The following is a 272,139-nucleotide window of genomic DNA, read 5'->3' as shown; positions in this document are numbered from 1 at the left end:
TTTTTTAATGGTTTCTTCAGCTAGCTGCATCAGAAGTAGCATTTTAATAGAGATGACTTTCACAGAATAAACTACTTTTGAAATTAATGTGGGGAAGGGAGGAGGATGGAGCTTTGCTGAAATGTTGACCAACCAAGTCAGAATTAGAGATGTGGTCCCAGCGCACAAAGACACAGCAGTAAGGCAGTATCAGAAGATACGGAGAAATAAGTAAAAGCAGAAGAGGAGAAAAATTAAACTGCTACAGTAGTCTGCAAAGTCAGACATGCAAAGAAATGTATTTTTAATGAATTTCAGAGCAATTTGATGCTTCTGATTACACTGAAGCTCAGTAAAGTGGAGCATAAAGTGGTTTAAAATTGGAAGCAAAAGACACTGAGTAGAAGGTAAGGCAGAGCAATGACATAGTGTTAGTTATTAAGTATTGATGATAAAGCATGTCATATATGTTAATGTAAAGTTAAATAGCCTGGAAAGAAGGAAAAATGTGGTGGAACTGTAATGGGAGATGTGAAATTCAGTGATTTATTCCTGACTTCTGAACAAATGTTGTCTTGCAGCACATATAATAATGCAGCTGACTTACAGGTCTAGCCTTCCATTCATGAGGAACTGCAGGCACTTGCCCTCCTTTTCAAATAGATGCTAGCATGCTGAGATGTAAATGAAGATCGGGGAGAGAAAATGGTGACTAATGATTAAAAATAATTCTGGCTGATTCAGTGGCTGGATTTCTTCTGGCCTTTTTAAAGATTTGGCTTTTTATTTGTTGAGTGTGTCATGTTTCCATGCTAAGCTTTTTGTTCTGTTGGTTGCCGTTGTCCTCGTGGTAGGGACTTCTAGCTACTGTAATGTCACCCAGGCTTGTGGTGGTATAATTGTGCTGTAACTCTGTCTAGCTCCTCCGTACTCGAAACCTGTGGGGTCTGAGCTGCCCCTGAGCGCTAGTGCTGTGGTACCGGGGCTGCTGGTGGCCCTGCTGCGGACAGGTCTCCTAGGCCCTGGTTTAGTGCTGCGCACTTTCTCTGGACCAGCTGGGTTCTTGATGGGGCTTCTGTGTGATCTCTTTGGGGACTTCGTGGCATTCGAAGCAAAAATCAATAGAAAAGTTTCTAACTGCACCTTTGGTATGTGTTCTGTTTCTGTGAAGCATGAGAGTCCCTGATCTGGAAAACTTGCCTGTACCCCAGGGTTTTCGGAGGTAGAACAGGGAGGGAGAGGGTGTAGAGCTTCCTGCCACAGTTTCTGGTTCTGGCTGAGGATCCTGACTAGACCAGTTGCTGTTCCTTGTGGGGACTAGTCTTTAAGCTCTAGCTAGGGTAGGGCAACTTTTTATTTATTTACTTAAGGGTTATATTGTTAGCCTTTATCTTCCTGTGAAGCAGAATCAATCAGTTGCTTGTTTCAGACTCCTAGGTTCTCTTCCACCACAAAACAGGCATTTTAAATTAAAAAATCAAAGTTAGGGTCTACAGCAGACTCAAAACCCCCCTATAAATTACACAAATTGTTAAATTGTTAAAGCAAATAACATTTGAAGATCAGGTTCTTCTTAAATGTTTTGCCATGTTTCAGAAGGGCTTGATGACAACTTCTTGCCGTGAGTAATCAGAATGTTTTTCCTCTTTGCTCTCACATACCACTATCACTATCTTGTTTGTGATTCTTGAGTTTCTTAATTGAATATTAATATGCACATTATATGTATTAATATGAATAATTGAGTTAGGAAATGAAACTACTGGCTAATTACATTCATCTTCACAACTGGTGATTTTAAGAATCAAAACAAAGTCACTGATACAGAAAAAATAAATAGTTTTTGATAGAATTTAAACTTTTTTCAGTTTCATGCAGTTGTATTGCTAACCTTTTCAGTTGACTCTTGCCAAAATGTCCTATCTTAATATAAGTATGCCGTACATTCCTGTTCATTCAGTCTGGCACTAACTCTTCTCATTCAGAAATTTACATTTCATCTGTGAACATAGAATCCTTTTGTACTTCCAAGCACTATTCTGCTATGGGCTGGCAGTACTATAGCATTTGAGAAAGTTCTGCAGGATGACAGACACCTGCAGGTGGTTCTCAAGAGTTCTTGGGGATCCTTTTATTTTCCCTTTGAAAGCCTGTAACTTCTTAATTCTTAAAGACAGCTTTTATGTCTTTAAAACAAAATCTTGGAAATTCTCGAGTGAAAATGATTCTAGGGGAGGCTTTGCAAAATATTTGATTTTTGTGATATAGATAATAGAATGGGAATTGCTGTTGGTGTATAAAATTGTTCTGCATTTGTGTTTTGGCTTATTTTAATTCTAAATATAGAACTGTGAATTTTATTAAGATGAATTTTAAATTTGAAATCAAGTTGCATCTATTTACTACTAAAAATAATTGTCCATTTTAGAAAATAGAGTGGTTGTTAATAGAGAATTTTAATTTGACTTTCAATCAAGTTCTGGTAATCTGAGCCAACTGCTGCTCTAATTACCTTCGCACTCTTTTGAGTTATGCATGATAGTGCAGTAAACGGCGTTCTTCATAATTTATTAATCTGTATCTGATCCAGTGGGCAAATATGCTTACCAGGCTTACAAATGAAGGGCATGCTAACACCTGAGCTGGCTGTTAACATGCTGTTTAGAGGCTGCCAAGCTAGGTCAGGTAGCAGGAGGTGATTGTTGTAGCACTCTGGTGGCTTTTGTGGTTAAGTTGAATGGAAGGGCGTAAGGAAGTCAAAACATGGCAACCTAAGTGGTTGGTTGTGCACATAATCTAAACTTCCTTTTATCCTTTCCTTGTCCTCCATCAAGCATAGAGGATATCTTCAGAATAACACTTCTGACATGCAGTCAAAGGGGGAGAAAAAAGTCCATCCCAACTGCTGTGTATAGCCAGAAAGAGACCTGGCTAGTATTGGCATTGGGCTACCCTTGGTGTTCAGCTTCAGTGTGGAGAATTGCCCCTTTAAGTGTTGATGTTATTTTCTGTATAAGGACTGCTTGTGCGCAGGATATAGTAAAAGCTTTTTGTTCATAGAAATGAGAACAGTATCAATATTATGTGTATAATAAGGAATTTAAAGGAGCTTCAAAACCCAAATGAGTTGCTTATTTCAAGGATTTTGATAGAGCTTAAACAGGTGTCTGTTCATTTTAACTGTGGAGTTTTACTTCCTGGTTTTAACAACTGTTGACGTTTAACAATATAATCTCTGCTTTTCTCATGTGACTGATGCCAACTGTGTAGTCAACTAGTTTTATATGGGGGTTTTTGGTTCTTGTCAGCAAATGCAGTTGAGCTGCAACAGAAAAGTAGGCTTACCATTTTAAACTCTGAGTAATATTGGGATGTTGGAATGGTACATTATGTGTATTTTACCACCATGAATACTGAGTCCTCTTTGTTATTTCCTAAATGCCACTCAGCAGTTGTGTGGGTCTGGATCTTGATTAAAACTAATCTTAATTAGGTTTTGTGTCTCATGTAACTTACAGAAAATGTTGAGATAGGAAGGTGATAGATTCTAAAGGGGGGGGGGGGAAGGTATTAAGTAGTTTCACTGTGTATGTCTTATGATTTGCTGATTTAAATACTTACATAATTCAGGAAACTGAGGAGTATTTTGAGGGGTGCCTTACGCATCTCAAATTGTCATATTACTTTTTTTCCCCACAGCATTAAACAGTGATGTTTAAAGACATTTGCCAAGCCTTATTGATTGCTTTTGTTCTGCTGGGGTCAAGTCATACATGTTCAGCATTCATCTGAAACAGCCTGTGGTATTTGACAACTGTAAGCAGGACCATGATCCTCTTACATGAGACATCAGAAAGCCTTCACAGTCTTCTAAAACTGCTTTGATAGAAATAATTCAGAATTTTATTGTCTAAAATTCATGACTTTCATTGTGGTTTTCTGAGAGAATATTAACGTAATCCTTTCAAAAGGGAAAGTGGTTTTAAAGCGGACACATTAAAAATGGTCAGTGTCTGGAAGACTGGGTTGGTAATGCTTCTTGGCGATCTGCATGGGGAATGTCTCTGGGGCACAGCAGTTTAGTATAACTCTTTCCCAGTTAATGTGTCTAGGTATGATGTAATGAATAATCAAATATGGTGAAGTCACAGAATCCAAGCCCTCACCTGCAGAGAAGTGACTATACAGCTATACTGTGAATTAAAAAACAAGTTATGTTGTTCAGACCCAGTAATGTCATAAGTGCCCCTTTGCAGTGCAAGGCTTTCTGATTATTACCTTTTGCCTGGAGGTGCTTGGGAGATATTCTACAGATCAGGAAAAAATTACAGATATTTTCTATTAGAGTGACATTTTGGGGACAGTTTGCTGCAGGAAAAAAAAGTCCAATTCCCTCTGCTGCCCTGTGGTGTAGAGTGCTATTGTTCATACCAGTGCTGGCTAAAAATAAAAGTAAATATTTTACTATTTCCTTCCTTTTGTCCCAGGGAAGGAGGTTGGAGACCTGAGAGATGTAAATGGCTTGTGCTCTTTGAAGACTATGTGGCAGTGCATATATTTAGTAGTCTTCTATTTTCCACAGTGCTTTGAGCTCTGTTCGCTAGTACAAAAGTATGTATCAGGAAAAAAGCCACTCCTGCCCCTCTCTGTTTCCCATATGTTTATTCTGAAGTAGTCCTTCATGTCACTAATATTTGAGCTGCTTTTGTGCCCGTGTACCCCACGGAATGTATTGTTTGGGATGGAAATGGAGGAATTTCTGTAAGTATTTTTCCTCCCTCAAAAAATCAAACTAAGTAGCTGTTTGCTGTCGGGTGTTAGCTTCAGTTTCAGTAAGGAAATATGAAAATTGAGAATATATCATCCTTGCCAAGACTGATAAGGACTGCATGCTTATTATAGTTGATGAGATGACAGGCAGTGCTAAATGTGGGTAAGGCTAGCAGAGCTGGAAACTGAAATACATAGAGTTGAGGTATCCAAAGTATCACAGCTGATTTTTTTTTTTTTTTTTTTGGGGGGGGGGGGTTACATGTGGAAGGGCAGGTTGGTTGAAGATAAAATACAATGTTTACAGTGGCTCAGGGTGTAGAACCAGGATTAGCTTTTTGATAAGGGTTTTTTTCCATGTGTGATACACAAGGGGTTAGAAAAGCAGAAGCTATTTAGTAACTGGAAGTAAGGAGAGGGCACTGCAAACTGACTGCATGGTGCTGAAAGGACTCTTTATCCTAAGGATTTTTTTATTTTTTATTGGTGTGTGGGCTTACACTGAGAGAAGGCAGGAGAATTCTGATAGCTGGTAAGCACGCTAAACTTTGAATGAAAATTTCTGAACTGCTTTACAGCAGCTGCTAACAAGCCACATAGAATAAAACAAGGTAATCTTGTGCTAATGAGGAACCACCTCCATTTTTACTGTAAGATCTTGAATGACATATATTGAAGTTAATAGAAACAAATGATCTCTGTGTTTGTGTGGAATGCATATTGTCTTCTTTCCCTATTTATTTTTCTATATGTGGATGTTATACCATTGAATGATTAATTATTTGGGAGTGTGGTCCTTAACTGTAGCATGGTGCTTGTTAGGATGGGTTGGTTAGGTGTTTTTTTTGTTGTGGGGTTTTTTTTTTAATCCTGTTGTGGAAAACATGATTTTTTTACCAATGAGTTAGTATCTTTTAGCAAATTGGAGGTCAATTTGAGAGACTTCAGTGTTATGTAAAAGAGGTCTGATATCCATAATTTGGTGGGTTTTGTTGTTTGAAAGCTTATAGGTGGCTTGCCATAGACAGAAACTATCGGGGTGTGTGTGTTAATTATTCCTTTTACAAACAGCATTGGGTCAGTGTTTAACCATTTGGGACATAATGGCAATCTACACAAATATTACCTAGAAGTTCCGGGGAAAAAAAGGAATACCTTCAAAGGCTAAAGTAGAAAATAAGGAACTAGAAGCTGTGACTAAGAAAATATAAAGGTCTCTGAGGAGAATGTGCCTAAAGCTAGGTGTCTGCCATCTCACAGTGCTCTTACTGCACAGGCTGCTTCAGCTAAGCCGCAGTGCTGCATTGTTGTAGCAAAGGGACTGATTCCTCAATGCATTGGCTTTTGTCATGGGCATTGCAGTATAGGTAGTTCTTCCAAGGTGCTTTTTTGGTAATCTAAAAATACTCCCTGTGTATAAAACAGCAGGGTGCCAATCTAATCCCTAATGTAATTTGATAGACTGTACTGGACCTAACTGTGAAATGGCTGGAAAACTCCACCTAACCATGAGGATATGATTGTATATGGTTAGGTTTGGATGTAAGCATTTGGGTATGGTTAATACCTTCAAGTATTAAACCTTCAGTTGTATAATTTTTTTTTTTTTTTTCTGACAATTAAGCCTGATTTACTGTTCTTCATGTTAGGAAGTAAATGTCAGGAGCAATGCCTCTTAGCCACATCTAACGTGATGGATTTTTTAATTCTAGCTCATTCAGAGGCTTTCTGTTGATGCTTTTTGTCTTGTGTTAGAAATTACCATGTTTGCTGTACTTTTATGGAGTAACAGGGAAAAGGGCTTACACAAATTGAGGTTGTTCTTCAGGATTATCTGCCCTCATGTATGTTTAAATAATGCTGCCCTGTCTACCGTGTTAGCACAGTCGCTCCTGCAAGCTCAGGGCCAAAGGTAGTTAAGTGACACAGTCAAGTCACCGGTTTTTTAGTATTGATTTTGAAGTATTTTCTGTTGATGACAAGGCTAATTATTCTTTTACACGCCGTATTGAATTTTTGTTGAAAATGTAAACTGAGTGAATTTTGTATGTTGAAGGTTATAGTTAATGCATGTCTGATATGGTAAGATAGCTTACTGGGTTGTAGACAGGTTTCTAGCACTCAGAATTTCATGTCTGTTTTCATTGCCTGACTTCATTAAAAATCCTTGTGATAACTCAGCAGAGTGACTTGCATTTGTTTATTACTACAGCAAGCAAATCTAGAAATACATCAAGAGCCTCAAATGTTGTCTAAAGTTGAAGTTTTCTCTTTTCGAATGTCCACTTCAACCATGCTCTTATCAGTGCCGTGCAGTCAGCAGTTGGGCTGATTTTTCTGTAGGTGATCTGAAGGACAGTGTCTGTCTCAACTGCTGCCTTTTGCAGAGTCCTGAAGTACCGGCATGTGAGGCAGCAGCTTTCATGGCACTGGAGCCTTGTCCACCGAGATTCTCCTCCTGTTGCTGTGCTCTTTGTGGCAGCCTCAGTGTGGTGTAGAAAGAAAGCAATCTCTCTGTTCTGAACAAGTAGAACAAATAATCAAAATACAATAATCTCTTCTGCAGAATGATCATCACTTATTTTACTTATATGTCACATAGCATGATGAGATACAGATCCATCTGGGTACAATAAGGAATTGTCAAGGAATTCACTACCAAGAATTTAATTTAGCAGCAAGCTACTTAGGCTGTCTTTTTTTTGATTGTGCTATTGTGGTTCTACAATGATTAGAATATAAAAGAAATAAATTGAAGATTCTTTTGCACAGCATATTGAGTCAATGAGAGGTTTTTTGATATGACCTTAGACTTGTCTGTTTCTTCCTTTAAATCATTGCTCCCTGTGGTTACCTTTTCTTAGCAGAAACACCATGAGAGTAAAGCCAGCTCTTACTATTTGCTCCTTATTAACTTGAAAGGTGTGAGATTTTGGATTTGTGGAGTGTTGTGGGGTTTTGTGTGTTTTTTTTGTTGTTTGTTTTTAAAATATTATCCGGTTCCCTAATTAGGATTTAGCAGACACATTTAGAAATGCACTGTAAAATAACTGTGAAAAGATGCCTGACTGTTTCATGATAAGCGGATTGTGGAGAATGCCTGCATGTCCTCTGTGATTCACTTACCTGATCCTAAATAGGAGGAAGGTTTGAACTTTTTCTATTAATTCTAATTTAGGTGTTTGAATTAAATAAAAATAAAAACCCCTGTGTTTTACAATGCTTCGGAGATTAAAATGAAAGTAATTTTTTACGCTAACATATACATGACAAGAATCAGAGTTTTTAAATCTAAAACTGGATTTTATTCAACTTAGTTAAGGTAATTTTAATTCAAAGGTAATTTATGTTTAAGTAGTTTTATTCAACTTCACTGTGTTTCAAAACTTCAACCATTTAGGTTTACACACGGAATTGTGACTTGCTATGTTGAAAATGTGAAAATTCAGTATTAGTACATGGTACCTATGGAAACTTTAAACTATGAGCAGCTGAATGTTGCTTTTTATTAACAAATGTCAATAAAACATTGTATGAGATCCAACAATATGTAGGTAAGTCTTGACAGATAAATATTTAACTCAGTGTTGGTATACAAATTTAGGTAGTGATCCTGCACTTCCTATGCTCAAAACAGGCAGGCAAAGTCAATGCAGTAATTTCTTTGACTTCATATTTGAATTTGAAACAACCTTATTTCCCTCCTGGCAGCTCACTGAATTCTCCACCAGTTTCTACTAAAAAAAGAATAATAAATTGCTTCCTTGCTGGAACCAGAATGTGAAGGCTGCAGCCTGGCTTCTCTCTTCAGTATGTTCAACACAGCAGTTATACATACACAGCCACTGGGAAGGTGAGGTTCAGGTGTCGGTTTGTTGCATTTTTCGAACTTTTGTTGCCGTTCTTTGGGCTGAACCTGGTGGGGTGACCACTGTCACTGCCATGGTAGTGCTGTGCCCTGATGGTGGGGGCTACTCCTGTATTTCCAGCTGGCTGTGATTCAACAAAGTCGGTCTGTTTTCTTTCTTCCTACTAGTGATTATGGGTCTGGCCTACAGATTGCATTTTGATTTATCAGTTGCTAGGGGCATAATTTTAAAAGCCAGAGGAACTCTTTAGAGGTTCTGAGATATTTTTGTACGCAGTGAAAAGGGGGAACTGGTAACAGCATTGGTCATATATGGAGTGCTTGTGACTGTATGGAAGAACATACTCTCTAATGTATTACAACAGATCTCTGTGTCTGAGTACTTCATTATCCCATCTGTCATCAAACTCTTTTGCATACTTCCCTCTATCTTCTTTTGTATGTATGTTCAGGTGAAGCTCCTCACTCAGCATAGTTTTTAACAAAACAGAAAACTGACACAGAAAAGAACATCAGGGTGAATGTCATACATTGAACTTTTTTGAACTCTTTGACACCCTTGAGTACTGAACTACAGCCAGTAAACCAGGTTTAATTTCTCTAAGGTTTAGTTTAACTGTGAATCATTTGCAAATATTCTGTGCCTGGTAATGCTGTGATTCAGTAGAAATAGTTGTGCTGAGTAAATTTGCCATGTGATATGAAAGGTAGGGTAGAAATCTCCTTATCAGCTGTATATTTATATCAATCAGACCTAGTCTTTCTTATGTTCAAGGTGAAAGAAATATAACCAGGTAGAACATAGACTTGTGTACTACAGACTTCATTCAAAAGATCTCCCTTTCACAGATTAACCTGTGATTAATCATAAAATGGTTGCAATTAGCAGTAGTTTAACATGTTACTTTTCTATCTTCAGTTCAAAGTGTAGAATGAAGACAGAGCAATCTACCTGCATAGTTCTTTCTTTGTGAGTGGCTAACTTTGAGCTGGAGATCAATGATAAAAATTTGGGATTGAGGTTAAACTGCCCATGGAAATGGATAACGATGATAATTGTTGGTAAAAGACCTTTTAATCTTTTAGTGGTCAGAATTCCTTTTGCTATAATTCCTGCACCATTCTTTTCATATCTGGAGTGTGGTTACTTATGCTGAATAGTGAAACCCTTCTAAACCTCACTTTTTCTTTCAGCTTCCATAGCAATAGCTGCCCGTACAGGAAAGCAAGGGCACATGCAACCTTCTTCTCATTTTCTCAGGCTTTAAGTAACAGCACTTCACAGTTCCCTTCAGAGACTTCTCTGAAAGCTCTGAATCCTGCTCCGAATCTGTCAGTGAATCTGCTGACAGTTGGCAAAATAAATTTGTCTCGGCAACTTTCTCTCCTGTCCCTCCTTCTTGCAACTGAGCAGTGTAACAAGGAATGAGGTACAAGTTAATGGCTGTATTTTTCTGGACATAGGAAGTAGGTACACTTGTCAAGTGTACTTTCACCTAAATAAGAACAAATGATCCCTACAACTGTTTTGTCAACTTGTAGGCCAAAACAATGGATCCTGTACTATATCATGTCCAAAATTAGTAAAAACATCTGACTCATGGTTTTGAATTAAATGTTCCACCATACTAAAGCACCTAAAAATCATACATCTATCCCATTGACCTGACCGGGAAAGTCAGTCCTGATTTTACTAAATTATCATGCTTAGCTACTGAGTAGTCCCCATTATGGTGACCGTAATTCTCAAGATGACATAGAGCAGTCTCACATCAGTGGCACCACAGGCTGACCATTTCACAAGACTGAAATCTTCTATTTGTTTGCAGTTGTAGATTGGCTGGCTGCTTGTAGATTTCTGGGATTTTAAGTGAGAACTGTGGGGTGTTTTTCAAGTTAAATGGAAATCCAGTATTTTTTGGTCTCGTTAAAATGTCTTGAGATTCCAAACAAAGTTTTTCATAGTTTAATTTTTTTAAAAAACAAGACCTACTATAGATATTCAAGATTTTGATTGGATACTGGGTCTGTGTTGCTAATATAATATCTATATTTTATTTTCAAGTAGCTTTGTATAGCAGGTAATACAGTTTTGAAAGGATTATGACTCTTTACAACTCCAAAACCAGCATGGTTTCCTTTGTAATGTTCTCATTTGTATATGTATTTTTCATCTCAGGAGCAAATCATTAGCCTTCAAAGGTTTTGAAAATATTTGCTTTGATTTTGGACCTATTTATCATGATCTATATAATGGATATAGTTGTACCTCCAGAGTTGCCTTCTAAGCAAAAGAAACATTAAAGGATCAGTAGCTCTCCCTCTACTTTAAAAAAAAAACAAACAACAAACAGGAGACAGCTACTATGTTTTATTCTATTGGTATTTTTGTCTTACTGGACAAATAAGTATTAAAGCTTCATGTTGCTGCCTAAACTATTTGAAAAGAGTCAAGTGCAAAATATTGAAGGTGATGTTTATATATTTAGTGTCTTCACACCACAGACCATTAAGTCAGAGAAACCAGAACTACTTGCTGGTTACCGCTTTTGAACTGCTCTGCTGATACTGAGATTGTTTTGACAGCATTGTGGTGAAGATCCTTCAGAAACACTGACCTTGTATACAACAAATACAAGCATTTCAGCTTTAGGGTTATTCCAAAACTGTTTTGTATGATGTCATTACTGTAATACTTGTGAAACAGAGAAGACGTTATTGGGAAGTAATGATGATGTCTTTTGTGTCCTGAATCTCCTGTGAAAATGACTTCTTATATGGCTCAAGGAAGAGTAAGATGATACATACTTACAACAATCTCATTTGTAATTTCGGTGTGGCTGCCTTGTTTTAAAGCTAAACTGGCAAGGATCATATATCTTTTTCAGATACCTGGTTGCCCTTGGGTATGGGTGACAAAAAAAACCACTTGATGTCAGTTCAGGCTTTCCTATAGAATTAACAGGCAGTGCTCATCAGGCAATCAAATTGTCCTGCAAGGAGTGGTGAAGTGCATATGTTCTTCAGGTAGCCACAGAAATGTGCTTTCTGTTCATCCAGACAGACTTCTAATGTTCACTTATGTATCTGCTTTCCAGAGCATGTGTTACACATGCAATTGAGACTTTCCTATAGAAAAACAGGCAATGCTCAGCAGGCAACCAAATTGCTCTGCAAGGAATGGTGAAGTGCATATATTCTTCGGGTAACCACAGAAGTGTGCTTTCTGTTCACCCGGACAGACTTTTAATGTTCACTTCTTACATGTCTGCTTTCTGGAGCATGTGTTACACATGCAGAGTGCAACAGTTAGAATGAAGGGGAGAAGTTCTGAGCTTGTGTTCGTTCTAGGCATCCTCCTATGCATCCCTAGATAGGAGCAAATTAATATGAGAGATATATCAGAAGAGTAAAGCTCTTACTTTGAAAAAACAGCTTATTCATAGAGTAACTGAAAAAGTGCAATATTTTGGTGAACAAAACTTCTCCCTCATTTCGGCCTTGAAAGCCACAAAAGGAAGTGAAAGGCAGTGAGTCCTTCAGCATGTAGATTGTGCAGCAACCTTAGGTCTCGGCGTTGAAGATGTGAGCCGGAAGTCAGCACAGTGTAGAAAGAAATAACTTTTGGCCTAAGGAGAAGAAATGAACCCATAAATTCTTAACAAATGCTCTTACATGTCTTCACTGGTAAGTAAATAAATTACTGTGATTACATAGAAGTGTTTCAGAATAGTAAGGGTATGGTATGGGTTCCATAATTTTCCATGGAACTTTTTTTCTTAAGGCAGATATTTAATGTAGTGAATATTTAAGGGAAAAAAAAGTAGTTAGGAATTTGTTTAAAGGGCATGAAAAATATTTAAACTGTGTTTTGCCAACAAGATTATTCAGAATTAAAATAGCCTTTTAAATTCCCACCTGTAGCTAATTAGGATTGATTGTTTCTAAATGATGAATAGGGAAAGCAAAACTGTTGCTCAGTGCAGTTTAATGAGAGTTGTGAGAGCAAGTTTGAAAGTGTTCTGTCGTACAGCCAGGATTTTCTGTACAATTGTACCCCCTAAATAGCATGTTTCTCTGAGGTGCTGAGTTTGAGCTCTTCTGCAAATGGGTTCACTAATTTACAAGTCTAAAATACTGGATTTGTATTTTCTAACTTTAGGCATGCAAACCGACAGATTAGTATCATTAAATACATTCTTAAGTATTGTGGCTATTTTTGGAAATGTGACAAGTACTTACAATCTGTTTAAAAAAAAAAAAAAAAAAAAAAAAGAAAAAAGGGTGGGGTACCTGACCCTTTTCAGAGTGTTAAATTGTCAGTAAAAGCAAAATCTAACCTGGGCAAATGGCATCTGCAGACAGATGAGGTTTGTACTGCAGTGAAAACATGAGGTCTACAATGCAGTAATTAGAAAGGGTAGTCAATACTTGTTAATGAAGGCAGTGCATGTGATCTGTCTTTGAAGGGTGAGCAAAGCAACACTGCCCTTCATGTGGTGCCTTATTGACCTGCTACAGCAGCCATTCTCTGCTTGCATGGCTCGTCCATGTAATAATTGGCATGCTTTCTTTAAGAATAAATTATTTTCTAAAAATGCTGGAAGTAGTTCAAGAAAAATGAAAGACACTTCTGACTGCAAGGGTTATGTCTGGATACATTATGTGTGTGCACAATTATAAGGCTTTTTGGTGGGATTGACAAGCTCCAATAGCTGCCTTTTAAGAACAATTTTCACCTTTTTTTAATGTAGATTTGATTTTTATTAAATAGATCAGCCTAATAAGGTTTTACACCTCACAACTTGAAGGAGAGGTATTTAGTCTGTGAAATGCTTGCTGCTGTGGAAAGATAAATGAAATATGAGGTGTTTGGCAGACAAGATTTAGACATTTGAGTGATTAAAAATCCTCTCTGAGAAAGACTGCTACTGTGTAATTCCATTAACTGTATGGGATGCCTTTGCAGCAGCTAGACATCTTACTGCCCTTGAATTTGCATTTTACCCACTCCTTTATTTGTGCCATTCCCATGAATTGTTTTTTGTTTTTTTTTCTTGAGATGCCAACTTCTAGGGGTGATCAGAGTAGTCGGTTTCTGGCAGCAACCTTTTCTTTATTGTAACTGTCAGAGTGAGTTTGCCAGGATCAAAGATGGAGAAAGGGTTTCTATTAGAAAATGAGTCTTTGCATTGTGTTTCTTTTAAATCTGGTTTAAGATGAAGAACATGTCACTGAAGTCTCTGTTATGCTGCTTAGTTTCACAATTACAGAAGTACGTACCAAAGATGGAGAGCTGTTAATTTTCCCATGAAAGAGGAAAGCTACTACTTTTCTTTCTTTTGGAGCAAGGTGAAATGAAGGAGAGAACTTCCACGAATTCCTCTATGCAACATTAGTAAATCATTTTGACCAGTTTTATTTAAGGTAATTGCACTGACATGAGCAAGAAAAACCAGCACAAAACCCAAATTCTGCTTCTTCAATTTATCCTGCTTGTTATGCTTATTAGCATGATTTAGTAGTGACTGAGGATGTTTTACACTAGCCTGTAAACATGCCGAGTAAGGTCACGCTATAGGGAAGTACTCCCAGAGCAGCTCTGAGTAAAGCAAAATGGCCCTTCTGCAAGCCTAGGAATTGGCAGAAAGTGTTTGCGATTCCTATCACTTGAATCCATATATGTCAGCATAGACTTGCACTTTATTCCTTAATAAAAAAGCTTCAGATATTTAAAATATTTTCTTTATCAATTAATACTGAGAACAATGGCCATTTAAAATCTTGCTAGTATTTTAATGGAAAAGACTTTTTGGAACTGACTTCTGTCAGGACTGCTCTAATAGTTGCACGATGATGCAGTGACAGACCACTGGTTCTAATGGTGGGTTTTAGATTGCCAGCATAATCTGACAGACATTTAAAACTTCCTTGCTGTGATGTTTACAAGATGCTCACAGAAACTTCAGTGGGGTTGAGCTGCTGGTATGTGGAAATTGGTTCTAGACCTGTATTTATCAATGGCTTTCTTTGTAGATGGTTTATGTTCTGATGTTTACAGTCCTTAATGTTTTCTACACTAAATTTAGTGTAGTGGGATCTTTATCTTAATGTGGGGGCTGCTCCAAATACCAATTCTGTGCTCACAGATAGAGGGTTATGAATTCAGCCAGGCAGGGGCCATAGGGGAGGTTGTGTCTTTTACACTGGTATGACTTGGGAGAGAAAAAAAGGTAGGAAGTCAAGCTTTTGAGTACACTGATCTTCACCAAAATTGACTGTTGAAGTTCAGGCTTATTTTTCCCTCTTTCTCTCTCTGGTAAATCTGCTCACAGTACTTAGCTTGAAATGCAGCTGGGGCCTTGTTTGGGAAAGCATAACCTCAAAGCACAAGTCTTGTATGATTAAAGAATGAGCTATATTGGGTCTATCGTTTGTACTGTTTGACAGATGAAAAACCTTACTTAGATTTAGATGCTTCCTCTCTGCTGCCTTGATGGAACCATGAAGTCCTTCTCCTTTGACCGGGCTGTGTGTGCTTTGAAGTAAGGAGGAAAGAAAATGATGCTTTAAACAAGGCATTTGTGTTCTTGTAGGAGTTCTGGGAGCACAGTAGAAAGAACTGATGTTCGGAGTATGAAATACTATTTTCAAGGGAAAATGCTTAGAAGAAAGTATGTTAAATTTATATTGCTAACTCCAGTTCTGTAAATTTTAGAGAAGCCAGGCATAGGGGGAAGGAGAGGGTGTTCAGTTTTGTTTTAGTAAATCCAAAGAACAAAGCCTGATTGACTGATACACTTAATCATTGTTTCTAGATGAAGTGTTGACTGACACCCATAAAAAAAGCCTTCCCATCTTCCAAAGCTGCTTCTTGTATATCAAAGTAATCAGATAAACCAAGCCACCTACATTCAGAAAACTGTAAAAAGGTCTACTTGTGCCAATCCTATACTCACTTCTTTGTAAACGTTATCAAATAGGGCCTTCAAAATTCTTAGTAGAGGTCACCTATTACCTCTGTATTAACTTTGAGACAGAATCCAGAAATACTGTTTCAGGTATGCTCTCAGGTAAAACTGAACACCACAGTTGTTAACTGAAGTTGCAGCCATAATGTGCTTTTAGAAAGAAAAAGGGACAGAAAGCAAAAACTCAAGTTCTTTCCAAATGCAGAGTGCAGGTTTTGAGCAGGCTGTAAATTAAGGATCCTTTGTTGCAGTGGATGATGCTATCTGCCATCTGCTCGGCAAGGCCTTTGCAAGAGGCTTAAGCTTTTGCCATACTTCTTCCACCCTTTCTTCCATGGGCTGCAGGCTGTGGAGGAAGAAGTGTGAGGGTTGTAGCGTCAGTAGGATGTAATGTGTGTGTTCCTGTGCTTGTATGTGTAGGCGACTGCTGATATACAGACATGCAGCAAGGGAAATGTGCATTGGAGTGGACTGGAAGAACAGATAAACTAGAACAGAAGAGGTTATGTGTGAGGTGATAGGGTAAGTGGAGTAGGTAAGAAGGCAGACAGTCTATCAGTTGTCCTTTCTGTATAGGATGAGTTTTCTCCTTTGAAGTTTGGCTTGGAAGCAAACGTATGTGTGTTCTGCTTTGATTGAATTCAGCAGCTAAACGTGCTTGCACATGATTTATTACCAGAGCCCAAATAAATCATATGGAACTCTGAAATTCTTGTCTTCCTAGCTAATTTACACATGATGGGAAATATGCAAAGTTTATTTGGGTTTTAGGCTTACAACTCAATACCTTTCAGCTCCCATACTCTGCCTCAGCTGCCACTGAGCCTTTCCCCAGACTGTTGTAGAAGTTGTGAAAGCAGCCAGCCCACCCCTTCTGTGCAGATGATGGCCCTCCGATCCTAGCAGTGGCATCCTTTACAGAAAGATCAGTCTAAGGTGGTTTCTGTCATAAGTTCTTTTAAATTTTTTTCTTTTTTTTTTCTTCTTTCCTTTTTATTTCTTTAATGATCTGGTTCAGGGCTTGCCAGACATTGCTTTGTACAAGGCACTGGCTGGCTTAAAAACGAATGTCTCCTGGCCTCCTGGGGCTATTGGAAGTCCTGTTATCTTGAGTTGTCTGCCATAGTTGAAGTCCTAGCCCTGTACTCTTTTGCCTACTGCAATGTTATGTGATCTTACTGTGAATTTTTGTCTTTGTGATCACCTGGGTATCTTGGAGAACTGCTTGTTTCTTTGTGAAACTCTACTTGTGTCCAGTTAAAAAAAAAAAGTTCTTCAATAATACTTTATCTCCCTCTGATAGTCAAGATGAAACTGGTAAGCTAATGTCAGTGTGTGCAGTTAGGTTTATTTTTAAAGCTTCGTTCTTTGTCTTGACTGTATTCCAGATACATTATTTGTACCTCCAAAAGGTACATGTTTGTATCTTTGAGTGTCTGACAGATAACTCCGAACTTGATAAACTTTCTTTGAACTTCTACTCATCTTCACACTTGAACTTTTAAATATCATTGTTGTATTCATGTGTGTAAGCAGAGGAAAGGATTGGCTAAGAAACACATCTTCTTGTTAAGAAGGCAATTTTTAATTGACTTGTACAATGTGAATGTTAATATTTTTTTAACTTTTTTTTTAAAAAAAAACCCTGGTTTTGAATGTAGTCAAGTCACTATACTTAAGACAAACATCTTTGGTGTGCGGTTCTGTATTTAATTTTTCTCACTCCTTTTGTGTCCCTAGATATGATTCTTGAGACTGAAATAGGATTGGAGGTTCCTGTTTTGTGGCCCGTTTGTTGAGGAAAGTAAATGGCTGGCTGGCTGCTTTTTCAGCAGGAAGTGTATACTGCCTTTGAGATTTGTCTGTCACTGAAAGTAACAGCCATGCTAATGGCTCTGAAGCAGCAGTGAAATACAATAACCATGACTGAATTGCTTTTGTTGTGATAATGGTGAAGGGGAATGCTATAAAATAATGAACTGTCAGGTAGCAGTAGAATTCTGCCCTTTTTTAGTATCATGTTTGTGGTTTCCAGTGGCTTCTACTTTTTGTCATGCTTGTTACATAGATATTTAAGATTTTATAACAATACCTGATGTAATACCTCATTTAGTCTTCTGGCAAATAAGCACCTTCAGTGCAGAGTAGGTCCCCACACACATTGGGTTCTGGTCACCCTTGTAACTAGAGAGGAACAAAACTACATCTGCCTATTCCCTCAAGACTGGTAAATTTTAGATCATTCAGTTGCTTCTGATTGAAGAGAAGGGGTAGCAGAACTTCTGGCTAGAAGTTTATAGACTGGGATAAATGTTTCCTGGATGTCCCAGGTGGTTAAAATGTCAGCTGGTTCTGAGGGTGTTAAAGGACATGACACTGCGGATCTGGGTTTCTTCCTGCACCTGTCTTTGTTATGCTTTTTCCAGCTGATGCTGTATGCGATATATTTGAAACCTAAGTGCAGATGTTATATAATGAATCACTTTTTTAGTTGTTTTGGGCATCTTTACATAATTTTTCCTTCATCATCTGTTTGAAAGGTTTCCCATTAAAACTCTCAGAAATATCACAAAGGTGGTTTGATCATCCTCACATCACTTTTGATACCAGTGCTTATGCCATGCAGACAAATTTTTCTGTTTAAAAAAAAATCTGAAAAAAGTAATGCTTTATAGTTTAGTTGCAAGAACACTATTAAGTGGGGAAAACCTTAATACTTTGTGGGGTTTTTTTTAACTAGATTTAGCCCTCTTAAGTCCTAAAATACTTGGAAGTATGCTTATCATGGATGCTTCTCTAAAATCTCAAGAGACAGCATTGCTGAGAGCCCTGTACATGAATAATCTTAAAATACTGAGAGAAATTTTATATCTGCTCTCTTCCCAGAAGAACTATGCATCACCCAGTAAAAATAGATTTGTGATGATATAGTAGTAGCAGTTCTCAGTCTAGAAGTTGTTCCCTTTGGAGTGGGATGTGTAGAACTGAATTCAGATGGGCACATGGGAGACTGGCAACTCTGTGGGTAGGGATGTGAGCAGAAAAAAAGCAACACAGTTGCATTTTTGGAATAGTGGTTTTGATGCTGAACCTGGGAAATGCCAAGATTACGTTTCATGAAATCCCTGGTATCCTGGAAATTTGCTCTCTTTTCCATGGAATTTTTCCTTACAAGGTCAGTATTTAAACTCCCTAGTGGCATTTTTTCAAATATACTTTTAGAACAGCTAACTCTTTAAACATGGCAGAGACAAGCAGCTGCATCCCTAAAATGATCTTTGGCAGTTGACTACTGCTTTCCCCAGCCGACAAGTTTTCCTGTTGTTTTCCACTTCCCTTTTGTGTCAGGCAGTTGATGATACTTGTTTGTCCTGTAATGGGAAAGCAGTTTCCTCCATCCCGTATTAGAACCAAGTCTGAATTTTATTTTTTTTTTTAAATTTTTATTCCTGTGTCACTTCTTTACCCTCTCTCATGTAGCACCTTAAAAACACTGTGGGTGCCATCCAGAACTGCATGTTTGTTTTTCTTGCTTTACGAGTATCTGCACAGTCTCAAGTAATTAACAGTTGTTTCCTCCCTGTACATTTTTAGTTGATGGATTATTAATGCTATGGTTACCCGCACAGAAGTCTGCATGGAGAATTAGGGAATATGTTGAGGACAAAAAATTCATTGTAGAGCCAAAGAATTTGAATTTAGATTTCTTAAAGTAATTTAGTTGCTCACCCTCAGTTTTGTTCTCTTTTGTCATGGATTTTTTGATGTTTTAAATTCTCCATGTAGGATATAATAGAGTAATTCCTTCATCTGTTCCTGTTTGGATTACAGTGTTTCCCAGGTTTTGTCATGGATAGCTTTCTGTTTTCTTGGTTCAAAGCATCTCTAAGACAAATGCAGATATCTGTAAACTGTTTGTGCACTTGAATGTGAGGAGGACACAGTGGTGTGGTGAGCTTTCATCTTTGAAAATGATTAACATGTCCTGTGCTCCATTCTAGTTTTTAATGGAGCTCATTTATCTCATAGAAGGTGAAGCCACCTTTCTAAATCAAAGGGTTTAATCAAAGGGTTTATTAAATTTACATGTTTTCTATAGTATGGTCTTGATAATCTATGATCTCTTGTCTAAACTTAATCTCTCTATTGCCCCAGAGTACTCCTGTAGGTTATTCCTGTCTACCCTAAATAAACTGTATAAGGATTAATAGTTAGACATAAGTGAAAATTTCAAATGAGTGAAAGAGTCCAAATTACTTTTTTCTGAGGTCCGAAATGCATTGTTTTATGGGTTATTTTATCAGCTGTGAGTATTGTTGGTTTCCAAATTGATGACTCATGGTGTTCCCAGTGAATTTGCCTATGACTTTAGCTAAGGTCCAAGGTGGTGGTGCACTTCATTCATGGAAATTGTCTGCAAAGTTATTTTCTGTCAGTAGGAAGACACAGGAAAGCATAAACAGCAATATGAATTTATCATTAATCTCACCCCCCTCCGAATAAAAGCCAAAGAACCTAAACTGAACATGTTAATCTGACGCTTAGTATGTGCATTTATTTTTATACAAATAGTTGTGCCATGCCTTCATACACCAAAAATGTAAAAATTCTTTCCTTTCTATTAAGTTACTGAACTTTAAAACTCTTTAGAGGACCTTTTGGAAAAGAAACCCACCAAAACAGTTTTGCATAGTTCTTCTTGACTCTCTTGTTTATGTTTTCTTTCTGTCATGTACACAGACAGTTCAGGGCAGGGAAAAATTTGAAACTTGAAACTCAGCAGATGAAGAAAGAGAATGACTAATATTTACTAATGATGTTCTTGTGGTACTTTAAATTATACTCAGAGTAATTTATACAGTGTTAAACTGTGATATTGAGTACAGAGGTGACCGAGACAGACTCTTAACTCAAGAGGCAATGGATGCAACTGCAACAAGTGAAACTCCCACGTACACATCAGGGGAAGAAAAGGGTTGGCATCAGGGTTGTCAAACACTGGAAGAGGTGCCCAGAGGGCCAGTGGTATCTCCATCCTTGAAGGCACTTGGAGCTCAACTGCCAAGCCCTTGAGCAACTTTATATAAGCTGGCCCTACTCTGAGCAGGGCATTGGACCAGGTGACCTTAGAGTTTCCTTCAAAACTAAATTATTGTATGAGCTGAGTGAGGGGTGAGAGTATCTTGAACCCGATGAGGGTCTGACAATGCTTGTTGTATTGCCTGTTGTGATCTGCAGATATTCCTGTAAGAGTGTAGATGTGTGACTGCTTAGCTGGAAATATAAATGGCCCAACACATACAGATGGTTTCCTTCTATTTTTTTTTCTTAGTTCATTCAATAATATGCACTAACACTTAGGCCAGTGACTGTCTGAAAGCTTTAAGATGGTAAGAATATGTATTATGGGAGGGGCCACACTGACAAAGCCCTTTCTGAAATAGTCTTTGTTGTTGACTGCTGTTCTATGTAAGGCAGATAAAGTAGTTGTTTTGCCTCCTACGGAAAAGAAAGAAACACGAACTCCTTTGTCGTGGAGAGCAAAAGAAACCATGCAGAGTGTTGTGGTCGTGATTCATGTTCCCTCTGGTTCAGCACCTTATCTGCAAGAACTTTTATCCTGTCAGTGATTTTTGTTTGCCTTCCACATCTTTATTTTGTAAGGAAGTTAGGGCAGGAGTTAGCTGGGCTCATTGGCAGAGTTCTAAACTAGATTTGAAGGGGGAACGGGGCAAAACATCAGCCCATCTGAAGTGCATGTATACCAGTGCATTAGAATCAGGGGAAAGGCCACAGGGCAGATGTTGTAGTAGGAGTCTACTATAGGCCACCCAACCAGGACAGAGAGGTGAATGAAATATTCTATAGGCATTTAGGAGAAATCTCACAGTTGCTTGCCCTTGTTCTTGTGGGACACTTTAATTTCCTAGACATTTGCTGGAAATACAACACAACAGAGCGGGACCGGTCCTGGAGATTCCTGGAATGTGTGGGAGACAACTTCCTGACGCAGCTGGTGAGAGAACCGACCAGAGAAGGTGCCCTGCTCTCCTCTTTGTGAACAGAGGACTAGTGGATGATGCGGTGGTTGGAGGCTGACTAGGGCACAGAGATCACGAAATAAGAGTTCTCTATTCTTAGAGAGTCCAGGAGAGGGGGCAGCAGGACTGACATCCTGGACTTCCAAAGGGCTGACTGTCTTGTTTGGGCACTTGCTTGACAGGATCCCTTGGGAAATGGTCCTGAAAGATATAAGGGTCCAGGAAGGCTGGGCACTCTTTAAATAGGAAGTCTTAATGGCTCAGGAGCAGGTGGTCCCCAGGTGCTGTAAGAGAAGCCGGCGACAGAGAAGACCACCCTGGCTGAACAGGGAGCTTTGGCTGCAACTCGGGGAGAAAAGGAGAGTTTACAGCCCTTGGAAGAAGAGGCTAGCCACCCACAGTGATTACAAAGATGCTGTGAGGCTATGCAGGGTGGAAATCAGGTCTAAAGCCCAGCTGGAAATTAATCTGTCTTCAGCAATCAAGGACAACAAGAAATGTTTCTATGTCAGCAGCAAAAGAAAGTCCAGGGAGAGTCTCCATCCCCTGATAGATGCAGAAGGAAATTTGGTAACAAGTGATGAGGAGAAGGCTGAGGTGCTTAATGCCTTCTTTGCCTCAGTCTTTAATAACAAGACTAGTTGTATTGAGGGAATCCAGCCTCCTCAGCCAGAATACACAGACTGGAAGAATGACCCCCCAACATTCCAGAAGGAGATAGTCAGTGACTGACTGCATCACATAGACACAAGTCTATGGGACCAGACAGGATACACCCGAGGGTGCTGAAGGAGCTGGCTGGGGTGCTCGCCAGGCCACTTTCCACCATTTACCAGCAGTCCTGGCTGACCGGGGAGGTCCTGACAGATTGGAAATTGGCCAATGTGACGCCTATATATAAGAAGGGTCGGAAGGATGATCTGGGAAATTACAGGCCTGTCAGCTTGACTTCGGTGCCTGAGAAGCTGATGGAGCAGCTCATCCTGGGTACCATCACACAACACATGCGGGACAACCAGATGCTCAGGCCCAGTCAGCATGGGTTTATGAAAGGCAGGTTCTGCTTGACAAACCTGATCTCCTTCTATGACAGGGCGATCTGTTTATTGGATGAGGGAAAGGCTGTGGATGTAGTTTACCTTGACTTCAGTAAGGCCTTTGACCCTGTTTCCCACAGCATTCTCCTGGCAAAACTGGCTGCTTGAGGCTTGGATGGGCACACACTTCGCTGAGTAAAAAACTGCCTGGATAGCCGGGCCCAGAGAGTTGTGGTGAATGGAGTTAAATCCAGTTGGTGGCCGGTCACAAGTGGTGTCCCCCAGGGCTCGGTTTTGGGGCCACTCCTGTTTAACATCTTTATTGATGATCTGGACGAGGGGGTCGAGTGCACCCTCAGTCAGTTTGCAGATGACCCCAAGTTGGGTGGGAGTGTTGATCTGCTCGAGGGTAGGGAGGCTCTGCAGAGAGACCTGGACAGGCTGGAGCCATGGGCTGAGGCCAACTGGAGGAGTTTCAATAAGGCCAAATGCCGGGGGCTGCCCTTGGGCCACAACAAACAACCCCCAGCAGCGCTACAGGCTTGGGGAGGAGTGGCTGGAGAGCTGCCAGTCAGAGAGGGACCTGGGGGGGGTGTGATTGACAGCCGGCTGAATATGAGCCAGCGGTGTGCCCAGGTGGCCAAGAAGGCCAATGGTATCCTGGCTTGTGTCAGCAATAGCGTGGCCAGCAGGGACAGGGAAGGGATCTTACCCCTGTACTTGGCACTGGTGAGGCCGCGCCTCGATTCCTGTGTTCAGTTTTGGGCCCCTCACTACAAAAAGGACATTGAATGACTCGAGCGTGTCCAGAGAAGGGCAACGGAGCTGGTGCAGGGTCTGGAGCACATGTCGGACGAGGAATGGCTGAGGGAGCTGGGGTTGTTTAGTCTGGAGAAGAGGAGGCTGAGGGGAGACCTCATTGCCCTCTACAGCTCCCTGAAACGAGGTCACAGAGCTGGGGATGAGTCTCTTTAACCAAGTAACAAGTGATAGGACAAGAGAGAATGGCCTCAAGTTGTGCCAGGGTAGGTTTAGACTGGGTATTAGAAAGCATTTCTTTACCGAAGGGGTTGTTGGGCGTTGGAATGTGCTGCCCAGGGAGGTGGTGGAGTCCCCATGCTGGGAGGTGTTTAAGAGTAGGGTCAACATAGTGCTGGGGGATATGGTGTAGTTGGGAACTGTCAGTGTTAGGTAAATGGTTGGACTGGATGATCTTCAAGGTCTTTTCCAGCCTAGATGATTCTTTGAATCTGTGAAGTTATTCAGTTATATACTTAGTAAATAAATTATATAATATGTAATATTGTATCTTGAGACATCTTTTTTTGGTCTTTTGGTTACTGTGATTATCTGTCCCAAAGGAACTATAGACAATATAAAATATTTTCTTGAGCAGTAATTTCTCATTTTTCCTTCTAGGCATCCAGGTACATAAAATGCCAGATAAGATGATAATGTGTTCTAAGTTCCAAATCTTCAAAAGTGGATTCCTCAAATGGGAGCAGCACATACAAGCCTGTAATATTTGAGTATTTAGTGGTTTGATTTTTAATTGATGGTCCAGCTTCAGGCATCTGCTTTGAAAGTCTTTTATGGGAATATCATTATACAAACAGTTTCATTTCTGGGAGAGGTAAAAAGTTATCATTTGCATCCACCTCTCCCCTCATCTCCACTCAGTCATGGTAGTTGATAGAAAGGCTCAACAATCTATTCTGAAAAATGCCTGGGAAATACTGCAATACCATAAATATGTTTGAGTCCTGTAAAGAAGAGACCGAAAAAGTCCTTGGAAAATGCAAAGCTGATGTGTTTTTTTCATTGTGGTTTGTAATGGCTTTTTTAATTATTATTTTTGAAGGTGTGAGTGTATACCACAGAGCTCTTCTGGATGCAGTATGTCTTTCCATGTGCAACTGATCTAAAATTCATGATGAGGATGTCCTAAACCATAAAAAGACTAGGAAGCAGCTAAAGAATAAGTAGCAATGTTTACACTCTAAAATAGTGAGTCAGAGTCATGGGTGCATGTGGCCGTGGACTTGGCAAAATGCAGGGCAGCTGTTCAGAATCTGCAGTAAAGGGAAAGGGACCCAAATGAAAGTGGGTATCTTTTTTTTTTTTTTTTTTTTAATGGCATTGATCACCTAAATGCTTCTGTATTTAAAAACAAATATTATAAATAATTTCCAGTGTGTGTTTGCTTGAATAGTAATGTAGATAGCACGAAGGTTTTGGCATGAAGTAAACTTAAATAGCTTTTGTGGTTGTTTAGCTCCTGAGTCACTTCCAGTTTACTTGTCTTGCTGCATGAAAGTCTTGTGTGCTGCCACTGCTGATTAATATAATGTACCATTTTAATTCAGAGGGACATGTACAGAACGTACAAGCGTAAGGATAATCAGATGTTGCCAACCTGATGTGATTTCAACATGATTAATAGTAACTGCAGGGCTTTACTTTTTTTATAGACTTAAAAACTAACCAATGAAACAGCCTCCCCATCCCTAAACCCTTACATACTTTGAAATGAAAAACTTTTGTGCTTATGTGCATGTCAGTGTTCTCTAGTAGCTCCTCTTTCCCTTTAGCCTTCTTGCTTGCAAACCTGTGAGCCAAATGATGGACTAGATGAGCTTCAGTTTTTTGTATCAATTTTTTCTGCTTCAGTCTGCTTTTTTTTTTCTTATTGTCTATTCTATTGAAAGCGGATCTTGAGTAGATGAATCTAAAATTCTGTGAAGCCACTGTTTCCAGAATACCTGAGGCTTTCTCCCTTAGCTGTGACATAGCATATGAGCCACACAATGAAAAAAGGGGATACTCATTCATCTTGGTTGGTTATATATATATATATATATATATATATATATATATATATATATATATATAAGTTTAATATATTCAAACATAGCTATTGTTTTGTTATTCCCCTGGAAACAGAACATTAGGTGAATGTGGAAAAAATTCCTCTGAACACATGTAACACTTTTGCTTATTTTGGATTAGAGGTTGGTAGTCTTCCTAAAATACAGGCCCTTGGCAGACTTTTGTTTCAATATTTAGTGAAGATACATGCTGTCAAAAGGGAAAGGGAAAATTACAAGAATGTTTACCATCATGTACTGTACTTATGTAGGCTTCCTGTGTATCCTGAGCAAACTTCTTGGATCTTTCTGCTTTGAAATCTAAACAACAAAATCCCTCAAATCTCCAGAGAGATTGCTGAGGAAAACAGTAAGGCTTCTTGTGGTTTAGTGTCCTCATAGTCTAAATAACTGTGACTAGAGTGTCTGTCAGCTATTTGTTTTGTTTTCAAAAAGAAAGCTCAGGAAACACTAAATGGTTAAATTTTTCATTTCTAAAATAAAATGTTGAGCAGTCTCTCCCTCTATTCAATAAGCAACATAGGTGTTTCTATCCGCAAGCTGCGGCTTTAGAGGGATATGGTATATGTACAGGATGTATATTGTGTTCAGGGGAACACACAGTCATTTTGGCAGCGTTTCCCAGCTTGTGTGTTGTGTTGAGTCAACTGAAGTATTTATATCTACTTTTAGTATCACTTTTGATAAATCACAAATGTAGATGACCTTGGTTTGTCAACCAAGTGTCTTAAATTTGGATGTGCTAAATCATCTCTAAGTTGAGGAGTGATGCATTTTGGAGATTTGTTTTGGATCATATAGGGCTACATTAAAAATATATTTTTGGGACACTTTGTCTCCATTTTGTAGCTTCCAGTTATGAATGTTACAACTTGTTAAAGTCTCTACCTGTTATGAAATACAGTGACTGATTAATAGCTGAATCCGAAACCTGTTAGACTACAGATTTTGCTATATCCTGTCTCATCATAGTATGGGGTTGCCTTAAAATTAGATGGCAGTATACTGAGGCAATGGAATAGACTATTTGGAGACAAAAAAACCCCACTGTCTTGCAGTGCAGCCTTAATTATTTGTCATAAAAGGCTTCATCTAAGTTTAAATAAAATAATAGGAGTTTAATTAAATGGCAGTGTAATATATAATGCTGCTGAATTCTAGGTAGTTGTGGTCCAGATGAGTAAGTGTTCTTTGTCGACTGTCGGATGCAGGTGTTTTCCTGTTGATAACAGCAATCACTCCTAATGGTTATAGTGCTGAAATCAGATATAACTTTGCAAAATGAAAAGAAGAATTTTTGTTTCATTCATTTCTGTTCAGCTGTCACTTCCTTCTATAACCTGAAACTTCAGGAAAAAAGAGTGTGAAAATTCAGTGTGTCTGCTGTTGAAGTTGCAGGAGGCTGATAGAAGTAACATGACCAAAAAGTAATTCATACTGAGCTTTCAAATACTAGCTTCAGGGCTCGAAGGAAACTGAGAACGGTTTCAGGGTGAGATTGTGGGCAGCATTAGAGACGATGTTGTTTAAACTCCATTTTCTCTGGGAATGCTGACGATCTTAGCCCAGCTAGCAGTTAGGAGAAAAAGAGTGGTTGACTTTTATGCTGGTAGGATCAGATGGCTTTCTAATGAAGAACCATTAAAAGAAAATAATAAATTAATTAGCTGAACTGTCTGGCTGCACTGTGTTTTTATTTCTCTTCTATTAGGCTGAGTTAGATGTAGTGTATGCATTTGATGATGTACTTTTCCCACAACCATCTTCCCAGGATGGACTAGGCATGCCACTTATGTTTCATGGCTGAGCATTGGACTATGTAATCTCCTACTATTTTTCCATTTGTGTATTTCTAGAACTGTCTTATTGATCATTAAATGACAGTTTTCTCAAATCTAAATTTTCACACATCATGGAGCAATAGTGCAGTAGATACATGCTCCACTTCTTGTTTTAGCTTATAGTGCCTCCTGCTCTAAAAAAATCAATTTGAGGAGGAGGTACTGCAGTGGGTGTCACTGGAGTCTTCCTGGTGCAGCTGTTTGTGAAAGGCATTATTTTGCAGGGACCTTTAGCTTGTATGGAGCAGTTCTTCTTGACTTTGCAAGCATTTATACATTTGTTTTTCAGCTTTGCACTATGATTGTAACTTTCTCATAGGAAAGTCAACAAAGTCTTCAGTAGTTTCTCAAAATAAAAGAACACCAAAAAAACCCCAACCCCCCAAAACCACTGTAAAAAATTTAGTCTTGCTCTTTGCTTAATTTTGTCACTTTTTAAAATTATTTCAGACTTTTTACGATATGAGCGCTGCAGAACTCTTTCATGTGGTGCCTCAGATTTGTAATAAATATTCTTCTGCTTCAAAGAGTTGGGACTTCTAATATATTGAGAGGTAATTATACTACCTGTTTTTTCAAGTAATCCTTTTCTACAGCTGACTCCTATAAGTTGTGCTTATAAAGAGATCACACAACTTCAAAGGAAAAAGACTGAAAGAGGCAGTCACACACAGTGGTTTGTATGACGTAGCTTACACCTCATGACTCTGGAAATTTGTTGAAATAAGCTTCTTTTTTTTTTTTTTTTTTTTTCCCCTGCACGTAATGTACCTAAAATGAGCAGTGGAGTATTTAACAGACTTCTAAAGAAGCAGCATGGAGTGGGTAGTGTGACAGGTTAGTATCTGGCTATCTAGGAAACTTTCTAAAGAAAGCTGCTGGCATTGTCTCTGCCAGATACCATGGGATTTTGTCATAAGGGTTCATTACTGTGGTATGCTGAAAAGTGTCAAGTTTTTCATTCTGCCTGAAGATTCTCTAGTACCACTTCAGTAATGTAACAGTCAATGCAGAAAAGAGTTGGAAGGTTTTGGTAGTTGCTGCTTACGTGTTTCTATTGCTGCATTTTGCATGGCTCAGACATGTAGCAGTAGAAGGCTCAGAGGCCTTCTGCTGAAGCTGGGTATAAAGACCACAAAGATGAGAAGCAAAAATGGAAGAGCAGCAAATGAAAATTGTAAGATTGTTGTTTTTATGAGTTTCCTAGTACTGGAAGATAATAAATAACTCACTACTAGACAGTTCAATACTGTGAAAAGAGTAGTGAGACTGCAGGTGGAAGCAACTTATACAGATCCTTTCTCCGATTTATTCATGTGTTTCTAGTTCTTCACAAACTAAAACACAGAGCCGTTTTTTTACACTGAGTGACAGACATTCTGTGTTGCCAGAGCTGCCCATTATTTTCTTAAGCAGTGAGGGTTTTTTAAAAGGTGTTAAAGATGTGACTGGAATATAACTTATATAATGTGGACTAGAACATAGCTATAGAGTTCTCCTTATTGATGAGCACTGAGTCAAGTAAATCTTGACCTGTAAGGATTTTGTTTCTTTTTAAAGAAACATTTTCTCTAAGTGCCCACTCACACAATCTGCTGTTAGTATGTGTTGAAATATTTCTTGTTGCTTATTTCCTGAGCTTTGTCAGTAAGTTATGAAATTCAGAACTTCCTTTTTTTATAGAATGAGTTGATAATGTTCATTCTATTCCCAGTTTAAGGACCGTCTCCTAGATGGGTAGAGTTACTTGCACGAAAACATTGGAATGTAAGGATTCCTGCTCGCAGTAATTTCTATATAAGGCATGGGTAGCTGTAAGTAGACCTTTTTCTGTCTGGTTTTTTTTTTTAATAGTATACTGGTTTTTTAAGTAAATTTATGACCTGTGGGAGAATCTCAGAAATATCTGAAAACAATTATATACATAGTTTTCTCCTCCTGTCATGTAGCTGATAAAGAATTAGAAGACATCAGGAGTCAAGTAAGTTCTCTGGCAACATGTGATCAAACTTGTCTATGCAGGAGTGCATTCTGTAGCTTAGATCTAGTTTTTCTGCTAATATCGAGAAAAGTGTACTTCTTGCTGTCGTTGAGGAGGAAGTTGTCTGTTAGCATCCGAGGGCAGTTGCACCCAATTGAATTCTCATCACTTAGATGAGCTGCAGTGGGAACAGAATAAGAGTGTGCTGATCCAAGGCAGCTATCCCTGCAATGAGAAGTTGAATCTTGTGACCTTTCTCACAGCACACAGTGGATTTGTGTTCAAATTTGAACTTATTTTCTGACACTTTCCTAACTTTTGCTTCCTTTTTTATGTCATGTGCAGTCTAAGAATAGTGATGATCTTTGAGACTGTGGATGGGAGGGAAGTGGTGCATGTTCCTACACCTTCCCCCCATCATTAGCTAGCAGTGCATCGCCGAATGTTCTGTTTTCTTGAAAGCTAAGTTTAGATAATAGCTATAGGTACTAGCATGCCTATATTCTAGCTGTTTAAAATGTAAGTACAGGCAGACTGGATGGAGAATATAGTGTATATATACACTGGGTGTACACATTTGCACTATATTGTATTACTTGAGACATAGAAATGCTGTTAAAATGTTCATCCCTGTTTATGCTACATGGTTTTGACTTGATGAGCTCACCAGTGCTATAGCAAAGGCAATCAAAACTTCAAAAGTGTTTCCAGAATTTATTTTTTTTTGGTGAGCAAGATAGGTTTATTAGTTCCACTTTGTACGTGGTATATGTCAGTTGTTACTTATTTCTCAGAATGAGAATAGATAGTTTGGGGAGTGTGGTCTTTCTTTGTAGGTATGTGTTGATTTGTTTCTTTTTTTCCTTATGGTTATGTGTATTAAGTACTTCTGTAATTAAAAAGAAACTAAAAAGTTTAGATACTGGAGGTATTGGAGTGGCCCATGTGCCAATATCCTTTTTTTTTTTTTTTTAAAAACATGCTCTTCTCCCTCTCCTTGTAGCAAAAGAATAAAAACCTTAAAAGATATGGCACTGTCTTTGGTGTATGTTAATAATAAATTCCTCTATGATATTCTTACTGCAAACAAAATGCTGTACAGTAATAGGCTATACTGGGCCTATTTGATTTGCATATTGGAATATATCCTATTATATTGGAAATAATCTGAAAGAGATGACCTTTATTTTGGGTCTGTATGTCTGTAATGCTGTATATCTGTCATGGGCACACCTCAAAGCTTCATCTGTGACCCCAAGACCCTTAGTACTTACCAGATTGTTGTAAATAATATCTGATTTTTTTTTTTAATTTATTTATTTTTTTTTTTTAAATCTGTGAAACTGGTGGGCAGTTTCTGTGTCTTGCATCTGTGAAACTGGCTCATCCTTGTGGGAGGAGGTAAACTGCAAAGAAAACTTTGAGCCACTGAAATATATGCACAATAAAACCTGGAATATTATGTGTGACTTCAGTGGAACACGTTGTTACTGTCAGCCTGAGGGGTACTGTAAATTTGGATTGTAAAAAAGCTAACTCACTTGTCTGAGCTGGCAGAGGAGGTAGTGGAATTTTGAGTTTTCACTGGTGTGTCCTTGGCAGCTACCAGTAAATCCTGTGACACTACTTTTCCTTCCGCTTGGCAGTGGAGCTGTGAGCATGGATAGGGCATGCTCCACAATTGCCTGATCAAATACCAAAGCCTGGTTTCTTTAGGTGGCTTACTGCTGGCTGATCTGTCAGCCTGCTGAAGGAGCTTCAGGCTGGGGAAAAGTAATGTGTTTTGTAAAATTAATCTGTTGCTCGGTCCAAAACCTGTTACAGACTGCTTAGAAAAGCATGTTGGATCTAACACAGGTACTTTTAGATCTTAGAAATCTGTGACAAAGCAGTGCCTGCCGAGTTTGGAATTTAAATTGGATCAGTGTGAATTATGTGAATGGGTCTGTTAAATGCGTTTTAAGAATTTTTCTGAGTTTCGTTGCTGCTAATAAATTAGCTACCTGCAATGGGCTAAAACACAAGGATGCTGATGTAATATTTAGTACAGCTCAAATACCACTGATCCTGCTGTACCTCAAATTACCTACCTCTGTGAAGCATAAATTAAAGTTCTGGAGTTATAACAACTTTTTTATTCTTCCCAAATTTAATTAAGTATGAGAACTTTCTGTATCTGCAACAGAGGAAATTAGCACACTGAATACCCATAACATCTTTAATTGTTTTACAGTAGCGTGGTTTCTCTGCATTTCCTTAGTCCTCTACTGTTTGTGGTTTTTAAGGATACGTCAGAGGAGGGAACGTACAGCCTATTCTTCTTCCAGAGCCACCATTTCTGTCTTGGTTTACAAGTTCTGGTGGGAGTTGTCCAAGTCAGAGTAGTAGAGCAGTCCTGTGGTTCCCATCCAGACTTCTCAAACTCTTTAGTAAAGTCTAAAGAAAAAGGAAAGCCCTGTGGTCATAGTTCCCACCCATGTGCTACTCTGATGTCTAATCTGCTTTCATTGGCATCTCAACTGGTAAATAAAGAGCAGAGGGCAGAGCTCCTGGGGCTAGGCACTCCCCTAGAGCTGGTTTTACTCTTGCATTGCTCAGAACCATGTCCAAAGAGCTGTCTGTGATTTCTCTTTGAGCCTTGTGCGTCTGAGCTTTAGCTGGCTCAGCTGTCAGACGCTGAATGTCAAACCTAGGAGACCGCTGCTTTTCCATGGAAACGCTCTGTGCGATTGCAGGAATAATCAGGCATGTCTGGTGGTTGCTGTGCCCTATTGTTGGATGCTTCCAGACACTAAACTGAATTGTCCTACCTTGACAAACTGAGTTTTTAGCCAAAATCCAGCTATGCTTTTGTCATCTCTTGCTTTTTTTTGAATGCAGATGGATTGAAAAGCATTAGTGTCACAGTTTATTCTGCTGTTGGAATGTAAGCCCCTTGATGTTGGCTTTTCCCTTCTTTCTGTTCACACACATATTGCAAAAGCAGCTCCAGACCTCTTGCTTCTGGGTAGGTACCACCAGTATGAGCTGTCTCATGCCTTGTATGTGACTCCTCAGGGAGGCTGTTGTACATTCTCTTCAACACCTCTTCCATGCACTATGTTGTACTATTGACATAAAAATTATTCAGTGTTTACAAAAAAAGTGTTGTTTCCTTGCTATTAGCAGTTTCCAAGATTTTCTTTACTAGAGAAAGAAGTTCTAATCTAGGGCCTTTGGATTGATGGATGTTTTTTAAATTACATTTTACATAATTTACTTTCCATAATACTTTAAAATTATATTAATCAGTGTGCCTGACTAACTCTAGATATGCTTTGGTGTTGTCTAAGTTTAAAGAAAAAAACATGTCCTTTTCTACAGGTGTTACTAGCTTGGAGGCACTACTGGTACAGCTCAGTGGGAGAGGTGTCGGAAAAATTTGGAAACTAGAGTAATTCCAGTTTATGGAGTAAGTGTTTCAGTGTATTGGGCTGAAGTAGTAGAAGTCTTGGGTTTTCTACTTCTGTAAGGAATTTAATTTCATAACTTCAGAGTTATTCCGGAGGACTGCCTATGAAGGAAGGATACCTTTCAGGACTGTACCCCAAATAGGTCACTAAGATGGCCTAATTTGAGCTCTGTCCATGTTTCTTTGTTGTCGTTTAATGATAGTTGCCAAAAATAAGCATCCATAGAAACAGCTGTTGTAACATTGGAAGAATGATTGTTGTAGTGGATGGAGACAGTCTACATCTTTGAACTGGTGAGAAAGAGGTAGCTCATGTTCCTGCTGCTAATCCTGCTTTTGTAAACAGCAACAGTTAGGAAGGGAAAGGTTTATCACTCAGAACATTGACATCACTTAATCAAACAGCAGCTGTAAGAACAAGAGCAAAACAGTAACTGTCCCTTCTCCCATGCCCAGCACACACGTGCTCCCAGCTTATAGGGGCATCATGTGAAAGAAGGAGAAGCTATAATCTAGTTTTCCTGTGATGCTGAGGAAGCATGTGCTGATGATGCAAGACCACATGGCCTGAAGACACTTGGGAAGTAAGAGGAGTGCAACTCACCCAGGTGTGAGGTCTCCATTTATTTTTTGTCTGCAGAGGTGCTGCTGAGGAAGCACTTGCTGCCTGCAGAGTTTTAATTCATTGTTTTGCTTCTACCAAGTACAGTGTTTTTTTTAATTTAGGAAAACAGCCAATTGAGATAAGACTGGAAGAACATCTCTGTCATACAGGTAGATCTTAAAGGACCAGTGTGGAAGCCTTACCCCTTCTATGCTTGTAACAGAAAATGTTAAATCTTGGAATTCTGGACAAGTAAGAGGAAATTTTGCAAGTTTCAGCCCTTATGATTGCTTCCAGAATATTTTTTTTTTTTATACTCTTAAAAATTTAGACATCCTGTTTCCCTTGAAGTGAACTTCCTCAATACCAGATTGGTACCAAGTTGAGAAGTACATATATATTATATTGAAGCTGCATTCTGTTTAGAAACAAAGCTGATACTATAATAGAGCAGATCAATGGTCTATTGTATTGCTTTATCTCTGGCAGTAATGTACAGTTGATACAGCTGTCAGTAATTAAAAGGTTTTTAGTAGAATTCTAAAAACAGGTACTAAAAATGGACAACAGCTCAAAACCATGCATGTGTGAAGCGTGGTGTCAGTTACCTGCTGTGGTTGGCTTTATAAATAAAGCTTTCAAATCTTATGCAGAGAATAGAGAATGGAGACTAACTTCTGTCAGTATGACTTATTCTGAAGTCATGTAACTTGTTTTGGGTGAATAGATTTTAAGCGATCATCTCGCACACACACAAAAGAACTAATCTGAAAAGATAAATTTCTAAAGTTCAGTTTGAGTCCCCACCAACTTGCATGAAATAACAAAGTCCTAGTCTATCAGATAGCAGCTGGGACTGGAAAAAGCTGAAGCACATGGTGTCATTGTTGTAAAAGACAATCTTTTCAATGCAATCCATTCAGGAGACAGGATGCCAATATGTTGTTTATTTTCATTAATACCTTCCAGCTAAAACCAATTTGTTCCTGAACTCCTATCTGGCTTGGACTGGGCCAGTGAATAAGGGGAGTTGGCTAAGTTTTCTTTCCCTTCTTCAGTCCTCTTCAAAAGCATTTTGAATGTGCTGCTTTCCTCTCTCTTTATCAAGTAGTTTGAATAAAACGTTTGTCACATATACAGAGGATGCTTGTTTAGTTTTGCTCCATGTAACGTACCTATTGCTTCTGCCAAAATTTGTAGTGCATCCCATTGCTCTTTCTTTGTGTGAGGGCTGCTCTATGTGGTTTATTCAAACATTTGCACTGTGTCTGTGTAAAATTAGACATAAGAATTAAATTTCAAGTAAGAAGCTGAAATGGATTCTGACTGCTGTTGCCCTTTATTCTGCTAGCAATCATTCTATGAGTACAGCTAGTACTTGTTCAAAAACAGTCTAAGGATTTTTGTCAGTGTCTGGAACCAGTTTTCCAATGCCAAAATGCATATAATATTTCAGTATACAAAAATATTTTTAAAATACAAAGTTAGAATTAACAAAAATCTAGGAGATTACTTTGAAGGTGTTTTTCATGAAGGGGGAAAAAAAAAAGACTGAAACTGAACTTGAATCCCTGTAATTTTGAAGTCAGTTTGTTTGCCAAGAGCTGTAATTGCTACAGTTTTTTCCAGAAATGCATAATACATAAAATCTATTAGTATATTAAAACTAATTTTTGAGCCATGGTCTTTATTTTTAAGAGGTAAACCAAGAAATTCTGTTGGCGTGTTTCATAATGCTTAAACACTGAAAAGTTTTTGTTATTAACAATTGGCAAATTAAATAGGAAGTTGGCTTCCTTCCTTACTTTATTTTACCTTTGTGCTGATGGATGATTACGTTTGGCATCCGTGGTTGCTTAAGAAATTTCTGATGATGTAAAGACTTCTTATTTAGAGGAAGAAAGTGGGTTGAAATTAGTGGTGTGAGTCAAAATGATCTACAAGTCCTGGAGGGGAAGTTAGCAGACTAAGGCTTGGTCCCATGCCTGTCACTGGCACCTGCAGTGCCCTTGTGAGCTCCAAATCCCCTCCAAAGTCTGGGCCCTCGTTAGCCACCATTCTTTTCCATGGCAGGGACTCTTCTACGGCTTATGGGTATGCAAGCCCTGTCAGCAGCCATCTGAAGGGCTTCCAGTGTTAATGCAGTAGTAGTTTAATAGTGGTGTCTCTTACCGGTGTAAGAAAGACTTAACTGTGTTTGCTGTGAAACAAAGCTAACTTCCTTATGCAGTGAAGATGAGGGAAACTGAAAATTTGGGTGGGGTGGGGTGGAGATAATTACTGAGCTCCATGCCTGGAGCCACCCAGAGGAAAAGATGGGTGTTTTCGTGGAGATGGGATTCACCACAGGGTTTTTCCTTCTGCGGGACCAGGTACAAGATCAAATGCCATTAGGGGAGAAAAGAAGGGAAAATGGTTTCCTCAAAATAATAATAATTTAGCAGGCCTAAGTCAGCATGTATCAACTTGAAGTCCAAATTTGGCTCAGCATTAAGTAAAATTTGCCCACTTTTTTTGACGTGCTGTTAGCCATAAGAGCTGCATGGTTTTGAGAGCGAGGGAGAGGAAGCTTGAATGTGTCAAGAGAGGCAGATCATGGACTACCATGCTGCAAACTTATTCACATCCAGTGGTTTGAACCCTAAATATTTTGAGACGTAATGCTGTGCAACTCATCAGTATTTAAAGCCTTAATATATTTTTTCAAAGGTCTTTTTACTGTGCAAACAAGATCATTATCGGTTGGTCTTGAAAAGCCACTTCCCTTTCCCCTCCAGATCATCTCAGTGGGAATTTTACAGAGCTGGTGTATGCCACCAGTGTAGGCGTGTAGCTGCCCAGGATCTGGCCTGGTGAGAGCAGTGGTTTCAGACACAGCTTTGATGCAAAAAAAGGCTTTTCCAGATACGGACACACATTCCTGTCAGCCTGGGGGTGCAGCAGAGGGACATGGTGGTTTTGCCTACTGCTGACTCAGCATTGGTCTGGGCAGATGCAGGAGCAGATAAGCCTGAGAGAAGCCATAAGACCAAAAGCCAGGGTCTGTGCAGTTCTTACTGAGGAAAACCCAGGCTGGGAGATGATAGTGTTATCGAGGGGAGCAGTTTCAAGATTCAGGAGATAGAGATCAGGCAGCAGACCTTCCCATCATGCTGAAATCAAACCCCTTCAGGAGAAGTAAGCCTGCCTTCAGAAAACCATTTTGTCAAGGGGAAAACCAGTCCTTAGCTAATTTCTCTGAAGCCTCTGTTTCATCAGTAAATGAAAACTCTCGGTAGCTCCCCCTCTATTTTAGGGTGTGTTTTACACACACACACACCCGCCCTTTCCCCCTTGCGGGATGCGGGAATAGGCAGTGTCAAGGTTAAACGTGGTTGCAAGCTCTGGTGAAGGTGTGTGCCGCCTGCTCGGAAGGCAAGGCACCTGCTAGGCATGCCCAGTGAGCGCTGGGAGCGGGCGCTCCCCTCCCTGGCGCTTTGCAGGGCTGAGGCACAAAGAGCGCTTGTTGCCCAGTCTCCGGGAGTCTCCCAGTGCTACCACTAGCTGGGGAGGACTGGTTACCATGGAGGCTGCCATCTGTTCGCTCCCCACTGGAATGTGATTATCCTCGCTGGGTTGGGAACCAGAAAAAGCAGGGGAGCGTGTGCTGTCGGCAATTATCCGCAATGGAGTGCGTTAATGGCAGGCTGGAATTAGCTAGCTGGAGGAGCACATAAAAGGATTTTACCAAAACTATTAATGATTTCTAGCCAAGAGGAGTGAGCTTTTTGCAAGGTCGGTGCTAAATTCATTATGTATGTAAGTAAGTAATTTTTAATTGGCGCAGCAGCTTTATGATTTAAGGATGGTAGCACCACGGAAATAATGCTTATTGTTAAGAGGGTGTGTGTGGGGAGAATTGTTTTTTAAAGATCTTTGTTTGTCGGTTTCAGTTCAAGCAGTTTAATTTGGGGTCGTTAAAGTAGTAAGTCAGAACAATAACTGGCCGAACTGACAGAAATGGAGCAATTCGTATCTCTTGTCTTTATGAAATGCTGTTCGCTGCCAAATCTGTCTGATTTACATGCCTGTTCACGCTGATTGCTTTTTGTCTGACTGATTTCTTTTTGGACGTGATACGTGTTTGGTTTTCGTACTGGCATGAAGGGTGAGATAAGGAGGAAATGCTCAAACAGAGCTGGTGATACAATGGGTGTTTAGGGTGTTTTATGCAGTTTGCTCGGAGGAAGCAGCGTAAGGGAGGCAGAATGCAGGAGCAGGTTTTGCACTCTTCGTTCCCACCCTCTGCCCCTCTTTCCAACTCGCCAGCTGACCAAACATTTTGGACTTGTTCTCTTATAGAGCTTAATTGTACGGAAAGTTGACATGAGTTTTTAGGTTACTCTGCAAATACTGTGACTGTTTTGGTAGCAGGATTTCATTTAAAGGGGAAAATGAGGTTAGGCATGTATCGCAGTGACATTTGTTGTTGTGCTGTGGAAGCTAGGAGTATTAAATTTTTTCATAATAAATGCATGATGAACGTTTGTGTGCAGCTCAAATTACTGACTTAAATGAGGGTCATTAAAATTATTTTGTACACCAAATAGACAGTAATTCAATGACAATTACTTCAGCAGATATTCTGAGTCACGTACGGGCTTTCCCTTTTCAAATAAAGCTCTTATGCAGCATCCCTCTTGCCAGGACTGCCATTTTTATTTGGTACAGGGGAGGACACTACTAGAGGCTTTTAATTAATACTGTGTCAGCCTTAATTCCACCAATGTGCCTTCTGCTTTTATGCACTTAAAATGTCGTTGCATCGGAGTATGGAAGAAAAGTTATCAGTAGAGTTAATAAATCACGATTACAACATATTTGACTAGGATAAATTTTTAACTTAGGAGATGCTTTCCAAGTCTTGGTGTGTAACAGAAGTGTGCATGTGGGAGATTGAGGGGGGGGTTTTATTTCTTTGAGTACTTTTAACTGTTTGTGGTGTATGAGCTTTTCTTGTGCTTGTGGGAGCCTGGTGTATGTGCCTGAATTCCTTTCAGACATGTCACACTCACACGTTGGTGGAACTGGGCGAGTGCTCTTAATGGAAGCTGTATCAACTTGTAATTATAAAGACTTTTTTTAACCCCTTTCTTCTCCAGAATTTAAGCATTTCGTTGCCATTGAAGTGGGTAATTTATGCAAAACTTGCTTTTAATGGGCTGCAGTGGACTTGTTCACACCTGCAAGTTGCAGGTCTGTAGTTGTTAAAAAGAGCGCAGGAGGCAGATTGGCTTTTGTGCTTGAAAAGAGATTAGACTTTCACCCTTCAGACCCTGCACTGAACCTAGCTGGAGGAGAGGACAATCGCCCCAAGGTTATTCTGTAGCTGGTGTGGGATGCATTTCTGTTCCCCAGTCTGCTTCTAGGAAGGTAGCTGTTGCCTACAGGATTTGCTGTCGTTGTGGATGTGAATTACTGTCTGTTTGGCAAATCTTCACAGGCAGCAACAATCATATTGACATAAAGGTAATCGCTTGTATACCCCTTCTGGAGGCGATTTCTCCTGATAGCTAGCTGGTAGTGTGCTGAGAAGCTTGCTTTTCCATTGCCTTTGCTAAACGTGTTTCAAGGATAAATAGGGGACTTTTATCTTTGGCATTCTCCAGCTCTTATATTATCTGACGAGCACTGTGTAATTGTCCAAACAGTCTTAAGTGAACAATTTTAAAAATTTCCTTCTTGAATCGTCTGTATGTGGCTGTGAATACTTTGTTTTTTCTTACTGAATTTTACTTTAGGTCACTAGGTCAGTGTTGTTTTGCAGATGCAGGATTTAAAAGCTAGACACTCTTTAATCCATTTGAGCATCTGGTCTTTCATAGTAGACATCCCACTTACATGTAACAGAGGAACTGTTAAATGTCTGAAATTAATAGTTTTAAAAAAATTTAATCTTTGGTAGATTATTACAAGTGGCTCTGATGTTTATGCTTAGTGCAGACAAATGAGAGTTGGTGTAATCTGCTACATGATCTCTTGAAGGAGATTTATTCTAAAATGCAGGCTTTGGAGGTAAGCAGAAGTGATGGGTCATACTGAGCAGTGATTTGTTTGGGGTTTTTTTAGGAGAGAATCTCAATTTAGGTACATCATCTCACAAAAGAAGTAATTGTGAATGAACTGCCAGTTAAAAAGTGGCTAGAAATATAACTTGGGATACAGCAGGATGCTCATAATCTTGTTAATAAAGTCTCTATGTGCTAAGCTTTCAGGAAACTTGTTAAATGGTAAAATCCTGAGTCAATATATAGGAAGTTGACTTGCATATCACAATTGTTTTCTTCAAACAGCCAAGTCTTTCTGCTTTTCAGTTGACACATGACTGTGGAATGCTGTTTGACATGGCTTGGATTTATTTATACATTGTGTTAGGGCTGCTGCTTGGCGGAGCTTTTAAACATGCTTAGTTTTCAATATGCTTTTTTCCTGCTGTTTACTTGTGTATTCTGAACATTAAAGCAAACAAACAAAATGCCCAGGCTCTACACTCTCCTTATAGTAGTATGGCTATTTCAAGGTTAAAGCCCTCTGAAGGGCCTACTGTTTTGGAAAGTCCTGGAGCCTGTTTACAAACTGTGCTCTCTGCAGCTTCCATGAAATAATGAAGTCCTCGGGATGCTGGATGTGGGAGGATAAACCTGCTGACACAGGCACTGCTACTGTAGTCTGTTTGCTGGGCCTTAGTCATGTAAAATTGCTTTCGTCTTTTATGCTTTGTATGGGTGGGGACAAAATGCACGCATTAACACTTTTCACTGTGCTAGAAATTGCTGTACCAGATTTTAGAAAACATCAGATTTGAATTTGTTGTAAAGCAGATCACTGTAATAAACTGGTGCAGTGAGACTGTGAGTAGCTAAATGTGAGAGACCAGCAATGTGCAGATTAATGATACATCTGTGAATTGTGGTAGGTTTTTTTAGTCTTTTTCTGAGTATAGAAGTACTCTTGTCTTTCCTTGTTGAGGTGTCTAGTTGAACCTGAAGACTCGGACCTGTTCTGCAAATGATTTCAGAAAACATTAATTCCAGGTAGTCCCTGTTCACAGGTGGTAGAACAGAGTGGGGATAAATGACTGCATTCCAGCAACAGACTATCTTTAAGTGGAATTATTTCTAAGGGGTTTTTCAGTACATCCAGTTGCTCTTACTCTATGCAATAAATAGCTATTCATTTTAAGTATAAAAATACTACTTGGGCTGATAGAGACATGGGAATTGTTTACTTTTTGATGAGTATCTGAGTAAAGTGAGTAGTTGAGTACATTTGGGAATGGGGAGCTCAGGACTGGAAGGAGCTATTTGGTCACTGAGGGGGTTTTCCCACACCCCCTTCAGTCACAGGCAGCTATATAACTGATGGCTCATTTAGCTGTTCAGTAGACAATTCTTCTGGCACGCTGAGAATCACAGCCTATGGGAAACAAACGTTAAACAAAACCTTAAACTGTAGTAAATGACCAAAAGCCAATGTTACACTGTGTTTCAGAAACTGAGCAAGGAAGATTGAAGTCATTGCAAATGTCATGAGATTCTTGTTAGCAGAAAACTTAAGCAGGCACTTGAGAAACTCTACTAGCAGCATGATGCTTAGCTGGACTCAATAGCTGCAACCAGTCTCCAGTGCTTCAGAACAAAGGGAACCCAAAGCAGCCAAATTTTGAATCAGAGGGAAGATGATAGTCTTATAGTCCTGACAGATGGCTAGCAGAAGTGCTTTTCCAACTGCTGATATTTGGAGGATCCTTCATTGCAGTTTTTTTTAATGCTTGTTCTTGACTAGTAGATGTATGCTAGCTTGTGTATTCTTTGGACTGCACTTTACTGTAGTTTTCCTAGCACCACAGAATCAGTTTATCTTCCTGAAGATAGTATAGATGCAGCTAACCCTTGTATTAAACAGTGTTGCAGCTTGTCTGTTCCACTTATACTTGTAGAAACACTTACTGGAAAAAAACAAACCAACAAACAAAACTAAACCCACATTCAGCTGCCCATTTGTGTGGTGGTTATGGTTCTGGGTATCTGGTTTAGATTTGGTAGCTAAGATTGAAATGAAGTACTATGCAAGCTGCCTTAATAAAGGCTCATGAATTGGGGATTGAGGCTTTGGAAGACCTGAATTCCAGTCTCTTCTGCAGTTAAAGATTTTGTTTTGCAGGCATTGCATAGCACCATGGGTGGTGTGGAGTATTCCCTGGAGTGGTGTCCAACATAGCTGCTGCTTGAGTAGCAGAGGGAAAATTAGCTCAAGAGCTTGTAATATTACTTGAAAGTACAAGTTGATTCTGTAATGAGTTATTTCTGCAGGGCACGACCTGAACTTCTTACTTGGAATTTTTCTTCCTAGTATTTCCTTCTCAGTCTCAGCATCTCTTGTGTGTTTTTAGAGCCCCATTCCATTTCCTACAAAAGTTAATTTTTACTTTTTTTTTTTTCCTCCTTTCGTATGGAGGTCACTGGTGCTTGGGAAGATGACTAAAAGCATGAAGTCTCTGCAGTTCAGAATAGTTTGATGGCTTCCCATATTATGCTTGCAGCAGTTACATTGAGACTGAGATCTATTACCTAGAATACATAACTGGAGGCTAGTTTTACTTGCATTCAACATGGTCAAGTATTGTATACCTGTTGTTAAGCTCCCTAAAATATCAAAAGGGTTCATAGGTTATATAAGATTACCTGTTGCTTTTCTTTAAAGATCCTGTGCCACCTTTCTCTGGCAGCTCTATATGGCAAGACAGTTTTCATGACTAGTTTTGATGTCTGTTCTCTTCAGTAGCTCTTGTTCATGCTGTTGCTTGGAGCCTTGTGTTGCTGTTACGACTTGGCCACCCACTGTAATGCAACTGGCAAATGTTTTTGTCCCTTGGCTTGTCAAGATTTCTGTGTGTAAGTCAGTTTTAACTGTGGAAGCTGCTACAAACAAACTCTTAAAGATAGCAGCTATAAGCCAAAATCAAATGTAAGACTTGTTGGTGGAATTAGAGCTTTACCTGAGAATCAAAACGCAACAGTTACTATCTATTATGATGAAATAGTTAGGAGTGTGAGTACTGTTTGACTTTAGTAAAGTCAGCAATGCTGCACCCATCTGTTGTCTGCTAGCATCCTGTTATTTTGGATAAAAGCTCTTTTTAAAAGCTTAGTCTAAAACACTGTGGTTAAAGCACGTTGTCCACCAATTTTTACCCATTTTACTACTTATTCTGCAAGCTGTGGCCTGGTCTGTGCCGTAACAGGATAATTACTGCTTGGGGTTTTTTGGTGATGTATGGGTTTATAAAGCTGATTTTATTGATTGTAAAATATAGTCTTTCTAAACAACTGACTTAAATTTTCCAGACTTGTCTTATTGCTGATGTTAGTTGTCCTGTTGCTGATGTTTCTCCAGTTTGACTGAGAATATTCCAAAATCTTCCTACCGTTGAAAAATTTGGAAACTGTAGAATGCTGGTTTGCTTACTGCTTAACACAGGAGTAAAACTTCAGCTGATAGCTGAGGGGTTTTTTTGTGTGTGTGTCTTCTATAGAACATCCTCAGCTTGTGTGCATGATCCATGAAGCTAACAAAAGTGTGATATTCCTGCAATCTGATATTAGACATTTTCAGTGCAAAACAATGCACAGCAGACACAGTCATGGTGACAGAAAAGCCATTCAATCCAACGTGATCTACTTACAGTTCTTTGATACTCTAGTCTATTCATCATGTTTTGATTGATTAAGATTTTCTTTGTAGATCACTGAAACTGCTTTAATCTAGTTTATCGCAAAATTGAATGGCATTTTAGAATATCCATAAGAAAGACAACAATGAAGCTTGACTGTGTCTGTTTTATAGCTGACATCTTCTCTGGTTCTAAGTTTTTAGAATTCATAGATAGCAGTAAAAGAACTTTAGACAAAAGCTTATTGATTGCTTTTGTGTTAAAATAAATGATGAAAAGCTATTACCATCTGGCTGATGACTTCTGGGGTGTGGATAGGAATAATTTAAAGGAAATTGTAGTTTCATTAGTGCTGATGCGGTCTCTGTGAAGGCTGTGTTTAACTTATCAGCACAACTTCACTACATAAAACAGTCATAACTGTCTCTGATCTTGCATCTTTATTGCACCAAAAGCTGAAATACACTTCTACATTCTCATTTTGTCAGTGCTGTCTAATGTTACCTTTCTTCTTTGAAATAAATTGATTTGAGGAATTCCTTTTGATCACTTTTCTCTGCAAGGCTGGATGGACTGGAAAAAAGCAGTGCTATGTATTAATGGCAGGGGACAAAAAACTCTATGAAGAAGGTCCTGACTTGCTGACTGTTCTGTAAGTACTAGATTAAATTGGCCCTAACAAGACAAAATCAGCAGAATAAAGCAGTTAATGTATTTGAGACAGAAGGAAAAAGTCATGAACAGATAGTGTAATTCTTTGTCTTGAGACCTGATCTAGTGAAAGATGTCCCTGCTTGTGCGGGGCGGGGGCTGAACTGCATGATCTTTAAAGGTCCCTTCCCACCCAAATGATTACATGGTTCTGTAATTTTTAGGAACTGATGTGTTCTGGAGAAAGTTAATCTGATGCTTTCTATGATGTGATAGGAAGGACTGAGAAAGCTGGAAGGGGAAGGGCAAATGTATTGTACCATCAAGTTTCTCTTACCCAGAAGGCATGGAGTCAGAGTTAAGGTAGAATAGATTGAAAATGCCTATACTGTCCCATAGTCTGTGCAAGAAATATAAATGAGATTTGGGAAAAGAATGAACAAATTCCTGGTGAATACATTTTCCAGCAGCTGGTAAAATACAGTTGCGCAAATGCATTCGCTGATGCAGGTGATCCCTAAATAACTGATACTGGAAGCCATGGAGACTGAGGGAAAGATCACTGTATGTTTGCAGCCTGCTACTATAGGTTACCCACACATCTGCTACTGCTTCTTTTCAGACACAGAATATTTGATTGAATGATTTTTTTAAATATTTTTTTCCTGATCACAGTTCATACACTCTTATCTGCTCCAGAAGCATACTGATGTATTCCCCTCTGGTACTCATTGTGAATCTTCCATGCTTTTTTTTTTTATTAACTCAAAGAATAATTTGCACTTTATTTTTAGTATCTGTCATTGCCTAAATTTGTTTTTTATATGGAAGCAAAATCACAGTTACTGAATTCTGACCTGTTTGACTTGTGAGTCTTTGTACTGCTTGGATTTCTAAAGTAGCAGGGATAACTTTTAAGTTATAGATTCAGCCTTTCACTGTACTGCTGAATCTAGGGAAAAAACAGTGTGGCTTGGGCTGTGGGGGATTTCTTGGGTGGTGCATATGTGTGTTTGTGTGCATGACCAGAAGCTAAATTAACTGAAAAATGGGAGTCTGTGCTCTTAAGCTGTTTTGCAAAGATGTTAAACAAGTGATATGTTTAATCTGTGAAGGTAAATAAAGATGGGTGGCACAACACTGTTAGGGTAGGTTGCAGGCTTTTTCCTCTTACCTTTTTTTCTACCCTTCCTTGAAGGGAGGGTATGGGTTTTTGTGGTAACAGCTACAAGATGGTCCCCAACTGTTGGGACACCAGAGCAGCTCTTCTGGCTTAGCACCACCCATCTCTCTTGGTGTAGCTGCATGTCCTGGCTGGCAGGAGAGTGCAGTGGCAGGTGCCGTTGGAAGTAATACTATCGCTGGCGACAAGGCAGCAGCTGCAGCAAAGGCAGGAGGCCTGAAGAAACGGCCGTCTCGAGGGGCAAGGCATGGGAAGGAGAAAGCAATGAAGGTGCTATGAGAAAAGGCAGAGCTCCCAAGGCCAGAGGGTCTTCTCTTTGTATTTATTTGCTAACTGTGTGTTGGTGTAATAGTATGGATAACACTACAAATAGTAACTTCCTCTCCCCTAAATCATAATGTGAATCTTTCTCTCGATTTTGTAATAAATATATATAAAAAGGAGGTATATAAAATAGTGAACTAAGTGCTTTTTTTTTATACAGGAGAACTGGTTAGTGTAAAAAATAGTTGCCATAGCAAAAGCACTCCTTCTGTAAACAGTAATAGAATAGATGTCAGTGTTGTGGTGCTCAGTGATCTGTGATATAGTTCCTTGATTTTGCAGAACTACAACCATTTAATTATTTGTAGAGTTTTGTGGTTGCTTTTTTTACTTTCCGTGCTTGGACTAAATTGCAGACAGCAAGATGCTACAATGAAAATGCTATAGAAACATAGGACAAAAAGGCAGGCTTTTCCCCCTAAGAACTTTTAGTGCATGTCCTTCGGGTTTTTGTGTAGCCACAGTCTCTCTCTTTGAAGCACATGATACAGCTGAGCTGGAAGAAAAGAACGATGGAAAAATAATGCTATTTACTTTCTAATTATGGCATGGTAGTTGTTCATCACACCTGCCTTGAGATTGCTTGTCTTAAATCCCCTTGCATGTGAACCAGGAGAGCTAGAGGGGGGAATGATGGAAGAGATTTTGATTTCAAAACTGGGAGGGAAAGTGTCCTTTCAACAAACCTGTTTCTGTTTGGGCTGCAGATCCAGAGTCTCCCACAGCATTTCTCACTTTGTTGGGAGCTAGTTACCCATCTTCTTAAGGTGCTATTGTTACTTTTCCTTGTTGCAGCAGTCCTGAATACCCATTCTTAAACTCCCTCCCTGCCCAGCCTTCTGTGCAGACTTTTCCTCCTCCCTCCTTTTCCTGGTGGTCACTTGTTTCTGTAGGTCATTTGCTTAACTTAGAAATTTTTTTGCCCATGTTTTTATTCATTATATACCTGCAAATCTTTAGTTATCATATGGCTGTTTCTTCCTTCCTCACATGCCTGTGTGGCAAAGCTTGAAGGATGCAGTTTAACAAGACAGCAAATAACTAGGTCTGCTTCCTGGAAGGATTTTGATCTTTTCCACATTCTCCTTCTGTTGACACTGATACTCATCTGACCCCATGGGCTACCTCAGCCTCCTAAGTTTACAGAACAACCCAAGAGAAAATGAATACATTTCTGGCAGATTAGTGCGTTGAACGGGTGTGCTGCGGTGCCAGACAAGACTCAATGCAAGGAGAGGAAGAGCAGGATGTTTCTTTATCAGCAGCCACCCGCTGTCTTGGCATAAGGGAGCTCGTGGGCTGCTCAAGGACACTCTCGCCTTGTCTCCCCTGAGGGTATTGAACAAACACACATGAAATGCATCCTTCCTTGAAAGGTCGTTGTCAACACTTCGCAGCTACTGCATTCAGTTGTCATTAACCTCTAGAGTCCTTGGACTGACCCCGGTAAGAATTGCACCACCACACCTCCCTTGCTGGCCCTGGGTGGGGTGTGGAGCTGAGTTAACGTGACAGCCTGGCCTGTGCTGAGCTATGTCATGCTACGATCACCATGCACCTCTCGGAGCTTGTCACAGTGCAAAATGCTGATTCAGCTCACATGGAACAAAATCGTTTGCTTTGTCTGCTAGTTTGCCTTGGCTTATTATGGGCTGGACATTTTTCGTAAGGGAGGAATGTGATATAGCTACAAGGGGGAATGACGGGAGTGGGATCTGTTCATCTTGGTTGCAGAACAACGTCCTTCTGGTCTTAATCTCCTTTTTCTTGGCAGAGAGGGTAAATTCCTAAACATCCATGTGGTGATTTCCCTTGTTTGTAGCTCTTGGTAGTTGGCTGTTTGACTTTTGGTAGGTGGCGGATCTGCAGGTTTACTGTCCACTCATGGTGATCAGAGGCAGGAAGCCCCCATCATGTTCTCAGTTACAGTCAAAAGAAACCACAAGGCATCCGTGGTAGGCCTTGCTTGAGCTCTTGCACAGCACGTAAAGGAGAGGATAGTCATTGCTTCAGTACAGCAAGAAGGTGCAGGTAGGAAAGGCAGATGGTTCTGTTTAGCATACCTGGGGAGTGCAGCTTCTCCCAAATTTTGACCTAGACTAGTGTATGTTTCTGCATATCGGCAGTTGCAAAGGTGTCCTTTGTTTTGTATGCCCACACCCCAAGTGGATTTTCAGACCACTTTTTGCCTTGTTACAGAAGTATCTGTTCAAAACTACAGTATTTAGCAAATTTTCTGCTTTGGATTTTTAAAATTTTCTTAAGGTATGCTTTATATCCATCCAGCCTTATACATGAAGTCACTTGTTACTGATTTTAGATTATTCCAAGAATCATGAAAAGGGCTGAATTGTGGAAGGTCTAACAGAAGTGGGGTCACTTTGGGACAAGGGTGTGAGGTGTCTGTAGTTAATCCCATTGCCCTAAGAATAGCTGGGAGACAAGTTGAACCCCTCTGCAGACTACTGCTGAGCTTTTGAGAGAGGCTTTTAATAGCACCTCAGAAGCTGTTTTGGGGTAAGGACAAAGCATGGTTTCATTTTTGCCCAGGACCGAACTGCTGTGCTTTTGAAGCGTACTGGGGTGTAAAGGAGGAGGGAGAGAGGTAGGTAACAGTATGAGTCAACCACACCTACTTTATAGGAGCCCTGTGAATGGTGCCTTTCTAGTTGTTGTGGTTTTACATCTCTCTTGTACTCATTGAGATATCTAAAGATCTCTCACAGGTTAAAAAAAGTTGGAGGGTGCTTTCAGTGCAGAGCACCGATATATTGGAATTCAGTTCATGCTCCTTTCTGTGCTGAGGCAACACATGGGTTACTGATCCTTCGGATGGGACAAAAATAACTTTCTATTACTAGCTTGCAGAAACTTCATATCATGTCCTGATGCAGCATCTTCAGCAAGCCTCTTCAAACACGTTGTGCCCCAAGTGAGTCTGCAGTAAGGAGGAGCCAGCTGAAGACAGACATACTAAATGCTGGGCTGTGATTCACCCTCACATGAGCTAATTTGGTTTTGGGGGAGTGTGTCAGTGTGACATGCTGCCCATGTAGCTCTGTAATACATAGTTCAGCTTTCCAGGTTTCCTAACAGTATTCGTGAGACTTCCTCCTCAACTCCAGGTTCATCACATTAAGAATATTAAAAAAAAATGATTCAGGTATGTAATTTGAGTCCCCTTACCTGCAAAATAGGGGAAGTACTGAGAGAAAGCTTGTGATGTTTAGTTTGGAAAATTCTTGGAGGTGGAAAACAAAATAAGTGCCCTATATTTATTACAAGACATTTGTAAAAACTTTTAATTATTGGAGTGATGAAGTCATATATGAGCCAATAATTATGATTTGAGGTAGCTTAGTTTCATAGAACTAGTCTGCTGTGGAAGTCTTTGGACTAAAAACATACTGAGTTTAGCTTGTGTAGTTATTTTGTTTATACTAAATGACAGCAACTACTCAGTAGTATGATTGCAGTTACCCACTAATGGGAATGTTTTATTTAACTAGTTATTCTCCATGCCTCTTCATCTGCTTTGTAGAGAAAATTAATAAAACTAGATTTATTTTTTAATTCAATTCAAAGAAGTTCATAGGCATGTTCTGGTGATAGATAAGACATAGCTGCACTTCTGGTTGAGTTTTCAACCAGTACTTGCAAATATAACTGTATTGTGCAGTTTGTACTCTGCACATTTCTGCTCTTAGAGTAAGCAAAGTCAGGTATAAAACTGGTGAAACCAGGGCAATACGTTAACGAGAGATCCCCATTGTCTGTTTTAACCTCTCCTAAGTCCTCTTATCTGCTAGCTAATCAAATAGAGGTAAAACAGTCTTTTACCTTTCTTTAAAAAAAAAGGAGTTAAGCATGTGTTTTAAAGATGTGCTTTGGTGACTTTTTTATACCTGTTATAATGTTATTCCTTCTGAAAATAAAATTCAGTTTTCTTCATGTGTGTGGAATTCCTTCTCTTCCTTGGGTAGTAGCAGAGCTGTGGTTACTCTCTGTGGTCTGTTGTGAGCTGGGGGGTTGCCTCTGCGGTCCAAGGTGGACCTTTTGGCACTGGTCAGAGCCCTGCTCTCTGTGTTCTGTGCCTTGTCCACTGTGTCAGTGACAGACGGGGAGCAGCATCTGGTAGCTCAAATGTCATCCCTCCCACATGCGTCACGTTACAAAGTTTGTAACAGTTATTATATACATTTCCTCAAAAGGGAGACGTAATTTCCTGTCCAGCCCCTACTTTTCCTTGTGTGACCCTTTGTCTTTGCTTACAGTGGTCAGTAACGAGCATTTATGTAGTGGCTTATCTGAACTAATTGTGTCTTGTATTACTTTGTAGTGATTTGTCTTACAGTTTCCCAATCTACTATTTTGTTTCTGTGGAAATTGAAAATTTATTGCTGATCCCAGATGAATTTAAAATCTGTCATGTGCTTGTATGAGAGGCATTATCAGTGGTTTTCCTGGGTTGGGAAGAGTACACCAGGTTGAAGAAAGGCTGACAAAGACTCACTGGCAGGCAGACAAACCAGGCTGGTGGGGAAGGTGGTTTGTTTCATCTGTGGGAAACTGAGCAGAAAATTCAGCTTCTCTGCAAAGGCTTTTCTGGAGAGAGAAGGTGTTCTGTTGTGAGATGTACTTCATGTGGAAGCCCAAGCAAGGGGGCAAGCTTTGAACTCTTGGAGGCGAACTTCAAAATAGAAGTGTAACCTGTGCATTGGAGTTCTCTTAGTCTGGTTATGAAACTTGGCTACTGTTTATTTTAGTGTTGATGACCTGGATGAATAAAATTTGTATGTGTCTTTAGGGAGCCTGGAATTACTTGCTAGGAGTATCAAGGATGGGGAAATGCAACTTCCTAGCCCAGCAGTTTAAAAATAAATGCACAAAACAAAAACAACACATGCAAGACTTGGTCAAAGTGTTAAAATGGGTGTCATTTAGATTTCAAATCCATACGAGTGGAACTTGGATTTGCTCATCTCAAGAAGAAAAACACCAAAGTGTTGAAATAACTGGAGGAAAACGAGTTGTTTTTACTGGTTTTGGCAATACCCCCTCTGTTCAACATCTGTAATCGAAAGGAAATAATTAGCTGCCCTATTCCAGAGGGCTGTCTCCTCAGTGAAAAACATATTCATAACAATGGATTGTTTTGCAAGTGTAGTCCCCATAATCCTTGCTGTTTGTCCTTCAAAGCAGCTCTGCAGGGTTGTGCTTCTACATAGTCCGTGACTGTGAGGACTACGAGTGGCAGGTGTGGTGGAAGGGGCTGTAGGGAGCTGTGTTCTGGACCAGTGCCGTGGCTGAAGATGACCTCAGCTGCAGTAAACGACAAGCCGGCTGCTATATTCTGATTCATATCCAAATCGACAAGGCTGGATTTAAATCCCTGTTTCTTTCTCCTGCTGGGATGAAAGTGTGTTGGCTGGGGATCACATGGTGTGAGAGCTCTGCACAATAAAAGAAAGTTACTTGCAGTAACTTCTCTTTTTAGTGAATCCTTCTGCTTTTCAAAAATGTACACTTTCACAGCTCAGAATTCACTCTAGTATCTTTGTATTCTACCCCGGAGCACAATATCTAGTTTATGCTGTTTAAAAATCGATTTAAAATTATTCTAGTGAATTTAATCTGTGCCAAATAAGCTAGTATTTTAATGACAGTTCTTTAATGTAGACCTTTTTGGTAACTGCTCTGGTAACCTGTGTGTTGTATTTACTTCATTCTAGATGTACATTTAAATATAGATTATGCAATAGAAAAAGATTATTAGAAATAAGCATTGTGCAGTAGAAAGGGAGAACAAATTACTAACCAGGGAAATGTACTAACTTGTTCTTTAACTTGATACTGCTTTAATTTCAAAGAGCAATGCAATTAGTTGTGACAAAACTTTGATAGTAGCTGAGGCGTTAGACAAAACAATTTACAGTAGTCCCTCCTCCTCCTTTCTTCAGCAGTTTGTAGGTTACATAAGCTGATTTCTTTGTTTTTCCTCTTTAATATAGTGAACAGACTTCACTCTCTCTTCTCTGAGCGGACTGGCTTGTGTGCTTACGTTTTTCCTCTCAAAACAGGCTTTCCTTCAAAGAGGAGGAGCATAGTGTAATTGAAAGACCCAGCATGTAAACTGTCCGTATATACCGAACATCTGGCAAGAAGTCCTTTCTGGCAATTTACAGGTCTTGCAAACAGGATATATGTGAGCCTGTTGTAGGGTTATTAACATTGTGAAATCAATTCCTCGTGCAGTGGTACTGGATTGTATTTATAAACAATGTCTTCTGAAACAGGTAAGACTGAACGGGGTGTTTCTGTTAAACCATAATCTCTTCAAGGCTTGGGGTGTATTTGTTGCCAGAGACACCAAGAGTTAAACTTTCTAGTTTGAAGCAAACAAACCGGTGAACATCCAGCTGCCTTGTGATGCAATGCAGCTGGAATGCTCTGGTGGCTTTTTCTCTCTGTTCTCAGTAAATGAACTTGCAGTTTCTTGAACCGCTTGCCTGATACATCTGCCACACCGAGAACTTTGCTACTTTTGGCTCATTTTGCTGCTGCTTTCACTAGCTTGAGACTTTCTTAAAAGCAAATCATTTCTCTGATGTTTATAAGTTGTTTCTGTTCCTGTCTTATTTGCTAGATTCATAGAGCTCTGTTTATAGCTGCAAGGTTTCTATAGGTCATTTTTATAGGTAGTCAGAATTTTAAGAATTATGTCTCTCATTGTTTTAGGAAGTAGTTATACACTTCTGACTTATACTCAGCTTGCATTAATCCCTTTAACTGATTCTTATGCTACATTTAATATACACAATTGGCTTCCAGAATGAAATGTTTTCTTTTATTGCACCATCCAGTGAAAGATTTGGATTTTTTCCATTGCAAATATGCTTGTAACTGAATTTTTAAGAATGCTACTGAAAATACTGCTTTACTTCTACACGAGTGCATTTTTCGGTTCTGCAAAAAGTTCATCTTAGGGTAAGTTAAATTAAAAGGCTCATCCAACCCTAACAGCTTAATAGTAAATATTCTGAATTAAGTTTTCCACAGAGAGATAGATGAAACGGATCTGTTGAAGGTTTGGGTTCATAATGCTAGTCTCCCTCTGGAAAGCTCTCTTGAGGCTAAATAGAGGGAAGGGAGTCACTGGCTTAGTGAGTCTGAGAGATTTTCTAGGGAATCTTGGAGTAGATGCATGCAAATAGCTCTATCCCAGCTCTCCTAATTTCAGTACTTATGGGCATCTGATTTTTCTTGGGTACAAAGAATACTTTTAAAGTCATTCTGTTGGCTCCTTATCTGTTTTGTGATCAAGTTTGCAATTGTCCTTCTCCCCCCAGCTTTTGATAATCAACTGAAACGATGTGAATCACACCTTTCCTCCCACTATCATTTTGTTGTATCCTGAGAAGACACTACATGTGGATGTAGGAAACTTTTTTCACTGATTTTTTTTTTTTTTTTTTCTCTTAAGAGCTGTTTTCTAGGATCTATAATGCATATTCTTTTCCTGTAAGTGTAACATTAAGTCCTTACAAATTTTCAATGTGTGCAATAAATACTATTTTCAGTATTACAGTTCATCTTGCCTCTTGTCCTTTGGCTTCATGCTACTTCAGTTTGCAGAGGCCTACAGTATACTTACACGTAACAGTGGCAGTCTGAATGTCAGATATATCGGTGAAGCTGTGATCTTTAAATTTTTTTTGAGATATCAAATATGTGAAGCACAAATATATTTGTATGTCCTTTAAGGTGACATAGGTTATACTATCATGGTATTTTCCAGGCAGTGTATTTCCCAGGTTCCAGTTAGTTGTGTGAAAGCAATTAATGCAGAACTGGACTATGGTGCAAATACCTGGCTTGAAGAATTAAAAGGGGTGAGCTTCTGCCGGCCTGTGGAATAGCATAGATATCTCCTAATGTCACCTTCTCAGAATGGTATAGGACACCTACAAATACAGACAGTACGCATAGAAAAGGTGACAGCAAGTAGTTCTTGTCTGTGTGGGTTTGAAATCAAGTGGACAGATATTCCTGGACACTCCTAAATAGTATGTAAGAGAAGCAGTGAGTCTCTTGTGGAAGCACTGGCTGCCTCCAGTGCGAAGTGGAAAGAAATCCTTCCAGTACTGGCTGCTGGGACTGGGTGAGTGGGGACTAGCAAACCTATATAGGTGTGCTGTATACATCTGTGTAGGACAGTACCTGTAGGCAGGTATAGGAAGGTATAAATGCACATGGTAGTTTATTCATTGCTATCAAAATGTGCAACTGAGAGTGTGTTCAGGTGCTGAGCAAAGCAGTTTTTCTAGGTACTAAAGGCCCATAACAAATATGGAAAATATGTACAATGTACCTTTTCTGTAGTTTTGATGTTTTTGAAGATGGGAACTTCACGGATTTTTATTTTTGTAGTAGTATTCATTATAGGGGGTAAGCATCACTGAAAAACTGATTTCAAGCGATGTCATGTTAAAAGGGCCAATGATACCGTGATCCAGAAGTCAACAGAAACTTAAGTGTTTTCATTAGTACCGTCACTATGCTTTGCTTTGTGACTGCAGCACCCTGAGTCTTATATTAGTCTTTTATGTGGTAGGTGCTATATAAACAGACAGTCTAATGGTTTACATCAGTGCTTGTAAACCTAGTTAATTTGTTGAGTCTTTACCAAAAATTCAAAATAACTATGGAATGCTCCTCTTCCCCATCTCTCTCCCCTTGCCTTGAGTTTATAATTATTGTAAAACAAAAGGATTAAATTCCTTTAAGAGTTTGGAAATTTAGTGCCTGTGTGTTCCTTCCAGTTTGGCAGGCAGCGCTTGACCTTGAGAAGGATACTTAGGAAACACAATCATTCCTTTAGATTGCCATAAAATATTTAACACACTGTGACTGCTCTTGCTTGCTTGTGAAAAAGCCTTTACAGTCGTGACCTGTTACTAAAAGAAAGAAGAAGGGAAGGCAACAGCTGGGTTAGGTCATGTAAGGTGGAGAGTGACTGGAGTATTGCCAAACCTTGTCTTATAAAAGAAATTAAATGTTTAGCCTGAAACAAATGTTATGTTTTAAGAGTAATTTCATAGATTTTATTTGCTCTTTGTTTTGGAAAACTTTCTTCTGCAACATGCAAGCCATCCACTTTTTTAATGAATATTTTGATACTCTTTCTTCTGGTGCCAAAAACTGAGGCTCTAAGGAAAACGGTAAATACTGCATAGGAGTCAGCAACATTTTGTTGGGCTGCAGTTCTGTGAACAGTTCAAGTGATCCAGTGGGCAGTTACTGCCAGAAGGCTGCTCAGTCCCTCCCTGGGACTCTCCCAGACTTTTGGTCTCATCTGTGGGCCAATTCAATGTACTCGCACAGCACGAAACTCCTGTGATAAAATGAGTGTCCGCTTGCCTTCTAGCTGCAAGGGGTTACACTGGCCTGGAGAGAAACCCAACCAGTGTTAGAGACGGTAATTAGAGAGCAGTAGGAGCTACTGGGATGTGGAGGGAATAAAACTTTCTCCTCTTGATGGGGAGCTGTCTCTCCCTGTCTGGAGTAGCTGCAGTTTGGGTTTGAGCAGCCTTTTTTTTTTGTCTGTTCTGGGGCCTTCAAACGTTTTCAGTTTCAAAATGTTTGCAAAGTGAAAGGTTGCACATCCTTCAGATGTGTTGGACAAAACTTGAGCTATTACAAAATTAGTTCTCTTCCTTATTTTTTCATTTTCCCTTTTTTTTTTTAAAGTGTGTTTCAAATGAGGGTTTGCAAAAGAGAGGAGAGAGGATGAATCAATAGAATAGTTCTGAATTTTGTATCTCTTGGCCAGTTCATAGCATAAAATGTAAAGCTGTTTCAATCTGTGTAATGTTCAAGAGGCAACTGTAGATGTGCAGATCTCTTAATCTGGAGTGAATTCTGTGGACAGTGGTCATCTCTGGCAATTTAGGGCTAAGGGATTTTTCCCCATTTGAATTCCAGGTAACTTGTATTTGACTTCCTTCCATAAGGATGATTATGAACTAATGAGTTAGTGTGAAATGGTGATCTCTCTCTTATTCTTTAAGAGACAGTGTAAAAGCTGGCATAATTATGGTAGGCTTCAAAGGGACTGGACAAGGAAGGTCCTTCTTGAATGATTTCAGAGGAAGGCCCTAAATGTACTTAAACCAGGCTTTTTGTGTCTATTCTTCCTTTTATTTTTCCCCAACCAGGTCAAAAGCAGGAAGCACTTGAATTCTTGTGTAGTGTCCAGCTTTGGGTTCTTTATATTTCTGTTTCGGTGCAGTGAGCATTCCCAGGGAGCGGCTTGTTTTTCTGTGTTTTGTAGACGATGGTTGTTAATTACTTGGCAGGGAGACTGAAGTGCTTGGGGAGCCTGACAGCAGGCTGCCTGCCCCTGGCTTGGGGAGGAAAGGCATTCGCCACCGAGCAGCCGGCGTGCTGCACAGCTGCATCGCTTCTGCTGCTGTAAGGGGCGAGCAACTGTGTATTTCTTTCCATGCTTTGTTTTTTATGAAGTTCATAATTTTATACTTAGTTGTAATTTTTCATATAACAGGGAGTAGTGCCTGGTAGTCTGTTGTGATGCTATTGTGCAATTAGTACCCTCTAGCCTCTTCTTTAATTAGGGCATATTACTTTAAATTTCAAGTCATGCATTTTTAGAGAAAAGGTTTGGTGGGTTTTTTTTCCCCCCCTTCCCTACTGTTTGCTCCAGCCCCATTGAGCTGTGATTCAACAGAATTAACATTATCTAGTGGCTACTTCCTTATGGGAAGGAAGTCTTGTCTTCCTTTCCCCATCAATAAATTTGCATCTTTGCCTGGGCTTCATTGCATCTAAGGTGAATGAATGTGTGAAACTGTTGCTTTATATTTTTGGCGGAGTTCCACTTCTGATGGCTTAGCTTTCCCAGACAGTATTCTGGGGCTCAATGCACGCCAGCACTGATACACAGAAAGCAGGCAGCCAGGAGGAGGGAGGTGAATAAGTAGAACACTCATGTCTGTGACAGCTGGCTGATGGATGGGCTGCAGGTTGTCAAATGCTGGACGGACACATGGACTGCCTCAGCAGTTGGATGTGGGAAGGAGTTTCCATCTACCAGTGATCATTTTATTGGCTTGTATTAAATAATTGACTTCTGTTTGGATTTTGGCTGTTCTGCATTCTGGATATATTAAATTACTTGAATGTTGTACATTTTTATACAACTTCTGCTCAGATCTTCTGAAATAATAGATCAGTTACATTTTCAACTTTATGTAATTAGATCCTTCCCCCCTCCCCCCATGCCTTGGGTCTATGGGGCTTTTTTTGTTTGGTTGTTGGGTTTTTTTTCTTAACATCCTGTTTCTAAAAATGCTTTCTCTTAGTCCTTTTATCAACAGCAGTAGCTGATTTCAAGTCTCAAAGCATATGCATATTTTCTAAAATAGCTCTAAGTTGATATGAAATAACTACACAGATAACTGCGAGTAGAAGAAAATGTCAGTGACTGACGTGTTAGAGAAGTCTTCTGAAGCAGTGAGTACTGAGCAAAATGGTGAAATTGGTAGTTATATCAAATTTATCTCTTTTTTGGTAAAACCTGTTATTATTTGTCTAAAAATCTAAACACACTGTTTCATAATGTCTTATCAATTACAGAAGGGGAGGTCTTTTTGTCGTTATCACTCTATTTGCCTAGTAAGTATATGTTAATACATCCTCTTGAATCATTGCAGTGGTTTGTATGAGATAGTCAGCTGCATTTTTCCTTCACATGACCCCAGTAGTGCAGATGCTCTCCTTAATATCAAGTTAGACCGTGCTGCCCAGAGTGGTGTCATGCTGTTTATATTATGATAACAGGAAGAAAAGAAATCATCTTAAGACTTGACAAATAAAGCAGAAAAACCACATAGGGCTTGGTGCCACAACCCTTGCTCAGATGAGTGATTCTTCTGTGATCACTGAGTCTGCTTATACAAATGGCATGTCTTATTTAGTAAATAAGAGCTAGGGATGTTTAGAAAATAGTGATTACCATCTGTGCAAAATATGCTGGTGTCAAAAACTTGGTGAAAAAATTTCAGTGTTAAGTAAAATAATAGTTGAGGGGACATTGCTCACCTCACACAGCTCTACACAGAAAACCAAGAGGAAAAAACAGTTTGGGAAAAATTTGGAGGTGCATCCTGTTTGTCTTTTCTTGTGCTAGGGTTCGTAATGAAAATGGCTACTAATGCAGTAGGAGCTCAAGAAAGCCACACAAACCTTACTCAACACTTTTCTCTGTCAAACATGTAGGAAACCGTGCAGAGCTCATGGGGAGGGGATGAAGTGACCCTTGGATATAGGGCTCACCAATGTTCCTATGATTGTGAGAGGGGAAGAGGTTGATGTGTCTAGTCAGGATGCTCCCATGACTTTGTGGAATCTGGCTGTGTGAGAAACAGTTCTTGAGCTGAAAGTTGTCACCATGTGTTATGGTGCTGACAAGGAGGGAGGAATTACCTGAAGTTACCTGGTGTAGAAATGAGACCGTAACATCAGGGTAGCTGACTTTGATTGCAAGGATCAACTTACCCTGCCTTATCCTGGAGTGATAAAGCTGCTGCTACTTACCCATTTTTTTTTCTTGGTGTTATTTTTCTGTGGTAACCTTGTGGTTAACTACACAAAGCTCATGGTGGATGGCTTGTAGGGTCAGGAACTGTGATCGCCCTTAAATCTTGTACATAAGCTTAATAAAAAGAAAGAAGAAATATTGCCCAAAAATGCTGAAAGAGGTTTTGACATTATTTTATGAAAAACAAGCTATGAAAAGTCTGTACAAGTAAAAGAACACTTCTGCATATTTTCTTTTTAGATTTTGAGCTTGATAATTCATGCTCAAAGACCGAAGTGAAAACAAGGGTTTGAGGGAATGTTTTGTAATAGAGGAACAAAGTATGTGAAAGAGCAGTGCTTATTCCTGTAAACAGAACTCTTCATACTTGGAGTTCTCCCTTCAATCTGGAGAGTTGGCTTGAAGGTTGCTTGTCTCTGTTCATATAAGAAACCTCCATTATTCATTAAGTAATTGATGTACAACCTCCATCAGCAAAGCCATTGTCCCAGTGTGTACGAGTGTAGGTGATTCATAAGAACCTTAGTGTAAGAGATGCTGTGTTTTTGGCAGAGGACCTCAGTCATAAGCTACTACTTTCAAACCACAAGCTGTGCTCTGGCAGCCTATTTGAAATCAGCATTTTCCAGTCAAGGGAGATGCTGCCGATCTTCAGCTATGGCCCTGTGTAGTTCTGCCTGCTCCCTCCAGCAGCACTGCTGTCCTGTGCCAGGGGGAGCAGCAGTGGCAGGTTTCTGGGGTCCTGCCAGCTGAAGCAGCTGCTTGGTCAGTAGCATGGCCCGAAGGCTTGCTGCCTCCCCTCCCTATGATGGGGAAGGAGGTAGGGGTGGAAAGCCACAGCAGCAAGGGCCAGGAGTAAGCTTGTCACATGTCATCTCCATGACCTGTCTCGTGAGCAGCGCTCTGTAATCCCACTCCTGTGTCCGTCAGCAATCCTCCTACTCCTCTATCCCTAAAGGGCCTCAGCATCATTTTTGCCTCCAAAAACTGCGGTGATTAGTGAGCAGTGGCACTGCTAGGCTGTAGATGACAGTATGAAAGCAGTGGTCGAGTATGGGAAAGGTGTACAAGATGTTGACTGCAGGGGGCGCTTGTTTTCAGAAGGATCAAAACTGTGCCTTTTAAATACAGTTTTAAAAAGCTGTCCACTGTTCCTCTTTCTGTTTTATTTTATGCAACTAGTTACCATTCATAGTATATACCACTTGGACTTCTATCAATTTATGGTTTTAAAGACTCCACATGTTGAAGGTGGATTTTTTACTTGCTTTGCATTTCCTTTCCTCACGTTGTGCCTCTGTTTTCCTGACTCCAGAATGTGCCCTCTCTGATAAGAAATGTACTGTAATCAATGCATGTTCATGGAGAAACCATAATTCTAAGGAAATATTTTTGGGGCTTAGTCTGGGGAAAAAGCCATTTGAAGTCCTGTACAGTGCTTTTTATTTTATTGGAACAGCACCAGTAGTGCATGTTATATTATTGTGCAAATCCAAAATTTAGACAAATGTTGAAAGATAATCCCATTAACTGCTGATTTACTCATTTTAAGAAGACCTACAGCAGATGAGCAGGTCTGCCTGCATGGAAATAACTATTATATCAGAGCCAAAAGAACAAAGATCACAGGCAGACAGACAACAGCACACTGAGTCTGCCGCAGCAGGACATTTGTAGTGAACATAAAATTCGCTATTCAGTCCTTTACTTTGCACAATATACAATATACAGAGACTGAGATGAGAAGATTATTGATAAATCTCATTTTTTTAATATTCCTGTTAAAGCTCAGACTTTATAGTCTTGAACCGAGTAACCTGTTTAAATGTAGTGTCATCCATAGCTGATAACTTTGCAAACTGTAGCTCTTTAGTAGCAGTTACTGTAAGTTCTGTTTCAGTCTAAAAATGAGTTACTGTGGGAAAGATGCATTGTTTCTTCCAGCCAGAACAACTGTGAGGCTAAACAAAACATAGGAAAGGCACCATTGGATGCTTGAGTCTCATGAATACCCACAAAGCAATGCACACAGTAATGTCTCATGTTAAACCAAGCAGATATGGGTACATGTCTGAATTGGGTTCTGTCACTTGACACTCTGTATAACCCACCTTAGTTCACTAGAAATGAAATTATTTCAGAAGTCAAAGTTGTTTCTCTTAGAATATCTTTTTTTGTGTTGTGTGATTAAACTTGCTGAAGTTTGTTTTGGTTCTCTTATATTATGGCTCTGTGTACTGTTGAAAGTGGTTCACCTACTACATGTTATGCATACTGCAGTTTGGAAACCTCTGCTTTATATTATTGTGTAAGGTAGCATATATACCAAGAAGATGAATATTTTCTAGTTCGTAGCAAGTATTGTGTAGCAAGTGTTTGGCCTGCCAGTTTTAAGTTCAGTGTTGTTTCATCTGTTTAACTTCACCATCGGATGTTGTGAGGGCATTCACAGGGATCATTGAACTAAAAGAGCAGTATCAATACACTTTCTGCTATCTACAATTTACACCTACCGTATTTCCTTGAAGATTTTTTTTCCTCCATGCAATAAATGCTATGAAAGGGAGGATAATATTTATTTAGTAGTTCTGGGAATGTTCCCATGCAGTGAGAGATAGTAGACTTACATGCTTTACATCATCATTCTCAGAGAGGGGCCTGCCTTGTTCTGCTAAACTTAGATTATTTTTGCCTGTGTCTGGAGAATAGCTGTGCGAGAGAAAAATCCTACATTTTTGCATTTTGCTTGCATCTGTATCTGAATGAATCCTTTAATTGAATGTGATCTGTGTCCTATGCTTTGCCAAGATTCCACTTTTCAAAGATAATTTTAAACCTTATGATATTTGCGTTTTATTTTTTTGGTCAGCACCTTCTTGAAGTAAGAAGACTTAATTTCTTCAGTGAGATAGCCCTCCTGACTTCAGCAAAAGTTTGGTGTTTTTTTCCTCTTTTTACAGAATTGGGTTATCAGCTCTTTGCAAGTATTCCAGCAGTGGCTTACCACACTAAAGGCTGACCTGATGTTTAGCCTTTAGAGCACATCTGCACAAAACAGAATATCAATATGAAATTTTTGTACTGTTCTGCAGCTGCAAAGCATTCACAACTCTTACCAGCACTGTGAAGATGTATCAAAACACAAATGTGTAATTAACTTGAGAGCATTTAGTAGAATTTGGAGGAAGGTAGGTTTTTTTTATGAGAGAAACTTGGACCCCTAGAATTCCTACTCTATTCCTCCATACTCCTAATTTCGTGATAGTTTGGATTTAGTCCAGTTACTCTTAAAACATGTTTGGGTATGCATCAGCAGCATAAGCCTCTTTGTAACATGTTAGTTTCTCTCACAAACAGGACAAACCTGTGAAGGGTAAGGATAGGTACCAAGTTGCTAGAAACTTAATTTTGAGGGCAGGTTTGGACGCAATTGTGGGCAAAACCTATGACCTGATTTACTAGATTTCCTGCTCAGGTCTCAACAAATCTGTTGTCACTGCCTGGGTGAGAGGCTGCTTTCTACTTTCTTGTTTATGTTCAGGAAGTTGCTCGCTCTTGTCCTGGCCTTGTTACGGTGCCAGTAGTGTTTGATGGGTAAGTGGATGGGTTGAATTAATCTTTTGTAGTGTCACTGCTACGTAATGCTCTTCTGAACTGATGCAGGAGATTGTATGGCTAGGTTACAGTGGCTAAACCAGTGCTTGGTAGATGGACTATTAGCTGAACCTCCATGTATGTCCAAGGATGTGTAGAAAGGGTGAAGATGTGCATTGATCTTACATGAAAAGATCTAGCAGTAGAACGTCAAGACCACAGCCATTATGGCAGGTGTTCTTGATACTTAACACATTAGGTATATATAGCTGTATAATTTTAAGAGAAGTAATTTTGAGACTTAAATTTTGCCTCCTGGCAGTCACGAGAGAATAACCCTTTTCCCATAGACTTTGGTTACATCCAGAAATGCTGCATTTCTTTCAGAATATATGATAAAGAGTGGGATCGTAATGGCAGTACAAATTAGACAGTGATGCAATAGAGATGCACTATGTACTATAAGCAGGACTGAAAATAAATATGATAGAAGACCTAACGGTGTTGATATTGTCTTCCTGAAGCTTATGGAACTGCTGATCGTGGACCTATCCAATAATAAAACATTAGTTTAACCTTCTGTGAATATAAATAAACCATTTTTTTTCATGTTACTGGCATTTCAAGCTGTCTGATTATGTTTGTGTAAATGTTCATGGCTCCAAGTTACTTCTAATTAGAATGCTCTGAAAAAAAGGATAATGCATCACTTAGCTTCAAACATTCTTGCAAATGCAAGCATGTTTGCAAGCATTCTAGCTTCTTATTTCCTTGCAGATGATAAGCAAAATAATTAAGTGCTTATCAAATTTACAGTGTTTATTTATATTTTCTTTTACTTATTACCTCCTCTTTCTCGCTTACATTCTTGCCTGCCCCTATTTTACTTTTTTAAAAATCTTTCCCCACATTTCTCAGTGTATTTAATCATCCCTGATTATAAGAGTTGGTATTAATCTTATACTAGTGAATGCAGTAACTGGCTAGTAGTATTTTGTCGCACACTGCATTTCTGACTTCAAGGAAAACTTCTGTTGTTATAAAGCATAGGAATAGCAGTAATACATGAGTGTTTCTTTAATCAGGTCAGAAATAATCACAATGGGGAATCTACTTCAGCCCAGTAAAAGCTGCAGGTTTTTGCAGCATGTCTGACTTTTTGCATGTCTAATGGGATATTCAGTTGTACTTACAGGGGCAACAACATTATTTCTACAAGGTAGACGGTGTTACCACTTTCTTAAATAGACAAAATGGAGCAGCCCTATTGAAATGCATGCGGCTGATTGTGGAGCAAGAATTTGGTATTTTTGTAATGTGCTGAAAATCACGTGTTTGGGGATTTTTTTATAATATACTTGCATACAGTACACTAGATACAAGTCTGTGGTGAAAATTCCTGTATTTCTGCCACAATTTTCTCATCAACGTCACCTGGAAGGTAATACATTTCACTGACTAGAAAGATTTCCAAGGATGTTAAAGGATGATTTTTATCCAGAGAATCTGACTACTCAATTTTATATATAAGTATGGTGTCACTAGATTTCCATTACCTTTTTCCATTCCAGCTATACATGAGAAAAAAGCTGTTCATCCTGATGTGGCTATATTACTCTTCAAAACACATTGCTTGGCCTGTCTGAGAGCTTTCAGAACTCCCTCTTCCATAGGAGAGACAGAAATGGCACTTAAGGTACCTTCTTCGGCATTGAGGAATGCTGTGGGACAGAGGTCCTACTGCTGTAGAACAATACAACTTTTTGTGTATAGAGTGATACCCAAGGAAAACAGAGCTGAGGAATTTCTGCTTAAGATCACAAATGTCTGAGAAGTTTCCATACATGGTGAGCCTCATTAGATTATCTGCATCATTCTAGGACCAGCAGCCTTTATGTTCTTGGGAGATTCCTTGCTAATTGAATGAAATGGAAGAGGAAAAGTTGCCATACTGTGCAGCCATGGGTGTCTTGCGTGCATTGGGATCCGAGTACTGGAACTTTGGTAGCATGGGTTGCTGATCTCACTGTGGACCTCTGCAAGTCTTCATGTTTGTAGAGACAGCTTTTTGGTGTAGGGCTACTTTAGTGTTTAAAAGGAAAAATAAGCTGCTGAGAAGTAAAGCATAAATACTTGAAAATATTCTCAGAATCCACAAAACATTGAAGAATCTTTAAGCAGCGTTGAGCAATAGCTATGGCTTCTCTTTCCACTGCTGTTCTAAGATGGAGGCTTGAATGTTGCTAGGAATGGCTTGGTATGATATGATGGATTTTGCCATGGGAGAAGGAAATGGATTCCATCAGAGGGTCCAGGCTTTGCAGACAAGTTGTTCAGAAGACATCAGAGGATCACCTTATGAAATGGTTGAGTGGGTTTTGCATTTGCCTTTTTTGGAAATGTTTAAAGAAAATGCCACTTGTGCTTGCATTTCTACTAGTACAAGCAAGCAAAGGCAGATAATAACAATAAATTGCAGTGTCGAAACTCTACCCTAAAGTTTTTGTTAAAAATAATTGACAACAGTGCAACAAATGATAGATGAGTTTTCCTCCTTTCCCTTGATACTCCCCACAAAGAAGTTGTGAATTTTTTGGATTCTGAGATGAATGAATATGGACCTAAGTGAGATCTCAAGGTCCTTCATATTATCATGTCAAGTTTTTGATTTACAGAATCAGTTGCTTTCACACCCCAAAACAACAGTGCGTGATTTAGGCATGTATAATCACATTCTCATAAGTACTTTTATTACAGTCTACATTGTTTGAATATGTTTTGCTTTATATTTTCTTCCAGCTTTTTTGCCAATAGCATATTGATCTTAATCAGAATAAATTCCATTCTGGTAGGAAGAAATGAAATAGAATAATCAGGCAGTTTTTGCTCTGATCTTTTTTCTAATACTTAGAATAGGAGCCCTTTGCTACAAAAAAGTTGCAATACATTTAGCTAATTTTTGGGTGCTACCTTCTGTAATAAAATAAACTTTTTGAATGTATAGCATTTTGTGAACACTTCGAATACAGAAATAGAATGGCTGAACAAAAGTGCGGTTTTATTTATAGTTCTTCTGTTGAACAAGCACATTGACAATTTGGATAGGAAAAAATCTGTTAGAGACTGTAATTTTTCTATAGAAAAGCTTAGGCTAGTCAAAGTCTTTTTTTCATGTCCAGCTCTTCAAGTTTTAAACAACATAATAAATTTCAGTGAAAGGCAAAGCATTCTTTTAGGATGAGACACTCTTTAAGAGAAGAGTCTTCTAATTTTCTCTGTAGAGAAGTGTTAGTACTTAATAAATGTGTTTATAGTCATTCTACCTTATATTTAATCCTTTTTCTAACTCTTGAGTCTTTCTATGTATTTGTTTTTCAGGCAGCAGCATCTGTCCAAAGTCCTTGATATTGTCTAGATCTTGTACAGCGAGTGCCACAACTAGGCTAGTTGAGCAGAATGTACACAATGAAGCAGCTCAGGGAATAAATGGAAGTGTGCCAGTTAAACAGTCCCCACGTTCAGCTTCAAATCCAAAGCCACAAGGTAAGTAGTCTCAAATATTTCTTTTAAGGAAATTGTTCTTCATCTTAGACTTTAAGAGAAATAGAGCATGTTGAAAGAACTGTATTTGTCAGAAAGAAAATAGTGGGGTAAAAGCTTGTAAACGAAATACAGGTGTTCTGTAAATGCTTCATGAGTCTGTAATTTCTAATAATATTTTGCTGAAAAAAAGTTATCGGAAGGAAGGTTGATCTTGCTAATATGTTGCAAGCACATAGGTCTAGCTACACTTTTTATCTCAAATGTCTACTGATTTGCTACACACTTACTGCCAGGCAGTGTTAAATTCGTTCTCGGCCCAAGAAGTGGGAGAACATGTGTAAACCCTTTTTGTATTAAGCTATTGCCAGGGCTTATTTTTCAAAAGAATTACTGTATTTCAGCTGAGAAGTTTTGATACTATTTTTGAAGTGTTTGGCAGGCTGGCTTCAAGGCAGGGGTGGTGGGGAAGATATTCAGGGCCTTTAGGGTTCTAGTGGAGCTTCAGAGGAGTCCTCCTGCTGGAGTATGTGGAAAGTTGGGAACTTCATGTTTGTGCAGTAAAACCTGACTAATAAAGTCTGTAGAGTAGAAGTAGATTTCCCTTCTTTGTGTCTGTAAGTAGTTATCTTCACTTTTAGAAGCTAAATAGGTCAAACTACATGTTGACTTTAGACATAAAAACCTCAAATGATCTTTTTATGTGGTCTTCTCAGTAATATTGATGATTCTGCTGAAGTTGATCACAACAAAGAGTATGTTCTGGAAGTCTTGGATTCAAAGTGAATCTGGACTGATGCCTTTTAGGAGTGACATGCAGTAGGGATTTAATTCTCCTCAAAAGTGAAGAAAAAGAGTGAGTTTAGAAGACTGATGCCATGATCCTGTTCATTGAATTGGATTCTGAGACATAGTGCTGATATGACAGTAACTGGAATACTTATAGAAAACTAGATCATATCTAAGTCATGTATAGGAACCATAACATGGAGTCATCATGCAGTGGATTTAACAATTTTTGTGTCAATTAATGGGAAAATGTATCTTAAAGACTTTTACATCAGTTCTGAGTTCACCCTGGAGTTAGGGGGGGGGTGGAAATTTATTGGGGTGTCAAGAAAGTTGTGTTTACTCCAGGAGAATGAGAGCAAAATAAAGCTGTATTTTTTGTATTACTTGTTTTTATAGAACTTTTGCCAGTATTGTTCACTAAACTAGGTTGTTTTTATGAATTATGTGTACACATGACTTGTCTGAGTAGCCTTTCTGCTAGGTTCTAGGTTTCTGAAGCTAAGTTAACAAGAGAGCACATGTTGTTCCAAAGAAAATATTTTAGAAATCTGTTAATGGATAAACAGAAATGGGCAATCAATAAAAAGATTTTAAGCCTTTCAAAAAGCCAGCCCATTTATTATAAATTTTAGCTATTAGATAAATTAGGAGTTGGATATTATTGGACACCTTTCATTCAAGTAGTTACACAGCTGTTGTTGCTCTTCCCTAGCCATGACTTCTGTGTTTGTCAAAATTACTTGCTCCGACATGTGACATAGCTGGGAATGGTGGTGTAGTCTAAGAAATGCAGCTGTGTGGATTATATTCAGTAATATGGTTGTAAATAGTGTTTTTTGCCTTGCTTTGTTCATGGGCTTATGTCTTTCTCCATTTATTTCTATTCAATATGTGCATCATATTGTTCTATAGTGTATCTTTTTGGCCTTTTTATTTAGTTGAAACAAAACAAAATAGAATGAATGAGGTAAGCATTTGGAAGTCCAAACTATCTAAGCAAACTAAATTGCTCTAGTTTATTGGTTTAACTGTGGTTTCTGATTTATTTTTTCTTAACAGCTTTTCATGTACAGATTCAGAAACATTTTAGGTTTATAGTAGCAGGAAATGTTTATTCCAAATGGTTGGTCTAGTCATGGTAATACTGTCATAGTGAAAGGAAACAAGATGACAGACCTGAATTTGTAATGCCAGTGTATTTGCTTGTTGATGAACTAACTGCAAAATGATCTTCATCTAACCTACCAAAATGTATGTATTTAAAGCGGGACATACAAAGATGACTTTAAGGTTGTGCTACAAGTGGTTGCAGCTATTTTTAGTTAACTTAGCTTTAATAGAGGAAATATAACTTTATATTATGGAGGAAAAAATGTCCAGAATCTTGCACTTGAAGTGAAACCTGACCTCTGAACCTGTTTTGTCTGTACTTGGTCTCTGAGAAGTAGTTTAAATGTTTGGAAACAGATCACTCAGGGTAGCTAGATCAAGTGAATAAATTTCTGCACAACATCCAACATAAAATTCTTTCTTTTCACTTTCATTTTTTTTCTCCTAGCATTTCAAGGAGAAGACAAACCAGCTGTCTGATACACTGACAGTTAAAGAGCAATTTTTTTTTTTCCCCTATTAATTCCTTCAATCAACAATTTAGCAATTCACATGTCAGATTTCTGTGTTGAGTACAGTTTGAATCATGAAAATCTTTCCAAATTTGGAACAAAGTCTGAAACTGACTGAAGGCCAATGAAGGAGTTAAGCAAAGAAATCAGGACTGGGAAGAAAAGCAGTCGCAGTCTGTACCAGCTGTGAAACATGCTCCTTTGCCTTTGTGTCAGTGTAGTGTGATAAAGTGGACTAATCCAGATTGGAGGTAGTGAGTGGAAATAACAAAATATGCTACTGAGTTACAGGGCAAATATGCACAAGAGATGAAGCAAATTGATAGTCAATTTGAAATTTGCCTTTACCTACAGATATTTGGGCAGCAATCTGAACCTAGCATTAGCAGAATGCATGTAGAGTGACATGTACAAACTGACCAGTTTGTTCTAGTTTCTTTTATTCCTGACTTTTGGAACCTCTTGCATGATGCACAATTACTAAATACTGGGTACTGAAACTGTTGCCTGTACCAGGCAGTTTTATTGTAGGATGGAAAATATGCTGAAATGTCAACACTTACTCAAAGCAGTGAGGTATCTTGTCATTTCAAGGCTGTGCATCAGTTGCTCATTTAAATTTTTCTAATGAGTGCTTAGGAGTACTTATGAATCTCCTGCTGAGACTGAAGAGGCATTTTTGTTTGGGTTGGAGATGATTTTCCACTCCAGAAGACAGCCTGGTTTGTGCTACTGTGAAATGTTATGGACACAAAGCATTTGACACATAGATTTCAGCAGTCATTTTTAGCTGTCTACTGTACTGTGTAGTATCAATCCTGCCCTCCTTGCTCAGTTAATTGTAATATAGTCTGTGGTTTTTGAAGATACTCATTGGCCTGGGCCCAGAAAAGATGAAAGGTCTGGGATATAGTCTCTATTTCTGGCAAATGAAATTTCTACAGTTAAAGGTGAATTGAACTAAAACTGAGTGCTGTTTCTAGCTAGACTTCTCCAAGCTCAGTGGTGCTTTAAGAAACCAGTAGCAATGTCTCTTTTATCAACAAAATGGCTAAATCCCAAACATTATCTCCAGGAAGAAAACAAACGAAAGAACACAGCATATCTGATTATTATTGGTCTTCTTTTATAATATATTGTTGGAAGATACTTATTCTGAAGTGGTAGAAAAATGTGGAAGTGTACATCCTAAAGAGGAGATGACTTTTTCTCTCTTTCTACTGAGTCTAGGTTACTGGTTATTTTGTACTGTTGTTGTGAGTGTAAGTCTTTGATACATATCCAGCTGTGCTCATTTGATTTTCCTGAAGGTGATGTTGCATGCAAGGTGGTGATGAAGGACGATTCAGCCAGGAGAGCTGTAGCTGCTTACCACAGGAACTTGTATGTGCTTTCACTGAATCCAAGCATAGCAGCATTTTTAACCAGCAGGAGTTAAATGCGTAGAGGGCGATTGAACACGTTATACTTTCTAAGAGAAGAGATAAATGATCTTTGCTAATAGGCTTTGGAGTCAGCAAAGGTGGCTGTAGTTTTTGAGCCATTTGTAGCATTACCTCTAATTTCCTTATGTATATGTACAAAGTTGAATGCACAACGAGGCGCTGCAGCTTAAATCTTGATTAGGTATTTTGGTGAGCATTACACAGTAGCAGCTACCTGAGTATACTGAGGGATTTTCTTTGGGCAGAATCTGCAGTTCATATCTCCTAATGAGCTCAAAATTCTACAGTATAGAGACAAGAATATTTATAGACTCAAACAGAGCTCTGTATTATGCAGGGTATTACAATGGGCCACTATTTGCTCTTTTATTTTTCTTCTAAGATCCTTGCTGTGTGCACATTGAAAAATAATCTGATTAAAGCAAAACACTACAGAAGTACATTGAGGGGAGAATTAATGGAATTTGTTTTCCATAATCCATGTTAACAAGGTTGACCTTACAAGAAGGTTTGCAGGTTGGTTTTTTTACACTACTGATTCTTTTATTTTCATTGATCTTGTGACTGTCATTTTCCCATTGCTCTATTTCTAAAATTTACAGTAGCTACAGCAGCAGCTGATTAGGGGAAATGCTGCCTGTTAGATGGTAATAGGGAGTAAAGAAGAAAGTATCTTGCATTAAGGAATTGGTGTGGCTGTTTGGTTTGTGATTCTCCTTTGAAGACATTACAGGGACTTTGAATATATTGTGATTGTCCGGTTTGACTAGAGGTTCCTTGTGCTTGGCCTACGGAAATGCTGCTAAGCTGGGGGCTTTGCAGTAATAGCTGCAAAAGTGTGCAACACTTCCACAGAATGGCCTAGAATTTGATTTTTGTCCCAGTGGTGCAGTATAAAAATAGCTTCCAACTAATTCCTTCTGCTTTATCAGTAGACATTAATTCCCTCAGGTTTAGTAGTTTTAATATATCCTTTTGAGGATATTAACATTTTATGAGATGTACAAAAGAATTGAAGAGATGTATGAGTCCATTAAATAAGAGAATTCACAGGACCACAGGTTATGCAAAATCCATTTCAAGAGCTAGAGGTGATTCTACAAACTAGCACAGTGCTGGTCAGTAAATCCACCCAGTGTCCCCTTTTCCTTTCCATCTCCTCCCCAAGGGAATGGCAGTGCCTGCGCTCAATTGCGTGCCCTGCTTTTCCCAGCCCGCTTGTGTCACCTTTTTCAGCTGTCCCATCATCTTTGTCAGTGCAGCAAGCTGTTTGGAGCTTGGACAATAATCTGATGTTTGTTGGCCTAATTCTGCCAGACCGTGTCCAAACTCCCTGAGAAGAGGGAATATAGGGAAAGCGGCTCCACTGCACTGCAGCTGTGGCTGAACAAATGTATGTGGCTTCTCAGGAGGGGCTTCAGTTACTACAGATGCTCAAGCAGTTACACAATTTAATATCCTGCTTGTTTTAGTCTTGCATTGTAACTTTTTGCAAATTACAGTATTTTAAGCCATCCTTTCTGCACTGCATCCTTCCTCAAACTTGCCTTTTTGCTTGTGTTAATAAATATAAAATAAAAAGCTTGAAAGGACCAAAGATACACATAGACACAGTAAAAGCATCTATCTACAGTAATTCTCTTCCTTCTTCCTCTGTTTCATTTATCAGCATTTGTAGTTGATACAATTGAAGTCTACAGCTTTTTGTGACATATTAATTTCTTCAGAGTTCCTCATGGTGCTTTTCAGACTACAATCCCACTTAAGTGCAATTAGGTTATTGGAAGCACAGATAAATATTGTCTCCTATAAATTCAATGTAATGTAGAGATGGAAAGTTGCTCTTAATCAAGTGTTCCTTCAAATTTATCGTAATATATGGTAGTATATTTGCAAGAATTTTTTCAACAACACTTTCAAATGTCAGTTGATGGGATCTAAGCTCATTCCTGTGGTACACAGGTTTTCAAGGGTAAGTCAATAAGCTATTCTAGAGTCAGTGATGTGAGGAACGTGGCTTTTTCACATCCATCTCTTGTGTATCCTGTGCTAGTGCTTATTTTTTCTACCATGAGTTGCATAAGATTCCTAATGCCAGTTCCTGTCCTCCTTCCCTTCATGTTTGCTCCGTGGGAGGTCTGTGTAGAGCCGGTGCCTGTGGCACACAGCAGCATGGTTCTTGTGGGGCAGTGGCAGAGCCCCTGGGGCTGCCAGTTCCACTGGCAGGGCATTGCCCACTCCTGCTGATTTATGTCTGCCTTTTATTAAAGGGCAGATATAGTTCTTTTTTGTGTGTGTTGTTTGTTTTTTTTTTCTTCTATTTCGTATCAACTGCTTTCACTTCTCCCCACAATACATTTTGGGGGTTTTGTGTGGGAGTGAATAGACTTGTATTCTTGAAGAATTAAGGACCTTTTCATTAAGTCTCTATTTTTGATGGAGCTGGAGATGCGTTGCTCTCATAGTGGAACACATTCAGGCCCTGTCTGTGAAGTGCTTTTGCTGCCTACAAATACTACATAGTTGCTTAAAGAGATAAAAGTGAATTTAAATATCCCTAGCACTTGTGACTTCAGTTGCTTTATGTGTCACCTTGTCTTTTGTGTTCTAGTCACTGCTGTATTAAACAGTGGCTGATCATTAACAGTCTAATGAGACGGATTTATGATAGGGATGGGGAAGAAGCAAAAAAAAATTAAAATATTTTCAAGGGGACAGGTTTTCAGCAGTATAAATAGACAAAGGTTCAGTGAGTAAAGGAAGCTGAAGGCAAAAACCTTTTCCACTGACTATTATTATTGAGGTTATGAGGGAGAAGGTAACAAAGGAGAGCACCAGAGTTTTGGGGCAGCAGTTTAAAATCGCTCTTGAGCTCCACAGCACAGTTAGATCCTTTGACTTTGCTTAGTTCTTTTTTTACGATAACACCTGCATTTATGGAGGCCACATATGTGTTTACCACAATACACTACAAAAAACAAGCAAACAAGAAAAACCCCTAATTTCCTAGCTTGTTAAAGTAGCATGTGGTTCAGCTTTTGTCCAAGAAATATAACAAGATGCATGGTACCAGACAGAGCATAAAACACCTATATGAAATTCCTGTATTCATAAAGCAACTTTAAGGTTAAGTAAAGCCAAGAGCATTTCTTCTTAATTACTGTATACTTATGCAAAAATCTCATCTATGTTCTGGCAGTTCAAAGAAACAGGTCATGAGTGACTGATGGTTGTTGTTGTTTGCAGTGCCTCCAAAGCCAATTCATCTGCAGAACGTGTCACCTGTTACATACCAAACCCCTAGGCATAAAGCTTTATCAAATCAGAAACCAAGAATGGAGGAAGAGACACGCACCCCTGTTTCTAGTGTTGCAAAGGAAAAGTCCAGTAAAGTGTCAGATCTCATCAATCGTTTTGAGGGAGGCAGGTATGTAATAGAATTTGAATTGATTTGTAACCGTTTTGTGTGGATTGTTGGAACTTGAACCTGTGGGGAAGAACTTCGGTACCGTGGTAGTGTTTAAACCTCTCCCTGCTAGAGGAGTTGATGGCAAAACCACACATATTTTGAAATGGTGTAAGCCAATTGTATATTTGGCTTGTAGAAGGTGTGCTTTTTCATATGGTGCTAGTCTCAATTTTTCTTAAAAAAACAACAAACAAACAAATTTGTAGCATTTCCAAATCATCCTGAAAAAAGTCTGCAATTTGAAATAAGTGCTGATTTTAGAATGAAACATTGGAGTTAATCTTAATTTCTTCTTGCAGAAAACACATATTTACTTTTATAAGCATATAGAAAAACAGAAATCCTGATTTTTCCTTCTATACTGTCTTAACCTCTTCAGATCATTCATATGAAGAGGATGAACTGTACAAATTACTTTTAATGATATGGTATACATTCTCTAAACTGTTTGCTTTGTAGTACTTGGTGATTTTGGTGGAATAACTTGGTGTTCTTGAGTTTTGATATGGCCTTTTACAGAAAACATTTAGAACTTCTGAGAAGCATGAGCCACAGTGAACTCTGCTTTCACAAAATAGTGTTACTTTGTGTGTCTTTAATTAGATGTATGTGACAAGCATTATAAACTCTGAAACAGAAGTTCTGAATATATCTGCTCTGTATAAAGAGAGCAACCTTCCAGAAAGCCCATGACAGAACAACAGCTCAAGAAACAGTCCAGTGACAGTTGAGCATTGCAAGTTTTGGATGTGGCTTTCTTGTGTTTCCTTGGGATACTGATGTTCTCAAGGGATGCCCCCTGCGGGAACGAATACATGATGTACAACAGAGCGTGTCCTTCTGAGGCGCCAGAGTATTTAGACTTTAATTGAAAGAATTTCCCCTCAAGATGGGGAAAATTTAATCCTTTCTACAGAAGCAGATGAGCATTGCAGAAGTATGTTTGACTAGTGGAATAGAAATAATTTCAGAGCTTCATCTGGAAGAAACTTCTGTCATTAGGCAGGGACTTAATTGCACTATGCCATTACAGCTGCTCAAAGGTGAGAAAAAGAAATTACTCCGGCACTGGAGGTCCTGTGAATTTTTCCAGCACAGGTCTCTAGTCCTGTTATCACTGTTTTCCCTGTCTTCTTCCAATGCATCACCCAAGTCTTTTTAACAGGAGAGTATCCTTAGAAAAATAATTTTATGGTTTCTGAAGGGAAACTCCTCAGGTTCATTGTGCCCTACACCAGTGAGCCCTACATTTCTTCCTCCTAGACATGCCCGCTGCATTGTACAGGAACTTCTTCAATATTATGCAATTAAAGGAAGCTCTAAAGAAAGCAAGAAAAACTTTCTTATTTGTAGACTTTTAAAAATAAGGATGTTTTATTTGAGGGACTAGAGGAAGCTGAGTTGCTTTTCGGCCAACAGCATTCATTAAGTACAACCAATAATATCTCTCCAATGGTTAAATTCTCCTCAACTCTATGATCCCTGCTTATGAGAAACTTTCGTAATTAGCATGTGAAGTTCTGGAATATCCTGTGTGGTGGTTTGACTTTGGCTAAATGACAGGTACCCACCAAATCGCTCTATCAGTTCCCCCCCTTCCCCTTTTTTATTTTCAACAGGGCAAAGAGGGGAAAGAAAATAAGATAGGAAAAAGCCAACCCTTGTGGGTAAAACAAAAGCAGTTTTAATATAAGCAAAGTGAAGCAAAGGTCCATGCATGGAAGCAAAAAAAACCCAACATTTATTCTCTAATTCCCATGAGCAGGTGATGTCGGGCCTTCTCAGGAAGCAGGGCTCCGATACGCGTAGTGGTTGCCTCGCAGGACCAAGGGTGACCCCACCCCCTTCCTCCTTTCTCCCAGCTTTATACTGAGCAGACGTCATATGGTCTGGAATATCCCTTTGGTCAGTTCGGGTCAGCTGTCCTGCTTGTGTCCCCTCCCAAGATCTTGCCCACCCCGTCCCACCTTGGGGGGAAATGTCGGAAAGAGCCTTGGTGCTGTGTAAGCCCTGCTCAGCAGCAGCCACAACACCAGGGTGCTATCAACACCCTGCCAGCTCCCAGCATAAACCACAGCACCGTGAGCGCTGCTATAGGGGAAAACCAATTCCAGCTCAGCCAGACCCAGTACACCTGCTATGGCCTTTGAAGCAATTCCTGTTTTTTAAATGAGCTCAGCTCACAAAATGTGTCTTCCGTGAAGGTGAGCTTCACTTGTAATTATTGGCCTTCCAGTGACTAGGTAGGATGTTCATGAGCTGCAAACTGTGATTGTCAGTTATGGTCTCTTTATTTTCATTAGTCTGTGCAGCCCACAGACATGTCGGCATGGCAAAAAGTTACTTAAATACTGAAAAATATAGATTAATTCTATCTTGGAGTTGTTTATTTTTAAAAAAAGGCAAAATCTCTACAGAACTAAATAAAAACTGATTTAAATTTCTTTCTTATATGATGGAAAATGACAAAGCTAGCGTAAGATATTTTTTGAGCCCTGTGCATGAAAGTGCAGAATATGCTCATAATATTTGTGTAAGCTGTCTTGTAAGGAGTAAACATACGGTTTATAAGCAGTCTTCATCTTTCTAGAAGATTTATGTTCCATACTAGGAACAGTATGTTGGAGGACAGTCATGGTATCTTTTTGCAAGTTGAGTATGGCTTGTTAAATGTACTTCAGACAAAAATGTATGGGTGAGGGTTTTTTAAAACTATAATGAAACCAAGCATTTTTACAGATTAGGCTACCATTTATATTGGTCTAAAATTCAAAATCTCAAAAAAGAAAGAGATAGTGAAAGGTATGAACAAGGGATAACATGTTTTTAAAGCAGAGATAAAATATGGAGGGAAAAAAAACCTTCAAAAAAATGCAGCATGGTGAAAGGACACTGCTAAATAAGGAAATGGGGGAAGAAATGAGTAAGTATTTAAAGCTCCTCCTGTAATAAATATGCTGAACTAAGGAAAGAAATGTTAAATGTTCTTGGACACTTTTTATGAATTTTGTATAATTAAAGGGCAATTAGGGAACAGGCTGCTTGTTAGTTTAAGCATTGGACTGGGACTTGGGAGATCATGAATCTTTTTCCATTTCTACCAATAATCTTCCGGGACACTTTGAGCAAGTTGCTTCATGTATCAGTGCCTCAGTTCCCTTGGCTGTTACATGAGCTGATCATACTGCCTTTCATTTTACAAATGAGATTCAAGACACATGAGGATGTAGTGCATCAATATGGATGTCACTCTGGGTTTGCAGTAAGATGCGCATGTTTGTGTGCATTTCAGTAGAACAATATTAACACAGGACAACATGGTTTGGGAGGAATGTGTGGTGAAACTCTCCTACTCCCCATATCAGGGATTTTCTATAACGATATGTTTAACTTTTCTTTTGTCTATGCTTTGTTTGGTGTTTGTAGCCCGTTAAATCCTAGTGATTTGAAGAAAGATTCCTCTGTTCTCCACATTTCTAAATCTCAAGGAAGATATGGGTCAACAGCATCACCTCAGCCAAAACTCCCCTCCCAGCACCCACTACAAAAACAGGGAAACAGTAATACCGACAAAACTCAGGTTGCACAGCTACACACAGCCAACGGAGTAGTAGCACAAGACCAGACGGAAGATGAGGACAGGAGATTACCAGATCGTGGCTCTGCTATGACCACCCTGGTTCCGGATAATGCCATCAACAGCAGCTTGATAAATGGGGAAAGAGAAAGTACTTCTGGAGAGTCATTGCAAAGTATGACTGCCTTTGAAGGACAGATGCTTAACAGCTGCTACAGGACCCCAAGCAGTGATACTCTGCTCCCATCTGAAAATGAAACTCTAGAAATTAATACTAATGTGAAGGAAGAAGCAGCTGAGGAAATCAGCAAGCAAGATCAGCCTGTAGAAACAAAGGTAAAAAGATAAATTGTTTCATTCTTGATATAGTACTACTTTGTGTATTTTCTCTAGGTTTTTCTTTACAAAAATAAACTTGCAAGAGCAGGTCAGAAATATTTTGATTATATTATAAAAAAAAGACAGGAAAAAAAGTTTTGCTTGCCTTTCCCCCCCTTTCACTCCTGCTCCCCTCTTTCTTTTCTCTTCCCTTTTCTCCCCCTCCATTTCTTTTTTCCCATTAGTTATCTGAGGTTTAAAAATATTGAAACTGAAATATGTGTACATGTTTAGCACTATGCTTCCACTGTGTCAGACTCCAGGGGACACATATCAGTGGTGTATATAAAATAAAATTCCATGTGTAGTAAATTGCAGTGACAAGGCTTCAGGCAGAACTGTCATGTGAATCCTTAACTTGGATGTAGTTGTTAAGTCAAAGCTGGAAAGGCAGTGGCAGTCTGCTAGCTATCAGATAGACACAAGGTTCAGAGTATACTAAATAAATGCCTTGTTAGCAAGGCGAAGTTGCATCATGATGAATTTGAGCTTTCTCATAAGGAAGGGTTTAAATGATTAAGGGGAAATAAGTGGGTGGAAGAAAATCTGTCCTGGGAAATTAATTGCTGAAAAATTGTGCATGTTTTTATTTCTAAAAGTTTGATTATGCAGTTTGCCTTTTCATACTGAAGCATTGGTGGCCAGTGAACATTATTAATAGCTCTGGTCCAGCCATGCCATGTGTGGATCATGTCAGGGAGGGCTGGGCTGGACCCTCCTGGCCTTCCTCTTCGCTGCAGAGCCAAACAGCCAAGCACGGATAAAGCTTGTCACTGCTTGTCAGGAATACACGAGCATCGGTTAACTACAGACCTCTCCCAGCCCTTGACTTTGGTTAGGTAGGGGTCGCATAAATACATGCTTGAGGGTAAATTCTGTGTGTGGAAAAGGTGGGTCTCAAGTTCTCATGTGTTATGGGAAAAAATATCCTAGGTAATGATAAGAAAGCGATGGGTTGTATGGATTTTTTTTGTTTCATGGGTTGTTTTTGCCAGTAATGCGTGAACGCTACAACGATTCTCATCAAAACGTAAGCCTGCTCACAGTCCAAGGCACCTTAATGTGCCACACCTCTCCATTATGTTTCTATCTCCTGTTAGGCAATGCCTGTTTCCCTTCGCTGTGCCAATAAAGCACTGAGAGCTCTGTGGGCAATGCTGTTAAGCTTGAATCCAAGTTGCACAGTAAGGTGCTGGCAGCATTTTCAGAAAAAAGGCAGAAATGGGAGGCAGTCCTGTTGTAAAGTCCAGGAAGGAACTGGGCAAATGCTAATGCAGCAATCTTATCAAAATCTGTCTTTGAGCTGCTGGGACCAACATATGTGATCTGTCCTGTATTGACCAAGAGTCAAATTGTGAGGTGTAATGTGACTGTTACTAGATGTATTGTTTACTGGTGCTTGAAGGGTAAAAAACCAAACCAGACCCGAGCAGGACGATTCTTAAATCAGCATCGGTGGAGAACTGATTCTGAAAAACTGAACTCTGGGTCACAGCAGCGCTTCCTGAAATACCAGCTTGCGTGTGATACAAGGACATCCCCTTTAGTGTGGTGAGATAAAGAAGCATGTCTACCACAGGCTGGTCGAAGGACTGCACCTCCCAAAATCAAACAGTGATATAATTTGGATAAATGCAACCTATAGATTGAAATCTGCCCTGTGGAAGTCTAAGTAGCTCCTGTCTTGCTGTCTGGAAGAGGGGGAGGGTGATGAGAGACAAGAGAAGTCTGGTAGAGCTTTAAGCTATTTCTGCAATACAAGCAGGCACTGGGAAGAAAGAGCATTTACACAGTCTGTGATTTTACTAAGCGCCCACTTAGAATAAAGAATCTTAAAACTGGGATGCAGTCCAGTTGAAGTTGCACTGCACAGATTAACAGTGCTCTTATGCCCTTTTTAATTAAGCAAGTGTAAGTACTGTTGACTGAAAGCAATAGGAACAGATGCATGTAAGTCATAGACAAACTTTAAATTATTCATCGAATATATATATTTCAATACTGATGCAAAGTATCTTGTCTCTTGCATGCCATTTTTGCTAATTCAGGGAAGAGAAAAAAGTGGTGCTGTCTCTTTGTAAATGCATACATGTACAGCAGAAGTAAATCAAGTCCACTTCTAGAAAGGGTGAATTAAATTGGGGAATGGTGCAAAACCAGAACAGGAATTCCTTTTTAGACTTGGAAAAGAAAACTTATTTTGAAATAATGCTGCTCTTACAAATATTTTTTTTCCCCTTACCACTGTAGATCTGACTAAAGCCAGATAATCACAGGTACTGGAAAAGTTGAGGCAAAACATACTAAATTTGACAGCATTCTGAAACATTTTCCCCAAATGACCAGAGTAGAGTATGCTTTATTTCTCTTATTTGCTTAATTATTTTGAAAGTGACAAACCACAAATATCACAAGCAAAAAGTCAAAAGTGAAAAGTTTATCGCCTTGCAGCAGAAGCACCTTCTGTCATAAAATTTGGTTTGCCCAAGATGCGGGGGTTGAATAGTACAAGAACATCCCAATCAATTAAGTTCCTGAATAACATCTTGTGAGAAATCTGCTGCTAGAGCTAACTGAAGACAAGATGACAAATGCTTTGGTATTTGTTGTGAGACTGGTAGAAAATAGGGATATAGACTGCATGCATGCCACAGATGGAGAAGAATCCCTTACACATCTTTAATAAAGTTCATACTTGATGTCTACTCTTAATGGTAATGTTGGGGGCTCTTGTATTTCAGGTGAAAAACCTGGTGGAAATCATGTATTTCTAAATGTAAGGTGAAGTTTTGATTTAAATAGGGTGAAACTTTGTTGCAATGTTAACTTTGCCAAGAAATCTTTTACTGTTGCAACACTTGAGAGGTTCTATCAGCTTCTTCCTGTTTCTACAATTTTATGGTAGTCTTTAGCAGCAATAAATCATGAACAAAGCTGTATATCTTTAGCACTCAATATAAATGTGTAAATCCTTTTCAGAAGAATTGCTTCGTTAGGGATATAGAGATCTTTAATGCTTTTCTTGGTTGCTTGTGCAAGAAACTCACCCATCATTTGTGCAATGGACTGTTGTATAGACAATATGCCAGTAGGTGATGGTAGCACTCAGGATTTTCATCACAAGCAAAATTTAGTGCTTTCCTTGATTTCAGAAACTGAGGACTCAAGATTAAAAGAAATCTTAAATTCTCCTGGAGATTTACATTTATATGCCAAATACTTAGGGAAGAAATCTTTAGATCATGAAGCAGCTATGACTTGAACGGGTTTAGAAAAGAAAACCCTACTCTGTTATGTTGGACCGAACTCAGCATTATAAACAAACAAGCACAACATAGATTGAATGATATTTGTTCATACTCTACATCTCTCACCCTGTGTTGCTTAATGTATTACTGCAAAGCCCACGGAGCAAGGGCTACACCTAAGTAGGAGTGAATCATATGCAGCATCACTGTTGTGTTGGTAGGTATAGTTTTCTTGATAGGAGATGCTTCCTGTTTGGTTTGGATTATAAATTATGGCTTTAATATAATTTTGGTTTATGTAAAGGCTACTTTACATTAGCATAATTTTTGCAAGCTTAGGACAATGGAAAAACAATGTTAGGAAATTTCAGCACACATGAAAAAAGTTCATACTCGCAGCAGCATTTTTCCTACTTGCTAATTTCAGAGTTCAGGAAAAATTTAGGTAAAAATTACTTGTTTTGATTTCTGAAGCATCCATAGTAACATGATTCTAAGGATGTACAACTTTGTACTAAAGAATATTTAACTAGGCCCAGGTGAAATACTTACTGTAAGCATCCATATAGAGATACAAGTTTGAAGTCCTGCCTGATGGACCTACTGCTATCTCACACTTCTGATATTTTGATTGGCAGTTGAAATCGTGTTCCTCTAACGTGAACATTTTATATATAGCACACTAACTGTTTCTGTTCAGTTTTATATGTTGAGTTGCCATGTGTTACAGATTGTCACAGAAGTTTGAAATGTTCCCTGAAATCATTGAGAAGTTGTGTTTGAAGCAATAAAGTATGTGTCCAGATATACCTTGTAGTAAACTTTTGTCTCGGTATTTTTTGTTAACTGCAAGGAATGCAATATAAATACTGATTTACTAAAAGCATAAAGAAATTATAGGAGAGAAATATAAAAATTTTCTGGCAAAAAAGATACGTGTCCATACCTTTCATTTCTGTTATCCTATTATCCTCCTTATGAAGAGATGTGTGCATTTGTGGTTATATCCCATGAAAATAAAGCTTAACTTATAACTTAAAAGATAATGAAAATTCCATTTTATGGTTAATTATTAGATTTGATACCATAGTTCTGTACAGATTTCATATGGTAGTTCTTTAGGGAAGCATTGAAGTTCTAAGAATTTGAATACTAACTCCATGTTTTCCATGGTTTTTAAAGTTTTTTTCCTTTAAGAATTCTCCTCAATTATTTTTACAAGGTTTTTCAAGGCTGTATTGTTGAACAGCTCCAGTAGTGAATGGTTCTGCGTCATTCTCACTGTCACAAGCAGCATTCAGGATTTATTTCCAAATTGTATTGTAAAAGTTGCTTTCTTCTACGTGGAATAGCCAAATTTGGGTCTGCAGAAGTTGAGCCCCTTCTTGGGGTCTGCCTGGCCTGAGCCCATAACTTGGTTGCTCCCTGTGTGCCTGCTTCAAGGAGGGGTGGGTGAGCAGCTGGGGGTAGAGGTGCAGTGCAGCATTGTGTGTGCCACAGCAGAGCTGTGATGGCCATAAATTAATTCCCTGAAAGCAGAAAATAAAAAAAAAAAATCTTTATGTGTACATATATACACACAAACATATACGTCAGCTGCAGCACTGGCTTTGTGCAATGGTGTCTTTCCACCAAATGTTCCTTGCTGTGTAGCATGGTGCTGCCAGGACCCATGTGTCCACCCATGTGTCTGGTCCCGGTTCACCCCATGTGCTCATGACAAGTAGCTGCCACTTCCATCAAGGAAGATGGATGCTACTCCACAGGAGATGGATCCCACTACTAGCAAAACAGCCCATGACCTGTTGTTCCTAGCAGGAAGGAAGCTGGAGCAGCTTTGTGGAAACCAGGTGCTTTTCTTTAGACAGGATAAGACACTGAAGTGGGTGAATGAATAGGGAGGAGGATGGAGCTAGTAGTAGAAAGCACAGCTGGGAGTTCATGTAACATGTGGGTAAATACTGAGAGAGTAAGGTGGGAAATTGGGGACTTCCTTAAAAGAAAAGTAGCAGTACAGTTTTATGTCATTACTGCACTGATATAACCCCGTAGGTGGGTGTTCTTACACCAAAATAAGAACATGCCATTGTGAGTGAAAGATCCGTGGTGTGTATTTTTTCCCACGTGGAAGATTCCTGTGTCGGGTACTGCGACTGATGTAGAAAGGAGTCTGAGGTTCAAGAACTAGGAAGATGTGTAAGGTTGATAACAAGAGGATGGGAAAGCTGGAGTCAGAGCATAGTGGGCAAGTAAGAGGGATTTGCCCTTATTTAGGAGTGAGGATTAAATGCTTTTTCTGAATTGCTCATTTTGTGTGATATTTTTGAGTCTGCTAAACGTGATTTACGTTCTTTTAATTAGTTCAAGTAATCTGAAAACTGTGGACTGGTTCTGTAGCAGTGCTTCAGGGAGAAGGTGGGGTTTTGGGGAGAGAAAAAAAAATGGTATAGCTGCAGAACCAGTAGCCTCCATGGTTTTGTGCCTCAAGTCCACATGTGAGATCCCTTGTAAACGGCTGCACTAAACGGCATGCTGTAGCTGTAATAACTAATCCTCTAGCTCCCTGTGGTGTCTCTTGACAGCACTTAAAATGCTGTTCTGTAGGTTACCGTGGTTTCTATGCTGATTTAAACAGATTTAATGAACAGCTTTGAAGTCACTATGAAAGCCTGTATTTAGGTAGGAGGCTTGCCGTGTAACAGTGTGGCTGTTAACACTGCAGATTAGAATTGAAATGTGCTCAAATTTGAAATACTTATTGAATACTGAAACGGGGAAAAAAGCCACTGAAGTGCTTTAAACGAAAAGACTGTACTTAAGATGGTTTGCAGAATACTGAATATTTATAAATGTTCTTGCAAATATTTATCATACTCTTGTTGAAAGCAGTGTGCAGTCTGAAATCAAAAATAACTCTTTCAAGCTCTCCTCTTTATTTCTCTATGAAGACTTTCTATGGTTTGTCTAGAAAATTACCACTTTCCCATAAGCACCACGATAAGACTGCCATTTACTTAAAGACTTGGATGTTGTTAGTACTGAACACTTTTCAGTGCTAGCACTAGTTCTGGAAGAGGAATCTTGTAATGGAAGTGTAATTTTGTTGGATCTGACACTTGTGAGCCTGAGGCATTTCCCTAATGTTTTAATATTGTAGAAGGCTGTGCTTTCATTGTTTGTTTTGAAGTAACTTCTTATAGCAACTTGTAATTATATATTCTAATGTATTTAGTTTAATATTGAAATTTAAACAAATGTTGTAAGTTTCTGTTCCACAGAAGAATCAAAAATATGTGTTGTGGAATGAAAGACTTTAAAGTGATAACTTCTCTAAGATGCAAAAGTGACTTCCATAAAGACGTAGCGGAGGAGCCATCTAATTGCAGTCAACAATTAATCAGCAATGAGTGTATTGATGAACATAAAACATTTTGTACAGTATTTTTCAATAATTCTGTTGCTCAAAGAACATGTAGTTCAAATAACCTTCCAAATAGGGGCGGGGGCGAACACCAACTAATCCCATCTGTTCCCTCTTACTCTGCAAATCAGTTCTTCCAGCTCTGAAAGGTCGGTGGTACTTGATTACCAGGATGTGAGCGCTGATCTGCTAAGTAGGGAGTTGGTGCTCTGGCAAAGATCCCTGTACAAACTGGGAAATATTAAATGTTTTTGGCTTTCAGTTTTGTTCCGCAATTTGATTTTTATCCTCTTTTGACTTTGTATCTTGATTAAACTGCTGGAAAGTTTGTATTTTTCAAAATGGGGTGTCTATTACTAAATGTGACTCTTGGATTTCAGTTGCTTTTTTGGACTGTAAGGTAATCACATGTCTTCTCAACTTTTTTTTTTAGTATTAAATTATGTTTTTTTCTGTATCCTAAGAGCTCTTCTTATTTTTCTGCAGGAGACAGATGAACAGAAACGTCACAAAATTGCCAGTGAACTTCTGCAAACAGAAAAAGCCTATGTTAGCCGACTTGACCTCCTAGATGGGGTACATTTTTTCTTGAATTTGTTTCTATTGTTTTGCCTTGAATTCACTTGAACGGCTATGCATAAGTGTATATATGTTACATAAGAGATGGTATGTTTTTCACATTTTTCAGAATTTTCCAGTCAGTCATTTGCTCTTGCCGTGTAACTTTGCCTTTGTTTCTATTTTAAGAATACTACAATTTTAAAAGTATTAGAATTTTATGGATATTAATGCAACATGTTCTCTGTGTGTAGATGTCACCATAAGCAATAGTAGTTTATACTGGTAGCCCCTCCAACAAAGAGGATGGATAACAATTTCTTGGCTTCTGGTGAAACTGAAAGCACCTACCCACTAGAAAATTACAAAATCTTTCAGATTTGAGCACTTGATCAGGATTTTTCTTCAGTGCCAAAGAACCTAGGAAGATGCCCATTCTAAACTGTATATCCCCTATTTTCCCACTATGTGTTTAGACTAAACCCTACTGAAGTGAACAGAAATTACTCTTCCTGCAATGAAAGTGTTGAATTCTTGTGCTCTGTAGAATCAAATTGTTATTTCTTAAATGTGAAAGTGTGTAGTTCTTGAGTATTTTCCTTTAAAAGTCTTGTTTACCTTTTCATGTAAAACATCCATTTTACCTGGATATCTATAGCTTTTCATTGCCTTATTCCGTGGTATTTTTCTCAGACATAAATTTCTCAGGCCTAATGTGTAAGTCTTATAAAGATGAAAAGTAAAAAGCCTCAACTGATCTGATAATTGTTCAGGCTGCTTGAGGATCTAAGTAATTGTCCTCATGAAAGTGGATCTACATAGACCTACATTGGAATCGATATATGGTATGTTTTAAAAGACAAAGTATTGCAGGAAAGAGCTTTGATTTAGAGAAGTTTAAAAATAAAGAAGGAAAATGTTTACATCATTCATAGGTTTTTCTGATGGGTAATGTACAATTATTTTCCTTGATGCAATCATAGGTGCATTACTCCAATGCCTGTTTTCCAAATACTAACTGGACAGAGTTCTAAAAAATCAGTTTCAAGCACAGCTGCTCAAGTGCTGCTAATGAGAGGAAAGCAGAAGACTGAGAAGGGACTATTATGTTTCTAAACTTGGTTAAAAGGTTATGTAACCTTTATAGTCCTCAAAGTAACTTGTCAAAATTAACTAACTGTTCTCTTGGAAGTGCAGCAAAGTGAATGTGTTTTAAAGTATATGTGAAAGTGCATGGCTTTTTCTTTTAAGACACTTTTGCTGTCTCAGTTGGGATTATCAAAGTTCCTGTCTTCAGACTCTTTCCTTCTTTCCCGAGCCCTTACCCAAACTTCTGAAGCCCTCTCTAGGGAGATGCAGACCGTTCAAGCATGGGAGAGGGAGACAGAGGGACCATAAGCACTGGTTTATATTATGTGCACATTAAGAGTTGCATATGCCTCTAGCCATTTTGTAGCTGCATCTAGTCAGGTAGAGCTCACTGATGGGAAGAGAATATATTTTTAAAAGAGACTATAGTAGAGTCCAGTCAGAACTGGGTCCTTTTTGTTCTTTAAATGGTATGTGGGGACTGCTCATAGTCTGCCAACTACTTTGATTTCAAGAGGATTAGGGGATGCAGCATACAAGGAGAGTGGTTGAGCTAACAGTGATCAGACATCATGCTAATTGAAAAGAAAGCAAGAGTGGAAAATACGACTGGAAGACTGGGAAAGCTGAGATGATCTAGCTGTTAGACAGGATGGCTGGAGTAGATCCAAAATGGCACTACTTCAGTTTGGCTTTCGTTACGTGTGTGCTGCCTGCAGTGCTTTTCTGGCTCACAAGAAAAAAAGTGAGGTGTAAGGGAAAGAAAGCTTTTGATTTCTGGTGAGGGAAAGACAATGAGTTTGTCACTACCTGTCTATCTTATTAAAATATTAATCTTGCCTCGGTTGGAATAGGAGGGATGGATAGGTGGTCTTCCATTGATTAAAGATAACAGGCTGATAGATTTGGGGCTCTTTTTCTGTATTGCAGGTATTCTATTCCAGACTCCTTGAGGAAGCAAACAGAGGTTCATTTCCAGCTGAAGTGATTAACAAAATCTTTTCTAACATTTCATCAATAAATGCCTTCCACAGTAAATTCTTACTTCCAGAACTTGAGAAAAGAATGCAAGAATGGTAAGAGGCAATTCACTGGTTAATATACTACTAAAACTGTGTCTGTAGAAACTCTGTCACAGGGTTGAGGTAGGGAAGGTACCTTCATAATAAAGTGCTCCAGGTCCAGGAAGTACTGTGGGTAGGAGAACATCTGCTCTTCCACTCTTCATCAGGTTCTGACTTAATAAAGGACTCACATCATTTGCTCAAAATAAAGGACATGTATCTCGCTGAAGCTAGTGAGATTACTCATGATTAAATGCCTTGATGAATTAGGGGTTCAGACTGAAGTTATGTGCTACTTGATTAATTCATTGCACAGAATACAAAATTGAGATAAATAATACGTATGGTTTTGTGCTACCCTTGTAGCACAGTAAGCTTTGTTGTTCTTGTTTTCTGTAATAAGGTGGGATACATTCTTGTTTTTCTGTGTTTTGGTTTTCTGTTGAAAATTAAAATCCATTTCAGGTGTATTTTGGGGCCATTTTCCATCCAGCTTTTTTCTTGACCTCTATTTGGAACAAGCAAGGATAGGTGAGGTGTGCTCTGATCATACTCTGTAGTGATCATGTAAAGATATTGTAATATCTTTATCCTGTCTTGGTGTATGCAATCCTGGAGATATTAAAATATAACCATGTATTTTCTGTCTCTTAAAAGTACCAAAGCATTGCTGCTTCCCTACTTTATGTGGGAAAAGGGATCACCTCATTTAAAAAAAAAAAAAAAAATTACAAATATTGTTTCATCCAATTGTTTCAGCTCAGCATATGTTTGACTTCTGTATTCCATGTTATCTAGGGTTTCTTAGGAGGAATTCAAGTGTTTTTCCATATATCATTTCCATTTACACTTTCATATAAGCCCTTAATTGCCAAAAATAACACTAAAAGTTGAGAAATAATGTGGTTTTGTGACTTATATGAAAATCTCAGAACACACAGTGGTGCTTTAGACAACAGCTATGTCTCTGGACTCTGTAAGATGTTTCCTCTTTAAAATGATGATTCTTTGAAATAGAATAGTTGAAAAAATGTAATAGGAAAACAAATGCCTGTATTAAAATAGAGTGTATATTCGTGAGAAGTGAAGTTTAACTTACTGTATTGATTAAAAAGCAGCTTACGCTACATTATGTCAGTGATTCTGTGATGTACTCTTAAAATTTTGCTCTAGGCACTTTAGAGAGCACAGAATATGGGTTGCACTACCTTATTTGCAAAATGCTAGATAGCTCACTAATACTGTGTGTATAATTATAGATCTTCAAAGGTCAAAAAGTGCTTTTGCAAATAAGCTTTGAGTATTGGTGCGAAACTAATAAATTGCATCCTAAGGATTTTATCTCTTCCACACTGCTTGGAAATAACCTCTGTGCTCTAACCGAGACAGCCTGTTTAAATGTTCTTAAAATGTTTTGCTTTTGTGAGGAGTTAGAAGAAAAGATGCAGTTGAAGAAAACTATGTCTGATCATTTCTGATCGAAAAATCTGAGCTAACTTTCTCTTCCCACTACCAGTCTCTGAAACTGTCTGGCACATCAGCTTCTACCAGATACAGAGTTCATTTTCCTCGGTAGTTCCCCTAATTAGATATAGAAAATACTTAAACCTACCAATAGAATATACTTGTGCACCAGTTCTGATGTTCTTTAGCTTCCAATAAAAATAGCTGGATAAAAATTTCTGACACCTTCCCCGAGTTGTGGTTTGTTTTGAAAAAACAAGTAAAAATATATAGTGTTGCAACTGGGAATGAAGATCAGCAGCAGATTCTTCTTTCTTAAAAGAAAAGGCAGTGTGAGTCTAAGCTTATTGAGTGGAAATGAAATTGTCTGGTAGTTGCATTTTGAATTAGTTGAACAACAGCTGGAGCTGAGTATTTTCTACAACATATGGCTTGAAAATACTGGAAACAGCCTTGTTGCAATATATTTCCAATGAAAAGAGCATGATAGAGCATAACAGTGATTCCACATCAAACAGAATACTGATCTAACTCTTTTGTACCTGAGGATGACCTTAGCTTGTATATTGGAAGAGAAAGCAATCTTTCTGTAGCCACCTTTGCTATACTGTGATTTTAGAGACTCCTGCTTAGATTTCTTGCAGCCATGACTGTTTTAGATAAGATGCTACAAATTCTGATTAGTAGGCCAGCTATTTCGTGTTTGAGTTTTTAGAATACAAATGTGAATACTGTTGTGGTCTGATAACAGAAATACAAAGTGTTTCTTTACCTGTGTTACAACATAAAGTCCTATTTCTTGACCCATACAATGATGCTGTCAGTGTTGATTTGGGTCCACAGCATTTCTCTTTCTGAGATCTCTATCCAAGAGAACAGTAGCTGTCCTGGACCTGATGGCATTTAGTAGAAATTAGCTGTATTTTGACTCGTGGTGCATAGTGTTTGAATACGAGATGAATTAGTTACCTATACTTTGTATGTCCATCAAGGAGGGATGCTGGTCTCGGAAGGTTCTGCTTTCTGTGACTTCTAGTCCGTGCTATTCTATCAGACCTCTTTGTGTGATGTCAACCTTGTCTTTTTTACCTGAAATGATGATGAATTTGTGTTTTTACAGCCTCAGTCCTTGGACATATAAGGGCCTTCCTTGCATGAAAAGTAGTTTTGAAATTTTTTTACTCTTCAGAAGCAGTGAAATTGCAGCACTCTGGGTAAATGAGCTGTCATAGGTATCCAAGGAGCGGGCATAGAAAACTGTTCCTACTTCTTGATTTATAAAAGTTTTAACACTTTCTTCTAATGTCTGTCTAGTAGTAGTAGTAGTTGTAAAACAGCTAAGTAGAAGTATTCTTTTTTGTGTCAGTTTCTTTAGAAACAAAGGATTGCCACAGTCTTTTCTGCTTTAAGGTTTTTTTTAATTGCAAAATTTTATTATTATTTATCTGTTAAATTTATCAGAAAACTTTAATGTCTGTGTTTTGTTTTGGGTTTGTTTTCTGGAGACCTCTGGAAATGTGTTGACATTTTCTTTGATTCTGTTGGAAATAGCATGATATGTATTTTATTTTCAGTTACAAAATATACTGCACTGCAATAAAATGACAATCCATGGAAAAATAACATTCAGTGAATCATAGGAGAGGGTTCTTTTAAATTGCTAGCTTGCCTTTGAAAGTGTATGTGTCTGCTTGTATGTAGAGTGATTGAACAAATACATGAAGCTAATTAAGGGTGGAGAGCCTTGGTGATTTCAGAGACCAACTTCCCACCCTATCTTGTCCCCTTCTCTAGTTGCCAGATCCAGCAGTAGCTCAGACCTCTGCCAGGTCTTACACAGGTACCTTCTGCCCCCCCAGAGGCAGCTGGAGCTGGACCAACCTTTGCCAGTTCTGGCAACATTCACTATTCTGGTAACTTTTCCCTTTTGTGCAGCTTTTCTCTTGAAGTGGTGTGCTGGAGTAGACCACTGAAGTAATTGCAGTAGATTGCTTTGCTTCAGACCACTACCACAACATTGATTTCACACTTTCAGAAATCCAGAGGTACCAAGTTTCTGAGTGTGTCCTCAAAAATTAAATATGAAACGTGTTTCCTGTTGTAGTTCTCAGAGATGCACGTGTGCTGTTCCACTTTCTTTGTGTTCGTTGAGAATGCAGCTTCTCTCTGCCTCTCCAGCAGTTTCTCTACTATTCTGTTTTATTTGAAGATGCAATCAGTATTCAGGGAAGATGTGAGAAAGTTCTCACAAAAGACTGGAATCCAAAGGATTCTCTGTACTTCATAGTTTTTCTTAGATAAATAAAGAATTTTAAAAGTTGTAAATACATGTATGTATATAAGGCACAGAAGGGAAGTGGTACAGTATAGATTTAGTCCTCAAAACCACAGGTTAGATATTTAGAGGGTAAAGGATGGTCGAAAGAAGATAATGTAATTTTAAGGAACTGCAAATAAAATAAATAAGACCATGTTTTGCAAACAATATCTTTCAAGCTATCTATCATTATAGACAGCTTTTCTTTTTTTAGTGCTCTACATGACCTATAATGCTTACACATCATCAAAGAGGATACAAACACTCTTTCTATGTTAATGCTGGCCAGTTTAAATGGTTATGTTGGAAGAGGCAATCCCAAACAGAAGGAATCTCTGTTAAACACCTGAAACCATTTTGTAACGTAGCATGAATTTTTTTCTTTCCTGTTTGTTCTGAGATTCCACCCTCTTACTTTGCAGGACTACCACTCCCAGAATTGGAGATATTCTGCAAAAGTTAGCTCCTTTCCTCAAGATGTATGGAGAGTATGTGAAGAATTTTGATAATGCAATGGAATTGGTGAAAACATGGACTGAACGATCACCTCAATTCAAATTCATTATTCAAGACATTCAGGTAATGGGGAGAATAATGTAGATCTCCAAGTAATACAAGCATGTATAAAAACATATAAGTTTCTGGGTGAAAAAGGATTAAGGAGAAAATTATATACCAAATCAGATAGAATTAAGGGTGGTTGTTTTTGTCTGCTTCACACCTCATTCTGTTTCTTCTCCTCCCTTCACGTATGTACATATACCCACCCAAATTTCCTTTCCATTTGTACTGGGTCTGGCTGAGCTGGAAGTGGTTTTCCCCTATAGCAGCGCTCACGGTGCTGTGGTTTATGCTGGGAGCTGGCAGGGTGTTGATAGCACCCTGGTGTTGTGGCTGCTGCTGAGCAGGGCTTACACAGCACCAAGGCTCTTTCCGACATTTCCCCCCAAGGTGGGACGGGGTGGGCAAGATCTGGGAGGGGACACAAGCAGGACAGGTGACCCGAACTGACCAAAGGGATATTCCAGACCGTATGACGTCTGCTCAGTATAAAGCTGGAAGAAAGGAGGAAGGGGGGGGGGGGTTCACCCTTGGTCCTGCGAAGCAACCACTACGCGTATCGGAGCCCTGCTTCCTGAGAAGGCCCGACATCCCCTGTCCGTGGCAAGTAGAGAATAAATCTGTTTGCTTTTTTTGCTTCCGCATGCAGACATTTGCTTTGCTTTGCTTACATTAAAACTGCCTTTGTTTTACCCACAAGTGTTGGGTTTTTGGTTTTTTTTCCTATCTTCTTTCCCCCTTTTTGCCCTGTTGAGAAAAAAAGGGGAAGAGAGGGGTGTGATAGAGTGACTTGGTGGGTACCTGTCATTTAGCCAAGGTCAAACCACTACACCAGTGCAACACAGAGGACCAAAGTAGAAAGGCTGAAACATGAGAAGACTAAAAATATACTGCAGTTTCTCATAGATACCAAAAGTAAATACTGTTTTAGGATAAAGTGACATATCAGTGCAACTCTAGATCCTTGCACTGAATCCACAAGTACTGTGTTGGCTCACATCAGTGCTGTTATGCAGAGCTTTGGAAGTAAGTATATAATCCTAAATGCTGAGCCACAAAATGTAAATAAAGCTTAGCTGTGAAGCAATGCACCATTCTTGTCAAAGGTGTGTTTTATACTCTCTAGTGCTCCCTGTAGGCTTCTCTGTGAATTGGCAGGTATGTGTCTTCCTACTGCAGACTGAGCAGCTAGAAATAGGATCAGGTATTTCTGCTTAAATTTTACTACTCTATAAGGTCTTGTGATTTTAAGACAGAGAAGACAGCTATGTGTATTTTAATGTAATCTTTTAATTGGATCTAAGATTATGGGAATGAATATGCATCTTAAAACACTTCTGATGAAGGTTATGTTATGAATGAAACTCAAAGAAAGCACTCCCTTCTCAGATAGTTAAATGGGCTATAAGGGTATATTTTAAGAGTTGTTTTCTAATACACAGGCACGAACTGTTCTTATTCAGTTGTAATTCCTTTGAGTTATTACAAAACTAAGTTAAAATACACTGAAGTTCGGCAGGGGTTTTTGGTAGCACTTTTATTTGTGAATTCTGCTGGTCACTTAGAAAACTTTTTACAATTATCTTTACAAAAGAATTCCTAATTATTTGGTTTGGTAAAATATTTCTGTTTTCTTTCAAAAGATCTGTCATGCATGTTTCAAAATACATTTATGTTTTATCAGTCGTAACTTTTATTTTACTACATCTTAATAACATTTTTGCCTACTACATTGAAATATGTTTACAATTTTTTAGAAGGAAAAAGTGTGTGGAAATTTGACATTGCAACATCACATGCTAGAACCAGTGCAACGCATTCCACGCTACGAGATGCTTCTAAAGGACTACCTAAGGAAATTGCCTCAGGATTCTCTAGACTGGAAAGATGCTGAAAGTAAATATCTTCTAGCCATTAAAAGAGCTGTATTAAGATAATAGTAAGAGGATATTGTAAATTAAAGATCTTTTCAGGAAAAAGAAAATGAAGAAGCAAAGTCCCTCTGAGAACAAACATAGAATTTCTTCACTGGATATGTAGGGTTCTTTGAAAAAAATCTCTCTGAATAGTGGATGAAGTTAATATATAAACTGTAAAGCCTCTAGTGTTCTCCTAGAGCACATAAGTTTTGCTTTTGTTTTGGAATAACACACAGGTTTTTGTTTATTTGATTTGCAGATGATGAGGAGTTGTGGTGGTTTTTCTTTGGGTTTTGTTTGTTTTGTTGGCATTTTGGTTTGCTTTGTGCACATTTGGAATGTATGTCTCTTATTTGTAAAAAAGTGGCATTAGACTCATTGTGTTTTTAAGGTCCTGTGGGGAAAAAGAACAGCCCATTTTAAAATTTATTCCTCTCTGTATTTACACAAGAACAGTTCAAGATATTTCCAAGGATTGTTCAAAATTACTTGCCAAATAACTTTTAAAAAATACTTGTTAGTACCATTACTGTAAATATTTGTAATATGAGCTTTTTCAATTAAAAATTTAGATTGACATTCTGGACTACTCTGAGAAAAGAGGGGAGAGCGCCATGACTGTCCACAAAAAATGTGGTTCTAAGTGCTGAAGCTCTAAAGGAATCTGCAATAATTCTCTTTTGATCTTTCCAGGTTATGATTTCTATTTGGTAGCTGACTTTCTTATGCTTTCTACTTTACCTTGGTTACTTTTTATTTATAATTTAAGAAATTTATATAAAAATTACAAACAATTTTATAGAATGGTCCATTTTTTTTTTCTCCTATTAACATATAAATATGTAAACATGCAGTTTTTTGGTTTTACTTCTCTCTTTCTTCTGTTTAGAATCCTTGGAAATTATATCCACTGCAGCAAGTCACTCGAATAGTGCAATAAGAAAAATGGTAAATTATCCTCATCTTCCAGTTCACTTTTTAATATACTTTATTTGAGTATTTGGTGAAGCTAGGACTGTGAATTGAAAATCTTCCCTAAAATGGCAAAAATGGGTTTCCTGTGTCCACGTGATTGCTCCTACTTAATGTATTTATACAACTTCTGGGAATGATAGACAAAATCTAGCACTGCACCTAATTCTCTCAAGTGGAATATGGCACAAACTGGGTTCCTCTGCTGGCTCAAATAGCTGATACTACGCTGGATATTCAGCCTTGTTTCTGTCAGTGGAAGGATAATGTTTGTAAAGAGTAGTTACTGTTTCTCTACCTTATTGGGCTGGCGTAATCAGTATTTCATTAAGTATGTGAGATATTTTGGAAATGAAATAACACAGGCTGTATATATAACTGCATTTTTAAAATTACCAAGGAGATAACATTTCTAAAAGTACTTGTTACCATATCAACTAAGTTAATCAGTCTGCATGGCTGACTGTATATACCAGGTATATATGTTTTTCAAAGTGAACAGTCTCTGGACTGAATGCAAGCTCCCCTAACTTCATTTAAACATGCTTAAAGATCTGTGCTTTTAATTAAATAAGTTTTGTAACTGTATTTTCACTGCAAAGGAAAATCTAAAGAAATTGTTAGAAATATATGAGATGCTGGGAGAAGAGGAAGACATTGTGAACCCTTCAAATGAACTGATAAAAGAAGGACAGATCCTCAAACTCGCTGCTCGCAATACATCTGCTCAAGAACGGTATCTTTTCCTAGTAAGTACAGTGGCCTGTGTTTGTAGGAATGGCTGTATACATTTCTAGTCTTGAACTACCAGAGAGGGAAATCCTATTCTAGTTGATGTCAGTGCCTTTCCACTAATGATATTAGAGTGTGAGTAAACCGCATACTGCTTACAGAAAAGCTTGAAATCACCATTTAGAATGGAATGCATGGTTTTAAATAAATGGAACCAGTGCCCAGCAACTCCCTTTTAAATAAGTGGTTCCTGATTAGGTCCTAGAGCATGAGAACTTTGATATTCTCGTGAAACTGAAATGTAAAAGCTTAGGATTTTAGTCCTGATAGATTGTGTATTGAGATTCCAGTAAGTCTTATGGTTTTGTGGGAGCTTGTTATGGTGGCAGGTCATCCTTTTGTCAGGTGCCTGTGTCCTGCAAACTTACAAACTATAGCCATGCTCCCTTACAACTCCCTTGGAAAAAGTTTGATGTACTTCATTGCTTCCCATGCATTAAAAACTGCTAATACATGTTTGCTTATGGGCCTCTGGCATTGTATGTCTTCTGGTCAATAAAGAGTAGTAACAGGTTGTTGAGGCACAACTCCTGCTTATCTCTGCTTCACACAAGGAGAAATCATTGAATAATAAGACCTCAGATGGGACTAGACAGCTGATGAAAATTATGTGCACTTTGTATGAGAACTGACAAGTTTAAATGTGCTGTATCTGTGATAGAGATTAGGCAATAGGCTAGACAGCATTTCTATGAAAAAGGACTTAAGTGAAGTGAGTTTCTCTTCTTAATAATTAATTTTGAGGAAAATGTGAGAAAATTAACACTAGAGATCTGATTTAATAACTGTGCTTCTAGGCTGTGGCTTTAGACATTTAAACATTATTTAAAGTTCTAATTTTTAATAAAGGAATATATCTTTGTCTCATTTATTATATTTTTCCTGTGATATTAAGGGTTTCAGTGAATAAAAACTCTTAAGAAATGTTCTTCTGTCTTGGAGAAAAGACAAATAACATCCTCAAATAATAGTAGTCACAACTTATACAAAGCCAAGTGGTTTTGGTATGGGGTAAATGTATACACTGAAGAAAAGAGTTCTGCAGTTCAGAGTAGGTTTTTCAGAACTGGAACATAAGAATGTTTTTTTTCTAAAAGCTTTACAGTGGTATAGAATACACAGTCTGAGTACAGTTAATAATAAACGTCATGAAGACTGCTGCATTTACAGAGCAATTACTATTCTAGCCACTGAAGCTATTCTTTAATGTTATTTCTTAACAAATAAGAAAAAGAATTTGTCTGGCATTACAGCTTTGGTGGTCTTGTATATCAACCAAGCAGGAAAGAACCTGCTTTCTCACCCACCAGGTCTAGCTTTGCGATATTGTCCAGTTTTCAGTAGAAACTGTGGCTCTATCTGTGTTTTTGTTAATGCAAAGCTGTGTGTTGTTTTTTGGTTTTGTTTTGTTTGTTTTTTTTCCCCAGTTTAACAATATGTTGCTCTACTGCGTCCCCAAATTCAGCCTGGTAGGATCAAAGTTCTCAGTTCGAACCAGAGTTGGCATAGATGGCATGAAGATTATAGAAACTCATAATGAAGAATATCCACACACTTTTCAAGTGTCTGGAAAAGAGCGAACACTGGAGTTGCAGGCCAGGTAAGCAGTCTCTTTATCTAGTTTTTGGAGGATTAAACATTTACACATAAGAGTGGACTAATAGATTTGGAGAAAGATGCAGTGGGCTTCATCTTAATATCAGTGTTTTGAAAATAGTCTAGGATGCCAAATACTGTCTCGTGGAGTACAAGATGCATCTAGAGTGTATAATGCATTGCCTTACTTTGCAGAAATACCTAAGATAGCTGTGAATGGGCTGGCTGGAAAACTGAAAGCAGCATACCTAACTGGTGCAAAGGCAATCTGTCCATCTTAAGTGTTTTGGGACACTGAGTTTGTTAATCTCTGGGCAGTGCTGCTGCCTTGGGTACCTGAGCCACCTTGGTATGAATAAGTCTGTTCACCTCAGGGCATGTCCATTGAACAGAACTCTCCGCTCTGGTGGGTTTATGTCCACAGAACATAGTTTTCTACAGTGGTAGATGGGCACCTGCTTTCCTCCATTTCTCAGGCCTGTTTCCAGTCTATATGTTTTCCTCTGGTTGCAAGTATCAACCTCACCCTGAAAGGCAAGTTTTCCTTTTAGTTCTTTGGTCCTTTTCCTCCAGTTGCAGTCTTCTAACTGGCACTTGTCTGCTTTCCTTATTAGTCCTGGTATTCTCCTCTTGCTGGGTTACCTTCCCATTGCTGCTTTTTGCATTGCCTAGACTAAATCTTCCCTGTCTAGACTGTCCCACTTCAAATAAAGTAGGGTGCTCTACCTCTCCTTTTGGACCTGCTTAAAGATCTTATTCTTAGCACTCAGGATTTCATTGCAGAGAGGCAAGGATTAAATAAGCAGGAGGATGTCCATGGTGGATACAGTTCTGTGTTGACACCGTGTATTTGGGGAAAAATCATAGCTTGCTAGCAAATGAGCTTGCAAGCTACTTTCCTTTATGGGAAAAAAATTGTAATATTTAATGAGTAACAGTGGTGAATACAGAAATACAACAGCATGTAGAAATCTACTACAGTATCACTGAATTTGAAATTAAATATATACTTTGAAAAATTACAGCAAAAAGCTTTCCACAAATCTCTGCAAGACTTTTGGAGCATGTTTTTGGCTATCAATCACATCTATTATAAATTGCTGTATGATGGCTTTCTAAGTATTTGGCAAGTTGTTATACCATGCGTTAATTTCAATGGTGAAAGATGGCATCTTGCTATACTGTTTGTGAAGTACTTTTTAGTTGGAAGAAAAATGATGCAATAAAGTAAGTTTATTTTGTCAACTTTAACGAATTATCAGTAATTAGAAGTTTATTGCATTAGCTTATTTTGGGTGTGAGAAGAATGTTTTCATGTTTTTGTTTTATGAACATTTTTAGAATGCACTAAGTTTGTACAAAATTGTGAAGGAATAAACACCAAACAAGATCTTATTCAATTATATTAGAATAATCTTGATTATTGTATGTACCCTGTACCTTAATGTCCTGAAATCATGAGCTTGCATTAAGTGTTGTAATGTTTAGTTTACCTGTGGGGTTTTCTTTACGAGTAGGCTTCTGTTTATTTTTCAGAATATTGTTTGAGTACATTTTCAATCACTGGTTTTAAACCTTTAAAGCTGGTAGATTATTTCTTTGAGAGGTTGCTGATATGGTATGACATTTAATAGCCCATCTTTTGTTTTTTAATGTAAGCAGGTAGGGAGAATTATTTTGGCTGTTTAGACATGTTTTTTCTGCCTCGTATGCAGATGGTAGGTGGGATGAGGAACACTTGTTTAGGACTCTACTTGCTTAAAAGTTGTACTAATACTGCAAAACAACATGTGAGGAGCTGTTTTTATTGAGATACTATAAGTTCTCTTTCACACAGAAAAAAATCCATAGAAAAATAAAATTTTGCGTGGCCAATACTGCACAGCTACAGGAGTTTTGGTGTCCCCCCCCATCATTATCCAAAGAGAGGGCCACTTTCGGTTCTTACCTTTCTGACTTAAGTTTTCACTGCTCACACTAGCCAGTACTTTCTAATAGTAGTATTACTTGTGATATAAGATGCTTTTCCAAAGATGTAAATGTAAAAATTCTGATAATATATATTAAAGACAAAGCAAAGATCAGAGATGAATAAGCTTCCTCTGTCATCTCTGTCCTGTCTGTGTATCTCATCTGTACTTACTGTTAATTCATCTGTGTCTGCTCTAATGTATAAGAGGGAAATTTCTGCTGTTTGGTATTAAAACACATTTTATCTTTTGTTTAGTTAGATACTCTTCTTGCCACTGTAGACAAGTTTAACAACAGCCATAACAAAAAAGCATTCAGGAAATTACTTTTGTTGGGGAGGGAGGAAGATTTAAGTGATACACAGGAGAAATGTGTGTTAGTATGTGAACTTAGTAGTGCGTGAAATGAGAGAAGACAAAACCATCTACACCTAAACTTTGCATTGTCCTCTTTTCCTCTCTATCCTTTTCTCAAAAAAAAAAAAAAAAAAAAAATCCACCCCCCCTCAAAAAAAAGGGGGGGGGGCTAATAATGCAAATAGCATTATTACTTTTAAATGCATTTCAATTTAACTTTCAACTTGAATTCACTGTTTAGTGGTTGCAGACTTGTGAAGCCTGAACTCTACTTATGTTTTCTGTTTTGTGGTTTTGGTTTATTTTAAGCTGCAGAGTTAGCAATTAGTATTGCTTAAATTCTTGAGAATTACTTCAAAAGCTTGGCTTTTGCAATAAGTTGTTGATAGTGAGATAATGTTTCCTGAACTAGTTTTGGACTAATGTGTCAAATGTTTCTTTTAGTTCTGAACAAGATAAGGAAGAATGGATAAAGGTAAATTCATCTACATTCTTTATTTTCTAAACACTTTTTCACTGAAGCAATTGAAAAAGTGATACTCATATTTTCTGGCTGTAGTTTCCCTCTGCTAATTAGTAACAGGTCAGAATGCAGAGAGTCTGTTTTGAATGTAGTATGTTTGAGAAATTTATCCATTGTTTCCTTAGGCACTTCAGAATACTATAGAAGCTTTTCAGCAGAGGAATGAAACTTTCAGAAATGCTATTGCTAAAGAATATGAAGACATGCCTGTTGAGGTTTCTGTAAGTTGCTGTTATTCCTTTGTAACCTTCTTAGTATCCATTTTGTTTTTCAATAACTGGAAAAAGTTTGCCAAACACTTTGTTTTCAAGCTCAACATTCTTACAGCAGAGGAATTACAAAGCAGTCAGCTTGTTGGTAATGGTTTTTCTTCATAATGCCAAACCTTAATAAAAAAGCCTCTTTTTCCTTGAAATACATAACAGAGTACCCTTTCAGTGACACATAATGATTTTTAACTGTGTTCTTTGTTATTTCTTGTATAGATTTCAAAATGTGTTTTGAGCTGTATTTTGCCATTTCCTTTCTAGAGGAAGAGAATAATTATTTTCTCTATTTAAAGTACTGCACAACTTTTTTGACTGGCTCTTTTTATTCGCCCATCCTTGCCCTGTCTCCCTTCAGAATGCTGAACTTGGGAAGAGAGCACCGAGGTGGATACGGGACAATGAAGTAACCATGTGCATGAAATGCAAGGAACCCTTTAATGCACTGACAAGGAGAAGGCACCACTGCCGAGCATGTGGACATGTAAGTGCCGAACCTCACCTAGCTGGTGAGCAGGCGTGGGAACTGGTCTAAGCACCTGCTTCTGGTGGTTGCTTGTTATGTTGCAGTTTGTTGCTGTGGCCAAAAGCAGAAGCTGTGTATAGCATACTACAAGGGATCTTCTGTCTGCTTTAGTTGTCATGGTAAATTTGGAAGTAATTTACAGCAGAGTAAGATGCAGGTTTGTGTAAAATGTCCCAAGCCCCTGGACATGCTACACTGTTACTCCTGAGTGGCCTCCACTGATCTCAAGTTTCAAGACCATTTGAAACTGGCATAAGCCAGTGTTATCCCTAGCAGCACTGACTGCCTCCTATTCTCATTCTGCTACCTTCTCTCTCCTCTTCGCAAGAAGACCACGAAGACCTGCAATTAAAACGTTTTCAATGGGTTAACTTGGAGCTGTTCCCAGCTGGGTTCAATGTGTAACTGTGAACATGAATGAAGCATCAGGGAAGGAGAGAAGGTTAGGAAAGGGAGAGAGTATTACTGCTGCTTTCTATGTATGGTGCTGCAGTAACATATGACACTTTAAAATGACTATGAGATAGTGGTGACTTGAGATTTTTCAGAAATTAATAAAATATGAGCAAACATACTGTGCTTTCTTTTCTTGACATCCAGCAGCTCTGCCTTTCTCCAGCAGGTGGTAGTGCAAGCCCAGGTTTAATTTTTGTCTTGCATGTTAGCTTGCATAATTTCTTTCTTATGTTTTTAAAAGGTATGAAGCTTACCACATTCACAACACTACTGTTGTGCTTTGCAGGACACTAGAGACTTTTTCAGAATCTCTGAATTATTGATTATATAGCTGTTATCTGAGGTTTTCTCCAGATCATTCTGTTTTAAAACTCCTCTGTTAATCTTAAGAATGTACCCTTCCTTTTTATTCCCCCTTTTGTTTAGAATCCTAACTACTCCCTACTATAGTAGTTCTACCAGATCTTCTTGCAATCTAATTTTAAAATATTTTTTCATGGGAATTAATTTCGGTCAGTGATGGTGTCTTTTCAGTAGTGGCTAATTGGGAAGACTTAACTAGTATTCTCTAGGGCAATGGTTCTCAACCTGTGGTCCGTGGACCCCTGGGGGGCCACAGTGTCATCACAGGGGGTCTGTGAAGGCTTAAATCAGGGGTGGGGACCATCCAGCCCAGAAACATTTGGTTTGGCCCATGGCAAGCCCTGTGCCTCCTTTTCCCACAGCCCTCTCCCTTCAATGCCCTCTCATACTCAAGCCCCCCACCCCATCTGCCCTGACTTGCTAGTATATTTGGTGCTAGTATGGTTGGTGGAACCCACTTCAACTAGGCAGTTTTTCTCTTAAAGACATTTCCTTAATCCAACGGCCCTCTTTAGGGTCATATAGGGGCTGGTCTCTTCCTCCAAGTGGTAGCCCTGGACCTGTAAACAAAAATATATGGTGGCTGAACACAGACAAACAAGGGGGGAGGTGAGGAGAATTTTAAAAAATTTTCATCAAATTTTGATGTAAAAATTGGCATCAAATTCAGAATTAGCATGTTAAAATACCATAAAATGGGCCATTTGAGCAAGAAGAGTGTTGATGCCATTATTTTAAATTCATATGGAATCATTACAATAAAGATATAATAGGAGAGTGTCTATTAACAGATTAACTTATTTCCTCTTCCCTCCAAATTTGAAGACCCTTCATGAGAAAATTGAAATAAATATTTGATATGGTCTAATGCTTTACATCTTAAATTAAGTCTTGGTAGTCCACGGCCCCAACAGGTATTTAAAGGGAGTCTGTGGTGGATGAAAGCTTGAGAACCCTGCTCTAGAGAGACTAGTTGAAGGTAGCGATCTAGATTAGTAGTACTGCAGAGTGCTGGTCCACAATAAAATTTTGTTCAGGTGTTTGAGTGGTTCAACTCCATTTGTCTGCCTTTCTTGAAATAACCGCACTCATATTTTTTAATGCAGAGAATCTTTTTCACCTGGAAGAACATTTTTGTGGAAAAACATTTCTAATGAAAGAACTCAGATCTCTCTTGCATTTCAGTTATATTTATTTTGTTTAATATTTATTTGTTGGCAACATAGACAGTGAGATCGAGCGTACCCTCAACAAGCTTGGTGACAGCACCAAGCTGTGGGGTGTACTTGATACACTGGAGGGAAGGGATGCTATCCAGAGGGACCTGGACAGGCTGGAGAGGTGGGTCCATGCAAACCTCACGAAGATCAGCAAGGCCAAGTGCAAGGTCCTGCACATGGGTCTGGGCAATCACAGGCACAAATACAGGCTGGGCAAAGAGTGGATTGAGAGCAGCCCTGAGGAGAAGGACTTTGGGATAGCAGTGGAAAGAAAACCAACTATGAGCCAGCAATGTGCGCTCGCAGCCCAGAAAGCAAACCACATCCTGGGCTGCATCAAGAGACATGTGGCCAGCAGGTTGAGGGAGGTGATTCTTTCCCACTACTCTGCTCTTGTGAGATCCCACCTGGAGTACTGTGTCCAGCTTTGGGGCTCCCAACATATGAAGGACATGGACCTGCTCAAGTGGGTCCAGAGGAGGCCACAAAGATGATCAGGGGCTGGAGCACCTCCCCTGTGAGGACAGGCTGAGAGAGTTGGGGGTGTTCAGCCTGGAGAAGAAAAGGCTCCAGGGAGACCTTATAGCAGCCTCCAAGTACTTAAAGGGGGCTAAGGGAAAGATGAGGAGGGACCCTTTATCAGGGCATGTAGGGATAGGAGGAGGGGTAATGGTTTTAAACTGAGAGAGGGTAGATCTAGATCAGATGTAAGAAAGGAATTCTTCCCTGTGAGAGTGGTGAGACACTGGCACAGGTTGCCTAGAGAAGCAGTTTACGCCCCGTCCCTGGAAGGGTTCAAGGCCAAGTTGGACGGGGCTTTGAGCAGCCTGGTGTAGTGGAAGGTGTCCCTGCCCATGGCAGGGGGGTTGGAACTAGATAATCTTTAAGGTCCCTTTAACCCAAACCAATCTATTCTCTATATAGATATACAGTGAAAAGAAAAATCAGTGTAATACTAGCTTGCTTATTCTGTGTACTTATGAACAGATTCTAAAACTGTAAATTTAATATTTATTAGCAGGTTACAAAAACAGCCATTTCTGATTTTATTAAATTTTATCATAAAAAGTGCATCTCAGTTGTACATTTCTGAGATTATGTAGAAAACAAAATGGTAAATGTACCTTTTCAGGTTGGCACTTAAACTGGAGGATTTTCTTCCTGCAGCACGGTTGCTATATTCTGATTCTATTGCTAACTTTAACCTAGAGATAAAATTGAAAGCCTAATGTGATTTTATGCAAAGTACAAAATTCTACCACGTAAAAAACACTTCCAGTTAAGAAGCAGTGGCACAGAATTGTTATTTACAATTAAGTTATTGTTGACATGTTGTAAAGGCATTATCTTTCTTGTTCTATATGATTAAAAAATGTATTGCTAAGTATATAAAAATAATACTAATTTTTAATTAAATTCGGTTTCATAAAGTTTTATACTTAAAATTTTTTTGTTTCTAAGGTGGTTTGCTGGAAATGTTCTGATTACAAGGCACATCTTGAATATGATGGCAATAAATTGAACAAAGTCTGTAAGGACTGCTATCATGTTATAATTGGTTGTAGAGACAGTGAAGAAAAGAAGAAGAAAGGCATCTTGGAGGTATGTAATTTAGAAATACTAAATGTGCATAGCTGCAAACAGCTTCAGCTCATCAGTAAGTGAAAAATGGTAGCATTCTTGCAGGGCTGTTTTCTGTCTGAGAAATAAAAAGTATGTGAACCAAATTTATCCCATCCAATAGATTTTAGTTTTCACTAATCACCTTTCACAATATTTTGTTTCTTACAACTTTTTTTTAAAGAGGGAATTATGAACCTTGGAGCTTGTTTCCTTCTTTCCAGTTATATCAGCTAATGTAATAAAACATTACCTTTCCTTATAAATCTTCAGTTTTCTTCTGCACTTAAGCTGTTGTAGCAACAAAAGCCACTACTACTACAATGGTTCTTGAAAACATACCCAAATTAAAAGAACTGGGGATGGAGGAGAGGGGAACGGAGGACAGTTTTGCTATTCAGAGTCTGAGTAGCAAGATACTGTTTTCATCAGTGTATACAATGTTCCTTTAAGTCATCAAGTTTCTCTCAGTTTTTTATATCTAAAAATTCAAGGTCTCAATCAGGCAATAAAGAACCATGTGTCTTTTAGGGAGGAGAAATAGCCATTTTAGAACTGCAGTTAACCTTCACATTTCTTAAATCCCCCTTTACAAGCCCTTTTAAAATTCCTGACATACATTAGAGAATTATCATCCTAACTTTTCAAGATGTATATTTATCGTGGGATGCAGGAGAGAAGGATCGACCCTTGAGCTAAATACCAGTCAAAAAAAGAAAGCAAAAGTAAAATAGAGATTAATAGTTCCATATACCATTCTTAATCCATGTTGGCTTGACTACACCCTCTTAAATGAGAAAGAATAAAGAGGACAGAACTCCACTAGCTTACCTTATAGTCAAAAGACTGCTGGTTTTTGGCGTGTTTTAAGGTAGCTAAGGAGCTATAGAGTGTCTTAGAAATGTCTGTCTGCATGCTGGATCTCATGACAGTGGATTGATAGGTACCATGTTGCAGCATCCAAACAGCATCACTACTGGGAGAAGAAAAAATCTGATGAAAGGAAATTTTAACACACAATCACATTGTGTTTTTTCTGATCTTCTCGGGATTACTATTTAACCTGAGTAGCATGTCACTCTCTCTTCAGATTTTAAGCAATTCACCTAACCTTTTCGCTAGGATTAGTACTTGCATTCTTCTATTATTTTTAGAAATTCATTTACATCTGATCCTGTTGTAATATTTCAACTGCCAAAATAGAGTAGTTGTTATATTGGATAGTTAGTAGAACTTCAGTGCCTAACATGATGTTGGTTTAGAAATCATACATTGTTGCAGATACTAAGATACAGAGAAAGGCTAGCTGTGGTGACAACATGAAGTTTAGAGTGATCTAGAAGTGTATAATCCAAAACAATTGATGAAAGAATGAACCAATTACATATGTTAAGGGAGTACATGTTGTGATTGTAGGTATGTAATATCTAAATATTACATAATTACATAGAAAAATATTACATATATAAATATCATGTAATTATATATCTAAATATTACATAATTACATAAATCTAGTCCTTATAATTACATAAATCCAGTCCTTCATGATTTTACTTGGGTGTTTGCTCAAGCATAAATCTGAGATTTTATATGAATGATGATGAATTTCTTAGTCTTTATTTAAGGAAAGTTTATTCTCCTTATTATGTTTTATACTATCTCCTAGATTGAATCTGCAGAAGTCTCTGGAAATAGTGTCATATGTAGCTTTCTTCAGTACATGGAAAAATCAAAGCCCTGGCAGAAAGCATGGTGTGTTATACCTAAACAGGAAGCTCTTGTGCTGTACATGTATGGTGCTCCACAGGTATGTACAGAGAAAATGGACAAGATGTTAGTAATTACTGTCACTGACATCTGAGGAAGAGAAGTCAAATACCTTGGGAATGGAGGAAAAGATCCTGAGTGTTTTCACCAACTTGTATAGTAAACAAGAGGTAACAGTCAGATTAGTTGGCTGTTCTTAATCAAGAACTTCTTTTTTTTTTTTTTTTCTTTTTTTAGGATGTTAAGGCTCTGGCTACAATTCCACTTCTGGGCTATACAGTAGATGACACACCAAGAAGTGCTGACCTCCCACACAGCTTCAAACTGACCCAGTCTAAGTCTGTGCACAGCTTTGCTGCGGACAGTGAGGAACTAAAACAGAAATGGCTAAAAGTTATCCATTTAGCTGTCAAAGGTGAGACACCAGAATGTCAGAATGAACTGCAAGTGAATTTAGAAGAGCAACCTGAATCTTCTAAAACATCTGAATGCTGAAGCTCAAGAACACATGGCATTTTTAAAAGATTTCAATTGAATTATAGTTAACCTTCGTGTTAACTTCTCTTTACTCAATCAAGAAAAAAATAATAAAAAACTTCTTACTACCATACACATCTTAGCACTTTATGTTTGGGAAAAATTCTGGTCTTTTTAGGGATCTTTTTCTTATATTTATGTTCTGTCAATAAAAGTAATGTACAGGTCCATTTCAGAGACTTTTAAAAAAAATGTGAATGCTATTAAAAATACTTACTAACTTTACTGTACTACTTGTTTGTCATGATGTAAATTTTTTTGAAAATCCAGTTGCTCTTTGGTTAACATTTGCTACTTTCATTAAGAATGCAAATATTGAAGCTTCCTACTTACATGTTAGGACTTGCAACAGGATAAAAGATATACCTCCACATTGCCAAAATAGATCTGTAGTTAAATATGCAGGGACAGTTTGGTTTAATGTATGTAGTGTATAGATTGAATTCCACAGGTCTGTACATATGTTGTATTCACTTGTCTCTTTTTAATTAAAGTAATGCAAATTGCTTTCACAGATATATTGGCTTTTGAAGTTTCAATTTATCAAGGAAACAATCTAATGATTTTCAATTTAGAAATGAATAACTAAAATATGAGATAACTATATGTGCAGTATTACAAATGTATAATACTTGACTTTTGCTTTGATTTCATGATACTGGGTTCCTATTACTCAGTAATTTATTTTAAAAGCATGTTTTCCATTTGAAATTAAACACATTCCTAAATTAAAAAATACTGTTCAGTGATTTTAATAGCTGACGTTTAATGATGGTATTTTTATGCGTTTAAAAAATAGCCGTAATGTAAGTGGCATGCAATGGACAAATAAGTTCCAGTTGTGTTTAAAAGAGTAGTTGCTTTTCTTCAGTGTCCTATCACTGTTATCTTTTATGAGTGCAGTAGTTCCTTGCTCAAATGCAGTATGTTGTTTTGAAAACCAACAAATTCTGGTAATCTTCTGGAAGCGTGTATTTTTGCTATTATGGTTATTGGAACAAAGCATTTTGAATTTAGATCTTTTAATTTTTGCAGAAGATTAGATACTTTAATACTTATTAACAACAATGTTCAAGGATTATTGCTGTAAAGTGGAGCCTGCTTTATATGAAACTAGTATGAGGTCTGAGCCTGCAAACCTCAAGTTGCATTAACAGACATTATTTGCATTCTGCTTGTGGGAATAAGGACTTGTTGGCTTTACAGTGTTAAGTCCCTTATGAACTTTCATTCCTATTGGGTTTTTATACACAGAGGCAAATGACCTCCCTAAAATTTTTGCCGTAACATCTTTGGATAAAATATGACAACTTCAGGGGTAGTGATTGACTATCAAGCTGACAATTAAAATCACTGCCATCTTTCATTTTCTGACCTCTCAAAGGAAGGAAAATATGTAACTTCTACAATCAACTTGTCATAAGAATCTATATTTTAAATAATGTCAAGCTGAAGAGCTCAGGTTCAAGTCCAATTTTGTTAGTAACAGGACAGATTTAAGTTGTTGCTTTTAGCGTTTAACAGAGGATTGTTGAAATAACCTCTGTTTTTAGTGTCAGGCATAGATAAGTACACAGTGTCTATCATTCTTTGGTAAGAAGAATGTCATGCAGCTTAATGTTAGCAGGCTGGATTTTGCACTTTCCTGCACAAATCCAAAATCTATCATGGCCTTTAGACTTAAAAGCTTTAAACTAGTGTTGGTAATTATCAGGACATGGCACTGTAGAGTACTAACTCTACAGCTGACTTTGTGCATGTCAGTTCTGAATTATTCCTCGGGTGCTCCATGTGTCCAGATTATTCTGCATGTAACTCTAGTATTCCTTTTATCTGATGTGCAAGGTCTTCTGTAATTCTCTATGAGATTTTAAGTTATTTCTACTGTTAGCTGTATTTATTTACGGGCAACTCAGGCCCCTTTTGGTTCATGTTGGTGAGTACCATCAAATCTTCAACTGGGTTTCCCTAGCTAGTAATTGTTGTCTTGTTTATACCTTGGTGAGGGATGGGGGAACATTCAGGTAAGCCAGAAAAACTCTACATAGCTAACTTTCTTTCATGGTCATCTCCTGAAAGTAGGTATCTTCTAAAAGTCTTAAATGCAATTGTGGGATCTGGAGGGTTGTCTTACCACATCCTAATGTATAAAAACATTGTTTGCCATGTTCAAGTTGTTCAGTGTAAGGGGAGAAGTCACTTTAAATGAGTCCCCGGATAAGATGGACTGAGGTATTCTGAAAATAATATAATGGTATGACTGTAAACATGTAGTACATTGTTTTCTGAGCTCCTGCAAACTACATTCTGAGCCAAGTAGAGACCTATTCCAGCTAAATGATGAGGGAAATGATTAGAAGCAGCAATTTCTGGTCTGCCTTATTGTTATAGTGGTATTGAGTATCTAAAGCTGTTTGAATTATTTCAGCATCTCCCAGGTAAAGCCCTGCATTTGGGCATAAACAATTTGAAATTAAGTTAGGATTGGGAGTTATTTATTTGGATGCTAGCTTCATGTTTGCTCTCAGCCATTAAAGTTTGTATAGTGCAGGATATTTTATTACCCTAATGAAATCTATTCCATGTTCTTATAATCAATTGCTTGGTTAGAATTGTTCTCTTCTGAGTCAGAATGTCTTGGTACTCAAATGTATGCTTCTGTGTGTATTTTGTAGGAAAAGTATGTACCACCAATATTAAAGGAGATCAGAAGATGGAGAAGTTGCTTCTAGATTTAACCACCCTAACTGTTTTACTCCATTCTCCACAGAGGGGCTTCTCCAAGCCCCCCTTACAGCTTCCAAAACTTTTTCTAACTTTAAATTGTAAATTGTGACCACAGAGGAACAAATTCAAAGTAGTAGCTGCTGCGGGTTAAGTATCATGACCGAAGCAGTCAAATTAAAACCATCATTCTAACAAGGTATAGGCTGTTCCCATTTCAACTGTTAAATTCTTTTTTTTTTTTTTTTTTTTAAAAAGCATTAAATGTATTAGCGTAAAGCTCTGTGTGTGAAGAATAAACTGTAACTGAGCATTCATTCATAATACGTGAATGTATGTGAATGGCTCTGCTGAATTATTTAAGCTTTGTGATTCTTGTGTTCAAGAAATGCTTGTTTCTCACTTCAAAAGTGATCAGTCTTCTGTGCAAATCAAAAGTTATTTTGTGCAGTTTTATCAGTGTTCAACCAGAACAATGGCTTAATTTTATCATTAATAAGTTTGGAACGTATTAATATATTTTTTTCAAAATAACTTAATATTTTTCCCATATCATAGAAAAATAGTGTATCATGACATCTGCATGTCTGCACCATTCTTTCAGATCCTCTAAAAATTATTTTCTGTTATCAGGTACTCCTGCTTGGTTGAAGAGCTAATGGACAATCTATAGCATCTAGTACTTACACATCCCTTTACACTGAGTAGTTTTGTTTATTCCAAAATGTATTTAATTTTTATGTGCAAAATAGATATTGAGAATATACGTTTTCTTCTGTTTGGAGTAGAATATTAAACCACTTTAAATGCATGTAATATATAGTGGCACCTTTTTATGCAAAATCATCTTAAAATGCTTTATAAATCTCCTGAAAGATTTTAAATCCCTTTCATAGAAAAGAGGATTTTTATTCTTCATATTTTTAAATTATGGATGAAACCAAGGCACTGATTAAAAGTAGAATAAATATGCTACCACCTGAATCATTTTTAGATGAAGTTATAGAAGTATGCTTTAAAGAATTCCAAGTGGAGTCAGGAGGAAAAAACCTAATATATATGTATATATAAAAATAAGTGGGAAAGATGTGGAAACACTTGACAGGTTCTTTGGATTTTGTTGTTTGTTGGGGTTTTTTTAAACCTACATCACCACATAGCTAGTCTAAAAACTGGTTAGCTTTTCATTTCAAGACAAGATTAAATAAAATAGAGGGTAGTGGTTCCTTATACTGAAGGCAAATCTTTTGAGAAAGAAATAAGCATTCCATGTAGAAATATTTCTAAGCAATAAAAAAGGAGCTTTCTACATAAAAATCTCTACAATAAATTTATCTGGTGTAAACTAGCATAGACCTGCTGGAGATGTTATACCTTCAGTGATTTAAATTTATGTAGAATCTGCTCTACAGTATATAAAAGCCACTTGTGGAAAATCAAGATTTCACCAGTTTGAGAGCGGATGACTTACTATGTCTCATCTGGAATCACAGTGCTCAGTTGAACTTCAAATGGGTTTCAGTTGGAGATAATTGATGTAGGGTTGAATGTAAACAGCTCGAAATATATATCGAAAAATACATGATTGGAGAAGAGAAATAATTTTATGGCAGAATTGACTATCCTTAAGATAAGTCCACTGGTGAAATGGGCATCAATCTTAGTCTGTGGTGTACTGTTATTTGAAATATATGGAGTTAGGGTTTTTTTCTCCCATCTGTGGCCCTGTTGGTATGAGGAATTGACCTAGCTGGATCTGATCCATGGGACTGTAGTGAAGTATGTTCCTTGGAAAGGAGTTTTAATCTGTTAGTCAGATTGTTTCCTAAATGCTTTTCCTTTAACAGAACATAAAATTAAGTTAATGATTGTATATGTGTGTGTGTATGCACACACATATGCATATGTGTATATGTATATATGTGTATTTATATATTTGAGACTATTATTCAGATGACCTGTTTTCAAGCAGTATTTTACAATCAAAAACTACACTGTGCTGCAATGAAGATATAATGTACATTGACTGTGAGTATGCTCTTCAGAAGAAAAAATTGACAGAAGTAGATCAACTTTTGTGGCATGTTTACTATTTCAGCCTAATTAAGAATAAAAAAAAGAAACAATGAACACACTAAATTCAGTAAGGCATTCAATCTGCTTCCTTTAAAACCTCATGATTAAATTTCTTCCCAGACACAACTATTGCATTTTGCTATCACTCCTTCTTTTTCCTAGCACAAGCTGAATGTAGAATGTAGATTTTTCTCTACTAAAATCTTCAAGCACATTTCTTTTGAATAAAACATACTTTCAGCCACTGTATAACACCAACCTACTTCAGTTTATAGTTCATCCTTGTAGATTCATTAACTATTTATGGTGAAAACATTCAGAAAAGGGGGAACTATGTCAAAGCGTTTTTGTATGTATGTGACCTAGCATTTTTAAGCAAGAAGCCAATTTGTTGCATATAGGGAAGTTTGCAATAGAAGTATTATTTTTTTTCTGTTATCATGTTTTCTATTCTGCGGCTGCCCTCAGTGTGGATTAATATATTCATGTTAGTGGGAGCTGGATCAGCTGTAATGTTTGACATCAGAATTATAGGCTATATATGTTGATTCCCCTTCATTATGGAAACATTTCTTGTTTAAATTGCAAAACCACTTATTTAAAAAAAAAATTAGTATTTGGAAGAGGTATACATTTGTCCTGATTTTGGAATAAAGTGAAGAATACTAAAAAGGTGAAATATAAATGCCGTTGTAAGTTGTGCAAATATAAGTAGTCATTTTTATGGTCAGGAAATACACGAATGTAAAAAATTTTCAGATACTGTATATATTTTCTGTAATATATGTATATTTGGTCATAAGGTGGGTGGAGAATTGTAAAAATTAAGCACTTTAATTCCTGTTGAGTACTTAAATGAAAAGAAATTTGTATCCTGTAAAATAAAAGCATCATTAAATAAGTTTTGCTGGTTTGACTATTCATCGACTTAGTGTTTGCTTTGCTGATGTAATCTTTAAATTGTGTTTCCAGTTGTGTGTGTGACTCTAAGGACCTATCTGGTATCTAATTTGCTGAAGTGCTGGCTACTCAGAAGTACTGCTAAGTCAGTCAAAGACATATTCTGAATATATAAAGAGCTGTATATAATGCTATGAGATCTTAGATTGGGAAGATAAAAGATATGGTCTCAGTAATCAGTCCTTCACAGTTTAGATCCAGATTTCTGTAACGGGAATAATAATGTTTTCTCGTGTGACCAGGATGTTGTGAGAGTGCATTATGGGCTTCTGCATTGCCACCCCCATGGAAAAGTGCAGAAAGGGAGGGACGTGTTCAGTGTAGCCCAATGTCTGTGTTACTGTTACTCGAGCACTGCTCTGAACAAAAGGATGAAACAAAACGTTAAGCAGCTGCTCAGGATAATCTCTATGCACTGAAGTAAAGTGGTACTGTGAAGCAAAAATGATCATGTAATTAGCTGATCATGATCCTAAGCATAGGCAACTTTGATTCTCTAAATTGATTTGCTAGCTAAGCACACATTCGGTTTATGGAAGTACCACTTAAACTGCAGCTACTCCTTTTCTAAGTGTCCTTTGACAACCATTTGTAGTTGCCTCCAATTTCCATCATCTGTACACAATTAACCTGTTTTGATTGTATCGCATTTATCCTTGGTATTATTGTGCAGGTGGGCACAATTTGCAGAAAAAACTTTGTTAGTTCCTGTGTGGAACAAGAATTGTACAAGAATTTTGTTTAGCTTCTACTTTTTCTTCTCTTTGGAACACAGTAAACAGATTAGTATTTGAAACAAGTACTGATGAACCACAGAAAGTAATGCTTCCCCCTCCATTTATATAATTTTTTCCAGTAATTTTTCTGATTATTTTTTCCCTGTGATGAACACTGTTCCAAAGCCATTGTGTTCCTCATTAAACACAATGCAATGCCTTCTACATGGAGACAAAATTAACAGAATTTATCCAAAAATACACTTTAATAAGAAAACACAATTATAAAATTCAAACTACAGGAAATCCATAATCACAGCTCCTACTTAATTCCTTTATAATAACAGGTTTAATAAGCACTGCTATTTCTACTTGGCAGCAAATTGTCCAGGAGCCCATCAAGTACAGGGTTGTAAGTAAGTAGTAGGCGTCATCTCCTCTAGCTCTCCCTAGGAGCCTGACTAATACTGCCCCATTACCACAGAATTGTTCTTGGCATTGTATGAGCTTCCTGCCATGAGAGAATTGGCACTCCTGCCTTTGGTAAGCACAATACTTTGAGCTTGTTTGCTTTAAAGAAATTGCTCTGGAGGGCCCTGTGGTGTCTCTAATGAACTATTGGACATTATGATTATGACCATTTTGTCTTAGAGCTGTTCACCCTCTGTCTCCTTGGCCCTGTGCACTAGGCAGCTATGACAATACTGAGCCTCATCAGACCTGACTTGTGGTAAATCAGGATGCACTCAGCTGAGTTTATTTGCTTGAGGTCTTACCCATGTCTGTCTCACTAGCTTCTGTTTCTGTCTCAAATACATAATGCTTTGATGTCACGAGCAGGATGTGCTACCTGCCCTCTATCTCAAACTGTTACACTTCTTTGTGTTACAGCATATTTTTCAAATTACTTCCCCTCATTGAAAGATTTAAAGTCTTAAGAAAAATCTATCACATACTCAGGTAAATTTTCCATTTGTTAGCTATACTCTCTGTAGTTGTTTTTTTCTTCCTTTTTTTTTTAAAAAAAAACCCCTTATTATCACTAGTCAGAACTCACATAGCCTCCAACCATCAGGATCTTATCAAGAGAATTCATTAAGAATTCCAACCACCCAATCTCAATACATTTTTGCTTGCTAAATGAAGGAAATATCTGCTGTCAGAAGCATCTCTTTAAGGAATAGAGCCTTATCTAAGAATCTAGGGTAAGACTTGGTGGGCTCCAGATGAATTTCTATATCCCAAAACTTCTTCACATTAGTTTTACTGAGTATCAGCCTACTTAACCTGAAAATTCCAGAGGTTCCTAGATTTGGTTTATGCATTTGTAACATTAAAATAGTCCATGGTTCAAGAAACAGAAATAGTCTTGGGAGCAGAATCCAGGATTACCCTCTCTCTTTGGCCTCTTGTGGCCTCATGTACTCTTCTGCCCCTTCCTACTCCTGTCTTGGAGCCAGGCAGTTGCAGAACTCTTGCATGGGGGACGCATGGAAATGAACTCTCTCTTGGGTCTGCTGGACGCTGAACTTGGATCTCTGAATTTGTGAGCTTGTGTTCTAAAGTAAAGCTGGATATTCGTGCTCTTTTGAATATATTTTAACATAGTATGACCAACTCATTTTCCAAACTCTAGGTAAGGGTTCCTGCTTCAGGGAAATGGATTTTGGACTCTGCTACTGAATAGAGGAGCCTTCCCACGGTGTGAAATTAAATGAATGACTGTGATAGAAGAAAATAAGATTTCAACCCAATTTTGTTTAGACCTATTGCCTACCTATGTAAAACTACCTGCTTTGCCTGTTCTGCCTTACTTGCAGAACATATTGCATATTTGCAGAACTTACTTGCATATTTGGCTTGCAAAAGGGAATCCAAATCTTTTAGCTTAAGGCTTTAGGATACAGCATTTACAAAAGACCTACCTTGCCTATGTTGTATTTTGGAACTGGATTTCAGATTAGCAATAAGCTGGTCCTATTAACTAAATGCTCTTCAGTGGCTGAAGTGTATCTTGCAGCTTGTTTCACGTGAACAGGTTTGCATCCATGTGCTCCAAGGCAACTCTGCGATGCTAAGCAAGCACAGTGGGCAAGACATCAAGCATGCACTCCAGAATTGCAACCCTGACCTGCACTAAAAAAGCTTAAGATGGATACACTTGAAGTATCCACTAGTTTTATATGCAGGCTGTGACACTGTAAATCACATATGCTCAATTGTTATATTTCCAATTTAAACTTAAAGTTGTGCCAATCATAATATAAAAAGCAGCATGCACAAGCAATCATGTATGGCGAAAATAAAAAACGCCTCTCTTGACATACTATTTTATCTTAAAAATACCACAGGAGATAGCCTTATTTAAAATACTAGGTCCAAACATAGAAGATATAAGCTCAGTTCCTCCTGAATACCAGTAAGTTCTGGATGGGGTAAGGTTTGGTGGGAGTAAGGTTTTTTCCTCTTCCTTTCTAGTTATATTGCCTCAGGTGAATGCCAACTAAATGTGAATTTTATTTCCCAGTAAAAAGTTACTTTCTTGATAGCAGACAAGAGGTTATTGCCTTTATTCCCAAAATCTTGGTCCTTTAAAGTAAAAAAAGTCTTCACCTTAAAACTGGACTGCAAGCCACTGGAGGGGTAAAAATCGTTTACTGAAGCAACTATTGTGTTTGTTATTCCAAGAAGCCTGACCACTCCAGTTGCACCAGGGAGGTACAGCAGTTCAGAACGATACATAGACTATTTTAATCTCAAGCCAAAGCTTTTAGCTCTGTTGGCCTTGTCAGAAATGCTGATGCCTTACACCTGAGTGCTCCGGCTTTGTTACTGACTAATGAACTTTGCTATGTTTGCCCTGTGGCTCTCACCCTCTGCACCCTGACTTTTCCTTAACTTGAAATCTGCTTTCGGTTCTGCAAGCATGTTTTATGAGAAGCTGTGTGACACCCTAGATATTCAATGAATTTTGATAAATAACTTCACCATGCATATAGTGAGAGAATATAAGGAACTCAGATTGTCCAGCAAAATTGTATCCCTGCCCCAGGATTACTTTGTTTTGTCAGAGACTGGGTCTCAGCACAGCTAACGTGGGGATTCCTATCAGCACTGTGACCTTCTTACAGCCACCTGAAGCATGCAGGAGAGCTCGCTTTGCCGTCAGCAGAATCCCTGGACTATGGATTTAAAGCCTCAGATTTGTTTCTTCTGGAAAAAAACAGCAAGGTTTAGAATCCATCATCTTGGGAAATCTGTGTAGAACATCCAAATGAAGGGTCATTCTGTCAAGGGATTTCAAGAATTTATTTCATCTTCTAATGGTGTTTGCTGTGCTGATGGCTAGTATGAAGTGCTATGAGAAAGCACTCTGTGATAAGGTTACTTTGGAGAAAACAAAAATACAATTCAATTTGGCTTCACATAAAAATGGGGCTCTGCCAGGCCCATATAATTGCTGTATTGCATGGTTCCAAAAGGTGACATTACCAAGGAATAGTTAACAGAAGTATTTTGCTAATAGTGTTTGTGCAGTACGAAGTAGTATCACTGTATGCAGAGGAAATGCCGTGTTACATACTTGATACATTTACGAATGATTTATTTCTCTAGACAAATACGATGGCAAGGAAATATGCTTTACTGAGTGCTAGTTTGTGGTCTCCTTGTCTAACATTAATTAAATGGCAAATGACTTGTCCACTACTGTCAGTATGTTAATATAGACAGACTCTAGCTGCCTGATCAAAAATGGAAGCAAATGATGATGCAAAACTATAAATAAATTCATATCATGGAGAAGAAAGACTGGAAATTTTGTTCTCCTCACTTCAAACATAAAACCAAGGAGGCTTATAATGAAATTAGAAGATGACAAATTTAAAACTGACATCAAATTGATTTTTTGCACAATGCATAATCAGATCATGAAATTTACTGTCACAGGATATCATTGGAGCCAAGAATTTAGCGTGATGGGACAAAAACCCTATTATATAGTAAATAAAGCAATTTAGTTTCCAGTAACACAAACCAGAAGAAATATTGAACTGTCTACTTCAGATCTTACAGCAATATCAAAATTCTGTGATACACAGTTTTGGAATCAGATCTTATTACTGCAGTTTTATATTTTCCCCAGAGAGCTGATGCTGGACAGTTTTAGAGATGAGATTCTGAAGAAGATTGATATCAGGTCAGATTCAGTGTGACAGTTCCTGTTTCCTCATGTCAATTAACTTTTAGTAAATAACCAGTCTGACTACTACTGTCTTTTATCAGATCATTAAGTTTCTTCCTCAGTACAATACAAGTTGGCCATGGAAAGTTAGAGTTAAAGCTACAGATGACTATCACTTGTTAAAATGTTTATTGCTGTGGCACAGTCCTCAACTGGGCTGAGGCAAGTTGGTTCAGGAGATCCCACTTCATAGCAGAGGTATTTCCAGCTCTCACTGCACAACGTGTTAAACTTTGCATTCTCATGTTTCTTGTTCTTACATCTTCTTTAGTACTTTCTTCTTGCTTTCCTTCATCAATTCACTTCCTCCATCTGTGCTGTGCTTCTCCATTTGAGTAACCAGCCCCTGATAGGCCTTTCAACATCTCTGCTGGGCAGGCTAGATTATCTCAACTCAGTTCAGCAACTCTGTGTGCTTTTGAAATATTATACTGATAAAATTCTAAGAATAGCCATACTGGGACAGACTACAGGGCAAGCACATGCAGTGCTTCTGCATGATACTCTCCCAACTTCCAACCGTTGTTAGCTCAGAAACATCCAGAGCTAGATTTGATTCCTACATAGCTATGTATTTACATGTGTACTGGGTCTGGCTGAACTGGAATTGGTTTTCCCCTATCGCAGCGCTCACGGTGCTGTGGTTTATGCTGGGAGCTGGCAGGGTGTTGATAGCACCCTGGTGTTGTGGCTGCTGCTGAGCAGGGCTTACACAGCACCAAGGCTCTTTCTGATATTTCCCTCAGTGGGATGGGGTGGGCAAGATCTTGGGAGGGGACACAACCAGGACAGGTGATCTGAACTGACCAGAGGGATATTCCAGACCATATGACGTCTGCTCAGTATAAAGCTGGGAGAAAGGAGGGAGGGGGTGGGGTCACCCTTGGTCCTGTGAGGCAACCACTACGCGTATCGGAGCCCTGCTTCCTGAGAAGGCCCGACATCGCCTCTTCATGGGAAGTAGAGAATAAATCTGTTTGCTTTTGCTTCCGCGTGAGGACCCTTGTTTCGTTTTGCTTATATTAAAACTGCTTTTGTTTTACCCACAAGGGTTGGTTTATCTTACTTTCTTTCCCCTCTTTGCCCTGTTGAGAAAACAAGAGGAAAAGGGGGGGAAGTGATAGAGCGACTTGGTGGATACCTGGCATTTAGCCAAAGTCAAACCATCACAACATGCAATACATTCCTCTGGCTTAAACTTGCCCAAACACCATCGGAATCTATTTAAACTTTTATTGTCTACAACATCCTTTGGCAAGGAGCTGAACAGGTCATCAACCCACCCCTAAGGGGCTAGTGTCTTTGTTTTGTTCTGACCTGGCTCCTAGTTTCATGGCTCCAAAATACTTGTATTGGAAGGGGCAGTAAACAGAACTGATGCTTTTCCACCTGCTCCAGGTTGCTAAAGATTACACAGACCTCTGATCTTCCCTACCCCCTGCCATTTCTTTTGTGGAGTGAAGACTCCTAGCTTACTTGGTCTTGATATTGAAGTTTTTCCACAACTTTCATCATCTTTACTGTCCCTGACCCTTTTCCAGTTCTACATTCTTTCCAAGATGTCCCACTTCTGGTCTAAATTAAAATATAAAACAGGTTGCACATGTTCCATTTCACAGTGGTGTCCATGAAGTCATACAGTAAAATGAAAGTAGCAAGAGACTCACACAGAGAAATAAGCTGGTGTTATCTATCTACTTTAGGTGCCAGCAGCTTCCTGTGCAACTGGGATGCTTTTTTCCTCTTCTTTTCTTTCCAAGGACTGAAGGAAGGAGAGGAGACAAGGCTCCATGCTAGACAGGGAACTGAAAACCCATTAGAAAGAGTGTTTGCTGTGTCAGGTGCACAATGTGGGGAATGTTTGTTATTGTCCTGGAAGCTGGAGGGGCAGACACCAAATGGCATCCTGGTGTAAATGATCTCTCAGAGCAATTGGCTGCAGCACACTGGGAGCCAATGGATAATCATGCCTGTATGGCCATGACAAGAACCCCTCACCAACAGGTCATTCAGGACCTTCTTAAAAAAATTTTAGACGTTAACTGTTTCTCTCTAGGCTCAATACACTAATTTTTGACTGTTTCAATTTGTTTAACCTTCTTTATGCTTTTATCACAAAATATTAATCCTCTGACAAGCAGTCCTAGGTAAGAATGAGAAATTTTGTCGTAAAGATACACAGATAAGAACATAGTTCCTTTGCAGGCTCTTTCCTTCAACATTTGAGGGTTTCTAGACATAAAGACTGGAAAAGACTAATTTGAATAAAATAAGAATATAAATTCTAATGCCATCCAAAACTTGAAACTTTCAGAAGCATTTTTATTCAGTTGGCTTACAAGAAAAGACAAAGTCAGAATTCAACACAGTGCTTTGAGAAAATGCACTCAACGGCTAGACGTTTAAAGATCAGAAAACTTATTTGTTGTGATCTTGCACTACATGTCATCCTCTGGTTTCATTCTATCTTTCAGCATAATGCAGCTATTAGATCTCACAGTTTCCCACTTCCAAAGCCCTGCCAGACACCTCAATCAAACCTACTGTTACACATCCAAGTTAGAAAATTTCAGATGCAGAGATTGGCTGAGAGATTTGCAGTGAAAACAAAAATATCCAAAAAGCAAACAGAATAAACATACCTGGTTTAAATGTGACCATTGTAATTCTCAATATGTGAACAGAAAGGGGCAAATATTCTTTTCACTGCAGTTTGTAGAACCAGATTTTCTCTGGTTCTTTTCTCCTCCCTGAAGAGACCTCCATAATTCTTTTGCCCCACCCTCAGCAGTTTTATTTTCCTCCTCTGCTGGCTTTGTGACACCAGATGCTGCTGACAAGGTCTAGCAACTTGCCATGCAGCACCTTCGCTTTATGTAATTCAGGCAGCGGTGCCGCCACACCTTGGTGAAGCAGCGGTGAGGGCAGTGGGGGTACACGTTTGCTTGTTTCCAGCTTTTCAAGGGCTTTCAGAACATAGTGCCTCGAACAACCATAGCTACTCCATGCTGCTTGCTGAAAACTACCCCCGGCAGCCGCTCCGGCCGACGACGAGGCCTGCCTCCCCCACGCGAGCTGCCTGTGGCGCCCCAACTCGCGGGCTGCGTGGCTACTGGTGTTCGCCGGCGGGGATCGGCTTCCTCGTACCAGACGACAGAATAAAACCTGGGAACGGCTCGTAATACAAGGCCGCAGCGACGATGCCGCCCGCTCTTCAACCGCCCCGGCGCTGGGCGCTGCCCCGGCAGCAGCGCCCGGGCCGAGGGCCCCCACAGAGGGCGCCCGCGCGCGCCCTCCCCGCGCCCCCGCACTACAGCTCCCATGATGCCCGGCGGCGGCCGGCGGGGCGCGCGCAGCCTGCTGGGGCCGTGCCGTGCGCGGGGGCCGGCGCCAATGGCGGCTGGCGCAGGGGGCGGCTGACGGGAGCCGTTGCCTGTCGCGCTCATTCATCGCCGACGCCTTCCCCGGCCCTTACCCTCCCCCGCCGCTATGGAGGCGCTGATCCCCGTGATTAACAAGCTGCAGGATGTGTTCAACACGGTGGGGGCCGACATCATCCAGCTGCCGCAGATCGTGGTGGTGGGCACGCAGGTGAGGCGGGGTGGGCCGGGCCGGGCCGGGGGAGCGGGAGCGGGCGGCGCGGGCCTTCAGTGCCCTGAGGGCAAAGTCGAGGCGTCCATCGCGCCTCCGGGGCTGCTGACCCGCAGTCGCCTCCGCCAAGGACACGGGGGGACGCGGACAGCCGAGGGCGGCTGGGACGGGCGTTCCGCCCTCGGCTGCCCGCTTACCACCCCATTCCCTGCCCGGGCTCGTCTGTCTTGTCACCGTTTGTAATGGCAGTGCCTCTTCCACCGCCTTCCCTCCGCGCTTCTTGGTAGCGGTTTGAACGGCGGAGAAGCTCTCGAGGGCTGCCGGCATGGCCTGTCTTTCCTCCCCGCCCTGTGGCCCCGCGTCGGTCCCCCACACCGGGGGTGTGGCGGCGGCGCCCGCCCGGGGCCCCGCTGCCGGCCCTGTGGTTCGGCGTGACCGCCATCGCGAGTCGGTGGCTTCCCTTTCTTGACGGCCGCCGTGAAGTAGGGGCTGAGTAAAAGGGATGTGGTAGCGGAGCGGCACCTTGCAAGCGTGAATTGTTTTCCCTTGCTGCGAGTTCTTCTGCCGTTTGGACCTCTTTGTCTTAGCCCATGACGGGCAATGGAAGTGAGTGAGAGGCGAAGCCAGCCTTTGTTGGCTGTAGCAGTTATATGTGCGTCTCAGCCCGATAATGCTGCTCCTGGGCTCGGAGATAGCTCAGGCCCTTTCAGATCTATTCAAATGGGATGTCGTTCTTCAGCACAACTTTTGGCAGCAGAACATGTGTGACCAGAACTGCATCAGTCATAAGGGAGTTCAAAATGAAACGTTAAACACAACTAAAACTTGAAGTTAATGGATCTGTCTTTCTGTTTCTGCAAAATTAACAGTGTTTATTGAGTGTGTGATGTTACTTAACAGAAGCATGTCTACCGAAGACAGTAATACCAACTCCTCAGCTGTCAGGGATTTCATATATGACTTAAAACATGTGAGCTGTATGTTTAAAGCTTGCACATTGCTGAAGCATGGAACAGGTTTGCTCAAAGCCAACTGCAGTGTTGAACTGGTTGTGAGGCAACCAGCTGTCATTCTGTTTTACCAATATGAATCAGATTCATTGACTTTGTATTAGCCACTTTATAAAATAGACCTAAAATACTTGAATAGGGTGGGAGAGACTGCAGTGGTAAGCTATATTAGGTACTTGCTATTTTTATAGTTGACAGGAGGCCATCACTTTATGAAGACATTTAATCTTTACATTAAAAATCATAAGAGCTAGATGTTCTATTGTTTTGTGTGTTGTGTTTTTTTTTTTTTAGTTTAGTTTTGCAACAGAAAAGGCAAGGCTGAGGTGTGGCATTTTTTGATGTAAAATAAATAAAGCATTTTTTTTCCTGTTTCACTTTACAAAGTGCATGGAAGTGGCTTTTTAAAAATTATCTTTTTAAACAACTTTGTCTTAGTTAACTTTTCATAAGTGTGTGCAATAGATACTGAGATTTAAGACAGTACTGACATGCATTAATACCCATCAGTTTTAACATTCATTCAGTGCTGTATCAGTATATGCATAAAACCCTTTGAGTTACTATGGTATTTCTTAGCATGCCAAAACCAAGTCCTGTATAGACTCTGGGAAAATATATAGCAAAATGTTTAGTAAGCTGTATCTTGGGGTTTTGTTTCGGTTTTAGTCAGTGTTGTTGGAAGTAATAATGGTCTTCATGACTTGATCATTCTGTAGATGGTGACTTTATGCAATTAGTCTTAAGAGAATTTAAATCAAATTTATTGGTTTATTCATTTGAAGTTAGTTTATTGTAGACCAGATTTCTGGACATGTCTCAAATATGGCCTTAGAGGTGATAGTTTTGCTGTGGTAGTTTGCTTCCATGTTTTTTTGAAATGTGCCTTGAAACCATCTTGTTTCTTGAGATATTTTTGGTTAAGTGCTATGTGGCCTTTAAGTTTTTTCACACAGCTGTTTTGTTTGTAGGCTACTGGTATATGTAGTCTTTTTCTTCTTTGAATAATATTCACGAGCAGTTTTGAATTTGCATCTCCATTTTTCTTTCTAGGAAACATGCTATCAGTTAAGATTTTTTGTAACTCTGTGAATTGATTAATGCTTTTTTTTTTCCTCCAGTTGCCTGTTGCTTTTCTTAAATCACCCTTTTACACATTCAGCAAGGAGAAGAACAATGCTTTTTAAAGTAGTTTTTGCTGTTTATTTTTCTCACCTGTCTTCTCCATCTCTTCTCTACCCTGGTATTTTTTTGTGCTTGTGTCTTAAAGTCTGGTTTATTTCTACTTCTGTGCACCAAGTTAATCCTTTTCTAGAGTATGTAGAACTAGAAACTGTTTATAATCCTTAATTAAGCTTTGTATGTTTTCTGTTTCCCATGTTCCCTTTGCCGCTCCTCTGTTATTTTGAGATTTGTTTCCTGCCATCCTTGGGTTCTGAGCAACTGAAGTGTCTTCATTTTTCCTATTTCTAGATGAATTTTGGTACTAATTACAAAATATTTCTCAGTAAATTTTACACATTTAGATGGCTTTTCTCACTTCTAGTGGCATTCCTGTGACTCGGTCATATGAGAATTCCCTCTCATTCTCCACCTAAATACTGTGTAAGTTATACCCTGTACTGGGATACAGAAATATTAAGTAAATTGAAGACTCTCTTTGCTGGTGATAGAACTCAGAGGACACCCTCAGGCTGCCAACTTTTAATCTCTCTTTCAGGGGTTTTTTGCCATGCTCAGGTACATGTTCCATTTTTTTCCCTCCATTCAGTATTTCAGTTCCATGTTTAGAACTGTATTACTGAAGTGCAAAAAAAAAAGTCCAGTCTGGGAATACTATATAAACAATATTTGTTCAATAATGCCGTAATATCCAACCTTTTGATGTGTTTTATACAGATGCTTTGTGATCTGTACTTGTAAGGCATAACAAGGTGGCCTTGAAGTGCCTCAACCAAACACATTAAAACTATAATAAAAAGGCAAGGATAAGAAAAGAAGTTTCATTAGTTATGGCCTTTTATATGTTAATGGCATATAGATGCTATCACAAAAATGAAATGCATACACTACAAAAGTGAGCATAAGTTTTAGAATTAATTTAAAAAAATGAACGAAATCTCTGCCTAGAGAGCTTCTCTGAAAGAGCTGTTTTGTTAGCCTCTGTGATTGGCTCACAGATGAACAGTACTTTTATTTCTCTTTTTGCTGTTTGGAATAAGTATCCTGTTTGATATTTCAACACTAAATCATTTTTTGTTGCCAAGGAGGAAAGTTTTCTTGATCTAACAGGTAGCCTGAGCATTTGAACATGTATAACTCTATATTCTGTTAGGCTTAATAGTTAGGATGGTATGATTTGCCTGTTAAGAAACTGACAGCAATGGGAAGCTAACATACAGTCCTGGCTACTGGGTTGAGAAGAATCCAGTGGATGCTGTATCAAATCATCTGATTTGAGAGAGGCTGACATTGTGGTCTTAAACTTCAGATGCTCTACAGAACCTCTGTGACCTTTCTCTGTAAGGGAAGGTCAAGGGAACAAAGTTTAAGCCACTCTAGCTTATTCTGTTTATTGCATGTATCCTGCATTGTGTTGGCAAAAAGCCAGTTTTAAGTGAAAGAAACTCCCAATTTGTATGAAGTAACCAGGAAAACGCCATGCCAAGCTCAACTCAGGAATGTCTTCTTTCCTTCTCTTGTTTTTTTGTTTTGATTTGTTTGTTTGGTTTTTTTTTGAGGGGAGTGGGGGTGTTGTTTTTGTTTTTTTTTTTTTTGTTGGGTTTTTTTGTTTGTTGGTTGGGGTTTTTTTTGTTGTTGTTGGTTGTTCTTTTTTGTCCAGGGATCTTTCTTGGGAGTTCAAGCAGATGCAAAGAGACATTTGTATCTGCTTGTAAAAGGGGGCTGTAACTAGAGTGTAGCTTCAGTGTGGCCATGCTGGCTGGTGAGAGCTTGGTTTTTCTCCCAGATGTTTTGCAGGCTTCCTGGTTTGGTTTTTGGTTTGTTTTGATATCTGACATTCACTGTTTCTGGTTTTGGGCATGATTGTTTTCTGTTTTGCCATTCTTTCTCCTGTCAGATCATGCCCTGACTGTTCTGGTGTCTGTTTCAGACAAGCACTAAAGTGATGGTGACATTAATGAGCTGTTTACATTTACCAAACAATATAAATTTTACTTTTGAATTTATATAGTGCAGACAGCATTTGGCATTGTGCTGTTTCTTTTCTCTGATGGACCTTCTCAGTTTCTGAACAGCTATACTTCGGTCCTGAAGCTTCTATGATTGGGAGGATGGCATTTTCACTGTGTCTGTGTGCAGACTTTGTATGAATTAAAATAAAATTATAGGTTTAATAACTGATTCTGCCTTTAATCCTTACATATTTTTAATATGAAAGCAATATTAAGCATCTTTTAAGATACTGATTTTATTGTTTGCAAATGCCATTATTTTGGAAGGCTGGAGAGAATACACAGTTGTAGAAGGATGTGAATGAAGTAGGGTTTTTTTCCCCTCCACCAGTTTTGTATGCTTGCTGCCAGGGTCCCGTTCATCTTGTGGTTGGCAATTTTCTTCGAAAAACCTGTATTTTAATTAGAACGGATAGATCTTGTGTTTGTCCACATGGGATAGCGCAAAGAAACATGTTTTCAGGAAAATGAAGGGAAAGAGTATTAAAGCAGACAGCCTTGGTGAATGTGTTTCAGAGTCTGGAGAGAAAACAGCTGTGTACTTCTTGGAAAAGATTTGTTCGTATTGGAGCCAGAAGGTTGACGGGCTTTCTCTTAATTCTTTTAACCTCTCTTGTTTAGAACTTTTAAAATTTGAAGATACAAATTGGTTTTGAGGTGTGGATCTTCAATTACCACAGTTCCACGATCTAACTTAGAGAAGTTCTGTAATTGTCATTTTTAATTCCATGAGGTTTTTTTTTAAGTGAGTTATGGAAGGACCTTGGGAACTGATGTACTGAGAAACAATATTTCTGCAAATCTTTTATCTATTTGCTGTGGTTTGGCATGTATCTACGTTTAGATACAGTGTAAATATAGGATTCCTGAAGAATTTTGACTGAGCTGTGCAAATTCTGCCTTTCCTTAGTGCTTGTACATAAGCTGTCTTTTGTGGAGGGAGTTCCTCTGGCTTCCAATTGCTTCCTGACTGATTCAGGAAAACTCTCTATTCAAGTGAATGGGGAATGGCCTGAAGGAACAAGTCTTGTAATCTGGACAAGATCTTTCACAGAGCAAATGTATTTTGCAACAGTTAGGAGTGCATTATGCTGGTTTCACTGCTTTCTCAAGTTGAGATCAGCCTGTTAGCTCTTCTGCCTCTTTCTAGAAGTAAAATTTTGTTTCAAATAATGTCATACAAAGATATATTGGGACTGCTTATAACTTCAGAATTCTCTTTGATTAGTAAATACGTTTTTTAATTTCTTGGCTGTTTAGAAGCAGCCTAGCTTGGGGTGTCCCTAGTTCACATAGGAAAATTTTGCTACAATAGCTATTCCAACCAAAGAAGTTCCCTTGTGGAAATACTCTGGAATTGTATGTGTGCTGACCTTTCATTTCAGAATAATTCATGTTTGAAAAACAAGGAGAGGAGAAAATCTTTTTGCTCTTTGCATGCTGAACTCTTCTAGGATAGCTACTGCAGAGAACTTCCTTTTGAAGCACCCATCTGGGGAATATTCCTATTGATAAGATCCCAGCAAAAATGCATTAGCTTATATTTCTCAATAACAGAATTAAAATTTAGTAAACCGTGTATTACTAAGAGCATGATTTAACTAGCAGGACTTTTATAATTCTTGTATGACAGAAACTGCAAGATTGCTACCATTCTGTCTCGGGTATCAAAGTAGATGCATTGCTTTTCTTAAGAGAATTCTTCAGGAATTACTCTGGTTTACTGAGACATCTCTCCTACTTCGCAGTTCCTTATTGTCATTCTCAAATGTTTGTTTTTGTTATGCCACTGAAAAATTAATGGAAAATACTGGTATTACTGTCTCTTATTTTCTTTTGCTGTCCTGCAGTAAATCTATATTGCGTTGCAGGAGTTCATTGCAGTTTTTCCTATTTGATCAGATAATTAAAAATTTATCAGCAATGAACAAAGCTTACACCCCTTTCAACCAGTTTTCCTGTTGGAAGTTCCCGAGTAGTTTATTTGACATGTTTCCTTATAAAGGTTTTTTTCCACAGATGATTTATTTTACATTGGCTCCAGAAAGCTATTATGAAGTCTAAAGATAGACAGAAGGAATGCAGCAGATTCTTTTAAGATGAATTGAAATTTGTTGCAGCTGATACAAGTACATTATCATTTTAATAATACTTGAAATATGCAACAATCAACAATTTGAGCAAATGACTGTAAAAAATCTCATGGTTTTTGTGCATCAGTGAGACTCCAGGTGAGTCTTGTGTTTGTCACCTTCTTGGTGTGTGGACTTCATAAGAAAAGCAGCAGACTTTGGCTTATTTACTGAGCTAATTGGTGGGTTCCAGGACAGTGAAGCTCAAGACACCTGTCATGCTTTTAAGGTCGACTTCACTGGAGCACAAAACATAGGAATGCTCAAGAAAATGAGTAGACCTAGAAGGAGAGCAGAGTAGAGAGAACTCATGACTGGGTGTCAATGCAAGAAGACTCACGCAGGAGGTAGAAGTGAGGATAAGCTTGCTTAAGGATATAAGAATACGGCCTACATATGCAGAGATGTTATTAAGAAAGCCAACAGTCAACTAGAGTTGAAACTGGAAGGGGGAATCAAAGGCAACAAGAAGAACTTCCAGCACTGCATCAGCAGTTAAAGAAGAAAAAAGAGAGATGAGGGAAATGTGGACTTGCTCTTGACTGTGACAGGTAATTTAGTGACAGCAAATATGGACAAGGCAGAGGCATTTGGTGCTTTCTTTGCCTTGGTCTTCACCAGTGGGGTCTTCTAGGCCTTTGCACCTATAGATAGGGCTCAAAGTGGAGGGTAACTATCAATAGTGGAAGAGGATTGGGTCAGGGTTCTCTTTTGGATATGGAAAAGGCATCTTTGCATGCTCTTGGGTATAGGGTGCAAGTCTTCTAAAATTAGGAATGCTGATGAGGAGTTGGAATAAGCCAGTGAAGTAAATGTTTGGGATGAATGCAAATGGTTTTTCACAGTGTTGCCTCAAAATTTTCAGTGCAGTGTCTTCCATTTGGCTTGTCAACAACCTTGAAGTGTTTCTGAAAGTAATATCTCTTGTTGCTAATGAAGCTGAACAGTGACAAAAACATGCACTGCTGTCTTCTCCTTCTGAATTCCTGAAAAATGTCGTTAGTAATATCACAGGTTGCAAACCAGATTTTCTCTTAAGAATTAGTGTAGCAGGTGGGAGCACATGCCTTTTGATACTCAAGAAGTGTGCACAGTTGAAATATGCAGGAAGAAGAAAAAATGTGGGATAGGGTGACAGATGCAAGAATATTAGGGCTGTTAAACAGTAGAGATGCTGGCTTTTTTGAGTAGATCACAATTCTTACAGATTTCAGCTTTTTAATTTGTGAGAGTGAGTGCACAGTCATTTCCCTGTTATTCTGCTCTTCATCCTTGATTGTTTTAGATTAACATGATGTTGACAATGATGAAAATATAATTAAGGAGGCAGAGAGAAAACTGATAAGATACTGTCAGAGTGTGTTGAAATAAAATATTTAAGTCCCTGTGTGCATCATCTCTTCTTATTGTAGTACTTACAGGGAAGAATGGTTTTGCCATCCATCAAATTCGGGTGCTTATCTGAGAGTCATGATGGTTAACAAAGCAGAGTGTTGAAGCACTCAGCAATGGAAGTTTGACACAATGGTTAAAGAAGCAACAGACAGAAAGACATTCTTTTATTTGTCCTTTTTTTCTGAGCAGTCTATATAAAGTTTTTCTAGATCTCACAACTTAGAGGTAATTCAAATTAGGATCAGGTATTAGGGACCGGAGGAAAACGTGACTGATCTGCCACAAAAGGTTAGCATTTGTTAATGCTTTTCTGGACCTGCCGTGGAATGAGTTTATGGATTTCAGTTGTGTTTAAAATTGTGATGAGCATTACAATGAGATGAGAAAACAAGCATGATGCTCCTGCGGACTTCCTCTTAAATTCTGTAGTACCTTTTGTCATCAGTATTAGTCTACATCTGTTGTATGAAGGATTGGCTGAGCTGAATTTGTATTCTGAATGGACTCATATCCCTCACTTCTCCCCTACTGGCAGAAAAAGATCAGCTTTGTGTATACTGCTTTCCTTACCATGTTCCCAGACAGTTCTTAGTAATGGACGTGTATGGATCCCAGATTAGGAGTCATTAGATACTGTATTATGTTCCAAGAACAAATTGATTTAATAAGGGAACATAATGCAATTTGAAACAAATTTCCTGATGTATGGAGTACTGTTGTGTCTCATCTAATGTATGACTTAACATTTGCAAAGGATCCAGATTGTTCCTTCCACATCCAAAGATAACTGTGTGTGGTATAAAACATAGTGTTTCAGTTCTATACGTAGTTTGGTGCGTGCCCATCTTAGCTTCCTGCAATACCACTCTATTGGAAAGATGAAACAGTGAGCAGTAGTGTGCAGTAACTTGTCCCATGGATTCTGGTTTCCTGTCTTGATGAGGTTCTTGGTAAGAACTTCAGCTGTTTATTGCTATCTCTTCTATACTTGAATTGTGTGTTGAAGCCACATCTAAGTCTCACCTCCAGCCCTTTGAGACTGATCATTCTACCCATGTGTAAGAAATCTTGCTCAAGTAATGTTAAAAATATTTTTAATAAATGAAACCCCGGTGGTTTTGTGTTTTGGTGTTTTATCCCAGTGCAGCTGATGAACCTTTATCATGCCTCATCTTTTTGAGCAGGTATTTCAATTGTTTTAAAACACAAAGTTTGAGAGGAAGTGGTTTGTGGTTTATTACTCTAAAATTTAGGGGGTTTTGATATTCTGTAATGGCAGTAAGGCCTCAGAGGTGTGCTACAATTGAAGCACTCTCAGGGGAGCTTCCAGAGCTAGTTCATGCTTTGGCCAGATTGTTCTTCAGTTACTCTTTGGCTCAATGCCCTGTCATAAGCTCTTTGCATGGAAAGTGCCCAAAGTTGATTTTAGAAGGTCAGTTGAAGAATAATTAATTACTATCCAGAGGAGCTTTTTGAAACAAAATTCTTCATAAGGCTTTCTGTTTCTTATGAGCCTGTCCTTCTCCCTACTTTTTCTATACAGTTGACTTCACTGCTGTCAAATTTAACTTAGATTTACTTTGAAAAATCTACACAGTCTGCATTGGTTTGTTAATAACCTGTTGAGACAAATGACATTGTTGATAGAACAGCATTTTTCTGTGCCATAAACCACAGTTATACAGTAGAGTGTTAGACGAAAAGAAGGCTTTCATTTCTGGGCATTGTTGAAGCTTTCTAGGGGTTTGACATTGTGTTGGAATATTTCATGTTTCTGCATAAAAGTCTTTATTTTAATAGGTTCTGATGCTCTCATGTAATATGTTCCTGTTTTGTCTTACTGCACTAGTAGACATGTGCTGATAGTGTGATCTGATCTTTTTTTGATTTTTATAAAAGCCACCTGAGATGTTACTAAATATATGATCTTTGAAAGATACTCAACACAGCTTTTATTTGATGTTATGGTAGGTTATGTACTCATTTTATGCTTTACTTGAAGTCTCAAATCTGTTGTTTCAGAACTGTTAAGCTGAATTGAGGTTGTATAGCTGTAATGAACATTCTAGCTGTCAGAAGCATCTGTTGGTTTTGGTGGGGTTTTTAAGAGAATTTTTTGGTAATAGCATTAATATAGAAACATTTCCAAGCTGACAGCAATGGTTGTCAGAGCAGCTTTTCTCATGGCATGCCCATGTTGACTTTACAGCTTTACCAGAAGAGTTTAATACAGTTACATTAAAAAGACAAGATCTTACCAGTCAGACTTTGGAAGTATTATGTTGACATATCTGGGTCTGTTGTTTATTGTTAGTTTGAACACGATAGTTGTCTTGAATCCCTCTTAAAACCCATGTGTTCACAGCTGCTCATTGGACCATGTAGCCCAATTCTGCATTTTATGCAAAAGCGCTACAGGAGAACATTTTAAATGTGGACTCTCAAAGCAAATTTGTAATTTCACAGACTTTAAGTTTTTCATAAATTCTTACAGTTTATTATTACGTAGACAGATGTTTGCAGTCAATTCAGTTGTAAATACTTATATATATACACACAAAGTGGAAGAGACAGTATAAAGCAATGTTTATATGTTTATGAAATTGATATAATACATTATACAAAAAACAACCCTGAAAGGAATATAAGATTGTAATAGCTTAATGTGCTCAAGTGTACATACTTAATATCTTTTTGTATAACACTCACGTTAGTATTAACATGGCCAGTCCATGTTAATACTAAGAGAAGGTTAAATTCTTTAGTCCACAGAGTGAAGTGTTACTGCACGACATTAGAAAACAACATAATAGAAGACACAGAATTTCCTTCTAAGCATTATAAAGAAAAATAATTTTTTGTTTTCCAAAAGCATTTCTGGAGAGATTAATATTTGTATTATTGGTAGAAAATGTTAAATAGGGTATTATTTTTTCTGAAAACTATTACATGTTTAATTTAGCCTTAAGAGATAGAAAATACATCTATCTACATGGCTTTTAAGTGTCCCAAGCAGGTTTAGACAGTTACTAGTTTGTAGCAGACTTGCGTCCTTCAGTGCACGTGTGGTGTGATACCACTGTGTTAGACGCAGTGAGGAGCACTGTTTGCAGGAGTGATGAAAGCAAGCTAAAACTGATATTACAGCATTTTGATGTTTAAGAAAATCATGTAGCTGTATTCCAATTTTCAGAGCAGTGGAAAGAGTTCTGTGTTGGAAAGTCTTGTGGGGAGGGATCTGCTCCCACGAGGTACTGGAGTTGTCACCCGGAGACCCCTTATTCTGCAGCTGGTGCATGTTTCCCCAGAGGATGGTCGGAAAACAGCTGGAGATGAAAATGGTAAGTGTGATCCAAGAGTGTGTTTTGCCTAGTAAAAGAGAAAGAGACTTTTAATCTTACTTGTTCATTTGACTGAAAAATCAGTTGTAATCTTAAAACTTGTGTGCTTTTTAAAATTTACTTGGAAGAAAACACAGCTGTTGTCATATCTGTTCTGTCCATTTAGCAGTTGTCATGAAATCAAAATCTTTTGGATATTCAAAGTATCTTTAATGTTTTAAGCTTTCCTGTTTGTTCTTAGAAAACACTTTTGAGAAAAGCAGGACAAAGAAAGCATTTGAGTTATGATAATGACTGTATAGAGTGTAGAGAACATGATTTTCTTGTGTGTGTTTATCTTCCCCTCCTCTTTTGCTGTATAAATAAGGTCTTTCCTTGAGAGGATAAGTGTGTGACTTTTTAGCAGGAGACTAGGAAATAGCGAAGTTCTGAATAGAATAGAAGCATAAATGAGAACAGACTTGTAGTAGATGCAAAGAGAATTTAATGGACATGTTCTGTGGCTTACAGATGTTACGTTACTGGGCTTAACCGAGAGTTTCCAAGCACAGCAATAACAGCAATTGAAATGTTCTGAAGCTGTCCAGTTTGAAGTTTGTGTCTTCTGTAGTATTTCTATATTATCCTTCAGCAAATCAAGAAAGTAATCTTAGATGTCCTTTGGAAGTTAATGCTCATTGTATACTAACTAGTGCTTTTGATCTTATGAAGGAGCAGCAGGGGCATATCCATCTTCTGATCAGAAGATAAATCTTAGCTTTTTGATGTAGACATTGACAAGTATGTGGCTTTTGGCTGTGTGATAAGCTTGGGGTTATAATTGCTAATTTTCATTGTGTTCAAATATTTTTGAATTTATTTCTAGCAATAATCAAGATATCAGAAGTTCTTTACAGTATTTGTTTTCATGTAATATTTATAGCCTTTGGTTTCTGAAGAACAGTTACTAACATTGTACAGTTTAAAAGGTTTAAGATCTAATTTTTAGTATTGCTGTAAGCAGAGAACACAATTAAGAACTTTTACTGTGAGATCCAGGGTGTGCTGGATTGTGAGGGATTGTAGGACAACTGAGGTTGGAAATGATCTCAGGACATCTCTAGTCCAACCTCCTCCTCAAAAATGGGCAAAGTCTGAACTCAAGACCAGGTTGCTCAGGGCTTTATTTGATTAAGTCTTGAAAACCTCCAAGGGTGGAGAATTCAGAGAGTCTCTGGGCAACCTTTTAGAAATAGCACATTTGACCTCTTTAAATGTGCTTTTTATGTTATTTACATTGTGCAGTTTCTTGTTTCTAGTACTTTTCAGAGTGCTTTGATTCTAAGTTGTAGGATAAAATATGATTTTGTTCTGCTCTGCAGTTTTACCGGTAGAAAAGATGGTTTTGTAATTAAGAGTATTCTGAGTCAAGGCAGAGCCTTTCTGTGTAGATGCATTTGATGTTTCTGCATTTGATCTGGGGATTCAGATTTTACATTTAAAGTGGGATAATGATACTGCATGAGGATTATGGGGCTAACTTAATATTTATAAGTCCCATTTAGGTCTTTGGGGGAAAACCCAATATGTAAGATGTACATGTTGCAATCTCTTCTTCGTGTTCCTTTGAGAGAGGCATGGGCTTGTTTGGTAAGAACAGACAGACCTTTAAGATTTACCAGTTGCGTTTGAAATACCTCTATTCTCCCTCCAAAATTCAGGCAAATTGTGGTTTTGTCACTGATCTGGTTTAGCATAGGTACAGATTGTGGAGTTACATCTGAGAAGATGGAATCAAGTAGCTTGGAAAGAAAAAAGGTGTCAACCTTTTATCCAGCTTGTGCTGTCTGACATTGTAATAAGTCACTATACTAGCACAGGTCATATTTGTTATGAGGTGGATGTTGAGGTAGGGTTGAATATGTGTTTGGGATTTCCAGGAGTGAAATCTATACATAATCTTGCAGAAAAGGATTTTCTTCAGATCACGGGTTTCCTCTTTACAAACTGGACAGGAGAGTATCAGTCTCAGCATGCTGCTTTCTAAATGTGCTGGGAATGAACTCTCTGTGTGCACAGATACTTTCATGCAACTGCCTCTTTGTTTTGCAATTACTGTTTTGTGATTTCTCACCTTTACCCGTGCTAAGGCTCGCTCTAGATATGTACTGGTATTACACATAAATACATCCATTTACGAATAGTACTAGTCTGTGGTTCTTACAAACTCACATTTTACCTCTGAGTGTTTGCAGCCAGGAAGCTTCCCTCTTTTTAACACAAAGCTATTTGGATTGATGTGGTAGTCGTTTAAGCATGGACAATTGCCTTGTCCTATGAAGGAAAAGACTCTTGTCTCTCCCATAGCTTAATCTTGACATCTTCTGATGCATGTGAGCTGCCAAAGAATATCAGTTCATATCAACGTAAGGGTTTTGGTTGGTTTGGGGGTTGTTTGGTTTTGGTTTTAATTTTTTATTATTTTTAAATTTGATACTTGGGAGCACATTGGGAAAGATTGTTGAGAAAGAATGGCAGCCAGACATTTGAACTAGCTTCTAATTTTATAACATGCAACATTAAAGATCATCTCTGCTGTTCCTTAAAGTTCCTGATGAGCTATCGATAGCCTTGTATGGTGGTCACTGCAATAAATTGAGAGTGAGAAAATAGCAGAGATTAATTTTCCATTAAATATGAAGAAGTGCCGTGTTTTCACAACATGATATTTCAGACTGATACTTCTGAGACTACAGAGATGTGTGTGGTTTGGTGTGAAGGAAATGTTCTCATTATACTTCTGCTGTTTATTGTTAGCCTCTAGTGATTCAGCACATATGGTGTGTTTGTGGTGATACCACACTGTGTGGTGTTCTCTTATCAAATTCCAAGAGAAGCAGTATTTATGAGAGATTTGGGCCTGGTTTTGTGAATTAAATTGGTCTTATAGCTAAAACCTATGCTGGTAGCTTACCCATTTATTAGGAAATAGAAAAGAGGAGGGGCCATATGAATGGTCAATTAATAAATGTTTATAGGGTTTTTTTGTCCAAGGTGAGAAGCTGAACATTGTTCAAATTCTGAACTGATAGAATTGATATAGAACACAGGAATAATTAATACAGATATGTTGCTTGCTAAATCAACACTGTTTCATCAGCTTTTTGCTCTCTACTTCAGATAGGAATCTCTTACCCCTAGCTCCCAAACAGTGTGGACTTCTTCATTGTACTTAACTTTGTAGAAGCACAGGACAAAAAGATCTTTCACTCAAAAGATATTGCCATCTAGTTAGTGTCAAGGATGGAAAAAATGGCACAACATACAGAAAGGATTGGAAAATGTACACTTTTTTTCACAAGTTGGATTTTTTTTAAATTTTATTTGGAGGAAGAGAGCTAGGAAAGGATGAGGTCATGGGGCAGAAAAAAGAGTTCATATGGTAGTCTGATGAATCCAATAGCTGTGAAGGTATGGGAACTGGAAAGCTAGGAAGACAAGTCAGATTCTTCATGCTTTGCTAATTTTTGTGCTTTTTAGTATTTGGAAAGTTCTCATGGCCATGCTGCAAGAAATTCCCTATGGTGGTAGTCTCTTATGACTCTGAACAGCTGCTTTGTGCTCCCATTGTGTAAGAAGAATATTTCTACTGCTTTAGGAAGATTCATGAATAGCTGAAGTCAGTTAGCATCGTACTGTATTTGAGCTTAAGAACGTTGCTGTATAGGACATAAGAAGTAACAATTTGGTGGAGGGCAGTCCTGAGAAAAATACTGTAATCATGTCTAGTTTTCCAGTATATTAAAGTTTTCAGGTCTCACTCCAAGATATGAGAAGCCCGAAAAGCAAACACTGTTGCTTTATTCAGGAGATTTCTTTTGTGAGAAGCAGGATCTGTTTGTCTTTAATAGCTGCTGTTTTAATAATATCTTGTAATCTGTAATACTTAATTTTATAATGACTGAAATGTCACTTCTGCACACTTTTATCTAGCATTGAATCTTGAATGTACATGGGTGATTAATTCACCTGGAAGTTTTGCCCGAAGAGCTTCCAGAAAGTAACATAACCAGGGGAAGACTGATTTACCAGGGAAATTATCAATAAAAAAATGTTCTGTATGCAAACCAGAACATTTGGTTGTTGAATGGCTAATTAAAATATTTTCTCCTTGCCTTGAGCATCCTTTTGTTTTGAGTAATGCAAATACTACCTTCTTTCCTAAAAACTCCTTTGCATTAAATTAGAACTACTGGGAAATTTTTCTCAAATATTAAAGGTGTGTCAGTTTAGACTTCTTCAGAAGAGTGGGGCAAGAGTTTCCTCACTGTATAAAATGAAACTTCTAAAAGTTTATACTTCAGCAAGTGCACCAAGGCTGAGATTAAGACTAAGCCATTTATCATGGCTTCAACCTTCTCCTGTGTTCTATATAGCAAAGTTGGTACTTGTTAAAGCTTAAAAAATTTTCAGTCTCCTTTGATCTGCAGATGCTAACAAGTTAAAATGCAATGCCTCTGACTAGAATGCATCTTTTTATAGGTATTTAAATATGTTAATAGATTATACTAAACCAAAACATTTCTTTATATGTAGAATTAAGCCTAATATCTAGCTGCAAATTCCTATGCCACCACAAAACCAGTATTTTAAGGCTAAACCAGTGTGTCTTAGGAGGACATCATCTCCCTAGGAGAGATGTAACAGGAGAGTGCTTGGTCTGTATCTTTCAAATGTAATGATGGCATTATCTTGCTGTATCTTTTTCTTCCTGGCTTTTTGCCTGTCTTCAGTTTCTTAGATTCAATTTTTAAGAGAGCATGAGCAATTCTATCTTGAAGATACTGTAGTTTCTTCCTGTATGTGCATTTTGCGTTATTTTCTCTGAACTGTAAATAAACTAAACCTGTTTAATAACTGGAATTAATGAGCCCCTTCCTTGCACTTATTTTGGAGACTGGTATGTAATTTTGCCTGTTTACCAACCAAGACAAACGCTGCCTACTAACAATGATTTCTTCATAGCTTATGTGCCTGCAGAACAGTAAGGATAAAAGCAGTTTTATACATTTTTAATTTTTTTTTGGTAATTGACCCAGTTCATCTAAATAGGTGTATTTCCACTGATTATATACCTTTGACTTACCCACCTGGGAAAGACATTAAAATAACTCCACAGATATACTAGGCCTTCCAAACCAATGAGTTGATTGTTGCTGTGCTAATTGCATTTTGTGTCAAACAGGCATGTGCCAAAAATGTCTTCACCAGTTTGTTTTGATTCTTGCACTTCCATGGTGCTGTACTGGCGTCACATAAAAATACAGAGTTGTAAACTCACTAACCCTTCAATAAAAAGTTGAAGTTTTTTAAATGGGATTTTCATAAATATTTTGAGAAAATTAAGTTCAGAAGGGTGATAGCTATGTTGTCTCTTCTTAAATCTGTCTTAGAACTGCTATAATTGATGCAAAACCTCAGATTTCTTTTCCATACAGTAATAGTAATTCCATTGGCACTAAAAAGTTTTCCTTACTTCTTCTTGTTCTTTCCATGGGCTAATGATGAAAAACATATTTTTCCAAAGAAGTTTAGTGTTGTGGAACCCAATGGTGCTGTTTTCTGTGCTCTGATAAAAATATTGTGAGCTGTTGGAATTGGATGAACAGCAATAATAGTCATAATCAAGTAAACTTTGTCGTATAGAATATCTGATTAATATGCATCATTTATCAGTGTTTTAAGATCTTATTTATGTACATATTGTTAACATGTTACACATTCTCATCAATAGTAGAATAGCATGCACATCTGTCTGCATGCATTTGTGATCTTTGTAATATAGTTTGCTGCTGAAAGTTAATAAAATGCTATATTAAATATGATTTAAAATCTTAAACATCATTCAATGCTGTTTCTCTTTAACTGCAGACCCTGCTACATGGAAAAATCCAAGACACCTTTCTAAAGGTTGCCTTTATGCACTTGCTTTTTCTCCCTATGCATAACGTGCATGCTTATATACACTAAACCACATACATTTCATGCCACTTTATTGTTGATTACACTTTTACACTTTGGCTACTGTGTTGATTATTTTGCTGAGTCTTGTGATCTGGTTGATTTTTAGTTTTCTGAACTTGTTGCATTAGAATGAGATGATTTTTGCTTTTCTTCTGTGCCATTTCTGCTTCATAGAATTTCCTGCACTTTTAATTCCCAAATCCTTGAAAGAAAAATCTCTATTGATTGTAGTTAAGCAGTGTGTTTGCCAAATGGCCAGATTTCCTGTAGACTACTGTTCTAGAGCAGATTGCTGTATCGGGGAGCAGAGTGGAAGTGACCACAAACTAAACATTAGGAATGGAACTTATCACTAATATTTGGAAACCTAGTTGTGGAAAAGTGTCTTGCAGTATGACTCAAATAGCTGCCTGCGCTAGGAAGCAGGAATTGACAAAACTTTCTTTGCTGTTTCTGGAACTGCTCTTGAGTAGCCCCTAAGTAATTCTGGACATCAGTGGTGACTTGACAAAGAGTGAAGATGTTTGGTCCTTGACAGATTTGGGAAGAGACATGTTCTCCTAAGACTTCATTGTTATGCAAAATTCTTACATTTTTTCTGTTGGCTTCATTTTTGTTCTACAGGTTTTTCTAACTTTTTCTTTCAGCTGTAATTTGATCTCACTTGCATGGTAAAAGAAAAGATGCTAAAAGCTGGTATTTTTTTCAGGTTTTTTAAGCTATTGCCAATAATTATTTTGTTTTCTGTTGCAAGCTGATATTTAATGGACCAGACAGTTTCTGAAAAATGGTAGGATAGCTCATTGGCTCAGTCACATTTAAGAAGATGGACCTTGTGTAAGAGGGACAAATTAAGAGAGTAATGAAATGCAACGTTTAAATAAGCAAAATCATAAATGTGTTTGTACTGAGCTAGTTAACATCTAACCATAGAAAGCAGAGTAATTTTTCTCTTGCTGCTTGGGGGAAAAAACCCATCACATTGTAGTTTTCAACAAACAGGATATTGGAAAAATGTCATTGAAATATCTGCTTTCTCTTCCTCATGTATCAATGCTTTGTTTTCAGAGATAGATGCTGAAGAGTGGGGTAAATTTCTTCACACCAAAAATAAGGTATGTTTACTCTGATGATGGAGTAGCAGTGTCATAAATATGCTATCATATATATATACACACTTAATTCTGTATCTCTTCCCTTGACTTTCCCAAAAAGGAGATTATTCTGCTTGCTATACTGTATGCCAGAATATTGAGGATTTTCTGGGTTGCTTTTTGAGTAGAAAGCTTCTGAAAACATTCTCTTAAACTCAAGACAGAAAATTTGTCAACGATTGTTTGTTGTGTGAGTCATTGACTCTGCTGAGTTATCTTAATCCCTTTTGTCTTATTTTCAATTTTTTTTGTGTGCATTGGTGAAATTAGAATGGATGTTGGAAAGACAAGGAAATATATATTCACAGGTTGCTTCAGTCCACTGAAGAATTGGCCACTTCAGAGATTTATTAGAAAGCTATGAAAAGGAAGAACTTAATGTGCATCAGGGGGAGAAGCAGAAACTGAGATGACCTAGGACTTCAAGCAAAGAATTAAGCTTTGACTCTCTTATTGAAGAAAGTAATTTTTGGCAGATTAATTACTTAAGTGTTTATTACTTCAAACTGATTTCCCTACCTTCTAGGCAGTGCTAGAAATTGAAGGAAACCTAGAGAGGGAACCTGTGCAAGGGTAGCTCTGTGCTAACCTGTTTTTGGATTGGTGGAAGGAGAATAGATTTGACTATTTAAAATTAAAAAATGAAACTCTGTTCTTGTTCTTTGTCCCCTTTGAGATGAGAAGAGGTTCAGGCTACATGTTGTTGTTTAACTTAAAAGGACTGCAACAAGATTAGAAATGGAATTGTTTGAAATTCTCTTTAGGTGAATGCTATTTTGTGCCTTGTCTGATATCGATGGGGTAATAAATGCTAATAATTGCCATCTCAAGTAGTAATCAACAGATTAAATACCAGGATTCTAATTTCTGTAATTTTTAGGTTTGATGATTGCTGTTAGCATTAACAAGGGCTAATAGTCATTCTTACTTTTTCTCACTTTCTGTATACTTTGTCACAGAGTTTTTCACTGTCTTGGAGAAGAGCACATTATTTTCAAGTTAGGTAAGTGGATGCTGTCTTTGATTTTTACACAATTTTTTTTTCTTCTGTATTTCAGATCTATACAGATTTTGATGAAATTCGTCAGGAAATAGAAAATGAAACAGAGAGGATTTCAGGAAATAACAAGGTAAATGTTGCACTGTCCATCTTTGTCTTCTATAGATTGTCTTGCTGCTTAAACCTTTCTTGAAAAGTTGGCCACTAAAAGCAAAAAGCATTGAACTATTCTAATGAAGAACACAGTGATGCTGCTTGCTATCTTGAGAATTTTTTCCACTGTGTTAGTGAGATAAATGACTTCAGCTAAAAGAAAATGCAGAGAATTGCTGTTGCTTTATTTCAAAGCTTCTGTAAAAAAAGTGGAAAAAAATTCTCATGTTTAAACTTGCTTCTGTTTTTCCACATACATGGTTTTATGTGTAATTAAAAAATCGAGTATTCTTGCATATCTGTATAATCACTGAAATATAAAAGCTTATTTGCATTATATTGAGGGGGAAAACAGGGCCACTTTTATAGACAAAGGAATTGCTTGACAGATGGGGCTGGCTTTTATTTCCTCACCACGTAGTTGTAAGGTGTATGATGGAAGAATGTTTTACTAGTATGAAAATATAGCTTTTGGCTTTCTAAAGGGTGCATTTAAATATTCCAGTACAGTGATTAATTTTTATTATTAATATATTTCTAGGGGATCAGTCCCGAACCTATTCACCTTAAGATTTTTTCATCTAATGTTGTAAATCTGACTCTTGTGGATTTGCCTGGAATGACAAAGGTAAGATGCAGAATGATTCTTTTCTACTCACTGTGAACAGTGTATTTTGAATCAAGGAGTGTATGTTCACTCTTTGGCATTATTCTGTATTGTTAGATAAACAGCTTTCCTCAGGTTAAGTAGTTGATTATATAAATTTGAGATGCCACCGTCTTCTGGTTTAAGATTGGGATTTCTGGTGCTCTTCACTGTTGTAAGAAGTAGATTTGCTTAAGTTCTTCCTCCTTCTAGATATTCTGTATATTCTGAGGGACTGGAAGTTGTTTGTAATAGAAGAGGTGGCACTCCAGAGTTGCATCCACAGATAAATGGGTAGTTGACAAGTTTGAAAATGTTTGAAAATGTTTTGCCTGTTGCTTCTTCAGAAGTAGCTATGTGCATTTTGCATATGAGTGAGGATACACTAGAGAAGAAATGTTCAGATCCTGTTTGTTCAGGTTTCAATACTGAATAATTTTCTGTGGCATGATGACAAAAAGACTTCTTCCCCTGCCTATACACACCCCCCTCTGCCAGTTGTGCAGGTGGTTCTTGGATACCAAGTCTTCTTGACAACAGTATCTAGTAATTTGAATTGATTCTTATTTCTAGAAGACAGTGGTTTTGATTTTTATACCTTTCAATATCTTCCTTTTCTTTCCTGTTTGTGAAGTGGGAAGGAAGGGGCTGGAAAACCTTGCCTTATACCATAGTATAGGGTATGAACTTTCAATGAGTGGTCTCATACAGGCATAAATACACAAATTTGAACACTTCTATGTTGTTTTTTCTCTAGGTGCCTGTTGGTGATCAGCCTAAGGACATTGAACTTCAAATAAGAGAGCTAATCCTTCAATTCATCAGCAACCCAAATTCAATTATTCTGGCAGTCACAGCTGCTAACACAGACATGGCCACTTCAGAAGCACTTAAAATTGCACGGGAGGTGGATCCAGATGGTAAGCAGCAAGAAAAACTGGATCCTGTAATTCAACTTCTTTTTAAAATTAAATTCTAAAATAAAGCTGAAGTCGTTTGGGCAAAAAGTACTAAGCAACAAATGTCACTGCATTTCCTAGAGAATACAATTACTTTATTTACTTAAAAACTTCCTGCTGCAGTCTCTGCGACTCAGAGGATGCTGTGATGAACTAATATCTAATAGATTTCTGGCTTACTAACAGGCCAAATAACTATTTTAGTAGTCACAGGAGCCACTTTTGTTTCCAGAGCAGCAAAACGGCATTACAGAATGTTTGGGGGGTTTGAGATTTTTAGTAGCTTAAGGTGGTCTGTTAGGATGACTTCATCCTTTATTGTCCAATGTTGTTTCTTTTATTAGAGAAGATATGCCATCCTGCAGCTACGAATTGACTGTCTTAACTGTTAGTTTAGGGACTTTTAGTAAGAATAAAATTAATATATACAGTCAGTAACCATTTTGGTGCCCTGCATTTATGTGACAGAACTGACTGATTTGATCTTAAAAGAGGATTATAGTTTTATATTTGCCTTATGACTGGCTGCTTGTGGCTTGGATGGGCACATTCTTTACTGGGTAAAAAACTGGCTGGATGGCCAGGCCCAAAGAGTTGTGGTGAACAGAGATAAATCCAGTTGGCGGCTGGTCACAAGTGGTGTCCCCTAGGGCTGGGTTTTGGGGCTACTCCTGTTTAACATCTTTACTGATGATCTGGACGAGGGGATCGAGTGCACCCTCAGTCAGTTTGCAGCTGACACCAAGTTGGGTGGGAGTGTTGATCTGCTCGAGGGTAGGGAGGTTCTGCAGAGAGACCTGGACAGGCTGGAGCCATGGGCTGAGGCCAACTGGAGGAGTTTCAATAAGGCCAAATGCCAGGGGCTGCCCTTGGGCCACAACAACCCCCAGCAGCGCTACAGGCTTGGGGAGGAGTGGCTGGAGAGCTGCCAGTCAGAGAGGGACCTGGGGGTGCCGATTGACAGCCGGCTGAATATGAGCCAGCAGTGTGCCCAGGTGGCCAAGAAGGCCAATGGCATCCTGGCTTGTGTCAGCAATAGCGTGGCCAGCAGGGACAGGGAAGTGATCTTGCCCCTGTACTTAGCGTTGGTGAGGCCACACCTCGATTCCTATGTTCAGTTTTGGGCCCCTCACTACAGAAAGGACATTGAATGACTCGAGCGTGTCCAGAGAAGGGCAACGCAGCTGGTGCAGGGTCTGGAGCACAGGTCGTACGAAGAATGGCTGAGGGAACTGGGGTGTTTAGTCTGGAGAAGAGGAGGCTGAGGGGAGACCTCATTGCCCTCTACAGCTACCTGAAAAGAGGTTGCAGAGCTGGGGATGAGTCTCTTAAACCAAGTAACAAGTGATAGGACAAGGAAGTTTATGGAGGGTGCTATTGGTACCATTGACTAATAAATGGCACTGTGGGAGTTGAAAGACTATGGAAGAGTATACTTGGAAAATAGGGATACTGAAAATAGGCTAAAATTTAGTGTTAGTACACTTTAACCTTAAATTTTTCTTCCCATAAAATATAACATTTCTTGATTGTTTTCAAACCGAGTCTGCTTTGCCTGTCTGCCTAAGCTCTTATGGGTTCCACAGCCTTAAGGAAGATCATCTTCTGGCAGTCTTCTCAGTCAGGTTGTCCTGTTTCAAGGCGACAGACCCTTTCCTTTTAATTTACCCCCTGTAAAAATGATGGGCTGTGACTTTTGGATCGCTTCCCAAAATTCAAAACCTTAAAGGTCTGGAGTGGCAGCTTATGTTGCAGGTCCTGTAGAAACGATGGTATATAATGAGAGCTTCAAGTACTAAAAAGTAGGTATACTTTATGACTTGCATTCATCTGAAAGTTTTGGAAGCCAAGAACCTACTGTTTTTGCTGAAATACTGGTTTATTTTTAGACTTGGAAAGTGTGTTACATTTTAAAGAAAAAGTTCTTGCCATGTTTTCAGACCCAAGAGCCTGGGAAAATATTTAGGTCACATTCAAATCCTGTGCATGTTATTGTACCTGTTTAGATGTGCAATATTTAGCTATTTAATGAATTTAGGTCACTTTTTCCTCCACAGTGTCAAATATGAAGATTAGTTTTAATTTGGAAAACATTCTGTCACATATTCAATAAAAATGTTACATTAGCAAAATTAAATCCCCTAAAGCTTCTTCAGTGGATGGATTTCAAGCTATTCAGTCACTTGGGGCTTTCAGCTATTTGATGCACTGTGCTGGTAGTGGGCCTGTTGCCTCCTTTAGCGGCCACTCTGGTGGGTAGTGGTATTTCAGATATAGTTCCAAACAGATTGCAATTGCATCTGGTCCTACATATATGCTAGAAATACATTCAGTCCACTCACACGTGCGAGTCCCCTGCCTGCCGTACTTAGTCTTCTCCACAAGTGCTTAGTAATGCCTCTAACCTCATGTAGCGTGCAAAAATGTTTGTTGTAATCAGTGATGACTTCAATTTCATTATGCACGGTGCCTAAATCTTTTTCTGTAACCAGACCTATGTGGAGAGCACTACCTGTCAAATACTTTCTTATACTGTTAATAAAGAGGGCTCCAGATCGACTAATACTACATGTTCTTGCACTAGTCTGCTGGTTTGAAGAATTAAACTTCATGCAGCTGTCTGAGGAGCTCTTTGAATGATGAGTTTTAACTAACCCAATCAAGAAAAAAACATCCCTGTGAGTGAGTTTTTCGTTTTGGTAGGTCGAAGAACCCTTGCTGTTATCACCAAGCTGGATCTTATGGATGCTGGCACAGATGCTATGGATGTGCTTATGGGGAGAGTGATTCCAGTCAAACTTGGCATCATTGGAGTAGTGAACAGGTCGGTCTGGGCACATAAATGCTTTTTTTAAAACTGTGTTGATATGAAGTAATGCTTTTGCCTTTTTTAACCATAAATACAGTTTTAAGAATAAGGTGACTTGATGTTGAAATAAACTTCTGAATAAGCGAGAAGTACACTTCTCAAAAGCCTGTCAGTTGTTCTTCCACTCAACCAACTGCTGATTTAGAAAGGAGTAGGGACACTTCTAAAAGAACTGTAGTGTCACTTCTTTCCACTGTTGTTTTTTAGCTTTGGAGATGCTTCTGGTCAGCTGTTCATATTAGCACTGATCATGCAGATACTGTATATATTAGTGCTAACTGCATATGGTTATAGTACTGTTCACTTTATTTTTTGCATTAGGTAGGTCAAATCTCATGTAGTTTTGCTAAAAGTGTTGCTTGGTCTGTGCTGCTCCCCATACTGATTTGTTGACTGTGCTGCATGGAACAACAAATAAAACCCCTTATTGTCTAACGAAGATGAATTATGCATGTAAAGCAAAAACCAGCTGTTAAATGTCCTGTCCAGAAAAGCAGAAGTGTGTATTACTTTTACTTTGCATCTATTAACCAGCATGTAACTCTGCCTTTTAACTTCAGAAGTCAATTGGATATTAACAATAAGAAGAGTGTAGCTGATTCCATTCGTGATGAGTATGGTTTTCTTCAAAAGAAGTATCCTTCCCTAGCCAATCGAAATGGAACCAAGTACCTTGCTAGAACACTGAACAGGTATTACATACTGTGTAAAATAAGATAAATGGGTGCTTTTAATGGTACTTTAAGGTATAGACTGCTGTGTTAGAAATATATGTAAAAAATTATTTTTACCTTTCCTTTCTCTTTTGATGCTGTGATACATTAAGGAAAACAGATTCCAAATTCAGTTTCTGAATTTACTGTAACTTTCCTGAATAAATGTTTTCCTTTGATAGTTATTTTCTGTTTCATATCTTTGTTTTGATGCAGATGATGAAGCTAAAACTTCTTCTCCCTTCTAATGAGGGACTGTTTTCTATTTTTAGACTACTGATGCATCATATCAGGGACTGCTTGCCAGAACTGAAAACCAGAATCAATGTTTTAGCTGCTCAGTACCAGTCTCTGCTAAACAGCTATGGGGAACCCGTTGAGGATAAAAGTGCCACTTTATTGCAGCTTATTACCAAATTTGCCACAGAATATTGTAACACTATTGAAGGAACAGCAAAATACATAGAGACTTCGGAGCTGTAAGTACCAAATGGTTTTCTAGAATATTGACTGAGTAGTTAGACTGATCCAGTGGCTCCTGCTGGCTTTCATTTGCCATAGTACTACACTAGAGCATAACATACTCAAAAATGTTTGAACCCAAGTAACTGTAAAAAATGTTTGCTATGAGAGCTTTTTTTTCTTGTTTGCTACTTCAGTTGTTACTTTACTCTTTCAGATGCGGTGGAGCCAGAATCTGTTATATTTTTCATGAGACCTTTGGAAGAACTTTAGAATCTGTTGACCCGCTGGGTGGCCTTAACACAATTGATATTCTGACTGCCATTAGAAATGCTACTGTGAGTGTTCTGTATTTCTAAGTGTTGTTTCTATATATTGGGTTTGAAGATAAGGTTTCAAATAATTTGTGCTCCTTCAGTCCTGTGAATTAATAATCTCAGTTGAATGAGTTATTATGAAGAGGCTGAATCCTGCTTTTTGGTAATTTAAGTGGAAAAATGACAACATCCAAATTTGCAGCCATTATCCTAGATGGAGTGAGTTTAAGGTGAATGCTTACATCTCATTACTGTTACAGGCTGAAATAAAGCTCAGGCCCAGCTTTAGTATCCCTGTGGTGAAGCTGTTACAGAAATGGTGATGGAAGGCGGCTTCTGCATTTGTTTTGCATTAAACACTTCTCTTAGTTATGAAGACTCAGTCTGAGATGAATATGCTAGGACACATTCAGATGTTTTAATTATATATAAGGGACACAACTTTTCAGTGGTTCAGTTCACGGCAGATTTGGCTTGTGAATATGTGAACTGGTGTTGCTCAGAATTAACAGAGTAAGTTCACTTTTAAAATTTGCAGTATATAGAATGTATATACTTAGAGCTTGACTTTGGATGTCAGACATGTAAGTCTGCTTTTGTACTGTCTTCTGTTGGGTGTGAACAGTCAGGTTTCTGCATGGCCAGTAATACCTCAGACTTGGAGTGCATTATTAGGTACTCTGCAGAAATGATCTGTGTGCATGCTCTTATCCTTATGTAAATTAAAATGTAAAACAGTATTTAGTAACAGGAGAGATGTCTTGTTGATACATGACATTATATCTTTGTGTTTCTAAAGCTCATTTAATTTTAAAAAAAAGGAAGTTTCAGGTAAAAAATGTTTTATGTATAGCTAAGTATTGGTCTGTATGGTCATAAATGAAACTATCCTGAACACTGTAGATCAGTGACACTGTATTATGATTATACTTAACAGAAAACCCACCTACCTTGCAGTAAGAATTGTATGCCCAGGACTGTAAGTTCTTCTGAAGTTAGGAAGAGAATGTCTTTGCCTTTATAATAAATTTCATTTAAACTTAGATCCATAAATATGAAAAGAATTGTTAATAATTGTAAGCCTAGAGTGACATTAGTACGTAGAAATCTTCAAGATTCTATAAAGATGATGTTAAATCATTATTTAACACAGAGTTTGTCTTAAAGGCATATTTTTATTTACATTTTATAGCTTTTATATTTACATGTTCTTGTCACATATTTTAAGAACTGTGAGTGGTTTTTTGGGTGCAAGCACTGTGACCTGATTTATCCTGTACTTCACCAGATACTGCTTCTTAGAAATGTATCTTAATATACAATTTAGCAGCTTTTTCCCTCCTTTTGAACTAGGGTCCCCGTCCTGCCTTGTTTGTTCCTGAAGTTTCATTTGAATTGCTTGTAAAAAGGCAAATCAAACGTTTAGAAGAACCTAGCTTGCGCTGTGTGGAGCTGGTTCATGAAGAAATGCAGAGGATTATACAGCATTGTAGTAATTACAGTACACAGGTAAAAATGCATGGTTTAGAATTATGTTTGTAATTATTGGGCTTTTTTTTTCCTGCTGTTTCCCCCCAAAATTCTGTAAATCTCATCAGTATATTTTTTTTTGGTTTTAGGAATTATTGAGGTTTCCTAAATTGCACGATGCCATAGTTGAAGTAGTAACCTGTCTTTTGCGTAGAAGACTTCCTGTCACAAATGAAATGGTAATTGTCCATCTACCTATAATTTTGCTGGAAAAAGTGTGTGCTCTCTGGAGTCTTGATGCTTATGTTTGCTCTGTATTGTCAGAAACCCAAATTATTAAAGGAATCTTAACATATTTGTTAAATAGCTAGGTATTTAATATATACACAGTTTGAAACTTCTTCATATTAGAAGATAGATAATAAACAAACAGTGGGGGGAACCTTCTTCCGCTTATTGTCCCATGTGTTTCAATTTCCAAAGAAGAATTTTACCAAAACTTGGATTTAACATCTCCCAGTCTTTCTGATGTAGGTATGTTTCCCTCCCTCGTAATAGAGTTCAGGGTGCAATGATGAAAAATAAATTGTGGTCCTTATTCTGTGTGTTTCAGAGGTAAAATCAACACAAAATGTTGATTTTGCTCATAATGCCCTTTAGCTAGTGAGATCTAAAAATTCAACTTCTAGCTTTGAGTAAATGTGTTTTAATATAAAAGTCTGGTTTGGGCTCCTTACTCAGGAGGAGACTTTCAGTTATTACGTGTGTTTGATGTGAAAGCAAAAATTGTTCTGGATGCTTACTGTCCCTCACAGTGAGCCATCATTCACTGGTGTAAATGTCATATGTGGCTCGTGGCAGAAGGTTAACTGTGTAGCTCATTTCATTACTATATAGCTTACACTCATTAAATTGCTGAGTTTTGTTTATTGCTGGAGAGGGGTTAGTTTGAAAAGCTAACAAGTTAAACTGATGTAACATCCAAAATGGCTGAAGGTCTGAATGTATTGTAGTGAATGAATGAATTCCCTTCTTGCCTTCTGGATCATAACTTTAATGTTTGTGGGGCACTAAGAATGGGGTTTTGTCATGGACAGTTAGAGTATGCTTTCTAGCATTGTAGGTCATTGCTCTTCACTAGCATTAGATTTACTCACTAAATTTTTGAACTGTGAATGACATTGCATTGCAGGTTCATAATCTAGTGGCCATTGAGTTAGCATATATCAATACCAAGCATCCAGACTTTGCTGATGCCTGTGGTTTAATGAACAACAACATAGAGGTAAGAAAATACATTCTCTTAAAAAGTCTTTTGACTCTGAGAGCCTAAATAATTGGTAAAACAACAAATGCTTCAGTTTTCCTTCACTGAAGCACTGTTCTACATTTTGAAGTATAAAAATGTCATCTACAACAAACACGGTGTATACTCTTACCTTGTGATCTTTTGATTTGTTAGATTTATATTGCATATTCGGGAATGGAATGGTTGATATTTCACTGACAATTCTGACTATATTTCTGTCTGGAAAATAAGATGGGCACCTAATTGAGTATTGGCTGTTAAATGTTCTCTTCTTTGGAAGAGAAACTTTAGATAGTTATGAAATACTATTTAATGTTGAAGTAACTGCATTTTGTCTCTGACAGAATGTCAGTAGCTATAACGTGTTATCCTTTCACAAATGAGATGAATGAGTGCGGGAGAGCTGAGCACGCACACGACCAGTGTGATCAAGCAATGCCCGTTTATTACAACTAAGAAAGCCCTTTTATAATGTTCTCCCACACACGTGAGTAACATGCAGTACAAGTCCTCAAGATTGGACAGTTAACTTTGCCCGCGCTTTAAACCTTCTTATGATTGGATAAAAAGTGCCACATCAGCCTTGCCAGGCTTCCTGCCTTGTGGAACTTACTCTTCTGTCCCAACCCCTTCCGGGGGTTGTTTGTCTTGTTGAGTTTCTCCCCCCTCATTCAGGGTTTTGTCCTCATCGCATTCTTGCTTGGCTGAGGCTCTTACCGGTCTTGTTTTCATGCAGGATTGCTCACATGTCCATTCTCTCGCAGAAAATCCTCTAGAATCCCAACAAATGAGTATTGTTTGCTCTATTCCATTTTTAATTTCTGCTTTATTTCAGCATTGTTTTTGCATCTCTGTGTTACCACATTTCAATCTACCTAAGGCAGTTTTTTTTATCGATCTCCCAGAAGCCCTTTACAATTTCAATGGGTTTTGTTTTTCAAACCTGGCTTTGATTGATAATACTTGTTGCTGTCATCATCCTATAGAAGCAGTTGTCCTACACCTGATCTGCTCAATGCTTTCTTACAGTACTTCATATATCTGGCTAAGAGCTCACTAATATTCTTGTGTTCCACTGCTTATCCAATGTTTTTTCATAGTAATGTTCATTTTTTTAAATGCTTATTTTTACTATTTCTGCTCTTCAGTTCTAACTTTTATTTTTTCTATACATAAATTCTGTATTGACTGAGTATGCAGTTGAGTTTGCCTTGGTACACTGCTCTTGAATCTAGTTCAGAAACAATATGCGTGCAAACTGCCATGAGTACAAATGTTAGGAAGTGAAGCTGAACATAGGAGTTTATTGTATTATCATGTGTTACTTAAATTAGGTCTTTCCAACATTTTCCTGAACAGGATATTTAATTTTTTTAAGAAACAAAGCATGTAAACCATCTTATCCTATTCAATGCACAATCAGTTTTTAATTTCAAGAAAAATCAGATCTATCTTTGTCATGACTGCATCAAATTCTGTTTTTCTATGAAGTGAATTCTGCTGCCTCCTTCTTCCTTTTGGGCTAATCATAGTTAACCCTGATGTCCACAGAATCAAATCCTTTTAGATTACTTTGAAGATTTAAAGCTGAATGAGGGCTGTATGGTATCTGTGCTGAGCCAAACTGTGTGGCTTTAATCTTGTTTTTTAAAGACTCTAGATTATGGAGTGTGTTGCAGTTAAGTTTTGTAGAAGTCTTTATATTGAGAATTAACTTTTGACCAGGTAATCAGAGTAGTTTTATCCAAATAATTGAGGTTTTCATAGAATCATAGTATGACTACATGACACTGGATGAGATGAAATTACTAGTGTTTGTCTCTAAATGTAAGTGATCTGTAAAATATGATTCTTGCATGTGTTGATACAGAGTATCAACATAATTGAGGTCTTGCTGGATTGTTTTTAAAGGAACAAAGGCGTAACAGGTTAGCTCGGGAGTTGCCTTCTACTGTGCCACGAGACAAGGTAAGTGCTGACTTTTATTTATTAATTTAAAGTTTAATGCATTCTCTTTTGATCCAGTCTAAGTATTGGGAACTTTAATATGCTGCCCTAGACTTGGGAGCATCCAGGTATTGACTGTTTTTCTTTCAACTTCATGAGAGAGAAGTGGAATGTTATTCTTCCAAAGATGCAGTGTTGGCCAAGATTTGAATCTGGGATTTCTGAAGATGTGCCTATAAATTTACATTAATATTGCACTTATTACTTGTATGTCATCTGAGGTAAGGCTTAAAATGACTGCAGTTGCCGACGATGGAGTCAGAACTTGCATGCTTAAATTTATGGCTGAGACACACTGATTTCAAAACTAAACAAGTGATTTTACAATGTTCAGTGTGGCAACATAGTGACTTGGTGATTGGTGGGGGTTTTTTTAAGTCACTCTTAAAACTGCAATTTATTGCAGTCTTGGTTTTTTGGGGAGAGAAGATGGTGGAAGAGGTCACTGTTATCTGGTGAGGTATTCTGTCTCTGAAGCATGCTTAGCATGCTTAGTTTTACTAGGTTTTGGGGTTAGTTCAAGGACAAGTAAGTACATGAGTGGAAGAACCAAATGTCATGGAGAACATTGCTTGGCTGTAGAAATGAAAGGTCTGACAATCAGCTGAAACTTTAGACAGTTAGGTATTTAGTATTATGTGAAGTATTTAGAATCCAAATATACAAAATATAGTTTAAGCTCCTCACAGGTTGTAATGGGAATTAATACAGTTGATAGAAATTGGTTCGTTAAGTCTAAATATTAAAAAAAACATAAAGGTTCATTTAAATAATACTAAAAAGAAGACAAAGTCCTAGAATGTATATAATATTACTGCCTTTAATCAGTAGAAGCCAGCTGATGGATGAACTGGGAATTTAAGGTAGCTAGCTAGAGATTGCTTTCAGTGCTCTTTGATCCTGCTTTTTGTTGACTTCATATGTATATCATCAGTGTAGGAGCTGAAATGAAATTGAAGGCCAGATAAGCCAAAAGTCTCTTAACTGTCTTGGAGATGCTTTTTTTTTTTCTTTTTTTTTTTTTTCTTTTTCTGCTTATATTACTGTTCTGCTTGCAAATTCAAAGTATTTTCCTTTCTGGATTTTTAAAGATGATAGTAGGTAAAAGTGTATGAAATGTGCTAGGTAGATTTGGTGGTCTTCAGTTGAAATTTTTTTTTTTCCCTCCCTGCATTTTTTACCTTCCTTAGTCTACTAAAGCTCCAGGTGCATTGACACCTGCTTCCCAGGAGACTGTTACTGCTGCTTCTGCTGAGGCTGATGGCAAGGTCTGTCTTGATTTTTCCTATAAGCACTGCATGCACATTTCTGTTGTGGTGCACCCCAGGTAGTATGGAAAGCAGTTTGTATTTAGTGCTCTGTCACTGACACAGTACACCCTACAGACTGCTTGTCATTGTGGATTTTAGTATGTGCAGTGACAGGTAAAGATGTGCCTAGGTGGCAAAGTCACTGCTTTCTGTTTGAACCCTTGGATACAATATATTGTGCTGCAAGTACGCAGTATAATTTGTCTTAAACTGTAGTCAGTAGATTGTTTGGTGCAACAGTATTGTAAGCAAAAGTGTTCAGCATGGTTGTTAAACTGCATGTTTTTTAATGTGTTGACAGTTAAAGAAGGAGGACAGAAGATAAGCTTAAAAATGTGAGTTTCCTGCTTCCTGCAGGGAATCTTTGTAGGCTTTGTTCAAACTGAACCTCCTTCTTGTTGTTTCACATAATCGTTCAGTCCCTGGTTTATTTATTTGTGAAATGTGTTCTGCAGTGTTTTTTACACTTTAGGTGTTAAAATAACAGCTCATTACTGTAAAGACTTTTTGCTAATTGCTTTCCCTTGGAGTCAGAAAAGATGTGTAGTCACAAGTTTGTGTATTAGGAGTACCAAGAGGATTCAGGCTTTCTGCTTCATTGCATGTGCACATTCAGCTTCTAGTGCAATGAAGTAGTTACATTCAAAATCTAGTCAGTAGTAGAATTTTAACTATTATTTTTGTCATTAGAGATTCTGATATGCTGCAAACGTTAAAAAGAAATCAAGAGCTACTGTGAGGATACTGTTGTGACTTAAGAAGTTGCAGGATGCTGCCAAATTTGGTTTAGTTTTCCCACAAAACCTGTCCTTTGTTAGATGGCACATACTCAACACTTTTTCTTGTGAAAGAATGTAGCTTTGTTTTTGAAACTACTTTGGAGATAGAGCAGGCTCCACAGTAATACTGAATGAGAGTGGCACAGGGATTTTTGCCATTTTGAGTAGCTATCTTGCAGTCAGAAATAATGTAACGGAGCTTCCTCATCAGTGGTTCTCTTATTAGCAGAGATTGATTTGAGCTCTTATATTGTATCTTTTTGCAGTGCCTCTGAACAGTTGTGAAGTTTAAATAAAATTTCTGATGTGCCCAGTTTAGCTGGGTTTCTTCCTAGTATGCAACTGTTGGTATTCTATTTGCCATGCTTTGTTTCTCACTCTTTTTTTAAGACTTAGGATCATCCTGTGGTGTTTTAATTGTAAACACAATAGATAAATTTAGCTTATTTCCTTCTGTATCTGAAACAAGACAATTAGTAGTTCAGGGACTTTATTGCCCGTTGAAAAACAAAGTCATTCGATTTTAAAGTACAGTAGTAAATAGTGTGGATACTAGGCTTATGGAAAGGTATAAAATAAAAATTGCTACCATTACACATCAAAATAAACTGGGGTTTTATTAGTAGATGGTATCCACCACATAAAATTAATATTTCTTTTGTCCAGTAATTCCTAATGTTTAAAGACTTAGGTGTTACGTCCTTTTCTCAGGAGATCAGTGTCTTTGTCTGGAACTTCCCAGAAACTCTGATCTTCACTTTCAGAGGATGGAGATTTTTGTTTTGTTTTGATTTGATACAAAAAAAGCTTCTGTAAATGGAGGTCTGGCAGCACAAATATATTCATAGCTGTGGTACTCAGAAACATAAATATGTGTATTTTTTAGCTGTTACTGTAAGAAATTTCAGTTTATATTTCAATAAAATACCAAAGAATTTAAATTAAAGTCTTCAAAGAGCTGTGGTGATCTTCAAAACAGACTTTCAGAATGATCCTGATAGTATAGGTTGTGTTGTTCCAAGGATGTGTGGTCAAAGTGGTAAAAGCCAAATGATTTAGGAAGACCATTCCGTATTTCAGAATTGATTTGTAGACCCTTAAAATGCTGAGGAACTTCTCTGTGAGGCATTTTCATACTATTATTACGAAGAATACAAATTTTAAAAGCTTTCATTTTACTGGCATTTTGTGTCAGCTGTAAGCAGCAAAGGAAAAACAAAGGTGAGGCGTGTGAATAATAGAATGAAGGGAATATACATATGAAAATCTCATTTTTAGTGAGTCTTACCTATAGCTCAGTGATAACAGATTTGATCAGACAGTGCTTTGTAGTGCTGGAGTTTTAACTACAATGTTTCTTCATTGTGCTGTTTGTGCAGGCTGCTCCTGGTGCAGGAGATACATCTCAGGAGCCTGGAACAGGCAACTGGAGAGGAATGCTGAAACCCTCAAAATTGGAAGAGGTGTCGGCAGAGGAAAAATCTAAGCCAGCTGCAGCCCTACCTGCTAGTCCTCAAAAAGGACATGCTGTAAACCTATTAGATGTGGTGAGTCTTGAAGAACAAATACCTCCCCATTGTAGTTCAGGCTCAGGAAAGAAATCTGAATTCCAGATCTTGTAACTTTGCTACTAATATAGGATATCTTTGTAAATAGTTAACACTATAGGGACAGGGAGCTCTTACTCAGTCTCTTCTGCTTTCCTGCTTGCCCAATCCTCCTTCACACCACCCCCACCCCACCCCTCCCATTTCAGCCTATGATTTGAGATAACTGGCTTCCTTTCACAAATTCCTGTGCAAGTGAACTCCTTGTCTAGATTGCTCTTTGTACAGAAACAAATCTTAGCTCATATCTCAACTCAAATTCCTGCTCTGTTTTAGAATTTTTACATTAGAGGAAAAGAATCATTAAAAACTACTTAATTAAAAGTAGATGAAGATCCTTTAAGTGTTTTGGAGAGCTTCATTCCTTTAGTGAGCTTTTAAAAAAAATTTAGTAGTGGTGCCCTCTGACCTTTGTTTCACAGATCTGGATTTTGTCTTTTATTTCTGAAGAATTAGAGGTTTGTTGCAGGACAGGTTACATCTATCAAACTACGAGATTAAAAGAGCAATAGTTTACTTTAGATTCCAGTTTGAGTTTTATTTACTTATGAAAATGAGCAGGATTGGTAAACTGAGGTGTTTTGTTTTGTTTTTTTTACATAGCCTGTACCTGTTGCACGCAAACTTTCTGCCCGTGAGCAACGAGATTGTGAAGTGATTGAACGACTTATTAAATCTTACTTCCTTATTGTCAGGAAGAATATTCAGGACAGGTAAAACAAAACTTCCTAGAAATGTTTAAGTCATACAAATGTTGTGATATCTCAAGAGTCATGTATATAGTCTTGTTATTTTTTTGTGTTCTTACGTTTGCAAGCAAAAAGAAAATATGGTAATTTTCAGAAGGGGCAGCAGCAGTAAAAATTGGCCTTTCACAGAAATAAGAAGCCTGAAGCAGCACTTGTTTTCTCTAATGGTTTGAGTTCTGTGTTATGTTAAGTAAAAGTTAATTAGAAGATGCCTGCTTTTCTGGAGGATACTGCAGTTCAGATGGATGATTTTTAGCAAATATCTGGAATGAACTCTAGGTGCTGTGTAGCCCTGACAGAACTTGGCTTTGCCATTTTATTATTTCAGATGTGAAGTTTGAATAGGAACTAGGGCAGCTAAGTTTTCTAGTACTTGGCTATAAGGATGGAAATCACATAAAAGTGAGGTTTCTGATGTATGGAACTATGGAAAAGGCCTAAAGTTTTGCTTAGAAATTGTCACTTTTTTTGTAATGAAGAATGATGTAAAACTTAAGTTTTTGTGGAAAGACCTAATTTTTTATATATATCTATGGGAAATTTGGGGAGAAATAGGGGAATCTGGAAACCAGGGTTTAGAGCAGATTAGTGAGGTCATAAGTCTTGTTCAGTAAACTAATATTCTCAATATAATTTTTAGTATTTCATGACAGTGAATTGCTTTGTTCACCTTAATTTTATTGCAGTAATAGTACTAGTAATGTTACGTCCTTGCGTACTCTAAACAAACCCTTCACATTCTTTGCAGTAAATATGCATACATAATTAAATGCTATCTCAAGCATTATAAATTTGATGTATTAGGAAATCCTCACCTAATTCAGAAATATTTTTAGGAAATACTTCTCAAAGATGGTACTCCTGTCCATCCCACATCCTACTTGTGGAACTAATTCAGGCTTACGTGGATGGTTTGGACGGTATCTGTACCCACACAGCTTTGAACCAGAGTTTTGAGTTGCTTTCACTCTTAAGCAGGTGATTTCCAAAATATCTAGGCTTCTTTCATAATAAGCTCTAATTTTGGTAGAACTTGCAATGTATTGGCTTGAAAGGAGAATGTAAATTGAATTACTTGAGTACTAATAGATCTATATGCCCTCATCATGACTGCCCAGAAGTCTTCCCAGAACTGGCTGGTAAAGAACCATAAAGCAGTAGAATGTAGGGAGAAAATCCTATTCGAACTTGGAAGTATGCTTCCAAAAGCCCAGATGTGTTGATGAATCTTGGTTGATCTTGTGTCTGGCTGTTTAGGCTTGCATGGTCCTTGTCAAGTTAATTCTGCAGTGAGGATTGCAGCACTCTGAGCAAAAACTCTTGATCTGCCTTGATTTAGATTTAGGGCTATGGGCACATGAGAAAAGTGATGTGGTCACTATTTAATGAGTGAGTACTGATTATAGGTCAACACCGAGTCCCCTCTAGTTGCAAAAAACTGCTGCTAAGAACTACACCAACAGGGTTGTCAAAACTAATGTGTTTTATTTCTCAGTTAATGACCACCAGCATTTTTGTCATCAGTTACTGTCACTCTGATGAAATAACCTGATGTGCACTAATTCAGTTTTTGATGCTGTGTTTAAAAAATTTCAGAAAAGTACTATACATATCCTAAGTCCTAAAGAAAATCAGGTTCATTTAGATTCAATACTTGGCATTTTTTTCAAGCTCAGTGGCATGGAAACCAGAAATAACACAGTGGTTTCTTTCAGGTACTTTAGCCTGACATAGAGCTGAAAAAATGATGCTCTGCAGATTTTATCATGTCTGTCTGATGGATTATTCTTGACTTTCATTGGTTGCTGCCTGCCTCCATTCCAGACAAATATATTGTGCGCACTTAAATTCCACTTGCAGTTTTAAATTACCCTCACGTTATGCTCTCAGATATCAGAGATAATGTGGCCCAGTGTTTCAGTAGTGATCCTGTTTTCAGTTCATCTGCTAAGTAAGATTGGATATATGAATTCTTTCTTTGCCTCTTTCCTTTCTTTCATACAGTAAGATTGATTCTAAGGATTGAAACACTTAGCTTTTTGTCATGCCTAGCACAGTAGAGACAGGTTGGTTTATTTTATTTTTTACTCCATATATATATATACGTTTTCATGTTCTTTACAATGCAACTATCCCATTTGGAAGAAATTCAACAGCTCTCAAATTACACAAGATACTGCATGTACTTCAGAGAGAGTTTTTATTTATGCTAGTGGTAAATTCCTGGTAGTCTGAGACAAGGTTGTGTGTAGCCACTTGCTCACACTGTGCATTCTTCAGTCTAGAACAGACCTGTATTTGGGTAATTTTTTCTGAAGAAACAATCTTCATGTGCTTGCAGTGTGCCAAAGGCAGTGATGCATTTTCTGGTGAACCACGTGAAAGACACTCTTCAGAGTGAGCTGGTAGGCCAGCTGTATAAATCCTTGTTGTTGGATGACCTTCTGACAGAATCGGAGGACATGGCACAGCGCAGGAAAGAGGCAGCTGATATGCTAAAGGTATTAAAAAGACCAGGAGCTCATGGGAGTAGTTAATTACATTGCAACCATTTAAATGTGGTATTTTTCAACTTCCTTTTTTCTTTGCTGCTTTTTAGGAATATGCTATGTATTACTTCTCTCTGCTAGAGGAATTAAAGGCAATGTGACCAGAAAGTATTACGTAGATGAGTAGTTGGGAAGAGGTGACTTAAACTGTATTTTGGGCATAAAGCGGAAGCTCTAATCTGGTGTTATTTTCAATTCTACGTTTGTTTTTAATGATTTGCTTTTACTTAAATTCATAGTGTTCAGCGGTTCTCTTTTGGAGAATTAAGTTTACAGTGTTTTCAGTGCTGTTCATATGTATGTTTCACCCAGAGCCTCCTGGCCAGTGGCTGGTGTATCTAGACAGTACCTCATAGCAGGAATAGTGGGAATGCTGGGACTCACTGACGATGACCCATGTACATCTCTATGACTGTGTTTGTGACACGTCTGCGTTACAGAACTCTTCACTTCTTCATTGTTCAATTATGTGATCTATCAGAGTCTACTACAGCTGCAGCAGAAATACACTGCTTTGCACTGGTATAGAAAAGAGTCCCTCTGACAGTTCAGCTCCCTGCAGAGATAGCAAGAGCTGCTTCTCTCTCACATGCAGTGTGGTCAGACAGTGTGTGAGAGCTTGGATACCCTGTGATACTGCTTGTCCAAGAACACCTGCAGCAAGTTTAATCTTCACTATTATATGATCAACATTTGAGTGAAGGGAACTGCTAACATTCTTTTAAACTGTAAACTTTATAGGGCCAAACTCATAGCTCAGATTTCCCCAAATTTGTGTTATACTTTAAATGTTAGTATTTTGAACTTTTATTTAAATTTGCAAAGTTTAGCAGGCTAGACTGTAATGAATGCATCAGAATGCTAAAAGTTGATATAAAATGGGTAGAGTTTCTCTTATTTTGAGGAAGGTTTAAAGCATTAAAACTGTGTGGTGAAAAAATGTGCCCTTTTTGTTAAGACAAACATAGGTGTTAATGGGAACACGGAGTATGTAGAAGTTGCTCAAAACAATGACCATGAGCTTTTTGCTTCTAATTGGAAGTCCAGTTCTTAATTTTTAATTCTTACCTGTCTAGAGAAATGATTTAATGACACCTGTGCTGGGTTTTATCATTACTTCTTGCTTTGTAGTATCTTCCACTTGCATAATCTTTTGCAGGTGGAAGGCTTCAGAGTTGTTAATCAGTGGTGTTGCAGGTTGTTACCACTCATTTCATAATGAAAATGATTAACTTTGATTTTTAATGTCACACTTCCTGAACTGCTGCTTTTATCTGAGAAATCTCTTCAGAAAAACTAACTTTTCTGTCCTTCTGTGTGCAGGCCCTCCAGCGAGCCAGTCAGATCATTGCAGAGATTCGTGAGACACATCTTTGGTGAAGACTGTACCAGCCACACTGTGTATATGCATTGGAGGTTACATTGACTTGAAAATTGCTAGGCATGGTATACGGAGTAAAATTTTTATTTATGAACTCTTATCTGTGTACTGCAACTGTGTAAATCTGCTCATGTAAAGACAGTTGGTTTGATTTGCAAACAGAAAAATATGCTGTATTTTGCAAAATAAGTCATATTTAATCCACATAATAAATGGCTCTAAATGTTTCCTTACCAGCTTTCTGGTGCAAACTAAAGCAGACCAAGTCTACTGTCTCAGTGACAGTCTTATCTGAACTTGGGGAAAAAACATTAAAGTTCCAGTGCCTGACTTGCTAAACAGGTTGCCTGTGGTTAAGATGGACGGTGTAGTCTTGTGGCATAGTTTTAAGCTGCTTTTACAATAGAAGTTTAAATACTGTGAAGAGAAGAGAGCACCGAGTATTTTCTTTCATGAATATATTGCATGCACTGACGGATGGAGATATCAATTTTATAGCACAGTAGAGATGTCTACCATATTACTATGTATGTGTGTCCCCATTTTTTTCCCTGAAACGTTAAAACTGCAGACAAAACTTTCAACTTCATTTAATGGAGTATCATGTAGGAAGAATTAGCCTGGAGATTGTGAACAGTAACAGCCTACTGAAAAGTGGGTGCAAAGTTATTCACGTGCACTGGAGCTTGTGTATAAATGTTAGGGATTATAATCAGGTACAAGAACACTTTCCCCTTCCTCCCCCCGGGACCAAGCCCCTGGACCATCTGATAGTAGATTTGTTCTGGCAGAACTGAAAAATAAAAATGGATTTCAAAACTGTTATGGGATAATAAGTGTTTCTTTTAAAAACAGATTAAGCTGGCCAGGGAGAAGGGGATCCCCGCAACTTCTTCCAAATTTTGCAATGTATGACAGTATGAAAGAAAGTCTGTGGGACTGGAGTATTTATACTAGAGATTACAGTTGAGGAAATTTTACTGTGCTGTAAGTAGCTTTTCTTTCTTTTTTTTTGAGGACAATCCTATAATGTAGGGAATTTTATGTTGGAAATTAAGTTGCTGAGTTTTTTTCTTCTGATTATTATTCATACAGAGAAATCTTGATCACACTAGCCTTTAAAAAATAAATGTTTTAATTTTTATGAATAAATTTATTTAAACTTCAGCCAGGACACTTGCATGTACTTTTCAAGCAGATTCACTTATTTGTATAAAGTAAAAATGTTTACCATGGTATTGCTGATATTTTATCTTTATCACAACTTGCATGAAAAATAGGACACTGCTGTTAACACCCATGGCTTGCTCTTATGATATTAGGCCAGTATAGTGAGGATTTTATTACCATATTCAGTTTCTTCTCCACTTCATCACTTAACAGAAATGGAATTCCTTTTGTAAGCTGCCAAAGACTGAAAATTCAAAAACTCAAGACCTCTCTTTACAAGGTCTGTGGAAAAATGTATTTTTCTCATGGTAATCTTCAGTCTGGCACCAATATAATCATAAGTCTGACAGATGCAACTTTTGCATATTTTACACATGATCGATTTGTGCAGAACACAATATATTTCATATCTTTAAACAGCCTAAAAATTCATGATTTATGTGTTACATGTAATTGAATACAAAGGAAGTAATTTTAACTCCTTGTATTGCATCCAGGGATGGTAGTTCTCAGATTTAAGCAATGTGACTAGTTAAGTGCAAGCCACAGTTTCGGTGAACAGCGAAAGCTTTTGATAGTTTTGTCAAAAGCAACGCATTTCTGTTTGGAATTCACCTGACCCCTCTCTCCCGTTTACTTGCAAAAATATGTTTTCAACAAGGTAGAGCCGTCCATAAGTGAACTGCTGCTTAAGCTTTAACTCCCGGTTCAGTGAACAGTCTCTTGTGAAGAAATATTCTTTCTGACTTGTAAAGTTTTGAAATGCTGCTGAATTCCATTTCTTCTAAGAAATTCCTGCAAGTGATAACTGGCTCTGTAATGTCATGTCAAATTTCTACAGTGTTGTTTTTTGAAACGTTACGACTTTGTTTGTTTCCCAAAAATTTTCAATTTGGTAATGTTTGAGTGCCAAGAAATGAACTTGATTTGTAATCCTTAATGCAAATCTTTAAAAATCCTTGCTGTAACAATCTTGCTATTAAATAAACAGTTAATACACAAAATTATCCCAGACATAACATTTGGAATGGACTTGTAGTTCAGGTGGCAGGACTTGCATCTCTCACAATAGTGTATCTACCTATATTTGTACAGGCTTATGTATGTTTGCACTTGCCCTCATGCAATTCTACATCATTAGTTCTTGTGTAGTTGCATAAGTAATAGTGTAGACAGGCTGCTAGTGGCTATTAATGGTTTTTAAACAATCTGTTATCTAGAATTGAACTAAAACACTTAAAATGCTACTGTTACTGCTACCATTAAAAGAAATTATGGGGAAACTATGGAAAAAAGCCTAATGAAGGCAGCAATTGAAAATTCCCAGGTTACACTAATGGTTTACAAATATCTTTTAGTCCACCTATTAAACTTGAAATACTTTTATCATCAATGCACAAATTTCAGTTAGCTTCAGTTGTGATCCAGTAAAACACACAATCATGGGGGGAAAAACCACTGTAGCCAAGTTTAGATTAGTAAATGTTTGACATTAATACCTGACCTATGTGTGGTATTACTGTAAATAAAACATAGGTATACCTCTGTGAACAGTTTGTCGATAAATTACTTGGGGGGTTTTGTAGTCAATTTCAAATTTCACTTAGATGGGTAACGGGGTGTCTGTGCTTCAAACCATATTCTGAAGTAAACTTACGTAAAACTTGCCTTTACTCTGTGCTTTATGGAGGATTGACTTTGAAAGATGCAGATTGGATACTGCAAACTCAGCTTTATGGCATACAGCAGGGGAGACAATGTGCCAGTCTGTTGTGGCCCTGCTGGTAACTTGAATTACAAGTATTTATCATTTTTCCACAGTTAAATACTTTAGCCATGATAGTGATTGCTAGTGGTTTTTCTCGGTACTGAAGATCTCGAGTGCATCTGCTTTTTAACTTGTTGTGCTTTGAGGTGAGAGCTAGATGATTAATACTTCCAAGTTTAACAGAGTAGACCACCTGAATATGGCTTTATGCCCAGTGACACTGTTAACTAGTGAAGGTGCTTTCATGCTGAGAGTTCCCTTCCAGTTTACTTGCTGCATGCCCTTTCACCTTTTACCTCTTTGTTGCTAGCTGCTATAGTATGTTAAATTCAAGTTCTCCAGTTCTTGCTGTCCCTAGATCCTGTACAGATGTTTCTGTTGTTTGTGTTTATCTGGTCTAAATAATTACTCTTTTAATTGCACTTCTGAAACACACATTTGTAGACATGTTAAAAACTTTAGTATTAGTTACTATTTGTTTACATTTGAACAAGCTGTGTCTCTGGTTACCTGAACGTACCTGTTTTGGGGTATATGAGAAACAAGGCTAAGAAAGAATACTCTGGTTTTTGGTTGTCCTTGATTGTCAGCCTAAGTGTTCAAACACCCAGTTTTGATACCCTGTACAGTCATGAAAAGTAGTGGTTGTGTGCAGCTGTTTCATTGGAAAGAGTCAGGGAAGGGTCTGAGTTGCTAGGAGTTGGTCAAAAGGAAGCATGGACTAAATTTCTTGCAGTTTATGGATCTTATTAAAAACCTTGTATGCAAAGAATTTATTTCCCTTTTTTATTTTGTACTTGTAAAAAATAAATAAAATCCTTTTAATACTTGATCAAAGTGGGTACTAATGCTTTTTTTAAAAAAAAAGCTGAAAATTGTGGATATATGTGGATCTGCACCATTTGGAGGTGAAGGAAAAAAGGGCAGGGGAGAGATCAGACATGAAACATGACTTACTGTACTCCTTGGGAGTAATTTCCTGCAACCAGAAAGTAACTGTCACATCTGATCTATTGTATTTCTCTGGAGGTTAACATGGGTGTGTACTGGTATATTTTGTTCCCAGGTGCATGTTTCTGTATTGCTATAATGCTTTTGGCATTTAAGGACAAGGCAGCTATATTAAGTGGATGAATTTAACCTTCTCTTCCCTTCTATCCTTTTCACATCAAAGTTGTGACTTTTCCTCCATATGCTTTCTCTAGGATAGCACTGATCATTACCGCAGTTTAAGGCAAAGTAACCAACACCACAAACTGGTTCTGAGAACTAATAGGGTATGTAAAGCTTTTTTTTTTTTTTTTTGAGGTAGGAATTACTACTTTTCATTTTTCTTTAAGGGGTGAGGATAGAGAGATCTCATTGTCAGGCAAATACATGGGATCTTGAAACTGAAATTAATAGATATAACTCCAGGTGGCAACTTAATGAAAGTGCTACCATATTACAGTTTAATAATCTGAAGAAACTGCAATGTATAAGCAGCAAGCCACTATAATTTATTACTGCTTCAATCTTGATTGACAGGGCAAATAAAGCCAACATTTAGTTGATCACATCAAGTTAAAAACGACCCACCTAAAAAAAACAACAGAAACTTCCCATGTAACTCCAGAATAGCTGTATTCTTGAGATTTACTAACATTCCCTGTAATTTCCCACTTTTCATAGGTTGGATGGTTTTGAAGCAGCTGAAATTCCGTGACTTACCACCATCTTTTACATTATTGGAGTGAGTTAACCATATTCAGGTATCTAAGATTAAGGCCTCTCACCTTGTGGCTGCTGTGACTGAAAAACTATTGTTTTCAGGGATTAAGAAATCATTCTGTAGCCTAAGAGTGAGGATTATCCTAAAGCTTGAAAACAACACTGCAGCTTATCACCTCATAAACCAGATTGAGGGTTTCATGTGTGTTTATACTGGGGCAGGGAATGTCTGAGTTCTGTCAAAGTTTTGAGCCCGCCAGCTACCTGCCTCTATGCTAGGTCAATTAATCATTTCTAAGTAATTCAAATATGGGTAATCTTGGTAACCACAGGTGGGCTTTGTTGTTGTTCAGGTGACCTAGCTCTTTAGTACTGTGGCACCTATATTGCCTAAGCAACCCCATCCCAACCCACCATGCAAAGGGACTTTGGCAAGGTGTTGTACTCCATGCTTATTTGATACCAGGTGTGTAAGCAGCAGTAGTGGCTCAGAATACAAAGGGGGGGTGGTGGGTCAGAGCAGTAGAGCAATGATACCTTTAAATGTAAATGTTGCTATTCTACCAACTCTCAAAGTACATTCTCACATTCATGCTGTCTTTACAAGAAAATGAGGAGCTATGAGCTCAAATGTTGGCTAGGCCATAAGGAATAGGATCACTTTCTGCTCTTTCCATGAAGAAGTGCAGGTTTTACATGTTGCCCTAGTGGAAGAGTCTGACTTTTTTAATTGCAAAACCACTCTAGCTTCCTTCACATTTCCTGCTCCAGATACCCATGTGCTGCTGCTGACCCACAAATCCTAGGCATCTAAAATGACCTGCTTCAAATCTTCTGGTATAATATACTATCTTGCAACTAACAGAATTAGTACCAGGATATACCTTTGTCAAAGATTCTAGATAGCAGAGAGGCATCCATGTAATTCACAGGACTGAAGAAGCAGAGTGAACATCACCCACATTGTAAGTCACACTAAGCACGGAGAAGGCATAAAAGGCCAATTTAAGCTTTGAAAAGCTCTATACTCTCTCACATTTTAGAAAGTGAACTTGTGTATTACCACATTCAGGATGGAAAGCTTTTTTTCAATGTGCCCCCAGAGATAACCAATAAGCAGCTTAATCATTCTACTCATTTATTGTATTCTGCAGCTTCTTTCAAAGCCAACCTGTTCAGAAAAAAAATGTTGATCGTAGGTTGGTTGTCCTTACCCACTTATGCAGGTTTCTCTGTTAGGATGAAGTCAGCCGGGACAGCAGCACCCATCCCCTGTAACAAGTACTGGTTTCAAGTGTGCTTTTGCTCATCTTCCTGTGGATTATGCTGTAGAGTACCTGGCTGCTGTTCTACAACACAGAAGTCTGTTAAAGGAGGGGAAGAGCATTTCCATCTTTGGACTTTGAAATTTCATCTTCTTTTGCATATCCTCTTAGAAGTGGTGCTTTGAGTAAGAGTAAATATCTCTTTAGTGGTATTACTTAGCTGCCTTTATTTGAACTCTGTTGGTGTATTTTGAGAATGAAACTAAGGTATTGGGCAGTCTGTGAGCTGCATAGTAATGCACAGGATAGAAACATCTTCAAGTACATCTTCAAGCAACAGAGTTGAAATGATACATTGTTTTAGGGATACCTTCTGTTGTCAAAACTGCAGCCATTTTATAACATAGTAATTTTTCTTTCCAATCCTAAGCAGTGATACTCCATTCTTGAGAATATGCTGTCCGAGAATAAGAACAGTCTCAGGATCAGTTACTCGAATCCCATTTATTGAAACTCCACCATCTGTAATTTTCTGGTACCTTAAAAAAAAAAAAGAACAAAACAACAAACCAAAACCAACAACTTGTAATTGGAAGCAGCAGCTATTTATTGCTGTTAAGTACTGAAAGTTCAGTTAGGGGTTTTTTGGATGGATCCATAATGGAATAAATTCTAATTCTCTTGCACTTTCAGTCTGGGTCAAGTCACTGAAATTAACAGCTACTCCCACTCTGAGAAGTATAAGGAAACTAAGGCTGTCACCTTAGACTGCCCCTTCATCAGGTGTAGATATTACAGCTAGGGTGCATGAGACTGCATTATCCTACACCTTCACTTCAAATGGATTGAGGCCACCTGCTCCGCCCTTCTTTAATGCTGGTATGTAGATGCTAGCCTGTTTCTACTTGATTTGGCTGTTCTCATCATTTAACTTCCGTAAGCACGCCACTACAACCAGGTTTAAGCAAGGTACTGCCAAACAGCACAGGTGATAACATACCCACTAGGTCCATCTGGAATGGCATTTGCTTTTCGACACAAGTCAAGAATATTCATTCCAGGTTCAAGCATCAATTCAGCTGAAGGAGTTTGTCTAAAAAGTTCCTGTAACTCTTGGTCAGACATAGCTTCCAATGCCTCCACACTGCTGTAATAAAGGGCCTTAGTGCACCTGTGAGAACAAAGATCATTCAAAATACACTTCTAGTCTCATCTTCACACAAAGTGCTATTCAACTAATCAAATTTCCCTCCCCAATTTCTGAGTGTCCACACAGTAACAGAAGTACTTAAAGTACATCCCAGGTTTTTTTCTATCATAACCCACTACACTTATTTTTTTAAGTCTACAGAATTACTTCATTTTTATATATTTGTACAGCTAGGCAACAATTAACTACATGAAAACAGTCCCTGAAAAGCTATGGATAATTACATTGAATAAATCTGAAAGAAAACTGCTCAACAAATCAAACTTCACCTCTTAGCAGATTCTAGCCCCTCTCTACCATGAACAAGCTTGGTTACTTCTGCAGCAAGTCGCTTCTGAGGGCCCCATTTTTCAGGTTCTTTAGCATGCATTTCCATGATGTGGTCGATCTCCTCAAGAGGAATGAAGGTGAAGAGTTTCAAGTATCTACGAGCAGGGAATAAAATACTTTGTCTATACAGCCATCATTATAGATTTCCCACCTTCGTCATTCAAACTTCTTAACTACGCTAAAATGATTCTTAGTCAATTTAAGAAATTGGTATTACAGATACTCTCTTCTTTCAAACAACTCTTAAGCTGAAGCATGTGAGCAAAACTAACCTGGATAACTCATGTTTTATTTAATATTCTGCCCAGGGTGATGTCTTCAGACATAAGATAGTGTCAGATGCTTTTATGAAGCTTGCATCGCAATCAACAACTTGGTTTTTTCTTGAAATATTTACAGGATTTATTGCAATTGTGTGTCAACTAACAAGGTTTTTACTATGTTCTTAGTAGTTGCACAATACACTAATGCAAAATACCACTGCCAGTCTGTGGTGATCGTGGGACAAACAACTGCTATGTATTGACAAGTATCTCAACAAGATTATTTAGGATAATCAAGAATTTAAAGATATGTATCTAAGCATACCCTTTACAACAAAGTCCATTTCAATGGACTTGCAGTACCATGAAATGCAGTGTATTTAAAAAAAGGTACCTTTACTGTTAAAAGTCTGAATGCGTGAAATATTTTAATGTTAAATACCCACATAGGGATCTTTTCAGTCTGGAAAGTGCTGTGGATGCAGAACCTAGATTTGAGGTATCAGGGAATAAATATTTAAAGAGGCAACCAAGTTATGAGACAGGTCACAATATGAAATGGAAGTACCTGTCTGAGGCTTATGAAGATTCAGATTTGGCAGTGATACTGAAATTTAAAGAAAAACAGATTTAAAAGAGATAATATTCCAACTTACCACAGTTAATGGAATACCCTGAATAAAGCTACTGGCTATTTATTTTCAGCCATGACACTGGCACACCAGCATGGAGGCTAGCCACCAATGAGGAAAACCTGTCAAATGTATTTCTCTTATTTTTCTGACCCTTTCATGTTCTTACTATATAATTTTAGTATTTTTACACTAGTCAGTAAGAATACGAATTTTGTGTGGTTGATATGGATTCAGAGACAGCACTGTGAGTCCAATACCATGTTTTGCTCATTGGAATTGCTCCAATTAATAATCAGAATTTTGTCTTTGTACATGCTACAACTTTAAGCAGTAGTTGGACTACTTCTGAGTTTTGGTGCATTACAGTCTCATCTGCTTTACAGATCAATCCACTTGCCATTATAACTGTAAGCAGAAATCTTTGCTTCCGCATTCCAAGATGAAAAATACAAACAGTTAACTTCAATGAAACCCTCAAACAGTAGAGTCAGAATGATGCAAATTGTTCTCTATTTGCAATTTTCAAAAAGATCCACTAAAATTTCTGTGCAAGTTATATGAAAAGAACATCAAACAGCCTTAAGGTTTCACCATGTTAGTACTTATTGGTCATTTACATAACAAACACTCCTCTCATCAGCTAAACATTTTTAATTAATGCTTAATTGTATGTGTTATGGTACATGGATAGGAACAGATTGTATGTTTGTCCAGAGGTGGGCATGACACATTTTTACCACAGTTACACTACTGAACTATAGCCTAGGGTGCTAACTACTAGCTCTGAAGAGGTATATGCAACTAGGAATTTGACCAGGTATGTGAATTTTGTTCATTCTGGCTTTCTCCTCTGACTTGTATTTTCAACAATGACTTCAAACTCTTGCCTGTAAACCTCTACCTTATAAATTCCTTGTATACTACCTTATATACTGCCTGCCATGAGCTTAAAATGGTTTAAATTTCTCCCCCTTTTAACTGCACTACTACCACAATGTATCTGTTTCCTAGGTGTGTTTTTATGGTCTCCAAAGTGGGGTGCCAGCATCCCAGGATGTATGAAAGATGATCCACTGGAGTGCTTGAAGAAAATATTAGAACTTCAGTAGTACACTTATATAATCTATAAAAAAATAAATATACATGTATTGGGAGTGAATGCTCAATTTTTTTTACTGATAGGGGCGTGTGATCAAAAAAATTTGGAGACCACCAATCTAGAGTTAATACAATCATAAATATGAACTTGGCTTTTTCTTAACAAGGCACCATTTCAATTTGCTTAGGGATATGCAGTTTTTAATGTGATGCAGTTTTAGAAACTGAACTTTATGTGTTTGTTTACAATCAGTTAAGTAGCTTCTTGCAATTAGAACGTGGTGTTCCTGAATACCTCATATTAAGTAAAAACTTGTAGTAAATAATATCTGTTAAACTACAGTTGCTTATTAATCAGCAGGAGATATTTCATTTGATACTGTGATGTTACAGTACTTAAACTAACATACCTCATAAGACAAAGTCACCCCACCAGCAGAACAAAATGTGTTATGCTTTACTTGTTGTTCATCTACATTCTAATGTTATGATGTATATGCCAGCATATGGAGACAGGTTCCACTACTGTGTATACTTAGGAGTCAGTCATGCCTGTTTATTTAACGAACTTACAGTTATAATTAACAGATACTTCTACATGGAGTTTGTGTTGCACATATACCCACAAAACAGTTACAGAGAACAGTTAGGATCAGGTTTTATAAACAATGGCAAAAAAAGATGGAAGAAAAACTACTTACTTTTCAACTATGTTATCATGTTGTCTGACAAAAAATTGATATAGCTCAAATGGAGAAGTCTTATCTCTGTTCAGCCAAACTGCATTGCCAGCTGTCTTTCCCAGTTTATCTCCAGTAGTACTGGTAATAAGAGGTACAGTAATTCCAAACACATCTGTTCCGGTCATCCTGAGAAAGAGATGATTAACTGCATGTTAAAAAAAAAAATACATTAAAAAATCACATCTTGGTAAAATATTAGTATTCTATACGTTTCTATCCCTGACATAAAGCAGTTAAATGGGGGGGTGTGACAGAACACTGTTTTGTGAGGGGTACTTTAAGAAACAACCAAAACCTCGAACATAAAAATGTAAGTTCTTTTGTGTGTAACAGTTTACGTACTTTAAATAAGAGTACTTTCATGAGCAACAGCACTAGCAAATTCAAGTGTCCTGAACATTCTGTGTTCTGCTCTGAGTACTAACTGAAGCTGCCTGTGTGGCTGGGACGTTTGTAAGGCTTTTCTTCTGTGCTGATTCTCTGGTGTCTTGTAATAGCCAGCACGTACTGAAGTAGAGGCGTTGACATGTGCTCACTGATTTGCTTGCATACTTATGGGAATTTTGTAAGACTCACACTGAATTTGGTGGCTAGGTAAAAGCTCATCATCATCAGGTTTAATTCTGAGCGAAGAAATGCAGCCACCTTTACCAATATACCCCATCTGCCTCTCCTTCGGTGTGACTGCACCAGAGTGCGTTTGCCAGCAGAACACTTATCTCGATTTTGTCCCACGTTTCAGGATACCTGATTTGGGTTCTCGGGCAAACACATTCACTAAAACAAGAGCCTGTCCCTTTTGTTGAAAATGGATTAGCGTTTCATGGAAAAAGGCTGAAAACCATGGCCAAAATGTACGCACGTGCCAGGCTCGTGGTCAGAGCAACGAATTATTCTCCTCAAACCCCAGAGTTTCGCCTAATGCCCGCCCTCCCGGGGCCACGTCTGCTCCTGGTGCTTCAGTGGCTGCCAACGCGGCCTCGCACCGCGTTAGGACCCGCGACGCCCGGCGCACCGCCACCGCTGCCCGCCCGGGGGCCGAACGGGGGGCCCCGCGGTGCCCGCCCGGCCCCTCCGTACTTGGTGACGAGCTCGTAGCCGGACATGATGTTGCCCATCTGGTCGGCGCCGCCCAGCTGGATGCGGCAGCCGTGGTGCCGGTGGAGGTGGAGGAAGTCGTAGGCCTGCAGCGCCGGGTACAGGAACTCGGCCAGGCTCATGCCCTCGGGGCTGCGCAGCCGCGCCTGGCAGCTCTGCCGGCTCAGCAGCGTGCCCATGCGGAGCCGCCCGCCCGCCCCGCCGAGGAAGCCGAGCAGCGGCTGCCGGCCCAGCCAGCGGGCGTTGTCCAGCAGCGCGGCCTGCCCCAGCCGCCCTTCGCCCGCTCCCCAGAACAGCTCCCGGTGGTTCTCGAACAGCCGCCCCAGGCCGGCGCGCAGCCCCCGCGCGTGCGCCCGCACCCGCTCCGCCGGCAGCGGCTCCCGCGCCCGCTCCCGGCCGCTGGGGTCCCCCAGGCGCGCCGTGGCCCCGCCCACCACGGCGATGACGTTGTGGCCGGCGCGCTGGAAGTGGAGGAGCGCCATGACGGCCAGCAGGTGCCCGACGTGCAGCGAGTCGGCCGTGGGGTCGAAGCCGCAGTAGGCGGTGAGGGGCGGGCGGCCCGGCTCCAGCAGCCCCGGCAGCTGCTCCTCCGCGCTCTGCGCCGGGAACACCTCCTGGAAGAGGCCGCGCTCGCACTGCGCCGCCAGCAGCCCCCCGGCGCCCCGGGCCCGCCGCGGCTGCTCATGGGCTCGCCGCCGGAGCGGGAGCGGGGCCCGGCGCGGGCCGCCCCACAGCCCCGCCGCCCGGCCGCACCGCCGCCCCAGCGTGGGCGCCGCCATCTTGCCCCGGGGGACGCTGGGAGCGGGGCGGGGCGGTGGCGGCGGAGGGGCGCGTGCGCGGTTACCCGGCCGGGAGGTGTCGGGGGAGAGAGCTGCAGGCCCGTGCGCCGGCTGGTGGTTGCCCTGCGGGATATTAAAAAAGATGCGCACAGAAACGGGAGATGTTGGCTCCTCCTTCATTTTTTCCAGCCCTTCAACCCGAAATGCCGGGGCTTCAGACTGCTTCCTGGCCCAAGCACGTGTGTTGGAACGAGCCGCGTTCCTCAGGGGTCGGCGTCGGGACCAGAGCTGTTTAACATCTTGTTTGGCAGCACGGGCAGCGGGACTGAGTGCGCCCTCGGCGTGTTTGCCGATGACACCGAGCTGTGGGTGCGGTCAGCGCGCTGGAGGGAAGTCCAGGGGAGGCCACAAAGATGATCAGGGGCTGCAGCACCTCCCTGTGAGGACAGGCTGAGAGAGTTGGCGGTGTTCAGCTTGGAGAAGAGAAAGCTCCAGGGAGACCCGGTAGCGGCCTCCCAGCACTTAAAAGGAGCCACAGGAAAGATGGGAAGAGACTTTATCAGGGACTGTAGGTATAGGATGAGGGGTAACGGTTTTAAACTGAAAGAAGGTAGATTTAAATTAGATCTAAGGCAGAAATTCTTCCCTGTGAGGGTGGTGAGGCCCTGGCACAGGTTGCCCAGAGCAGCTGTGGCTGCCCCCTCCCTGGAAGGGTTCAAGGCCAGGCTGGACGGGGCTTTGGGCAACCTGGGCTAGTGGAAGGTGTCCCTGCTCATGGCAGGGGGTTGGGATTAGATAATCAAGGTCCCTTCCAACCCAAACCATTCTAGAAATTCTGTGAAACCAGGCCTTCAACTCTGAGTACGACATCTGGCAGAATGGATATCAGATGCTTAAATTAGTAACATTGGGGCTTTAGAACTTCACAAATTCCAAAATTTACAAATTTTATCAGCCTGAGCCTGTTTAAAACACTATCTTGGTGGGGTTTAATAGGAAATGGAATTCGGTGTCTTCAGATGTATTTTACTTGACCATGAATTTCCTTGTTCTACCCAGTTGTATTGTTAGTGGAAGTAAATCACTTCTGCAGGCACAGCAGCATGGAGAGGAGGCTTGCACCAGTCACCTGCCTCTTCAAGCAGCTGCCAGTCCAAGAAAATTTTCATGGTGTTATTTTTATAGCATTTTCCAGAACTGTTCACTCCTTTTGACTGACTTTCTGCTTCATTTTTACAAAATGATGAGTCTACTTCAATTTAGTGAGACTAGTGAAAGATACTGGAAAAACTTTGGAGATCCCATATGCTTAGTATATTTTGATGCTTTCCTAAAGCACTGCAGTAGGAGGAATTCAGTAGTAAAAAAAAAAAAGTTGTGAACACATTGTTGAATATGGAAAGTAATATTGAGATGTTTAGAGAAATTACATCTTTTTTTTAACAAGCCCTCCCCATCTTGAACAGTCCTGCTTTGTGTATTGATTACATAGGTAAGTATTGACAGGCTGTGTTTCAGAGGGGAGTATACATCATAAAAGAAGAGGTGTTTAGCTTGTCCAATTACTTGTGAGTTCACACAGCACAGAGACTATTAGAGATATGAACAGTGCTAAATAACGATACTAATACAAATCTGTCTTTGAATTTGTCACTTTAAGTTGGGGGGAGAGCATTTACATGTGCATAGTGGTCATAGGTCAATGTCTGGTTGTCCTGGTCAACTTTCTAATGCATCAAACTGATCTCCACATGACATACAGATATTGACAGGGTGGGTCCAAGGTGGTGTCAGAGGTGAAATGGAGTGTACAAGACTATGACTCACAGGAGAAATGGAAGGTATAAAAACATTAGTTTTGCCACTTGAAAGCTGTTATCATTGATGGGGAGAAAAAACCAAACTGGACTTGCAAAATGAGATGTTGTTTTCCGTGCTGAAGCAAATGTTCTCCTGTACAGGTTATTGTTACAAATCCAGTAATGAAGTAACTTCACAGGCATTCTTTATCACAGTAGATACGAATAGTGTGCAGTGTGAATAAGTCAGTGACTAACCATGGATTTTCCCTTTGATCTTTCCATCTGTTTTTCACCCATTAATCCGGTTTCAAAACCTTAACATTTTACAGCTCTGAGCTTACAATCAACATTTTAATATGTGTGTTTCCTCTCCTCCACCCCCAGAAAGGAGTGGTACCACCTTGTGTTCCTGCGCTGCCAAAATAATCACCCAGTCTCGTTGTGATGAAGCTCTAAACAGTTTTTGAAAGACACAGTCTGCAGCATGCTGCCTGGCAGTCTTTTTTGGTGGTGCTTAGGCTAGCAAGAATACTATCAAGTTAGCCAGACCCCTTAAGACTCTAGCTGTCAATAGCTGAAGAATTGTTAGTCTGTAAAACTATATGGCTCATAATGGTAACACTTTTATATACACAGAAGTAGAGGAAACAACAAGGATCAGGGATTTGAAGGGAAAATAAGGAAACTTAGAGGAGAGGTAGAGAGTAATCTAATTAGAAATAATATTCTTCAATGAAAATGTTTATTTTAAGGAAATGTAAACATTATATTTAGCTTTAGCTTTGCAGAAAAATGAATTAATTGTGCAAATACATATATTTTTCAGATCAAAGGCCTGATGTTCTTTACTGCAGCAAACCTTCCTGTCCTGAATGTTGGAACATTTTAAAGGATGTGAATATCAAGAGAATTTACTGTGTAAAAGAATCATCCAAACAAAATAAAGAAGTATGTTTATGTAATATTATTTCTTTATTGTCATAATGTAATTATATGTTTGGGGGCAGTTTATTTATAGTTGACTTACAAACATCAGTTCTTACCCTTCTGTATAGGAGAGGAAATATAGCAGATCATCACCTATGAGATGGTTCATTGTTCATACTCATATACAGCTGAAATGTTATGGCTTGCTTTCTGCCTTGGAAATCTTTACACTCAGTTACTTCTAAAGTCAGGAAAGGAACAAGTTGCATATTTTCGGATCTTGCACTGGGGAGGTCCAGCCTCCTGTTTAGCTATATCTGCATGGCAGAGCTCTTAAGTCCTCCCTGATTTTGCATCTGGATGCTTATTCTGGCTGTGCCTGCACTCTTATGATGGTGAGACCTGGGTACGTGTCTCGGCTGTTATATGCAGGAAACTCGGGCATAGGTGCTGAGGGGAGCTGTGGCATGCTTCATTAAGACTTCCAATATGAAGGAATATCTCCGTCCTGCATTGCACACACTTAACTTTTAATCCCTCAGAGTAAATGCAACATTCCTTTTTCTAAGTCTCAGATTCTCACATTTGAAGTATCTGATGAGTTTGGCTTCACTGTTTACAGATCTGTGCCAAACAAGGTATTTTCAGATACATTTTTCAGATACATCACAAGATATCACCCTCTCTTTACTGGAAAGAACAAGTATATTATGAGTTTGCAAAGAAGTATTTTTCCTTTCAGGAAAGTCCCACAATTATTTCACAGTATTTACTCAGATGTAATTTAAATAATTTGTGTATGACTTTGGTAAAATCTTTCTGAAGGAAAAGGTCTCAGTCTTGTTTCAGTCCCAAGTATCTGGTTAGTTCCCATGTTCTAGATTAAATTCTGCCCCTATACAGACAACCATGACCAAGTATTCAATGTCTTCTTTGCCTCAGTGTTTACTGCCAAGAGTTGCCCTCACGAATCCCATGTCCCTGAGACCAGTGGGAAGATGTGGAGCAATGAAGATTTACCCTCAGTAGAGTAGAATCTGGTTATGGGATATTTAAAGAAGTTGGATGTACACAAGACCATGGGACCTATCAAGAAGGTGACTGGCAGTACTTAGCATGGATTTGTGAAGGGGAAAACATGCCTGACTAACCTGACATCCTTTTACAATGAGATGACTGGATTGGTGGATGAGTAGAGAGCAGCAGATGTTTTTCATCTTGACTTTAACAAGACTTCCAACATCTCCCACAGCATCCTTATAGACCACTGGTGAAATATGGACTAAAAAGTGGACAGTGAGGTGGATTGACAACAACCTGAACTGCCAGACTTGAGGAGTTATGATCAGCAGGACAAAATCCAGCTGGAGTCCAGTTCCTGGTGGTATACGCCTGGGTTGGATAATGGGACCAGAACTGTTTAATATTGTCATTAATGGCCTGGATGATGAGTCAGAGTACCCCCTCAGGAAGTATGTAGAAGATCCAAAACTGAGAGGATTGGTTGGTACATCCGATGGTTCAGAGAGACCTCATCAGCTTGCAGAAATGGCAAAACAGGAATTTCATGAAGTTCAACGAAGGGAGGTGCAAAGCCTGTAGACCTGGGGAGGAATAAACCTATGCCCCAGTACAGGCTGGGACTGACTAGCTGGAAAGCAGCTTTTCAGAAAAGGACCTGGTGGATCTGATTAGGTTGACCGGGATGCAGCAATGTGCCCTGGAGGCAAAGGCCAGCTGCCTCCTGGGCTGTGTTAGGCAGGACATTGCCAGCAGGTTGAGAGAGGTGATCCTTCCCCTGTGCTCAGCACTGGCGAGGCTGTGGTTGGAATGCTGTGTCCAGTTCTGGCCTCCCCAGTATGAGAAAGATATGGACATAGGGTGAGTCCTGCTAAAGGCTGTGAAGATGGTTAAGTGATGGAAGCATTTCTCATATGAGAAGAGGCTCAGAGAGCTGAGACTGATCAGGCTGGAGAAGAGAAAGCTCAGGGGTGATTTAATCTATGTGTATAAATACCTGATGGGAGGGAGTAAAGAAGATAGTCAGGCACTTTTCAGTGGTGCCCAGTGATGGGACAAGAGGCACTGGGCACAATTTGAAATACAGGAAATTCCACTAAAATATAAGAAAAAGCCTTTCTGCTGTGATGGTGACAAGCACTGGAACAAGTTGCCCAGAGAGGTTGTGGAGCCTGCATCCTTGGAGATATTCAAAACCCGAGTGGACACAGCTCCAAGAGATCTGTTCTAGTTCATCTTGCCTCTGTACTGGAAACCTCCAGAGGTGTCTCCCAGCCTCAGCGATTCTGCGAGTGGCTGGTTTATTTGTTTGCTTTTAAGTTTCTTTTTTCTTTTAGGATCATCTAATGATTTAAAGAAAAACTTTGACTATCATGAGGTAGGTTTGCATCCTGTAGATTAGACTCCGGGTTGTATTACTAACAGGTATTTTTCAACATTCATTTAATAAAAGCATAGAATAGTTTGCTTTGATATGTGTCGTATTTCTGGTTTGCCTTGTTTATTTGTTGGGTTTTGTTTGTTTTTAAGAAGAACATTTTCATTAGATAGAAAGTTCACACAAATTATTTTTAATGAGCTTGATTTTTAGAGGCTTTTTAGCACACTACTAATGTACATCCTAGATTATTTAGTTTATATGATAAAAGGCCTGACAGATAATATAAAAATAGAAATATGAAATCAGAAAATTGTTTTTAAAAGTCTTTCATACTGTTTAATGGTGTGTGTTATACATCTGTCACTCAGTATTGTTTTCTTATTAGCAATCCAGAGGATTAACTGAAGATGTCTCAGGTAATGATGTCCAAATAAAATAATAGCAAATATGAAATGGACAAGTCATACTAATTTTTAGCTGCAGTTACAACTTTCTCTGAAATATGACCATGTCAGAGGAGTGGAAGAAACTAAACTGAGTGAGGTCATGACGTGCTAAACGTTAGACCAAGACATGAGCACTTTGATTACATAGATGGTGAGAAACAGTCTGTTGGAACAGAGACAGCTCACGCCATCTTGGAAGTGGAAAAAATACAGTGATTGCATCAGATTACTTCTCTGAAATCTCTGAGATGCTGCATCTTGTTAGCATCCCTCCCTTTGTAGGAAGTTAGTTCAGTGACAGTTCTCATTTTTGCCAGTTGTTCCTTGTTCATGTCTCCTGTACTTCTGCTTTCATTTCAGGGGGGCGGTCTGTGGCTGCTGCCGATGGTGGATCAGCATAAAGCTCCACAACATCAACACCAGCTTTTAGGATCCAGTGCCCCCTGGCCCCCCAGTATATTCAGTGGTGTTGGGATAATTACTTTGTGATGGCAGCCACTCTGGTTGTGCCCACTCCCCTCCAGAAACACACCTCATACCAGTCCCTTTGCCACCTCTTTTCTTATTATTGCTTCTGCTGTGCTCTACAGGGATTTGTTTCTGTCTGTGGCTTAGGGGTGGGAAAAGCATTTGCTTTCGATGTTCCTCTAAGATGTAGTCATGCCTCGATGTGCGGTGTCTGTAGCCATGAAGGCAGTGATTTTTTTGTGCAGTCCTCATTCCTTCTGCAGTTTCTCTTCTCTTGGATTTGTCAGAGGATTTCAGTGAGGATTTTTCTTTTTCCTGTATTGGGGGTTCCTACGCTCCCTCACATTTATTTTATTTTATTTGATCATCTTCTTTTTCACTATATTTTTAAAATATTTTTTTATCCTGTAATCCTTGTCAGCTGTAAAGTAACTAGTTCCCTGTTTCCTTGTCTCTCCACTCAGGGGTATTTGGTGCTTGTGTGTCCTTCCCCCTTCTCCCCTTTTTCTCTGGTGTAATACATTGTTTAATTTTATTTCTTATTCATGGGCCTCTTTATATGTCCTCTGATAGCTGCATGCCTGTTTTTAATTGGTCTTTGTGCCATGTTGATCATGTTTTAGATTTAAATTTGTTCTTTGTCCTTGAAGCACCAGACCAATTAATGTGGAATATGCTTTCATATTTTTCCAGGCTGAATCATTTTGCTCTAAATGAGCCAGGGGTTTACAGACTGTGGTGCTGACAGATGCTTTTGTCCTTGCCTTTAGAATCCCTCAACTGCAGTTTTGGTACTGGGATTTTCTAGGGTGACCTCAAACCCAGAATGAACTACAAAAATCCTCTTGATTTTTAAAATATCATTGTAAGAATGCTATTATTTGTGGCTTGTTAGCTTTCAGCAATTACTCTTTTTACACAGCCTCTTTAGAATGAGATCATCAAGGTGTTTTGCATGGGATTAAATTGAAGATTATGTCACTTTAAGAAAGATAAATTTGTTTGCAGTTTTCAACATGTGTCCTCTGACTGTGTTCCCTTTGGAGATGGTAAGAGCACACCATCACAAACCAAATGGCAGGGCCCATGCCATGATAGTACTTCGTACTTATGTTGGACTGAATGTTGCTATGACTGGGCATGTATTTGTTTCCCTCACACGAGGTACATGCAGGTCTTGGACAAACCTCTGTTCTTCATTTCACCCTTTCCCTCTGTTACATGGTATGAAAACGTGTAGGCTCTGTGTTTAGTGTGGAAACTGAGAAGGCAGCAGCAGAAAGAAGATTTTGATACAGGGTAGCACAGTGAAGTATGTGTGCATGCATGCACGCTGAAGAGTGGCTCTAATTTCCAAGGACATGCCACCCTTTGCACAATGTAGGTATGACTAAGCAGTGCTGCAGGCATCCTGTAAGAGGACCTTTACTGAGCTAAATGCTATATGTAAAAATAACATGATAGTATCCTAAGTCCAAAATCTCTTCATTCTCTACAAACTGTCATGCACAGGCTTAATTTTCCAATAAGACAAAGTCTTGGGAAGAAAGTTGTGCATCTCCTGTTTAAACTGCAGCAGCTTTCCCTGGGTCATGCAGAAACCCATCAGAAATGTAATCACATCCCAGTCTGATGCTTTAAGTGCATGCCCATCACTTCTGGCAAAGATGGAGCAAGAACTTGTTTAGAACTTTGCAAAGAATGCTAGACTGCAGAAAGGACTCATTTTCTTCCAGACAATGTTGTTAGACTGCATCTAACTCACTGCTTAATACTAGAACTTACCTATCAGAGACTATGTACATGTCAGATGCTGGCCTTTTAAATCACTGAATTATGTATCTTTTTATGTGTAACAGTATAATGTATAATTTTTAAAAAGTGTCATGCTATGTTAATGACACTGAAATTTCAGTAGTCACACAGTGTGTATATGTACATAGTATCTTTTTTCCCCCCAAGATTACAGCTTGGTATCACTTGCTAACAAAATATTTGCCTGTGGCCTTACTGAGAAAATTTTCACTACTATTTCACCCCCCTGCCATGCTGTAACTGTCAAATTATTTGTTCTAAGAACCATTCACTTAAAAGAGTAAGACAAAACCTAGGGTGATCTCTCTTGACTGTATTATGGGATACCAGTAATGTAACCAGGGAAAGTAGGAAGTGTTAAGGACTTAATCCCATTAGACAATAGACTAAGCCTAAGCAGAAGAAATGTGGATACAGTTAGAGAAGATTAAGATGCTTAGCCTCTTTATCAAGTTTTGTGTGTGATTGTCTTCCTATAAATCATAAGGCAATTTATCTTAGCCTTGTAAACAAATGATTTTTGCAGGCATTTTGCAAGCATTTTTACAAAAAAATACAGAACTGATAGTAAAGGCTTAGCCTTTCTTGTGATGAACAGCATAGCCATGAAAAGATAATTATTTTCATGATGATTGTACTTAGATTAGAACAAGAACTAACAAGAGCTAATAATGAGAATAATAATGTTATTTTTTCCAATTGAGTTGTTCAAGGATGAGTCCTTTTTCCCAGCTATCTGATTTTGGATTCTGGATGGTGCTGACGCTGAAGGGAAGGAGGAAACCATTCTGCTTTCAGACTATAAAAACATATGTGAAAGCTGAAACTCCCTCTGCTTGCCAATGCAGGTATATAAGCATTCTGGTGGGTTAAAGAAAATTACTTGGAGAGTTCAAGGAACTTCTGTGTGAAATAAAAGGCTATTAGGAAAGGCTAGTATCTCTGTGGAGACTGGTAAGCACCCACACAGTTCTCTCTGGTCAGTAATTGATGACGCTCCCCATGGTAAGCACCCCTCCACCCATGTTTTCCTCCTTGTTCTTTGCTGGGTCCATGGACCTTTTGCCTTTCTTATTCTCAAGTAGATGTAGATATAATCAAGTTCAACCACTACAGCACTGTGGGATCTAATTCTCAAAAGAAGGTAACATTTCCTGTAAACCACAATTGTCTCTATAGCAATTTAATTTTAAATCGCCCAGAGGCCTTGGAAACTATTAAAAGAATTTCCCAGAAGGATTACTTAATTGGATTAATTTTGAAGTTACTTATTAGTGGTAACATTGTCCTTTTGTCCCACCAGCAAGACTGCCAGGCTCAGTGAGGACTGTGCAACTGACACATCATGACTGGGGAGGTTACTTAAATTTTCACTACGTGCTTGAGTTTTCATGTAGTATTTGATTCATATTCTTCTTGAAGAGAACAGTCTCATTCCATTGCAAAGTATCATTATTAAATGTAACTAAATTTAAAATTCTGCTTTGATCTATGCCAGCATTTATTAGCTTGTTATGGAGCACAAGGAATTCCTTGTCTCTACTCTCCTCCCAACAAAGTGAAGTTATACTGGAGTTAGCCACGAGGTGGCAATACAAGAGCTTGATATGCTAAATTTTGCCTGTATTGGTAGCATTCACTCGGGTTAGGCTTCAGGGTATTAGCTAAGTAAATATATTTGCAGTCTTACTGCAGAGTTTGACTCCGTTTGCCAGTATGTAATGTGTGCTCCACATCTGCATAATTGACTTCATGCAAAAGCCAAGGAAGACTAAGTTGATATTCTGGATCAATAATTCATGCCTTTTATTTTGCTAATAATTGATATCTAGATTTAAGTGACTCAGTAGTCAACAAGAGATGTTATGCGAGGAACTCAGCTGCTGTTAAAAGCAAAATATCTTAGGAAGGGGGATGCACTGGAGACATACAGCTGTCCCACTGTGAATCTTCTCCTGGCTTTAACTCCTGACTTTCCCGAGGTCCAAAGGAACCTGGACACCTTGTACATGTGGATTTCCCAGAGAGCTGATTGCTTCACTCCATTAAAGTCTGCTTCTGTCATCCAGGTTTTTGATTCACTTTTTGGGATGGCTGATGCTTGTTCTCCTGCATTATAAGAGCATTCAACAGTGAATCAAAAGTGGTGTCAGTTGGAAATAGTTCATTTCCAGCCTTTTTCATCCTTTCTTGTAATTAAAAGTATTTGTGTTGTTTGCAGGCATAGGGAAAGTAGTAATCTCTGTTTTTTACACTAACTTTCAAGGACTAGTTTTCCACCCACTGTAATGGAGAAATGATTTTAAGACATTTTCTATTTTGACGTTACTTCTTTCAGAAGAAGTCAAAGGTACAGCTTTTCAGAAAGGTTTTTTTGTTTGGTTTGGGTTTGTTTTTTTTTTTCCTCATTCATATAAGGTAGACTAAAATACTTCTAGCATAAGAAACAGATTGTGGGCTTGGCAGATGTCTCATGTCACTATATTCACCACACAATTTGGACATGGGGAAGTTATTATGGATATGCATTTTGTTATTTTGCACAAAAGTGATAACAGCCTGCTGCTGTCTTCTCTTGACATGGTACCAGTTTTCCTCTGAGCACTTTATGGGAAATCTTATTTTCAACCAGACATTGTGAAGTCAGTGTGTTAGCAAATACATCTTTGAAATACATGCAAGTAAATAAATAGCAATGTAAAGGAGAGGAACACAGTAGGAAGCCTTGAAAAAGTAAATAACTTTTGAGATGTGAACTTCTATCATGAGGATTTGAGATTAAATTCTGCCTCTGAGCTGGGCGTTCCAGCTGTTGGATCTGCTGTGGGCATGTGTGCTGAGACTGCCATGTATTTTGAATAACATAGAGCTACTTCTTCAAGCCCATTGATGGCCCATGTCAGTTCAAACACCTTTCCAGAACAGGGGCATTGGCACACACGTGCCCTTGTCCTCTCAGAATTCAAGATTCACAATTTCTAAGGCTTGAAGGAAACAGATGGCTGGTCTGCCCTCTGCACGATACTGACAGTGGGACTTAACATTTAACACAAATGAGGACCTGTATCTGGCAGAGCCACATACTTCTGAAAGGCACCTGGGCTGTGGTGTATCTCTAACCCTATCTGTTAACATCAAGATGCCTGCTTAGGCAGTTGATAAACAAACAGTCATCAAAGCTGGTAACAGCAGATTTCTTCAGGGAAAACGTGCGTGATTGCTCATGCTTCTGTTTATGGGGATGGTTTGCATGCACGCAACAGCTTTCTTGTTTACATACTGCACAGCCTGCAGCCACACAAACCTCAGGCTGTGCTCTTGGCAGGTTACATAAAATAATCTTTAAAAAGCTGGCTGGTGTTTGAAGAACTGAAAGTGAGCTTTTGGACATGATGTTTGAGGAACATCTCATGTGGCTACTACTTTTTTCCTTACAGCTTTCTCCAGTTACATTCACCAGCTTGTGGATAAGGTGTTAGATATAAGCTTTGATGTGAGCCATTTCTCAGAGGTCACATGTAACTGGCTGTATGAGCAGACGCCTAACTCAACTCAGTGTTGATTATAATTGATAAGATAGTATTTCTGTCCACCTGAATTATTTTATAGTGTCAAATGATGAAGATAATGTCACACTTTTATTAATCCATGTTTTTTGGACATTACCCTGACAACTGTGACTGTACAGAATAGCATGAATGTCTAGGAAGGGAGAATGAAAAAGGGAAGAGAGAAGCAGGGTATGACCACTGGACTGGAAGCACAATGCTAAGGAGAGAGACTACACACCACAGACAATGCCCGCTACACACCACAGACAATGCCCGATGTTCTGTATAGTAAATTCTCCTCTGTGAATGCGCATTTTTAGCGTACTGCTTCCTGTAGCAGACACTTTTTTCTTCCCTAAATTTTGGTGCTCATTAGCATGAGTAGGGTATGAAAAAGTCAGAGAAGAGGAAAGGATCTAAGCATTTGGGGCAGCCACAGAAAGTTTTACTGAAATATTTCTGCTTATCTTGCCAGAAAACTTCCTGGAATCTCTAAAATATTCCTGGGCTGTACTAAGGTGTTTCAGTGGGGCTTCGGATGGGGCTTGGGGCAGTGGGAGTGAAGTGCTTTCCAAGCTCTATACAGACCAACAAATGTAATTCTACCTGTGTTTCTCCAGTCTTCTGTCCATCTGTTCTGCATCTGTTGAGCTGCGAGTCAGCTTTTAGTGAAGTCAGCAGATGTGTTTTAATTGACCTTAAATAGCAACATCCAAACAAATCGTGCTGAAACTTAGCTTGTGTTTATCTGATATCAGAGGATGTTGTGCTGCTTTGACTCAACACATTAAAACATACAGTGAGATGGAGATCTCGTTTAAGATACAGTATAGATGATAAAATATTCCTTACTCCCTCCAACACCCTTTTCTCTTCCTTGTTTTTACACCTCAAAATGTGGTTTTCAAACTCTAAACAAACTAGAGTTTTCTAACTGAGTAAACTTTAATTGCATGTCTTCATATTTCCATGAGACACTTGGAACATTTTGCAACACTTGGCATCTGTATGTAGCATGATGATGCTGTGTCTTCTCTTACTAAGTAGCTTGCTTTTCTTGTGTGTATCTTGTCATGGATACTGAACATTTGTTGCATTGTACATTTCTGTTTCTGATTTAAGGTATTCAGTATATATTTAAACCAAAGAGCAGGAACCTAGTGACCACTTAAGCAAGTGACGAAATACCGTGTTCCCTGATTTAGACAACAGTGTCAGCTTTCATTCCACGTTGGTGGTTACTTTCCTTATACTGCATCACATATACAAATAGCTGATGTTGATGTTCACAGATTATTAATTTGATGGGTTAGTGATCTGAAAGCTAATAATTTATGTTCCTGCTCCACTCCTGGAAGGGAGATGCTCACTCTTTCTTCCCAGGAATTGCTAGTCAATGCACTCTGTTCAGGCTATTTGTATCCTGTGTATTGCTATGTGATGAGGGGAAATTATAGAGTGGGATTCTACCTGAAATCTTTTAGGCCTGTGGGAGTTCCCCCAACATGTCACAGGCTTCTCCACATACATGATAAGGCAAGCTGCAAATACTGATAAAAGAGAAAAATGTTCATTTTTCACAATGGATGGGAATTACTAACTGGAATCCCTTATGGATCTACATTAACCTCAGTGCTGTTTGATATATCTATAAACTGTGTGGAAAAGTAGGTGGTTAGTGAATGGTTGATGATGATGAGGTGATATCAGCTCCCAAAAACATTTCAGGATGCCCTAATCTAATCACATTTAGAGATTTGCTGTGTATAGAGATGATTTTGTATCTAATCTGGTTTGTCAGACATCATGGAAATACCAGAATGAGGACTGAATGGAATTCAGGAGAACCGTAACATTAATATTTCTGATGGGTTTGTAAGAAAAAAATCTTTGTTTCAAAAGCAGGATCCACTAAGAGGAAAACCACTTTTTTTTTCTGTTACAAGAAAGGCTTTGTTACAAGGCTCAGTTACAAAGAGGGTAAGTAAAGATGGTCTGTGCACAAATGCATTTATAGTTTAAACACAAAGTGAAGCAGTAGTTGCTACAAACAAACCCAGAATATGAAGAAACAATGGGAAATGATGGACAGCCATAATCTAAATTGCAGTATGACAGGAAATATATTTAAGCTGATGAATATAAATGTATTTTAGCAGTTTCATTTTTATTTGGAGAGACATGTCAGTGTTTTTGCAATAATAGTCCAAGAAGTAGATCAGGGTTTTGCACAATGCAGGAATCTTTCTGGGTACAGATGCAATGTCTAACTGCTCTTATCAGCTGAGGCTTAAGAAATGCTTTAAATTCCTGTTGAACATCTGTGTGTTTATGTCAGAAAGCTCAAACATGGGAAAACAGATACCAGTGAAAATTTTTTGTCTATCCTCCCAGTAAATCTAAGCCCCAATGAACAAGCTTGCAGTAGTCCATAAGTCTCCACCAGAGAAAAAGATGGCTAGAAGAATGAACCAGGTCCATCTTAAACCCCACCCTTGAGGGATCTGAGTAGCATGTGGGAGGAAGGTGCATCTATCACCAGACGGAATAGATAGGTCTGGTCCTGGAGATCAGCCCCTGTGCTGAGTCTTTCTCTCTAATCACAAGTGTCAGAGCCACCATTTCCCTTATACCTAAAAATCCATTAATAACAGTTCTCACCTAGGATGTGGACATGAGGTTCAAGTTGCTCAAATGAGGTATCAAAGAGATATTTGAGGCATTTGGTAACACTGGATTTGGGCTCCAAAGGGCTGTGAGGACAGTGTGTTGTGTTTTGCTTGTCTAAGGTGAGGTCTGGGAGCCTCCTGGTATCCTGGTATTCCCTTGTCGGGGAAGATCTTCACGTGTTGGGAAGTTTCACTGGTAAAAGACCATTGTGCAGCCAGAGAACTTCAGTATATCCAGGGATGGCAGCAACTGAGCAGTGAATTTGCTGAAATAAAATTGAGACCCATTTAGGTATGTAACATTCAGGAGTTAAGGGCTCATAACAGGTAATTCTATGTGTGCCTCTTACTTTTAGGAGCCTCTCTGGCCCCTGAGGACACTACCAGCCCTCACTGCCCTGTCCAGCCTCCCCCAGGGCCCCCCCCACCGTAACTGAGGTCCAGGACCTTGTTTCAGTTCAGCCCTGAGCACCTGTTCTGGCTACGTTACAGCCCTGTCTCCAGCCCCACCTCCTTTTACTCATCCTGACTCATCCCTCAATGTACTCTGTGGGGCTAAGCCCTTTGATGAGCTCTGTTGGGTAGGGGGTTGCCCTCATCCCCCTGCTTGTCCCCTCCTCTGGGGCAGTCCCACACATGGCTCCCCAGAGCACTGGGCAGCCTGACTGTGGCATTACAGGCCATGTGTAGGAAAGGCAGGTCCATCAGTGAAACACACTGATGTCTAGGGATGCTGGCTGTCTCAGAAAGGTGCATTTTATTTTCTGGGTTGCCTGAAAAGTGCCTACATTCGCCTGCAGCTCTTGGCATGAGCCTGTTCCTAAATCTCACCCCTAGCCCTTAAGATGCAGCCGTTTCTTGCCTGCCTGAAGCTAACCACAAGATCAGCTTCATTGCAGCCGAGGTTATTAACGCTGCAAGGACACATCAGCACTTCTACGTGATACTGGTAAAAATCCATAGCCCAGAACCATGATGTTTTTAAGAAGCAGTGGGTTTTGCTGTCTGTGAGCTGCAATGAGTGTCTAGGTGAAGTGTCTGTCAGCCCAGAAGCTCTGTTTCAGCTTTGAAGTTACAATGTTGGCCAGACCAAGCCATGAGAGACTGAAGAGCAGCTAGAAATACCAGGTTCTTCGTGGTGGTTCAATCTAAGCCACAATGCCTCCCATCATTGTGAGGAGTAAACTCCTGGAGGCCATGACTGCTAAAGAGCATTAGATCAGCCCAGTGCTCACTTTCATTATCAACTGAAAGTATGGCTGTGGTCCCACATGTCCCCAGAGCTGTAATGTGGTGGGTTTGGCCCAATATTTGCCTTCCCTTTGCCAGTCCAGCACTACACAGCAGCTGCAGGCTGGGAGACATCTGTGGAAATTGAAGCTACTCATGATCTGGGTAACAGAGACTTAAAGATTTCCTTATCCTGTTGAAACAGATCTGTCAATGAACAACCCTTATTTCTATGGGACTCCAGTGACATGAAAACCAGGAAAACAAATTACCCTGTATACCCCTGTCTGCAATTGCTTAATTATCCTTGCAAATAAGGAGGGTGACAGTTCCTCAGTACGATGTGTATCTTAGCGTTATGGCCTACTATAGGGTATTGTTGGCCATTGACATTGCTGAACTTTAGTATTACAGAAGACAAGCTGTTTCAGAGTCCAGGATAACTCCTGACTGCCAAATAGAAGGGAAGAAGTCCAGGTGCAGGTGTGTAAGCACTTTAAATTTTTTGTGTGCGTGAACCTTAAATAACCCTGAGGAATTCATTATTCAGTCTTTACCATGAGCACACAAACATGTTTTCTATAAATAGCATTTTCATTAACAGTGGTAGGTAAAGGAACCTTTTGCATGTGTGGCTTTGATATTGTGGTTACACACAACCAGTGGATCATTTTTAATATTTATTAGCTATAACCATAATTACTATATAACATTTTAGGTTTTAGCTGTACACATATATATATGGGTTTTTTTAAAAAGTGTGTCTAAAAATAAATATACACATACACATACATATACGTAAATACAACTCTGTAGCCCATTTAAAATACACTGAAGCTCATATAAGGAAGGAAAAGCGAAGCACAGGGAGATTAACCCCACTGTTGGAGACTTTCCCAGCTGGCTAAAACCAATGCAGCTGGCTCTTTATTATCTGTCTTCCAAAGAATTGGATTATGGCTTTCTGACATTTGGTTAAACATATCTGAGGAAAGAGGAAGAGCACAGGTAACTTCAGAAGTAAACTTTTAAAAAAATAAACCAAACTAAAAAATCCAGAAGGGCCTGCAGTCAGCACAGGCAGCTTTGACTGCTGCAATGGTCCTTCAAAGGCTACAGAAAGCTTAGCAATCCAGAGAAACTTCTTGTTATCTCCAAAATATGTTGAGATATTTACTAGGGACTGACAAATGTTGTAAGTCCACACCCTTTTACTTACTGTGTTTAGTTGCTTTTGGTTCTTTGGAGCTCTCCACCCCGTATCTCCAGACACAACAGTCTCAGAAAAGCCCTCTCTTCCCAACTGCAGGAAATGGAGATGCGCAGAGCATGTGCCCTCCATAAAGTATTGCTTCAGCTTAAACGTATGACAAGTTCTGGGAACAATCAGGGTCAGAACTGGGGAATGGGAAGAGTGCAGAAGAGTCAAGTAATGTGGGGAAAAACAGCTGGGGAAAAGATACTTAAGAGAAACTTTCTTTACCTGAGAGAAAGCTGATCTTTGTCTGATCAGCCTTCTGTCACAATTGTATTTCCTTTGTTTGGCTACTGTACCATGGTAAAAAAAACATTGAAAACCAAAGGGAAACATGTCTGTTCACTGTAGTCCCTTGACTTGCTGCCTAGGTAAGATAATGTTTGTGTCTCGGGATGAATAAAGATCCCCCCTGCTTTCTTCTTGAAGCCAAATTTCAGCGCCTTTGAATTTGAATGACAGTGTTGATTTGAATGACAGATAGCAAAGCAGAATCAAAAAATACCTTGATAAAAGGTCAGAATAGAAAGGATTTAAATGCACCCATTCAAAGGTAAGTGGTAAATCCATTAAATGCAATCAGAATTACTAGACTATAAATCAGTTACAAAAGCTGCAGTGGCACACCTGCTCGAGATACCAGCAGCTACTGGGATAAGGTACTTAGGAAGGTAAGAAGTGATTAGCCATGAATTGTGCCTGTTCCCTATGTGATACATGATACAGATGTTTTATCACGGTGACATTTCTACTTCTTTTATTTGAAGCAGGTATCACCATATTTCACTTTTTTTCATGAGTGCATTTTAACAGTTGAAAGCCTTTTTGCTTTTTTGTTCATTTGTATTCCACTCTCTTTCCAGTTTACAAAGAGGTTTCCATGTCAGCATCTTCCCTTCGTATTATTTATTATTTTTGTTTCCTACCTGCTACACAGAAGCATGCTGCTTGTATCTTTTAGCGCTTACTTAAAGGATCATGACAACTAAGTGCAAATACTGGGGAGAAAACAAAAGCTGTCTTGCCAGTCAGCAGTACTTTAAGGTGGAAAAAGACTTAGGGTGTGGAGGGTTTTGCTGGAGAAATGAAAACGTTGATTCACCTGGCTAGCCACAACATGTGAAGAGCAGTAGCAGTACAGATCCAGGACCCCTGGAGAGCCCCCACACTTCTTTCGCACACTCGGGGATGTTGCTGCTGGTTCAGCTGAGACCCGTCTGGGCTTGCTGGAGTCTCCTGCAGCTAGGCAGCTGCTCCGTGGTGCTGGGATGGTACCCGCCCTAATCCGTCCCACCGTGGTGTCCCCCGTGGGTGTGCTGAGGGGTTGGGAGGTGGGCTCCAACCTGCCCTTGCCGTCCATCTGTCCTGTTGGTCCTGCCAGCCCAGATGTGCAGGTAGTGGTAAGAGGGCTGTGGCCCTGGCAGGCTGCGTGGCCATCTCTGGCAGAGGCAGAGCTTCAGCCTGTCTTTGGGAATACCATGGGCTGCAAAAACAGAGGCCCAAGTGCATTTTTAGTGTTCTTTCTTTTTTTTTTTTTTCCCCTTCCTTAAGAGTGGAGTTATACCAGGAGTTAATTTAGCTTTGGCATGTATAATTTCTGCTTTTATAATGGGTTTCCTTTGTGCTGAGTAGCTTGATTTTTGTTTGGTTGTTTAATATTACCTGATTTGTTGCACTGTGATGGATGATTAATCTTTACCAGTTGTGTTATTAAGCAGTTCCTACAAAGTCTGCAGTTCCTTTTCTCCCTCAATAGAAAGCCTGGGCACATGTTGCATTTCACTTCTAATTACGTACGTTAAGGTGACTTATGTGCTATTACTCAAAATGAATTGCTCTTTGATGTAAGTTCAGCATATGAATGGCTGGTTATAATTATACCAAGTTGAAAGAGAATTTAGTACTATTGTTCCTAGTCCAAAGTAATTCTGTGTGTTTTACAACAGAATCAAATCAGCAATTTTCCATTGTTCCTCAGTTCAATGTGGCCATTATGAAAGAATTTTTTCCTTTGTAGATTTGAGGTAAAAATTCAAGGGGTATGTGAATGGCATTGACAGAGGCAGAGGAAAGGTGATCCCTTCTGCTTTGCTGTCTCTGATTTCCATAGCCCTTCAAAAGGAGCAGCCACTGGGTGACTCACTGCACTGTCACTTCATTTCATTTCTGTGAACATGCTGAGTTCTCAATATATGTGTTGGTATTTATCATAGGAAGACACCACTCCAGTGTCTTAGCTGCTCTGTGTAGTAACATCAAACAGAGTTGTATACAATTTGGGGTAGGGGGAGAAAGGGAGGACACACATGCTGTTTTCAGTCATTTAAAGATTCTGTGAATGTTCCTGGGGTTGTTTTGGTGATACATACCAATCCTCTGCCACACCGGAATGCACAGGCAGTGCTCTGCTGGAGCAAATCAAGCATCTGCTTTTAACGCAAACATAGAAGTTTTTAAATGAGAGGACTAAACACATTCTTGGTGTCAGACCTTAACTTCAAGGGGTTTGGTTATTTCAGTTAATCTATAGGTAGCACACATATTGTGCTGGATGGAATTTGTTATCAGCCATAGTTACAGGCATCTCTAAGGCTGTATGGACCCATGAGGCTCTTCAGCGTTCACAGTTCTGCTGTTGGGCTGGCTATTTTACAAGAGCACGTGTATGTTTGTTCCATTTTGGTTTTAATTATTGCTGGTAAATATGCTTCAGGAGTGAAATATGTTTTGTCAGGAGAAATCTGGAAGTGCTTTCTCAGGAGAAAAATAATTGGAAAGGTTAATGCAATCCACTCTGTAAAAGACTTTAAACTCATTTGCTTGGAGATGTGAACCAGATGCTTTGCTCACGAAACTATATTAAATTAGCCCTGGAGGGGGTCCCATTACAGCTTCTCAAGTACAGCAAAAATGGCAAATTAAATATATATCAATTTAAAATATTGAAGATAAAGTCGGCTCTCAAATGTGTATGGTGCCCCATGCAAACCACAGTCATTTTACTACATGCTTTTTTTTTCACACAGACCTTAGGAGAGTGAAAATTGGAATTGTAGCTTTTCTGTATTAAAGCAATAGATCTCCTTGGATAGGCTGTGTAGGAATGTGATTTTAACAGAATGGCAGAATCAATACTCAAAGCCCTGACCTGCAAGTCAGTTCCTTGCAACAAATGGAGACAACTTTGGGAACAATGTCCTATTGAGGTAAACAAAGCCAATGGTTTGCCCCTGCCTGAGAAGGGCTTGCTCATTTTTTGTAGGGAGGTTTTCAGGGGATGCTTTAAGTGCATGCAGAATTGTAAAAGGCCTCATCCTCCTCTTTTTTGGCTTTCAAACTACCTGTGCTGGGCCATGACAAGCTGACATGTGCTGGGAGTCCAGCCCAGCAGCAATCTCTCTCTTGTTTGATATTGCCAGGGCAGTACACCACCTTCTATCAAGTTTGCTCTGGCACAGCGATAGTAACGCTCACCTGACACAAACCACATCCGTGACTCTCACTCAGTGCCTGCTTGTGCCTATCTGGCTAAAATTTTGGCTGCAGTTTCAACATGCACACTTCCTCACAGGACGTTATAGCCCAGATGTTTTAACCAGAAGAGGTAGAGGCTAGCCCTTGGTGGAAAAAACTTTTTTGATTAAATATTTCAAAGCTAGATAAATCTGTTGTTGGGCTGCATATAGAAACAGTCTTAATCTCCCATCAATTTTAGAGACATTGTTTGTGCAGATCATGTTTCCCCTTATAATCCAGACAGAAAACAGATTTTACAGCACAAAAACCTTGTTCAGGTATTGGTGTGAGCATATCTCAAACCTGTTGTGACCCCACTGTTGGTGCTAATGTGGGATGAATTGCTGGAGTAAGATGCACAAAAATGATTTAAATGGGAAACTTTGAGTTCTTTAAATTTCCTCCCTTTGAGGTTAGCAGTTCCATCTGTCATTTCAGTTACAATAGGTTTGTTATCTTTGCAAATAATTTTTCACTACTGAAAGCATGGCCGACCCTCTGCTGGGATTAAGGCAGAAATTTGCAAGGAGCAGAGGTAACTTTGGGGCTAGGATAAGAGAAGCTGTCTCTCAACAAAGTACTTGAGAGGAATTAATGCTGATCAATATGTTTCTTAATCATTGCTTGATCCAAGATGTCATGTTTTCTCAGCCTGATGGGACAACAATATAAAACTGCATTTTATTCCCTTGTTCTATATGCTTGAATTTATTACTTCCCTTTTGTGTGGCTAAACCCAAAGATATATGATACAGGAAAAGCTACTTGGCGTAAATACAAAAATGCAGTTTGGTCTGAGACACAGAGAATACAACTGCAAAGGTAGATTTCTTAATGGAACGTGAGGTTTTCATTTTATTGCTTCACTTCTTCCGAGATCATCTGCCCAAGTGACCTCCGTGAGTAATGTTCTTTAAGCATGATAAATGCATTCCCCTCAGGTATGCTGGTGAAGGGCCCAGCCCCAAGCTCTCCTCTCACAACTGTGAAGTGCTAAGGCAGATGCCCAGTAGCCTTCTATTGTTTCCTGCTTGCATTTTTTTACAGCATTCCTGGCATCTGAAATGTGATTTATTTATCTTTCGTCTCTATTCAGCTGAAGACATTACAGCACTCATGCTGGGTAGTGATGCCCTTCCCAGTTACTCTCTGACTACTGCTTTTCATGGTTTGAACCCAAGTGAACTTGTCTCATCATGGGAAAGAGGAAAGCCCACTTCCCCAGCCTCCATCCTCTTCTCTCCCTTCTTCCCCATGGGAAATGGGAATCCAAATGACGTGGGGCACACAGCCATGGTCTGCCTGGCTGAGAGGCCTTCTGCCCAAGTCATGCTGACTGTAGTTCTTTCCTTTGAATGGAATTTTACTCTCAGAATAAAAGTTTACATACCCCATAGTAACCAAAATATCCCCAAATTCTGTGTAACTGAAAGGAAAGGTGGCCTCTGCAATATCATCTCCTCACTCAACAAGAAGTCCTGGGGAAGGGATTCTTGCCCTAAAGAGTTGCTATTTTTCTGGAGTTCATCAAAAAGTTTCAGAAGCCAGTTTCTTGTCTTCTAGGACATTTGGCACCTGGCTTGGTAACAGCAGCCTGAAAAAGTAATGAAGTCCAGCTCAGCTTGTTCACACAGTCATTCACAAAAATACTCTAAAAATGGATGCAAGGACAGGCTTGAACCAGTCTGCTGAATCTGGAATTACAACGTCAAGGTGTTTTCCAGACACCTGGCAAAGAGTAAACTAAAAAAACCAACCAAAACCTCCACACTCCTCAAAAACCAACAGAGAAAAGCAAAAGAGAGGAGATGCCAACAAGGTTCATACCACTGAAGTGCTCTGGCTAGAGCACCTCCATAGGCTGTGTGTGGCTATAGCTACTGTTCATCTGAGTCACTAAGTCACTGAAGAGTTCATGGCTGCCAGACCAGCATCTTCTCCCAGGTATCCCAGCTCCCACAACACTGCCAGGTTGTCTTCACTTGAGCTAAATGGGGCCCATTGGCTTCAACTAACTCACCTGCAGTATATGAACCTGGAATTGCCATCTTCCTAGTCCCTTCTTGGTCCTCATCATCCTATTTTTATTTTCCGGTCTCTCCTATCCTACTCTTTCTTTTTTACCCGTATTGGTTTCCCTGGCCAAAGTGACTCTTACAGAGTTGCTGCAAGGCACTAAAATTATGCCTTTTAAAGTTTTGAAGGCTGGTATGCAGGAAGAAGTTTGTAGTTAAACAACTTTTACATCCTCAGCAGTAATACTGCAAGGTGAGTAGAGTGCCAGGGTCAAAAGTGTGTTTTTGTGGTTCAGTTCCTTCCTTTCCTCATTTATATGTGATTGTTTTGTAGGAAACAGGAGCACATTACAACAGTAGCTGCTCTGGTCCCAACAACTTTTTCTCTTTCCCCACAAAGTTTCAAGTGTTCAGTACCATCTGAAAGGATTTCAAACTGTCACAGAGGAGTTTCACCTATCAAAGCTGTTGTATAGCAAAAATGAGTAAGAGTATTTGTTTAAAAGTGTGTTTACCCCATTAGGCTGACTGCATTTTTTCCTATTTCTATTTTTTTAATGCTAATTTTCACAGTTGGAATAGGGGTACTTGCACACAAAATTGCAGACTTCCTAACTTTTGATCAGTCAACATTGATTTTATTGTCATAATTCCTCTTGTTTTATTTGGATGCTTTCTTATCAGAATCAGAGGCCCTGTGAGATCCCAAAACAAAACTCTTACTTTGTTATGTAGTAGTCTGTCAGGTTTTATTTCCTAAATATATTTCAAGTTATGTCCACACCCTAAATGCCTTTAATAGTTTGATTCTGTTATGTCAAGGCTACTAACCTTGATGTCAAAATGCTCTTGGGTCCAGCTCATATTCACTAGAACTGCCTCATGTGACTACACGTCTTCTTGCAAAATTCCTGGAAAAGTGATGAATGTGTTGGTGATTAGGAAAGGATATAAGTCCACCTTACTGAAGAAACCAGGACTTGTTCAAGGAAGGGTTGTGTTAGTATACTTTGTTAACCAAAGATTTAATGAGAAGCAAGCTGTTACATCTGGAAATTTGCTATTCAGCAGCACAGGATTTCTGATTAATTGGTCCCAGCAAATTGCTCCCAGTTATGTTACACCTTCACGGGAGAGGCTCAGTGGAACAGGACCTGGGCTGCCCGGTCCCACCTTCCAGCACTCTGGAGTCATTTAGTCCTGTTTTGGTTTGTTTTGTTACCTTGGGCCTAAATATTTATAGCACCATATGTGAAAGTGAGATTGGCTGGTCCTGTCACGCTGCATCATGGAGGGACATGCCAATATGCGCTTTGTGGGCTTCTGGGGTATGTGAGCCGCAGGGGTTTAGCTGGGGCTCCCAACCCTGGGGTGTTACCTCTGAGGTCTGGAGGTTTCTGTGGATCTCTGGTCCTATTTATTTTTTTTTGTCATCCACTTCTTTTGGTAACACAAAAAAAGGAAAAGTTAGAAGTAGGAAAATATTTTGTTCAGTCCAAAAAATATATTTTTTTTTTCCCCAAAAATGAGATGGTTTTTCTTTTCTTGTAAATCTTAATTGAAACCTTTTTCAAGGTTTCTGAAATGGTGGTTTCTTACCTGATGTTACTGAGATTTGGTTTAGAAGAGAAATTACCACGCTTTCTCTTCCAGGGCAAATGGGTTAATATGACTGGGGATCTGCTCTGCAGTGACAGTGTGGGAGTGCATGCCCAGCAAGAAGGGAAAATTAACAAAGGAGTAGAGTTGGGGGTACAGAACTGCTTGTGTAAAACCAGTGGATAGGAACAGAAGGGCACTGCTCTCCCTACGCTGTTTGGTGTGCTGGGGAGGGGGTGCTGCAGCCCAGGCCGGTGAGGCCGACTGGGGGTGCCTCTTTCATGTCCACCCCTGGGCGCCTGTCACATTCAGTGCTGGTCTGTGGGGGGTCCTGTGTCTCAGGAGAGCAGAGCAGCCTTTGGCACTGTGCCTCCTCTGCAGCAGGACTCCTGGGGAGACAGGGTGCAGCAGAGCAGCAGGCCTTGGCGTGGTTCTCTCTCCTCTCCTCCACCCTCAGCCCATGCACTCGGCTTTGCTGCAGCCATGCTGTTGTTGCTGAACTCGCCACGATAGGTAAGGTGGCACCAGGCACAAGGTCCCAGCGGCGAGGCTGGATGCTTTCATCAATGACTCGATTGAAAATTATCACCCCTCCTGACAAGCCTTCAGCCCACCAGGCATGGCAGCGGGGGCAGCGCCAGTCCCACACCCCACGGTGGCACTTCCCAGGCAGAGGCCAAGGCCTTCCCCTCGCTGCTCCTCTGGGCTGGCTTCCAGCAAACCCCGTGGGTCAGTCCCAGCAGCAATGAAGGGCTGTGCTGGCCAGGGCCTGGGGCTGGCGGGAAGGGGTGGATGCTCTCCTCCTGCGAGGGGTTTCCTTTACAGCTCTGAATTCACAGGGATGCATTGATTTCTCATACATAAACTGTGACTGCAGTGAAGCGCTGGAGAGACCTTCAGTGGAAATTACATGTGAAAAAACAGTGTAATCCTATTTAAATCAAAACTGAGGATAGGTGTGGCCTTCCTATCTAGAGTTCAGCTGGCCAGCTGTAAATGAAATAGCTTCAACAGCCTTTTATTCCTATGAGTAATCAGATATCACTCGCCAAGTATAGATACACTGTGGTTCACAGCACTAAATCCCAACTATAGACAAAGGATTCAGGGGAGTGAAACCATGTTAGTCAATGCCTCACTCAGTGCATGTGGGACAAAGCTAACATGTAAATATGACCCCACTCCACGCTTTTAACTCCTTTGTGCGTATGCAGCCATGGAGCAAGAACACTACACAACCTGATATGCAACCCTTTCTTTTAATGAATATCCAAATGTTGGTCCCTGCTTATCTACAGAAATTATCCTAGTGAGTCCTGGCAGTAGCTAATGAGGTCCCTCCTTGACAAGGCCAGCTTTTGACTTGAACATGTCCACTTTGCTCAAGCTTCAAAATACTGTTAGCTCCTTCCTTAAATCCTGCTGGCTGTTGTGTGATGACTGCTCTGACTAGGGGCTACATAGTCAGGTACGGCCCACCTGTGGCTAAGAAGCTGTACCCTCTTGGAGGTCTAATGCTGCAACTTTCTACCGTGCAAGTCATCAGCTAATCCAGAGGAAGGGCTTGCTTTGGCCGGCACTTCAGAACCAAGGCTTTAATTTGCCAGGTAATATTCAAATATCTTAGTTTTGTGAGTTGCATATAATACATGCTACTGCAGCTCTTCCAAGATTAATGAAATAATGGGCTATGATATGTATCTTTATGGCCTGTTTAGTGGTTGTGTTCCAGACTCTGGGCAATCTAAGAGAATGCTTCCTAAAAGTAATTACTTTTGGGGCAATTAACATCATCCATGATCATGAAACAATGCAAACAACAAGGCTTCTGGTTTTTCTCATCTCCATAGGGAGGAAGTACAGGTCTGGGACCTGAGTCAAATAGCTTCAAGCAAGAGGAGACTTGAAAAGGATGACTCCTCTTGTCCTCTGAAGGAAAGAGGGAGAAGCTCTTTCCAGACTCTAACATATAAGGTTATGACCCACTTTCCTGGCTCACTATATGAATGGAGCATGATGGCATGGTATGATAGGCATGCATGCAAACACAGATACTCTTTTCCTGGAGTGCATCTCTTCTGATCAGCTCACACTGGGTTTCATGGGACCTGGCTCATTCTTCTGTTCCTTGAGAGCCCTGACCTGCAGGTGTGGTACCACAAACTGGCCAGCAATGAGACTGGCTGGAGACCTGTGATGGGACATATAAATCAATTGCATGAAATAATAGCAAAGAAGAGGATAGCTAAGGCATCCAGTTACTGTTATTGTGGTCTTGATTTCTCCTGAGGACTGCAGCAAGAGTCTTGTCCTCTAATGAGTAAGGTGCCCATCGTGCATATCAGAGTGATAGCCAAGGTTGGTGACATGCCAGACTGAAATGTGGCAGGGTGTCTGCAGGCAGAGCCTCAGCCCAACCCCAGCCATGTGTGCCTGCCCTGACCTACTGCCACACATGCCTGACACCCAGGCAAGCTGTCTGCAGAGCTACACAGGCTCAAAGGAGCCACAGCAAAGAAGGTGAAAAACAGAGAACAAGGCATCAAGTAAATGCTGAAATGATGCAAGAGAAGGCAGAGGGGAAGTATTGTCATGAGGGAGAAAAAGCAACAATTTAAATTCGTTTAAACTATTTCAAAACCACACTCTGAGCCAGCAATGACATCCAGATTGAAACATAGGATTTCCCTGTCCTGTATGATGCTGTTGTGGCGCTCTGCCTTTGTTTTGTTATCCACAGTAAATGTCCCTCAACACAAGGTTTGGGCTTCTAAGTGCTCCATAAAACTGCTAAATGATTGTGTGTTTAATAACCTCACTAAGGAAGCATTGCAAATACTTTCCATTTGCAACTAGTTTAAAACGAGTCAGCAACCGGATCAGAGGAGAGAGGCATTCTTTACAGAGAGAGTCAAAGTACAATTAACTGATGGTTCATAATACCTTGAGGCAATCAGTATTTGGTTTCATCCATTTGTTTTTTCTCTTTTAATTCAATTCAAAGTCAATTAAATCTCACCTTAAATCACAGGACATCTTTTTGCTTGATACAAGTCTGCTTTTGTTGAGCTTCTGTGAAGATACAGTAGTGATGGCAAATCAGGGAGTCTACTTGCCTACCATTGCTCCAGTTTAATTTCAATGGGAGAAGCATTTTTCAAATTTGGGTGATAGAAGCCATAGCGAGATCACCTAGTAAATCCTTGGCAGGCAATGTATTAGGCACTCTCAGTTTCTGTCCTTATTTATTGCTGGAACGGAGCTTCATATATCATACCAGAGATTAGATTGGTTTGACTGGTCTATACATTCCTGGCCTGCCTTTTACCCTCTCTAACGATAAGCGTTATGCTTACCATCCTGCGGTCCTTTTGAACATTGCCACTTGTGCTGGAGATAATTGGTTATATCAGTTTAAGTATTCTAGTGTACGTTTTACTAGACCTTAACAACTGCAATACGTATTTTATTGGATTAGTGATTAACTTGTTTTTCTGTCCAATCTGCCTTGTTTCATCTATTTCCTTTATCTTAGCAGGATTTTGCAGGTAGCTCAAGGGTACTCTTAGAGCACTGCCCAATCTATGTGAAAAGTTGAAAGTCATCTTAGGTATTTGACTTGGCCGATTCTGACATTTCTGAGACTAACAAGAAAACAGTTAGGCCACTGAAATTAATACTGTTCAAACTTCTTAGATGGCTACATAGTTGGACATGCTACAGGCCTTGCTGGAAAAGAAATTCTTCATTTGCCTCTTTAGAACTGGAAGAGAATATAGAAAAGGTATAGTAAAAGTATAGTATAAGTATGAGTATGAGTAAAAGTGAGCATTCATAAAAGTATGAATGCTCACCTCAACATCAAGGTGAGCATTCCTCATGAAAGGAAACATTATCCTAAGAAGAAATCTGAGCAGATCTCAGCTTCTGCAAAATAATTTCTGCAGAGTTATAAAACTATAGAGCTGAAATACAAAATGTTATGCTCTGTCTGAAATAATTAATCTGTCTACGTCCATTCTGGCCAAGATAGAAATGTAGTTTTTTTGAATGTTTGGAAGAGGTTTTTAGTATTGTCATTTGCAGAAATCCTTGAATGCTCTGAGCGTGAGTTGGGAGCCATTTGCAGTTAAGATCTTCAGACAGTTCTTAAAAAAACCAGTTGGATCCTGTCCTCCCTGGCAGGTAGGCCTGCCTGGTTTCATCTTCCCAGAGGAGAGCAGCACGGTGGAAGCCCTGGCGGGTTCTCACCTTTGCACGTGGTGAAATGATGCACTGATACTTCAGTGACAGCCCCAGGTGCAGATTTCTGTACTGAGTCTGCCTGTGAAGACAGTGTTGCTTTTAGGCAGCCTCCCCACCAAACACACACATATGCGTGTGTGCACACACGTACGCACGCACGCCTTGTGGGAGAACTGTTGTTAGTTGTCTGGAGAGCCAGAGGGTTGCTCTGACATGCTGACACATATCTGGTGCAGCCAATGTAAAATATTTTTCCCTCTGGAAATGTTCAGAATTCGTGATCAGCAGTAGCTTCTTCAACATTTCACATGTTAAAAGAATCTTTTTTTGGTACAGTTTTTCTGACTCTGGCAGAAATGTTCTGGAAGGCTATGCTTTCGTGTATGATTATTGTCATTATGAGAAGGGCATTCTGAAATGCAAAGGGTTTATTTCTAACAAGGGATTCCTTGCCCAAACCAGGCGAGAAAAAACAGCTGTTCTAGTTTACCTGAGCTGTTTACCCTTCCAATTCTCCTTTGCAATGTGAGTGAGAAAGTGTCTTGTTGTTTTTCTATATTAAGTGCCAGGTGAATTTGCGGAGCTGATAGTAGGTAAGTCATTGCTGCTTTTGTCCATGCAGAGTGCTTTAAAAAGTAATATTGTAAATATGCCATGTTCTCACTTTTCTACAGTTAACTTTTGGCATGGGACTTCACTTTGTGGTTGTAAACGCACTGCAAACATGTTTTAATGGCAACATTTGAAATGTAGCAGAAGATTATATCTAAACTTGGCACCTAAATGCCTCCTTCCAGGATTGTGGGGATGGGTTGCCAAAGTTTGCTTCAGCATTTATCTGTGCATCTGGCCCTCTCTTGGCATGGGATGGGCCTGTGCAGTGTGAAATGAAGTTACAACTTCAGCATAATGTTGAAATGTAATAAATTAAAGTCTCTAGCCAAATGAAACTTGTAATTGCTATGTCACTTTCAAGTGAGAGAATGGCTCAAGCAGGTTCAGCATTCTGCCCAAGTTGCAGAACAGCTGTAATTATCCTATGTGGTTTTAATACTGCTGAGAAAAAGAAAATGCACTAATTTTTAGAACTACAGTCTTCTGCCAATATACAGCTGGCACCTAAGTGTTTCAACCAGATGAAATGTTCATGACCAGTAGGGCAGGGTCAAAAATTGCTGTTGCCAACATAGGCTGAGTTACTTGTAAAGTACTGTGAATTCTTGTGGACACAGGTATTAGACTGTCATTAAGACTGTAATTTAATTTCAAGATTAAACTCTTCCTCTCTGTTCCAATGCACAGCATATGCTGGAAACATGAGAGGACAGACTGAAAAAATGTAATTTTACTGCTGGTCCTTCCTAACATTCAATGTTGACTTTTTTTCCCCTTATTCCTGAGGACATTCTTTTTATAACCAACATACATAAATTTGTACAGACACACACAAACACACACGTATATACAGAGAGACACTGGAATTCAGTGTGTCGGAATACATTTCACACCTTTCTAGAAACAACCTAGGTGATATGAAAGCTCTCTTGGCAAAAGGGTGCCCTTGAGCTAGCATATTGCATGAGGAAGCTCCCACAATAAATATGTGTGGGTGTTGCTAAATATATTTAATATAAATTTGTCTGTCAGAAATAATAGATCTAAAAAAATAAAAGTTGATAGTTATTTGACCTTGAAGGTGGACTAACACCCAACCACCTCCTGAACCTGGTGTGCTTATAGCAGTGTGAACGCTCACGAATGCAGGTAGTGCTGCTCAGAGCATTGATGGTCTTTGATAGCAAGTTTGTTTAATAGCTATCAAAATTAATTTATCAGAAAAGAACAAAAGAAAGCACTTTAACTGAAGGAGCGACTTTCAATTCATGTCAATATATAGATAATCAATGTTTCCAAAAAATAAACTGCACTACTGTATTGTTTATTTGCCAACTGACACCTTTGAAATGTAGCACAGCACTTCTAAGCTTCATCCTCTTGCAAGTGTCTTCAAGTATTCAATGGCCAAATCAGATCAGGGAGATAGAAATCACTAAAATTACAGTCCATCCAAACTGTAATAAAGTGGTGTTAAATGACAGGTTTATCCATAATCTAGTGGCCTTTCTGATCTTGAAAAATTTCTCTGGATCTTTGGTCAGATGGCTGAGAGGCAACTGTGTAATTTGCCTAATCTTAGTCTGAGGTTGAGTCTGGGTTGCAGGACTGTGTGCATCAAGCTGCTTTATACAGCTGAGTTCAGGAATGTTGAGCTGTAGTATGGGTGGATTACTTATACATTTGGGAAATCTATGATTTTTTTTTAATAGTAAGAAAAAAATATATGTTGTGAAAAAAATTACTAAACCAACAAATTTCTGTTTTAGCTAATGCCTGCCCATTCTATAACTGTAAGTTATGCAGACCCCTCCTTTCTTATTTCTTTCAGCAAGGATGGGAGGGCAGTGTATGGTCGCGCATCCACCTGTGTTTTATGCTTAGGAGGGCTCCACAGTGTCCATTGCTGCTACAGAATATCAGTAAGGAGCAGCTCCCTTCCAAAGTGATGTATCTACTAAAATCAGAGAGGACTATTTAAAAAAAAAAAAAAAAAAGCAGAAGAATTTTAAAGTTAGTATATGGTCATATAACTGTGCACTTTTTAATTAAAAAAATGGATTGATATTGCTCTTACTGCTTCCAGCTCCACAGGGATAAGTGAGTTTTGCCAGGAATCGTGATTTGTCTCTAAACTGTTACACTGCTCCAAAACACTGAGTTGCTATGGATATTGTCATTGCCCTAAAGAACAGCTTTGGCAGTATCTTTGATTATTTTTTAAAAAATTTTTATTCTTTGTGGCATACAGCCTTGTACATTCACTTCACATACATTTGGGGTCCTAGCAGACACAGAAAATTCAACTTGGTGCAACAATAGTCCCTTTCAGTGAGCTTTTTCCAAAGCATTAAAAAGCAACATCAACAACAACAATTACCACATCAGTACTTTGCTAAGGAAATGGCATGGATTGTCACTGGAAGGTGACCTGATGTGAATATTTTAGGACAGAATTGAGCTACGTCCCTATGTGTTTGAGATGGTAAAGGTAATGTTAATTCACCCATGGGTCTTCTAGATGATGCCAGAGAAGACTGGTTGTTTTGAAGGGCGTGTAGTTCATAACAGATTGTACTGATGCCAAGAGCCTTTCATTGATCTGACAGGTGAACAACAATAAATAGATTACCTTTGGGTGCAGGAATCCAGTAACTCTTCAAGAACAGGTAGAACTTGTTGGTCTTTTCCTGCAGTACGTTCTGAACCATAACATATATAAAGAGAATGAAGTTTGAGCACAATGTTCAGGTTGTTATTTCCCCTGTACTTTTGTACATGCAGAGGCTCACACATGCAATATTAAAGGGTAGTTCTGTTCCCAAGTGACATTATATGATTTTTTTTTCTTAAAATGCCTACATGCTTTAGGAATAATAATTCCAATTTTTGTATGTGACTTGTGATGTCAACTAGGCTTCTTAAGGCCTCAAACATCTTGAAAGGAAGACTCCAAGGTATCCTATATGATGAAGTCTTTAGTGGTTCCTAAATCACTTACCTCCACTTACTCAAATACTCCGTGCTTGGGCCCTGCAGGGTAGCACGCATCTCATTTTTTTAAGGATGGGACTAACTCCTCTGTTAGTAATTACTGCTGACTAGTTAATATATTTTCACAGAACTGTAACTGGGACTGGTCAATACAGCATAACTGATGAGACATGAGGCTTTTAGCAGATATTCCTTAAATTTTACATCAACTAAGAAAGAAGCACAGGATTTATCTTGTGAACAAACTACCTCCAACTTCATTACTGCTGTTAGAATAGCAGATTACCATAGCATTGGAGGCATAACAAGTAAATCATTTCAGTGTGAAGTTCTTTCATGTGATTTTGGGCTGTTCCCTCCTAAGCTATGGTATCTGTTCCTTCCTTTCACTTTGATCAGCATTTACTAAGTGACAGATGCAGTACGAACTTTACCAATCCCATAGGCCCAGGTCTCTTCCCGTTCCCCTTGCCTAAGTAGGAACTAGGTTTCTAAATATGTTTAAAAATAAAGTCTCAACCTCCACAGGCACTTCTTTAACCCATCACTTGTTTTATCTAGGTTCCCAGGTGAGTTAGCATCTTTTGAAAAAAAAGCAGCAGAATTAAACTGATCTCTAAATTATCACATTAAGTACGGAAGAAGCTCTAAAATTTCAAATGAAGAAGATTCCTACAGTACATCATTATCTTTCTCCCCTTTCTTCCCTGATTTTAATCTCTATCTTTAAGAAAAAAAAAAAAAAAAAAGATAAAAAGAATGAAGGCCCATAAACCAAAAAGTATCTATACATACAAGTCCTAGTGCCTTAACTAATGATAACCTCTAATATTTTTACTTACTGAACATGTTAATTAACGTTAATGTGGTAACTATAATGAGAAAAACAAGTACCACATTATGCAAACATTTGCACTTTAAGGGCCCAAGATTTTAATCCCTCTGGAAGCCATCTATTGATTGTAACTGGTGAAAACTAATGAACAAGGTTAGGTTTCTTCTTTATCTGAAACCTTTTCCACAATTGATTGCGTTTCTCATTCATCATCTCGGCAAGGCTCAAAGTCTAAAAGACTGGCCTGCTTCTTGACGCGGGGCTCACATGTAAGCTCCTGATTAGTGAGCTGATTAAAGGAATTTCCAGAGTTTGACTGCTCTGACTGATGGTGCCTATTACAGCTGTAACATGAGAGTTACACTGAAAGGAGAGGACAAAAGGATAAAAGTACGGTAAAGGCAGCTGTCATCACTGCGAAAAATCAAAGCTCAAGCAAAAGTACAATGGGTTCTTAAAATAGATTGTAGTTATGATTTTAAGACCCACTTCAGGAAAGCCTGTAAGTTACTGGGGTTTTTTTCTTAACATGTATTTGTCATTTCAGGTAAGGGTTGTATGAAATTTCATGGAGGCAGAACTGTTGGCTTGATTAGAACAACAACAGAGAAGTATAGAAGCATTCAAAAACTGTGAAAAACTCTGCTTTGCTGTGGAGCTAAGATTTGTGCTAGGGAATAAGAAAGGGATTTTCTTTATGCTTCTTAAACCTTAAAAATATGCTTTAAAAACATCTTCTCCTAGTGTCATTGGCCAAACCAAGTTAATGCTAATGTTTCTTGGAACAAATGTTGCTCTGGCCTTGTAGCTAAGCAGGGCCATGTGGTGTTTGAATCCCCAACTAGTAGATGAGATTGCCTTCAACTGGAAAATATTTCCTAGTCTTCACCTAAAGTTAGACTGAAGAATTTCCCTTTCTATCCCCATGAACCTAAACTGGCTTGTTATTCATTCAGTTTACACCAAGAAGCTTTTAAAATCCGGTAGAAATGACATGGTCCTAAAGGGGAGCAAACACAGAAGTTCCATTGAAATGTCATCTGATGTCAGCAACCGTCTTGGTTGCACTGAAGATGACACCATTTGCACTGTGCACAGAATAGGAAATACTGAGTTACCATGCTGTTTTTTCTAGACAATTCTTCAAAAGTGGTAAGGATGGAGCATCTCTGACGTCTCTGGGGAGCCATTTCTAGCATGGCATCACTGTTCTGGTAAGAAATTTTTTCCTATTGCCTAATCTGAATCTCCCAAACCTCAGCATGATGATGTTGCCCAGTTGCCCCTTGCTTTACCACCCATTACTACTGTGACAAGTTTGGTTCTGTCATCTCTGAGGCTTGTTTTTGAGTACTTGTAGGTTGCTTTACATCATCACATTACCACATCTTCACTAGGCCAAATAAGCCCATGACCTTCAACCTCTTCTTACATATGTGCTCTAAGTTTCTTACTGCCTTGGTAGTTCTCCGCTGGATCCTCTCCACCTTCTTGCCATTCCTCTTTTTGAACTGGGACAGTTTAAGTCACAGCACTCCAGTGCAGTATTACTCCCTGCCAAACAGGGGTAACAACTTCCCTTGGTCTGCTGGCCGTGCTTCTCCTAACATATGCCATTATGCCATTTCCCCAGTTCACACTGTAAGTGCACTGTTGGTTCAAATTTCACTTGGTTTCCACTGTAACTCACAGGCCCTTTTCAGCAGGTCACCTGCTCAGCTGGCCAGTCCCAGCTGGAACCGATGTTTGGGGTTATTCCCCACGCAGTGCAGAGATTTGCACTTCTTGAACTTTGAGATCTTTGTTGGTCCAGTGCTTGAGTCTGTGTGTCAAGATGGGGGTGTCCCTGTTGTAGATCCTAACACAGCTTAGTCTTGTTTCCACTCCTGAAGAAGGTCGAAGTATTCCGAGGAAACTTGATTTTGGCAAACTTATAGCCTGTTTCTCTTGAATAATATTCATATCCAAACCCAAAGTTATTTTTACACTTTTTCAGTTATTCGTAATACTCCTGGATGGCAAAATCACTAGTATCTCCACTAGTAAACCCTGACCAAATCCTGTGTCTAGTGCAGGCATCATCATCAGCAGTATGGCTGTGAAAGCAGCATGCCTGTGTTTTGCAGAGACCATCAAGAATACATATTAAAAGAAATGGAATGTTTGTTTTGGGCAGCGACAAATTGATTTGGTGCACATGAAAGAGCTGACCACCTGTAATGATACATGCATAATGTATAATGTACGTGATAACAGGGATAGATGCTCTACCCAAATATGCCTGTCTGTGGGACACCAGTGAAAGAAAAGGATGGCAAAGCTCCTGAGCTCCTAAAACTAGTTGTGTTTAAGGCTAAGCATTTAAAAAATACAGGTCAGTGAACGTATTTTTAAACACTAAATTGCATGCTGCTTTATTACTGGGGGGGGGGAAAGTTATACCACATCATTGTTTATATCAAACTACAAGCTCAGCTTTCACAGAACTACCCCTCCTGCACCCCCAAAAGCCCTTACAGTAGAAAGCTGTTTATGGGGACAGGTGTTTCATATAAGGAGCCTTTAAAAGAAGACCTCAAACACTCTATCCTATGAAATGTCTATAGTGGATGCAGTTATCAGTCAGGTGCAAAGAACTAGGTACTGCACAGCACGGGTGTGAGAAAGCTGTTGTATCTCCTTACCTGCAAATTACAAGGGTCAGAGCTATACAGGAAAGGGTTCACTGGTTTGAAAAAGTCATAGAGGGACGAAGAAAATGGCAAGTGATGCAGTATGAGGATGGTTTGCTAAATTCAGCCATGGGTGAAAGCCAGTGACAGTTAAGTAACCTGGCATCAAGAGGGAATATGAGCATGAAGGGCTTTTAAATACCCTTCACTCAGACATGCTGGGGCTGGGGTACTCCCACAAACCACCACCTCAGGCATTATGGTATGGTTTCTGAGAAGTATGTTTGGGGAAATACGGGACTCCAACAACTAGAACACTATTACTGAAGATGCTCCCCATCAAAGCTCTTCAGGGAGTAATAAATAGGCATAAGACATTTGCATGGCTCTCTTGTCCCTTCAGAAATTACCGTACATGTGAAAAAGTTTCAGTGAGCTAGGCTGCATCTGATATATCCCTTTCCAGTGAAATGGCAGGTTGGAAAGCAATCCTGAGAGCCTCTGAAACCTCTTACCACTGATAATGAGCTATTCCTTTTTTTAGGGGTATCTCTTACTGAGCCTGTGTTCTTAAATTCCCTCTCACTCTCCTGGAGGATTCAGTTCTTTGTATATAGAGGAACTGCAAAACACCAGTGTGTGTGTCAGTGTGTGTGAGTATGGGGCTTTCCGGCACTGTTATAACCTTAACACTCTCTGCCTGGGGAGAGCTTGTAGGCCTGTGAGCAACCATTATATTAACACAGCTACTGTTGTAATGAAGAAGGACCCAAACAGATGTATCTCTTTGTTTTGGCAAGAAAATCCTCAAGCTATGCTTGCAACATCCTTTGTTGTGGGACCCTCCCTTCCCTCCACCCTATGCTGACTTTTCCATGTCTGAGAATGGGTTTTGGGTTTTCTGGAGGTAAGCAATATCTTACCCTGAATTCACCGCTAAATTTACAGGAGATGGAACTGACTTTGATGTGGAAGCAGAGATGGGACTGCTGGATTATTTCTGGTCTCTGTCAGTGAGGTGTCACCTTCAGAGATCGTCTGCTAAGCCAGAGCAAAAACGATTTGTACTTTATAGCATGTGGGCAGTTTTCAGCACGCCTGTTGTACAAAGGCCTTCTCAAAAAAACATTAATTGATTTATCTTGGAAGGGGGTGGGGAAAGAATCATATTTTGTTTAGTTTAGGAGGAGAGTTATTGTTATGGCACAGGAAGAGAAAAAATGTTGGAAAGATCTTCACAGAAACCCTCCTTTTCTTCCTCTCCTTCCTTTTCTTGCCCTGAAAAAGCTGTTGTTAAATGACATGCATATAAAAATTAAACTGTCCCCCTCCAATAAAGATGCCTCTGCTTAAAGGACAACAGCATGAGTCAGTGTAAACTATGGGCTATTTGCTGTCTTTTTTGTGAAGACAGCAAGTCATGCTGGGTCTTTGCTTACAGGCAGAGCTAAACATCCCGAGGACAGCCTGGGGTGAAGGAAAGAAACCTTGTCAGTGATGCTGTTAGCAATCAGGAGAGTGTCTTCTTGCCCAAACCACAGGGTCATGAGCATTTAACAAGAATTTAATGTTTAACAGGAATTTTGTTAGAAGATTTCTCTGGCTTGAAATGTTACACTGATTTTTTTTTTTTTCAGCGGTGCGTCTTCAGAGAAAAAAATGGTAGCCAAGGCCCTACAACCAGACTGCACAGGTGGAAACAGTGACAGAGCAAAACCTACATCTGCTGCAGGTGGTTGGTATAAAGTGAGATCAGGGACCATTGTCTAGGGCTACACCTTATTTACCTTTGTTTTCTTTCCTGGCTGGGAATCAACTAATTGCTGTTTGCTGACCTTAATGGAGAACCTGAGAGCAGACATGCACTTTCAAGGCTTTTGCCAACTGCAGTTAACATGACTGTTTGATCAATACTGCTAAATGCATTTTTCCCAAGGAGTGAGTGCCCACAGGAGGGGTGGAAAGCGGCTGTTCACCTCCGTGCTGCTCAGAGCCTGCCCAGGCTGCCAGGTTGTGGCCACTCCAAATTTGTTCAAACAATCCTTACCGAAGAATCACGTCCCACAGGCCACATGTCTGCTCCATAAAGCCTCCCCGTGGGCACCCCCACTGCGTGGCATCCTGCCTTGCACTGGTACAGTGGCCACTGGAGGGGAGCCTGCTTGATATGCAGCATCTGGCTAGCTGGGAGCATTGCTTTTGCTGTGGCAGGGGGGAGAAAAAAAGGCGCCTGTTCAGAACCATATACAGACAGTTAGAGCCTCGCATGGCTCTGGGACGGGCCAGGGGTAGTTGCCATGAGTTGGGCAGCTCTCTGGCCCTGTGGGGAAAGTGGGTGTATGCAGTGACAGAACATCCACCATGTACCTGCCATTTTGTCATTGAAGTCATATGGTGAAACTTACATTGTGGACCAGTAAATGTTCCTCCAAAGCCGCTCCAGAGCTGTGCTGTGATGGATCAGGCTGGGGGTGCTGGGATCTTTTTTTTTTTCTCTCTCTCTGAGCCAGAGCAGTAGAATTTGAAAGCACTTTTCCATTGAAAAATACACAAAATGGCAACAGTGGGGCCCAAACTTAAAATCGACATATAAACACCTCCTTAGATCAGGCCACTCCAGGTTCTTATGCTTTTTCTCTTTTTTTTTTCTTCCAATGCCAAATTAACAAATCTACATCTGGAGCCACTGCAGTAGATGTGAACATGAGATTGCTTGTAAAATGCAGGTCTATGTCTTTCAGATGTACTAAATAACTCTTCTTTTATAGTTGAGCATATTATGGACTATAGAATTCATGTGCCCTACTTACTACCCAGAATTACCCCCACAATAAATTAATTAGAACCCTAAGCCCAGGTAATGCTGAATCTGTCCACCTTTCTTCGTAACAGTAGAAAATAACTGATGTAATCAGGAAGAAAGTCCTTGGTGGACAGGTAATCCACACTGTATATTGAGAAGGCACAGCACGGGGCAGGCTGCCAGTCCACAGATGTGGCTGTACAAGAGGCAAGTGCCAGACCAGTGGTGGCTTCCCCCAGCTCAGTGTGAAGGACCTCAGAAACCTGCAAAACAGAACCTCTTACAATGCTCAGCTCTTAAACCTTGGCAGTATCCACTCCAGCTTCTTGTTTGCTCCATGTACTAGTTTGGAAGAGAGTTGTGTGCAACCCTCTCAGGGTTTGCAGTGAAAGTCTCCTGAGATGAGTCTTCCTTGCTGGAGGCACTGGAAGTGCCTCTGACCCAGCATTCAAATGGTCTTGCTTTCTGCTAAGCAAATTTCAGAGCTTCCTTTCTTCTCCACACAGCTTGCTTGGCCTTTCTCACTTTCAGTTTACCCATCCCATAACATTTTTATCAGGGTAGCATTTGCTGCCTGACCCTGCCTGGTAATGGTTCTCACCAGAGGTTTGGTATCCCTCACGCCTCACCAGAGAGAAGCCAGCTCCCTTCCCTCCTCCCCATGCTCCAGCTTTCCTGTCCCTTCTTCAGTGAACTGCTCTGGCACTCACACCTCTTCCAAATGCCTCTGCTTCAATCTTTCACACCAGAAGACATTTTTCCTCCATTTTTTTGTGTCATTCAAGTTGGGCCATAATTTTTGCAATAACACCTGCAGGAACATTACTGCTATCCAAAGCATCAGTTTTTGACATCCACATTTTAAGTGTTTTCAGGTTGAGTAGTGGTATCATTAATAAAAAGAGACTACAACAATGCTGCTTCAAAAGATTACTTTGTAGACTCTCCTTTTCATCAGCATGTATATTATCAGGCCTGGGTTTCTGATCACAGCCTCCCTTTATTTAAAAAACTCTAATCTTTGTCCATATGCTTTTAAAACAACAGATACTAATAAAATATTATTTCAAGGCTATATGTAATATCACGTTTAGAGAAGTTTTTTTCCTAGCATCAGGAAAGAAGAAACTTCTGAAGGATCCATATATCACTTTTCAAAATGACAGACTAAAATTCCTGTAATCCCAATTTTCATTTCAATCCCAGAATTTCAAGCATGAAACAGGAGTCAGATAACACACCCAATCCAATGTGCTAGCAAACAGAGAGCAGACAGCCCACATGGCTGCCCTGTCTCTCCTCAAGGATAAAGGTTGTCTTTGAAAGCCTCCATTGTTCTCTGCAGCATTCTGTGTGTTACTGTGTTGTAACTGCAATGCAAATTCAAAGGTAACCACAGCACAAACACACAATACTGCCTGCCCCAACTATGCTGCCAAGCAACATTTTTATTATGAAGGGGAAGTTTTATGATGAAAAAGTGTATTTCCTCTTTACACTATTTCCTCACTTTTAGTGAGGGCTTTTTTTCTACAAAGTTTGTTTTAATATTAGTTACAGATTGTTCATCCTGCATTCCACATCCAAGGTTCTCCAGCCTTAAAAAGTTCCATGGGGTTTAAACTCATGGAGTTTTTAATTGGGCTATGCCCCAATGCCCAGTGTTTTGAGTTAAACTCAAGTTGTGCTCATGTATCCTGAGGCACAGTCTGCTTTCCAGGCAGAGTTCAACACTGATACTAAAACATTACTGATTTATTTTGTTGTTATTCCAAGTGAAATACAGCTATTCTGGCTGGGCCCATTATCTTATGACCTTCATGGGCTTCAGAAAGTTTTTGAACGTTCTGAAAGCTATTACTCTCTTAGGCAGCAGCTAAAAAAGCCCCTTTCACTCGTCATAATTTTTTTGTGTTCACCCAGTGGCTCAGGCTTGGCTATTTCGATTTCTGGTGAACACACAGAAGGTATTTTTGAAGGCCAAACAATGCCCTTAAATCCCTCTAGAACTGAGGGAGACCTGGTATCTTTTATTTCAGTTACAAGGGTTCTCAGATGTCTAAATACATTGAAGGCAGTAGCATTGGCTTTCTGAGACCCAAAAAGCGAGAGCAGGCTGGGGACTTCTGAGGCCAGTGTGTGAGTGATGGCATCTTGGCTCATAGTCCTATAGCTGATTACAGCTTAGAGACTGCAAAACATAGGCATAGGTACGAGAGGGCCTTATGCAATTTGGGAGGAAATATGTGGTCAGCACGGAAAAAAGAACCTAATGATGAGCATTGTATTTGCAGCTGGTGTCCCTGTTCCATTTCCTGGTCATGGTGCTGCCTGCTCTGTGACCAAGGGCTTGGGCATGTTCAGAAGGCCCTGATACCTAGAGGGGATTTGCAGTATTGACTCTGAACTATGGATACATGTAAAGCAAGTGCATGCTGCTTCTTTTTTTAATCTGGATATTTAGACTGGTCTGGGAGATCACTAAGAATAACCAGATACAAAAAAGGGAATGGGAGCTTACATTGAATAATGGAAAAATTTGTAACAAATGTTAAGTTCCTAAACTTGAATTATTCAGCCACACTGGACAAAGCACTAGAAGATGCAGCAGAACAAAGGACGCAAGTAAACTCTGATTTCTGATACCTGAGCTGACAATACCTTTAATGTGTATAATTAAAAGTTTTTGGCTCTGAACATGTGAAATAAGATAAAATGGATTTATTTCCTCATCATATGCAAACTTATTAAAATATCCAAGGTATGACTGTAGAGAATGGCAAAACCCTGATCTATGTATACCATCTGCAATAAAACCCTTTATCTTTGGTATACTTGAGCAAATCTCCCTGCTAGGTTTTCAATGTGCAGATGCTGTGCAACGTCTAAACTAATATGCTAGGTGTAAACTCACATGGTTATATTGACACCTGATTCATTGAGCCTTGTCCTTGATGCACTGTGACGTTGTGCATTTTCTCCAGTCTGATTTCTGCCGTTGTTTCCAGATCTTTGTCTTAGATGACGCCTTAAGGTCATATTATCTTCCCCATGGGCTGGGTCTAGAGTATGAGTCAGGAATGTAAACTGAGGTTTTAATCGGTAGCAATTAAAGTAAAAGAATGGAAGAGCAGCTGCTGGAGTTGAAATAACTTAGGAAACACCAGTCTCATAACTCTGCACAGCTTGTGTGTGATTCACATGGCGACTGTGCTCATTAGGCTCCTTCATGAACCACCCCCCCCAGGAGGGCTGTGAAGTGATCCTGTTGGGCTTTTTGGTCCTGAACCCTAAAGCCAGAAAAACATAATGCTTCTGGCAAGCTAGAGCCTAAGGGCTAAATGTGATGACAAGCAAATAGGCAGCCTGAGATGCCCTCAGCTTTAATGGGTTGCCTTTTGAGGAGGTACTACCAGGCTAAGCAGTAGCGGTGAAAGGGCTGTGATTCTTGTGTCCTGGCTCATGTCGCCTGCAGTTTTGTATGGGCCCAGAAGGGAGGGCTGAACATTTCTTAGTAGATAGCATGCTCCTACTCAAAAGAAAAACTCCACAGAAAAGCAAAGTAACCTAAACCCTGTGTTCGTGCACAATATAATGCAATATTCTACATAGTTTAATTCTATTTAGCAAGGGAGGGAGAAGAAAAATCACTTTAGTCAGGAGCAATGGCAGTAGAAAAAAGGTAGGAGGATGAAATGAGGAAAGGAATGACTAATTCTTTGGCAATGAATTAACGTCTAGATTCTGTGGTATCTACTACATTATCCATACTAATTAAGAGTTTCTCTGACAACAATTCAGTGAAAGGTAGTTGTACCAAGTTGTGGTTAAGACACTATCTCAAGATAAGAGGATCTGGGGCCAGTTCCTCATTCAACCAAACACTTTTTGGACACTAACCAGTATGTTTAAATTTGTTTTCAAATCTTCTCTCTATAAAAAGTATAAGTGGGGAGGGTCTATTTCCCAAGTGCAAAACTATGGTGAGGATGATTCTGTTTGAGATCTGGTGGTGGTTATATGGCCCATAGTAAAGTTTTCTGTCAAAGATCAATTAAGGGAGGTGAAGACAGGGGATGCCAGGTGCTTTGATAGGTCAGCAATACCAGGCAAAGAAAACTGTAACAGATCCTGCAAGTAAAAACAAATTATTTGCAGGAGTACTCTGATGCCAACAGGAGCATTACACAGCTTGCCTTCAGTAACAGTCTCCTGTTGTAGAAAAGTGTAAGTTTCCATACCTAGATTTAATTTTAAAATTAATTTGCCCTTTTAAAGGAAGGGTTAAGGCTTGAAAAAAACATTTGCTGCATCCCAGCAAGTAGGTTCACTAATAACAACAAAGACCAAAGGCAGAATTTTTGCATTAGAGAGAACACTTTATTATTTCTCTGACTAACATTCTTTGCTTTCTTTGGAGTCCTGATGAAATGTTTTTGATTGCATACAAGTAGGAGATCAGTTGTAATAAGGTGTGTCACTGTTTCCCATCCCTGTTAATAGCTTTCAGTTGTTGCCAGGTCTGATATACTTCTTTTATTTTAAAATCTTATTTTTGATTTTAAAGGGACAGTATCATAGAATCATTTAGGTTGGAAAATACTGTTAAGATCATAAAATCAATAGAAAGAACCCCAAAAGTTTGCACTGCCTTCTTATCTTCTTAAGGACATCTTACTGGGAGATAGGCATACTAAGTATATTTGAAAAGGCCCAGCATTGATTGTTTTTTGTTTTTAAATAGCATGTGCGTTTCACAGAACTAAACCAGTACCTGAGTATTTCTAAAAGCCCCCTTCCTGATCTTAAGACTGCAGTTCTTTCCAGTGCTACTCTGTATTCAGGTTTACTCTCTGTATATTAGCTTTACCCACTAGTACTTTTTGGGCAGTGAAAGTAGAGTTGTTCAGGTTTCCTGGTGTTTATTCATTCATGGCATATGCAGTGTTACTTGGGTTAACAAGTTAGGAAAAAAAGATTTTAATTTTCTGTTTTATGTCATATTTTTAAAAATTATAAAAACAATTTTCTCAACATGTGGTGCTCTAAGTTCCCTTCCCCTGTTGTTTTTGGATCTGGAATATTTTGAAAACAACCTCTTAAAAAAAATAGTATTTTTAAAACCTCTTACTGGAATGCATTTGATTTGAGTTATTCAAAGCAAATGTGGAGGACAAACAGACCTATGAAAATGATCTGTTATGGGAAAGCAGAGTTGTTTGCTTACCTCCCCAGGACACTGATTTTGTTCTGCATGCACATGTGGGATCTCCTGGGAACCTTATGAGAATTATGTGCATCTACCAGCAGAATTTAGCCGCCCAATATCCAGAAATATGTTTGGACACAGTGCAGTGTCACAATTCACTGGTTGTAAGTTTCTGGTAGGAGCTAGACCTTTGCCCAGGAGTGCTGAAATGAAGAGGCATGATGACCTCCTCTGTGAGGTCCCTACTTGAAGGACTATGCATCCCCTTCTGGATAAGAACAGCTGTAATAGCTCCTGTGCCAGCAGTTCAGCATGGGGGTATAGGAGGGGCTTCGTTCATGCAGGAAGGCTTCGTTGCCATAAATGTAGCTCAGCTCCCCTGATTTCAGAGGAGTAATGCCAGCTGATACTCCAATCCACACAGTCTGACTGGTTTAACGGACAATTTAACTACTGGTTTGTTGAGAGAAATATCGCTTATTAAAGGTATCAGATGGATTTTCTCAGCGCTTCTTTTCCTTCTCTAAAGATCATATCCTGGGAACAGCCTTTAGGTGCTTAGGTATTTTTCTCCTCCTGTTACCTATTCCCACATGTGCAGACATAGTCCTTCAGTTATCATATTGTATGTAATTGCTGTAGGGAAGATGATGATTTCAAATAAGAGAATATGAAGCAGGATCAGATGAATTCCTTAAGCAGCATGAAGTCTAATTTCCTCTGTGTGTGTACCTATTACTTCAAAAATAAAGGCAAGACTCCACTCCCTTTAATATATATAGATTATCAACAAAATTGTTTTGAAAATGCAATTTTCTTAAAATAATCATTGAATCACCAGTAAATGGCTCTTCCAGCAACTAGCAAAGAATGACAGGTCTAAGTTCAGCCCAAAGTGTCTGAAACATAGTGGTTCTAGTTAAAACCCTTTCTGGACACAGTTATAACAGCCATGTGAGGGAGGATGAGGAGCAAGGGATGGTAAGACCAGTGTAAAATCAGTTTTGTTGCTGTCACTGATGAAATCTCAAAGGAAAGGAGCTTAAGAACCAGCGAGCACATGAAGACAAGCAATACAAAAATAGTATTTTTAACTTCATTGGTGTTTTTATAATGCAGATAGTGAAACAGCTTCTTGTGTATACTCACAGAGTCTGGAGATTCTTGCTTAGCTTGTGGGAAGAAACAAAAGGGTGAAAAACTACTATGTCCTGAGCAGTGCACTTGATGCTTACCCACTGTAGAAAAATGTCTGTATAAAACAGTCTGAAAAGAATTTGCTGTCAACTGGCATTTCACGCCTCGCTATAAATGCCTGTTAGACTAAAGGCAGTCACCTGAAGCTCTGACTAGTGGTAAACCTGGATGAAGATTTACCTCAGACATCCTGAAGAATCCATCTTTGGTTATTCTCATATTGATATATACAATAACAACAAGGTGATTAGGATTAAAACCACAAACCATTTATGCTCTGGTCACTCAAGTCTTATATAAAATCAGCCTCTTTTTTTTCCAAGATACTTCCTGGTTCACAACGGCAACACCAACTGCATGAAGATAGTCACATTTACTGACGTATGATCTCATTTGTCTCCAGTGGTGTTATGCTCTGACTCAATCTTTTAGTGAGTTATAGGCCTTTGTGGTCCGGGTGTTGATGAAATCCGCCTTCTTAAAGTCAGCCTTTGGAATGAAAGAAACAGAATAAATCATTATCTTCCCTCGATTCTGTGAGGGAAGGGAGGGTTCAGCTGCCTAAAGCTAGATAAGGAGCTATGGTAGGGGTCTAGGCATTGTTGTCTACAGTCAACAGAGGCAGAACAGGCATCTCCCAGGACTGACTCAATTCAGTTCAGAAGACAGGCAGATGAATCATTGGAGTTGCTTAACTCTCTCCACCAACTGTGCGGGGACCCTATTCTAGCTCAGCTCCACAGACTCCTAACTCTTAGGTGACTAATGTTGAGATTAACCCTATCTGAACAAAGGGTACAAGGCACGGCAAAATGACTCAGGATTTTATCAGTCTCATTTGATCAAGTTATTTCTGTTTCTTATTAGATGGACTTTTCAAAAATGTCTAGGCATTAGGTGGCCTGGAGTTTTCAGTGCTGTACCTGATCTCTCTAGGTGACCCAATCTGCAGAGGAACAGCAAGTAATCAGCATTTTTCAAAACTCAGATCTGACAAATGTATCTTATAGGCATACCAAAAGTACCAGTGACTTCAGAAAATTCATGCCATCAGGGATATTGCTGTACAGTAAAGTCAGGAACATATTTGCAAAAAAACAAAGACAACAAAATCCATTTAAAGTTTATACAGATACAGCACCCTTGCTCCTGAACACAGATTTCTGGTTTGTGCTGAGTGTGATGCAAGACTGTTAAAAGGACACTACACCAGGAAACTTTTTTTGAGCAAATTTCAACAAAAAATCTACAAGAAACAAGCTGACTAATAAATGTTGAAGGCTAGAGCTTGAAAAAATGGAACAGTTTTAGGTTATATGGAATTTTAGGTGACAGAAATTCTGAACAGTAAGAAAAGAAGGAGTGAAAACAGTTTGAAATGCAGGTTGAAGGTAGGTGGGTTGAAGTCAACCCAGCTGTGTGCTTAAAAAACAGTCATAGAGCTCTACAAACTGGCTTGTTGGCTGGTTCATGCTGGTCATTTTTTGTTTGATTTTGATTGTGGCAGTAAACATTTACCAACACCTTTCCCAGGCCCTAGCTTTTTGTTTGAATATAACTAACACCTGGGCTCCCAGACCATATAAACAGGGAGAACAAAACTGCTCTGGTTTTAAAGCAGGAAGCTGCCTCGCCCTGCTTTGCTTTTGCTGGCACCTTAGGCTCTCTGTGTCAGTCAGTGGTGGATGAACACCTACAGTGCATCAGTTCTCACCATCTGACACTGCAACAGCAGCAACATTTTTCATAAACTTTGCCAGTAGATATGAAATCACAGAGGGAGAGAATATGAACACATGAGCAAAACTAAGGGCATGCATTGTACAGCATTATGGACAAGTAACAGAAATACCAAATTCAAAGACCACTTGAAATCCTATCATAGGTTGTTTCTTAACAGTGCAGAAGTCCTAAGGGTCCCAGGGGACAAACGAGCGGGTTCTCAGTTGAAAAGGACAGATTACATGTCTTTGCTGTAATCCAGATCTTACCTTTTTGTAAGCGCTGTGGAGGTCGGTATGTGACCACAAGGAGTAGAGGAGGACTGAAGCAGCCCTACTAGCTTTGCTGAACATGTTACTATAATTTTGCAAAAAGAATGATAAAACATGTTTAAATTCTCACTTCACAATCACAGTGCATGTGCAGACTTCAGCAAATGTAACCTGGTAGCATTTGTTCTGTCTCTTTCCTCCTAAATGCTGTTTTACTGTTCTTTAGGTATGCTAGTGTGTTTCATGCTGTCCTGACTACTGACAAATGAAACACGCCTGCCTGCTTCACTCATGCTTCAAAATTAGGGAGAAATTAAGTACTTTATAGCCTTCATCTTAGAGTACCTATCATACTATTCATTTTCAGTTGAGGAAAATATGTCTCAGTGTAACGTGCATTTGAAAGGATCTTTCCAGCAGGCAAAATCTCTGGTTAGTTAGATAGGATTTAAACTATTCAGGCTGTCATGAGGCCTCCTTTACTGAGATGAATTTCCTCTTTCACTTGTAAAAAGAGAGGAAGGCAAACAAAATAATTATTCATATTCATAAAGCATTAATTATCTTTGAGTAAATATTGGCTGCATGTGATTATATATTAAAGAATGATTAAAAAGAATTTCAGATCTATTATCTAAAATGCCACTTTATAAACAATTTTTAAGTACAGTTCTGTAAGTTCTATAAAATGTATCCCTGTGCTTTACTGCTAAAGATTATCAGGGCTGTGTTACAAGGAACAAGAAAAAGGAAACTTTTTTGGGGCAGATAGTCTGATGGTCAACCACTATATATATCAGAATCTAGATTATATTGTGCAGTTATCTTCTGAGGAGTTATTAAAAATATTGGAACGTGGCAAATTTAGCTGTGGATGCAACAGTTGTTAGAAGATATTTTTCTGTATTTCCCAATATGTGCAGTTCTATTCACAGTCACTTGTTTAAGCTGTACTGAACCTTGAGATGCAGTGGTTTTCTCCCCAAGTGGCAGAGGTTGCAATTATTTTTCTCCAGGGAAAGGAGAAGGGAGAGGGGAAGGCTTCTCAATCATCTTACCTGTCATTCATGCTGATGGCAATAATCTTTGGTAGGCCATCAGCACTCAGGAGAAGACGTGCATTGTGTGAATTGCTCTGTGTCAAATTGTACAAGGTGTAGCAGATGGATGCTGTGGTTTCGCAGCCAATATCAGACCCCAGGACAGACTCAGGAAGTACTGAGACCAAATCAGGCAAAACTTCTCTAGCTACAAGTTGGAAGAGAGACAAGCAATTCCATTACTAGCGGGTGCAGATTTATCTAGGGGTCCTACAGGATCTTATATTCCTCCCTTTATCACCTGCCAGGGTGCTGTGTGCTCCCACACAGAGTTATGGTTTCATACCAGCATTACATCCCGACAATTTAGATGAAGCTGCACTAAATCAGACTATGTATTTTGCCTCATACACAGTACATTAATACTTCATAGTGAGGTCACTAGGTGTGTGATAACAGCAGGCTGTCACTTCCTGAGGAACCCTGTGTGTCTTACGGGTAATTGTGGGCGTAGTGATACACAGCAAGCTAAGGAAGGGTGAGTACAGTACAGCTGTTAGTACTGCATTATTTATCAGTGGTCAGCTATAAGGGGATGCACATACTCAACCTTCTGAGCCAGTATGCAAGCTATTTATTTAAGAAGAACATCATATTCTGAAGTCCATCCCTTCTGAAGAAACATCACTTTGACCACACTGGGTGCGACCCTACAAGCCAACCAAGCAGCAAACAGCTGCTCAGGGCAGCAGCTGAGTCCTACTGTACACTGTGAGATCTGTGCCATGTCGACCAGGGCTGATGGAGAAAATTACAGCAGTCAGCAAGAGCTCATAGCCAGGTGCTCCCACTGTAAGAAGTAGCACTGGGCAATAGTTTGGGGCATTTCGGGCCATTCTCCCCTTCCTACCCAATGTTTCACTAGGATAGAGCACTTTGCTCTCTGTGAGTGCTGTTCATTCCTCCAGATGGGTGTGTAATGTGGTTCATGTATACTGAGATTAAACTACATACAATTTAGAAAAGGACCTTTAAAACTGAATGAACCACCTGCTATGCTAAGTATCAGTCTAAGCAGTTATGTCAAACATGATAGTCCATTTTTTCTTCCATTGGTAAATGAAGGAAGGTGATTTTCAGGGAGTACATTTGGAGTATCTTGAAAATGTCAGTTCAGAACAAATGCTATTTTTTCAAATAAAATAGGAAATTTTCTGCTGCTTTTCACTCATTTTACTTCAGAGATCTTCTATATTGAATTTATCTCATTGATCTTATTGATATTATATCTTATTGATATATTGTCTTATTGATATCAAGGGTTCATTCTGCTTGATAAATATAGATGCTTTTAACTAGGAAACAGTACGACCTTCCAAATGTTTTCCTTTGGCCAAAATTATTTGGAGAATTTGACCTGAATTCACACATGTTTTCAGCCAGTCAAAAAGAACACCTTTTCAAGGAGAAATAGCTCATCTGAAATTTCTTCAGTTCTCTCTACTACAGGTAAAGTAAGAAAATGACTGTGAACACGCAAGATAAAGCACCTTTCTCCAAAGCTTCATGGTATTCTGTCTTTCCCACATTCTTTCAGAAGTTGTTTTTCCTGATGAAATCCCAACTTCTCCTCAGTTTAATTCCTATTCTCCCTGGGTGATTCACCACTTGTAATTTTTAACACCATATGGAATATCTCTTTGAAATCAGCCCAACAACTTGTTATAATACTTTCATTAACAGGAATGTTCTCTAAGGGTTAAAAGGTGCCCAGGAGACTGTTCCCACAATTCTGGAGGTTTATCTGCCCCATGAACCAGCTGTGTGCCTGCAATTTCCCCCTCACCGTTTGGTGGGAACACAGAAAAGGACAACAAATTCTGAGAATTCATTTTATCCTATCAGTAGGAAAAAATTTCAAATATACATTAAATTGAAATAAGAATACTCAGAATAGAAATGGCTTCTGATGTGAAAACAATGATAACAATTTAGAAATAAGGTCCTCTAAAAAGACCAAACTATTTTTTCTATAGCATCATCTAGCTTTCATTCTCAAATAACTTATGTAGGAAAACTGTGTGAGGCGCAAGCTTCCAAAGCTTTGTGTCTAAAAGAAGAAAGTATGGTATTTGCTAGAAGAATTAGAGATGTTCTATGATTTCTCGCAAAGGATTACATAGCTGTGACAGCACAGATCTTGGCACTTACCTTCCTTTACCCTATTTTAAGCAGAAGAAAAACTCCCTCTCCAAATCTTGTAGATTTTACTCCCATTATGTAATTTTTGAAAGTAAAATCAATGAAAGAAGCTGATGAGGAATACACAATTTAGAGAAAACTTGAGGTTAGAGTCTTTCTTAGGCAAAACTCTTTATTTTCAACCCTGTATAATGACGGCAAGTATCTGACCTAAAAATCTATTAAACTCATGTATCAGTTCTTTTGCATATTTATTTTTTTAAAGAAGGAAACTCTAAGGTAAAGAGAGCAGAGAAAGAAAGCCCAAAAGGCAATGTCAGTGTTTGCTCACCTATATCACTTTGCAGAGAGGTGTTGCGAGACAAGTTCCTGAGCAGTGAGACTGCTGTTTTCTTTACTGTCGGGTGGCTTACATGCAGCATAGTTCGAATACTTGGAAGACCATTTGCCTTCTGAACAACAGTCCGGGCCACCGCAAACGGCATCTGTTATAAGGCATGTGGCAACAGTGTGTCATTACCCTCATAAAAAACCACAGCAGGTTCTCTACATCAATTTAAGCACGTATAAAATAGTTTAAATCCAGAGCTACATATGAGCTGCAACAGAAAAGAAAGGTGATATAAAAGAAGTTTTGAGCCCTCTTTCTCCCATGTAGTCTTTGGCCAGTTCCTCACAAAGAGGCCATTAGTTTCTTCACCAGAAAAGTGGTCTGTGGTTGTGTCAGAGCCTTTCTCTCCCCACAGCACTATGTTTCACAAAACCACTTTTCTGGTGCTTTTAACATCTACTCATCCCTCACTGTGCAATGAATTAGCAAATTCCACATGCAGAGGAGTACACAGTGAGAAGAAGCAGTACCCATATTTGCCAAGCAAGAAACAGCTGCACTGCTAGTTTTGACCTTCCTTTCAATGTCCTTTGACTTCCTTGATCATGTCTGCAAGCCAGTGAATTGTCAGTGGTTATCTGAGCTCAGTGTGGTGGGCATATTTCACTGCACCGCTATTCTCTATGCATTCACATTAATAACCCAACAGTAACAAAAAAAGGAAAAAGCTGACTTACTGGTCCAGTGCCAGCTGTGAGGTTCTGGAGAGCTCCCAGGGATGCTTCCTGGGTATAGTTTCTTGTACTCTTTGCAATTAAGGAGAGATATATCCTAATCAGTGTGGAATGCCAGAGCGATTCAATGCCTCTGGGATTGCTCTTTTCCTCAGGTAGTGGGGTGTCCTGCTGCTTCTAAACATGTAAACAGAATGAACCTTTAGAAACAGTGACCTTATATGACTTAATGCATCACAAGCCATTTTGTAACTATGACCAGATTATTTGCAGATTGTCAAATTGTGAACTCAAATGATGATGTATAAAATTTCAATATTTAATTATGCTGGCCACTCCATCCAAAAAGAGGAGATAGATATGGGGGAAGCTGCTTCTCATCTCTCAGCAACTGACACTAGGAGCCAAGGCCAAGGAGAAACAGAAATGGCCAGCTAGAGTTGTACTGTGGATCAAATGGGAGAAGGCAGAATATAGTCCAGCAAAATCAATAGATAGGAAAGGGTCATCAACCCTCTCCTTTTGCTTTTGCCCTCCCCAATACCTGTTTTCCCTCCAACAACTGCCAGTTGCCAGATATTTGTGATGTGTACCACATGGCATCAAAAGAAGAGGTTTTGAGATGGCCCAAAAGCCAGCAAGTCATGGAAGCAGCATCACAACACCCACTCATTAGCAGGGCACTTGCACAATTGCCGTATGTGGTACAGATACCACATAGATCCATCAGAAGGGATCAAACTGTGTTGCAGTATTCCTCAACTAATGAAACAGGGAATTCATATGTCATTTTCATCATCAGCAGCTGAAGATAATGGGAGTTAGGAAATAATAAATTTGCATTTTTGGGGCAAGTGAATGTCACACTACCAGATACATCAATAACAGACTGTTAAGTAGATTACAGCCTTATTCTCCAGAAGCTGCTACAACTGATTAATAAAAGGAGATGTAACTAAACATGTGCTTTACCTCTTTTACTTTTCTGCTCCGTGTTCCAAAACAGCCTGGTGTTTTATCATTGCTAGAAATATTTCTTCTTTGCATATATATGCTCTGGGCATAGCTCTCAGGGAGTTCTATCTCTAGCTGGTAGGAAAGATTGTGAAGAATGCACACACAGTTCTCTGTGGCCTAAAATAATAAAAGAATAGAAATCTTGAAAGCTTTGGCATGCGTTGAAGGGACATGTATAGACATGGGAAGAATTTTCATTTTTGGATCTTCAACAACTAACTGCAGCTTCTAATGGCTTACAGAAGAGCTAGTCTTTGTACCAGTGATCCACAAGACTGCATTTACACTGATAAATTAAACATGCCCTGGGATGTTCCCGAGCACGGAAGCCAAATGGCACACAGGGCTTGCATTCAGAGCAGGGTGCATGCCTGTTGGAAATGGTCCTTGGACATTATAATTCCTGAATTGTGACTGGGAATTGTTTGGGCAAGTGCTATTTGGTACAGATCAGAAGTGTGCCAAGGAAGGTTTAAGAGCTTAAGAGTAAAGATGATCATGTACACACCTCGCCATAGTGTCAGTAAAAGGAAAGCTTTGTACCTTTCCTAAGGAGAAAGCACATTTCTGTGGCAGAATGCTCTTTTTAAATTAGAAGTGCCTTTCTGGGCATGGCTAAGGTCAAGTCTACAATTTCTGAGTGATGAGTCTAGTGGCAAATAGCTTTATTACCAGTTCCTTCTTTTTTGAAAGTAAAAAAGGAATGAGTAGTTTTAAGACAAAATGCAGCAGGGAGCTATTGGCACAAGTGTAATGTGCTGGATTCTCCCTGAAGCTAATTGCACTGAATACAGGGAGATGGAGAAGCTCAAGTAACTAATCCTAGAACAGAGCTATAAATGTGCAGTAATTACCACTACACAGCACAAGTTATAGCAGGCATGCTAGAAGTGCCTCACAGGCTGCGGGCTAACCTTCTTGTAAGTGGTGATTGGTCTTCTCAGCCAACTTCACTCAGCTAAAGACAAGCATGTAGTCTAAGCAGTGTTCAGTCAATGGTGGGAGGAAGAGCATGAAACTGGCTTCTGGAGGTGTTCATGTCCTTGTAGTTACTGGCTTAGGCAGCAAGTATAACTTCTAAAAAACTTAGAAATATGAATCCCATTCTAAATGATCCAAGCTCTTTAATTACACTGTCACCCAAAGGGATTTAGGCTCTTCATTTCCTAAGGGGTACATAGCACTAAATACACAGGAACGTAACTAGATTAATATTTTAAGCTTCCAGATAGCTATCTCACTGAGACAGCTAAAAAAGGTGGTATCTGACTTTTTAGGTGTTTCAGTATCTCTGAAAGCTGTGACTTTATGCCACTTTTTAAAAAAAGATGGAAGTTTCTAGCTCTCTCTGGTGATTCTGAAAATGTTTTCCAAGTGCTAAGGTATGTTATTCTTTTAGATTGCAGGATAAAAATACTTCAAAAGGCTTCTTACTGGACTTTTATCTTTGATAACAGTTCTAAAAGCCCTGGAAATAAGTTTGGCAGTTACATCGCAACTGTTTCTGAACACTGGTTTCTAAACACACAAAAAATGTTCTCTTAGCAATTTCCCCTAGGAAAAGACCTTTAATCTCAAAGAATACCTTGTCATTAGGCTTGTGGTCTGCAATAGCTCCTTGAATATAATACACAAGAGAATCAATCAAGCCGTCACATTCTCTCATCTTTTTCCTTCCTTCTGGGCCAGCAGAGCTCATGTTTCTGTGCAGGAAGGAATATGTTGGTGAGAGGAGATTTAGTCAAAGATATTTCCTTGTGACCCTCTGACAAACTTTTCCAGCTAAACCTTAAAGATACTGAAGTTAAGGTTGACTGCTTCCTCTTTTCAGAGCTGTAAAATAATCTGAGCCTCTACTAAGTAAAATTTTCACATTGGTGCACTCCCAGACAAAAACAAATACTCCAGAAAAACAACCTGTGGTGTTTGGACAGATAATGTAAGACCTGACTCAAATCTTCATTTCAAAGTTGAATTAATCCTTTTTAAACAGTCAAACTGGATTTTTTTTTTATTATTCCATTTTTAGTTAAATTTTTAATAGTTGGGACAATAACTAGGTCAAACCATCAGAGGGAAGATACCTGTAAAAATTTCCATGCGCACAAACATCCTTTAGCATTTACCTACACCAAACCAGTTCTTGATCCAAGATGACCCATCAACTGACACATGTTCTGAGAGTTTCAGCAACATTTGTACATTAACATGTAAAGACAACCGATGTCAGTTAAGGGGCCAAATTCACATGGCAACTCACGTGCTTATGGAAATGCTCTGAGGGGTGCTAGAGGGCAGGAGGGGACATGAATGCAGCCAAACTGGTAGGCTGGAGCAGCAGCCTGGCCCCACTGCTGGGCGAGAGGCTAAGGGGATAAATTGGGACAGGGCTTCCACTGCCATTGCTGCCAGAGCAGCAGCGTGAGACAAGGAATAGGAAAAAATACACTGTGTTCAGCTGATTCCCAGCTTCCCAGAGAAGCTACTGGCACCTAAGCAGAAAAAAAGCTGAAGGCACTAGAAGTTGGTCAGTCAAAGAGGGAAATACCAGATGCCTTCTGCAGATGCCTTTGGCTGTTCTACCACAGTGGTTCAGACGCTGCTCTGCTGCTTTCTGCTTCCTCCAGACCCAAAGGAAGGCACTGTTTGCCAGGCTTTCAACTAACACTTTCTGTCCTTTGTGGTAATCCAAGTACAACTTGAAAATTAATTATGAAACTGATTGAAAAACTCCTGAAAAGCTAAACACACATTTGCTGCTTGAAGTTTGGCTCTAAATAAGCTACTGATTTCCAGGGAAGTAACAACACTTCCAATTTGGGGGTATAATTATTTTTACAAGTGAACAAACTCTGAATTATGGAATGCACGAATTATAAAACTAGGCCTCATTATTTTGGACTCCTACAGCTCTGCTGGACAAAAGGCTGCATGCAGTTTTCACATTCCAGTTCTTTGCTTGAAATAATGTTAAGTATAACCCAGTCTTAGCATCCATCACAAAGGAACATGTTCTTTTAGACAGCTTCAGGGTGTTTGTTTTGCATGCTTACTTTACCCACTAAAAACTACACTGTTTTAAAAATTTATTAATGACAAATCCAGTAAAGTACTTCCTTTACTTCCTTTACTTCCTTAAACTTCCCTATGGCTTATGATTGTAAAATGAATGCAGCATTTTATATACTGTCAATGCAGTTCAGGTTTTATCCCCAGGGAAATACTTATTCAGATTAAATACTAATGCACTGTAATTATAGTTTTACTTTAGGTCATGCTGTTAACAATATGCCTATTTACAAGTTCATTTAGTCTCTCACAGAATTAATATTCAGATTCCTCACTATAGACATCACTTTGGAATTTAATGTTACCTATATGTCACATTAGAGGCATGTCACCCTTTCATATGTTTATGGTTATGCTGACAGAAATGTACATGTTACAGCCCTCCCAGCACATAGCAAAAATAGTTTCTGAGGCGCACAGACTAAAAATACTATTAAAAGATAAGTGTGGAATTTCTCGCACCAAAGACACTTCAGCTGGAACAGTGTTTCGTTTTGTCATGGCATGTTATTCTAAAAAGCCCTGAACTTTTGACAATGACCATCATGCTGAATGTCTGTGCAAGGAGAGGCCACCATGCGGCCTTGCTGTCCAGCATGAATATGGTGGGGCACATCACAGCTTTATAGCTCAGGAGGCAGAGAAGAGACTGAACCAGAAGCCCTGTCTTGTTCTGCAAAGGAAACGAATTACTGAACTCTGTTTCATTGAGAAGCTGATGCTCAACTGTTCATCCACTCAGAGACAGCAGTGTGTCTGTGCGCACATCTGTACACATACAGCCACTCCATTCTCCACCTTTCCCTATTTCCTTACTCTCTCAATTGCATAAAAATATTATTAGACTGTGAAAAAAACAAAACTTGTTTCTGAGAAGTGTCACAGAAACATAAATTAACAACAAAAAAAAAAAAAAAAATTGAAACAATGGCAACAATTTGCTTAGAAAATTGCAAAACTGACTTCATCTTGGCTTCCCAAAATTTGAGGTTCCTGACAACTAGAACGCTTTCCTCTGAGCTCTGGAGTTGGACTCTTTTTGTAGTGGAGCTCCTGGAGGCCTTGAAATACTCAGTGCTTGGGCAATTGTTGTGGTTGGGCTGGCCAAGTATTGTGGCTCATGGCAGCCCTGATGGCAACACTTCAGGGCTACCTAGAAATATTCAAGTCTGTTGTGCAAGTTTGTTTTACTTGCATTTCATCAGAAGTACACTGAGACAAATACATCCATGGATAAAAGGATCAGCTGGAGTCAAGATCAATAGTCTTCTTATAGAAAAACTCTTCTGCTACCCAATTTCTGACATCTCTACCCTGCATTGGTACTGAATGGTTGGGAGAATGCAGCATGGGGAGAATGCAGCCTTAGGGAAATCACTGCTTGTAGGGATGCTTTCCTTTGAATGACGTTTTGGCAATATCTAACTATTAAAAATCTCTGACTTCTGGCATGCTTAAATACACTAATCCTGTTGACATGCCCAAACTATACCACATGCTAATGTGGATGCACTGTATCTATCTGTGTGCCTCATTTATCTCATCCTGTATTTGCTGCTTCTGTTCTCTCTTGCACACATGTACGGTGTAATATATCTGTAACCCTAATAGCTGTTTGCCCATGTTCCTGTGGCGTTTGTGCAGGATCAGCTAATTCCCTACTGAGAAATATTGTTCTGATCCAGACATCTGATGTAAATACAAAGAAATGTAACACTATCAAATCAAGTGTGATTTTGAAAGAAACAGAATGATAATGCATGTTCAGTTAGCTTGCAAATGGCACCAAATGAAAGGAATACTCCCTTTAAGCCAGCACTGAGTCACACACTGGCCAACTATGTTGGAAAAAGGTTTTGCACTGCTGTGAATGAACCACACGACTGATAAGAAGAGGACTTTTGCTCCTGGGACTCATTCTGTTAAAACTGGTAATTTGAATTTAACTCAATTACATAGTAACAATTTCCTGAAGTAGTTCAGGGAATTCTATTCCCTTCATGCCTTACACAATTCAAAAATGCAACAGGGAGGGAAAAGTATCCATGGATCTGCTTACTAACTACAGGCACCACCCTGCAAGCTGCTTGCTGGAAATAAAAAAAATTCCTTTCAGGAATGGGGGGAGCAGATAAACTGAAGAGGAGGCAAGAAAAGATAAGAATGGATGGAAATAAACTTCAAGGAATGGCAATGCTACGCAAGAGGCCTTGGTTCAAAGACTTGTTATCATCAGTCATTTGTTTTACATTCTCTCTTAGAAGCTTCCATTATGAAACTGAACTGCCTTTATGCTTTTTAACACATGGGGAGAGCTTTGGCTTCACTTCCCTCCAGAGCAAATGGAAGTAGATGTTTATGCAGCCTCCTGGTCTGAAGGGCAATGATACTACTTCCTCCAACAGCTTTCCACCATACTTGTGGGTCACTCTATAATTCACAAAGAGTTTAAGAGGGAGCTGGGACAAAGGGTGAAAAATGATCACGAAAAAGGAAAGTTTACTTCTATTTTACTGTCTGGGGAACCTGGAACAGAGAGGTTATCTGACTTTTCTGGAGACAGTTTTCTAGAAGGTTTGAAGAATTAGGACACATAGGGTTACAGGATGCTCCAGTTACAGAGCAATTAAAAAGGAGGAATCTAATGAAACACAACAGTTGAGATTGCTAGCTCCAACACTTAAATGAAATGTTTTGCAGGAGGAAATGTGACCACTAAAGACAAATTTTGGAAAGTTCAGCATTGCAGAACTTTTGGGAACAGGTATTTCAAGGTAAAAATGGAACTAGATTATTATCAGCTTTCAAGGTATAATACAGTCAACTTTCTACTAAGCCTTCCTTTTAATCAGAGGAAGAGCCATGCCTGAAATTCACTTATGTATATAAACAATATTCAAAACCATATATTCTGCATGCTGTTGGCACCTTAACCTTTCAGACTCAGAGAAGGAGCGTAGAAGAGGAGGTTAAGTATCTTGAAGATTTCTACCCATTGGTAGACAGAACTATTACATGTAGGAGTTTCAAGCCAAGAAAAAGTGACTTTACCTTTAAAATTCAATAAGACTTGTCTGCAAAAATCTGCAATACTCTTCTAGATAGTTTAATACACCGGTTTTACTTGTTCAGCTTGTTGCCAGGCAGCCAGTGAAGTCTTTCTATTTGTCTTACTCTGCCTGTTCAGGGCACAGTGCTTTTTATCATATTCCAGGACTGAACAATACTATTACTTATTCTAACTGCTAATGCAGAATTGTGTGGTGTACACAGCTTCTTTTTATTATGTAAGTTTTGTGACCTGCAATTTCTGTAAAACTGTGTCAGAAGCAAAGCTTTAAGACAAATTACAGACCTAGAGAATGGGATTAACAAATTCTTCTAACGTCAGACTTCCTTATCAGTGACTGCATATGCTGACACAGGCAGCCAAGACACAGGCACTCCACCATAATTCTGGCAATAACTGGTTAGAAGAATGGGGAGTGTTCTGGGCATTCACTCATTACAGTGTTAGTATTTACAATATTATCTGCTAGATGTGAATTCACTTCTCCTGTTGAAATTCTATCAAAGAGGATGGAAGAGAGCTTTAATTTATTAGTTGATAACTGTGTGGCACAGCGCATACGCCCATGTCAGATGATAGTGTTAGATTTGGACTGTGGGTGTTCCTTTCAGTCAATAGGTATATCTAAATCTTTGAAAAGAAGTTTTGGCATTCTCTTGTAACGAAGTACTGTACTATGCATAATGGATTGCACTTCAAAGTACTATTTTTACCCTGTAATAGAAGCTGCAGGCTATAGACTTTATCAGCATGTTAGTATTACAAAAGGGAAGACTAATTACAGATTTATATTCTGGCAAATATATATACTCTTTAAACATCTTTAGTAGCAACATCATTCCCTCAGTGCACAGGTTTTTTTACTTTGTGGTGTGCTCTTCTTTTATTTTTCAGGATTTCTTTGTTAAGAGGGTTTTTTTTTTTTTTAATTAATACATAAGGAAGGAATACCTCAAGTCACCTAATTTGGGATATGTGTTAATTTCCAAAAAAGAGATGCAAACTGATTAATCTTAAAAATCTTGGTTATTTGGTCTGTACAAATATAGTAAGCCTCATTAAAATTTACTCTCTGCTAGAAAGTATGTTGGAGATCCTGCAGATCGACTTCACCTGGGAATTTCCAAACCCTTCTTGTTATAATTTTCAGAGTTCGAGCTCTTGAAAATGAGAAGGACTGGAGTATAGACATCATATTTTCAAAATGGGTAATGTATCTTTGAGAACCAAGGTAAGAGCAGTTTGAGATACTTTTCATTAAGGCTGCAGAGCTAACAGCAGCTCTGAAGCAGCCCCACTCACTGACTTTCAGTACAGAGTAAGTTATGTTTTGAATCTATTTTTCTTTAACTTAAAACAACTCATCTAACATTATGCCTTATTTATCACATATCAAATCGTGTCAAATTACTGCAACAAGCTCAGAAACAGTAATACCATGCTAAAACTGAGAAAATTCTGTGCTCCCATCATATGGCTCCTAGGGAAGAGGAGGTTCCAGAGTCCTAGTGCAGGAGAGGAGCAGGTCGTGTGACCACAGAGCAGCACAGCTAACAGCCAGACGTGTTTCTGTACAAATGCAGCTTGGGCTAACTAACACGAAAAAAGACAACCTGCTTCATTTCAGAGACAACATCCCTAGCATTAGCTAGAGACATTTTATTATGGGTAGTTAATGTTTCTCTGTATTTTCTTTTGAGCCATCAGAGAAAATAAAAGTTAATTATTACTTAGAGATGAAGTTAATTAGTAGTTAGTGAGCTGACAGGAGTTCCTGCAAAAAAAGGTGCTTTATTGTTGAATATTTTGTATAGCTAACAATTCATTTGCCTTCCAAAACCACATGAGTCAGATACAGAACTGTTTACACAGTAAAAATTCATGCAATACAGACACAACTACTCTGCTATAGGACGTATTTACTGGGCAGCTTCCCAGCCTCTAAATTTCAAAGTTAATTCATTGTATTTTACTGAGAAGAGTTTAAAACTCTGGCCATGCCTTTGCACTCATACGTTACTCATTAATTATGCCAAACTATGTCCTTTCATGCAAATTTGAATGTGTAAACAAAAGTCATGAGCATGTTCTGCTTACTACCCAGGCTACTGTGCCTGGTACAGCTGGCAGGACCCAGCAGGTATTGAAGCAGAACTTATCCAGCACAAATGGTACAAAACACTGTTGTCCCATTAACACCTAAATACTGTTATAGATTAAGATGACTTGCTCAGTCTCTTGAAAGAAATTTCTGGGTACACGAGCACTCCAGTTGTCCCAGTGATGTACCTATGACACCAGAACTAATCCTTCAAGTGTGCTAGTCTTCCAGTAGCCCAAATGGCACTTACAGGACTATACACCAGTAAAGTGCAAAGAGAATAAATTGTGAAAGCAAGCTGCCAGCTTTGTGGTTCTTATGGGAAATGCTAACACTCCTGGATGTCTGAACCTGAGCAACTCAAAGGAACTGCCCACAATGAGTTATCCACTGTAAACAACATTACCACGGCTTGAATAAAACAGGCATGACAACAAATTTCTGTTGAGGTGACTGTGAAACAGTGATATATGAATATAGTGAATTTTCTTTGCCCTTCATAGAGGACTAGTTTCTTGTTTACATAGAATCAAATTCTCTAAATAGAGGCATGTGACGATAAAAATCCTATTACTGCCTATAACTGTGTTTTGCTCCAGCACAACTAAGAAATTGTGTTTCAAAGAAATGAACCTTACTGCATTACCTGCTATAGTCTAGGACTCTTCACAGGGTTTTGCACTGCTACTTTTCAACAAATACAACCATAAATCGGTAATGTCAGTCAGAAATACAGATACATACTCAAGCTATGTATAAGAGTCTTAATTATTTTGAGTTTGTAGAGTAGGCATATTTTTATGATTCCAGTGGATAGTTGCTTCTTATGCTTCATAAATTTTAGAAATTAAAATGAAGCAGGAATTGTGTGAAAAAGGTATTAACAAAGTGGTTATAAACGATACTTATATGGGTCAAAGAACTTTACATCCTATGAAAGTGCCACTCTTGTATTTGTATCACCAGATCATACAACTTCAGACCTAGGCTTTAAAGGTCACCATGCTATACATCTGCTAGAGCACTGGTCTCCCCAAGAGGTGCACAAGACAGTCTACTGGGGTGTGGGAAAGAAATAGTTTTGTACCATTAATAAATAAAATTTTAAAAATTAAACCAGGGTTAATTTCATCTTTATATGATCCTTTTTAATTTCTAGTTTTATGTATACTTTCTAATGTACATAATATATTAGTACAGTAGTACAAGTTATCTATTTTATAACAAAATAAATATACATATACTGAGGGAGTCTTCTCAAAAGGTTTTACTGATAGGGGTATATGATCAAGAAGGTTTGGGGACCACTGCACTGGAGCCTTAAAATAAAAGTTTCACACAGGTTTAAAGTCTCTTTTAACTTACTGTTAGCTTTTCTCCAGTGCTAATTTGTAATAGCACTCCTAACAACCACTTTAAAAAGATTTGTTTTCACTACTGTCATCATCAGTCAGGAGCTAATACTATACACCATACCAATAACTGTTACTCAGTGAAGGATCTCTTCAACTTCAATGCAACTATGCACTGTAACCAGGCCTCTGATTACTATCTTCTGTTATGGATATACTTAGTTGTGGAGTACCTATCAAATGAATATATAGGACCCTTATAAAGCAAGCTGTTTTCACTGTATTGAGCAGTAATTTTTCTGGTCTGATACACATGAAGCATTTCAAAATATGTTCTGTATGCAAATTCTTCTCTTGGAGCCATTGAAGTTCAAAGCAAAAAGAAAATAAGTGTGCAGGACTGTTTTATCATCTCTGTTGTTTTGGGTACCTGTAGACTGAGTGCTCACCTCAAGCATCCTGTGGCATTATAGAAGATATCAGGGTCAGGTAGAATACTTGACTTTGGGTAATCACGATCTGGCCAGCCCGAGTAAGGTATGAGAACAGCTTCAGTCAGTGTCTGCAGGGCTTCTCTAATCAGCAGGTGCTTCAGCTGGTCATTGGAGGACAAATTCCACAACAAACCTGCAATATCCAAAATAAAATCAGAGTGGCAAAAAAACTCCCCTGCAGTTTGAAAGATCTAATCTTAAACTCCTTGAAGTCAATGAGTGAAGGAGTCTGCCTGGTACTTGATATCCTGAAGAGGAGCAGAAGGGGATGATAAGAGTTCACCAGCCCTGATCTGAGAACATGGAAACGAGGCAAAAAAAGAGGCACAATTACTCACATAATTAAAGTCAGATCTCTGTACAGTCTAACACCCGATGGAGAAGCAGTTTTCCATGGCTCTGCGTGTGAATTGCCCATCTGCAGCAATCATCTTCTCCATTACCAAAGTAACACAAGCTAAACAGAGCTAACAACACCGACACCGGCGATCGTTCTCCACACTTCCAGGGAGGAATGCATCCTTCTGGATGTGTGGCAGGACTAGTTGCACTTCCAAGACCAAAGAGTGGGAGAATAAACCTACATGCAAAGGGGGTAGATGGGAGATACAGCGAATAAGTTTACAGGTCTTTGGAAATCTGCTGGAAGACAGGAGATGTCCATCACCACGTACGTTTCTCTAACACTTTCCCTCACAGGGGGGAAAGCTATTAAAGACTGGTTGGTTGTTACTGTCCAGACATTTGTCACTAAACAAATCATTAAGTAATTCTACAAACCTTGCCTGCTCACAGCCTCCAAACAACAAAACAAATCTCAAATATAATCTTGCATAATTGACTAGCTTTTCTTATGTTCTATTTCAACAGATGACAATTCTTTTTAAAGTACTCTTCCCCTGGAAAAAGACACGTATTTCTGCTTTTCACTACAAAGGCATTCATTGTTTCCCCAGCCTGCTGCTCTAACTTTCACAGACTTCCTCCTCTAAACACTGGCAGAGTATTAGTGAATGTTCCTTTCATCAGTTCAGGAAAAAAAAAAAAAAAAAAAAGCTTCTTTTGTATCTCCTTACACTTTGAATTTAATTTCAGCTATTGTGAACAATAGGAAAATCAAAACAAAAGCCAGCCAGAAACAGCCAATTCCTTCTTCTGAGATCAGTTCTTCAATCTCTGTATTGGGTGATAAAAGGAAGAATGTATTTTCCTGAAGGATAAGTAAGGCTTATAGGAAATCAAGACATGCAGTCCAAAGGGCACTGGTAAGGGAAGCGGGTAAAGACAGAATGGCCCAATGCAAGTGCACAAGGACAGAATATCGTATTAAAAGGAAGAAGTGCATTCTGAGTTATAGACAGATACCTACAATAGAATTGTCAGAACAGAATTTGAGATGTTGTACAGATGTTGCACTGTAAATTTTCCCCCAAAAATCCCACCTTTACCCACAGGCACTGTCTCACTGGACTCTGAAAGATTCTCTCAGTGGCATTCTGGGTGTGGATGAATTTGTTCACATTAGAAAATGTCTTCAGGAGTGGGCTCTTTGCTTGCAACTATGCTATAATGTATTCATAGGGGCACAGTTTTCCCTTAGATGGTTATATGGGAAAATCAGTGAGATGTCCTTTTAAATTTTATTTCTTTTAATGACAGTTCTGTTTGTGCTGTAATCTTCCCTGCAGGAAAAAATTTCTTTCCTTTCTTAGATTTATGCTGCATGATAACAAGATCAAGAGCTTAGATACTCCCTGAAGGCTCATCTGGCTTACCTTCAAAAGCTATTTTTTTTGTTTTTTTCATGTCACAGACATTTTACTTTCTGTTCCTCAATATGCTCTCCAAATACTACAGAATGTCATTCCTGTGTTGGCTCCTGCATTGTCTCCAAGTGACATCCTCTCCTACTATTCATGAGTAACCTCATTCCCTCCCTAAGAGATTTGCAAGAATTATGTTTGTATGTCAAAAAAGGACAAATGCTATGGTTCCTTTACTTTACTTGTATCAGTTATTTTATGAAGTTAGCAAATTCAGTCACTGTGATCTTGAGGAGGTCTCTTTCCCCCTAAGAAGAGGTCATATAAGCACAGAAATTGCACAGAGAAACCAGACAGCTTTTTTCTGCACAGGGGCATTAATGTAAACTGGTCCACAGCAGCTTTCAAACCACTGTCATAAGCATAAAGCTATTTTGGTGGGGGTACTGGTTTGGTGCTTTTTGTTTTGTCCTGGGATGCACAGACTGTGAGGTAGGACACAGCACTTGCTATAACCAGCATTTATCTCATTTATCACTTCCATTGCTTTCAGTCTTTTCATAGGACAATACAAGACACGCTGCATGACTATGCTCACGCTTTATTCCTCAGCCTAGGCCTTGAAGAAAATACAAGCCATCAAAATATTATTTGAGAATGTATGATATGGCTTAATATTAGCCAAGCAGCTCTCTGTATTAACAGTGCTGGTACTAATAAGCCAGTGACCTTAAAGATAAGCTTCTAAGGCTGAGATGTACTTATATGCACAAGTATTAGATCATATTTCTGACAGGTAATAAAGTACAGTATGAGAAAACATCTGTGTCTCAGAGTTTTAACCTCCTTCTCTTCAACAACTTCCTTATCTTTGTATATTTTTGTCATGTGAAGTGCTTTGGTATCATGCTTCCTACACAGCAGTAGGAACAAGAAGCTCTGCTCTGCTGAACTTAGATGTATTTATTAACAAGTACCACATGCTTCCCAGGAGTCTTTCACCAGAGTTCAGTGTGGCATTATCAGATACCAAGATTATTTTACTAATCTCTTATGAGGGAAGACATTCAGCTAATTATCCTATCGTACATTTGGAAGTCCCTGATTTACAGTCAAAGTAGCCAAGTAATAAGTATGATGTAGAAAGACAGATGGGCTTCTCATGCTGAGCAGGTGAAAGCCCCAAGGTTCTGCATTTATTTTTCCCTGGAAGTATTACAACACTGCATTGTGATTGCACACATAGCTCTGATATTCCACCAGTCTTGCAGGAAGCCAAAGGCAATGCAACAGGAGAAACAAAACTTGTAGGTGAGCCATCAGTCAGACAGGGAAACTGTTGCTCAGCAGCATTTAACCATCTTGGTCGAAAGGCATTCAGAGGTTTGCATTGTGCTTGGAAAAGCCTTTATGTTGCAGCCCTTCTCAGGCTACACAGTCAGTCTGTACAGGACAGTAATTCCAGTGTTTCCTAGATATCGCTGTACATGCCAAGATCATCTGGAAGCACTGACCTTAGTAAGTAAATCCTTAACAGTGACTGTCTACCTCCTGTCTGCAGCCAACTCCTTGTCTGCCTTTGAAGTGTGGGCTGGGAAAGAAAGTAGCTGGAAGCAAAGTTAATATTCTCATAGAAATTTATTCGACCAGGCTGCCCTTTGCCCTGAAGGCTCCTTGCAGCTTGCTAGAGAGCTGGAAGAATTGCTCAAGGGATGGCAAAAAGTACACTCTAGTGCCATTTTCACCCAGTGTACTTCCTCCTGACCCCGTATTTGTCTCGAACAAGGTGAGAAATACTCCTCTCTTGGTGTATTTTTAAAGGCATCCCTTGCAACAGATATCAGAATATTTCCTGTTACACGAAATACAACATCCTGTTTGGTATTGCTTAAATATTTTGTTGGTGTCTTGTATGTTTCAAAAGTAAATATTCATGTTCAAGGACAGCAGTATTGCAGAAAGGTGGTGCACCTTCATCCATATTCACATTGGTGAAGGGGAAGACAGTGATCTTATCCTAAACAAACACTCAAAGCTTTTGTCAGAAATGATGAAATTGCTAGCAAGAAAAGAGCATTAGCTTTCTGGCCACTACACTACCATTTTCACTGTTTCCCTCACTGGTACGTAAAAGCACTGAGACAACACACTATACAGTAAGTTACTAAGTGACCCAATTCTGCATCTGATGAATGTGAAAAACTTTAAAACATTTTAACATTGCAGAACTGTAGAACTGAGCCAAAAGACCTAACAATACAAAGCTTTGTTCTCCAGCTTAGGGAGCACAGTATTTCAAATACTTAAAAGAATGCAGAATTACAGAAGGTCTCAATATGCCTTTGCTTCAAAGCAGGGTTGCTTGACACCTTCTGTATCTTTTCAAGCACTGTCATTTTAATAGCTTGTGTTCCTAGTATCTTTATATATCACTTGAAATAAATCCCCATTCATTTATTCATAACGTTTTCTTCCATTTATAAAATACAAGCCTGCTTTTCCTTTGCAGGCTAACTAGAATGAATGTGGGTCACAAGCAGTTGACTTCCTAAAGACACACTATGGTCAAACGGGAGTGCAGGGACCAAGTGATGGGCATTTCTTCACTGGCTGCTGCAGAGCCAACAGAGAAGTAACTACAGGTTTCTTTGTGAGTAACGCTGGACATTTCCTCCCACCATTCCTTCCGGCACACTGATGTACAAGAGGTGTAATGTGGGGTTTCTGATTCAAAGGGCTCTTCCTTCAAAAGTACAATGGGTCCTACTAATTTTTAACACGTCTTCCTCAAGGACACTGGAAATAAAAGGATGAGAACACAAGGCCTGCAAAGACTGAATCCAGAATGCAAGTCACTCCACTGATGGTGCTGTATGACCTTTACACACAAATGAATGTCCTGCAGGAATTCACTCCCCTATCCACAGGAAGGAAGCATGCTGTTGCTGTGGCAGTTTTGTTTGTCACAAAACTGAGAAGACAGACCAGGAGTGAGCGAGCTCAGAGTAGAAAGCTGTGGCAGTAGGGTTTGTGGAGAGTAGGACAACCACTTTCTATCCACAGCACCTGACAATTCTGGGGGACAGTCTTGAACAAGGAGCTCTCAGTATGCACTGGCAGCATAGTGTCAAAAAGTGAGTGCAGAGCTGCTGTATAAGTAGAGGGTGTTTATTATGGCCCCAGGCACCTCTGGAACTGGCCACCAAAACAGTCCTACAGAATTTGCTACTTGGAGCCTCACTTCCTTTTCTGGAATATCTAGGACTGTAAGCTTCCTGCAAACAAACAGACTCATGTCATTTCTGAAGAAGCTTTAAGTGGGGAAATTGTAGTTCCTAGTCTCTTCTTACTGTCTTAAAGACTGATCTTGAGCAAGGACCTTGGAATTTCACCCTAAGGGAAAAACTTAGAATAGGCGACAATGTTCTTGTATTTAGCCACTAAACATTGGCGTGTGTAAACAATCATGTACCTCCCAGGGAAGGCTTGTGTGTTGCTTAAAACACTTCATGGTTGACTGCACAGAAAACACTACCTGTTATTTGCTTTTTAGTCTCTACATCCCTGGTGTGTCGGAGTAGGCGGAGCAAGAGTGGGATCCCCTTCTGCTCTGACACTTCCAGCTTGTTGTCATTGTCCTCAAACACTAAATTTCTCAGAGCACCACATGCTGCCCGCTGAATGTCCTCGTTCTGAACATCAAGAAGCTGTAAAAGTTTGGGGATACCACCAAGTGCGAAAACCTGTTAAGAAAACAAAACACAGCAGAGAATAGTTCTGGGTTTTCATATGAGGCATAGTTATAATCCATGACTGTTAACTTCTGGGCTTTCATATGAGGCATAGTTAAAATCCACAACTAAGGGAGGCACCATATTTTAATAATTAATGTAAGAGAATGAAACAAAATCTCTTCCAGCTTTGCACTCTCTGACAAGACATTTCATTCCTCTGTATTTTAGCTTCCATGTTGGTGAACTGGATATTTGAGACTTAACTCTAGAACATTTATGAACTGCTTTGAGATTTCTGGATGTAAAATGTGCCAAGTTTGGTTTTTTTTCTCAGCAGCCAGCATGTATTGAAAGTGCATTAAATAAGAATACATTATATGTAGTCCTTCTTATCTGTGGCATACTGAGAAAAAAATAGTAAACTAGTAAACTTCAAAATGTAGACCATTAAATATTGTAAGCTAGTTAAGTACTGAACCACCCACATTTAACAAAGACTACTCTTCAGTGTCTAATTCTTTAGGAAATGAGGTTTTGGCCCCAAATGAATGAAGAATTAAGATGGATGTTACTTTACAGCAGCTGTACAGAAACAAATAGTTTCCAAGTTTTACATGTTGTGGCAAATGATGAATCCCGTATGAGCTGTGATGTGGCATAAGCAAGCCTTGGCTCATTTCAGAATCAGTTTACTATAGAAAAAACTTTACATTCATGTACAATTGAAGATGGTTTCCAACAGCATCTCAACATGCCATATGGTTTTGTGGACAAACTCACCCTTGTGTAGAATCAACAGCACGTGAAAGACTTAGAAATGGGATACAACTGTTTTGAGTAGTCCAGAGTTTAATGATAAAAAGAATTCAATACAACCAACAGGTGTTGGCAACATGAAGAAATGAAACATAACAAAGCCTTTTGCTCTTCATGCCCTGGCAAACTACACTGCCTGCCTGCCTTTCCTCTGATTCAGTTGTACAAAAGGCAGTTTCTTGCTACTGCACTGTTGACCTGATTCCTCCTGCATTCATTCAGCAATCTTCTAGATGCTAGCAGAATGAAATACAGAAATATGTATCTTGAGGTAAGTGGAGCATAGAGCATGCTGAAGGCACATCGACCTATGTCATTACAGCAGAAAGATAAGCCTTTTGACACCAATACTGTAGCTGGTTGGTTTTTTTAAACATTTATGCAGACTTTCTGCTGGTAATTTTAAGGGATTTATAGCCCTTGTAAAAGAAGTGGTGCTATTTCAACCTAATGTGTAGAGAGAATGAACAACAGCTATTGATTGGTCTTTTTAAATTTTCATCAGTAAACAAAATTAACCAAAATACTGTAAGACCACAAGCTCACAAAAAAAAAAAAAGAAAAGCCACTAGACCCACAGACTATCAAGTATCAGAAAACAAACCACCGGGAGAGAAAGAAAAGGAATGCAGACTGCAAGGCTAAAAAGGGAAACAAGACAATGCCAATGTGAACAAGTCTGATGGGCACCAAACAGAAAAACTCAGCAATGATATGTGAGATTGACAGGAAAATAGAAGGTGGCTTCAGGCTGACTGCTCCAATTTGAACTCTTTTACTTATACACTTGTTTTTCTAGGAAGATGCCTGAGAGAGATTTGAATAACAAACCACCTTCAAAGATTCAGTTCTGGAGCTCTGTCCTTGGACTCAAGTTAAGGCTCTTAATTGTACTGGTGGTTTTTTTCCCAAAACAGACTTTGATCTACCATGAAGCAAGTTAAAACTACCAAAGAACTAACTGATGTTTGTCTGTCTCTGAACTGGACTGTGTATACACCTATATGGAGTTAAGGCTGAGATTATGTATGAATAATACTGAGCATATTGTAAAACAAAGCAAGGTTTCTCAGAGTGTCTTTTTTTTTTTTTTTTTTTTTCACATTGGTACACAGTGTCATACAGTAGAGAAAGTTACCTGATTGTAATTGACATAAAAATAATTACTTACTTTTCTTCTGGCATCTGCTTTCTGGAAGCACTCATGCTGTATGAAAGTCACTGCAGCAAGAATCCTAGGCGTGGATTGTGTATTTTCACTCTTCAGTATGCTCACTGCACGCTCCAGAGTCATTTCCCCTTCTGGGCTCCTTGAAAGTACAGACAGAAGAAATACAGCAAAACAAGACTACAGAAAAATCATCATTTAGCCTGTGAAATTTCTTGTAATACCAGGATTTTCATACCTTTCAAGTAATTTCAGCTTTTCTTAGAAAATTATTCCCTTTCCAGTAGCAGAAAATATTATAAATGGTTTAAGAGATACTAATATTCCAGGGGAAGAAAAAATCATAAATGGAAGTGTTGCAAAAATGAGATGTTCTGGACAAAGCAAGTCATGCTTCAAATTATAAAAACAAAATGGAAACATCAGTGGATGAAGGACAAAGATCTGAAGAAGGCCATAACCAAAGCAGAGCGTCTTTTACTGATCATAAAGATACCTTGATGTTTTTCTCCATAATGTGATGATTGCTTTTTTATATTTGTTTCCATGCCTCTCTTCAGGCATGAAGACATACGCAGGACTCAGGACCTGGGTTTTTCAAGCTTACAGTTGTTCTAGCTTGAAATAGATGGGCAAAGCCTTTTTTCAGGTGGGTCAAAACAAAACCACCACCTATTAAATCAAGTATATACATTGCCTGTGGTAGGATTAAAAACATCCACGGCCATTTTCCTCCCAACTTCCAGCATGTTTGCTTGAATGGTAATTGTGTTGACAACCGTATAAAAATTGGAAAGAAAGGTCACAGACACTTTTTTTTTTTTTTTCCCCAGTAAATGGAACATAAAACAATACACAGCACAATCAGGTACATTAGCTCTGGGACAGGTGGTTATGTTCTCCAGCCTTATTTACTTTTTGTTTCAAATACTTTCCACCTAGAGAAAAAAAACGGGAGGAAAAAAAAAAAAGTGGTCAAAACCATGAGTATTCTTTCTTTTTTAAATGAAATTATTTTGTAGAACCAGATCCCAGGCTGGCCAGACAGGGATGAGGGGGCAATCCGTGAACCACAGTGAAACAAACAGTCATTGGCAGCAATTCCCTACTTCAGAGCTACCAGAATAGAATGTTTTACTTGATAATCTTCTCATTAAGTGCATCTAGTATTAGGAATTTTGGCACAATGATCTTTTACGTTAAAATAGGCATTTGGGAAATAAATTGGCTTAAATTGAAATTTTGATATTTTTTTTCTTTTAACTAAGCAGAAATGTTAAATAATAAACAATGTTCAGAAAAATTAAATATGAAATGTTTTTATACTGAGCAAAGAAACATTTCTAAAGCATGTGTTTGTGGACTGCACCAGCAATAACTCAGTTCTTCAGCTCTGGGATGGTCTCAATAATGGACTGGCAGGAGTGAAAGAGCCTGGAAGCCCAGGCTTGCCCAGAATGGGCTGTGGAAGGGCAAGATAAACAAACCAGGCAGATATCAGGCACATTTCTCACAGGGAACCTTGCTACAAATGCACTGAAATCAAACTCTTTCCCCCAAAATATCTATGATGAACTCATGAACTTTGAGACAAAAATGGATTTTGTTGGAATTCTTCCTGTCAGCTACACTATAAATCAACATCTGCTGCTTGCTTTTGTTAAGGCAAAAGACAATTAGTATGGCTGCAAGGACAGCAAGGAAATGAAGAAAAATTTTGATGCACCTGTTGCAAATAAAATTAGACTCTACTACCCTGAGGTTTCCACCTGCCTTTGTGTTTTACTTTGGTATAAATCATGTTATTTCTTGTCTTCTCCCCTCCTCTGAGTTATTGAGCAAATATGCTGCATCTGTGGGTGCTGAGGCATACTTGTGCAACACAAAGATGAAATGGACAGTGTGTTGAGGATGTCAATGGAAAGGTTAAATCAAAGTGAAATTATACAGAACTGTGCTTACTATCTCTTGTGCCCTGGGCTCTGGACGGGCAATGCTTACAGCTTCCAGATTTTCAGAGTTTACTTCAGCCTGGATTGAAAACAAAGTAGCTACTAAGTTACTCTAAACTGTAAGTTGGATGTACTGATCAGAAACCTACTTAAGATCTTGGACAATGAGTAATGGAAAAAAGCCAGATCATATTTCTTCTTACTCTAAGTGGAACAGAAAAACAGGCTTTTCAAGACTGGCTTTTAGTCTGGTTTCTTAAATCAACAAGGGGTTTGTGACCATGTTATATATGTGCACGTGTGAACATGCCTACCTGCCTGTTAGTCACTGCAAGAACTTTGGAGCCCTTTGATCAAATCCAGTCACCTTCTACAGGTGGCAGACATCTCCGATGTATTAAGCTGTGAGTCACTTCAGCGACTAGCAGCAGAGAAGGACTCTATCCATGCACTTCCCAAGGTCATGAGCTGATCCCTTATGGGACACCAGACAACCTTTGTGGGAACTCAGCCTCAGGATGCCAAGGATGTCCCAGAGTAGTAAAGGTCCATCAGCAGTCACTGCCAGGCTGAGATAAACACATTCACAGCCAGAGGCCAGAGACAAAATTTCTAAGTGCTGGGTGTGTAGATCTGCATTAAGACTGAGAGCAGCCCACTACTCACCAGTTATCCCTTCATGACTGATACTTCATGTGCAGCAGCCAAAATCTTTCTCACCTGTTACGCGCTGCCATACTAGGATTGCTCTTCGTTGGATAAATACAACATTCACTAATGTTTTATCTGACAGTAATAAAGCATGCAATATAATATTTAGCCCTCAATGGTATTCATAAAGTTGCAGCACCCTAACTCTTGTGAAAATAGACTTTGATGTGATGATTCTATCCTACTCTCAAGACATTTACAGGCAAACTTAATAGCCACGTGGCTCATTAGCATGTGCAATGACAACAAACAAATGGACATTCAGGCAATGGTTGTTAAACAGAACAATGATTTGACAAGTTCTGACCACCTTAATTGTCAGATTATAACATTTTTGAGATATATACTACTAGCTATATATATAGTAGAGATAAATGAAATCTGTAAATTTCTGCCACAGAACTTCAGAGGCTTTCACAGCACTTCCAATTGTTTTCTTCTCTAATTTCCAGGAAAAGCTGAACTTAAAAACTGGCACCTAGGGAATTATGCTGTCAAAAAGATTTCCATTAGGTCACAAATCTTCCACCCGAGTTCAGCATAGTCTCAGGCAAGCCGCGTGCACAATGACTGAAGATAGATGCTTAAATCTGTAGGTATGAGAAACACTTTGGTTGATGTTTGTGCAGGCAGACAACCAGACTCCAGTGTCTGCACCTGCAAAAGAAGAACCAAAATTGCTCCTACACAAAATTAAAATATCAAAATTGCTGGCCATAGCTCAGAAATGCACTCAAGAATGTGCTTAAAGTTAAGTAAACTGTCAAGTCAATGAGAAATATGCCTCTTTGTAAATTGTCTTTCTGAGAAAGTCCTCCCAGGTACACATTTTCAACATGACTCCTCCCAAATTTTTAGCTGTTGTGAGCCCTCAGCTGTTTTTTCTAGACTTACTTGCTGTAAAGACTGAATACTTAAGTCACATCATTAATACCAGATGTTTTAACTCCTACATCACCCAGAGGTGAAAATTTCCATCCAGATCACATGTGGGCACAAGATCAGATACGTTTGTAAACCAAGACATAACACACAACATGTAGTTGATGACAGAAAACACCTGATCTGTATGTAGCAGTGGTATCAGATGATGCCTCATTTTACACAGTAGCAAATTTAGAAAAAGAAAAAAGATGGCCTTTGAAAAAATGAACTTAACAGCTACACAGTTATGGAAAATTATTTCTTAATAAAACTTTTGTAAGTCACACCATGATTAACTTACATAAGAAACCTTGGGATCCTATTTCGACCATGAAACAACAGAAACCACAGTAAACAGTGCAAGTAACCATATGTTTACAGAGTGGTTTGCTCTGTCCAGAGCTCTTGACTCTGGAAACATTTAGAATTATTCTAAAATGAAACAAATGTTCACTCCTGAGGGGAACTTCAGAACTGATAAATATTCTCTTTCGAAAATGGAACCGATTTAGACACTCTGAAATCTTCTCTGTAAGGGAATTTAACAATTTTCCTGAAGTCTGGGGGGCAGCTTTGGGAATTTCTGACATGGAGCTAACAGGGCTTCAAATTAAGATAGTGTCCTCAGAGCATGTAGGATCTCATAGTAGCGAGAGGCTCTGGGGTCCTGAGATTCAGGAGTTTATGTTTGTTCTAGGGATGGATGGCGATACAGAGCTAAGAAAAGTTTTTGTCTGTGTTTTAACCAGTTTATCAAACTAAATATTTCCTTGAAACCATGAAGGATTTTTAACTGGAAATTGTCAATCTGCCAAAAGCTGCTTCACTGGTAGATTTCTGGCCTGTTCTCATGAGAACCAGTGCTTGAATCATCTGGTCTCATATGAGCACAAAATCTGCCAATGCATTACTGTGTGTTGAGACTTTAGTTGTAAATTAGTGACTATTTCATGTCTCCTTATAAAATTGATTAACTCTTGGCAGAAGGGGGTCCCAAACTTGAGCAGGAGGTGTGGGCCCTGCAGCATTTACATACAGTTTTTCTCCCTTTCCTCTGTTGCACTGGAAGTGGATTTTTAACAGCAAATTTACTTTCTGCATCCTCTGCACTGACATTTCTTACACTGTGGTGGCTTCTGAACCCCAAGCTGTCAGTTTACTTTCTCTTTTTAAACTAACAGTTTCCTTTCGGCTGCGACACCCCAGAATCAAAGCAGATCCTGCATTGTGCTTACCCTAGCTGAGATCCATTGACGGTGACTTGTTCACTCTGCAGGAAACCATTTCTCCCTGCTGCTGCCACAGCAGCTGTCAATGGCATCCTCTTCCCATCTGTTTCTGCAGTGACACTGGCTATTGAAGCTGGCTGGGAAGCTTCTCTCCTGGTCTGTGTGCTTCTGAAAGTAGTTTGGTACCAGCTGGGCCTTAAAGATTGTCTATTCTGAGACCCCAGATGGGAAGCAATTGGTGATCTCACCTGTCCCATTGCACTGCCTGAGACCAGGTAGTTCTCTTTCTCCAAAAGGTTAGTCATACTGCGACTGTTGCCTGCTTGATGGTACAGAGGTACAGTGGAGCTGGGGTAGACCCCATCAAGGATGGCATCATTAATAGCTGCCATGTGGGAGTGTCTCTTAAAGGAGCGTCCCCTGTTCACTGAGTCACGAAGAGTGTAACCAACAATCTCAGACCGAGCATATCTTGGTGGGACAGTCCCACTGGATCTCCTGCTATCTCCGTGCCTCATGGAGAATCCAGTTGAAAGCCCCCCATCATAGTGAAAATCATTGGACACATATGCCAATCTTTCAGGACTTCGCTGGGGTGAAACTTCTAGTCTCTTCAGAGGCTGCCTTTGAGCTCTCTCTTCCATTGTCTTGTAAGTAATCCTCGTTCCCCAGCCATTTGTATAAGAGGAGGGTGAGGCCACCTGTTCAAGGGGGCACAAAAGAACAGGAGTCACAGTAAGATCACAGCATTTAGGATTAATAGTAAAGAAATCAAACCCAAAAAAGTAAAAGACAAAAATTCTAAGGTCTGCTATCAGAATCAGAAAATGAGAACATCACCAAAATTGTGTATTAAATGGGATTCTGCAACACTTCTTTGTATCTGCCTAACGAAGGCACTAAGAAGTATGGTCTAAACACTAGGAGGCAAAGTCTAAGCATCTAGTCTTCTGTCATTAACTCAGAAAAGGTGCGTAAGTCAATTATGTCTGGTAACGAACAGTCTGCTTGTTAACAGAGATTTTAGTTCCAGTTTGAAACCCCTTGAGAATTAACACCCACATCTGCTACTAAAATTATATTCAAGACTGTCCAATAGACAGAAGAAAATTAATCAGTTGGATATTAAAATATTACACTAAAGTGTCTGCATATTGCTATTAACCTCATTAATGTAAGGTTATTTAGCCCTCCTGTTCACTTTGTGGTAGGATCTAATAAAAAGCAATAATCCCCTCCCTGTTTGCATAACCTCTTAAAATGAAGGAGATTACATAACATTCTAAGAAAACCAAAATGACCATTTCACCATCTCAATGGTTTTCCTAACTTTACAGTTGCAACTTAAGATGATTTTTCTTTCCCTGTCCCTAATGGGCATGGACAGTAATGGATCATCATCGTGCTTTATAATTTTATCTTTTATAAACTCAAACCCCCCACTTCTTTCAACCTTTCTTTGTAGAATATGTCTTCAATATTCTTACTGTTTAAGTGCCATTTGGGACCTCTTCAATTTTTCTATGTTTTTCTTATGCTCTAAATTGGACATCATACTCTATTCAAGACCTTCCAGAAATAAATCAGTTTGGAAGACTATCTGGTCTTGAAATGGAGGCACCACAGCCCAATTTTTTTAAAAATCAGTAAGCATAGTGGCATCCAGCCATATATCAAAGCCCCATATATTTCAGTTACATGTTGTACTGAAGTTTTGTAATATTAAAGGCATTTTTTTAAGGTAAACTGAGAAGCTTACACAAGTTATTAATTGAAGGAACAGTGCTTAGCAGATAGTTGCAACTGAAATCCCTTAATTTCACCACCGAGGAGTTTGCGAGGGTGAAATTTTACTCACAAAAGGAGTAAAGTTTGCTGAAACTAGTAGGCTGAGGCAAAGATCATTGGATTCTGTTTATTCTACAGAAGCTATGCAAGGATATCTTTATCTTTTGTTTGGGGATAAGAAAATTAATGTTTTGTGAAATACTAGACTTTGTGGCTTTTTCTGGCTTTCACACAGCACAAATAGCCTCTATTTTTTAATTTTTGTTTTTTTCCCCTGCCTAGAAAACTGTAGTATTTTCTTGTGGTTCCTATGTAATCTTCAGTTTTTCTCTTGTTGCTCTCTTCTAGAAAGAAGGGATTCACATCAAATATTATGAACTGGATGAAAGGTAAGTACAGAGGATAGGAGGACAGAAAACAAGATGGTTCTAACTCTCCCCATACAGAGCCAGAACTGCTTCATTAACTGGCCAGAATCTGGGCTATTTCCTTTAATGGCAATAAGCCATTCTTGAGTAATCTAAAATCAAGAAAGAATTGGCCTCTCTGCACACAGTTATTTATTAAATAAACATTTCTGTTCTCAAGCTGAACTGCTTTCAGTTTACTAATGCTGGTCACACAGAGGGTTGCTACTGAGCTACATGTTGACTTCCAAGTCATATGGTTGCTCCCTCAAATACGTTCGTACCAGTTATGAGCTGTGTCACAAACCCTGCAGAAAACTAATTACTTATCTTAGCATTCAGGCCATGAACGCAAGAAAAGCTGGTCAAAATAACAAGTGAATTCATAATTAGTTTAGAAACACCATTGTATTTCAAGGACTCTACTGCTGAAATTCCTGTAACACTAAAACAAGTTTCAACAGGATTGTTTTAAATGATAAGGAACACTCTATCTGTCCTCATGAAACTAAAGCAATCTATTTTCCTGTGGTTTTGGATGCCTAATTCCCTAACCTCTTTCACCACATTCCCAGCTCCTACCCATGTCATTTGTTACCCTGCAGGACTGCTGGACAACGTCTAGCAACCTCCAACTGTTCAACTGGGTGAGCAGCAGCGTGGCCTCCGGCTGCTTTGAGCTACTGCTGACTGACCTGCTGCCTGGTGGGACAGACAAAGATCTGACTTGTCACAGTCTTAGCCTTAGTGGGGTGTTAATACTGTTTTTCATTTTCTACCCTGATTCCACTTGTCACAAACCCCACAGGACTGCAAAAAGCCTGTCTGTACAACTGAGTTGAATCTAGCCAGTGGGCTCAGAAGTCAGTGGAAAGGGGGGAAACATTAATAAAACTCAGTTGTAAAAACCTGATTTTCTATAAATCAGGCTTTAAAAAGCAAACAAGCAAGGAAGCAAACCTGAAACACCATCTACGTGCTATTCTTTGTGGTAACAAAATGAATAAACTATCTGTGTGACATATTTATTTCTATTTGCTGTCTTCTTTTTCTCACCTGGTTTGACAGGTAATAGGAGAAACCATAGGGAGTTCTTGGTGCAAAATCATTTTCAGTAATCCCCATGATATAGACACGCTCTGGAACACTGGATGCACGGTGCAAACTGCCTGTAACCAAAGACTTAATATTAGTAAGATTTTAACAAAACCTGATATTGTTATAAAGGATGATTTACAGTACTAGGGAGAAGTCCCAGTCTTCACTGCCATTAATATATATAAGATGAAAATCAGGCAGGGAAATGATGGAAAGATGTTTGCATTTGGTGTATCACATTCAAAACATGGCTAAGCAAAGTTTTCTGAGGACACAAGCCATTTTTTCAGTTTCCTATTTACGTTACTTAAAACATATTTTTAACTTTTAGAAGTTTTGCTGTTCATGCAGCTATTTAATGACAAATGTTTTAACAAAGCAAGCTGATGTTTTAAATATCCTAAATAATGACAGATGATCAAGTACTGAGAAATCATATCACTGAACAGCTACTGAGAACACTTATTTTCCACTGTAACCACTTTGAATATATATGCATGGTTTACATCAGAGGCTGACTATAACATGCACAGTACACAAGAAATTAAAATATTGCATCTGTAGATGAGAAACATGGACTGATCTGCATACCTCTGTTACTGTGCACCCTAGAGATGCAATTTTCACAATGTATCACTGTAAACAAATAGTATACACTGAGTATAGACTGTTTATTTCATAGCGGTCTACCTCAACTGCTGATGTTTCTTCTCCCTTAGGTACTAGTTTAATGATAGTATATTGGAGCAAGTAATGCTTCACTAATCTCAGAGCTTCACCCAAAGCACAAAGAGTCCACAAATTCTATGGCTGATGGAGGCACGTTGGCATACGATGTTGTAAAGTAGGGTTCTTTAATGACACTTTAAATCCACACCTGAAAGGTTCACTAATTTTACAAATAATGTAGAAGATCCACAGTGTATCTGCCCTGATTCTTTTTTCTATGACCCAGCTTGGAAAAATAGAACAGAGCATTGTGATTATTTCCTTCATTAAAACTGTATTCTTCTTTTAATTAAAACCAAACAAAGCAATCAGAAACTTCAGGATGCTTCTTTTTCACTGAAATGCATTTTCAAACAAAAAGTGCTTCTATAAATTTCTTTAAAGCAACAGATACTGCTGAAATAACTATTCATTAGATTCCCATGTTACTATGAGAATCTGCATATAGGAATATAAATAACACAGATGGGTTTAAAGAGTTGAAACAGAAGTTGAAAGCAAGATTTACCTCAAATTGATCATAAAGGGGGCCAGTGTGCGCTGTAGAAGTTTAGGCTGAACACATAACAAGTGATTAACAAATAAGTTAATTTGCCATGAATTTTCAAAATAGCAGTTATTACCCTAGATATTACAGAAAAGAAATCTAAAGAATCAATCATTAACTTGGTCAAACTGCTGAAGTCTCCACTTCTAAAACTAGTAGGAGTCATATGCCCATGAGAATTCAGGTGCCAAAACCACACAGGCAAATGCCTCTTGGGATGTTTGAAAGTACCTGGTGTACATGTGCCAAACAGTTGAGGCTTTCAGTTCATGGAGTTAGACTCTGGGCTTCATTAGGTGCATGTGGGTATCCCTAGGAACTTCCAGTACACCTGTATCTTTGATCCTTAGAGTCCATAGTTAGTAAAGGGCTCAACAAGGATGAAAATAAACAAGAGACTCATGTAACAAGAATAATTTATGAACGATTCTCACTAGCATGTAGCTACGTAAGTCCAAATTTGTGTATAACATAGTATAGTGTAATACAGTACAATATAATAGCAGACTGTAATAATATGAGAACTAATTCAATCACACTTAGTTATTTTGCTTATTTAATCATACTTTCCAATTCGTTCATTTTGGCCATGCGAGACAGATTTAAACATGTATTAGGTGATTTGTTAAGACACATTCACAGTAACTTTGCGTCATGAGAGAGGAATGATGCAGCTTGGTCAAACTCAGGATTTGGATTGCAATAATTCCTTTGTAACATTACAAGGTTACCATAGCCCAAGGGCTACCCAAGTACATGAGAAAGCAGTTAAGAGGAAAGTGGTTTTATATTGCAAAATATTCCTAACAATGTACACCGACATCCAAAATCTACAAATTCACATAAATCTCTCATTTGTGTGATATAATTCCCATATCAATGTATTATTTCAGGTGCCCAGTAAGACTCCATCTTAGCCTATCACCTGTGCATGTGCTTTAAAGATTAACTTCATTAACTGCTGCATATTAAAGTACTTTCATATAATAAGTCTTTAAATACAAATACATATACATTTCTGTTTCTTTATAGTTAGTATTTTCTGTCCAATTTACTCAGTGAGAAATTAATTTATTTACTCAGGGCATAGAGATCCTTTGAGCAAGTATTTTGTGCATTTTTTACGTACCTCTAAACTCTCTGTCTTTGCTAAACAAATAAAAAAAATGAGGATAAATTAAAAACAACACAGCTGTCCGTGAACTAGTAGAGGATAAACTAAGTATCAGTTTCCTCCTTGCAAAAGCAAAACACAATCAGTGAGAAACTGTTAACACTCAGTTGTCTTCAAGTAGTCCTCTTTTTTTAATTTTCAGTCTCCTTGTGAAACTACCCATCAGTAAACATTTTTCTCTTTCAGAGATAAACACAGTGTATGTTAACTTATGGAATTTCACATTGCATTTACAGTATTTCTTGCTTGCTCTTACCACATCAGTAAATTATTTTGCTGGTATTTTACCTGTAGATTTATCAGGCAGACATAAAATGTGTGTCTTTTTACATTGTGCTGTTTACTTGTGTGAAAAGCCAGCGTGCTAAAGGAAAAAGCAATAAGTGAAATGCTGCATGTTTCCATTACTTATGAGATGCAGAATAGGGGATCTGATCAAAACTTGCCTCTGCCAGAGAGGCTTCCTTCAGATTATTTTCACCATACCACAAAAGCCTACATGTCTTTCCCACCTATTAGATTTAGTCTAAGACATATTCAGAAATCATTAGGTAGTCCTTATACACTCAGTGCACTGATTTTAAAAAAATTAAGAAAAAAAAAGCCGTTATAAAAAAATTTATATTATGGGTTCATTTACTGTTAGGATTAGTATTTTCTAACTGTGACACTCAGCGTTTGAAGTCTCAGAAAAACTCTCTCTTCAAAAAACATGCATACAAATCATACTCATCCATAGGGGACAAACAGTATTTGAGAGGCCATAGGATACCACACTTGATTTCCAGCAGCCAGTCAAGAAAGAGATGGGTTTTCTACAGGCCCCATGTCATGTCTGTCAACCCATGAGGACATTTTCAATAACTCAGGCACCTCAGACTGCAGCAGACACCCATGTGTGGGCAAGTGAGTGGAAGTGTTTATCACAGTTTCCCCTCTCCCTTGACAGTATGAACTAAACCAGCTTAGGAATGCTTTGGATGCAGTTGGTGGGGGAGGAAAACTAAACCCCTTTGCTCTTCTCCACGCCTGAAATAAAAGCGGTACAAAAATCACCTGATACTGCAACAGTTACAACAAAATTTTGAGACCTGAAAAGTAATTACACTATCAGGAGGAAGACTATACAGATGACTGAGCAAAAATCTCATCTGTCTTCACAGAGGCTCTTCTCCAGGCTCCTTTGTTCCCCTGGACGTCACAGGTCCAACATCTCCAAAGGCCTTGGAAGTTCCTCCCCAGAAATCACTGACTACAGTTCCAGGCAGATCAACCTCCTGTTTGCTCAGCTTTCAAAACCAACAATGACAAGATGAATCTCTAAGGTATATGACATATGAAAAAGACAATTATCCTCCACTGAGGGGTTAGGTGTACCAAATTCCCCTTATATCATGTACAGTGTTAACTCTCAGTGGTGAGTCTCCTTCAGTGCTTCTGTATTTGAACAGTTACAATTAAAGCCAAGTCTTGGCTTTAAACCCCTCGCTGCAGGCATCAGTGTAGCTGTACCCTGTATGCAGAAGTCTATTCAGGACTGTGATATTTTCATACATCCTGAGTGCCCACATGCTGAGTATCCATTGTCCACTCTTGCTTAGGGCAGGTGGGTGATTATATCCTCAACAGAGACTCCTAAGTGTTTCTGGACTGTCACCTTTTAATCCTTTTTTATACTTTGCCACTCATGATGGACTGAGATGGTGGCATTTAAGAATGGCACATCAAAAACTTTACTGAATCACTTAATCTAGAGATCAAAGAGACTTCTTTTTAATCATGTTCTTTCATCACTCTGTCAGCACGTGCCTGGTCCCAAAGGAGTTTTTCTAACATTTTTTACTTTGTGCTGGTCAGTACATTTACACAAGTGCTGAAATTTAAGAAAAAGATTTCTTCTGGCTCATGAAGCAGAGGTGAGGAATTTAATGAAACCAACAAAAAGTGGAAGTCACCAACAAGGAATTTTTTCTACTTCCTTTTCCCACAGAGATATAAACAGAAAACCACTACGAAGCAGTTAACGTGGTCAGAATTCTGCAAAATAGAAGACAGAAAACTCCTCCAAACCCTAAAAACAAGTTTAACAAAAAATACTACTAAGAATTTTAGAAATTAAGAATGTGAAGAATAAATAAGGCTCTGGTTGTAACCATCTTGTATCTGCTGCTGTTGATTTGGAAATCACAGAGTTTTGATTTTGCTTTTTCTAAACACACTGTGTTTAGAAAATTCGGTGTTAAGAGAAAGAATCTCTACACAGACAGCAGTTCATCAGGCCTTTTGGTTTTGTATGATATATTACTCAATTCTGCTCTCATTTTTTACAACGAAACTGATAAAGATGAAAAGCATATATTGGAAAGCAGACTTTAGTCCAGTGATCATACTAATGAAACAGAAATACCACAAATGAATTTAAAAAGCCAATCAAAATCCAAATGGAACAAGATCAGAGGCAAGTGGACTCATAAACAGAATCAAGTTTAATAGACTCCTAAAGTGTACATAAAATATTCAAGTGTTGCATCATACCTGAGATGAAAAACAGCAGTCATTAAGGTATATGATTCTGAATGCCATCTCTCTGTGATAAGGCTGAACCATCTACCATTCAGTTTCTATCCTTAAATAGCATTCAAAAATTTGATACAGCTGCTTTAGTTGTTCAAAATTTTTAAGGGCAACATAATCTTTAATTTATAAAGGTTCAGCAATTGATGAACTGGAAAAGTTGCAGCTGTTGTTAAACTACTGCTTGAAAAACTATTAACAATGTTTGACAATATCTTGAAAAGAGGTGAGGCAGCATGTAACTTCAATCATTTGGCTGGTGGATTTGAGGATGACCTGATTTTGTATTATAAAAAAGAAGAAATCCACCCTCAAAAAGGGGGGGAAATGAGCATAAAACAGTGAACAATATGGGGGCAGGATACAAAAATATGTTTTTCCATTTAAAGGTAATGCTGAAGGCTCGGCAGACACCTTTAATTTGAAACTCTAAGGAGAAATAGTGCTGCTGCTTGACAGAGTACTTCTTGCAGCTTCAAAGCTTCCAGTACAGTCAGTGGAAAATGGGTGTGCACAGATGATGCCAGGTAAGACCTTTACTACCACTGATTTTTCATACCCAGTGGTTATGTGCTTGGCTAATTTTAGGCATGTATGTGAATACTCTGTTTAGGTATGTGCTAAGTACCTTGCTGAACAGAGTCTGAAATACTCCTACAGATAGGACACTTACATCACTGGGGCCTGTTCCTGCTCCTTCTAAATCTTTGTATCATCTTCCCTACAATGGCAAACAACATAGGACCATTGGTGAATATATCTAGAAAACTGTTATAATTCAGAGAAAGTGAGTTTTTTTCATGTAAAAGAATGCATATTTTAAAAAAGTACCCTCCTATAAGAATTCAAATTTTCTCAAAGCATAGTAAAATTTTGAGCAAGTCTATTTAGAAAGCACATTGGGATATACTCGTGTATTTTTCAAGAAAGTCAACATGTTGAACGTATAATAGGCATTTGATTCACATTACATATATTTAAGATATACACACATACAATACATATATATGTGTGTATAAATTCACATGATACATTCCAGTTCTATTTATTTTTTCTGAGTTCTGCAGTGGGACTAAAAAATGTATGGTGAGTTGGGCACAGGAATACAGCTGAAAAAAGTTAATTTTATGCATGAACAATACGCGTAACAGACATCTTTTGCCGCTCCTGATCCTGAAGCTTGAAAGTTTTGGTGTCTCAACAATGCAGAGGGCTCAAATACTCGACCTTTAGAAAAACAAAGCAAACCAAGACAACTATCCCCAAATCCATCAGGTCTGTTAATGTATTCCAGAGAAATTAAGGTGAGTTAGGAGGATGGAAACTTTTTCTTCATAGTGTTTACACATGGTTTAGAGACATGATCTCAGGTTCATGACACTGTATCATTAACCACTACTTAAAGGGCTTTTCCCAGGCCTCTGTCCAGAGAAAAAGAAATTAAGTTACTCTAAAAAGTTTAGAAACCTTATTTAAATGAGAGCAGCCAAGGACTTGCATGTGTAGCTAGCTCACACTGCACAGCTGTGTGTACCTGTTTATGTGATTTGTGTACCTGATTTCTCTGAGCAGATTAGATCTGTGTCTGCATTGTATGCATTTTTTTGCCAGGAGGCATTTTTAGATACAAACCAGATAAAGTACAAGGAAATACTCCTCTGCCTGACAAGATAGAGGAGTGAAGTATAGTTATAAATTTAAAGACATCTGCTCACAGCTTTTTGCAAAAGAAAGGTGACGGCTTCTTTAATGACAACTAAGCAACAGAGTATATAGCCTGTAAGTCAGTCATCTCTTTCTATGTAAAAACAGGGTTAAAGTTTTCATGTTAAGGGTTCTTTGGTTTTTGGTTAATTTACTTTGAAAACAACACGTCTCTTCGCCATGAACAGTTAACACTAAACCCCTCGAGCAGCTTGCCTTTAACCCTCAGCACCTGACAGTCACCCCGTGGGTGCCTGGCGCTGCTGTGAGACCCTGTTTGGGGAAAAAGCACAACTGAGAACCTTATTGACGGATCTGACCTTCTGGCTACAAGATCTCAGAAGCAAAGACTGACTGACGTCAATTTGTATAAGGCATGTCAAAGAACAGGGTAAATAATGTCCGGTACCATCATCATTCCGTGTTCCTTATTCACACCTTTCCTCGAGTTACTTTTCGAAACCTCCTTTTATTTATTTTCTTAAAATTTATTTTGAGGTGAAACAAGGGAAAAAAACGTACTACTTTTCCTCCCATTTTATTTCGCACCCAGGACTAGTGGGTGAAGCTAAAATACTCACATAAGCACAGTAAACGATTGCTGAATGAGGAGAATTTCGGCTCGATGAGGGAGCAGCCCCCGCCACTCACTCGAGTTACGGCGGCGGGGAGGAAGAAACTTCTGACTCACTTGGGTGCGAAAAAGGAAAAGGAAGAGGCGACAGAGCCACGACTTTCTGTCAAGCCCGGTGAAGGGCAGTGGTCGGCACGGCGGCCGCCCGAACAGCCCGCACCTCCGGCGCCGGGGCCGCCGCGGACACGGCCGCGGCCGCGCGGGGCCAGCTCGGGTCTCACCGGGCGCCGCCGCCCCGCAGCCCCTTCCCGTGCTCCCGCCGCCGCCGAAACCGCCGCCGCCGCCACCAGATCGCACCCAGGGGCGCCGGGGCGGACACTCACCGTTGTGCAGCGAGCCCCGGCTCTTCCTGGCCAACGTCTGCTGGACCTGCCGGTGGATCCGCAGCGCCTTCTCCTCCCCGGCCCGGCCGCCCGAGAGCTTGAGCCTGGCCTCGGAGGGCAGCGCCAGGCTGGAGCTGTCCAGCTCCCCCAGGATCTGCTGGCCCAGCACGGTGCGGATGTAGCCCTGCTCGGCGCCGGGCCCGCGGCCGGCCATGGGCACAGCCGGGCGCCGCTCCGCGCCGCGCCGATAACCTGTAGCGCCGCCGCCGCCTCCCCAGCGCCGGGGCTCAGCGGCCGAGGGCCGGGCCGGGCCGCGCCCAGCACCGCCCCCGGCTCTGCCCCGCCCGCCGCGCAGGTGCCAGGCACGGCCCGCGCCTCCGCCCCGCCCGGGGCGGGCGGCCGCCCCGCCCTTTCCGCCGGAGCGAAGGATCCGCTGCCGCCGGCCGGCCCGGCCCTCGCCTCGCCTCGCCTCGCCTCGCCTCGCAGCGGGGCAGGCTGCTGCCGCCGCTCCCCGCGGTGCCCCCCGCGCGGCAGCGGGGCCCGTCCCCCTGCCTGGGCGCCCCGGGGCAGCGGCGGCGGCGCAGCCGGGCCGGGGCGCCCGGCGGGGAGCGGTGCCGCCCTGGCCCTCAGCCGCCGGCAGACCGGGCACCCCCCGCGGGAGCGAAGGCGCGCACACGCTTTAAACTTAGAAATACGTAGTGTCCTCGTGCGCCGTCCCTTACAGGTCCTTTGCGCTATGTTCCGTAGTTAAGACACGTGTGTATTTCACACCCAGCCGCACTTGGTGCGCGTGTACGCGAGATTCAACCCGCGAGACGCGAAACCGCTTTAAGTACAGCGGTGCCTGCTGTGAGGATCGAACTTGGGGGCGGGGGGTGCAGAGCTGCTGGTTTGGGAGGTTTTCCTGCTGTCTGGGGTCTTGTCAGGCTGTCTTGAGGATCTGTAGAGAGATGGATTGAAGCCGTTCCGTTGTGGAGAGGTGGTGAGAGAACTGCGCAATTAAAGGCTGAAAAAACCCCGAGCGGCTCTGCCCGGCGCGGCCGCGAGTGGCTTCTTCGGCGCTGAAATGCGGCTCAGCGAACGCGAGACGGGGGAAGGCTGAAGCTCTCACACTATCTCAGGACACAGCCTGGAGTTACTGTTTAAACAAAGCCTCACTGTGGGTTAAAAGTAGGAGGAAAAAGGGAACGTACAATGTCTTGGGGAAAGGAAAGTGCAGTCTTCAGAAAAAGAAGGTGATCCAGAGTTGCATGATTTTAAAACAGAAAAAAATGACCAGCAAACTAAATATAGGGGTTTTAACAGAAAAGCTGATGTTTCTTAAAAGCAAAATTAATGTGGGTTTTAACTTCATGTGTTACTATTTCAGAGACACGTTGGGACTCAAAATGAGCTGTTTTTTTACAAGACAGCATTGAGGGTACAGGATGGCAGGGAAGAAACTGGGGTGAGCCTTGTTTTAGGATATACCATAACATAAGAAACTGGGGCACCCTCTTTGTTCTCGGAAAACTCAGGCTGAGGGGAGGAACTGGCTCTGTGCTGAGGAGTCCAGAATCCTTTTGCCCCGATGTACTCTTTCTCTTTTCTATTTTTTTCTTTAAGAGGGTGAGGGAGGTCTGGCCCTTCTCACTTCGGCTGGCTTGTCATCCCCTTTTGTTCTAATGTGGCATGTCACAGCAGAGGTCACGTTAATGGCTGTGTAAGGTATGTGAGAATAGTTTCACTGGTTAAGAGAAATGGAGTGACACGCTCCTTCCTTATAAATGGAGAAAGGTTATGTATGGAAGCAGAAAGGTTAGAGATAAGCTGTGGGATACCAGCTGGGAAAGAGGAGCAGGAATTTGTGGAGAGGAGGAGGTTGAAGGTATGTGGCAGGACTACAGTGAGACGGGGAAAAATGTAACAGAGAAGTGGAAGGATTAAAAAATGGAAGAATGGGCAGGATAAGGTAGGAAAAACAATGGGGAAGACACATCACAGCTAGGAAGGAATGTAAACTATGTTAGACAGTTTTACTGACATACAGACAGTCACAAAAGCACTTCTAGTAAACAATAGTACATTCTCAGCACGTATGAGTGAGGACTACTGAGGAGTTTAGAAAATAATCCAAAAAATGTGAAACATTTCCTCCCTCCTCCTTTTCACTCTTCTCCATTCCTGAACTCCAGCACAAACATGAATTCTGAATAGTTTTTATAGCTGAAACCATCTTGGCTTCACGCACAAAATATACGTGAAATGGATTCGAGATGTTAAAAATACTCTTGCAGTGTGTGTCCTCAGATGTCTCTGACACCATATATAGGTTTACAAGCTCTTGGCACATTGGCATTGCCTCCATTGGAAGAAATGTTAGATTGTATTAACTTTATTTTGCAAGTATGTACATTTATTTGTGCTTGCAAGATCTGTTGCACAAGAAATGGCACTTTGCTCTGGGCTTTAAAACCTTTCATGAGATTTCTGAGACAGGTTTCTCTTCTTGGAACTAGGAATGCTGACTGGAAAGTTTGGGGGATTGGGGGAGGGGAGAGAGAAAGATTTTTGCCTTCACAGCAGTTCAGACAATGCTTAGCCAAGGTCTGAAATAAAAATGAATTAAGGCTTTTTCTTACCTGAAGAAAATAAATCATGTAACTGATTGCCCCATCAACAGAAATTCCTTGAAGTTGATTTATGTTGGATTAATACTTCTGAACTGAACTGCAAAAAAAACCCCTGAGTCTTTTGAGAGGGAAATACTTTACTGGTGCCATTTGCAGATTCAAAGCAACATAGTTGGGATTATCCCTGAATATACGACAACTTGTGATGCATGATTGCTTATTAGATTTTTGAAAAATAGTTTTAATTATGATGCATATAGTGACTAAGGGATGAGGAATCACATACAAAAACATTTCTTTCTGTCCAGTGTTTGGTGGAGTCAAGCAGATCAGAAAAACAGGTATTTCTTTATAAGATTTATTTCTTACTGTGACCAGATGTGCTTGGCCTAAACCATGTAACCTTTCTCCATCAGAAGTCTCCCCCAAATAATATTTATATTAAAGTTGTGGTCTTTGGTTCTTTCAGTCTTCTTTCCCTTTCCCCCCACCCCTCTCTCTGTGTTAGGACTTACAGAACAAGCTGGGTTTGTACCCTGGAAACAGATTATTTTCAGCTGCAGGAACCTTTGAGGAAAGAGGTGCAAGTATGAATATTGTTCAGTTTAGATGTGAAACAGTTCAACAACAAGGGCTTCATCTTAAATATGCACAACATTATTCCAGTGTGTTTCTCTAGGACCATATGGAAAACAAAGTGCCGTTCACTCAGGTTTTATTTCAGATTCCATGGTTGAAGGTGTCCTATACAAGTGCAGGTTAGTCGGGAATAGCTGGACTGTTTCTACCTCTGTCGTCTTCCTTCTGGTTTCATCTGAGGCACCCAGCCAAGGGCCAGGGAACCGACCCTCCCCACCAGTGAAGCCCCAGTGAGGAGTGAGAGGCCACAATGCCACAGCCTGTCCCCTGGCCTGAACAGCAATGCTGACACAGCTCCCTCTCGCTGCTCCTGGGAAGGTAACGCTTGCAAAAGCAGGCTTGGAGAGTAGCCAGGAAGGGGTTAACTCCATGGTTAAAAACCTGAGATCAGTATTTCATTGTAATTTTATTTGCTGCAGGAGATAAAACTGAAGTTCAATTAATCTGTCTTTTGCACCAGCCACTTGTATCCTGTAATGTCTTACGTACATTTCATCCCAGCATCATTTTTGGAAGAAGAGAAAGAGAAGATCATTGATTTTGTCCTGTAGGATAATTTAAAGCGAAGATTTTTTTAAGAAACACCTAGAGGAAAAGTGTTAGTTTTGCATTGGTAAAATAAGTGTGATAATAAAAGCATTAAGAGCTGTGACAGGGACTCTCTACCTGACCTAGACACACACAGACACTCTCTCTCTCTCTCTCTCTCTCTCTCTCTGACAAAGATCCTCATTAGAACGTCACAAACCTTCATTCACTTTGATGAAGTGAGTGTGCAACTGCTGGTTTTGGAAATCCAGGTCATAGCCTAGAGCTGACTAAACATCCTGACTTGAGAAATGTCATATCAAAACTGCCATATGGCCATGAGCTTTGCTTTATGACTCAAGAGAGTCAAGGGCTGCAGGAATTCAGGATGGTCCGGAAGCTGCAGATAACAGTGGCTCCTCAGGCATGCGGATTTTTTTGTGTAGTAGGGCAGGGTTAACTTGCGTCCTGACCTGGGTGATAAAGCAATGTTCATTTCATCAGTCTTCCATCAATTTGTTTCTTCCTGCAGCTGGAGGCATTGTTTAGTTAGCCCATCTGTACCAGGGTGGCAGCTGATGTTGGCTGATGTTGTAGCCCACAGGTAAAATCTCTGCTTGAGCCACAGACTGTTGAGCAGCTTTGCATGCTGTCACTGCCACACAGAGCCTGATCTGCTGAAAATGGGATGCTACTGCTAGAGATCTGCTAGAGATGTACATTGGGATGCATTCAACCAGGGAATCTTTTTGGATGCTATGCCCAGCACAAGTTGTGGGGTTAGATCATACTGCGATACATGAAGTAGATAGAACAATCTCCAAGAGAAAGTGGGGTTGTGCATGTGACTGCCCTTGTGTATGATGACATCTGTCTTTCTTTGTGATTCTGTAAAAAGGTTTGCTGCAGTGAACAAGACAGCAGGAACAGAGAGAACTGAGAGATAAGGTTTTTAACAGGCCTGACTATGAATCATCTCTGTGGAGATTCCCCAGTGGTGTTCAGGCCTGTTTTACTTGTTAGTGGGTTCCTCTTCACACTGCAGGTATGGAAGAGCCTGGTTGCACAGCTCCACAGGGAAGATATTTTTTAGTGCTCAAGAGCAGAGGACGCAGGGTTAGTCTAGATTTTCTGTCTCCCTGCAGATCCTGTGTGTCCAGCAGGACCAGCTGCACACTGTGAACTGGAGGGGGGCAGCAAGGTTTTGGGGAAGGTGGTAAAGCTCACTCTGTCCTAGCCAGTCAGTGTCTTGGGAATAACATTGCCTTGACTACTCTCTTCTTATACAGTTTATCACAGCTGGCTCAAGGCTTGCTAGCAAAGCAGGCAAAACTGAGCAGCAGAGAAGTGTGGGCAAAATTGGTTAACGCTGCATTGAATCACTGTGGGTTGATTTAAGCCCTGCCGGGACCAGAGACCACGTTGCCATTGTCCCTCCCCCACCCTCGGACACAAGTAAGACACAAACCCTGGATTAAAATAAGAATAATTTTAATACAGCAGTGTAATAAACAATCTGAACAACAACAGTAGCAATGATAACAACAATAAACTGTAATAACAGTAAACAAGACAAAAGATATACAGAGGAATACCGCAATGGTTACAGACAGCCCCGTGCTCCCCGCAACCAAAGCCACAAAGGAAAAAGTTCCCGTGCTCCTGAGCCCAGACCTGACATCAGCATGGTATGAATAACCCGGCTGGAGATCCCTTCCCCCTCTCTGCTGGGGAAACTTAACCCTATCCTAGCTGATCCAGGACATACTGATAAGTAACAGCATGGCCCATCCATGTTTTGGATGTTTGCTGCCTGAGTACCTTGCTGCCCTGGGCAATTGCCTATGCCTAAAGCATAATCTCTTGTCCTCATTTATTTTCTGTGAGCTGTTTTATCCTACCATTCCTAGTCTCTCTTTACTAATCACCTGTGAATACTTTTAAAGTGTGATTTTTTTTTTTCTTTCTTCTTTTTCGGCTCAGAAATGCACATAGCCAGTTAGTGGAACAAAGGTGCTCTGCATCTGTCAGTTCTTGAATCATTTGGGCACTGGGGAGACAGCCAGGAAAGATCTAGGAAGACATATTCAAATGGTCTTATCAGATACTATGCTAAAAAGAGCAACAACGTAATGTGACTGTGACTTGTTTGCAAGGTTTGAAATGAAAGGAATGAAACAGCTAATTTCAGTAAGCTGCGATCACTGCTTATTCAGTTGTCTCAGGAGTGGTTGTTTTTCCATGCATTAGCATTTTGTTCGCTGTAGTAAAAGAACATGTTGTATATGTAGATGGAGCTATAAATACTCTTAAACTGTTGACACAGGAGCACACTACCAGTGTTTACTGGAGTTGTTATTGCACACAGTATCATCTAGAGGCTCTGAATTTTATCAGGCCCCTCTTTTGTTAGCAGCTGCATGTGAGAGATTTTTGTCTTCACCTTATGGTGCAAGTAAACAATACATCCAAATGACTGATATCTCATCTTTATATACAAGTCAGGGTTGGAGGAATTAAATGCTATCCCTGAATAAATGTGGTAACACAGAGATTGAAAACCATTTTTAATTTTTTGGCTCCTAATTTTGACATGTATGAGATGCAGTTGTTGAGGACAATAGTAGAGCAACATTTTAAAGCACTCTTTTTTCTAGTGTTAGTAGAAAGGGTTTTTTACTGGTCATATTTCCCCCATCAAAGCACCTTTTGAGATAAAACTAAGATTTTCTGGTTTGTTTTTTGTTTTTAAATAAAAGCTATCAACGCCCCTCCTCCAGGCAAGAATAAAATTATTAGTTTCATTAAAATATCCTAATTTATTTTCCTGGTACATTTAGTGAAGTTGTAGAAAGGGCTAAAGGGACTTGACATTTACTCATTTCCTGCTGTAAACTCGTATTAACTATATCTAAAATATCACAGATATCTATCTAATTTGCTTTTAATATGTTATTTAATGCATGATGGAAGGTTATTGCTATATCATACTGTTTTTCCACAACCTGCAGATGCACACATGAAAGATCTGTTATAACAGACACTCATCCACGTTAGCCAGATTAATGCCTCCAAATCAGGCACCATAAGAAAATGACAGAATGTACTAAAACATACAGGAGATTAAGTTGGAAGAAAACTGAAGTGTACATGCATATTCATTTGGGGTTGGACCCTAAACTTTTCTTCAGCAGCTTTGTGTACAAAGCAGTCATAAAGCTGGCTGGCCTGTTTCCTTGGGAAAGGAAGATCTCAGAGATGCTCCAGTTGCCAGAATAGTTTATGAGCAATCTGTGTTTAAGACCAGCAGGTCCAGCTGGCCAGAAACAACTGCTGTCGAGAGCCGCTCTATGAGCACAATGATTTCCCAATGGGCTTTTTTTTTTTTTTTTCCCCTGTAGTTTTTTTGGATAAGTCAGACTGATTAACTTTTTATGGGCACATTTTTGGTAGTAATTTGCCATGGTTAAGCCAGGTCGGGAAAAATACAGTCCGACCTGATCCTGGCTCAAAATAAATGCAACCAGTTCTGAAGTATAAATAACCACCTTGTTTCCCATACTTTTTGACCTTTATAAGTCTTTATCTTTTTTAGGATTTGTTGTTAGCATAGACAGCGGTGGGTATAATACAATGAAAAAGTGCATATTCTAGGCATTTCCAGCACAGTTTAGGGAGTGACATAAGAACAGAAAAATGTCTGTCCTGGATCAGACCAAAGATCTAGGCAGCCTACTATCCTGCCATGGTGGCCATGGTGCCTAGTATAAAAACAGCACAAAGCTGGACTAGCACTCCTGCAGTTTACAGCAATGTGCAGCTCAGGGGTGTCTTTAGTCAGAGGCAGTACCTTTATGTTTAATTGTCTTTAATGATTTTCCCCCATGAATTTGAATAATGTCTTTGCATCACTACTGTGCTTTTGTAATGGGTTATACAGCTTAATTATAGGGTATGAGAAGATATATTCCCTTTTGTGTTTTTTGAGTGTACTAGATGATAGTTCCACTTGATGTCATCTATTTTTGGTATGGAAAAAAAAGGGAATAAGAGTTTCTTACTCATTCTCTCTGTGCTGCAGTTCACTATTGTGTTCCTCTGCAATTGGTTTTCCAGGCTGAAAAGTCCTAACCTTTTAATCACTCTTTGCATGCAAATTGTTTCAGACTGTAGATCATCTTTACTAGCCTCTACTTTTCTAGCTCAGCTCTACCATTTTTAAAACAGGATGCCAGAACTGCACACAGTATTTGAGGAGCTGAGACATCTTGGATTTATATGGTGATATATTAATTATTTCACATTTTCTTCCTTATTCTGCACCTCATAATTCCTTTAGGTTCAGTTAGCTTTTCTGACAGCTTCTGAGCTGACGTCAAGTCAAACACCAGTGCAGAAGATTCTTTGTTTGGCCTTACGCTTCCTGCAAGGATGTTGAATATAAACACATTTTAGTTACTATTACAGAGTTAGTCCTTGATAGGAACGTTGTGACACAAGCCAAAAATACCACGGGGAAGAGAGTCAAAACCCGACTCTCCCCTTTGAATTGCCTGACTAGTTTATCCATGAAACATTTATGTACAGTGTCTAAAAACACCCCAGTGTGACATGTAGGTTTACATAAAAGTAATTAAATTCTCCTATTATTATGGTATTTCCAGTCCTGGCAAACTCTCTGAATCTGATTTTTTTCCTAGTTTGTCACTATTGTTAACTATCCTTATCTTGACCTAATTAGTGGTAATGTATACACTTTGCCTTGAGAGTTGCTTTTAAATATTTTGCCTGACACTTCTGTATGAGATCTGAGATTTGCAAGTAGACATCCAACCATTGCTGTAGTTTTGGTGCTGTCACAAGGTGTCCATGATGCTGTAGAATATACATCAGTTTTAGTGAGGAAGGTCAAGTGTGTAAACACACAGTTTTGATTTGTGAAAAAGAGACATAGGTTAAAAGGAACTAAACAAAACACAGTCCTTACCTATAGAGATTAAACGATGGAAGAAATCCAAAGTTGAATTGCTTGCTTTGTTCCAAAGACTGCAAAATGTTTTCCATGCATTCATGAACTAAACTTGACAACATCACCAAAACAGAGTATTTAGCAGCTAGTTCCCTACCTACAGCCAGCTGCAAAATGAAATGAAACTTGGGGATTTTTCTACAAACATGCTCTAGCTGTGGCTTGATCAATATACTCAAGCCCTTTTATGTTCTCCCTACCCTTTGCTTCTTTGTTGCATAATAAATTCATGTATATTTATCAGTACAACAGCATATGCCATCTGTTAATCCAGGTGCTAGCTCTAAACAGTAGAAGTTGTCTGTGCCAGTGGATTGTTCATTGCTATGTGCTATGTGACTGAAGTTAAGTATCATTTAAGTATCATTTAATAGGAGATTTAGACGTTGTTGCTTCCTTTGCCAGTTTGTGGAATCTTTTAGGTAAATTACAGAAATGTACGCAGTCCCGTTTTGGTCTTTGTAGTAGTCTCTTTCATTTTTAGCTTAATGAAAATTGTAACTATAAGCATTTCCTTCTCTTGTACACTTTAGATTACTCTGATATACTGTGCCAGCAGCCACTGGATTTCCCTCCTCTTCATCAACTCTAGACAATAACTCTTGAGTGGTGTAATGAGATAAAGCACTTCCTGAAAACCTGAAGTAATCCAGCCAAATATCTCCCTGATGTGAAGCCACTGGCAGTAATGGAGATACAGCAAGAATGAATATTGCCTTGGCATCCACTGAATCTGTTTGGTTTTCGCAGTACGTTTATGAATTTTTTTTTAAATGAATCAGTCAGTCTCTCCATAATCTGAACCCAGGCTGGCTATTCTGATTCAAGTTGTACTTTTTCTGACACTGATGAAAGTTAATTGATCCCTAGACATGCTGTTGATGGTAACTTATATCCTGCTCCTGCAAAAAGCCTGTACCTCAATAGGCAATTTAAACTGGAATATTCAGCTGAAGAGTAGTCTTAGAAGACAGGGACATTTTTTGTCTAGCTCTTAGCCAGAAGAAGGAACTGCATAAAGTTAAGCAGTGTCTGCCACTTTCTGGGAATGTGGTGCAAGTAATTTAACTGGCAAGATCACTGTGGACGTCTTCTCTAGTACTGACAGGCCTCCTGCAAGCCTCTCTAAAAGCTCTGCTGAAAGTTTTCCTCACTAGACCTGGAACCACATGAGCCAAGGATTGGAATTTCTTCCCCAAACACTGTTTTTTAACATGGCAAGGACACCAAAGCCTTTCAGTTATTAAATCAATGTTTCATTTAGAACAATCATTTAAGATGTTTTTATAGTTAAACAGATGAAGTATAATGAATCTCTCTCCTCACTCTGATCCTTGCAGGTCTGGTAGTTTCCTGTTGCCATCAACTGTCATTGAACAAACCCATACAGCCTCTTCTGGGTTGCTAAGGAAGCATCTGTCTCAGAGTACCATTTCATGCCACCTCTCACAGGGGTTGCTGCTGAAACGGTAGTTCCCACTTCTTCCCTCATGATTTCAATTACATGCTTCTGCTTTTTTCTTTGTGTTGGGTGTAGCAGTAGTTTGGCCACTGGGTAAGAAGGCTTACCTTGCTGCTGCTACAAACTAGAAGTTTCTTTTTTGTTTTCTGAGTTAGTTTTCTGTGAGATTGGTAGATGAAGGAGCAGGGTCAAATCTTCCGGCAGTAGCAGGCAGGTAATTTGAAACTACACAGCTACGGACTCTCTTGCAGGCTGCCCCTCACTTCTCTTGGGAGTCTCTCAGGCCCTGTTGCCATTTCATGCCTTTTTCTCCTTTCTTCCTCTCTCCAAGGATTGCAGTGTAACTCCGAATGCAGTAGCCCAGATGAGATGGACCTTGTTGTCTTGCAAGATCCTAAACATAAGAGAATGCACAGTATTTGAAGCAAATTAAGGAATTTCATTTAGAATGTATAGGCATACATATATATAAAATGCATACATGTACTTCATTCATTTTAGATGAAAGAGAAGATGAAAATTAGCATCTGTGTAGAAACTGCACACAGTTGGAAAACATGCATGAGTTATATTCCATTAGCTTTCCTCTCACTACTGGGATCCATCACCAACAGCTTGTTTACTCCCTCCAACCCCAAGTAATTTAGCTTCTCTTTTCTCCATCATAGGGAGATGTCTGAAAAAAGGCTCTGTCTTCACATGATGTATGTTATATTCCACAGATCTGAATCAAGATTGTGGCAATATTTCAGATCAAGAAAGTTGAATGCTGTTTATATAGATTTCTCAGCTTTCTAGAACTGTTTTTGTCTCTGTTTCCTCTCCTACCCCATTATGTGAGCTGCTCTGAGCTTTTTGAAGTATTGTTCAGTGCTGGGCTGTGTTCTGCTATGAGGTATGACAGTATGTTAGTAATGGGTGGTGCGACTCTTCTTTTTTGTGTATGAGCACACACAGGTGTTCACAGAAAAGCACAGACTAATGTTCTTATTCTTCCATCCAGGGGAGTTCAGTAGAGATGAAGAAACTCTGTATTTCTTGTCTACAAATAGCTATGGAACAGAACTGCAAATAGTTTTCCAGAGACATCGAGCTTTTAATCAGTTGCAATTCCATATGGACAAAAGACCAAAGAACAAATAATTTATGAGGTAAAGAGCATAGATTTATGAATTCATCGGTTGTATGTGGGACCAAGGAATACATGTTTTATCCAAACCAGCATAGAAGTAGAACCCTTTTTTATTAACGTATTCCAAAAAACCATAGCAGTATATTGCAGTATAGAGCTCATTGTTGTGTCTTCTCATGAATTGCTGTTTGCATTGGTGCTGGGGGCCAAAAATGGGTTGCTGCCCAGTGTCCTGATCATTTGATAGGGAATTTGGCCACAGCATAACATGGGTGCATGTTATAATGTTTAGCTTTGTATGGCCACACTTCCTTCCTCTGAAAGTCAAGGTGTGAGGAGGGGGAGTGGAAAGGTGTGGCTACTGTGATTTGCATCCTTGTATGAGTTGGGATTTGGCCAGGGCACAGTTTGTGTTGGAAACATTCTGGAGTCAATCAGTTCAGAAATAGCCACAGTAAGTCAGTCCAGCAGACAGGGCAGTGTAAAGCTGTATGACAACTCCGAACTTGCCAGTTAGAAAATGGAGAGAATAGAAATCTCTGGGAGATCTCCTACTTCATTTTGCCTAAAGTCATACAGGTCTTGAATCCTGAGCTCCAGTCCGGGATTTTAACACTTCTGTTGGCAATGCTTTTGTTCTAATTATCAATTTCCTTGATTCTTTGAGCCATTTCTGTTGTGTTTATCATCAAATAGCTGTCCTGGTTTTGGCCAGGATAAACTTTCCTTGGGCTGGGAGGGAGCACAGCTAGAGGGCCGGGCCCAGGTTGGTCATTGGAGTATTCCATATCCTGTGACGTTATGTTCAGTTTATAGAGGAGGCAGGTGCTCCCTCACTTCTGCTTCGGGTTGGTGTGGCAAGATCTTCATGCTGTTTGGATCGCTGCTGGGGGTGGGCTGCACACCAGTCACCGGGTGGTGAGCAACCGCACTGTGTGTTACCCGTTTGGACTTCCTGTTGTTACTGGTGTTTTGTTACTATCACTAAACTGTTTTGGTTTGTGGGTTTTTTTTATTCAACCTATGAATTCTCCCCCTTTTTTGTCCATCCCCTATTTTACTGGTGAGGGGGGAAAGAGTAAATGACTGGCCATGTGGTGGTTGACTACTGGCCGAGTTCAAACCACAACAGTCCTTTTGGCGCCCAATGTGGCATAATAACAGATGGGGTCGTAATGTCTATTGCTTGGCTCCTTAAGATTTTATCACCTTATTTGCTGCACATAGTCCCCGTGCTGCTGCTCACCACCCATGAGAGTTGAATTAAGATTTTAGTTTTGCTGTACTATGTAATGCTGATCTGTGACACGATGCAGTTGTCAGTCCTGGTTCTATTTACAGCTGGTTTGAGAATTTCAGGAATTTCGAATATCCTTGGAATGTTGACATTAATATTGTCATCTTACTGCTAGGATCCAGTGTGTTTCTGCTTGTGGTTCAGACTTTGTTCAGGGTTAAGCAACTATTTAAGAGTATCACCTGGAAATCTACCCTAGGATTGGAGAATTATGAGTAAACTGGGGGTGTGGGGTAGCACTGGCAAGTACCTAGAACAGTGGGCACCTCTGGTGTATTGGAACTTCACTCCTGAACAGGTGCAGAATCCTGAAGAACTAGTAAAACATTTGGAAAAACTATGTTGTCACCCGGGTAATTCCAGAGAGGCACAACTCACTGCAACATGCTGGGTCCTAGCCCATGCCTGCCAAGTGCTGTTAAATGCTGTTCAGCACTCTCAAAAGGAAGAGAAGAGCTCTGGATCTGGTAACAAAACAACAGACGTTGCAGCCACTCCAAAGTCCACAACAGAAACTGCAGCCACTACAACCCCGACAACAGATGCTGCAGCTGAACTAGAGAACCAACCTATGATGGTGTCAGTTGCTCCCGTACATAAGAAGAAATACACAAGAAAACCCCCTTGCAGTGTAAAGGGTGATGATGAACCAGGGCCATCACAAGAACAGGAGGAGGAAGCAGAGCCAGTAATAGTCACCTGATCCTTATGCCTGAGTGAGCTACAAAACATGAGAAAGGATTTCTCATCTGGATGAGCACCTTGTTACCTGGCTGCTCAGATGCTGGGATAGTGGGGCCAATAGCCAGTAGCGTGGAATTAGAGGGTAGGGAGACCAGGTAGCTGGGATCCTTGTCTAGGGAAGGGGGCATCGACAAAACAATTGGAAAAAAGATACAAAATCTCAGGTTCTGAAGGTGACTCCTGTCAAGTGTGAGGGAGCGGTATGCCTTCAAGGAAGATTTTGTATGTCATCCAAGTAAATGGACCACTATGGAGAGAGTTATTCAATACTCGAGGGAGCTAGCCATGTGGGAGACAGTTTACTATGACCCAGATAATGCACGACTACCCACAGATCCAGATGAAGTCCAGTGCACCTGGCCCATGTGGTGGAAGTTTGTATGGAGCACACCATCATCATATGCCTGTGCATTAGCAGTAATGAACTGGAGAGACGAAGAGGGACAAACAGTGGATGAATTGGCTCACCAAGTACGACAATATGAAGAAAGTCTCTCTTACCCCCTCATCACTACTGTGGAGAAATTATCTCAAGAATTTTAGCAATTTAAAGAGGATATGGCCTACTCTCCACCTGCATGGACTGGGATATCAGCTATAAGGAGCAATTATTTCTCTACTCGAGGAAACCTGTATATATCACAGGGGAAGCTGTGGCATCGCCTGCGTGACCATAGAGAAAACAGGAGGAAGTGGGATGGAAAACCTACCTACCTCCTAGAAGAGTGCGTACGTGAGTTGGAAGGAAGAACAACTGCAAAACGGGGATCCTTTAGAAGAAATGCTGCTCCAGTTTCCAGTAATCAAGTGCCCAAACAGAGCAGAAAGGTCAACTTTGCTCACAATCCTATGAGAAGAACTTCTGATTTGTATTCACAAGGAGTGAGTGACCAAGGAGAGCCTGCAACCCGTGCACACCACACTAACCCATTTGTCATTAGCAGGTATTATGACCAACACTAGAGGGGCCCTGCCTCCAGCCAGGCAGAGGACAGGGACAACTCGAGTTTACTGGACTATGTGGATTTGATGGCCTGGCATGTCTGACCCCCAGCAGTATAAGGCTTTAGTGGACAGTGGTGCTCAATGCACCTAATGCCATCAAATTTTAAAGTGGCAGAACCCATTTGTATTTCAGGAGTGACAAGGGGGTCTCAAAAGTTGACTGTATTGGAGGCCGAGGTGAGCGTAACTGGAAATGAGTTGGAAAAACACCCCATTGTGACTGGCCCAAAAGCTCCATGTATTCTTGGTATAGATTATCTCAGGAGAGGGTATTTTAAGGACACAAAAGGGTATCAGTGGGCTTTTGGTATAGCTGCCTTGGAAACTAAACAGCTGTCTGTGTAACCTGGTCTCTCAGAGGATCCTTCAGTTGTGGGATTGCTGAGGGTTGAAGAACAACGGGTGCCAATTGCTGTTGGGATTCAAGAGGACTTTCTGTGAGAGAATGGACATGTGAGCAATCCTCTGTGAGAACAAGACTGATAAGAGCCTCAGCCGAGCAAGAATGCGATAAGGATGTGACCCTGAATGAGGGGGGAGAAACTTGATGAGACAAACAACCCCCGGAAGGGGTTGGGACGGAAGAGGAAGTTCCACAAGGCAGGAAGCCTGGCAAGGCTGATGTGGCACTCTCATCCAATCATAAGAAGGTTTAAAGCGCGGGCTAAGTTAACTGTCCAATCTTGAGGACTTGTACTGCATGTTACTCACGTGTGCGGGAGAACATTATAAAAGGGCTTTCTTAGTTGTAATAAACGGGCGTTGCTTGATCACATTGGTCGTGTGCGTGCTCAGCTCTCCCGCAAATTGCCACTACAACTGTGCACCGACGACAGTATTGTATCAGTTGAGACTCTGTAATTCCTATCTGTGAATTGATGCATCAACTAGAGAGCCAAGGAGTCATCAGCAAGACTCACTCCCTCTTTAACAACCCCATATGACCAGTGCAAAAGTCTAATGGAGAGTGGAAACTGACAGTAGACTATCATGGCCTGAATGAAGTCACGCCACTGCTGAGTGCTGCCATGCCAGACATGACAGAGCTTCAGTATGAATTAGAGTCAAAGGCAGCCAAGTGGTACGCCACGACGGATACTGCTAACGCATTTTTCTCCATCCCTTTGGCAGCAGAGTGCAGGCCACAGTTTGCTTTTACCTGGAGGGGTGTCCAATACACCTGGAATCAACTGCCCCAGGGGTGGAAACACAGCCCCACCATTTGCTATGGACTGATCCAGACTGCTCTGGAACAGGGTGAAGCCCCAGAACACTTACAGTACATTGATGACATCATTGTATGTGGTAATACAGCAGAAGATATTTTTGAGAAAGGGGAGAAAATAATCCAAATCCTTCTGAGAGCTGGTTTTGCCATAAAGCGTGGTAGGGTCAAGGGACCTTCACAAGTGATTCAATTTTTCAGAATAAAATGGCAAGATGGACGTTGTTAGATTCCAATGGAGGTGATTCATAAAATAACAGCTATGTCCCCACCGACTAACAGAAAGGAAACACAAGCTTTCTTAGGCATTGTGTGTTTCTGGAGACTGCACATTCCAAATTATAGTCAGATTGTAAATCCTCTCTATCAAGTGACCTGGAAAAAGATGATTTAATATGGAGGCTGGAGCAATGACAAGCTTTTGAACAAATTAAACAGGACATAGTTCATGCGGTGGCCCTCGGGCCAGTTCAGACAGGATAAGATGTTAAAAATGTGCTTTACACTGCAGCCGGGAAGAATGGCCCTACCTGGAGTCTCTGACAGAGAGCACCAGGGGATACTTGGGGTCAGCTCCTGGGGTTTTGGAGTCAGGGATACAGAGGATCCAAGGCCTGCTATACTCCAACCAGAAAGGCGATATTGGCAGCATATGAAGGGGTCTGAGCTGCTTCAGAGGTGATTGGAACTGAAGCACAGCTCCTCCTGGCTCCCTGACTGCCAGTGCTGGGCTGGATGTTCAAAGGGAGTGTTCCCTCTACACACTATGCAACTGCTGCCATGTGGAGTAAATGGGTCACATTAATTGCACAATGGGCTCAAATAGGCAGCCCCAGCCATCTGGGAATATTGTAAATAATTACAAATCGGCCAGAAGACAAAGATTTTGGAATGGTGCCAGAGGAAGACGTAATGCATGCTGAAGAGGCCCCACCATATAATAAACTATTGGATAATGAGAAGCGATATACCCTGTTTACCGACGGGTCCTGTCATATTGTGGGGAAATACTGAAGGTGGAAAGCAGCTGTGTGGAGCCCCATATTACAGGTTGCAGTAGTTGCTGAAGGAGAATGTGATTCAAGTCAGTTTGCAGAGGTGACAGCCATCCAGCTGGCCTTGGATATTGCTGAGTGAGAAAAGCAGCCAGTGCTCTACCTCTATACTGACTCATGGGTGGTGTCAAATGTGTTGTGGGGGTGGTTACAGCAGTGGAAATGGAGCAACTGGCAGCACAGAGGCAAACCTATTGGAGCTGCTGAATTATGGCAAGATATTGCTGCTTGGGTAGAGAATCTGGTTGTGAAAGTATGCCATGTAGATGCTCATGTACCCAAGTGCCGGGCCACTGAAGAACATCAGAACAACCAACAGGTGAATCAGGCTGCCAGGATTAAGGTGGCTCAAGTAGATCTGGACTGGCAACATAAGGGTGAACGATTTATGGCTTGCTGGGCCCATGACTCCTCAGGCCATCAGGGAAGAGATGCAATGTATAGATGGGCTTGTGACTGAGGGGTGGACTTAATCATGGATGCTATTGAACAGGTAATCCACAAGTATGAGACGTGCTCCAATCAAGCAAGCCAAATGGTTAAAGCCCATTTGATATGGAGAATGATAGTTAAAATATAAATATGGGGAGATTGATTATATCATGCTCCCACAAACTTGGCATGGCAAACACTAT

At 39.4% G+C, this 272,139-nt stretch overlaps 4 protein-coding genes across 17 annotated transcripts; 2 read left to right on the top strand and 2 right to left on the bottom strand.

The window, feature by feature from the left end:
• The first annotated feature begins 29,132 nt into the window (after nt 1-29,132).
• On the top strand, nt 29,133-110,633 carry FGD4 (FYVE, RhoGEF and PH domain containing 4). Of its 2 annotated transcripts, none has more exons than XM_074902056.1 (17): nt 29,133-29,209; nt 64,893-65,057; nt 72,160-72,340; nt 75,809-76,295; nt 83,493-83,582; nt 85,584-85,729; nt 89,921-90,077; nt 91,817-91,955; nt 92,868-92,926; nt 93,553-93,699; nt 95,170-95,342; nt 98,110-98,140; nt 98,314-98,409; nt 98,813-98,938; nt 102,481-102,621; nt 104,308-104,448; nt 104,646-110,633. In XM_074902056.1, the coding sequence occupies exons 1-17, from the start codon at nt 29,200-29,202 to the stop codon at nt 104,901-104,903; spliced, it is 2,547 nt and encodes an 848-aa protein (XP_074758157.1). In that variant the 5' UTR covers nt 29,133-29,199; the 3' UTR covers nt 104,904-110,633. The 2 variants fall into 2 exon arrangements, with proteins under 2 accessions (XP_074758157.1, XP_074758158.1); XM_074902057.1 differs by lacking the exon at nt 29,133-29,209 and adding an exon at nt 36,954-37,205.
• An 8,413-nt stretch (nt 110,634-119,046) lies between these two features.
• DNM1L (dynamin 1 like) lies at nt 119,047-161,539 on the top strand. 10 transcript variants are annotated; one of them, XM_074902047.1, is made up of 21 exons: nt 119,047-119,255; nt 130,180-130,327; nt 136,238-136,276; nt 137,399-137,445; nt 138,543-138,614; nt 139,179-139,265; nt 140,041-140,203; nt 142,946-143,066; nt 143,672-143,803; nt 144,097-144,303; nt 144,504-144,624; nt 145,957-146,112; nt 146,223-146,312; nt 147,266-147,358; nt 149,294-149,350; nt 150,580-150,661; nt 152,286-152,290; nt 152,858-153,025; nt 153,689-153,798; nt 156,176-156,335; nt 157,707-161,539. In XM_074902047.1, exons 1-21 carry the CDS (start codon nt 119,154-119,156, stop codon nt 157,761-157,763), a joined length of 2,217 nt encoding a protein of 738 aa, XP_074758148.1. In that variant the 5' UTR covers nt 119,047-119,153; the 3' UTR covers nt 157,764-161,539. The 10 variants fall into 10 exon arrangements, with proteins under 10 accessions (XP_074758148.1, XP_074758149.1, XP_074758146.1 ...); XM_074902048.1 differs by lacking the exon at nt 136,238-136,276; XM_074902045.1 differs by lacking the exon at nt 152,286-152,290 and having other exon boundaries at nt 150,580-150,657.
• A 1,811-nt stretch (nt 161,540-163,350) lies between these two features.
• On the bottom strand, nt 163,351-169,834 carry YARS2 (tyrosyl-tRNA synthetase 2). The gene is made up of 5 exons (XM_074902055.1): nt 169,037-169,834; nt 167,915-168,082; nt 165,157-165,312; nt 164,678-164,848; nt 163,351-164,216 (listed from the first exon to the last, which is right to left on the bottom strand). Exons 1-5 carry the CDS (start codon nt 169,831-169,833, stop codon nt 164,057-164,059), a joined length of 1,452 nt encoding a protein of 483 aa, XP_074758156.1. The 5' UTR covers nt 169,834; the 3' UTR covers nt 163,351-164,056.
• Nucleotides 169,835-213,965: 44,131 nt separating this feature from the next.
• On the bottom strand, nt 213,966-255,092 carry PKP2 (plakophilin 2). Of its 4 annotated transcripts, XM_074902039.1 has the most exons (13): nt 254,777-255,088; nt 247,050-247,162; nt 243,805-244,499; nt 238,986-239,124; nt 236,800-237,007; nt 231,457-231,634; nt 223,001-223,118; nt 221,371-221,532; nt 220,402-220,575; nt 219,665-219,818; nt 217,150-217,339; nt 216,089-216,176; nt 213,966-214,586 (listed from the first exon to the last, which is right to left on the bottom strand). In XM_074902039.1, the coding sequence occupies exons 1-13, from the start codon at nt 254,988-254,990 to the stop codon at nt 214,518-214,520; spliced, it is 2,502 nt and encodes an 833-aa protein (XP_074758140.1). In that variant the 5' UTR covers nt 254,991-255,088; the 3' UTR covers nt 213,966-214,517. The 4 variants fall into 4 exon arrangements, with proteins under 4 accessions (XP_074758140.1, XP_074758142.1, XP_074758141.1 ...); XM_074902041.1 differs by lacking the exon at nt 221,371-221,532 and having other exon boundaries at nt 254,777-255,092; XM_074902040.1 differs by lacking the exon at nt 216,089-216,176 and having other exon boundaries at nt 254,777-255,090.
• Between the last annotated feature and the right edge of the window lie 17,047 nt (nt 255,093-272,139).

The sequence above is a fragment of the Athene noctua genome, chromosome 3 (assembly GCF_965140245.1).
Source record: "Athene noctua chromosome 3, bAthNoc1.hap1.1, whole genome shotgun sequence".
Classification (NCBI taxonomy): Eukaryota; Metazoa; Chordata; class Aves; order Strigiformes; family Strigidae; genus Athene; species Athene noctua.
Note: the sequence above shows the minus strand (reverse complement) of the source record. Positions and strands in the feature narration are given on the sequence as shown.

What these genes read in the sequence shown, in the direction of transcription:
- FGD4 (XM_074902056.1), top strand. An exon ending in AATCGTTTTGAGGGAGGCAG is followed by an intron (nt 72,341 to 75,808) that starts GTATGTAATAGA and finishes TGGTGTTTGTAG; the next exon opens with CCCGTTAAATCCTAGTGATT. An exon ending in AAGAACGGTATCTTTTCCTA is followed by an intron (nt 93,700 to 95,169) that starts GTAAGTACAGTG and finishes TTTTTTCCCCAG; the next exon opens with TTTAACAATATGTTGCTCTA.
- DNM1L (XM_074902043.1), top strand. Translation starts at nt 119,154, where the DNA reads ATGGAGGCGCTGATCCCCGTGATTAACAAGCTGCAGGATGTGTTCAAC. An exon ending in TCCAAGACACCTTTCTAAAG is followed by an intron (nt 136,277 to 137,398) that starts GTTGCCTTTATG and finishes CTTTGTTTTCAG; the next exon opens with AGATAGATGCTGAAGAGTGG. An exon ending in CTTGCTAGAACACTGAACAG is followed by an intron (nt 143,804 to 144,096) that starts GTATTACATACT and finishes TTCTATTTTTAG; the next exon opens with ACTACTGATGCATCATATCA.
- YARS2 (XM_074902055.1), bottom strand. Translation starts at nt 169,833, where the DNA reads ATGGCGGCGCCCACGCTGGGGCGGCGGTGCGGCCGGGCGGCGGGGCTG. An exon ending in GGCTACGAGCTCGTCACCAA is followed by an intron (nt 168,083 to 169,036) that starts GTACGGAGGGGC and finishes TCTCTTTCTCAG; the next exon opens with GATGACCGGAACAGATGTGT. An exon ending in CATGATAACATAGTTGAAAA is followed by an intron (nt 165,313 to 167,914) that starts GTAAGTAGTTTT and finishes CCCTGCTCGTAG; the next exon opens with ATACTTGAAACTCTTCACCT.
- PKP2 (XM_074902039.1), bottom strand. Translation starts at nt 254,990, where the DNA reads ATGGCCGGCCGCGGGCCCGGCGCCGAGCAGGGCTACATCCGCACCGTG. An exon ending in AATGCCACAGGATGCTTGAG is followed by an intron (nt 223,119 to 231,456) that starts GTGAGCACTCAG and finishes CTTCCTGCACAG; the next exon opens with AAACATGAGCTCTGCTGGCC. An exon ending in ACCACAAGCCTAATGACAAG is followed by an intron (nt 221,533 to 223,000) that starts GTATTCTTTGAG and finishes TTATTATTTTAG; the next exon opens with GCCACAGAGAACTGTGTGTG.